Here is a 206,065-nt window from a genome sequence, read left to right on the forward strand (position 1 = left end):
TGATATTGACTAAAGGTTATATATCTCCAGAGCAAATTTCTAAAGGAAAATAAAGATATGTGTGCCTTCTATATATATGACATTAAATATATAAAACACAATATTTTTAATTAAAGTATATTTTCTGGAGTAAGAATAGTACATTACTCTGTACAATAACAATAATAGTTACATATGCACATGGTGTACTAGACAAAGCAAGAAAAACATAAACGCGCTTTCCCATAAATAACTTTTATGGGAAATCTGCTGTCCCCATCCCAGCAGCAGTGTAGCAAAAACACATTATGTAAACTGTGAAGAATCATACAGAAAAATAATTCTGTATCAAAATGTGAATAAAATTGTTTTTAGTATACATCAAGCTCCCTACCTGTCTGAGGCATCAGAAAGTGAATATAATGTGAGGATATTGCCAAAGAACCCACAAAAAATTAACATTTAAAGAAAACCTAGAAACTTTGGCAGCCCATATGAAGTGACAGCGTTTTCATATTTTGGTTTTGTCTCTACAACAGTCAACACATAATTTTGTGTAAATGTTAAAAACTTTTTACTATGCATCATGTTGCATATTGGACACACCATCAGGAAACATATACTACAAATCATCTAATGGGGAACACTGGATTTCATATCCTAGTAATACAAAGAGTAAATAAAGAAGCACCTTCCCAGAAGCAACATTGAAGGAAAAGCAACATTGGGTCCTCCCAGAAACAGAAGGGAACATCTCATTTACCGTATTTGCTTGATTATAAGATGACCCCCCAAAATTTGAAAATTAAGGAAAAAACGCCTGAATATAAGACTACCCTATAAGAAGAAAGTTTTACTAGCAATATTAATTCACATGTAAACTATTTTTTCATACTTAATAAAAACTATGATTGAGAAATGCATTTTTTGTTTTTATTTCCTTTTATTTGCCAACCTTCCCAAAGTTATGCACATCTGCCCCCCAGATATGCCTTATGCCCTCTTATATGCCACTCTGCCCCCATAAATGCCTTATACCAACTATGTGCCACTCTGCCGCCAGATATGCCTTATACCCCCTATATGCCACTCTGCCTCACAGATATTCATTTTAACCCCTATATGCCACTCTGCCTCCTTGATATTCCTTGTAACCCCCTATATGCCAGTCTGCCTCCCTGATATTCCTTTTAACCCCCTATATGTCAGTCTGCCTCCCTGATATTCCTTTTAACCCCTATATGCCACTCTGCCCCCCCGATATTCTTTTTAACCCCCCATATGCCACTCTGCCTCCAAAAAGCCCTTATACCCCCCATATTACCCTCCCCAGACTTACCAGTGTTTCCCTAGACTTCTCTCCGTACTTCAGATTCCTTGGTGTGTAGTGGTGGCAGCTGCGATGCGCACAGACAACCTCTGCTGCTGCTGTCAGCACAGAACGCCCAGCAGAAGTGCCGGCAGCAGCTGAGACTGTCTGCGTGCATCGCACAGACCTCCACCGGCTGCCGGAGAGGAGGCTCCAGGTCCCCTGCAGCGCTGCGGGGATCTGAATCTTAGTCTTGTAATCAGACCTTTATTTGAGGTCTGATTAGAAGATGAACTTGAATATAAGACGATGGTTATTTTTCAGAGCATTTGGTCTGAAAAAAATCTTGTCTTATAATCAAGCAAATACGGTAATTTAGTTGGTACAGAATACCAACACTTTCTTTCTCAGTGACAAATGATTTACATACCTAGAAAAGACATAAAAACTGTAATTGCTAAACCTGTTCTCATTTGGCCATGTAAGGTCAACCAAATTTGGTTGGTTGTTGAACACATGGAGGTAAAAGGCTAAAATACACCCCTTAATATCCAGAGTATGAACGCACATCTGTTCTGTTTCAGACAAACAAACTTTTGACTGTAATTCAAACTAGCTTGCTCTATTATGAACAAGGAGCATCTGATATATTGGAGGAAATGTATGCGTGGTCTAACAGCCAGAAACGTTAAAGGCCTAAAGCCAATAGCCAACCTCTGTTGGTCTAGGCGGTGAAAAGCCAATGAAATGTTGTGTAAATATATATTTACAGAGGGAGGAAAAAAGTTAGTAAAGTATAAAGACTATTTACACATCAGATGCTTTAGAGTCCATAGCAGATATACTGAGTATCCTGTAAACTAGCATCTTCTAAATGTACCCAAATAACCCCATCAAAGTTATGTCTTAAAACAGTCTGTGAGAGAAGAACAGCAAGATAGTAATTCTATGTTCTCTAGGAAACATCAGGATGCAAAAGGTTAGATGTGGTCTCTTATATACTCAAATGCATTAATACATTGGTGCACCTCTATGAAGAAGGGTGTTGGACTACTAATAGGAGGAGTGCAAAATAAATCTAAATGCTCGGGTAACAACTTCAATCAAGATAATTTGAATTAGGCACATTGTAGAACATATATTTAAAAATAAAATAGATAGGCTGCAATCCTGACCCAAATAATTTATAAAGTCAGATGTCTGCTGATATTCAAAAAACCTTTAAAGAATGAAAAAGGTCACCTTAGTCCATTGGGTTGGTTGTTGTAAGCAGCGTTGTTGCTATCACATTTTATAGATGGGGCCTCTGTCTAAATAACTATATAAATAGCCAGTACCATTTCCAGATTATGGAACTGAGAGGGTCTAAAAAGCTTGCAGAGTGTTTCACATAGGCAACAAAAGAGTAAATTGTATGTTTGTGTAGGTGTATGTATATATATATATATATATATATATATATATATATATATATATATATATATATATATATATATATATAAAAAGCTGTTCCTTTAGTAAAAAAACATTTCTCACCTGCTTAGATTTAAAAATGTGAAGACACAAAAGGTATCTCTTATACTCTCAAGTATGTGATAAGATTTTACATTTCAAGATAATACAAAATTACTAATATGATGCAAACAGCCTCCGGGATAAAAAAAACGTAAAAAGATCTCTGGTCTGAAAAATATTCTATATAGCATCATATGCAATCAGCTGGAGTGGTAAAAAATTACAATGAACTTTGACCCTGTTCAGTTTTAATATATCTCCATTTGTTCCGGAAAAGTATTTTTTTTTCATTATGTTAACCTCTTCATGACCAGGCTGGTTTTCTTTCTCATTTACAGCAAACACAAATTATATAATGTTTTATTTAGGACAAGAGGGGATTTCTATATACCATTATTTGGATCATATCAATTAATTAATAATAAAAACAAAAATAAAATATGGTGGAAAAAAATTAGATAACTTTTCACTTTTTCTGTATTTTCTTTGAAAAATCTTTTACTCAACTACAAACTCCAATGAAAAAACTGCTAAATGAATCTAATATTTGTCCTTAGAAATACCCAATGTTTTACTGTTTTTTTTGTGCAGGTTATAGGGCAATAAGTACAAGTGGCATTTTTTTTTAATCTGGTCATCATGCGCCCACGTCCCATCTTTGAAGCCAGCCAATTCAATTTATCCCTATTAATCCATATATTTTTGAATATTAGAAACCCCCAGGCATTTGCATGCAGTAATTATACCACCAGCCTTTGTCAAAGTTTGTGGTAGTACTTTTGTGCTTTTACCACCCACATTGTACTACAGGAATTAATCTACAGCACTTTTGATATGTCATTGCAAACAACACTCCAATATCTGCTGAGTAGAGTGGCCACAATTTAAAGGTGCACTTGGACCCATCACTTACTGAAGTATAATATGGGCACCGTACCCAGGAGAAAAGAGATCTAGACAGAAGGAAGCAGTGTTTCTGCCCTAATAAGATCGATAAATAAAATGGAATTGGGCCTGGTCACAGCTGCACCCCTTAGATTTATGTATAAATATATACAGAAAGCAAGGCAGAGAGAGATAGAAGGTTAATTCTGGTAAATATAGCTCCTGCATTCTCTTCCTTGGTGATTGAAAATGTATCTGTAGTGCAAGGAAAACTCATCTTTGAATTGAATAGATGCTATCTGCTTGTGCTGAACAATGAGAAACATATAAATCACTTCCCAGAACTGCATGTGAGGGATAATGTCAATATGAGTTATGTCTTCCTATAACTTCAAATGAAGTCTGCTGCTGACTGTCATAAGATGAACAATTTCCATTACTCCATCAGCGTTCCCTAGCTTGTTCACTTAGAGAACTGCTATATGTTTCTTCTTTGCTGTCAGTAACACAGATAAGTCACGCACAAAATGTCGCTGTGGCATATCATGAAACCTAAGGACTCTGGTGCAGAAAGTATGATTTGAATTATTTTATTAGTAAAAAAATGTTAATATATTAGTTTTTTGTTACAGAGGAAATGGAAGAAATAAGTAATTTCAAATTTATTTATAAAATTTTGTGAGATAAGGACGTTATATATGAATGTGGATGATACTGCATTTCCCAAAAATATTACAGATCAGTGGATCTTTTTTTATGCCTCCTATACACCTTTAATGAAACTCCCATTTATCGTCTTCTACATTTAGTGAATGGCTACCTCTCTAAGTAATGGCCCATGTTAATTCATTGTAATATAAATGTTTTGGTTTTCTGAATCCCTAGTGTGTAAGAGATTTTAGGTTATGTAAAGGTGGGGTATCATAAACATTAAGTTTTTCTTTACAAGTAGTTTGAATTTAGTGGGAAATCCTATGTTTAATTATCTTCAATAAAAGTTAGTTTTCTTTTACTTTTTGGGATTTGGGTCTCATTAATTAACCCCTTAAGGACCGGGCTCATTTTTCGTTTTGTACCCTGTGGGACCGAGGCTGTTTTGACACTTTTGTGGTGCTTGTGTTCAGCTGTAATTTTCTCCTCACCCATTTAGTGTACCCACATAAGTTATATATTGTTTTTTTTCAGGACAAGATGGGCTTTCTTCAGATACCATTATTTTGATCGTATCATCTTATTTACGATAAAAAAATAAAAAAAACATGGTGAAAAAAAAAAAAACACATTTTATGACTTTTATTTGAAAAATCTTTACTCACCTAAAAAAGCAAGTTAAAAAACTAGCTAAGTAGATTCTACTACTTGTCCTGAGTTTAGAAATACCAAATGTTTTTATGTTTTTTTGCTGTTTTTTGTAAGTTATAGGGCAATAAGTACAAGCAGCGTTTTATGATTTCCAAATCTTTTTTAACAAATCTGGTCAGTCTGCCTCCATCTCCTCTTTGGAACATCTTTGAAGCCGGTTAACTCAATTTAACCCATTCAAACCATATCTTTTTGAAAACTAGACACCCCAGGGTATTCCAAATGCTGTTATTTTAACCCTTTCCATGCACCAATTATACAACTACACTTTGCCAAACTTTGTAATAGTATTTTTTTTTTATTTTTTTTCCCACACAAATTGTACTTTAGTTATAGATATACAGGTTCTGGTATATGTCACTGTCAAACAACACCCCAATATGTGTTCAGCAGCATCTCCTGAGTACAGCGATACCCCACATGCATGGGTTTGTCAGATTGTTTGGCTGGTAAAAGGCTACTTTTGGGGCATGCGTAATTCAGGTGGTCATTTGGTCATTCTTCCTCCATCTCCTCTTTGGAATATCTTTGAAGCCGGTTAACTCAATTTAACCCATTCAAACCATATATTTTTGAAAACTAGACACCCCAGGGTATTCCAAATGCTGTTATTTTAACCCTTTCCATGCACCAATTATACAACTACACTTTGTCAAACTTTGTAATAGTAATTTTTTTTATTTTTTTTCACACAAATTGTACTTTATTTATAGATATACAGGTCCTGGTATATGCCACTGTCAAACAACACCCCAATGTGTGTTCAGGAACATCTCCTGAGTGCAGTGATACCCGACATGCATGGGTTTGTCGTGTTGTTTGAGATTTAAAATGCCACATTTGGGAAGTGCGCTTTTTTTGTCCATTTTGGAAAGTCTGTACCTATGCCCTATCTTTGAGCTCAGCCACTCCAATTTACCCCATCAGCCATTTTTTTTATATTAGACACCCCTTGGGTATTTGAAGTGCTTTTATTTTAACTCTGTTGAGATTTTTGAGAAATTTTAGCACTTGTTCAAAATAATAAACTTTATTTTATTTTTTTTTACACATTTTGCTGGTACTGGATGGTTCATCTAGTGACATCACTGCATAATTATTTTTAAATGTTAGCACTTTTTTTTTGTATATTTTACTAATCACATTGTGATTAGAAAGCTGGGCTCCATTGACTTGCATGGTTGAATGCAGTACCTGTATTCAACCTGCAAGTGGAGCCAAAGTTCTCTAGAGGGTCTGGAGACCACCCAGAGGTAAGTGTTTGGTGTCCTGATCGAGGCATTCCAGCGACACCATTTATGTTTAGGAGGCGATCGTCCTAAACGCTTTTAAAACGGCTGTTGACGCCCCGGGGAGGGGCCAGACATGGCCCCCGATGCCGATCTCGGCCTTGCTGAATGCCTCGATGTCGATACAGTAACGCCGTTTAAGCGAAGAAAGTGATCGTTGATCACTTTCTAAGCTTATTTAACTTTTTGACGGTTCAGTACAGTGAAGTACAAATGCTGTAAAACTGCAGTAAATGTGCAGTAACACTGCAGTAAAAGTGCAGTATTGCAGTTTTTTCATGTCCAAAAAACTGCAGTATTACTTCAGAAAAACTGCAGTAATTTTTCCGTAAGGGTAATGAGTGCTGATTTTCCAAAAAATACAGTATTTTCCTACTATTTAACTCTGTCTCGAGTACATCAGCCCAAAAGTTCTTGGGGAACTTTATGCCTAAATAATTATTGTGTTTTGCTTCTCGATTTATGTCCAAGCTAGGCTTGAGGTACTCTTGTCTTATAGGGAAATATGGCATTGTCTTTTTGAGATTGACACCGAAACCAGTAACTTTACCCCACCCTCCTATCAGTCCCATAACCTTCCTAAGGGAGAACAGTTTCTTTTCATCATTGAAAGTTTTATCATGAATGTCATACCATTTTTAGCTGGCATTCTTATCCAGTAGGTTATGAAGAGGTTCAGCAATAGTTGCCTTGTCTTTTAGGAAAGAGTAGTAAAAATTAAGTAGCTCAAGAAAATCTATTTGGGACATTAACAGTGTGTGCTGACTGTGATGTTGTACTCATGTTTTCCTGCAGTTCTCTTTTTGCAGTGATAAGTTTTCTACAAACTTTCTGTATGTGACCTTTATCATTTATAGCAAACTGCTTTTTGAAGGGACATGTATTATGCTTGTGATTGTCACCACAACTATGACAAGTCCCTTGGAATGAAATTTTAACAGGTTTTTGTTTTACTTCTCTATTCTCCACTACATTTAATACAGATGCATTACATTGACTGGATGAGGAATAAATGTATTTTAAGTGCAAATACGCAGCCTTATATACAAGTGCTTCTTCTTGTGCAATGGAAAAAAGTCAGGTTTTGGGATTTTTTAGTAGCTTATGTTGCAGTTTTTCATCATGTAGCCCATACACATGCCTGCCTCTTAGCAAGGACTGCTACCAAAATTGCAATTTTCTGTCTGCAATGTATACTGCAAAACATTTGCTTGGTTGATGATATCGTCTGTTGAAATGGAAACCTCTCGCTGTCTCAGATGGTGCGGGTGCAAAATGATTTTTTAGCAGCATTTCCTAAGAGGATATCAGTAAGCGGACAATATTAAAAGTCTTAGGGCCCATGACACTCAGCAATACTCATGACACTAGCCTGTCAGCATATGAATCTAATGGCTGGATTGGCCATGTAAAACTTGTGTATGTGCCCCTGAGAAGCCATACTGGAAATAGTCTATTTTAATATAAAAATGAGAAGTGACAACAGCTTCCCACACCCAGGATGAATACTGAATGAGGTATCCTTCTCACTGAATCACATGCTCTTCAACAGTTTAGTATATTGGAACATTTAGCATAAGACAATGACTGCACAGACAAAATGTTGACTGCAAAATAGGAAACTTTTCTAAAAAACAGAGATACAGAGAAAAGATAGATCAAACATTATAATATAACAGTAGTGTTTGCAAAACACAAATCTTCAGTCAAGATCAACAAATCCAAGGTCAATCTACAAGCTTAAAAAAAAAAATATATATATATATATATATATATATATATAAACGCTATATATATAATGTGATATTACTAATACTTTCTAGTCTTCCCATGGCTCTATGGATCCCATAAATGTACACATAGACAATTATTTTCATGCTGCCAAATTACGTCAAATCCCAGCACAGGGCTAGGGAACACTGAAGCAGAGGTCTGAAGACCTTGCGCCCGCTTCATTTTGGGCCTGTTAGAGGAGATCCATAATATCAGAACTACAACCTCAACTGCAGATTTCCTGGGACAAGCTCCCAAATCCCAGGAAAATCTGTAAGATTAGCAGGTATGATAAATGTGTATATGCTAGACAGATCGGACAAATTAAAAAGATTAGATAGGTAGATAGATAGGCGGGCAAACATACAGATAGATCAAATATGGAAATAACGCAATATGAAACATTTTTCGTTTGTTTTGCTGTATCTGTGTCACACTCAGCGTACAATAGAACCTATAGTCAGGTAGAACCGCACGGGCAAAGTCCAATAGACAGATATCAGAGGTAACCAGCGCAGAATAGTCGAAAAAACAAGCCAAGGTCAGGAAGCCGGAAGTCAGGATCGTCGTGGAATAAGCCGAGGTCAGGAAGCCAGAAGACAGGATCATCGTGGAGGAAGCCAGAGTCAAACCCCAGGGACACAGGAACAGGAACAAGCCGAGTCGGTAACAGGAATCAAACAGGAAACGCTTACTGAGGAATAAACACTATCGAGATAGGTACGACCATCAGAAGGCGAAGACTGAGTGTACTAGAGTCTCTTAAATAGGCAGAGGAATTTAGGCACCAATTAGCGTTTTCCCGCCAGATATTCGAAGTGCTTTTACGTCACTTCCGGTCCGCGGCCATCTTGTGATTGGCACGAACGTAATCTTCTAAAAGGAGCAGTATTACCAGCTGGCGCCACTAGGTGGCGTGAAGAAGATCACGTGCACGCGGCAGGACCGGACCTGATTCCCGTAGGCGGCGGCTGCCGCGTAGAGGTGAGGGGTCTTCCTCGTCCTCGCGGTGGCGGAAGCTGTCTCGCGGAGGCAGGAGGTCTCCCTCTTCTCCGCAGTGGCTGAGGCTGCTGTGCCGAGGTGGGGGGTCTCCCCCCTTCTCCGCGGCGGCTGCAGCTGCTGTGCCGAGACGGGGGGTCTCCCCCTTCTCCGCAGCGGCTGCTGTACCGAGGCGGGAGGTCTCCCCCTTCTTCGCGGCGACTGCCGATCCGAGGACCCGGAGGAACCCGCAGCCAGGTACGTAACAATCTGCTTATATTTTACATATAATAACTTTGCTATGCACTTCATATGCTCAAACCCACAACAATGAATATATAAAGCATATTGAAATGCTAGTTCATCTGTGCTAGTAAATGTGTATTAAATATTACTGTGTGATGAAATATATTCAAATGTACTTCAGAAAAGAAATCAAATGCAAGGAATAATGTCTGCATTTCTTTTGTACAAATGAGCCAGAACAGATATAAACTCTATTATGTTTCTTATTTTAATATTATGTTTATTAGCGTCGTCAATTTCTACATACTGCTAATGTACTGGAAATAACTTTTTTAATATTTGGTTCCAGACAAGGGCATTATATCAAACAAGTGTTTTCAATATGTGACATTTATATGGCTTATATTATACTCCTTCTTTCAAGGCTCAGTTTATTTTCTTAGTTCGCTTCATAGGCCACATCTCATATTAGTGGTACTCTGAGTAAGAGTTAATTAAATGTCAATTAGGACTGCACCGACATCACCTGACGTACAATTTGCTTGATTGAAAAATACAAAAGAATCACTACCACAAATTTTGACAAAGGCTGATGATTAAATACCACCATTTGAAATACCCTGGGGTGTCTAGTTTTCAAAAATATATGGCTTCATGTGTTAAACTGAATAAGCCGGCTTCAAACATGGCCCATTTAGGACATGGGGGCAGTAGGACCAGATGTTAAAGTTCCAAGTTGAAAAATGCTCACTTCCCAAATGTGGAATTTTACCTCCCAAACAACCCAACAAACCCACGCATGAAGGGTATCACTCTACTCGGGAGATGTTGCTGAACACGTATTGGGGTCTTGTTTGAAAGTGACATACACCAGGAGCTGTAAATCCATACCTGAAGTGCAATTTAAAATCAATTACTACCACAAAGGGTGGTAGTAGAATTAGTGCATGGAAAGGGTTAAAATACCAGCATCTGAAATACCTTGAGGTGTCTAGTTTTAAAAAATATATGGTCGGCTTCAAAGATACCCGAAATGGCACATGGGGTAGAATGACCAGATTTGGTAGACAAAACCAAATCCTTATTCTTGGCCCCATTTCTTGAGCTATAGATCAAAATCTCTAATTTGCAGCACCCTAACACCCTGTCTTTCCTCCAAACATACAGAAGATGAGACTTGCAGAAGATCTTTACCTTCCTTTATCACACTGACCTCATTGCAAGACAAATCATTAGTCCATATAATTACTTATAACATCCAACTCTCCATTCTGTGTCCTTTAAAGTTTCCGAAATACATATTCTAACTCAGTGTGCTGAAGCTCTAGGAGAGCACCATCATGACTACAACATCCATGACCATCAGCTAGAAAGATGAGAGGGTCATTTGGGTCAACTGGGAAAAATACTGTATATATATATATATATATATATATACATATATATATATATATATATATATATATATATACACGCATAAAGGCACATTTGCAAAAAAAAAATTCAAAGAATATCCTTTTTATCTTGTGTATAATATATACTTTCTATAGCAAACAATTTAACTTTATTTTCAGACTAAAGGTGACTACTTTAATTGAACCAGTTAATATGCCGTTATAACAATTATATTTTGTTCTTCTTTATTTGGATACCTTGGTGCTCTATTAATCTTCAAAAAGTATAATTATGGAATTTTTTAAGACCAATTAGCTTCCAGTAGGTTCTGCCTTTCTTCTTTCTTCATTATCAGCATGAGTTTGTGAAGTAAATTGCATGTCCAGCATTTTCCAAGGCTTTTCAGATAAGAATGGAAATGACATTTCTTAATGCAATATTGTCAAGAACAAAAATATGACACATTGTTTGAACACAGATTTTCTTTTATATTTGTTTCTCTACAGGTCATTATCCAGTTCATTAAAATATGTAATCTATTACATTCATTTTCTGATTCTTTTTTCTGTAAATGAAGCAAACAAACCTTTAACATTAACAACCAAGCTCTATACAAACACAAAATATAAAGGTGTATAAACATTAAATTTGCATAATGGATAAAATGACACATGGAATGAAAAAGTAAGGGGTGTAGAGAAAAGGTTAAAATGGAGAAGAGAGGTCTACAAGGTCATAGGAGCAGAGGATGAAAGGCTAAAGGAGCTCTGGGGTATAGAGTAAAAGGTGGTTAGGGCAACTAGAATGAAAATAATCTCTTAAGTGATTCAGCTGAATTAATGTGAATGTCTCCGCATGTTGCCTGGGACAGAATCTGTATGATAATATCTGACAGTATCTGTATGATAATATCCTTAGTGCCTCCATCTTATCCCCTTGTTTATTGCAACTTGTGACTCCCTTTACCACACCTGGGAACAACCAGGGTTATTCTCCAGCTAACTGCAGAGACTCTTTAGGTCGCGGGAGTGGCATAGAGAAACGCCCCACTAGGGCCCACTTCCCCTCCTACCTAGCTAGCTCCGCACGCAACGTCAGCGGCCTGACCCACCGTTCCCAGGTATACTCATTATCCTTTGCGGAAGGCCTGGGCTACTAGAACTTTAATACATATGCTTACCCCAAGTTACCCTGCAAATACCCCCTAGCTGTAGCAGGTACATATGGAGGCTATTTATCACAGGCTTATACTAGGAGACAATATTATTACTTATTTTTATTACAATTAATATTCTACGTTTTGGGGGGATTTTTACCTGCAGGACATTAAAGCCACTTGATTATAGGGGGCAGAACATGTTTATAACCCAGGAGATTGCCATGTGCTGACATGTATAGATTGTGCTGGGTACTTGCTGATAATTCCTATATTTTACAGTATTTTAGAGTATTCAATAGTTGCAGAGCTGCATACAGGGTGCTGTCCAGAGTGCTGTCCAGGCTTCTGCAGTTTTCTGGGAACCTCCTTTAAATGCACACTATACTGCAATAGCATTTCTCTTAATTGTTTATTGAGCTGTTGCATGTCTTTATTACTTATACTAACCTTTTAACTAGGAGGTTAATTTAGTGTTCCAAACTAACACTAGAGTTTAGCACAACGGCCGTTCCAAGCATTCAATTAAATGGTTGGTCTATCAGTGTTCATCTTCAATTCTCCACTCTCCCCCTATGATGCTTACATGGTGCAGAAATACATAAATCAGATTAGTATAAATAGTTTACTATTCAATTTTATCTTTATTTTTAATGAAGAACATGAAGTACAAACATATAGAGAACCTTGTTTAAAACTGATGCCTTACAGTGCGTTAATAATGTGAGCAGTTTGCTAAATGATCTCATTCATAAAATCAATCTCAATCTTTTAACACGCAAATCTTGTTAATAGACTTAAGAAGCACTTAAACATTTCTCTGGGCATTTATGCTGTGATAGAATTGCTTGTTCTTAAACTGACAGCTTGTGGTACTTGTCTTGTATAATATAAATACATGTCTTATAAATAAAGCTAAGCTAAAACCTGTTATGGCAGCCAACTCTCAGATAAAAAGTTTATGTATGAATATGTATTTCATAGGCAGATACATAAATATTATTGTAATTTTGCTCAGATCCACTAAATTTATACGCTATAAATCATTAGTAGATGAAAATATGCCCCTGGAGGAATTACCATGGAAAGCTCCAGTTCCCAGCATCCCATGCATTGTAACGTCGCATGAGGCAAACTCACCCACAGAACCATGACTGTATTCATTGGAGCATCCCCAGGAAATAATGGGCTATTTTGGGCTCAGTTGTGGAGGTGAATTAATATTTATGTGTATGTATATATATATATATATATATATATATATATATATATTATATATATATATATATATATATTATATATCTATATTAGTTAGGTCCGGAAATATTTGGACACTGACAGTTATTTTGAGTGTTTACCAAAATAAATCCACAGTTTAATGAACATGGGCTAAAAGTGCATTCTCTCAGCTTTGATTTAAAGGTATCCACATCCAAATTAGAGGTCGGGTTTAGAAATACAGCTCTTTAATATGTGGCCCCCTCTTTTTCAAGGGACCAAAAGTAATTGGACAATTGACTCAAAAGCTGTTTCATGGACAAATGTGGGCTATTCCTTCATTATTTCGTCATTAATTAATCAGGTAAAAGGCCTAGAGTTGATTTGAGGTGTGGCATTTACATTTGGAAGCGGTGGCTGTGAAGCCACAACATGCGGTCAAAAGAGCTCTTAATGGAAGAGAAAAGAAAAGAGAAAAAAAATCAATCAGAAATACAGTAGAAATATTAGGAGTGGCCAAATCAACATTTTAGTATATTCTGAGAAAAAAAGAATGCAATGGTGAGCTCTGCAACACAAAAGGGCCTGGACGTTCACGGAAGACAAAAGTGGTGGATTCTCGTAGGAAGAACACTCTTCAGGAGGTAGGCACATACATAGTATGCATGTTGTCAAGCTGATTTAACAATAAATGAATTGCCAAAATGCAACTTTCACCTACATTAAATACCGTTTCCATAATCCTATCCCTGCACAAAGGGATAGAGATCAGTAGGGATCATATTTTTTGTTGTTTTTGTTTCAGGAGATGCTGTTATTGGGGAACTCAAAAGCTTCACCAAATATCGGAGACATAGATGGCATCTTAGGTCCACTTTGGCTACCACACATCTAATACATGGTTTTCACTCAAAGGGTGAATTTAGTAAAGCTATTTGTTAAATTGAGTATAACATTTAAAATAATTAGTTTAAATGAAGAATGAATCTACTTTCTACAACCTGTTATAGATTTTATATTGATATACACAGTGCGTAGATAACCTTAAAAAATAATAATTTAACGCAATTGTTGAATAATTTGCGTCTGTTCTATGATTTGGTTAAATTAAACTTCTCCCTCGAAGCGCAAGTCTATAAAAGTTATGGCTGTTTTTTATTGAATATCTATACCTCCTCAATGTCAGTGGTTTTTAATTTCTAAACATATTAATTTTCTTTCTGACATTTACTTTATGAACATTTCATTCTCAGAGTTGGGAAAACAGCTTAACAATAAGGAGAGAAATGCAAATTCAAAGGTTATTCAGATTATCACTAATGAAGTGACAGCGTTTTCTAAAATGTAAAGCCATAAGCTCTGCACGACTATAGTTTTATGATTTATTTTTAAAACTTTTTATACTTTATATATATTATAAAGTGAAATATAATGTGGCTTATTACACGGCTCATATATATATATATATATATATATATATATATATATATATATATATCTGCATTCCTGTGTGTACCATTATAAAATTAACAAGGGCACTATAGATGGGATGAATACATCAGGAAGCTTCTTATTGTGAAACTATAACACTTAAAGCATTTTATATATTTATAGCTATGGTTAATGAATTGTATGATGATACCATAGAAAAAAGAATTGGTCGGGTATGAACTGGGTTGGGGGAGGGGTGCAAAAAGGATGTGCATACCTGGGAACTTCCCTGATCCCCTGAATTGTCCTTTTCCTTGCAGCGAGTAGTAGTAGGTATATCTGCGTTAAAGTCCCAAAGAGACTTAATAAAGGCAGGGAGTGGATGGGATGTGGTTGAAATGGTTGATATGTTGATCAGAAGGTGGTGGTAAAAGGCCTTTTGTGCATATTCACCACTGCTGTCTATGCGGGTACATTTACACAAATAATGTTCTTTCATAAGGCATCCACTTCATCAGAAGCATTTCTCAGTATGGGGTAGAAAAATGGCACCAAACACAAGAATTACAAATGTGTTTCTTCACTGCCAATTTATAATATGTTCAGCCTTGTTTGGTTTAAAAACATAACTTTTTGTGTTTCTAATAAAATAATAAAAAATAATTGGTGTTTGAAGGCTCTGAAATGTTTTAATATTCTAACATATGTGACACATTTTCTCTGTTTTGTCTTTGCATAATAAGCTCCACACTAACTATGATACAATTAATTGTTAAAAAATATATATATAGAAAGTCAGTATATTTATTGGTGTAAATGTTTATAGAATAAAAATCAAAGTCTACACAATGATGTTGGGCATTTGTGGTAGCTAATGTTCACACAATTGAAATGAAGTATGGAAGTCAAAGACGTTCCACTTCCCATGAAAAAAAATACACCAGATTCTGTAAAAGGAATTTAAATTTTGTATTTGATTGATAATAAAATTCCATATTTGAGGGAGGGGCCTTTAATAGTTTTCTGGAAAGTAGAATGGAATGGTTCAGATGATGGCGGGGTAAAGGAGCAAATATTCCCTTATTACAACTTAAAGCTATAGATTATACAAATACTGTGAGTACAGTGATCCCTTTTTCAAAAGTAGAAGGTAATGCCATGGCTGTCAAGGTAATACCTAAGTCATCATTTGAAAGATTACAAATTTTGTGTTGCTACATGATAACAGAGATTGGCTTGAAGGTCCAGATCCTTTTCACTTGATGCTATTTTTTATTGTTCTGTTCATAAAATTACGTTAAGCTGTCAATGATATCTACCAGTACTATACTTTTAGCATGGAATTTTATGGAGGGAAATTAACATATGTATCATGTTGCCAATGAACACAATACACAAAGGTGTCCAGCTACAGTAAAAGAAGACTGTGTACACAATAGATTTTCAAGTTCTACAACACATTGTTGATCATATATTCATTGGACAAGTCGTTTTGTTCAGCTCATTCTGTGCTAGAGGCTCTTCTATGGAAAAGGCCCTATTCCCATTACCACAACTTCCACCCAAGGCTAATAGAATAAGTAAGGCTACCAGGAAAACATGAAAACGCAATAGAAATATTTCCTATAAATCAATATTCTAGCAACATTCTATTTAAATACTAGAAAGTGATATGGGTCCCTTTGAAGCAGTGTTTCACCCAGAGACTCCAGGTCAAACCCTGTTTCCCAGGTATGAGCATGCACCTAGATTGTACATTCAACATGGTACAGTGAAGAGCTGACAAGAGTATATTTTTTCTATTTCGGAGTATATCCCTTTAAATTGCAACCACTCCGTGTGCGCTGGTAGTTATATTGGCTCTGTCAGGCAAAAGTACTATATTTAAAATCTGCATATATATACATAAGAAAACAATAAAAAAAATTAAATTCTACATCATATAAACCTGAAATATTGGTATATGCCAAAGGTATTAATGCCTCCATCACATTGTGTTCAGTAATATTTAGAGGCCTATACATTAATTACCAAGAAAAATACATGACATTTACAGGCAAAAAAATCATCTAGTTATGAAAAAATGCTGTACATTTATGTGGAACAAATGTATACATAATTTACATACAAATGCATTCTGGCTCCCTTTTATTAAGTATGAAAAATATCTGGCAGCCGTTTATTTAATTTTCTACAAGTGTTATTTCTGGGCTAAAGATAATAAATATTATTGAAACCTAGCTAAGTAAAATCTGATCTTAAACGCGTAACAGAGCGCTCTGTTTAAAAGAAATGGCTTCGTGAAAGATGATTTGCTAACTCGTCGTTCTGCCTTCTGTGCAAGCAGACATGGAATGGATAGAGATAAAATGATGAAAGCTGTTATTTCTATTGAGTTATTCCAAGGGCTCTTTTTAATTCAATTCATTTGTGTGTTTTTAACACAGAATGATCTAATTGCTCCAACATAAGCCAATGTGCTTCTTTGAAAATATAAAACAGACTTATGTTAGAAACTGTTTTATGTTTGTTCTCAAAGAAATCTACTAAAGTGTTTAAGGGTTTTCGTTAAAAAAAAAAAAAACTGGAAAAAAAAATACCTTTCCATGTTGGTTAGAACTTAGATGAAATGAGGAATGGTTGCCACCAAGCAGAAAATGTGCACACTTTATGTGTGCCAGTTAATTATGACACTTCAGAGGCGCTTCTGAAAGGATAAGGCGAGCTGCATAAATTTAGCTGTAATCCAGGCAAGCAAAACTAATTTGCAGGGGATGGCCTTATCTAGCCACTGCAGCTTTCTCAGAAAATTAACCTTGGATATTTGGGCCCAATTCTAAAAGTGTTTGATTTTTTTTCCCTTCTATGCTCATCATAAGAGAATGTTTAAATTCGGTACAATACCTGACTTTTAAGAGGCACTATGAATTCTTTAGGCAGTTTATAGTATGCTCATACATACATATGATTGTCCCCATGGCCATTATCTACCCTGCTTACAAACGCATTGAACTTTTTTTTTAGCACCTTACATATACGGGACGAGGGTGCAACTCATTTTAATACACATAGAAAAAAAATTATAAAGTTCATCGAGAAACAAATCAAGCGTAGTGACTTGTTCATTTTAGTGGAAATAAAGAAATCCCCATGAAAAAGAAAAGTTTAATGAAGTGTTCAAACAAAGCCTTGCGTGTCATTGCAATTAAAACTTATTTTAATTCATCCAAGATATGATTCTATTAATAGATCTTACTCAGCATTTTTAAAAGCTAACATTTGATTTCACTAGTCACCCCCACGTAATGGGTGAAAGCCTAATTAAATAAATGGCACAAAACCACAGCAAGGAAAGAAACATAATGCTACACTCTGAAATGCATGTTTCAAATGAATGCCAATATTTCACTAATTTAAAATTGTAAAATGTTTTTTGAAATTATACTGAAAATCTTACAGATGTACTTGTAGGTTTTGCATTTTGATGTTCAGCAGACACACTGTACATACACTGATATATCTAAAATATCAGATTAATGCAAAATCAAATCCATATATTAAAATTACCTGTAATTTATGCTTCTTCTTTGCCAGGCACCATGTGCTTTAATAGTATACATGGAAGCTCTCTGGGTTTGACGCAGGGTCTCCAGGTAAAGCCCTGCTTCACGGGAACAACTTGTCACTTTCTTCATTCTCAATATAAGTGAGAGGCATTTTGTGGCCTCTCCTCTTCCAGAATTCTGCCTAGTCACTACCACCATACCTGGGAACTACTGATCTCCGGCTACCCGAAAAATGATTCCGTAGTTTTTGGCCCATTCGTTTTTGGGCATCAAATATCGTTCCCTGCCCATTTAGTTCGGCAGAAAATTCGGGGGCATTTTTAATTTGGGAACAAAATATGTTGCACGGTGCCCACATTCACTCTCTCACACTCACTCTCATTCTTGTTCACTCTCTCAGGCTCTCTAAATGTTCCTGTACCTTCTCTGCCGACCACTTCCACATCTTCTATTTTTTATCTTCTCTTATTTCCTCAATCTGCTATCTTCTATCTTCGTCCGCATCTCCACGGACATAACCAGGTGGGAACTTCTGCTAAAATGGTGACACCACGTGCCGCCAAATTGCTCAGAATTCACATCTTGTTTTCTGGTTTATGTGCAAAAATAGATAAATAAAAATAGATAAATAAAAATTAAAATGTAAAATAGTTATATATTGGTCATAAATATAGTTTAAGTCAGTTATATGTTTAATGGACAAAGAATAATTTGCTGTAACTGTGTAAAAATAATAAGTTAACATATAATCTTCCTTTTAATGGATATTGAATCAATGTAAGATAAGTAAAAAATTTGAACTGGAAGATAAGGGTGGAAGTGTGCTTTTGTGCCTGTTGATAAGGAAGCTTATCATTCTAAATTTCTAAAACAATTGTCTGACAGTAAGCATTACAGAGAAACTGACAGTGATCCCGCTTTTAGAGTGAGACCAAAGCCTAAGGCAAATGTAACAGCAAAAAATGTTAAGGAAGAATAAATATTTCTGATGCAGCGAAGTCAGAGAAAGTTTATAGTACAGCTTTGAGTGACCACAAATAGGCTTACCATTAAGTTATTTTTAAATGGCAAAACCTGTCCAGAGATTATTTTAAAGAGGAATGCTCACTTCTATGGCTTTTATTTTGTGTAAATGACTTGATCACAACTACTATTTTTGCATTTTTTGGTTCACAACAGCTATTTAGGAGATATGTATTTTCTTTGCAAAACTTGATGCTAACTCCCTCCTCCACACCCATTCTTACTTCATGAACCAATGAACAACAATCAGCAACTCAACAATAAGGGAGAGGTAACTTAACAGAGAGCACGAACTTACGATGACTGTTCCCTTCTTTCTTGTTTTATTCTGTAGACACCATTGCATTGATTTATGTGATGCATTGAACTATAAAATGTAGGATTTGGGAAAATAAACATATGTTCTCTTACCTCTTCAAGCCAAATGACAAGTGTACCCACCACATAATACTTTTGTTACAGGCCTGGCAGACCAATAGGAGCCAATCCTATTTTTCCTGCTTTTAAGGTGAAGCTGAAATCATCCACCAGTCTCAAGTACTTTTTCAAACAATATCAATGTTTATTGAATAATACGTAGCGCAAAGTCAGGACCACTCAACAAATCGACATACATTTAAAAACAAAAAATGCATACGTCATACATTTTTTTCATGGTTAAACTGCCAAATTTCCTTTACACCACCGATGGGAATTTAAATATACTCCAAGTTTCTGCTGACACCTCAGGTAAAAATGTTAGTATGTTAACTTTTTTCTTACCTAAAAAATGTCAACAAAATGTAAGCATAACTAGTTTAAAATTCTCTTACAGTGTATATTGCTAAAAATATAAAGCTAAACGTAAGCTGATCTAATAATTCTGAATTATATCACTGATTATAAAAGGTAAATATAGAAATGTGTCTCTATATTTTCATCACTACACTTCCCTGCTATCAATGATCAATGGTGTTTTCATGTTTACCTGTATTTTATGACCAAACACTGAAAACGGACTTGGTTATAGTAACAAATTTGTGAAATTTATAAACAATCAGTCATGTTGAAATCCAGCATGATGTCAGATAGGCAAAGAAAAGAATATATTGGCATGGGAACACACGCACATACCCGGAAACCCTCTCGGAATCACAGCTAGCTGCTAGCCATAGCGCAGCGTTCTCCTTTTTTACGTGTGGTAGGGTGAGTGGTATTTGACTCCAATCATTTCAACCATCCTGTTTGCAGTATTTTGGGAAGCCCTTATTGTCCTGAAAAAAAAAAAAACAATATATAACTTGTGTGAGTTCAGTAAATGAAAAAGAAGAAAATTACAGCTAAACACGAACACCGCAGAAACAGCCATTGTCACGAAGGGTACAAAAATAAAATCAGCCTTTGCAGGAAGGGGTTAAACAGCCCTAATTTTGCATTATATTTTGTTTTTAGAATCAGCCCAGTGTGGTGTTCGAGCAGCGAAGGCCACCCAAAATATCATATGGCTGACAACAATGGTAGCCTTCAGGTCTGCAGATGAAGGAAGCTTAGTCGAACAAAATGAGATTAAACCAATTTTTGTAAAAGTTAACCCATATTACTATATGCAACACTGTATTTTACGCTCAAGGACATCCTCTTAAATTGAATACATATCAGTACTGCTATTTATGCATTTTCAGCATACTTCACATAGAATTTAGAATTTGCATCATTTGAAAAAAGTATTAGCAGATCATTTTAACTTACTTGCCAATATCTGTAAATTAAGTAGTTTAGGTATTTCTGTTATCTCCAGGGACATTGAGACATCTTATCAAAGAACATGAGGACAATAATTTAAATGTCAAATGAATGCAAGTGTTCTTCTTTGTTCTTTTGTAAATACTGTAGCTTCTTGATGGATATGAAATTATTTTTAATTGTCTGTAGCACCAATCACATATTTTGTATTTCAACTATATATTATTGCTTTAACATAGACATTAAACCGATTGTTAAAAATAATTTCAGTAAAAAATAAAATCTGATTTACAAAAAAGAGGGTAGTAAAAAAAAAAAGGAACAAAGGCTTGGAACCAAGATAGGACACTTGGTAGCTTTGCAGCGGTTGTGTTCACATTTGGCACTCAAAGTGCTCTTATTACATTATCTTATTACAGTTCTCATGATGAACCAAATAAATGGCTGAGAATTATGAGATGTGCATTCCACAACAGCTGCAGTACCAATCCATAATGATATTTTTAGTCTATAGTTACATTTTAATTTATGCATTTTCAACTACTGTTAACAGCAATAAAGGTTTAGATGGATCCTGAACTGAGCCCGTTTTTTTAATTTATTTAGGCATTAGTAGGTTCATATGTAAAAAAAAACAACTGTAATAATAGCTGTGGTATCTCCTTGATAACTGGTCAAATCAATAGAATCGTTGGAGGAAAAGGGTCACCACAGGGTAAAAAAAACTGTAAAACAAAAAACAAAAAAAAAGAATGTGCCATTGGATTGTAGAATAGCAAATGTGAAGAAAGGTCCACTTCAGAGCCGGAAAACTATTGATCAGTAAGCTTAACATCCATAGTGGGAAAATATATTTAAAATAATGTTAAGAGATGCAATCCAGGACTTTTGTTTCAGGTAACAATATTATTACTCATAGACAAAATGGATTTATGGGTAACAGATCAAATCAAACTAACTAAGTTTCTATGCAATGGTAAGTTTCACTATAGACCAAGGTAATGCAATGCATGTTATATACCTAGGGTTTGCAAAGGCTTTTTATACTGTGCCACCCGATAGGTCACTAAGTATACTAAGACATAAGAGAATTTTTAACACAGGTTTTAAGTGGTATGTCTCAGGGTTCTTTTTAATTTATTTATCAATGACTTTTTTTTTGCCTCTTTATAAATCATTTGTAAGACCACATTTAAAATATACAGTGCTGTTTTGGGCACCAGTTAAAAAAGGACATACTGGAAACAGAAATGGTTCATAAAAAAACTACAAAAATAATTCAAGAAATGGAAACTTTAGCTATTAAGTACGACTGTCCAAATTGAGATTGTTTTCTCCGGAGAAAAGATGTCTTTGTAGGGATACGATAAACCTTTACAAGTATGTTCAAGGTCAATCCAAAGATATTTGTAGAGATCTCTTTTTAAATAACACCTTGCAGAAAACATATGGGCATCCCTTAAGACTTTGTCTTAAACACATAGAAGGTTTCCTTACCGTTAGGCAGTTACATTGTGGAATACACTGCCATCTGAAGTCATTTTGGTAAATTTTGACATATATATTGAAAAGGGGTTTGGATGTTTTTCTAGATATGAAATGCAAACATGGCAATCATGGGTATATATAGTGTGCATTTAAATAAAACATTTCATAATAACAAAGGTATGATTTTAGCTTGTCATTAATTGCTAACTTGATCACTATATTACACGGTTCTATCAAATGTTCACAATAACAAAGCCATGTCCTGCTGTAACATATGACTATGAATATTAGGGATGTCAGCCATAATTTGACAATTGTTTGGGAGAGCAATAACTAGATTTGTTGGCATATGGCGCAGGGTTAATAGTCCTACCTAAGGCTGATGGTACATCTGCTTCTGGAGGTGAAAGGGTCATTAGGGTATTACCACTATGTAGCTGAAGCATGGCACTCACCTTGTGGTACCTGGGGCAGCTGTCCCTCTTACCCCATGGAAGTTGCTGTCCTAATTACTCCTATCCGATTGCAACTGTACTGCCATCCATTTATGCTACATGTGCTTTCCCTCTTTTTTACAGTGCTTAAGAGGTATGGGACAGCATTAAATAAATGGTAATGAGAAAGCCCCTTTTATTTATAAAGAATTATATACAAAATGAACCAAGTTCTCAATGACATTCTTTTATGAATTCAGGCAAATTATATTTTTATGGAAACGTAGCTCTAATAATATAATCCTTAAAAGAGTGTTTTAGCATGGTTCTGTAGTAGTTCTCAAAGATGGAAAAAGACAACTGGGTGATGATAACCCCACAAGTCTAACACAATAAGATATCACCATGGCCATGGTTCTATAGAAGCTGGTGGGTTTCCTATGGGCTAGCCTGATTAATGACCATTTCATCCCTTTATTTATTTTACATAGCATTGACTGCTTGTATTCATCATTACTCATCAATAAATTTCGTATATAATTCTTAACTATCAAAACAATGCATAGTTTTATAGTGGTTTTGATTATTACGTTTTATGTTTTCTTTTTGTTTTTATTTTTTTCACTGAGCTTTTCATTTTTTTTAATTTTTCAGATATGTAATGACTTTTACTATAAAATACTCTTTACTCTTAAATTGCACAATTATAAATTGATTGAATAGTACCGAAAAGTTAAAGCATATTTCATAGTGTGTTAAAGAAGGATGTAATTAACCATTGTGTTAGATAAAGTGAACATTATTATGATCCTGGTGTTTAATTTGTAGGAATGGGCAAAACTCTCCGTTTTTGCTGTTACTATAATGTTCGTTGCATCCTTATGTGACTGAGATTAGCCTTGAAAACAATCTCAAAAGAGAAACCTTAAGTAAGAGACTGTTCAGTAAAGTACATAATTAATAGAATAAAATGTTAGTTGTCATTTTAAATTATAGTGTTTATTGCCTAGAATTAAGTTGTGCTTAAGAAATAATCATTGATAACATACTTGTAAGGTTAGTACATTGGAACTTAGTGGCTTTAAAGAGACCTAACTGATGAAATTTTTTTTTTGTTTATTCAAGTGATTAAAATCGTTTTTTTTTGTTTTGTTTTATTTCTATTATATTATTGTCTTTTTTAACATATCTGTTAACAAATTATGAGTACAGCTACATGAATGGTTTTGCTTCTTGAAATGTTTTATGTTTTCTATCAAGGTCAATAAGTGTTCTGTGCAAAAACACACTGGATGGACTGAAAGGTTTAGGATCCCAAGTGATCATCAAAGTGGAATACATACTGCTATATCATGCATGCTAATACTTGTGTTACCAGGTAACCTCTAGAAATAACTTGGTTGGCCATACTGTGTGAGCTTACGGGACTTAAACACTGGATTCGATATACAATGTTTTGTACAGAGTACTTTTGGGGTACAATGATTTGGAAACATCATTATGACTAGAACTGGGTCATAGATATCCAGTACCTTATGTTAGTGTCAAATTTAAATCTGTCATAGCGTGCTACGAATATTTATTATGCTTCTAACAGTAATGCATGTGCTTGAGTCTTATCATGGTAGTATTTTATTAAAGGCAGAAATGCTGGTAATGAGCACTGTTGTATGTTAAAAGGGATGCTGGCAGAATATTTGATGTCAATTCCTCCATTAGGAAAGTCCTGTATGATGCATGACGTAATGAGTGGAGACACTTGGAAACTCTCATGGATTTAACTCATTAAGTCACCCTGCAGAAAACAGGACTAGCCCTGCACCAGAAGCTCAATAGAGATGGCCCTTCGTGTATAGTCAAGTCAAGGCTTTGAAACCACAACTTTCCTGCAAGGTCTCTGCCAGCTCTCCCTTTAGCGAATAGACCTCCTAAAGCCAAATGGCTAACTGGTTAAGCATGACTATAGATACCACAGTCGATAGTAGATGGCGTGCATAACAATTAACCAACCTTTTATACAGTGTTTCAAAGGAATTGAAAATGTTTCCTGACATACTTTGGTGTTAATTTTGTGAGCCAATAAAATAAATCTAAATACTTGATTCTTTTGTATCTCTTTATAGGCAACATGGCTTGAGCTACATATTCTTGTGATAATGTCAATACAAGTTATTTTACTTACCGAAAAAATAGCTTGTTCTGCCATTCTCAAGGGAAAAAAATACAGAAACACAATTTAAAAAATAGAATCTTTCATAAAGGAATATAATTTATTCAGCAACACACCATAAGAAATAAGATACCATTAAAAAGAAAAATATGGAAAATGCAGGTCTAATGATCATAATATTCAGTGTGATACACGTTTCAGTAATGAAATGTTCTATAATGAATCTCACCGGTTAAAGGTAATGGGTTTCACATACACAAATAGCATCAAGAAAGTCAATTTAATATGCACATCATAAATTTAAGAATTAATATTTTTCTGATATTTTCCACAGAGCAAGATGTGATAGATAAATTATATCTATACTTGCACCATGTTCTTTTTCATTTTTTATTTTAATTTAAATTTCCTTCCTTTATACAAATATTTTCAAAATTACATTTGTACAATCATTTTATATAAATAGTGTATATATTTTGACATTTATTTGACAACTATATGCCCCCGGTCTTAAAAAATGTCATTCTTGTATAGTGATTCCCGCTAATATCTGTATGTGACATTCTTCTTTTACAGTAATTCATTCACCTATTTGCCATCAAGTAAATGAAGCGTACCTACACAATATAAATATATCTGTATTATGCATGTTTTACTTTTTTCATCAGTCAGATATAGCTATTAAAATAAATCTTCACATGTTGAATTTCAATGACAATTTAATTCAAAGGGGTCATCTTCCCCTAGTGGGAACATTTGGACTGAGTGTTTGCCTTTCTTATGGGGTTCAGACTTTTAAATGTACCATGGGTGCATCTATTGCAGGCCACTGCTAATCTACACTTTTTTAATTATTATTTTGGGAAACTCATATTTTTTAAATAATGCATTTGCAGAAAAATTATAATGAAATAATAAGTACTATATATATATATATATATATATATATATATATATATATATATATATAATAAACAAGCATTATTTAAAGGTGCTGTTCCATAAAAGACTGACTGGTGGTAAACAAATAAACCTTGGGAGATCTTTTAATTGTATTTTATTTCATTCCATTTAAGGTTTAACCGTTAATAAGGAAATCAGGCATTTTTTTTCATTATTTTGGGAAACTTATAATTTTAAAATAATGCATTTGCAGAAATATTATAATGAAATAATAAGTACTATATATATATATATATATATATATATATATATATATATATATATATATATATATATATACATATGTGTGTGTGTGTGTGTGATTGTTCCTGGGTATAGTTAAAAGGATTGAAGAAGGAGCAGGGGAGAGAAGTAGAAGGCAGACATATAAAAGCATTGTTTTCTAGATACTGTTGATAGGTTTGACATACAACTTGGTTCCACTGAGCCAATGGGATATTGTCTTTTTAACAAATCTCATCATGCCAGCAATATTGCTTCTGTGTAATGGCTTATCAGTTCCTTCCAGAGACTGCCACACTTACACTTGCCTTCATTGCCTGAGAGGAAAATAAATTGTACCCAAGCAGTTAATATAAAAGAATTATTAAGAGTGAGATGCATGACATTCTGAAAAAGCAGAGTGCTTGACTTAGAAAATTTTACTTTGCAGAAAAACAAGTTTGATATAAATGAAGGAAATATTTACGCTAGCAAATAGAAATGCACTTCAGCTGTCTTTTTAATGTACTTTCTGGAAATACTTGTAAATATGGAGGCTAAAATAATTTGGCCAATATGTTGTATACCAACATCCCATTTTGTTGATTGCTTGCATGGAACAGTACAATAAATGTTTTATATTAAAGGAAATATGTAATAAATGATGATAAATTATGAAATATATGGCTTTTAAGCCTAAATTATAGTTGAAGATTGTAATTAAATAGAAACTGACTTTTGAAAGAATCTCTGCTTCTAATACTGTGGCTAATGTGGGTTATTAAATAGATTTTGGTGCAGTGTTAAATAGTGATCTTAACCCCATAGCAACCAAGGAATGTTCAAATTGTTTGCTATAGTGATAAGATCACTTTTCAGACATTGCACTGGAGTCATTTTTATACATATCCCCCAACTTTAATGTATAATGTGAAAACTATCTCTGACCAATGGGAAAGGACAATATAGCTACCCACTCTTCTGGGTTTACTTCTGACAAATTATCACACAAGAGATCTATCTCTCATATGATAAAGTGGCTATTTTATCTTTTCCTTTTTCATTCTCTATGTTATCCCATTTGGGTTGTGTGTCTTTCAGTGGCATTGGTAAGTCTATTGGGCTGAAACCCTTAATCTCAGCTCCATAGCCCTAAATGGAAACTCTAGGGCTAAAGTATGCTTTAGTGCTAACCATGTCCCAAAACAGCTTTTCATTGCCAACCTTGTCCCCTAACAGCTTGTCAGTGCCAACTTTGTCCCAAAAAACAGCTTTCCAATGCCAACCGTGTCCTAAAAACAGCTTAACAGTGCAAAGCTTGTTCCTAAAAGCTTCCCATTGCCAGCCTTGTCCCCTAACAGGTTCGTACTGCCATTTGAGTCCCCTAACAGCTTCCCAGTGCCAACCATGTCCTCTTATAGCATCCGAGTGCTGCTCACATATATAATACACAGATTTGCGTTCGTAAGTTACAGTTACAATTGTTAAGTTTTCTTTTGAGGGAACTAGGGAATTGTGTTATTAAAATATCAATCAGATGGATTAATGCTTTATCTACAGCATACCATCTAAAAGACTTATGAATGTGTTATGTGCTTAAGATTACAACTGATCCAACAACAGATACATCCAAACACATATCAATGAAATCACAATATGTATTCGGATATATCTCCTGAAGGCTAATGTGTCTTCTAGCTACAATAACTACACTTATCCAGGTGAATGGGTATATGGATACACTTATGAAATATGCACCGATAAACCCACCCACTGGCTTATTAAGTTAAACAATCCCTGTTCTATCTCTTCTAACTTTTAAGGTTTGAACTGAAAACTTTCGCTTCTTCCAGAATGCAACAGAATATTTTGGAAACAACAACAGGATATCCAAGAATCCACAATGCGGCTATGATACAACAATACAAACTTTTACTAGAACGTTCCAAATATAAAACAATACAAATAACAGTACAATAACAATAATCCCCACATTAATTGACAGACTGACAACAAATACATATATTTAAGTTCCTATTTACAATATTCAAACATGCATGTTCATAGTTACCTTCCCTGAGAGCTCCAGGTTAGTGATGTTACTTTGTCTCTTTACTTTCTCTCCTCCTCTCTCCTTACTTTCACTACCTGTCCCTTGATATACTAGAGGGTCCCAATTGAGTCTACTGGGAGATCCCTGATTGGACCCTGTGGTTGCCGTAGTTACCCTTTGAAGTTATTCGCTTTGGCCAACACCACACCCTGGGGTCTTTACAATCATGGGGCAGTAAAACCCAAAGATCTCCTGATCTGATTATTGACATGACACTCTATTTTATGGGAAAACCTGTCTTTCTTCCACACACCCTTCATCACGCATATCAGTGTTATCTAAACTAAGACAAAAGGTTTCCCAAATATTTATCATTCCCGGCCACCTCCCATGCATCTTGATTTAACCAGTATTAACAGAAACCATGATATATATATATATATATACACACATGTACATCCATACACCCGCATACACGTGTCCATATACATATTTATTCACACAACTGCTTATAGTGTAACACAATCTACACTATTGTTTTTTTTATATATATTTTTTCCTCCTCATTGCCCAAGCACCCCTTTGCGGATTTATATTGAGTTGGACAGTTGGAGAGTGTCGTTTCTTGGGCTGCAGCTGCATGTGGTTGGGGAGTATCTCTTACATATTATTATCACAATAATATGGGTGATCACTTGTGTAAATCAATGGGATTATATTCTTTATTCATAGGTTATATATATATATATATAGATATATATATATATCTATATATATATATATATATATAAAGATATATATATATATCTATATATATATATATAGATTAAAAACACAATGAAAAAGCACATAAGTGCATTGTATGCTGCTTATGTTCTCAGAAGCATTAAACTCATGAGTTAATTGACATTTCACACAGAGTGCGTAATGTCATTTATTATTAAAAATAATAATATTAAAATAAATATTTACTTTCATGGTGAGAAAACTAGTCATCTAATTTGAGTTACTTAATTTTTGCTTATTAGATGCATATGTATGTGGAAATTAACATATGTAGCACTGTCTGGGCTACAAAAAAAAGTAATAAACCCTAACAGTAAAGAAATCTGTCTTTTATATAAGTGAGCAGGTAGATATGCAACATTTTATATGTTAGAGTGTGAAATTTATACAAGCTTAATTGGAAAAATGAATTACATTAGAGAGTGACCTTTATTGGTGAACTGAATAACATTACAGTGTGAGCTTTATTGGTGAACTAAATAACATTACAGTGTGAGCTTAATTGTCAAAATGAATTTCATTGGATTGCATGATTAATTGGCAAAATGAAATACTTTATAGTGTGAGCTTTATTGGTGAACTGAATTACATTACAGTGCAAGCCTTATTGATGATCTGAATTACATTAGAGTACAAGCTTAATTGGCAACATACATTACACTAGTGTGCAAGCTTAATTGGCAAATGGAATGACAACGGAGTGAGCTTTACTGGTAAAATAAAATACACTAGAGTGCAAGCTTAATTGGCAAAATGAATTACATAACAGTGCAAGCTTAACTAGCAAAATGTATTACTTTAGAGTACAAGCTTAATTGGCACAATCAATTACGTTGCACTGTGAGTTTTATTGGTGAACTGAATTACATTAGAGTGTGACCTTTATTTGAGAATGTGAATGGTAAATAATCATTATATATTTTAACCCCTTAAGGACCGAACTGTATTTTTTACCCTTCGCGACTGAGGCTGTTTTAGCACTTTTGCGGCGCCCATGTTTAGCTGTATTTTTTTCTTTCTGTCGTTTATTATATCCACACAAGTTAAATACTGATTTTTGTCAGAACAGGAAGGGCTTTCTTTAGATGCATTTTTGATCATATCATCTAATTTACCATAAAAAAAAATATCGTGAAAAACTGAAAAAAAGCAATTTATCTGGAAAATCTTCTACACATCTATAAATAGCTAACGAAAGAACTTGCTAACCAGATTCTAGTGTTAGTCCTGAGTTTAGAAATACGCAATGTTTTTTTTACTTTTCTTGCAAGTTTAGGGAAGTAGCGTTTTTCTATATCAAAACCATTTTATTTCAAATACAAATAGCTAATCAGCCAACCACATGGCAGCAACTCAAGACAACTTGCTGAAGTACAAACCGGCATCAGAATGGGGAAGAAAGGGGATTTAAGTGACTTTGAAAGTGGCATGGTTGTTGGTGCCAGACGGGCTGGTTTGAGTTTTTCAGAAACTGCTGATCTACTGGGATTTTCACACACAACCATCTCTAGGGTTTACAGAGAATGGTCTGAAAAGGAGAAAATATCCAGTGAGCAGCAGTTGTGTGGACGAAAATGCCATGTTGATGTCAGAGGAGAATGGGCAGACTGGTTTGACATCGTAGCAGAGTGTTCTTCAGTGTTGTCGCATGAAAATATATAATACAATATTTACAAGAATGTGAGGGGTGTACTCACTTTTGTGAGATACTATATATATATATATATATATATATATATATATATATATATATACTGTGTATACACATATATACATATATTTTACATTACATGGCCGCAGGAAGGATAAGCACTACATAGTAAATCATACTTTTAAACAAGTTATCATTGTCTTTTAATATATGTGCCTACAACTGAATGTGGGCTAAGACTGATCCCAACTACGAGTTTGATTTAAGTTTTCAATTAGAGCTTTTTGGCTCACGATACATCCCTACTAATCATTAATCTGAAAAATGGCTTGCATTTAAAATTTTGTAACACAATGTTTGAGAAGATGAACTATAAACTAAACTCAGTAAGGAAATTCGATACAAATTCTGGTCAAGAAATATCCTGTATATAAAGTAGGAGTTTTTTGTATTAACACCGAACAAAAATGTTAACATTAAAGAGGCTGTGAACAATTAAATATATCTTTATATGTAACCCGATGGAATAAAGATGCAATAAGAGTACTATAGATATAATTCCTAAATCATCTGATGGCAGATTAGAAACATAATTTAGTCCATTTTATCTGTCCATTTTTCCTTATATATAGACTCAGACCTTAATCAGATTCAGGATACCATAAGCCCATTTCATGTATTTTTTTTAATTATGTATGCTTTAAAATGTATACACAGAATTACCTGCCTTATCTGTTAAATACATGATTCTTCCAATATTCGCCCGTTCCTGTCTTCTCTTCGGGCGAATATTCATGGACATTCTTCGTATTCGTTTTTTCCGGTTAGGGGGTTAATATGGGGTTAACGTGTACCGCAGGAGCTCTGGCGCCAGGAGTTTAAATGTCCGTATGAGCAACTCTATTGGTCGCCAGCAGGGGGCCCCCTGTTGGCGAGCAATGAGCACACTACCATATATGGCTAATATATCTACAGGCAGAATGCTGCCATCTATTGGTAAGATACATTGAGTAGCATTGTTCCATATGCTTGAAATCCAATGTTATTATGCTACTCAATGTATCTTACCAATAGATGGCAGCATTCTGCCTATAGATTTATTAGCCATATATGGTAGTGTGCTCATTTTCATTAATTATTCAAATAAAATATATTCCCATGATCCGCTGGTCTCCCCGCTGCAACAGTTAAATGTCCTCACTCGCGGACATTAATTCTGTCGAACTTGCAAACTTTCTTTTTCTATTTATTTTGGTTTTTTTTGTATTAAACTGTTAGACAAAAGGATCATGGGAATATATTTTATTTGAATAATTAATAACTGCAAATGAGCACACTAGCATATATGGCTAATATATGTTCGGGCAGAATGCTGCCATCTATTGGTAAGATACATTGAGTAGCATAATTATTTTGGATTGTTCCATATGCTTGAAATCCAAAGCATTCTGCCCGCAGATATATTAGCCATATATGGTAGTGTGCTCATTTTAATTTATTCAAATAAAATATATTCCTTTTGTCAATACAAAAAAACCCCCAAATAAGTACGACAGAATTAATGTCCGCGAGTGCGGACATTTAACTGTTGCAGCGGGGAGACCAGCGGAGTCCCCACTGTGTCAGTTAAATGTCCATAGCAGAGACTTTGTTGGTCGCTGGTACAGACATTTAACTGTTACAGCAGGATGCCAGGTTGTTTTATTTATTTATTTCTGCAACCAGTGGTAAGGAGCCGTGCGAGCGAGCCTATTGGTCGCTCGCACGGCCCTTTAACCTATGGATTTCTGCTCCCGTTATCTAACGCAGCATCGCAGGGGTTGACGGAAGCAGAAATCCGCAGGTTCGCCGTCAGGGGTTACAGGGCAGTGCAAGTGAGCCTATTGGTCACCTGCAGGGTCTTCATCAGGCATCAACCAATTGGTCCCTGCAGGTGACCAATAGGCTCGCTCACACTCCCCTGTAACCCCTGACGGCGAACCTGTGGATTTATGCTTCCGTTAACTCCTGCAATGCCGCGAAGATAAGGTAGGCTAGATGGGGAAGGGACATTAGTAGACGAATTTTAACATTTTGAACTGTAATGGACACAGAGCTTCATGAATTGAACAAAACCCTTTTCCCGTTTAGGAGTGTTTTTTTAATGAAGGGATTGCCATTTCCAAATAACCATTTCAGTGCCAGAAGCATTTGCAAATTATTGGAAAACATTATGACATGACATTAAAAGGGTTTCGGGAAAAAATAAGTTTTGTGTCTTAAATTATTAAAATTATGCATGAAACGCTATCTATATTTTACTTGCACATGGTAAATATTTTTGTCTCCTTATAATTAGTTTTCTAATTACATTACATTACAAGTTTTTAATTTTGTTTTCCTTCTAAAGTTTTCTTGGGCATATTACAATCCACTTAAAATTTTAAGCAATTGTGACTATTTGTCAGGGACTTGACAAACACTATAGTATAGCAATGTTCTTGTTATCAAGGTTACCACAATGTTTCCTGTAAAGTTATAAAACTCATTCATCTAAAAAGCTTGGTTGAGATTAAGGCCTAATACTATTCAACACATAAAACCAAGGGCAAACTATATTTTTATCTGCACTGTGTATTGAAAGTGCAGTATCCATTCAGGTCTATTCAAAGTGCACTGAAGTATTGTAACATTAACTTAAATAGCAAAAAATATGCTTTGGGGAAACAACACTGACCTCTAATTTTGATCACAGATGTATAGCTCGCTATTATACAATAGCTCACAAACAATATTTCACTGCTATAACTATTACTTTGTACTCCAAAGGTGTTTTGATGGATATCCAGTCGCCAGTACAGGTATAATTAGTTTATCTGCATTGGATAAACTAAAAATTAACAAAATAATGTTAGATTTCATAGTAAGTACTGCCAGTCAGCAAGCTGATCAGCTAGGTAGAAAAGTACCCAATTATTTTTATTGCCCACAGTTATTTATCTGGGTTACAAGAAAGAAAAGATTTAGTCACATGGATTTTTTAGTGATTTGTAACAACTAGTAGTCGCTTGGCCTTGTTTCCACGTCAGAGGTACAGTATGCCTTTTTAGCCACAAGTAAAGACCCCTTCTGACCAGATGGATGTACCAGGGTCCCATTGTTTCTGCCAATGCTGATCTGATAGCACTGCTGGACATCTTCCAATTGCGAAGGGAAGTAAGCATGGAGGCTTTCAGCTGCTCACAGTCCTCATCATTACTCGTTTATTTGTGCTTCTTAAAAATTACTTAAAAATATTGAAGTATTAGTTATATTTAATTATATTAATTATTAGTTATATTAATAATTAGTTATATTTAATTATATTAATTAAATATAATAAATGTCTATTTTGAATGTATTCTTACTTTACAGCATTTTTTCACACCTGCCTAAAACTTTGGCACAGTACTGGATATACATATATATCTATATATATCTATATATATAGTAGAAGTATTATTAAACATTCATCTATAAACACCAGACAAGCCAGGCATCTTGTGGTGCTGCCAGGCACATGCAAATAAGGTTAACAATTATCACCTTTGCTTCTATATCCACTTTATACATGGACTCCTTGAAAGTAATTGCCCGCTGTACAGCCTTTAGACAAAACTCAGGAAGCACTACAATAGCCAAAACTCCTCTCATCATGAGATTGTGATACTTGGGGTAGCTGAGAAATATCATTATATAAGTTATGGTGGGTAAAAGGTGATGGAAATCCTTCCACTTAAATTTAAGGGGTAGTAGAAGCATTATTAAAGACTCCTCTAAAGACACCAGACAAGCCAGAAGGCTTGTTTTTCCCTCACAAATCTCATGGTGCTGCCACAACCACAAGGGATTCTGGGTAGGTGCATGCAAATAAGGCTAACAATTATCACCTTTGCCTATATATATATATTTATATATTAGACTTGTGCAAGGCAAGCAAAATAGTTTTGGACATCATTTTTGCCATGTTCACTTTTGGAAAACAAGTTTAATTTCCCGACCATTTGGTTTGGGTGAAATTGAGAGGCTTTTCTTTTATTTGGAAATTAACTTCAGGAGATGTTTCCATAGGAGGAAGTCTCTGCCACCTTCTAGGCTCACCTTTCAGTTACAGCAGCAGCAGCAACAGATTTTGCATTGCAGGACCACCAGCAACAGAACAGAAAAGAAGCACTACACCAATGAACACACACAGCAGCATACTATGGAACTGAATGTCTCCCAAAATTGGACATTTTTGATTAATTGATCCCTCAGCGTAATTCAGCGAAACTGTGGAAAGAGTGAGTTGTCCCAGGCTAATGGCGGACAAGTCAGCGGAGGTAGTCGGTCGGACTATCCAGCTCTGTGACATTGGTGGCAGCGGCGGGACTGCTTCCTAGTCTGAGGGACATTCTAAACCACCACCGGGATCTATTTCCAGAAAAGGGAATGGATGTAAGCTACGCAGAGATGATCCAGAGGAATTGTAGCCGCTCTGTGACAGTGGTGATGCCCTTTTTGTATAAGCGCTCCAAGCACCTTTTTCTGTACCCCAATTTTTTTGAGTCTCATCTAATCCTAACATGGCTCATGGCTATATTCCTTATCAGGCAGGTCAATTAGCGGCGCTGCCTTTTAACCCACTGCAACGCTCATGGAATTTAAAGTCTTCTCTGAACATCATTCATGTGGCACCTGTGTGGTATGTGGGGTGTTAAACCATAATGTCTGGACAGAACCTGCAAATATACACAAAAAATACAAGAAGGTAAGCACACAAATTTTTTTTTTAATTTTCCAGGTGCTGCTGAAATTACCAATACGTCCATATAACAAAGTAAGGAATTAGTGCACATACAGCAAATACTATTTAAAGGCACTTATCTAATGGATAAATATTGGAGATTCTGTCACACTACAGTATATGGCCAAATATTCCTTAGCCCACCACTATATCAAAGTATCCCAATTTTGATGGGTTTTAAGTAATCCTAACTTGGCATATATCATGTAAAATTTAAGAAACAATTAGAAAAAAATGACTGGTCCATCAAACATCCTTAATTTTTGCATATGTCTGAAATTAATAGTTGGTTATTTCAAATATTTTAAAAGTTTTATCTGGTATAATATGTATTTATAAAAAAGACCTTAAATTTAATGTAGCCTTTTGATTACCTAAACACTGCTCTAGGTTGAGAAAAAGAAATCATGCAAAAAAGAGAGGAATAATAAAAAGTGTGTTTTAACCTTACTATAAAGAGTCTTTATGTGTCAGGTCTCTTGTAATCTGAAATTTACATCCCATTCATTGATGTTTAAAATAAAGGATTTATGGAGAATAGAAATAATGATAGCAAACAGGGGCTTTTTTATTTGTTCTTTGGTGAGAACTCGCATTGGTGTTATGATGAAGTTAAAACAGAGGTTAATTGAAAAATAAGATAAAAAAGCCCCTTGAATTTCTCGGAATAATTCTGCCTGGCAGCACTGACAGCCTACAACCATCATGCACTAAAATATACTCTGAACTGCTGGAGATAAAAAAAAAAAGTAAAGTTAATTGTCTTTCTGTTCCTTCCACCTCATTTCAGCCCAATTATAACAGGGAAAAGTCATTCTATCTAATTTGCATTAATGCAACTCCATAAGAAAAATAGTTTTCAGTGAACCTGACTTTTTTTCCTTTTGTTTCAGTTAAAAATATAGGTTTGTATTAATTCTCTCAATAATGATCAGATAAAATGTATAAAGCCCTGCAGAATTTGATGGCGGTATATAAAACAATACATAATAATAAGTAAGAGAAATGTATATATCTATACACATAGATAGTTATAAAATGTATTTATTTAGAATGATACACGTGCATTTTAAATATGAAAATATATACGCACATATATGTATATGTTTCTGCATCTAGAATAATTTTAATTTAAAATCATTTTATTATAGCCAAACTAATGGAATATTACATTGGTTGCTATTGTTATTGCACCACCTATCATTTTACATCAGAATTGCTAATGACATGCACCTAAATGCAGTTCGGTATGTAGAAATACTAATTTCATTTTTATTATTAAATGATTTTATTCTTTTTATTTAGCCCAATAAATGCTTTGTTCAATGATTTTAAAAAAATGGTAAAAAACATGATGCCTCTTACCTATTTAATAATGCACCACTGCTTTAGTGTAAAATAGAATAAACGGAATTACATAGAGGGTGTGACTCAGAACAGAGTTTTACTATCAATCATCTGTTAGTTTATGCACAAATTCTGTAGGACATTCCGGACGTTTTACTATCTATGAATATTTTAGACAAGTAGGATTCATGAATAGTCCATGATAGATTAATAGAGGAATGTGGACTTTTTCTTGTTTTATAGGTGTTTGCAAAAGGCACTTGTGAAATGCTTCTGGCACGTTGGCAATTTTCCATTTCTCTTCTAGAATAAATGTCTGCCTCATCCAACACACGATATAACCCTACTCAACAGTAAATTCCATTTAAATATAATTACCTTCAATAGAGTGTATAATAATGTCTGAATATTTCATGAAGCACGGACAGAAATATTGATATCTATACTCTTTAAATTCTTAATATTGTGCTAAGTAAAATAAATGACACCTTTTAAGAATTTCATGTACTGAAATAGCAAGAAATTAAGAAGAAAATCATTTAGGATGAAAAATGGTTTCTGCCATTTTCTTTCATTTTGCATATCTTGATGAAAATAGTTAAATAATGGGCATTAATTACATGAGAAACCACCTGGTACTATAATGTTGAAGATCACTAACTAGGAAAAAAACCCTTTTTCAACTAAAAGACAATGCAAAATATAACAAATGTGACAAAAAAACAGGGCATACCACAATCTTCGATAATTCTATAATCAGGTAAACTATGCAGTTAACGTAGTGCAAGTGTTATTAATCTCAATTATATACACTTGATTGTAAGTATATTGTTTAATGTAATAACGTAAATACAAGTATAACTAGGATAGAAGCATTTCTATGTATTTAGGAGCAAGGCGTGGGAATTAAAAGCTGCCCCTCTTCCTCCTTTTAGGCTATGTCTTCATCTGTATGTTCTCTTTTTGAATAGACTCCAAACATTTCTAAGCACACTTTGCCCAGTTTCAGCTAAAGTCCTCTCTACACCTTTAATTTCTGTAATTTAAGGTACTGTATGTTGGTTGTATCTGTGCTGCATTTCTTTTTATTTCTAAATGAAATTTAGGAATCGGTGGATGTATTTTTATATATATATATATATATATATATATATATATATATATATATATATATATATATATATAAGCTGTGTCGCCATTCTGTGTCTGTACCACTGATGTCACTGCATCTCAGACACAAAGCGTCAATCAGTGAAGTAACGGATTGCAGGTCTGGATGTCACTGTGTGCTTTGTAGGCTTGGGCTTTCCCATTGACTCCACATGTTCATGCTGCCCGTATGCACTATACAGCCCTTAGATATACAGGTACAGGAGCCAAAGCCATTCCCACAGGAGGCTTTCTCATGCTGGTCCTCCAGTAGTTACCACTGATGTGCGGTGAGGTGTGGCACTTCCACCCTTAAAGACAGCATGAGAGAAGAACAGAAACAGAAATGGAGGCAGGCATGGAACTACCCTACATAGGTGAGTTTGTGTAAATAAGCATGTTACTGTGTAAGTATTTTACTGTATGTGTTTATGTTGGTATCTTAATGTGTGTGTAAGTAGTTACTTTATCTGTGTGTAAGTATGTTATTGTGTGTGTAAGTATGTAACTGTATGTGTGTATAAGTAAATTAGCATCAGGGGTGAGCTGGCCCAGGAGACAAATGGACAGGCCTACTCATGGAAGCCATAACGTTATGTGACCCAGCGGTAATATCATGGCTGCAAAGAAGGGCTACAGGTAAGGTGAGGTGTGATGTGACAGGGAGTGGGGAGTGGGGAGTGCGGAGTGAGGTGTGATAGGTGTGATGAGAGTGACTTGTGATGTGTGATGTCTTATAGGTGTGATGGAGTGCCAGCACTCCCATGGTTAGCATGTTACTATGTGTGCATGTAAGTATGTTAGTGTGTGCATAAGTATATTACAGTGTGTGTGTGTGTGTGTAGGAGGCACTTTAGGGCCGCAACTGTATGTTTTACAAGAAGGCCATGGCATTTTTTGGTATGCAACTGATTGTGGAAACAGACCTTCTCCTTTGCTGCTCCATTATAAAATCAATAACATGAAGCAGAATGTAAACTTTTACATAAGTTATGGTGGGTAAAGGTGATGGAAAAACCACTTCCACTAAAATGTATGCGTATGTAGAATCATTATTAAACACTCATCTACAGACACCAGACAAGCCAGAAGGCTTGTTGTTCCCTTAGAAATCTCATGGTACTGACACAACAACAAGGGATTCTGGGTATGGCCATGCAAATAAGGTCAACAATTATCATCTTCTGCCTCTATATCCACTTTATACATGGATGCCTTGAAAATAATTGCCCACAGGACAGCCTTTAGACAAAATTCAGGAAGAGGTGCAATAGCCACTCATGGACAGCTGCTTTTTTTTCCTTAAATCTTCTTTTACACTTCTTGTTTTACACCAAAAAGGCTTAGGACCCCTGCTTTCTTTACCATTTATTCAAGTCAGAAAGCTGTGTGCAATGGGTCTCTTTAAGCCCTGCTAGCCTTTCATCATCCCAGCCAGGAAAATTCAATCCAGCTGAAGAATTACTAGGTCCAGCTTTACCACAAGTGCCCAGCCAGAAGGCATGGTTGATGAACTGAACACAGCAATCCCTTATACGGCCCTGCTGGCAGCCACAAACATGCAGCATAACCTCCTTAAACCTCATTCTTAATAGGAATCATCAGCATGAGCATGTAATACTTGGGGCTTGGGGTAACAAAGAAATACCATTACATAAGTTATGGTGGGTAAAGGTGATGGAAAAACCCTTCCACTAAAATTTAGGGATATGTAGAAGTATTATTTAACATTCATCTACAGCCACCAGACAAGCCACAAGGCTTGTTGTTCCCTCCGAAATCTCATGGTGCTGCCACAACCACAAGGGATTCTGGGTAGGCACATGCAAATAAGGTCAACACTTAACAGATAAACTTTTGCAGAACAGTGCAACCAAATAATAGGTACAACGCACAAAGAGTAAAAACATGTACTTGATAAAATATTCAACATGATTATGATGTCTCTTTATAGTCATAGAAATGGAGACAGGCAGGTTATACATTTTCAAATTATCAGTGTGAGATTATTACAGTTCATGGTGGAATAAAAAACAAATTCAACAAGCCTGTGAGTCCTTCGAAACTATGTGACCAATAATACTGGTCTATTGGTGTGGTGGATTTATAACACCTTCAACTGGAGATCTGCCACCACAAAACTGGGACACTGGCAGTTCAGATGCTGGGGTGAGAAAAGTACCAATAATAATCATACCTCCCCAGGGGATGAGCTCTTAGGAAACAATAATCAACTGCATCTATTTTTTCCTGGACACCTGAAAAGAGTAACTGGGAGTAGAGACGCAATTACATGAAGCAGTATAAAAACAGGGCAATCAAAATGAATATACAGGCTGAAGTCAAGTTAGCCAGTAAACAGTATACAGAGCGGGAATTGAGTCATTCAGGATACAGCCATAATGAAGTTAATTACATAGTTACTTAATTTAGGCTGAACGCAAGTCCATTAAATTCAATCCAGTATAAGAAAGTGCAAACCCCAAATTGAACTGATTGCCAATTATGCCTAAAAGAGGGGAAAATTCCTGTCTCAATCTAAAATGATAAAATGATAATCTGATTCCTCACTGGATCAACAAGCTATAATTAAGCATAACCTCTTATATATATATCCATGAATATTTTTCTTTGCTGAAAAAAATAATCCAACCCATGTTTAAAGGCATTAATTGAATTTGACACAGTGTCTCTAGGTAGGGAACTCCACATTTTTCTTGTTCTTACTGTATAGAACTAGTTAGTAGACTTGGGCACCAGGGGGCTCTTCGTCTTCGTGCTCGTCTTCGTCAAAAAAAAAATCTTTGTATTCCGTACCGTCTTCTCTTCGGGCGAATATTCGTTTTCTCCGGTTAAGGGGTTAATACAGGGTTAACGCATACCGCAGCAGCTCTGGCACCAGTAGTTTAAATGTACGTATCAGCAACTCTATTGGTCGCCAGCAGGGAGCCTCCTGCTGGTGACCAATGAGCACACTACCATATATAGCTAATATATTCTCGGCAGCATTCTGTCCGATGATATATTAGCCATATGTGGTAGTGTGTTCATTTTCATTTATTAATTATTTAAATATATTCCCTTGATCCACTGGTCTCCCCGCTGCAACAGTTAAATGTCCGCACTCGTGGACATTAATTCTGTCGAACTTGCAAACTCTTTTTTTCTATTTATTTTGGGGTTTTTTTTGTATTAAACTGTTAGATGAAAGGATCATGGGAATATATTTTATTTGAATAAATGCAAATGAGTACACTAGCATATATGGCTAATATATCTTCGGACAGAATGCTGCCCTCTGTTGTCTTACATTAAGTAGCATTGTTCCATATGCTTGAAATCCAGTTATTTATTATGCTACTTAATGTAAAACCAACAGAGGGCAGCATTCTGTCCGGACATATATTAGCCATATATGCTAGGGTGCTCATTTGCATTTATTCAAATAAAATATATTCCCATGATCCTTTTGTGTAATGGTTTAATACAAAAAAACCCCAAAATAAATAGAAAAAAGCGTTTGCAAGTTCGACAGAATTAATGTCCGCGAGTGCGACCATTTAACTGTTGCAGCGGGGAGACCAGCGGATCATGGGAATATATTTTATTTAAATAATTAATAAATGAAAATGAACACACTGCCACATATGGCTAATATATCATTGGACAGAATTCTGCCCTCTGTTGGTTTTACATTGAGCAGCATAATAACTTATTAAGCTACTCAATGTATCGTACCAATAGAGGGCAGCATTGTGTCCGAAGTTATAATAAGTTATTATGCTAAGAATGCACAAGTCTACTAGTTAGCTCTTTTAGGTGAAAATTATTTTCTTCAAGTCTTCATGGATTACCTCTTGTTCTTTGTACAATACTGATAATGAACAGGCTTCTTTTCTGGCATCCAGTTATTTTTACACGACAGTACAACAAAAAAAAACATAATGTAAACTCAAACAGAAAACAGTTTATTGCATATTCTTCTACGCTTCTTCATATTGACCAATTCATCTTACCCCATCAAACCATATATGTTTGAAAAATAGACACACCAGGGTATTTTACTGTTCGGGAGATCAAAGATCACTTTCTAAACCTCATGACGTGCCAGGCACGTGAATTGTCATCAATGGGATTTATTTTGTGACGTACCAGACACATCAGTTGTTGTCAAGGGGTTAATGATTTCCCGAACACAAACCTTTTTGAAGTATAACTTGCATATTTGTTGGGTTTTTTTCAGACTGCATGATTTTGCATTTCTCAGTACTAAATTTCATCTGTCACTTGGCTACCCAGTACTCCAAACCCCCTTAGGGAAATGGGGAATTCACTACCTATAAATGTTGCGATATCAACATTTAATTAGTGAGAATATAATGAACAAGAAGAACATGATTAGTTATAGCTTGTTCATCCAGTAGGAAACTCCTTTTTGGGAACGAGAAAGAGTTTTTAATGTTAATGAAGCTCAATTGAAAATGTAGAAATTTTTGGTGATTTTATTTTTTCTGGATCAACAGCAGGATTGAACTTGATGGACTTGTGTCTTTTTTTTTTTTAACCTAAATACATTTTTACCATGTGCTAAGAGATCACCACTTGAGGACGTGTGTTCTATATTCTTTGTTGCACTTTGTTTTAAGCTATTTATATAGCAATAACTATTTTCTACTTTTTGAAGTACCTTATTTGCTCGATTATAAGATTTAAAGACGACCCCCCAAAATTTGAATATTAATTTAGGAAAAAAAGAAAAAGCCTGAATATAAGTCTACCCTATACAATTTTTTTTTACTAGTAAATATTAATTGACATGTAAACAATTTTTTCATATTTAATAAAAACTATGATTGAGAAAAATGCATTTTTTGTTTTTATTTCCTGTTATTTGCCCCAGTTATGCACATCTACCCCCAGATATGCCTTATATGCCACTCTGCCTCCCTAATATTCCTTGTAACCCCCTATATGCCAGTCTGCCAACCTGACATTCCTTTTAACCTCCTATATGCCACTCTGCCTCCAGAAAGCCCTTATACCCCCCATATGCCACTCTTACCCTCCCCGACTTACCAGTGCTTCCCTAGACTTGTCCCCCGTGCTTCAGATTCCTTGGTGTCTAGTGGGGCAGACGGTGGAGGTCTGCGCAATGCGCGTTGACAACCTCCGTTGCTGGTACTTCCGCCGGGGATTCTATGAATCAGCACTGGAAGGTCATGTGATGCCGGTGCTCCATCATAGAAGCCCCAGAGGAAGTGCAGCAGCAGCGGAGTTTGTCTGCACGCATCAGACATTCACCGGCTGCCAGAGAATAGGATCCAGATCCCCTGCAGCACTGCAGGGGATTTGGATCTTAGTCTGTAGTCAGACCTCTATTTGACGTCTGATTAGAAGTTTACCTCGAAGATAAAACCTTGTCTTATAATCGAGCAAATACAGTACATGTCCCTGTTGGTATTGTGCTATAAGTTACGTTATTCATGGAGTAATGAATGGGGATCATTGCACCCATCAGATGCAAAATGGCTGCCACATATTTTTTGAGTAAAAAGCTGTATATTTATTTAGTTTACAAAACTGTAAAAGTGCAGAATTTGCTTTTTTCATGTAATTGTATATTTGCCATCTAAAACTATAGCCTGCTTGCTAAAGTATATATATGTGTGTGTGTGTGCGCGCATTATTGTCCTTGTCCTCCAGACTACCCTGAGGCAAATGATAGTACCACAGGCATGTTTGTGATATTGTTTAGGCTATTAATATTTTAAATATCTAAGTATATATCTAAGTCTTTAGGCTACAGTGTAGTAATAAAAAACCAATAGGGCCATTTACTTAATGAAGATTGCAGTGTATCTGTAGAGCTATCACTCATATGTAATTATTTTTCTGTTGTATTGTTTCTTCCTATCATTGTCTTCCGACAGAGCCACAGGAGCCATCCTATCTTAAAGCCGGGTGACAACATTGTTTACACCCTATAGCTTATTTGTCTCGTATAACTGTTCCCCATGGAAATTAACTATGATATAGGTGATAAGGAGCTGCTGGCCATGAAAGCCGCTCTGGAAGAATGGAGTAATTTGCTAGAGGATGCCATTCATCTGGTGAAAGTTTCCACAGACCATCCAAATGGGCATTGTCCTTTTCTCATTTCCAGGTCCACATTCCATATCTAGCCTGTTTTAGTTGTCAAGAGTCCTTGTTGTCTATCAGTTCTACTGATACTATTCTTTCTGTCAATCTATTTCTAATTCTGCAGTCCTTCCTTACGGATACAATTAATCCAAATAACCCATTAATCTGCTTCTGCTTTGCCAGAGACTTCCTGTCCAGTTTGTGCTCGCTGTAAAGAAACTCAGCTCCACCCAGCAGGCCTCTTGCAGCCCTTCCAGTACCACCCTACCCTTCAGAAGATATATGTCATGGTTACAGCCACACTTGAGATTTATCTAGTGTTGTGAGCTCTATGCCTTTTCACTGTGTACTGTGGAAGGTTCTTTGAAACTCCGTCTATATAAGCCTGTAGGATTCCATTGCCCTTATTGTCAATCTGCTTCCTTCACAGGTCACAATACTATTCTAATAGTCATAAACCATTTCTCAAGATGGCCCATTTTATCCCAATTGATGGTCTTCATTCTGCTTCAGCCACGAGCTTAATCTTCCTCTGCAAAGTAAATTTCATTTACATGGTCTTTCTCGTTCTATAGTGTCTGATAGAGAAGCACAAATTACAGCACCTTTTTTGAAACGTGAACTAGGTATCTCTCGTATATTGTTTACAGCTTTTCACCCACAGACCAACGAAAAGACTAAAAGAACCAACTAATGTCTTGAACATTACTTGAGCCTTGAACTCTCAAGTAACAACCCTCAGGGCAAACCTTCAGAAGGCTCAGTCTGCTTATAAGCAATTTGTGAATCAGACAGCAAGACTTTCCCCAGCTTATAAAGTGTGTGAAAAGGCATGGCTTTCCACTGCTAACTTTTGCTTGTCTGTCCCTTCCAAGAAGTATGTGCCAAGATACATTGGTTCCTTTTCTATTAACTCCTTGTTGTCTAACACAGCCAGGGTCAGGTTACCAGAGGTCATGGGTGGTCATACAACAAGCCAGGGTCAGGATACCAGAGGTCACGGGTGGTTCTACAGGGTCAGGATATCAGAATCCCAGAGAACCTATTAAACACACTGGGAAGACTCAGGAGTATGCTGGGAAGCAGGACCATTAACAAGGTATGCACAGTACAACTGAGCACTGGCATGAGTGTGTAGTAGCTTTAAATAGCTCGGGGAGGTGGTCCTGTAGCCTCAGTGGCGTGATCTGAGGATGCGCCCCGCCTTATAAATATTCACGATGCGGCTCCACGTGCGGGTGCCTAACACCGCTGAGAGAGATTTCATCGGTGGAGAGAAAAGGAGGATGCTGGCTGGGAGCCCTGACTCCCCAAGAAAAGTGCCTTATACTCATCTTGTTAATGTTGAGTCTGAACATCTATATCCTGGAGCCGGTTTCCTATTTCCCAAGCTGGAGATGAAGACCTCTCTACGTTGATGACATGATAGTACACACAGTACTATCATGTCATCAACGTAGAGAGGTCTTCATCTCCATCTTCTTTCTTCCTCCTGGCATGATGAGGAAGTTTATCTCAGGATGATGAGGATAGTTTATCTCAGGATGACATCTGATGCAGTCAGTGAAGAATTCTATGCAACAGACTAAAGAAGAGCCCAGGTAACCATCCAGGTAAAACCATAATATGGTTGATAAACATTCTTAGTTAGGCTTATCTTTGCTTCTACGGTGCCTACATTTACTTTAGTCAGGTTTAGTTGCAGCTAGATTAAAAGTCAGGTGCCCCTATGTTTTCACCCACTGTTTGTGAAGAATGGAACCTGAGGTTTAAGAATCTAGATTCTTAGTAGTTAATTCATCATCTCAAATCATTCTGCTTCGAAAACAATTTATGAATTATGAAACAAATGAAAATTCTGCTGAAAAACAAAAGTATACAACTGGGTTATATGTTATTATTAGCATATGGCAGAAGAGATTGCTTTTACATTGGAATAATTTATATTAGGAATACAAAAAGCAATTATAATAATGGAAATTGATGTAGAAGTCGTATTTTGTTTTATTCTTCTACAATCATAGCATTCCTGCACGGAACATTGATTGCGGAAATAAAGTCGACATTCTTAACAGAATAATATTAAATGGCAATGAAAGCTGTCGTTCAGCAAAAAACGTAACATTCAATATTACATGTACATATATATATTCATTACAACATGCTGGACACCAAACATCCTTATGTGTGGCAAAACAATGTCAAACAGAAGAGTTTGTTTTACCAAATCCAAGGCACAATTTCTAGACTTTATTCTAGAATACAATAAATTACAATTATTGACCACCAGTATTCACTATACATTATTTAGCTTGTTAGATCTATTCAAAAATACTTACAATTTAGTGGTTGGGACCGCAGTGGGTGAAATTATTAGCTTCCCCAATATATTTTGGACTCTGATGTAAAAAAACAGTGTTCCAGAATCTGCCCCATATTTTGGAGGCCCTTTGTAGCCGAGCCTGAGGTTTTAAGGTTTGACTTTAAGCAATATAGGATAGATATTGGAGCATAAACTATGGAGTCAAGAAACAGAAATAGCTTTGGAACGATTCTCTCCCAAATTTTAAGGGACCATCTAGTGTTTTGTAAGAGATCAGGCAATTTAAAGTATACTGCTGGGGGAAACCATAGTTCCCATAGGCCAGACCTTGAGCTAATATGGGGAAACAAAGGATGGCTCGGGTTTCCTGTACCTTAGCCTCTGTAACCAACTAAGCCATAGCAGTAGCTTTGTAATAGACCAAAATATTCAGGACTCCCAGACCCCTCAGTCCTTTGGGAAGTGAAGAAGGAGACTTGCCCTTCCAGATCAGCTTGTTGAATGAAGTTTACGAACTGAGGCAAGGACATGCACTGGAATGGTTCGAAAAAGGTACAGAGACGACAGGCAACATTTCAAATGACATCCAGATCAGACAAGGAAAGGAGGATATTGTATGCGAATAGGCTCAGCTTGTGTGTTTTGCCCTATACTTCCATTCCAGAAATTAGCTGGTGGCTTCTAATTTTGATTGCTAGGGTTTGAGAGCAAGCACAAAAAATAATAGGCGACAATAGGCAGCCCTGACGAGTGCCATTGGAGATGTGGAATGCTTTTAAGTGGAAACCTGAATTAGATATTATAGCTGAAGGGGACCTGTATAGGACTGATATATCTGTGATGAGAGCTGCAGGGAAGCCAAACCTCTCTAGAGTAGCATTAATGTAGCTCCAGTTAACGCGATCAGGTCTTTTTGGCAGCTTTTCTCCCTATTTGTTGAAGATATGATGCAGATGATTTTTCTAGTATTTTTAGGTGCTTGACTGATGGGTATGAAGCCCACCTGGTCTAGGGATACTAGGGATGGAACAAATGTATCTATTTTTGTTGGCTAGGACTTTGGCGTTTAAAAGGGAAATTTGCCTGAAGTTGGCACTTGTTTTACCCAGGCTTTGGTAATGGTGCCAATTGTGGCTTTAAGCATTAGTTTGGGAATCATTCCTGTTTGGACAATGTGGTTAATAAAGTTTGTTAAAATGCGGAGGAGGATTGATTTGTGAGAAGTATAGTATAGATTTGAAAATACATCAACATGAGTTGATAGCTTCAATTTCTAAGCGATTATTTGAGTCAGATAGCAGGGTTGTTGTAACATTTTTTTAAGTCAGGACTACAGTCTCAACACAATAATGTTTTGGAATGCTGTGGATTGTCCATGGATATTACATGATTTTCTGGGATCTCAGACTAGCGGAAGTGTTTACATCTACCCACTTTTGGCAACTTTCTCATAGAAATATGAAAAGGGATATTTTCAGATCACTGATGCACCACTGTGATTAGATAATAACAAATCACAAATCAACTAATGTCAGGCGCGTTGAGGTCACAGCCCGTCCGTACTTTGGGTGTGCAAGGGGGTGTCTGTCCTCTCTGCTGCGGCATCCCTCCTTGTCTCCGTTGCACCGGTCTTCACTCCCTGTGTGGAGCTGGAGACGGTGACGACAGGATCGTGGGGATGTCGGCAGAGAAGGCGGCGCTCCCATGTACTGCTCCAGCGCCGCCCTCCTCAACGTGTTCAATCACGCATGACGTTGCGCCTAAGATCCCTTTAAAACCCCTGAGCTCTTTCATGTCGGCGCTCAGATATTCTGAGACACTGTGTGCTACAGTGTGTCTCCAGCTCTGTGTCCCTGTCCCTTAACCAGCCTTTTTGCTCATTCCTGCCTATTGCCCCGGATTGCCTCCTGACCTTGCCTTTTGCTCGCTGCCTATTGACCCAGATTGCCTCTTGACCTTGCCTTTTGCTCGCTGCCTGCCTACTGACCCGGATTGCCTCTTGACCTTGCCTTTTGCTCGCTGCCTGCCTACTGACCCCGATTGCCTGCCTGTTTGGCTTTGGACTTCCTCATCACCCCTCCATATTGGGCTCCTCTTTCTACTCCTGCTAACAGGTACCTTACCGTGCCTAACAACTAACAATGCAGTGTTCCCAGGGCCGGACTGGCCCACCGGGATACCGGGAAATTTACCGGAGGGGCCCGGCAGGTCTGTGGGCTGGGCGGCCGGCAGGTTAACACTAAAAACAGCCGCTGAGCGGCTACAAACGGTATTGGAGGCCTCCTCCGGCGCCAGGGGCGGCTGGGCAGGGGGCAATTGCCAGGCCGCCCGAAAAAGATGGTGGTTTAGATGATGGAACTTGGTCCCCATGGCAGTACCTCTTTTCCCGATACCAGAAATAATTGTGTGTAAGTATAAAATTATTCAACAATGTATTCTAGTTGTAAAGATGGGGAACTGTCATCTGTGTGTCTGTAATGCTGTAAAACAATCTATGTTATGTTGGATTATGGTGTATAATGAACTAACATTGCCAGTTATAGGATGTAGTTTGTGCGCCAAGGGACACCTCTACTTGTTGTAATAGGTCTGATATATTTTTGAGGTAAGAGGGTTGAGTTTTTGTAATAGGTTAAAGCAGTATATCTATGTATTCTATAACATCGCAGTAATGGAATCGATACTTGAAACAATAGGTCTACCAGGTGAGTGCTCTAGGTCTTTATGGATTTTCGGTAAAAAATAAAATACAGGAGTACGGCGGTGACTAATGTTTAACTATTTGTATTCTGCTGTTGATAAAATTCCAGTTAATTTATCTTTGTCTAAAATGCTGTTTTATTTTGTAAAATAGGATCTATCGAGATGTATGTTGCGGTGTGACTTAAAAGACGACTGACTTCTTTAAAATAGTATTGCCTTTACTATGGGTTTATAACAATATCTTCGACATTTCGAAATCTATTAGGGCCTCATGATCTCATTTAGTGAAGTTATGTCTATATTTAAATTTTGTCCCGTTTTTCAAAATCCTCAATTGCTAAGAAATTTAATATTCTCCCGATTTATGGGAATATGGAAAATAAAAGGGAGATGTGTGGGGTATGTATGCATGCAGATTGATTTTTTGTATTTGTGGTATTTACTGGATTTTAAAATAAAGTGATCTCATACATTTATTTATATCTAAAAACTTTGAGAATTTATCCATTCTTGGATAATTTTCCTTTTTTTCCTCTGCTGTATTCTCCTTCTTGCTCTTGTACCCCTTCTTCTGAACCTATTTCATAGGTGAAGTGTTTATATGTTTGTTATGTAAATCTAACTATTCAAAACTACAAAGACTTTGCCTGGTCTCTGGTCAAATGTGTAATAAAAAAGGAAAAATAAAAAAGTGCCATATGTCCTTAGTTCATGGCTGTTATTATAAAAAGTTGGGCCATTGAGGGAAAAAATAAACAATGCTATGAAGCTGGACCAAAACCAGGTCACCCATTTTTGTGCATTGACGTCTAGTAAGTGTGGTGACATAAGTATTGTGGTCAATGTTTTAGCCAGTTGAACTCTTCCTGTATTACATGTCTTTTGATATGTTAACGAGGGCACATCTACAGTGATTCAATATGCCTGTTGAATGCAAAATCTTAGTTCAGTTTCTCTCTGCCCACCATCCTGCATGGATGGGGTAATTGGTGGTGTGCTGGGTTATGTTGGACCTTTAGGTTGCAGGTTAGTCTTGGAAAGTGTTGCATTGTATGTTGGGCTGTCACTCATTTATTGTATGTTACTGTGTTTTTGTCTCTTATTAAATATCTGTTAAAGTAGACGAACCTTTGTGAGATATATTTTTATATTTGGTTTAAACACCACAGTAAGTTCTGAATATACATTTGTATATAATCATGATTTCAATGTAGAGCTTACATTTTTAAAAGTGAAAAAAATATTTTATATTTCAGACCACATTAACAGCTCATTATATTTGTAGATCAATTATAAATGCATGTTTTCATTTTATAATCGAACATTTCTGGTGGTGTGGCCATATATATTTTTCTTTGTTCACCCAAATAAAATATTACAATTTATATCTCAAGCACCTTGGTTGCAAGTAACTTTGCTGAGTGGATTGAATGAATCCAGATAATATAATAAAATGTGCCGACACTATCTGCTTCTCTTGATCCCACATTTTTCTGGAAATGAAAGGAGTGTGATTGTAACAAAAGATGTCAAGAAATTGACTGAAGAACACAGCAGATGATATCCACTGGACACTGTTCACACGCTAAGGTTATATGATTCCATTAACAATGAAATTTTGGACTAAAGATACCCAGTGCTTTTTTTTGTTCTTTTTAACCAAAAACCCCCAAAATGTAGCTTAAAGACTTAACTTCTAAAATAAATAAATATAATTCTTTTATAAGTAGATTAGGGACATTTTTACTGATCATTATCTGAGAGCTTCAATTACATATCTACCACTGAGTCCCTTAACTCCCACAGCCAAAGAAAGGGCAACCTACAAATGTAATGTAAAACATTAAATAATGTTCAGGATGTTGAGAAAAGGAGGAGAAGATGACCTAAACTTTTTTTTACAAAGAAACTGTTGATGTCAGTCGGAAATAAGGTTTACCAGGGATTTTGCTACTCATTAGCTGTTAAAAAGAGACCAGTAGAAAAACAAGTTTAATATTTTATTGTAAAAATCCACATTGTTCTAGTTTGAAATATGTGTTATATGCAACATTAATCTTTTTTCCCCAAAATACCATAAAATGAAGTTCAGGCACAAGTGCGACACCCAATCTAGTGACATTATAATGAAACAGCACTGGGATAAACACAATTACTGACATCTTAACCCTGCATATTTTAACTACAGGATAATAGAACAGCCTTGTCTTGTGTAATTGGACATGAAACACTTTTTTACATTGAAGTACTAAAGATCATTTTAGCTACTTCAGACATCTCAAGTCATGTCAATCACATATCCAGTATTAAAGCTATCATGGATACAGAAGACACAGAGACAGAATATACGTCCCTAAAGCGTCTCGTCATGAAATATTGACACAACACCATGATACCCTGCTAGCCAATCATGGAGAAAGTAAAAAGCCAAGGCATCCTCCTGTTGGCACTCCCGTCTTTTCGGCTCCACCACCTCCGGTCATGGTCGACGGCAAAAGTGGAGTATGAGGTACATCATATCGTGGATTCACGTTGGCACCGCCTGGAATACCTGTTGCACTGGAGGGGCTACGGGTCGGAAGAACGCTTCTGGGAACCCGCTTTCAACGTGCATCAACCTTTGTGCATTCGCACTTGCACACAAAACTGTGTGGACAGCCCCTGCCCCTGTACACACATTATCATCCAGAATCTGTATTTACAATTGCAGGAAAAAGTAGATGAGCCCCTTGAAATTACCTGGATTTCTACTTCTGTTTATTATTAACAGAAGTATTAATTATTATTGTCATTGTCTTGTTGCACTATTGAACTTCTTTTGAGCTTCAATTCCAGACCTTACATTCTGCAAAATGTCTTTGGAATTCCTTTTTCCTTTGATGATAGAAAGCTTACTACATCCTGGTACAGCATTGAAGTCCCAAACCATGATGCCTCTTCCACCATACTTTATAGCTGGCATGAGGCGTTGATGATGGTGTGCTGTGCCTTTGTGAACAATTTTGGACCAGTCAGTCCGCCCACGTGTTAATGCTGAGTACTGTGATATTACACATGGATGGGTTTGTCAAGTTGTTTGGGGGTAACAGGCCACATTTGGGGCATGCACAATTCAGTTTTTCAACTTGGAATTTTGACATGTTGAAAATTCTCCCCCATGCCCAATTTGGGACATTTTTGAACCTGGGTAATTTAATTTGACTCCATCATTTAAAAAAACCCAGGGTATTTTAAATGATGGTATTTTAATGCTTTTCATGCACTAATTTTACCACCAGCCTTTGTCAAAATGTGTCTGAGTACATTGATACCACCCATGCATAGGTTTGTTGAGTTATTTGTGGGTAATAGGCCACATTTATGAGGTGTGTTTTTGTTTGAAATTTCGACATCTGTTCAGTCTGTGCCCATGCCCTGTTTTTGGGACATCTATGAACCCAGCCTATTCAATTTACCCTATCAAATCATACATTTTACAACCATACATGTGAACTGAGGGCAATATGTCTTTCAGGGGCTGGGTCCATACAGACGACTGTAATGACCCAGGGGTTATTGCGCAGTAGCAGAGTCGGACAGGGCCTGGTGCAGGGCAACCACACTCCCCTGAGTGTTGAGCACCTAGGGTTGTGTTGAGCACATACCAGGGCCCTGACATAGCAGCAAATGTTGCCCAGAACAAAACAAAACCTGGTGATATCCTGCAAGCACCCTGGTGCAGGCATGAGACATAGCTCAACAGAGAAATGTGCAGGATGCTGCAGGCTGGGAGTAGGGAAGCTAATCAGAGTAAAAGCAGAAACATAGCAAGCAAAGGGGACAGCAGACAAGACATACATGGTACAGAACACAACAGAGCACAGGGAAACAAGACAAGGAATACAAGGGATGGAGTGAGGAGCTGAGATGCTCAGATGCGTCTCTTTTAAGCAAGGATATGATACCTTAACTGTGACATAGGGAGAGGAGAGAGGAACTGAGATCCTCAGATGATTCAGGTAAAAGAGGGCAAAGGTACATAAAAGACTGACACACAAAAATACAGGACTAGCCTAGGATTATATGATAACAATTAGAGATGTAGTCACATCATATGGCCATAGTATGCTTAGTCCACCACTACGCCAAAGTACTCCAATATTCGGTGGGTCCTAAAGCTAAACCCTGCCTACTGAATTCCTAAAGCTGAAACTAAACATTAAATCTAAACACAGAACAGAGATAAAACATACCTAAGAGCAGGACTGGAATCAAAGAATCAGAAGCCAAAGGCAGAGCACAAGGAAATCCAGGAATGGATACAGCAAAAGGGGAACTGTAGCGAGACTGGGGAACTGTAACAAGACTTGGGAACTGTAGCGAGACTGGGGAAACAGGGGAGGTAAGCTGCTCTACAGCCTGAATGGGGCCTCACAATAGTGGAGCTTGCAGTGACATCCTCTGCCTGATTGGAAGATTGAGGAGGATGTCACAGCCGCACCGCCATTTTGGTCGAAGTTGCCAGGTTATGTCCGCGGAGATGTGGACTGAGAAAGAAGATTAAGGATTGAAGATTAAACATAGAAGAGAGGGGAGAAGATTAAGAAGCAGAAGATGCGGAAACATTTAGAGTGTGCCAGAGAGAGTGAACTAAAATGAGAGTGTGAGAGAGTGAATGAATGTGGACCCACGATTGCCGGATGAAAATTCTGAGGTTGTTTTGCTTTGTTTTCATCCAATTTGTGGGAGGTCTGGCCTAGTTTTTGGGGCTTTGTATGAAAAGCTAAATTTACCAAAATTCAGTATATGTGTGTATATATATATATATATATATATATATATATATTACATTTTGTCAGTGGATGATTCCTCTGATGGTGACATCAGTGGGGAATTGTTTTTACATGTCACATGTTATTTTATTTCTTCTTTTTTTATTTATTAATCACATTGTGATTATCAAGGCATTTCAGCGACTCCGTTTAACTTCTTTTAAACAGGCAGCTGGCTCCATAATTAATATGGTGCATACTGACTCTCTGTGGAGCAATCAGACAGAGCCCCTGCTTGAAATTTCAGAATTGCTGAATGCCTCAACATCAAGGCATTACAGCAACACCGTTTGGGAGAAGAAAGCAATCGTAGATCTCTTTCTATACCTGTTTAGAGTCATGACGTGCCAGGCACGTCAATTGTCTTCAACAGGATGTTTTTCCGTGATGTGTATATATTGTCACAGAATCACCTGTGCCCTGGAGTCCTGGTACAGTGCCACATTTCCCCAATAACCAAAGACTGTGGAAATCTGGACAAAGATTTGGGGCACCTACATTTTGGGAGGGGGTTTTATATGTGGTGTGTTACTCTCCATTATGTCAGGACTTACAGGACAAAGACCCCTATGGCCAGTATGTGCACTCTGATCTGACTTTCTGCCAGGTTGGGCCAGAAGTCAGGGAACCGCCCGTATTAACATGTTCTCCACAGACTAAAATACTGAGCTGTGTACAACGGAGGGCCTGATAGAGAACTATGTGTATTTTGTGGTTACTATTGTGTGTAAATTAAATACCGGTGTGTTTCCCATTAAACAAAGTTCATGATTTTACCCTCAAACATTTAGATGGTGGTAGCATGGCCGATATTAAGCAAGAGGTTCAGCGGACGAAGTCGACTTTAGGGGATATACCCATTCAGGGTACCAAGATCTGTTACACTGGTGGGAGCAGTGGGGTGCTTCCTAGGTATCACATTCTGAGCATGCACTTCAAAGATGTCAATTAATACACCCCCTTTTGTGAGCCTTACCATGTCGCTGCTGCAAACCCTATAAAAGGGTGCAGTAAGCACATGCGTGTCCCATAGTGCTGGTGATGATCCCAATTCATTTGTTTTCAGGCCTACTGATCCAGGGAACCACGGAGGTGCCTGCTGCAGACTGTGTAAAGTGGGTACTTGGGGGGTGAGCTCAGCGGATACCCCTGACAGGGATGCAGATGGGATCACTCCACAGTAGCTGAGTGGGCCTCAGGTAGATGGTGCAGCCGGCCTATCTCCCCAGCGGCAGCAGGAGCACCAGGGAGGGGATGCAGATGGCATCGCTTCCCAGCAGCAGCGACAGACAGCAAAGATGGAGGAGAGTTTTGGAGATTGCAATCCGATTAACTTAGGTCCAGACCATCTGGACCGCCCATCGCACAGACCTTCCCCGACTGTCAGAGAGTTCAGGTGCGGTGAATTCTCTCTGACAGTTGGGGAAGGTCTGCAGACAACCCCCGCTGCTAACCCCACCTCCTTCCGGCTGCAGCAGAAGTTGCCTACGCGAATCGCGTAGACGTCTACCCACTGCTCCGACTACACAGCAGGGAGTCGGAAGCACCGGTAAGTGTGTGGGTGGGGGGTGGGAGTGTTAAATGGGGGGGGCATAAGGCATTTCTGTAGGCAGAGTGCTCTATGAAATGCCTTTAAACCCCCTTAATGCCACTCTGCCTCCAGAAATGCCCTTTAACCCTCTATACGCCACTCTGCCTCCTTTACTGCTCCCTAATCACTACGCGCCGGCAAATAATGCCGAGCGGGGGGATATGACGTCATTCCTACGCTCGGCAGCAATAGCTGGCGTGTAGTAATGAGGGAGTAGTAAAGTGAGGTCTGAAGTGACAGACCTCACGCTCCCACCGTAGGATACAGGCAGAAGGCAGGTGGATGTTGGAAGAGGTAAGAGATTTATGTGTTTGTAAGCTTGTGTGTGTGTATATGGGCCGATGTGTGTAAGAGCATTGTAGGTATTTATTAGCTGGTATGTAAAGGCAGTGTATGTGTATATATGTGTGTGTAAGGGCAGTGTACATGTATATGTGTGTGTGTAAGGGGAGTATACATGTATGTGTGTGTGTAAGGGCAGTGTACATGTATATGTGTGTGTGTAAGGGGAGTATACATGTATGTGTGTGTGTAAGGGCAGTGTACATGTGTGTGTGTAAGGGCAGTGTACGTGTATATGTGTGTGTGTAAGGGCAGTGTACGTGTATATGTGTGTGTGTAAGGGCAGTGAACATGTATATATGTGTGTAAAGGCAGTGTATGTGTATATGTGTGTTTATGGGCAGGTGTGCTTAAGGGCATTGTACATGTATGTATGTGGAAGGGCAGTGTATGTGTATATGTGTGTTTATGGGCAGGTATGTGTAAGGGTCCTGGGAGGGAGGCTAGCATTAGCCTTTTTTCATTTAAAAAAATCTCTGCTGCTGTGGACTACTCTTCCAATGATACTCAGCCAGCATTATGGTGGACACCTGGCTGGCTGAGAATCATGGGAATTTTTGTTCACAGCTAGCATCTGCAGCTTTACTGTTGCTGCACTTCCCATGACGCTCAGCCAGCATCATGAAAGTAGTATGTCTGGCTGAGCCTCATGGGAATTCAATTTAATGTGTTGGTTATTTTTAATATGCATGACTGCTGACAAAAACGAAGTGTGTTTTAAGTGGCGATGCAAGCATGACATTGTAAAGAAGTGCAATTGCTTGTATCAGTGAGTTCCACAAGATTTTTTTAAAAAAAGGGTCCCTCTTTCACATTTTGAAATGTTGGGTATGCACCAGGTCCCCAGCCCTCACTTTCTGCAGCCACACTGACATGTCAGAAATACATCCCACGCTTATTATGAAACCTGTCACGTCAGCAATACACCTTTTAACATTCTAGGTAGGAACACAATGCATATCACTACATGCTATAAATCTTCCTTACGTTCTACTCTGTAGCGCCACAACTTCTGCAGCAACCTTAAACCTGCAATATTTCTAATTCAATTTTAAAACTGCAGATACAAGGACGCATTGCATCACCTATTCATGCTTTTCCCAACAGTCAGCAGCTGCTCTTGTCATTCGTCAAGCGCGTACCCTCCGTCAGGAAGGGTGGAGTCACGTGATAACGTCACGGACCTAGCGCGCTGCTTCCTCCCTGACGTCGCTTCTATTCAATACGCAGGCGCAGCAAGTGAAAAAAAAAAAAAAAAAAAGGGATCCTGCCGGTCAGATACCTATCCCAGCCCCACGCGCACCCTCACCGGCCGCCTGGACCGGACAAGTAAGAGGGGGGGGGGATGGTTTAATAAGCGACATGCACCGACACTGTATTTCCTCTGCGGCCGCGCCGCATTAGTTATTATTAGTGTTTAGGATGGGGCCGCAGCGTTTTCTCCATAGCCATCAATGACTGATATAATAACACCTAGAAACAGGCTTTGTGTGTAGGCTGTTGTATATGTGCTGTTAGCGATGTATCAAAGACACGCATTATTCTACTCTATGATCTGTGGCCTCACGAAATGCGTATCGCGAGGGAATCATTGATACAGCCTACATCTGGCCTTTGTGTCCTGGAAAGCTTTGTGAGCAGGTCCAGGATGCTGCAGGAATCATTGTCAGAGACCTTAATTGGACCAAATGATGCTTCCCCCTCCATCAGGTTCACATCTAATTCAATGGTTGCATTAAATAGACAGTCCAGTATCTGACATTCTGTCTTTAAATATTTTATGCCATTACGTTGCTTTGAATTAAACTGTCTAATATTTGGGAAAGAAAGATTGCTTGTATATTACTTTCCATAAAGCCAAGCATTTTATTGGATGGCTATTGTGTGATCTTCACTGCTTTAACGTTTATTATTATTATTATTTATAACACATCACTTCTTACAGTGCATAGATATATTCAAGGAGTACGATAAAACTAGAATTGACAGACTAAGACGGACTGTTAGTTTAATTAAAGAAGGCCTGGCTTGCAAGCTTACAATCTATTTAGCAACGCCACCCCCTTTTTTATTTGTTGGAAGCATTAGACAAATTAAAGGGCTGATACTGCTTTCTTTGCTAAAATGTTGAATTATTAAAAAAAAATATTAGCCTTTTTTATAAATTTTTTTGGTGGGAAGGAAAATATTATTCCAAAAAAATAAAGTGTATCAATATTTCAGGATTCCCTGCTTCTCAGTTTGGCATGTTGTATTCTGGTAAATAAACATATTATTCGCTCCAGCTACGTACAATTAAACTTACTTGCATGATCTGTAAAGCATTTTGTTAAAAAAAAGAAAAATTGTGTGCAATAAAATCACAGCGTAAATACACATTTATCTCGCGTGCTAAAATATTTTGTGACATTTGCCGATATGCGTTTGATGTTTTTATGCCAAAACTAATTGCGTCTATAAATTCTAACATTTGTTACAAAAGTGGCCTATGTGACACAGGTCCCAAGATAACTCTATAAATTCCACTTTTATGTTGTTCAATATTTGACATCTGATGACGCAACCTCAAAATTCTTGAAAACATCATCCTATCTACAAACATTGGTCCATTTAAAAGTACCAGAAATCTTCCGGGACCAATATGATAACATTGGTTTTTATATTAAGTGTTTAGCACCAATTATATTTATTATGTTTTAATGTTATTTAAAATGAAAGCCTGGATGACTTCTTAACAAAGAGCTAAGTGGACCTCATGTTCTGTTGTCCACCTAATTACTGTTTTAATGATGATTAATAAACGCACTTAATATTGCCTATGCATCCCACCATAGTTTTTTTTTTATTACTTTAACGGAAATCCATCTATTTTTGTAAGTTATGTCAATTGCATTGAACAACAAGTACAAAAAATATTGCTTGGGTCAATTGTTCGGCAAGGCATGAAAACATCTACAGGTATATTGATAAATGCTAAACACGGCTTTTTGTACAGGAAAAGTATGTATGTTGTCCAATCCATTATCCATTTGGTTTAATTGCTTGAATACAGGTAATTTTTAAAAACACCGTGGTGATAGCCCTCAAACTTTAGTGTCAGCATATTCATTTATTAAATATTACTGCTACCGTTTTGGCAAAAGTGGTGTCCCTCAATTTATAATTCAGTTAACATTTAATTTATTGGGTGCCACTTTAAAAAAGAAAAAAAAACCTTTCTTTTCAGTGGACCGGAGTTCGAAAAGACGACAAGTGAAGCCTTTGGCAACTTCCCTTCTAGAAGCATTGGATTATGATAGCTCAGATGACAGTGATTTTAAAGTTGGAGATGCCTCAGGTATTTTACAAAACTATTTTATTAAAAAAAAAAAAAAGAAAGAAAAATACATAATGCTTCATACATCTTTTTTTTTAATTTTTAACATTGATTTCTTATTATAGTCAAATTGTTTTTTAACCAGTCATGGTTAGCTTTTTTTTTTTTTTTTTTGTGTGGGTCTCTTAGCTCGTGACTTTTCAGAAAGAAAGTAGGTTACAGTAACCTAAGACTACACAAATGCTGGCACTGTATGCCGGGGCTATCATTGGTGCCAAACTGGCTAACTAATGGGAACTTGGTCCTTGGTCTAACTACTGCCTTGCTAATGTGCACGTATAATGCCCACTTATTCGTGTGTCATGTCTATTGTACAATACATGGTTTATCTTTTGTTTGTTTATTGTAGTCATGGTGATACCATTGTAAACCTTAGTTTTATCTATAAATCTTTCCATTTTGTTCTGCTTTTAATCTGTTTAATTTTGTTGCAATGGGTATATACTTTTTTCAGATCATCTCATTGACAGGCCATAATTCATTGGGATGTAGACACATCGATGATGACAGCAGAAAAGAACCAATTGGCCCATCTTGTCTTTTATTTTTGAATCACATATTCATTCTTTATGAGTGCGATCCACATAGATCTACATTGATTGCCTGTGCTACTTCACTGGAAGTCTATTACAAATATCTACTATGCTTCCTGAGTTTTCTTGTAGTCTTCCGCTACCTAAATCATTTTCTCTAACTCCGGTACTTCTGATCTTATTAAAAAGTGTTTCCCTCTTGTCTCTGCCTATACAACCTAGCATCTCACTGTTTTGTCCAACTGCTTCATTGCACCTGACTTCTCAGCTTTAAATCATTTGAATATCCTTTTAAATGCGTTTTGTTTTGACTTGGTTTAACATGTAAGGTACTATTTACCTTATGGAAGCCGGGAACTGTGGAAACATGCATGGGATAGTCGTAAAGCCAAGGCCACGGACTCCTAAACAATGGACAGACCAGATGGGCCAAATGGTTCTTGGCTTTTAAGTCTGTGCTTCTGTGTAACAGGAAACTATTACATCAGTTATTTTCATGTCCTGGTGTTTATCCCCACCTCCCCCAATATTAAAAAGGCAGCAAGAAAGGTGCTTTCAAAGAGTGTTAGTAACTTCATAATTCACAATTATATTTGTAATTTGTAATTGGTTAGTACTTGCTGGAGAACATATGCATTTTCTTTGCAGATTCTGAGGGCAGTGTCATTGGCAGTGATGATGCATCCAAGGACAGTGGAGACGGATCCAGTAGTGATTCTGAGGAGAATCTAATGGATGACGAGGAGCCGACGGTTATAGTAGAGGACATAGGTAAAGAAGCTGGAGAGGTATCCATATGCTTGGCTGGAAATGAAGACCTGGGTGGGGAAGAGCAGAGTAGTAAAGATGACAGCAAAAAAGATGACACTGACAAGTCTCGCAAGAGGAAGGAGAAAGTCTTAGACTTAGAGGTTACCACAGATGATCAAACCAGTGAACCCAAAAAATGGAATCTGCGTAGAAACAGACCCATGCTGGATTTTATCACAATGGAAGAGTTAAATGCTATGGATGATTATGACAGTGAAGATGACAACGACTGGAGACCTGCGGCTGGCAAGAAAAAAGGGAAAGATTCGTCTCAAGGGGAAGGAACTGATGGCGAAGATGATGATGAAGAGGATGGAAGTGAGGATGAATCTAATCATCACGCAGGCAATGAGGACAATATTAGCAACTCTAGTGATGAAGAAGGGAAGAAGAAGAAAATTAAGCTCCCTGCAAGGAACAGTGCTGACGATGAAGAGCTGACAAATGATAGCCTGACACTTTCTCAAAGCAAGAGTAATGAGGTAATGTGTCTTTTTTTTGACATTTGTGTGTGTGGGGGTTTGTATGAAAATATCATTCTTGGTTTTTGTTGAACGTACCTGATCGTATTCATTGATACAGGTAAGCTTATTTATGTGTTTACAGTACCCTAAATGCTGTGGGTTTTATTGAGGGCAAAATTGGCCCTGGGTAATGTATAGTTTAATCTGAGATTTCTTAAATGCCACCTCATCAATTAATGTTAATCAGGGTCAGCCCAAACATTTATAATGCATAGTCAAGTGAGGGATTGAAAAGTTCCACCTTGCAGCTCAGTGGATAGAGGTACGTATTCATAGTGCTGTTATATTCCATTTTTTGTTTATAACATAAAGGATGCAAAATTAAAGAAAAAAATGCCTGCCAAGGATCATTTGTTTCATGTGCGGTGACTGTTTGCAAGAGCCATTTATAAGCAGTCTGGTGATAATGCTGTTACAGGAAGTCATTAACTCATTTAAAAATCACTGTATATGAATTATTTTGTGAGTTCCTAAGTTATTAGTTCAGAATAATACAATAAACCAGCTCATAAAGGTAAAGGTACTCTAAGCGGTGTTAACATGAGTGGCCAATCCATTTGTTTTCCTTAGTGTCTATAGGTTGAGGATGTCGGGAAGGATATTATATCCGCATGTTGTGGTGCCAGAATCTCCAGTACGTGTTTCAATTAAAAAATATACTTATGTAAATGTTCTTCTTTGGGTGATGGATTAGCAGCACACCTAATCTGCTGAAGTAGGCAATCTGGCCAAAGTGAGAAATCCACTTCTGCAAATACTGGTCCCAATGTGTTTTCTGAAGCAGGGACATATATAGGCTTTGGCCTAGAAAGGCAAATTGAAAGGCAGTCAGACTGGTCCATAGGTGCCTCCCATAATAGAGCGGGGACTCATGCGCCGCCAGCGCTGATATCTTGTGTTTCTTTTGCACTGTGGAATAGTGCTGGGTGCCAGAATACATCATGGAGGCACAGTCTAGGGCAACACCCTCAATTAATACATAACATAGTAGCGTAGCTACATACTCTGCCTTTAAATAGGCAGAAGAATTAGAAAAAAGGATAAGTGTGAAAATAGAGATTTTCAGTGGGTCCCAGTTTTAAAGTGGACAGCGGAAGCAATGTTAAAATTTCTCTAAATTAAGAAGCAGCAGGCCGCATTGATGGGCAGGCGACAGCGTTCTCTGTGCATTAATCTCCTAGAGTCTGGGTTCAGGCATTCATTTCCAATGCAGTTGGGTTCAGCTTTAATATATGTGATAGGACATCTGTCTGTGACGTGGGTTGCTTGCGCAAGCCAAAAGCACAGCTTTATGGGCCTATAGGCTTTTAATATACACAACAAAGATATGGGACATGGCTTCAATTATCTAACAAAATAAATTTGTTATATCCTGAAATGCCACTTTCACGCTATACACATTTTCATTGTGTTTCCTTTAAAATGGGTGCAAATCTTATACAAAATCAAATCTCAGATGAAACTGATCGCTGACAGTGTTGAAGCACTTTGAGAAACTGTAAGTACCGGTTGACGTCTTTATAACTCTTACAAAACGCTTGTAGATTTTGAAATAACTGTCATCTACAAATGCGTGCGATGAAAGTCCACTGCAGGTAGCGCACAGCTCTTCATGTATACTGTATATAATGCAAACTGCTTTATATATAATATACCATATTGGCTCGATTATAGGCCGCACCCTTAAAGTTTGGTGCTATTTTAAAGATACATTTATTTTTAAAGAAAAAATACACATGAGTGGATTGTTAAAACAGTATGTTACCTAATAAACAGGAATACATGTATTTTAACACTTTTGGTATCTATTATGCGGTTAGTCAGCATATGTTATATACAAAAAGAAAGCCAATAGGCATTTTAAGGTCCCCCTTAATTCATAATGCACCATACCATAGATATTCCCCTCTGCTCACCTGATATGCCACCCCCCCCCTCCTGACTTACCAATGCACCTCCAGACTCCCTGGTGTCTAGCAGTGTCGGCCGGTGGACGTCTGCGCGATGCCGGGTGCTTCTATGACGGCGGAGTGCTGACGGAAGTGCTTATATGGTGGACCACTGGAAGTGCCAGCAGCGGAGGCCGTCTACGTGCATCGCGCAGACGTCCACCAGCTGCCGGAGAGTAGGATCCAGGTCCCCTGCAGTCCTGCGGGGGATCTGGATCCTTACCCTGCTGCTAAATGAAAAGGAAAAAAAAAAACACCCGCCCGGAAACTGCGATACGAATTGCGCATCCCTGTGCTAAGCTCCAGTTATAGGCCACCCCCACCACTTTAAAGACCGAAAGTGATGGGGAAAAAGTGCACCCTATATTCGGGCAAATACTATATATATAGTAACAAACCTTAGCTAGCTGAGTGCCATAAATGTCACTTTTAGGGATCCTAGGCACGGTCCTCTAGGGCAATAAAGCTCAGGTTACATAGATTTGCAGCAAACTGTGTGACCCCAAAACAAAATGGTAAAAGGAAATCCTAGCTCCCAATTGGAGCCCTGTATTGCTATACCTTGCTGGCCAACCTAGGCACCCAGTAACTAAATCACCCTGTCAGACCCAGCTAAGCCAGGCTCTGGAAACCTCCCCCAGACAGTGCATAAAAGTCCAGGTGCGTGCTGCCTCACTTGGGTCAGGGGGTGTCTTCAGGGGTGTTTTTTGCTATATGTCATACTCTGTGTGATAAAGGGCTTTTGTCGGTTGCTTGCCTACTAAACTTCTATCAGCTTGATAATTTAATTTGTATATTAGCTTTCTAATAATACAAGGTGACAGCTTATCATTTTAACACGACAGGTCCAGTTTAATTCAGCGTGTTTGCATGTAGTATAAAGTTAATTATGATTTTAAACTTTAAATGTATTTAAACATTCTTCGCTTGGTTGGAAATTAATTTATGTCTCTCCTTATTTTGTGACTCTTAGGATTCCCTGATTCTTGAGAAAAGTGAAAAATGGGCTTCACAGAAAATGGATCACATTTTAATATGTTGCGTTTGTCTTGGGGACAACAGTGAGGATGCTGATGAAATAATCCAGTGTGACAATTGCGGCATCACTGTACATGAAGGTAAAATAACCTAATGTTTATTACTTGCACAATATTCATTGCACTCTTAATACACAGAAATGAGTTCACTGCTCCAGTAACGCTTGACAACTTCAAGAATCTGCGTGCATCTCACACATGCTACAAATTTGGGCGCTCAACATATTTACCTTTGACTTGTGGAATCCCTATAAATCATCAGGCTGAGCAAAGCAGGTGGTGCCCACGTTAATTTGATTAACATTGAGATGTCTGCAATGGAAAATATTGGTAATAAGAGCATGCCCAGAGAAGAAAGCGCTCTGAAGGTTTCATGACATCATACCATGAAATGTTTATATTTCTTTTATTTGGTTTATTGTTGTGCTGAGTGAACATTAAAAAAGCTTGATTTTATACCTATCGTATTTCAGTTAGACACGTGAGTTTTTGAACTGCAGTCTTCGGATGGGAAGTACTGGTAGTTTACAGTAAAATGGTGTTTGTTCACATGTTGCTATGGTACCAGGACATCCAAAGACAATTAAGATAATTTTGACTGCGACTTATTGCAGATTTTTGAAATGTATGTGGATTGTCCTTGAGATGACTTCTTGAAATGTCTTCTTGCATTAACAATGCGTATACTGGGCTGTCTTACATTTTTGGGTTTACTAACTAAAAGGAAAGTTTGCAGGAGAGTTGTGGTTTCTGTTCCCCCATGTCGCCATCCATTATAAAGACTGATACTGTGAGTACAATAGAAAAACATTGCCTAAGAAAGTCTTTATAATCAAGGTCTTCTTTTATTCAGACCTCAGATCCGTGGCACAGCAGACTAAGCATAGAGGCTTATCACTCTCTCTCACGCTCTCATCCACTCACTCTCTCTCATGCTCTCGGTTCTGTTAGAATAGTGTGCATCATTGTGTATGTAATGGCAGTTGTAAAATGATGTCATACGCATTCGTTTTTTTTTTGTGGGGGGGGATTGTGAGTCATATTTAACTTTTGGACATTATACAGGGAAAACTATACCTGGAACAATAGACAAGAACATTATCAGGTTACTTCCGAAGATTGATAAAAACCCATCTTTCCCACACAAAATCTTAAAGGAAAAAACTTTTAGCTGTCACTCAGGATTAATGTTTGTGCCAAGATTTTATGTCAGGGATGTAATTTCATAGAACCCCAGCAGTGATGTCAGTAACCCTGACATTTTGATTGTAGTGTGTCTGTAGCAAATTGTCTTGTATATATTATAGTATATGACAATGCTTTCTCTAGTGCACTTGTAACATTCAATTGTTTTTTAACCTTTTAAGTGTAGTTACATGCGGAGACTACCATGATAGGACAATAATGGGACTAGGAAGCTTAGCGTTTAAAAGAAAATACCTAAAACATTGTGTACCTTAACAGTGGGACTTTTGAGTTTATTTCATACAGGTTTTTTTACTTTTAAATATATTTGACGTATGCTATTTTACTGTATTTAGGTATTAAACTTCATTATATTTAGTGTTTTTTGTATTTTGATGTAAGCATTTGGTTAAACGTACGGAATGTTGACCCGTGACTGCTACTTGGCCTGTATAACCTCACTACCACCTTTTTACCACCTTATTTGTCTCTCAAAAGTGTGTTTTCTTAGTGAGTTATTCTTCACAGAGGTGGGCAGTTGCTCCTCAGGTTGGAGTTTGGTGGGGTCACACACTGCAATGGTAAAAAGTTAAGTTAGTGTTTATGTAGAATTGTACAAAACATTCAAGCATGGAAACACCAAAGGCTCCAAGGTGTTTTTTAACCTCTAAATGTCTGTAAAACTACATTGCCGCAATTTATCAGATTTTAATATCTTTCAAAAGAACTTCTGACATTACTGACAATTCAGCATCAATTTTGTTATCCAAGTCCAATTGCTGTAATAAAAGCAGGGTACATAATTTGCAGTTCAGATAAATAAAATGTGCTGGAAGTACAAATAAGTAGGCGAAAATAAGGGAAAACTGTTCAGTTTGATTACTTTTCATGTTGATATTTCACAACTACTATTTATTATCATTTGATTACAATAAAACATTATTTCCTACCTTTTGCTTTTACATCAAAAACACATGCACACACAAGTATATGTAAGCAAAATTATATTTTATTAGTTTACTTAACTCTGTTTTTCATGTGAAAAATATATAAATATATATATAATTTAATATATATATATATATATATATATATATATATATATATATATATATATATATATATATATATATATATATACTGTGTGTATGTATATATACACATATATTTGTTTTCACAGGACCTTGAACAATGATATTCGGCTTGTAAAATTTAAATTTTACATTTATTTTCTTATGCTCTTCGTATAATGTAAAACCAGTAACATATAATATATTACGTAGTTCCTTGCAGTTTTGTACATGTGAATAAAATAAGCACCCACTCTGTAAGTCGTCCAAAATAGGAAAAAATATGCATGGAAATATGCATAGGAAAAAATATGCATTAGTGAGATTTTATTAATATGTATTTTTTCTTTAGAAAGGGGGGGAAAAAATCTCCAATGGCGCATTAGACTAATCCCACCGACAGCAACCTAGAACCAAAATGCATGCAAACTTTGTGCTGGTAACAGGGGCCACCTCTATTACTGCATGATACCCAGGCCGGGGGGGGGGGAGCGCTTCCAAAGTCAATGGACCCAGTAACAAAAATGATAGAGGTGGTCGGATGGTCAAATGACCTAAACATTAAGCCAGGGGTGTCCAGCCTCCAGCTTCTGCAGGACTACATCTCCCATAATCCTCTTTCAGCTAAGGGCCTGGCTGATGAGTATGGAAGATGTAGTCCTGCAGCAGCTGGAGGGCCGCAGGCTGGACACCTCTGCATTAAGCAATGTTTTAGTTCTGAAATATGGGCCAGGTACTGATAATCCTGACAAGGGGCACTCACTCATTCAGATTTTTTTTTAAACGTGGAGCGGTAACCCACAGGAGAGCCACAACGGTCTCAATAACCACACCTTTGCTGGCGTAAATAAGTAATATGAATACTATATTTAAAAGTATTACAAATATTTGCGCTCATGAAATGAAATAAGGGATTATTTCTATTTATTAACCTGCCCTGACTTGCATATGATGAAACTTCATTTTATGTAAGTGAAATGCTTGTTATGACTTATACAAGTGGCTCCTTGGTTGCTTATTTAATATTTCTTGGTTTCTTATTTATTTTAAGAGTACAATTCAGAAAAAAATGCAACTGTTGAGGGTTTTATTCTTCTACACCATCTAACGAACATAGCCCTCCGTGCCTTCTGCCTCATTAATAGTGACTTTTATTGTCCACTTATTAGTACATGTGACCCAAAGTCAAGACTCATTCTGATTTTAGTGTTTAGCTAGGGTTAAATATCTACTTGTTTCACTGTTTATGTCCCATTGACATGTCAATACATATATGTGCATATATAAATGTCTGTGTTTTCAGTTGATGTACGTTTCACTTGGCAAACTAGGTACTTTGATCAAGGATACCAACCGTTTGCGGCCTAATGACTGGTCTTCTTACTTACGTTGTATTTGTCTCGTTTTGTTTCAGGTTGCTACGGTGTAGATGGAGAAAGTGATTCGATCATGAGCTCTGCGTCTGAAAACTCCACCGAACCCTGGTTTTGTGATGCTTGTAAATGTGGCATCTCACCGAGCTGCGAACTCTGTCCTAACCAGGATGGGATTTTTAAAGAAACCGATGCTGGCAGGTAAACTTAAACTGGTCCTTAAGCGAGTCATTCGGTGTTGTTGGAATCTGCTGTGTATTAGCATTTTCATGTATGACCTGCCTGTCTGTCTTTCTTGAAACATGGTCCAGTAACCTCTAAGCCGTGAATATAAAATAGTAGTACAAGAAAAACACTTCCAGAGGTCTTTTATTATAAAGCTATGTCACCAGAACAGCATGTCTATAAAGGTGCCTGTCCATTACATTCCCATAACGTTGTTTGCTTGCTCTGGATGACAAGCAGCTCTCACTCACTGGTGTTTTTTTTTTTTTTTTTTTTTTCAAGCATTTATTTTTATTTTACAGTTTTTTTTTGTTTTTTTTTTGTTTTTTTTTACACCTTTGACTATGACATTTTTGTTATCTAATAAAATGTGCTACACATATTAAAGACCAAATATCTTGTGCTCTTTGATTGCTTAAGCCTTATACCACGCTGTCCTCCGACTCATTCAGTCTCATCCGGAGATCATTTCTGTAGTAGAATCTAATTTAGTGGCAGGTATTTTTGTACCCCAGGCTTTTTGTGCCCCGGCTCTGAGGTACATTGCTTGTTCCTTACAGTGTTTTCTGTTTACTCTCATAAGAAGCTGAATATAATTTAAGATAGAAAGGGGTGATAAGTTAACGGTAATGCATCGGCTTAGGATCATGCGATGTGCCAGAGATTTTGCGTTTTATTTATTTAGACCAGCCCGTGACGCTATACTGAGAGAGTAGGATTAATTTACCGAACTGCGAATTGTAGGCGAGGGAAAACATTTTCTTTCATAAACGTAATCAATTCTCCATTTATAAAAAAAATAAATAAAGAATATGTAATACAATTCTTAAGTTTGTAGATATAGAGTGTAAGTGCCGTTGGGAGAGGTGATACAATATATGAATAGAGACATCCAGTCGATTCCTAACATCAAGTTGGCCTCCATTTTTGTTTAGCATCTTTCTTATATTGATATGGTGCTTGGGTATTGTGAGAGATGGTGTGATCACCTGTCATACATACAGTATTAAGTGAGGGAAGGCCTTAGGAAGTTGAAGAACAATTATGGGGTGAAATAAGAACAGTTTGTGGATGGAAACAGAAACAGTTGAAAGGCGCAAAGGATCCCTGGTATTAAGTCTCATGTCTTGTTTAAACCTGTTTGGAATTGGAAGTTTAGTTAGGCTGTTTCTTTTTAAAGTATCATTGTTGGTGTTAATTAGAACTAAATGTCCCGTTCTCAGGGTTTGAATGATTATTCAGTTATTTTAATTACTGCCTGACTCAAATGAAAAGGCGGTAGTTTTTGCAGCCATTGCAAGGGTGCTTGAGAAGAAGGCGACAGGGAATGTAATGTTATTTTTGCCATTATTTGCCAAAGATCTCAATTTGTGAACATCTAGTAGTGATACGTGTGTTTTAGGGCTGAAACAACTAATCGATAAAATCGATAATAATCGATTATGAAAATCGTTGGCAACGAATTTCATCATCGATTAATCGGATCGATTTTTATCGATTATAAAAAGAGGTTTTTTCAGAGCAAATGCGCTGAAAAACTCCTCTCCTTATATAATCCGACCTCAAACAGAGATCGGATTATAACACCGGAATCCAGATCCCCCGCAACGCTGCAGGAGACCTGGATTCCCCTCACTGTCGGCCGGTCTCTCACTTCCGTCTCTCTCCCCCTCCCATCTGCCTCCTCCCCCCTCCCATACGTCACTCTGCCTCTCTCCCGGCTCCATTACTGACAAGGACTTTCACTGCAGCTTCATAGAAGCCGCAGTGTAAGTGAAGGTGAGTAACGGAGGCTGTCTGTGCGATGCAGACACTTACAGGCTGACAGAGAATCATCCTCTCTGTCAGCTGGTGGGTGTCTGCATTGCACAGACATCCTCCGTTACTGTCAGTAACGGAACCGGGTAGAGAGGCAGAGCGGTGTATGGGAGGGGGGAGGAGTCAGAGGGGTGTATGGGAGCCACCCTCCCATACACCACTGTGGCTCCTCCCCCTCCTATACGCCACTCTGCCTCTCTACCCGGCTCCCTGGTGTCTAGTGAAGATCCGTTGCTGACAGGGGGCAGTGGAGTATGGGAGGGGGAGGAGGCAGAGTGGAGTATGGGAGGGGGAGGAGGCAGAGTGGAGTATGGGAGGGGGAGGAGCCAGAGTGGTGTATGGGAGGGGGAGGAGCCAGAGTGGTGTATGGGAGGGGGAGGAGTCAAAGTGGTGTATGGAAGGGGAGGAGCCAAAGTGGTGTATGGGAGAGGGAGGAGCCAGAGTGGTGTATGGGAGGGGGAGGAGCCAAAGTGGTGTATGGGAGGGGGAGGAGCCAAAGTGGTGTATGGGAGGGGGAGGAGCCAAAGTGGTGTATGGGTGAGTTATAGTGGTGTATGGGGGGTATTATATCGATATTAGGCATATCAGGGGGTCATAAAACATCTGGGGGTAAAAGGTATATCAGGGGGCTCAGTTGCATATCACTGGCATATAAGGAGTATAAGGCATATTGGGGCACAGTGGCATATCAGGGGGCACAGTGGAATCTGGCATATAAGAGGTATAAGGCATATATGGGGGCAGAGTGGCAAGCTGGGGGTCTGATGTGCATAACTGGGGGCAGTTTGGTAAATAAAAAAAATTTAAACAAGGCTTTTTCTCAACTTTTTTATTAAATATGAAAAATAGATAACATATGAATTAATATTTACTAATAACTTTGTATTAAAACCTAGTTTGAGAAACACTGTGTTTGGGTTCTTGTAGCTTTTATTATTATGTCAGTAAAATAAGAAGGTGAATAGCGAGAGGCCATTGCAATAAAGAGATGAAAGTGTAAATTGTACGTTTTTTATTACATTATTTTAAATTTAAAAAAATTGCATTTTTTTTTCCGATTTAATCGATTAATCGAAAAAATAATCGGCCAACGAATCGATTATTAAAATAATCGTTAGTTGCAGCCCTAGTGTGTTTCCTAACTGTGGGGAACAAAATAGTGTATATGCAGCGTGTTTCTCATTGATGACCATTCCTCTGAAGCTTTAGTAACCAAAGTTGAACTGATTTAGCAAGAAAGTAGCTCCGGCTCATTCAATTATACTTCTGGTTACTAATTGTTTTTGTGGATTTTATATTGATTGGTAAACATTTATCCCTTTTCACCGGTTCTTTTTTCTGTCCAATCTTAGTTGTGAACGGATTTTCTTATACAGTCTTTTTCCTTGATACTCTGAAGAAATCATTAAAGATGTCAATGATCTTGTATGTTCGTAATTTTGTAGTTTGTAATTCTTGCAAATCCTTATTCGCATTTCTATGATGAATTGTGTTCTACGTATATTTAATATTTTGCTGTCTAATTCAACATCTGTCATTGTTGCTGTAAGCAGAACCGAGAGGAAAGTAAAAGGAAAGATTATTCTTCTTTGATTACCCAATTTGTCTTAATTACAAGGTTTTGGACTATGTGCAATAAACCAAGCAAGCATGGCTGGTTAGGGAACAGCTGAAAATGCATCTGTACGGAAACCGGGAGACTCTCCGTCTTTACCCTTTGAAGATTTGAGCGTAGTTTGGGGGGGATGAAAGAAAAAGGGAAAAACATTTTGTGTTTTGAGAACAGCGCATTTAAGTTTGTAGTATGGGCAAGACGTATACAAAACCATTTCTCAGAAGGTCAGTTTGAAGGAAGCAGCCAGCTGTTGGGTTTATCGTAGATAAACTCCTACAGAGTGCAGCAGCATTTAATACACCAGTGGAGCATGAAAAAAAATGTGCAAATTAAATTGAGAAGCAGCTGCTTGTTGAAGATGTGTATCTTTATATTAAACTCCGCAGGATGCATTCCGGAGGTTGTATTAACCTCAAATCGTACACCGCAAAAGCCAAATCCTTACGCTGCTTTTACTTTTTATATATTTTTTAAAGAGACGTTACACTTAATGTTGCCAACAATTTCTACCTCTTCGAGGTTTTTCTTGTACGTGTTTGTTGCGCTGTATGATTCATCTGAATCAATTGTGCAGAACCGAGGAGGAAAATTACATTTTTATTAGAATGTTTTTATATGGATAAGCAAAACGCAGCATGTTGTGATCATAGGTTTCGGAACAGTCAGACTCCGCCATTATTAAATTAAATAGAAAAGCATGGTTTATGTTTAAAGAAAATAAAGATCAGAATGTTTGTTTTTTTTAGATTCTGTGATAGGCACAAGAAAAGCAAACGTTAAGCCGTAGTCTTGATTTCCTTTAGAAAATTTATATTGAAATAATGTCGCCCATCTTCCATACAAACCTTTACTTGGATTTGTCAGTTGTCATTATTCATAGAAAAATATGAAACTTTTTTTTTAAAGATGGCATTTATCATAACTTAATCTGAAACATGTGCGTATACATATATTTATATATATGTTGGTGAACAGAAGAAAATTCCAAATCAATATTTGATGTGTCCACCTTTTGCCTTCAAAACGGCATCAGTTCTTCTTGGTTATGCTTCATTTTGTAGGCATATTGTTTGGTATAATTGTTTAATCATACACCTATAACAGGTGCCAATGATCATCAATTTAATAAGTAGGTGGAAACGCGATTGTTACCTGAAAAGGGAACAGCTGTGATGGAGGAATAGAACTGCATGAGGAACAGCCAAACTCACTAACAATGTGCGGTTGCTGAAGTTTATTGTCCAAGCTCTTTTGAAGAAGCACAAATAAACTTCAGAATGTTAAGGACTGAAGACGCAGTGGTTGGCAGATTAAAGACGCATAATACTTTGCAATTGGAAGATGTCCAGCAGTGCAATTAGCTCAGAATTGGCAGAAAAGAGTGGGGCTCTGGTACCACCCATCTACTGGCCGGAGAGGTCTGGTCAGAAGTTGTCTTCAAGTAAGACTTGCGGCCAAAAAGCTATACATCTGACGTGGAAACATGGCCTATTCATGAAAACACAGGAACAGGGGTGCAGAAGGCAGTTTGTTTACCGAAGTACTGGAGAGCAGTACAAGTGTTTGCAGGCAACAGTGCACCATGATGACCCCAAACATACAGCCAAAGTCATTGAGAACTATCTTTAGCATAAAAAAGAACAAAGAGTCCTGGAAGTGATGGCATGGGCCCCACAGAGCCTTGCTCTCAACATCATCCAGTCCATATGGGATTACATGAAGGGAGAGAAGCATCTAAGGCTGCCTAAATCCACAGATGTTTGGAACAACTTACCTGCTGAGTTCCTTAAAAACATGCAACTCCAATTAAACAGTCTTGGGGTAGTATTACCATTAATAGATCACTAAGCGCGGTTAATCTTTTGACCTAAAATTCATAATTTAGTAGTAACGTTGTGTTCTGTTTTGTGTCTTATACTACAGGTGGGTGCACATTGTGTGCGCTCTATATGTCCCTGGTGTGGCATTTGGAGATATTGATAAGCTGCGGCCAGTAACATTAACAGAAATGAATTACTCCAAGTATGGTGCCAAGGTAAGTTATGCACATGGATATTTACTTTTCAAACGCTGCTGTTATAGTATAACGATTCCTTTGACTACAAAATGTTTTACGCAGCAGTCAAAATATTATATCTTTTTATGTGACTGTTTAAAATAAAAACTGATGTTTTTCTGCATCTTACCTGAGACTGAAGGGGTAAGTTGATGCATATGTATGTGTGTGTATGTACTATATATATATATATATATATAATATATATATATATATACATACACATACACTGAAACACAGTTACTGTGACTTATGTGTAGGGGACTAAAACCTTAGACTTGGGGAAAGTGACAAATCTGCTTAAATAATTGAACCCTGCTACAGGATGTTGTATTGGCAGCATGCGCTATCAAGAGGCACATTCAAGAAAAAAAAACAAAAAAAAACCCCACATCCTATTCTTGAACTACAGTGATCAATGAAGCAAACGTGGTAATCAGGCATTATTACCCTTTAATCATGGAGTTGTTTTTTCCTTACTGTTCTTATCTGCTGCAGCCTTTTGCGTAAGTGTGAGGGATGTTCATGGCATGTTCAAGCAAAATAATAGGGGTTCTTTATCTATAATTAAAAGTATTTTGGACACCTGTGAACAGTTTATTTATTTATTTTGAGAAGCCATGTCATAAAACTGTTGAAATGTAGGTACAAGGTACCTATTATACAAGATGCAGCCATCTTTAACCCCTTCAATCCCAGGGGTTTTTGGTACCTCCGATAACCTTCCGGGTGACGTCAGCAGTGAAGGGAATGCCCGAGTGCCGGAAGCTGTTACATAAGATCGGGCAGCAGGGGGGAGTCCAGGCTTTCAAACGACAGCCTGATCTCCCGTGCAGCGCCAGGGATGTGTCCCTGCCGCTGCAAGAAGGGCAGGACGTACCGGTACGTCCATAGGGGACTGAAGGGGGTTATAAAGGTATTGCGTGTTCTCTTAAACATGCAATACTTCTGCTGGAGGAGGTAAGCATAGGCTGCACCACAGTTGGCATTCTAAGGGTTAAAGTACTAGCAAAAAAAATTTAACTGCTCCTTTTTAATATGACCTCTTACACCAACTTGATTAGTATTCATTTATAGTTTTTTTCCCCCATACGTTTAATTCCCATACGTTATAAGCCTTGAATGCTTTTAGATGTGAGAATGGGGAGCCTTGGCTCCCAGAGGGTAAATTGATTAAAAATCATATGGTTGGGATGTGTTTATATTTTCAAATATTTGTTTCCTTTCTTTTTGCCATTTTAACTGCTTCTTTTGCGCAATGGTTTTATAGGAATGTAGCTTTTGTGAAGATTCACGGTTTGCCAGGACAGGAGTCTGTATCAGCTGTGACGCCGGGATGTGCAGGGCTTACTTTCATGTGACTTGTGCCCAGAAGGAAGGCTTGCTTTCAGAAGCTGCTGCCGAAGAGGTAAGTTAATTGACATGCTTCTTTTGATGATTGCATATTGAAACAGTTGAAGAAAAGTAATGAAAAAACCCCATCTATCATTTCTGATTAAAAAAAAATGCGTTTTACATGTGAAAAAAGGTGTACAAATGCTTTGAAAAAATCTAAAATATTGAAAATCCATTTTGATGCAGTTCTTCATTACTCTTACAGTAGCTTGTTTGTTCACATTTTCAGTTTCTGTCCCTAAAATTCTGCTCCTTTCACTTAAGAACTGACTAATGTGATTTAAAAAGACATGTGAATGAACGTTATACAAATGTTTCCTTTTTTTCTTTTAAGAGGAAAGGTTGTCTTTACTGCTTTTAGAATATTTAAATGTATTTGTACTACACTACCTGTAGTTTCTGCTGTGGGGAGCATGCAGAATGGGCTGTATAATGCATTTAACGTGGCGATATGTCTGGAGCACACCTTTAATAATTCATATCACCTATAAATTTACTGTTTTCGCTGACACAAGCCAAATTCGGCAACCTATTACGCAGACCGTATATGATTACTCTGATGCACATGAGACCTGCTGATATCTACTACTTCCAAAGGGTATCAACCGTTTACCAAGAGAAAAACAAGTTTCTATTATGAATACTTATGATCAGATTGTTAAATATAATTCACATGTACAGGCCATTTAGTAACTAAAATAAATACATGTTTATAAAACGTATTTGTGTATCGTGTGCGTTAGAGATCAAAATGTTTTTGTTCTGTATTCAGGATATTGCCGATCCCTTTTTTGCATACTGCAAACAGCATGCCGACCGATTTGACAGAAAATGGAAGAGGAAAAACTACTTGGCCTTGCAGTCTTACTGTAAAATGTCCTTGAAAGAAAGAGAAAAACAGCTAACACCAGAAGCACAGGTAAAAATCCAACCTTTTGAGGGATGATTCACTATAAATAAAAGCCAGTGCTCACCTAAAATAAAAAAGGAAATTTAAATACAGCGCTAAGGTCATTTAAATCCAGGGGGAGTTTGATTGTTTACCTTTGATCACAAGAGCTTTGAACTGGAGTATATATTTGGTCTGCACGAGATTACAGAGACTTAATTAAACCTTTGAATGTCAATCTCTAGCTTTTGATAAAAAAAAAAAAAAAAGAAAACACGTCACCTTTGTATTAACTTTGGGGACGCGAGAGTAACTGCTCTATGGCCATAGGTACATCGTTAATGAAATGTGAGAAACCTTACCCTATGGTGGTGTAAAAATATTGGTTGCGATCAGATTGTGGATAGTGGATACATACACATACATACATATACACACACAGTCATTATGTCACCTTTTACATGCATTTCAGGCTCGTATTACCACTAGATTGCAGCAGTATCGTGTGAAGTCCGAGTTAGCTCGGAATACCCGTCCACAAGCCTGGGTTCCCAGAGAGAAGCTTCCGCGACCTCTCACAAGCAGTGCGTCTGCCATTCGCAAGCTTATGCGTAAAGCAGAGTTGATGGGCATAAGCACAGACATCTTCCCGGTTGATAATTCAGACACTAGTTCTAGTGTGGATGGCAGAAGGAAGCACAAGCAACCTGCTTTAAGCGCTGACTTTGTCAACTACTATCTTGGTAAGGAATACCGTGATTATCTGCACAAAATTCTCATGATTTTCCTTCTTCATTGTTAGGTGTTTATCATCTTTTCTGGACTGGTTGAAGTCTACTAAAAATCAAAATATGAATGGATGTTGCGGTTATTTAAAAATAGTGTACATGAAGCAGTGTATGCACATCCAAGCTCTCAAATTTCCTGCGTTTTAAAGGAACAGCAAACACATTTTTAAGTGATCGATTTTAAAACAAAAATATGCTTCCTCCCCTCCTTGCACCTTTGGTTTTATCCCTTGAATGGTAGGGTTCAAATGCATTGTATCCTTCCATTATCTTATGACTGTGCAGCATTGCCCAGATCCCTTGCATTGTTGGAAGACAGTTGGTAGGAAGCGATGGTCTTGTGAACAAGCAGCATTTATCACTAAAACAGAGAACATGGAATGCATTATAGATTCCCCTTAATAAAAATTGGGGTCGAGCTGTTCCTTTGAAGTGTGAGGCAGAATTGGGAAACACTTAGTACACCCATCTAATTGCTATGTTTTTACCTAAACATTAAACTTATGTTTGACGTATGATGGCATACGTAGGAATAATAAATGTCCTAGCTAGACAAAAACTAGAATATATTTATTTATATATATATATATATATATATATATATATATAATAAAGTTCATACCAGCTCCATGTTAGATATGTGGAGTGAATATCACCTATTTTAGATGTGTCATGGACGTTGTGATATGTTAACTAATAAAATCACATTAATATTTCTTTTGGTTAGAAAGAAACATGCGTATGATTCAGCTGCAAGAAAGTTTGGCCGAACAAAAAAGTATTAAAGACACGCTAGAAAATGAACAAGAAAAGCTACATATTGAATATAACAAGGTACGTTCAATTGGCCTAAATGTATTACAACTTTTCTAGAAACCATGGTTTTGAAGTCTGCCAAATAATAGGGACCCATGGAATAATGGCTATTTTTCCCTCTCTCCTAAACAAAGGGCAATCTTATTTTCTTTGCCATTTTCTGAAAGCCCTTGCTGAATTTGAACAGATTCAATCTGTCTGTTACAGCACTCACTTCTAGAAAAGCTAAATGCCTATTAAATAACCCGGATATATGTCAAAGAACTCACAAATGTAAAGGTTAATGGCTGAAGAAAAAAAGGTTGTTAGTTTTATCTGAAGATTTCCATAAATAAGTATTCGTCTGCAATGTGAAATTTTTAATCGGGGTTTTATTTCTTAAATTTCACTCTTTTTTTTTTTTTTTTTTTTTTTTTTTTTTTTTTAGCTATGTGAAGCTCTAGATGACCTTCAAAATGTGAATGGCAATTTGAGAAGCGAGGGTCAAAACCTGTGGATTGTCATGAGCAAAGTAATTGGACAGGTAAGTTTTTTCTTTTTTTTTTTTCTTATACCAATATTTTTTTAAAACACTGATAATAAAGGCAAATTCATGTTTTTTTTGTTTTTGTATCATCATGTAAGGTAACCACAAAATGTAAATAACATATGACCTTAATCCATAAAATACAGCACGTGTTCATCTAGTGGAGAAAAACTTACCTCCAGCACTAAATTAAATTTCTACACTTTAGGGGTTCTCCTTCAATACACTCAGAAAAGCGGATTACAATAAAATAGTAAATAGTAGGTGAGCAGAAAAGAAAACCAATTATATCACAATTAAATATGACCCAAAAATATATATCCACACTGTGTGAGAGAGAGAAAACTACATATCTTCTTGGATTTAAAGAGTTTCTTCCATGAATATAAATATTTAAAATAGAGAAATATCTGATTGCGTTACACACACACACGTCAGTTAAGTCTGCAAATGAAAACAAAATAAGTAAGAGAATGTTAAAAATGCAAATAGGGGTAGAAAAAAAATCACTAAAGTGTTGAAATTAGTTTTGTCTTTGGCTTGTGTTTGAATTTTTAAAAAAATGATTGGCTCCTGGGAATCCTTGGAGGGGCCCACATGCAGTTATTTAAAGGGACCGCAGAGCTATCATATGCATTAAAGTGCCCCTTTAATTGAAGGTGCTATTCTAAATTTTACATTGCATGTCCACATTCAGCATAACATGTGTTGGTTGATTATACACGACATGTGATTAGCCCAGGGAAGCTAAATTGGAACTGTCACCATTTTGTTTACTAGTGTCTGGTTAGAAATACTGTTCAAAATATTGTTCTGTCTTCCTTTTTTCAAATCATATAACGGTTTCAAGCAGCTGCATATTAGTCATTTGTATGTGTTCTAGCTTGGTTATCTCAACCCAATCTACTAGACAAACATAGTCATAGGTCCCATGGTGAACAATAGAATAGCTCAATTTTAACCACCCGGCCAGACATTCCAACTAAATGAAGTCTGTGAAGGAAGGAATACATAACCTTACCATAAAGGTTGTGGTGATTGTGCAGGGAACGACACCCAAACTGTCATGTGACCGACCACAATGGCAGCCTCCAGGTTTGGAGATTAAGTCGTTTTTCTTAGAACAAAATGAGATAACAGTGGGTTTTGGTCAATGCCAACTTACATCACTCTATAAAGAGCCGTGTCTTATGCTCAAGGAGATAAATATTGTTTTTCCCCCTTGAGAATTCCCAACCATGAAATGTTTGTACGGGATAGATGATCGGCACGTTGAAACCGCTTTGTCAATCGCACATCCTGTATGTGGATTGCAGTCAAAGTGTTAACTCTAACTCAGTTTAAATAACGATTGTTAACCAACTACACAGAGCACGCAAATGTGGATTTTTGCAACCTCAAAAGATTTTGAGTATTTTATGGTCAATATCGGAGCAGATAATTCTCAATCATAAAGTTTTATTTTGAAGTTTATTCTAAGCTTTTTTCACGCCTCACGCTTTTGACCAAATCCCTTTTTATTTGAACCTGTCTTACTGTAGATTGGTAAACTAAAGCTTCCCTCTTGTTTACAGGTTTGTAACCTTCTTCTTAAATTCAATGACTGCTTCCGCAGCTCACTATCCTTTGGCAGTGAAGGCATTATCAGTGCAGCATTGCATACATAGTAATTTGTTACTGCTCCTCTCAGCAGTTAAGTGTTACAGAAGACATTCCTTGACTCGCTTGATTTTTCAAAAGACTTTTCTTGGAGGCAGCCTGATGTTTTCCTGTTCAGCCTTTCCATTGATTTAATCAGCCAGTGTAAAATTCCATTGGCCATGCCAAGTTGGCCACATCATTCCTGGCTACAGAGATTTCTTTATAGAGCAGCTTTGCTGATAATTACAGTCAACGCGATGAATGCCTCACATCTATCAATACAAAATAGTAGACACAAAGCAAAATAGCTAATCCGATACACATACAAGCAGATATTAAAATGTGTGTATATATATATATATATATATATATATATATATATATATATATATATATATATATATATATATATATATATATATATATATATATATAGAAAAGCTGTTAAATGCTGATCATACCTATATACGATAGAGAAATGCAAACTTTTTTATGGATCTATAAAGTCATATCATATTCTGCAGTGTCGTACTGCACTGATCAAGGTTTCAGGCCAACCAATAATTCTAGTACAATATGTGTCAATGTGTGTGTAGTGTGTGTGTATGAATGTGTGTGTGTGTGTATATATATATATATATATATATTTTTTTTTTTTTTATTTTTATTTATAAGAGCAGATATAGAATTAATTTGCACAGCTTGCATGACACTTTTTTTCCAGTTGGTTGAACAGATGCAGGCCCACAGGGCCCTCGAGAAATGACTTTGATAGATGGCTGCTGTCTGAGAAGCTAGCATACAGCAGATTAGTGGAAACCCGAAGAGAGTCTCGTCTGCTTTGTTGGAGAGTTTGGTCCAATAAGATAATTTTTCTAATTAACCTATGGAGCACTGATGTAGCTGGGATGCAGCGGAAAATCAACTTCAGTATTCTATTGTGAGCCGTGCCATAGCTTTCCGCTGTCATATATTTCAAGCAATGAAACAGACTCCTCTGCCAAACATGTTGTCTAACAAATGTCAGTCGAAACAATGATTATTCATTTATGCAAGCAACTGTTTGTATATGTTTGTATAGATGTGTATATATTTGCATGCATATTTGTATAGATGTGATTTTTATATATATATTACATTTGACTACATATGTACAGACATATGATATATACTCTGGGGTGCCCCTGAGTCAGCATCTCTGTATAGTAATTAAATTAATAAAATTTTATTATTTATTGCAAAATTTACTCATATATTTTTTATTTTATTTTTACAACATTAGAAACCAAACATTCCAGCTATACTGAGGGCACCAAAAGAGAGAAAACCAAGTAAAAGAGAGGGAGGCACACAGAAAACTTCCACATTGCCAGCGGTGCTATATAGGTAATTAAAAAAAAAAAATCTACAATAGTAACTAGTCTTCAAGCATGATTTGATCTGCTGTACCTTTTGGACGGCACTCATTCTTGATGTTCCTGAGCAATTCCATTAAGTGTGCTCTGATTTTTTTTCTCCCCAAAAGTTGTGGAATTTGTAAAAAGAACCATGATCAACACCTACTTCTGCTGTGTGACACTTGCAAGCTGCACTATCATCTTGGATGTTTGGATCCCCCACTAACTAGGATGCCTAAGAAAACAAAAAATAGCTATTGGTAAGTGTCTTTTTTTTGTGAAACATAATTTTACAATATTTTAAACAACTAAAGATTTTATTGTAGAAGACTGGAATTTTGAGTTCCTAACCTATATTCTGGAAAATTAGATAAGATCATCATGCCAGCAACGAGTTGAACATCATTGTTCCAGACTATTATGGTAGTATTTGCACTTTGTTTAGCTAAATCCTTGTACCTTTACACATGTGCTATATTTTATAATCTGGTATTAATATAGATTATGAATGGGAGTTTAGGGCCAGAAATCTTTGCAATACAGTATCATGCAGTGTCTTAAAAGATGTATTGTGCCATAAGAAGCAAACATTTAGACCCAGAGGTTTTTTTTTTTTCTCCCTGCCGCATTTCGCCCCTGTCCTTTTGATAAATAAATCTTTTACCTTTTGGTAAAATAAAGGATGAAGATACTACATGAGACTGTGATACTGCAGAGTTTCTTGATTCTACACAGCATCTCCTAGATTGCACCCCAGTCCTTGCATATATGGTGTACAGAGCACAACTTGTACCTGGTACATGTGTGTGTGTCCACAGATTTGCTCCCCCTTACACTGTTCTGTATCAAGTGTTACATGCAAAAATGTTTGGATTCACATGAGCCTTAAAAGCTGTTCATGCTTTTTTTTTTCACTTTTTTGTCTCACTGTATTTGCTTTCAGGTGTTCTTTGTACAATTTGATGTTTTGTCCCCCTGCTCTTGCACTTTTGCGCACCTTTGTACTTTTCTTTGTATTCTAAAGTTTTAGTTTGGCAATCTTTGCCTTTCCTCACTGTGGCTAATCTGAAAAGATAATCCATTTGTGTCATTTTGACAGACCATTCTGCCTCAAAAATTGTTGAGCAGGAAATCTGTGATTTTTGTTCTGCCTTTTAACTAAATTGAAAGACCCATTAAGTATCATCTGTCCAGAGGGATAAAAATGGTATTTCTCAGTTGGAGTCCAGGTAGAGTAGGTCAGGTAGACGCTGTTCTTTTATTTTAAACCAATAATCTTCCATTGCTGTGCATTACACGCATGAGCTCTACCTATCATCTTAAAGTTTTATGTTTTTTTCACTTTTAATTATTCCAAATGTTCTTCTGGAGATAAGATTATATTTGTGAACTTGAGCTGTATTGATTGCATCCTTTTCCTTTTAAGATCATCCTTTGTATATCTTTAATTCAAAGGGCATATAATAGACCATCATTTTAAAGGTGAAGTTTATCTGCGGTTTTAGCACGTTGTTCTTTTGTTCATGTTTTCCTCTTTATCTTATGAAAATATTGTGTTTGCCAGAGTTGCGCTGTATTGAACAACAAAACTTCACATTAAAGTATAAGTGTTACGGTGCTTGTATGCCCCCATAGCTTACACAAGCCTGGAGCCCTATGCATCCATTGCCTCACTTGGCTGTCGAACATGTTAAAAATATTTTATGTTAACAGTTGTCAGCATAGTAATTATTTTATTATATATCATTTGCCGTTGGCATAGTAAGAATTCAAAACTCAACAACTGAAATTGTTAAAAATGTTTTTTTTTATTATTATAATCACAAGTAAACTGACAGACTTGTGACGTGATAGTTGGGGAGCAGAAGCAAATATTAAACATACATATACATAAAGGTGTATTATATATACACACAAAATGTATTACCAACTCATTAAGCCTGTGTTTATAAGAAGTACTTTGACTAGCAAAATACTACTGAATATGAATAAAACACTGCCCCTAAAATAAAATGTTTCGGTTGTAAAGCACACGGCACCGGGTCGGGGTTCCATTCGTTGAAGGCTGGAGATTGGCCTGGCCGTTCTTTGTGCTGAAGTGATTCGCTACCCCCGAGCTCCCATGAGCATACAGAGGAACTTCCTGGGCGTCACCTTCCTCTTCCTCCTGGCAGAGGAGAGGCATTTGGCCACACCTACTTCCTGGCTACTCAAAGGCCATCTAGGCTAGCCCCTCCTCCATACAAAGCCACTCCCTAGACGAGGGAGAGCTATGCCAATGAGAACACCGCTTCATTTAAACATGCATGTGCTTTACGTTACAGCATATATCATGTAAGACGCCATCATTAGAACTTACTGTGAGTTACTACGATCCCCTTCATGAATCATCTTTTATTCACTCTCTGAGGCTTTTAAGTGAAATCAAATGTAAACCACGTGGGTTTTCTACTTACCAAAACTCAGATCTGCTGCTTTGTCCCACATTTCATGAGTGGGTTTCCTCACCTCACACAAGTTTTTATCTTGTTTACATTATACAGCAAAAAAATAGTGACAGTGAAAAACATACCTGCAGGTATTCTTGTTATATTTAAGATAGACAGCTTGATGGTTAGGTGTTTGATAAGAAATGGGCATTTGTAAAATGCTTGTTCACTAGAAGTTGCTTGTACTCCTTAATATTGCAGCATTGTCTGAATATAATATATATATATATATATACACTGTATGTTTACCTAGTTACATACCAGGATGCTAGTGAAATCTTTCTGATTGGTTAGTTTTCTTTGGATCATACATTTTGTCACACATTTTGTTTTTTCAAAAAAACATGTTCACAGATTACCTGCGTTATTACACAATGAGTGAGTGGTTAAATGTATATTCGTGTTTTGTTAACAGTTTTCATTGATTGTCCTGATGTTTACTTTTTTAGGCAGTGTTCAGAATGTGATCAGGCTGGCAGCAGTGATCTGGAAGCTGACTTTGCCATGGAAACTTTACCTAATGGGACCAAGAGATCCAGACGACAGATAAAGGAACCTGTCAAATTTGTGTCTCAAGATATGCAACAAGACACCAAAAAGACCCCTCTGAGAAGCACAGTAAGTTTATGGAAAATGCTTTAAAACTTCTACAATGCGCTAGGCTGTTGGCAGACAAAACTGTAGTTCATTTAGAGGAGGGTTAGCCAAATGGTAGTCGGCTGGTACCTCTCAAGATCTTGCCAAACCATCAGCAATATTTCCTCCCGAGAAAAGACTGAGAATTGTGGTCTTCGGTAGTAGGTGGTTAATGTTACAGAAGAATGATTCAAGTACCTACCATACCATACTCACAATTTGAAGAAAATGATTCTTTCAGTGGTTAGTTACAGCAACTGTGAAAAAGTTCTGCTGTTTGTTTATGTGACCGGAACATTGATTTTTTTTTTTTTTTTGTCAAAGTTCTTTCCTATGAATGTGTTAATCACAGAAAAAAAACTTTTAAGAAGCTCCTTGCCTGTTTGTTATATCGTGTGACTGATAACCCCCGCCCCCCCAAAAAAAGTAAAAAAGGCACAATTTCAACAGAATATTCTTTCCTTGTCCCCCAACCTTATCAACCATCTACAATTTGATACGTGCAAGCCAGGTAGGACGGCTCCACTCTTCCATCAACCCATGGCAGGTTTTAATTGCCTTAGATCTGGCTGCTGTATATGTCAGCGGATAAGGAGATATGTACAGTTGGCTGCTGTCTTTACTGGCTTACCACTCACTATTGTGAAACAGAAACCAAAATCCTGAAAGTTGGTGATCTGCTTTTTAATCAGTGGAAGCCATCTTATTTAAAATGACTATTGGGTTCTTATCATAAGAACTTGCTTATGTACAGCCACGTCACTGTGGTCGTTAACAAAATCTTCATGTTATATGAAGGTACTGTAGGTACTGTTTTACATACACTGCTGGATACAACTAAATACAGCACTATAAATATTAGTACTAGTACTGTTAAAGGCTCAAACCTCGATCGTAAATAAATCTTTATACATAATCTTTATACATAATGTTTGCCTTGTTCATGATACTTGTCATGTGACAAAAAACAGGTACTGCAATTCATGTTAGAATAAAATTGGCTATCGTTAATGATTTCTATAAGTGGAACAGCACCTTTAAATGGGTGGATTTCGGATTAGTAATCCTTCTTTGTATTTGTTTTACAGCCCTCATATGTTATACATAGCTGGTATGACATAGCTAGATTTATTTTGCCATGAGTATACAGGATAAGAAGCCACTGGCTCTTGAAATATTCCCTTTTTTTCTCATGCAATCTTGGCTTTTGCTGACTGGTATTTATTTTGTAACGATTCTATTAATCTACCATCCAAGTTTATATAGAGCAGAAATGCTGTGCTCTGTTTCTCGTGTGAAATCAATAACAGTAAAAGTGAATCACTAGACCACAACATTGCTGTACATAAAGTGAAATAATTCAATTTATTTTAAAATTTAAGTGGAGTTAATAGGTTTTTCCTTTCCCAGAGATCCGAATGCATTTGTATGAGCTGAAGGACTGTGCAGTTTTTCCACATCTGTTCCTCTGGGATTAAAGAATAAGCATTTATCTACATAAGAAATATTGCAAGAGCAGTGGATGATTTAAGTGGGCGATTTTAATACCATCCTTCCATGGTGCTATCTTATTTTAACCTATCCGTAACCATGTCGATGCTCTGAGAGATAAATCTATACATAAAATATTAAAGGGATCAGATAATACACTCATTGCATCTAACTGCATGCAGTGATGGCCCTTTTTGATGGTTTTCCTGTTTAATACCAGCTGCGTTACTGGAAGGTTGTAATCCTACCTGGGAACTCTCCGGATGAAGCGATTCTTTTCTGCAGCTCCAGGTCAGGTTCCTCTTTTTTTTCCAGGCTGGAAGAGCTGTGTTTAGCCACACCTACAAGACATGGGTTAGCCCACCCCTAAGCATTGCTAGCATAATATGGCTGTCGCGCTGCCCCGGCGGCTGGCTGTCGCTGCCCCGGCGGCTGGCTGTCGCTGCCCCGGCGGCTGGCTGTCGCTGCCCCTGTCCCCTTGTGAAGTCCCCCCCAGCAGAGGGAGAATTTCCGGTAGCCTGCCCTGAAAGGTCCTCAGATATTATTGTAACAGTCTCATTGAGCTGGTTATTGATTAGCCAGCAAGGTGCTTGCTGCACTCGATCAATAACCTCGCTAGCTGGCCGAGGGTGCAAAAGTGGTTCGGCTTTAATACAGCAACATAATGGCTGCCTAATGACTACAAATATTTTGAATCATGTTTGTCAAGCAATTTCATTGTACCAATGCATTTTGAGTTCTACTTGTGGTTGCTTGTTATATAAGGCACATTGGGGTTATGTATAGAAATCAATGAACTGTTCCTGCAGATTGGGCTTTTCCATTAGTTGTTCCGATAATATGAACTCTTTTCAAACTTTGCACTGGAGTCTGTCTAGCTCCATAACCCTCATTAGATATCTATATTTATTATCTCAAAACGTATTGAATACCAACACGTTATGCAAAGTTGTACCTTTTTTAACCCCTTAATGACAATTGCCGGTCCTGGCACGGCACGGAAAAGCATGTGCTTTACGACAATTGACGTGCCAGGACCGGCACGTCTTTAAACGGGTGCAGAAAGCGATCTACTATCGCTTTCTGCACCCAAAAAGCGTTGTTGAATGCCTCGACCTCGAGGCATTCAGCAACGCCGCGATCGGCACGAAGGGGCTATCTCTGGCCCCTCCACGGGGCGTCAACATCCGCCATACTTTGTATGGCGGCGGACGCCCGTTTTAAAAGCGTGTCGCTGGAATGCCTCGATCAGGAGGCATCCAGCAACACCAAACACTAACCTTTTGATGGGCTGTGACCGCTCCGGAGAGCGGTCACAGCCGCAGCTGCCGGCAATCTTCGCCATCAAGGAAGATGGCCGCCGTCCTGTAACGGGAACCACAAATTTTAAAAGTTCGCTAGATGGTCCAGACCATCTAGAGAACTTTGGCTCCACTTGCAGGTTGAATACAGGTACTGCATTCACCATGCAAGTCAATGGAGCCCAGCTTTCTAATCACAGTGTGATTAGTAAAAATAAATTAAAAAATAAAATAAAATTAATAATAATTAGAAAAAAATAGTAAAAAAACAGTAAAATGTAAAAATCATTTCCCACTGATGTCACTATCAGGGGAACCTCCAAGTTGAAAAAAAATGTTAAAATTTTTTTAAAAAAAAATAAAAAAAATATATATATATATAAAAAATATATTTTTGTGAGCAAGTCCTAAAATTAGCATATTAGCTTAAAACAATTCTCGCATGGAAAGAGTTAAAATACTGGCATATTAAATGCCCGTGGGGTGTCTACTTTTAAAAAATGTATGATTTGATGGGGTAAATTGAATGGGCCAGGTTCAACAACGTCCCAATTAACACGGGGGGAAGGATGGCCACACATCTAATTTCCAATTAGAAAAATGCACACGTACCAAATGTGGCCTTTTAGTTCCCCCAAAAAATGACACACCCATGCATGTGGGGTATCACTGCACTCAGGAGATGTTGCTGAACACATTATGGGGTGTCGTGCGACAGCGGCATATACCAGGAGCTGTAAATTCATACATAAAGTAGGTGTGTGTGGGAAAAATACACACAAAAATATTACTGCAAACTTTGAAAAAATGCTGGTGGTAAAATGTGTGCATGCAAAGAGTTAAAATAGCAGCATTTAAAATACCCTGTGGTGTCTAGTTTTGAAAAATATATGGTTTTGTTGGGCACACTGAAATGGCCTGGCTCAAAGATGTACCAAATAGGGCATGGGCAGTGGATCCCCAAATGCCAAAGTTCAACATTGAAAAAAGCGCATGCCCCAAATGTGGCCCTTTTGCCCCAAAACAGCCAGGCAAAATCATTCATGTGAGGTATCGCTGTACTCAGGAGATGTTGCTGAACACATATTGGGGTGTTTTGTGATAGTGACATATACGAGAACATTTTAATTCATACCTGAATTAAAATGTGTGTGGAAAACCAAATGCAAAAAAATGACTACCACAAAGTTTGACAAAGACTGGTGGTAGATATGGTGCATGGAAAGAGTTAAAATACTAGCATTTGGAATACCCTGGGCTGTCTAGTTTTCAAAAATATATGACTCGATGGGGTAAATTGCATTGGCCGGGTTCAAAGATACCCGAAATGGCACAAGGGGGGAAGAATTACCAGATTTGGAAAAAATGGCTTTGAAATAGCAAAATGCTACCTGTACTTATTGCCCCATAATGGGTAGAAAAAAGCAAAAAAACATAAAAACATTGGGTATTTATAAACTCAGGACAAATAGTAGAATCTATTTAGCAGGTTTTTTCATTACCTTTTATAGATGAGTAAAAGATTTTTCAACTAAAAGTTAGAAACAGTCATTTTTTTCTAAATTTTTCACCATATTTTATAATTATTTTAATAGTAAATAATATGATACAATCAAAACAATGTCATCTAAAGAAAGCCCTTCTTGTCCTGAAAAAAACAATATCTAATGTGTGTGGGTTCAGTAAACGGGAAAGAAGAAAATTACAGCTAAACACAAGCAGCGCAGAAATGTTAAAAAGGCCATTGTCACAAAGGGTACAAAAAGTAAAATCAGCCTTTGTCTCGAAGGGGTTAAATACAGCATCTAGTTACCCTAGTCCCCTTTGCCTGTGCATAGTCAATAAGCGACCAGGCAGTCTTATATATGAGTGGGCCTAAGTGCCTACCAGATTTCCCATAATGCTTAAGTTTCCATGTAGTGCCCAGCTTAATTTACTGTAGGGATGGATGCAGCCTATCTGAGCTCTAGACATGTACAGTGTAGTATAATCTTGAGATCTTAAGTTTATTGCTAAATCTTAATAGTTATTATTATAGTATTGCTAATCCTTACGTCAAGCTTGATTTCATTATTTTACCAAAGACCCTTTTTAAATGTTCTTGTCACAAAGGCTCAACAAAACAAAATACCCCTAATACATTCAGGGGTTATAAAGCATACCTTCTGTTTAATGATGTTTCCCGCAGAATTATTGTCTTGAGGAGGACAAAAGCAGAATGTACTAAGTGACTGCAAGCATTATTTTTCTCATGAATTGTAAAGTACTACATTAATATAGCCAAAAGTTAATAATAGATATCTTTATCATTCCATGCATTTTTAAACAGTGAAGTTTTAGATTAATGCTCACTTAACTTAATAAAAAAAAAATGAAGAGAATACTAATAATTTTGCTCCATTTTTAGTGTGCGATTTAGCTACAGGCTGTGAAGAAGAGAAACTTTAATTTTTTAATTTTGTTTGTTTTGTACTTTTTGTATAATCCACTCCTAATGAAGCAGAAGCGAACTACGTGTATAATAAAAAGCATTTTTATAGACCGAGGAAATGTGATGGGCTTCATATCGAGGTATGCACCTTGCTTTCAGTTAAGGGTGCTGGGGAGGAGTTAAATGGGGCCGGTCTCCAAAATTAAAAGAATGACTTCACTTTTACTTGCAGTAAAAGGCACTAGAGTCCAAGTAATTTGAACTCCAATATGCATTCAACATCAAAATAGGACGAGGGTGCATCTTAAACAAATAAGACATAAATATTGCATTATTGTCATTTTTGTTTATAATTAAAGGAACAGTGAAGGTTATGAGACTTGGCCTTTGAAGTTTTGTTAATGCATGAAGACCTGCATTAGAGAGAATAAGAGTCTTATTAGTATCTTAGTCCTTTCAACCAATCGATAAAATTCAGATCGTGCTCATTGACCAGAAAATCCACACATGAGCGAAAAAACTAATGGCAGCCCTCTGTCTTATGTGAAACGGAGCAAAAAACTACACAAAAACTCAAATGTGTATATAGTACATTTGTCTAAAAATATTTTCCTTTAAACTGAATTTAATGTAAAAGCCTGTATCTTTAACATTTTCTTAATGGGTTGCTCTTTCACATGCCATTTTCTTGTCCTTTTTTTGGTGGAGCTGATGGTATATTTGCACATACGGTTATTATTTATTATTTTTAATGTAGCAAGGATGGAAAAGGAGTGAAGCTGGACTCGTACTATTTTCCAAAATGGACAATGGGTATTTAGTGACATATTTTAAAAACTAGGACACGGTAGCAGTAGCTACCTTTTTCATTCTGCTTATACCAGCAGAGTGTTCAACATTTGAAATTAAAAGAGGTACTGCTCAAAGATTCAATATTGACAAAAGCCCTTAGGGCGAAAGCATGTTTTTAAACACGAGCAGTGGACTCGAGAAGGCAGATTAAAAATGCATGATAAGCACCTAGACTAGTGGTGACACTCACTTTAATAAACATTTTAAAATATATATATATAATATATATATTATACACAACACACACACTTCTTCCTGGCCTACATCTGAATTATTCCAGTAATGGAAGGTATTTGCACATCTGAAGTGTCGACTCCACTCTGTTATTTCAATATATTTTACTTCTAGCTGGTGGGGATGTCTGCTTTCAAAAAAAACTGTAATTCCCTGTCCCGAAGCCTGTATACAATAATGATTTGTTTGCCTTTCTGTTGTGTTGAGAACTGGTATTTTGCTTATTTATATTAAACTACTGCCTTGTCCTGAAATATTTATGATGGTAACTTTACAGAGGAATAAATAATGTATATAAACAGTTCTAGTGCTAAGGGATCATGTGTCGTGCATATAGCGACAGGAAGTGTCCTACAACTTCCTGCTTTGGAGTAATATGGGATTTCAGTTAGTCTTCATTCAGGAATTGCGACTAATGAAGAAAACATTTGTGTGATTGGTCTTGTTTTGGTTAGTGTCATAACTGGGCAATAACATTAGAATAACTGATGGTTTTCGCCACTATGAATCTTTGATGTCATAGCTCCTTTTTAACATCATAGAGACGAAACTAATATGGCTGACTTTCAACATAGAAATGTTTGTCGTATGATTAGAGTACCTGGCGGCTTATATATTTATCCTTTATGAAAGTAGTCAAATTTACCCAAAATAACAAATCTAATTACTTTGAATAGATGCAGATTTTATAGATGCTGTATAGAAGCAAATATTTTAAAATGTCTTTGAAATGGAAGCACGTTTTATTTAATGTTTGCTATGTACTCGGACGGTTGAAAGTGAACATGTATTTTACATCTTTTTTTTAAGGTGTATTTTTGTTACTGCTTTTTAGATTATTAGATTATTGTACATTTCATGTTCAAGTATTTCGGTCATAAAATTTGATTTAAAAGTACTGGAATTCTCTTGGCTGCACTTTGAAGCGGACAGTAACTATGACTTTCTAATGTTTGAATACATTTTTTTTTTACGTTGCGTTACTACTCTGCAAGGGTATTTGCCATATAAAATTATTGTTTCACCTTGTATATTGTCATTTATAAAGTTATATAACCAGTACTTTGTGAAATCCCTCCTTTAACCTTTAATAGTGTCCTATTTTCACACCTTGTAGAGATGCCAATAATTCACAAGCTACGCTTTCTGCTCTGATTTTGCCGATGTTCAACTTTTATCTTGCAGCACTCTCTGGTCTTTAAGTGCAGATTGTAACTTCTGATGCATGTTGACTTAATTCTCGGCCTCATTGATTTGATCTTTAACTTTTTTCCTCTATTTTTTTTCCCTTTGAGATAAACCTTGAAGAGCGTCTTGTAAAGAGGACACAGTGTCTTTAATAGGTTTTGTTATAATGAATTTAAGTCAGGAGGGTCAGTTATCGTCAAGGTTTATAGATCAAGAGGGCTCATTTGTACAAAGACAAGAAAGGTCAAGAGATTTAAGTTTAAATCATGTATTTGTACCATTAGCCTGAAATCGTTTGCCATTTCATCTTTTTATTGACATTTACTCGTACAATGCATGCGCCATTTTTACTTCAATGTGTATCTTATAGCATTTTTATTTTTTTATTTATTCAGAAACACTGCTATAGAGGAAGAAGGAAAAGCTCTCAGTTACATTTTGAACAGTCTGAAGACATCAAGGAGGAGAAACCAGCAGCAGATGCCACCAGACAGCCCGAGTTACACCATGAACATTCTCAACGAAGTGATCTTTTGTCGGTAATGTGAAAATCTTTGCACATTTCCTAAACTAATAGCAAGTTGTGTAAAGAGGACTTGTACACATAACCCTGTGTTTGTATGTCACCAAAAGCCAAGTGACTGCATTATTTCAATGCTGGAGCTACATTACTTAAATAGGGTGTCTGCTGCTAAATAGGGTGTCTGCTGCTGAAGTCTACCAGAAATGGTTTACATTTTTTTGTTTAATCTCATTGCTGCTAAAGGCACTATCATTGTTAAGATTACCTGCCTGCTATATGACTGTAGGTAGGTAGGGTGTGTTTTGAATTTTTAATAAAAGTTTAAAAGGGGAAAAACATCGATTTCACCGAATATTCCCATACAGAGAACCAAATGCCCATTATATGCAGAAGAGCTGATGATCTGAGTTGCCCAGATTATGTGTGTATATGGATGTCTATATGTTACTCATATGCATACACACATATGCAGAATATATGATGCACATCTATACATTAACTTTTGTTTAAATGTGATGTTTTCTTTATGCACTGGATTGACTGGCTGTTTTCATTACATCTAAATAAAAAAAAATATTGATTTGTTTTCTTGTGTAAGCTTATTTTTTCCCTTAGATATGAATAGCAAATATTGATATAATGTGTTTCAATTATTTAAATTATAAATGCAAATATAAGAAAGGTACGCAAAAGCCTGACTTTATGTTTGCCGCTATTTCATTCATTAGCTCTTTAAGCAGGGACTGTCCGTAACACACAGAGATAATATTGTGGTTCCTGTAATGGTTAGATGGTCGTTTCTGCCGGACCTATAATAATAATAATAATAATAATAATAAAAAGTGTTAGAGCTATCTGCCACCAGGACCAGCACTAAACAGTCAGGCCAAGGTAGAGAACCACTTGTTTTATAGATATGTATAACCATTTTCATAGATATTGTGTCACTTTTACATCCAGAATGGCTGTTTCTAAAGCTCAGTGGCCCCTTGAGGTTTGTGATGTATCAGTCTATGTATATGCGTTCTTTAAGTGTGAATAGAAATCTCTACTTGTATATAGACAAAAACGTAACCATCAAACTGTAGTTTTCTCATCTTTTGTCAAGAAATTGCTCTAATGATTTAACTATAAAACGTGTAAGATAAATATTTGATCTGAAGGCACTATGTTCAGCCCTAAGGTTGCTAGCCTTTTTACCTATTTAGGCTGTTTGGCAAATAGACAAGCTGCTCAGTTCCCCATCCTCACCAGGGGCCTAACAATGTGCTTTTGGCTGGAATTACCAATGCCATGGTCAGCAGTCTACTCCATTTAGGAGACCTGCCGATGATCTGTGAGACCACTGATTGGAGTACCTTGGATGGAAATTATACACAAGATCAATTAAAACACAGAGAAGGCTAATATGCCAAGTAAATCTTCACTAATGTTGAAGTAAGTTAAATTCAGATAAAGGGGCATCTCTGTTATGCTATTTGTCTTATAGTTGGGAACATAAATCTGTGGGTTTGCAGTTATTAAATAGCGCACATCTTAGATAAACAATGACCTTAAAGGGAGTCTGTACCCAAGAATAAACTCAACATGTTACAGTAGAACTTCAAAATTTTGTGGTGCAAAATCAATTGCACTAGAGATGTAGATCTCAAAAACATTTGACGCGTTTTGCAGTGTTTCCCCAAAGATGAGTAAACTAATGCGACATAATACAACTTGTTTCTTTTGGACTCCTAACCTTTGGGAAAGATTTTAGATCACCAAGAAGATTGTCCTCCAAAGCAACATAAGTTTTTAAACGTGTACAATATAAGGTGATAACATACTAATGTCCATATAATACCTATGTTTTATTTGTTTCGTTATCTTTAAGCCTATACATGTGCTTCTGGAATTTAGTCTTCTTCCTTTTTTGTTTCTGCAAGTCCAAAATATCATGCGATACACAACTTATGTCTTCTTTATCCATTGTACACTTCTGTGGCTTTTGAGGGCGTTCTATAAATCCTAGTAATAAAACAGACAGACTGGACAGACAGTGATGCCAATGTGTAACATCTTTACTATGTGCATGCACACACAGTTTTAATCACACTAGTAGTGAAACAACCACTATTGGTACGGGACCAATTCGACCCAAGCATTTGCAAGTATCTACTCAAATAAACATTATTGTTTGGCACATTTTAAGCAATAAATAGAATGAATATGCATTTGCCTGTATTATAATGAGCACCAGAGTGATACTGTCTATGCGCTTATGGCATAGAACAAACAGAATTTCTGTGAAATGCCTTGATAAATATTTGTTGAAGGTAAAATGGTTCTAATTGCTACCCAGAATATTGCAGAAAAGTTAAAGTTGAAAACATCATAAAACTTTTCCATTCGTAATATACTGTGTAGAAATAATTGGTATGGCAAACAGAAATGTCTATCACTTTTTGTTGTGCATGTGCAGATTCTTTCCCCAAACAAGTCAAACTTTCTAATCAGCTGCTATTATGTTGCAGTTGCTCTGTTTAATGCTCTGATAAATAAAAATAGTTTCAGCATAAAGGAAAATGTTACTCGTCAATTTGTCATTGAGTTGGGAACGGTCTAAACTTTTGCTTTCCAATTTAGAAAACATCTGCCTTTTCATTAACCCTTATACTCCGAGTTGAGTTCTCGTACACATTACTAGTTGCAGTGCTGAGGTGTGATCTTTAAATGATATTGTGAGAAGTCAGTTAAAAGAAGTATCAAGTGGCTTGTTACCTTTGTAATTGTCACATTAAAAATACCCACACTTAGTTCTATGCTAGAACTCTTAAAGGAGATCTCCCACCATTTTTTATTACTAGTATCGGATTAAATTTATTTCAAAAATATTGTGCCGTTTTCTTTTTTTAAAACCTTTTTTGCAAAATTTAGTTTAGGCTACAATCTTGAAAGCGTGCATTCCGTTATACTTTATGCAATAAAGGTATAATGTTTACCAAATTTGCGCTTAAATGTGTTTAGACAGCAGTATATTAGCCATTTGTATGTGTTCTAGCTCAGTTATTTTAGCCCAATACAAAAATCACCCGGACTCCTCACCAATACTGCTTGTGCCAAACAATAGAATTGCTTAGTCTTAATCAGCTGGCCAGACACACTGGCTAATAAGTCTGTGGATGGACATATTTCGTTAACATTACCATAAAGAATGAGCTCAGTATGGTGTTTGTGCGGCTGAAGCCATCCACATGAATAACAACAATGGCAGCCTCTAGGTCTGAGGATAAAGGAATCAAAATGTATACAAAACCAGGTTCTTTAATGTTAAACTAAGTCACTGTTTATAGCAATGTATTTAATATTCAGGGAAGAATATTTTTTCCCCATGTGATATATTTTTATCATTTCATGCGAACACCCTTTCCCCTAAAAGGGAATTCTCACAGTAGTTTTTGAAACACTTGTATCGCTATTATTCTTAAAGTATGATTTTTGGTTTCAAAATTTTTACATAATTCAGTGTTCTTGGTATCTCTGTTTTTGCTGCCTGCAAATGTGTATTCTAGCTCTGTTAGTCTAGACAAACACACGGGTTCTTATTATACTGCCTTATGGTACACCAATAGAATGTGTCAGCCTTAATCACCCAGCAAGACCCCCCTGACAAATAATAGTCTACAGAGGCAAGGACTGAGATAAGCAGGACTTCGTTCACATTGCCTTTAAGAATCTGATCATTAAAGTATTGGTAATGTCGCCAAAATATCATGTTCTCCTTCAATGGTGACCTACATTTCTATAGATAAAGAAAGCTTATTGGAGCAGTATTAAAACCTGCTTTTGTTGCTACACATCATGCATCACTGTATGCGACATATTGATTGCTCAAAGAAAACTATTTCTTTTTCAGTGGTGCTTCCCTTTTAACATACATTAAAGAAAAAGAAAATTTAATGAACTACACTGTTCCTTTAACCCAAATACAAGGTTATAGAAGTACTAACACGCCCAGTTTATTTCTATGATTCCATACTACCTCCGACCCTAACAAATTTCCCTGCCAAGAGCAAAGGCTTACCTTAGTGGCTCATGGTAACTTTCTTTTGGGGTCCTAAAGAGCCACCGGGGTCTCGAGGTTAATGGTCTGTGAAGCCACTGGGACTCACCATCCCTTTAATGATGCCTCAGTGGTTGGTGCACCACCTGATGCTAATTGAGAATTCAGCTAACTGCACCAAGTGCACTTTGGGCGGTGGCACAAGGAGAAGTCCTCTGTTTAAAGGAATTGATGTACAAATATTGTTTTCAAAATATTGTAATGAAATTATAAATAAGGACACTGCCCCAAATAAGGAATGTTTATATTGAAAAGTTTTCATTTATAAATCGAACACCAGTGGCTCACCTGGGGAGGCTTTTTTTTTTTCCAGTAGACAATGGAGCTCCCTATACTGAAGCGCAAGGCTATAGAGAAGAAATGCAGCTTTAAGTATTGGAGCTCTGAATTAAGTGACATTGATTTTTTTCCCCTGAGGTCAGAAAATTTCAGTTTTCCTTTTTGGTATGGGTCAACTAATGCATTTTTAGATGTTGCAGGTTTCCATTTTTCAAAAGAGTAACTTGGATTTAGTGTTTATAGATGGTCCGAACAGATTGAAGAAACTCAAGAAAGGCTGGTCAGTGCACAAAATAAAATATATCCAAATAGGAATATATTTAAGTGTTAAAAAAATAAATACTAAAATATATATTAATATGTATGCAAAATAAATGTAATTATATGCCAACACATTAATAATCATAAATATTTAGCAGAACTGCCATATACATGTTATTTTATGTAAGTTATAGTGACAGGCAGATATAACAAACCTGTATAAGCAAAGGGAAAATTCCTACTTAGAAGACAACAGATTAATTATTCTATAGGAATGAACAGGTCGTTGTTCTTTTCTTTGTTACTTTGAGAAGAGAGCCACCTTGTGACAGCATGACATGTCTTTTTGTTTTCTCTTCTATACTTGGTATCTTTTTTTTTTTTTTTATATATTTTGAAATGCAGGTTTTCAAGAAGTGTGTGTATGTGTATATATATAGTGCTGTGCCAATATATGAATTTTATTGTTAATGAGGACCTCTGTCTGATTGACATGAATTTAACCAGTTGATTGGCCAGCATTTTATGTATATATTTATGTAGTATGCAGTATATTTTTTTCTGTAAACGTATATTTGCCCAAGCTGTGTGCTTATGCAGCAATCATTCATAAGAAAAAAAATATGTACATTAATGAATGGATATTGATATGTAGTCGCAGATTATCATCAGTCCATAATTGTTGTACAGGTATATACCATATTACCTATTTAATGTTTATTTTCCTTAACTATTCTAAAAAACAAAATGTTATTGTTTGTTGTCTCGCATCACATTTTACCAGTTTCCTTGCGTTATTTCTGATAATAGCTTTGCTGGTGAAACAATAGTTATAATAACTGGTAGTAAACATTAGTTAGCACTTAAGGCTCATGAACAGTCTGTTGGTCAATGCAGAAGGATTGTAGGAAGCATATTAGAACTTTCTCCTTTGACAGTAATATTCCTATGTACCTTTCACTGAAGGACGCCTAAAATTGGAGATCATTTGCATGAAATAAATTAGCTAGGCCTTTTGTGGAAGAAATAGCTAGAAACCATAAATCTGAATAACTTCATTGAACAGTAAGATATTGATGTGGTTTTTCCAGTGCTGGAGTCCGTTATGGTTTTATTTCTCACTGTACAAATCTAAAAAATATATATCATTTGTCTATCTAAAAAATAGTATATGTACTGTCTCTATAAATATATATTTAAGCTTAAAGCAACGCTTCAGTAAATGATAACAGAAATTGCCGTAACATTTCAAAAAGGAAATCTTGATAATAAATCTTGTTTGGTATATCATTTCAGCATTAAATCTTACCAGATTTGTGCTAATATCTTGCTCTCTGCAGACATAAGAAGATAGTATCAATGAGACAATGCCGGATTAAATGTGTATCTTGTGTTTTATGCTTGAATTCTCTGAAAAATTAAATATATTTTTTCTAGTTATAATTTTTTATGCACAGAACATTTTTGGATTATGCAAAAAAAACATTTAGAAAACACTTCACTAGTTGATTTATTATTTCTCTTTATGTGTCTTTTTTTTTTTTTATCAGTGTTCCACAATAGTATTTGTTGTGCAATAAATTTTGTGTTTGTAACTAGGATTTATTAATGTTGGATTTATTTTTAACATGAACTGGCCAGTGGTGAGTAAAAATGATTAAATGTGCTGGCTTTGTACGTTGTTACATCCTAAAATATACCTTGATTCTATTGTTCAAGAGAGATGAGTCTGCTTGATTGGGCTAGGACAAAAGCTTTACAACACATATGTGTAATATGTATACCAAACATTGTACTATTATATTATTTTGAAACAGAAAATAACACTATTTTTAAGAAGCTATTTTAAGTAAAAATAAGCTGTGTAGGGAGTTCCCCTCTAAAGTAAAAAATATTAAAATAGATCTTTCTCCGTTGGATTTTTTTGTTTGTTTTGTGTCTGTTGTCTAGATGAAAGTTAGTCATTTTTTCAATAGTCTCCATTCTTTTTTCTGTGTATCATTTGGTTCTCAGAAACCCTGTATTGATCAGACAATACAGCTAATGACATGTCATAGCGACCCAAACATGAACTTTTTTTTGTACCCTCATAATAACCATTAAAAAGGCAAAAGAAAACCAACAATAGGTTGTAACATTTATGATGATGGGTTATGTGTACTGTGCTTACCATTCAAAAACCTAATTTAGTTCTTCAAATGCTTTACCTTTCTTTGCCTGAATAAGGTCACCCATCAAATTTCCAACAGTAATCCCTGAATTCAGTAACACTGAAGTCCAAACAGCTGTGTTACACCGTAGTCAAACAACTCTATCAAAAGGGTGACTTAAAATAAATCAGTTGGTAAGATTTCCTATTCAGTTTCCTATTCACTAACTGAAGTTACACTGACATTTTTTTCTTTTGAAGATAAACACTAGTTTTCTTAGTACTGGTATACTGGTTAAAATGTTCTATACAATGACATATACAATTATGTATTCAAATTAAACACCATGAAATACATTAAAGAAAATGGCAGTGCGCTTGTTTATTGGGACATGGTTTTTATTATGTGTTTTACAATATTTATGTTGGTGTGTTTTTTTTTTTTAATAGCCACTTTTATTTTGCATGATTTTTGACATTTTGTTAAGATAAATTTCTGCCTGTGTTTATTCCTACTGTAACCTGTAACCTGTAACCTGGTTAGGCAAACCATTCTTGTGTATGTACTATGAGAACACAACACTGTGATCACCTAGCTTAAATGTTAGCCTATATTCCCAGGCTCATGAAAAAGATCATGAGCTGTCAGAATTTATGTGAGCGTGATGTGTTCGTGAAAATATATAAACATTGTTTTTGATATTAAAACTTGGGCAATTGTTCGTATATAAATAACTGCAAAAGACACACAGACATTGTTCACATTCCAAATGCTGTCCTTCCAACTATACCCTGCTTTAAGATCTCAAATGTGATATATAATTACATGATACATAAAACTGATGAATTTATCTGCAGATCTACGTTAAGTTAGTTGAACTTTTTGTTCTTAAGTGGGTTTCTTTAGGATTGTGTGACATTTTAAAGTATATATTTGTGATACAGTATTGTGATACAGTATTTGCTTGTACCCTTCACTTCTTGCTTTGTGTGTTCTCTCAAGGTCAACTACAGTTGTGTGTGTGTGTGTGTGTGTGTGTATATATCACACACGCACACATTTATGTATAAATTTGTCTTAAAGTATTGTAGGATCTTAATCTAAGTTATAAGAAACAAGCACAATCTGTTTTAACTAATAACACACAAATTATTGTATTATTGTCCGTATTGAATAACAAACATTCACAGTGATAAACACTCACTAGATAAACTTGGCTTTTAGTAGAAACGGCCAAAGAGATTAGAATTCACATCGTGCCGTCTATCCATGTTAATTCTGTTTCTTTCTAATGGACGTATGCCTACCTTTTGTTATAGCAGACAATTTATTAAAGATTATAATCCCTGAGACGCAAGCAGATTTGTAAAATGTGTTTATATGAATTGTAATCGTCTTTGTATAGATGAATCGTATCATTATAGAGTAGGAGGAAACAGAACAATTTAATCCCTTAATCTGAAGAAGGAAAATGAATTTTGTATTTTAAATATATATTTAACATTAGTTTATCAGTCACTAAATTAATTTAGCTCTATATCTGCCAGTTGGAGAAAGGTCTTGTCTGTGAATAATGTTTAGGTTAGTTTGATTGTTCTGACAATCTCTTTTAATCCACAAGAATTTAAAAAATGCTGTTGGCATGTGTTAGTCTCCTTTACAGAAAGTAAACATTTTAACCCTTTGTTTGTTTCAGAGAACCAGAGGGCAAAAACGAAAAAGAAGTTTCATGCTTGAGGATGATAAGTCTGAGGTTGGTTAATACCAGTCAAATGCTAACATGAAAATACAAGAAAAACACTTCCATGTATTTTTATTTTGCTTTTAATGTGCTTGTAGGAATGTGTTTCTCCGCGAGAAAGGAGGAGAAGACAAACAATGCCGTTGCATAAAAAACCTAAATCTGAGGATTTGAGGACAGAATGTGCTTCTTGTAAAGGGATTGGAGACAATGAAAACCTAGTAAGGTACAGCAGTTCTGCAAATTTGTAATTGTATGACTTTTAATAATTTTTACTGCCATCAACAATGAAAGATATTTACAAAAATGAGTGATAAATGAATTCTGCTAAACTGAAGAGAAGTCACTGAAAAATTTAGAAAATCAGTACAAAATCTTAAGAAGATAATAGAGGGGAATCAATAAATCTGTAGATATGGGTTACTGGTAATTTCTGTACAAAACATATTTTTAGAATAAGCCACTATAACGATGTCAAAACACCCTTTGCAAAATCGACCTGTAGAGAAATCCACTATTTTGCAAACTGCTCCAATGTTCTGGAGCTCAGCTATGTTGAAACCAAATTAGAGTTGCTAGTAATTTTCCTCCATGCTTTGCATTGAAATAGGTTTTGCATTTTGTTATAGTGCCTTTGCCTTTTACTTGTTACCTTATTAAGTTATAGGACTTAACTAGGGTTTTCTGTACTTTAGTGAATTACATCTTAGAATGGGATTGATTATCTTGAATATTTGTTTTAAATGCATGTTTCGTTTTGTGCTATACCTGATAATATGTTTATATTTTTTGGACCACCACTGTTTTAACATTGGTTTTGTGCTATTTTATTCCCAAGCCTTGACAAGTACATTCCACTTCAAATTGAATAAATACCGTATTGGCTCGGATATAGGCCGCCCCCGTATATAGGCCGCACCCTAAAAGTTTGGTGCTTTTTTAAAGAAAAAGTTTTTTTTCTTTAAAAAAGCACCAAAAAAAACATGTTGCCACTCTGTCCCCCCCCCCCGAGATATGCTGCCACTGTCCTCCCTCCCCGAGATATGCTGCCACTGTCCTCCCTCCCCGAGATATGCTGCCACTGTCCTCCCTCCCCGAGATACGCTGCCGCTGTCCTCCCTCCCCGAGATCCGCTGCCGCTGTCCTCCCTCCCCGCGATACGCTGCCGCTGTCCTCCCTCCCCGCGATCCGCTGCCGCTGTCCTCCCTCCCCGCGATCCGCTGCCGCTGTCCTCCCTCCCCGCGATACGCTGCCGCTGTCCTCCCTCCCCGCGATACGCTGCCGCTGTCCTCCTCTGCCCCCCCCCTCCTCGACTTACCGGAGCAGACTCCCGGTGTCTTGCGGGGCCGGCGAGGGACATCTACGCAATACGCGTATGCAACTTCCGGTACCGGAAGTTGCATGCGCGTATTGCGTAAATGTCTCCCGCCGGCCCCGCAAGACACCCGGGAGTCTGCTCCGGTAAGTCGGGGGTGGGCAGAGGTAAAGCGCTTAGATAACCTCCCGTGCCGGCACCCCCCCCCGTGGGAAGTGCTGGCAGGGGAGGCTGTCTGAGCGTATCGGGGAGAAGGATGCAGGTCCCCTGCACCGCTGCGGGGGATCTGTATCTTAACCCCGCTGCCTGCCCGGCGCCCGGGACTGCATGTCCCGGGCGTCGGGCGCTAGAGCCCGAATATAGGCCGCACCCCCACTTTAAAAACTTAAAGTGGGGGAAAAAAGTGCGGCCTATATTCGAGCCAATACGGTATATTATGAAAAAGTTGATATGAACTGCTTTTCCCTTTCTCATTGGATGATCATAATTGGTTACCTCTAGATTTCCTTAATATTAATTTATGCATTTTGAGGATTTTTTTTTTTTTAACTTGCGGTCCTGTAGAGGTGGGTGAGCCATCACGTGTTCAGTTAAGTATGGAGCTGTGGCTAGTTCAAGCCACTGGAGCTGGTTATTAAGTCAAGGCAAACTATATGGGTTTTATATGTATAGGTCATACTCAGCTTTTGATGAACAATACTGAGACCAATACTAGGCTTAACCCCTTCAGGAGCCCACCATAATTTGCCCAGCTTTCTACCTTTGCATTCATTTTGAACCTTTGGAATCAATTTGAAACAACACCTTCATTAGTAGAATATAAAAATGATTCATTTTGAGTCCGTTGATTAATAAGCCAATAAGGTCCAGTCAATTTTTTTGTGTGTGTATCGGAAAAATCTCAAGCTTCCTCTGGGTTAAAAAGGAAGTTAGGTAAGCTACAACCTGACTTTTACCTATACTCATAAACAGAGCAGTTATTCTGAATCATAGAATTGCTTTCACCCAGATAGCCACTGAAATTACTGCTCTGTGGTTTCTTCAAAATGCCGTAATCCTTCAGCTGCCACATTAAGTCTAGAGAGAGAAACAGGCAGCCGTGCTTGTGCAGTTATGTAGAGAGATGTTCCTTTAACCATCTGAAAAGATGTGTTGGAAGAACTGTAACCTTTCCCATGATGTCCGTATTTCCCATTTAATTCTTGACATGAAATGTTGGGAAATGATTTAACGGTGGCATTTTATTTTGCTGACTTACGTTTTTCTCATTATAAAAGAAACAAAAGTTGAGCGCAAATGTTGGAACAGTAGACAGAAACCTACTTTTTATATATATATATTAATAATAATCCAGCTTTTAGAAAAAAAAGTATTTAGATATATGACAAAATGACAGAACGAAAAATGCCGACTCGTAACCATTTCTTTTTATGTTTTAATTTATGTTGTTCCTGTGCAGTAATTGCATACAAGGGAGAAATATAAATCAGCGAAGCATTCTTTCTAATTAAAAGTTACAGAGACTGTAGTCATCAGATATATGGGCTCTGCACTTGTCTCTGCTGATGTGTATTGCTAGAAATGACTGTGAAAGTGAACAATGTTCGAGTTGGCTTAGAACCCAGAAAGGTCACTGCCTGACTGTCACTAAAGGATAAATTGTTATGGAGAATGAATACATAAACCTAGCACACATTAATATATATCGAGGAGGCTTGTCTGCATCTGAGGGAATGCATTTTGGAATGCTTGGACATTTAAATTGCTTAGCTAGAACGTGCATGCAATTTCTGTTTCAGAGCTGATTAAGCTGCATGAACACTTTATATCATTATCCTTGACAAAATGGGACTGGGTAAGAAGATACATAGATTTCCGCAGGTATTCCGACTGGCTCTTGAAGGATCTGTGTTGTGGACACGCAGAGAGTTCCAATAAATGTAACAATGCAGCAGAAATGCAGGATTCATAAGCTGGCTAGAAAACATTACCTTTAAAAACTCCCTCTGAGAACAAGAAATTAAAGAAGTTTAGAAGAGTTTCATTTGCGGATTAATGAGTTTAAAATGTACTGATGGTTATTGCTAATGAACCCTCTAAGCGGCTTTGAGTTTCGCAACTGGACATTTTTCAATGTACTTAAAAGTCAAATCATGGCTTCCAGCCTCAGTACAGTTTGCTGCCCAGTCTCCCCAAACATGAATTCCCATTACTGAAAGGATGAAGCTGCAAAGCTGTGCAGGAAAGAGGTCCAGTTGAAATGGGAATGCCAAATGTGCATCCACACAGTGTGACGGGTACTTGCTGGCCGCGTAGAAATATGGAGGTGAATAAATCCCACTTCTCCAATCCTAGGAAGGAGATGCATTTGGCAAATGCATCACCTGCAAGGTACTAGAGTTCGGTAGAGTCCAACCAAACCTACAGAGAGGACTCTGAGGAATCCCACTGTGCATTTGGATGAAAAAAAACAGCAATTACAAGGAAACTACCTGGCAATTATATGCATTAAATTGTATATGAGGCCTGGAGTGAACGTGTAATGAGGAGTAGCACAACATTTACTAAGTATGTAATTGGCAAAGGAAGTGGCTAGATATATACCACTACAAAAAATTGTTCCATATCCTCTATGTGGTAGTAGAAATGTCAGATTTAATTGAAATAAGATATTGTGCCGTGCATAGTGACAAAACTACTTATTTTGTTTGTACCTTGTCCTGGGCTCTGGCTCTTACATGCAGTCTTTTATGTTTCAGAGAAACTCCACATAATGGATAACGTAAAAATGGCTTTATTGTTGCTCCAGAATTAGGCAAATCACATCAGTCCATATTGAGCACTAACTAAACAATATGAAACGATGACTGGGTTGTATCAATGTCCCAACCACCAGCTTCTTCTCAGCAGCTTCCCAGCTCACAAAACAGGGAAGTACTTAACAGCAACTTTAATTAAGTAGATATTGCAGGTGAGATAAAACAGGGTGCTGGAACTCTAGAACCGGACTCTTCACCTGCAGCCTCCCAGCAACCTCCAAAATGTGGAGTGGAGCACTGGCCCACCCTACTCTCTATGTGCTCCACCCTAGGGCTGACAAACTACTCTCATATAAAGTACAATCTCCTTTTCCTCTCTCTCTCTCTCTCTCTCTCTCTCATTTGGAAGTCACCTTATTAATTAAATCCATAACACCACAAGCCATGGCACTCAGAACCTATAGCATCATGATTGTGGGGCCATATTACCAATGGACAACACTCATCCACAGAACCTTGTAATTCGTTATCATCCATCCACTGTGCCAGAAATGTGTGTTGGGAATATCCTGTTTCATTCAGATACAGACTGCCTTTAAAAACTGAGATGTCAAAAATCCAAAACAGATGAAGGAAAAAGTCTTGTTTTTCTTTGCTAACCAAATTAAAAAATATATTTCCTATTTGCATAGAAACAGTATGTCCTCATTTGGAACACACAGAAACAGCTTGTAATATTTCTTGCTGTGAAATAGAGATAAGTAAGCCAACAGGAATCTAAAACACCAGTGGCAATTCTAGTTCTTTGCATAAAAGAAACAATACACAAACTAAAGGCTGCCGATTTGCATTTTCTAATGCTGTACTTGTGGGCTTATCAAAGTGCTTTTTTTCTGGAATTTTGTAAACCAATTTAAAATTGACTGTTGCAAAATATCTCAGTTAGCTTTTTTTCCCTTCTCTTTCTGTACAGAGCTGAAAATCAAGTAGTGTTTCAGCTGTATTGCCTTTGTCTTTGAAAGTTATTTTAAGGAGCGTATGGTAATTATCACTATGTTCCTATCAGCCGCATAATTATAGCAGGTGTTTATGCAGTTCAACTGGAAGAATATTTTATGCCCCAGATTATAATCAGCTTTGGACAAAGGACATAAAAAAACATAATGCAAGGTACATGCAAAGGAAAATGAATCAAAGGGGATCTGTCACGCTCACAAATTATATTTTACAGTTGAGTACACTTAAACTGATGTGATCGTGTTGACAATTAAAACATACATAAATAAAACCCGCTTTATACAGTGCTGTGAATGTATTTGCCCCTTCCTGATTTCTTCTGTTTTTGTATATTTGTCAAACTTAAATGTTTCGGCTCATCAAGCTAATTTCAGTATTAGTCAAAGATAACCTGAGTAAACACAAAATGTTGTTTTTAAATGTTAATTTCATATATAGAAGAAAAAAAGCTACCCTACCCATAACTGGCCCTATGTGAAAAATGAATTGCCCCCTTACTTACTAAATCAACCAATTAACCAAATGAATGATTAATGATTGCTGCCAGTCCTGTTGAAGCTTAACAATTAAATAGAACCTGTCCTACAAAGTAAAGTAGGCTAAAAGGTCTCAAAAAGCAGCATATGATGCCACGATCTAAGAAGAAAATCGAGAACAGATGACAAGCAAAGTCATTGACATAATTAATGGAACCATGAATGCTGCTCTGTACCAGAAAATCCTGAAGGAGAATGTTTGGCCATCAGTTCACGACCTAAAGCTCAAGCTCAGGGTTATGCAGCAGGACGACACACACACATTTTGCCAGAGACATTTACCAACACACAACCACCAGATATACTCTAAAATGTCAATGTAGTATTGTTTGCTTATAATGTGTTGGGACAGAGTGTAATAAACCTTAGTCATAACATGTTTAAATATGTTTTCTCAAACTGTACAGTACCTTGTACATGGTAACCATCTGGTTACCATCAGGCTACCTCTCTGGTTTCACAATGCCAAGCATAAAATATGGTGGAGGAGTAAAGGTCTGTGGCTATTTTTCAAGGTTCAGGCTAGACTAGTAGTTCTAGCATAGAACGGGCATCGTTATGTTACAGCACACATTGACGTTTTATAGTGCTTCCACGTTTGTGGCAACAGTTTGTTAAGGCTTTTCCCTGTTTCAGGGTGTTAATGCCTACACACATAATGTACGGTTTGTGCAGTTTTGCTGAGATCAGTATGAACAACTTGAATGTTTTGCACAGAGCCCTGGCATCAAGGCTTCAAACAACAACCTTGAGATGAATTGGAACGTTGGGTATGAGCTAAGCCTAATCACCCAACATCAATACCTGACCTCACTAATTCCCCACATCAATGTTCTAACATCTAGTGGAACATTCCCAGAAAAGAGGTTGTTATAACTGCAAAGAGGAGACCAAGCATCCACCTACTTTTGACCATGTAGGATACTTGCATATACTTGAATACCACAACAAATTTCCTTCATGATAGAACAGTCAAGTGTGACTAGACAATTTAATGTTATAAATTGAATTAGGTATTGCTTTTATTTTGCTAAAAAGGGGGTGGGATATCCTCCCTTAGGGTGGCATAACCTTCTTCACATGTCAGTGTTACAAAGAATAACAAATGTTATGATTAGTCAAGGAAATCTGTTTTTCATGGGGCTTTTAAATGCATTCACAGAATGGATAATTAAAGAAATTACTGCTTTACAATGTTCTAATTGTGAGCAGTGAACTGCTGTGTTGATTTAGGTAATTTGTCCCTAGTAGTATAGAAGTCTTACAGATTCCATTTAAATTGAAAAGAAGATTTTTTTGTATACAAATATGCAACAGTAAAAGGGCAAACTATAAACATGAATTGTACCATTTTTATGGCCTAGCATATCTTACATAGCCACTAATGTTTTTACTTTACAACAAGAATCTGACAACTTAAGCATTTGCTTTTTATAACACGCAAATATTACAATAACTAATTTTACTTTGTTTCAAATAAATGTTAGTACCATTATGCTGTACCAGTGGCTTTAGTTATTTAAATTAACTAACCTCATGTATATTATATGTATTTTGGAAGAGAATTTTGATCAATTTATTTGTTTACAGAAATGTTCCTACTAGTAGGCCTTTATATAAACAAAGGAAATATTACGTAGGTTCCAGATACGTAATGGGTAAGAATTATTGTCTATATTGTTTTTCTTAGAAATATGTTTTATGACGCCCAAATTTACATACTGAGTATGCGTTTCACACATTCCCTAGTATCATACCTGGGAACTTGTGGGCTCCAGTTACCTGGAGCTTACCCTTGCGGGACATCAGTGACAGGTTCCACTGACGTTGGGGAAGTTCCCACTGACATCATTGGGCGTTCCCTAACATCACGGGAAACACCATTTTAAAGGGGAAATGGGCAGGGAGTGGGCGTGCCAACCCCGCGACCCGGGGGATTCGAGTGTCGAACCAGAGAAGCGGCGCTTCTCCTGGAGTTCTCCAGGTGAAACCCGGAGAGTTCCCAGGTATGCTTAGTATTGTAAGATATAAACGAATATTTGAATTATTCAGTACAGGTGCACATTATATGGACAAAAGTATTTGGACACACCTCTTAATTATTGAATTCAGGTGTTTCAATCAGATTCATTGCCATAGGTGTATAAAATCGGGCACCAGCATGCAGTCTGTGTTTACAGACATTTGTGTGGGGGGGGGGTTGTTCTGAAGCGCTCAGTGAATTCAAATGTGGTACTATGAAAGGATGCCACATTTGCAATAAGTCAACTCATGAAATTTCATCTCTGCTAGATATTCCATAGTCAACTGTAAGTGGTAACATTGGAAAGTGCAAGCATTTATGAACATCAGCAACTCACAAAGCAGAAGACCGCGTAAAGCCACATAGTGGGGTCACCGTATGCTGAGGCGCATGGTGCATAAAAGTCACCAAAGCCCTGCTGATTCCATAGCTGAAGAGTTTCAAACTTCCACTTGCATTCACATGTGCATAAAAACTGTGCAGAGGGAGCCCATGGGTTTCCATGGCTGAACAACTGCATGCAAGCCTCACATCACCAAGTACGATGCCATTTGGTGGATCAAGTGGTGTAAAGCACCCCTCCACTGGACTATGGAGCAATGGAAATGTAAATGTGGCAGTCTGATAGGCGAGTCTGGGTTTCGTGGATGCCTGACTGCATTAAAGTTTGGTGGGGGGGGGATAATGGTAATGGTAATGGTAATGATAATGGGCTGTTTTTCAGGGGTTTGGCTGGGCCCCTTCCAGTGAAGGGGAATATTAATTCTTCTGCATACCAAGACATTTTTGACAATGCTTTGCTTCCAACTTAGTGAGAAAAGTTTGGGGAAGGGCCCTTTTCTATTCCAACATGACTTCACTCCAGTGCACAAGGCAAGGTCCATAAACACATGATTGGATGAGTTTGGTGTGGAAGAACTTGACTGGCCGGCACAGAGCCCTGACCTCAACCTCACTGAGAACCTTTGGGATGAATTGGAATGGAAATTGCTAGTCATGCCTTCTTGTCCAACACTGGGTGTGAATGGGCAAAGATTCTCGCAGATACACCCCAAAATCTTGTGGAATGCCTTCCCAGAAACTGCAGGGCGGCAACCAACTACATATTAATGTCTATGTATTGACCTTGTTGATGTAATGGTTAGGTGTCCTAATACTTTTGTCTATTTAGTGTGTGTGTGTGTGTGTATATAAATTGTCTTATTACATTTCCCTAGACACAGGGTTGATTTCTATTATATTGATTAGAGTATGCTATTGTACATAGTTTGTTTTTAATTTTAAGCTTGGTGTCTTATGAGTTTAATATAGGTTAGTGTTGAGACACTTTTCTGCTACTGAAACTACAAAGGTGATCTCTTTGTCAGTTTTCATAGTTGATATGAGATGTTGAACTCTTTTGACCTGATTTGCTGGAAGTTGTCTGCCTATCGATTATAATGAGCTGTACTATATGGCATTTCTATTGAAGCCCTCTCTTTTTGGAAGAGTTCAGATTCTTTTTTTCCCAAGTAATTTGTTTGAGAGATATAGTATTAGTTATGTACTTGAAGAAAAGCGGGCTAAGGTCATGAGAAAGATACATTTATTTCTAGACAATTTTCTTTCTGGTGAAATTCGTTTGATATCTTTTCCCCCGAGGATTGCCTTTGCCATATACTGGGACGGAAGGGTTATCTTTATGGTGTACAACAATGAACATGTCTTCTTTAATAATGGTACATACTAAACCTATAACTTAGTAACTGAAGTTTCCCAATTTGTGTGTTGGATAAATTTCATGGGTGATTTAACTAAGGACTATGATTGTGTTGTTTTAAATATAAAGCTTAATCAATAGTACATAAAAATGTAGTATAAAGAGTTACATTGCTATGAGACTGTAGAAGAACATTAATCGTAGCCCATCTAAAGCTTAATTGGTAAAATAAACCTTATCAATCCATTAATGAAATTCCATATGAGAAAAATAGAGGTGGCGGTCTTTTGTGTGTATGTTTTCCTTCCTTGTATTTGTAAAAACCCTGTGCTTCTGTGAATAAACTCCAGTGTTTCTGTTCTCTCACACATTGTGATGGTTCAATCCTATTATTGTTTGTTACTGATTGATGCTCTGTATACCAAATTCATCAGATTTTCCTTAAGACATCCTTTTGCGTTGCATAATAAGCCATCTTAGCTTTTTGTTGTCAGGCTGCTCATGATTATTCTACCCTAATAAGATTTTTATTCTCTGTTAATGAGTTGCTCTATGTTTATGCATTCTTTGTAAGGCTGGGGTAGGGGGGGGGGGTGAAATAGGTTAGTGGGTCAGTGCTGGTGGAGTTCAACTAAAGTCAGTTGCAGGCTGAGATCAAACTTAGAAAAGACTAGAGTAATAGTAGGCTCACCCAAAAGATCACCAACCTGGTTCACTGCATGGGTGACGTATAGGCAAAGACATAGACAAAGTAGGATGTGCGCATACCACGTGATTTTCCTCTGACACATTTATGTCCCCTTCTCTGTCATATTAAGAACTGTTTCTTTTATAATGTAGCCAACAATTTGTAAGCCACATAAAATGCTATTTAATGTAGATAACTAATTTTACCTCCGATAAGAACCAATTCAACAGAAGCCTTATCTGCTTAATGGTGTCCAAATAAGCTTATTTGTCAGTCTCCTATGTAGGACAGTGTCCCTGTAAAATATTTATTTAGTCAAGTCTGGTTACCATATCGTTGGGCCTCCCTATCGTCACCTTACTTATAAGTTTTCATGCTCAATACTTTAAATGTAGTAATTAGAGCAAATGCATTTTTCTTACCCCCAAAAAAAATTCCATTGTAAATAGCATTCCATTGTAAATGGGCACTCAGTATGTGTGGATATTTACTTATATATTTACTAGTGGAATCTGTAAGAATGAAGACATTGAGAGGCTCAACAAAATCTTCATTGTATAAGAGAGCTTTTCTAACATGCCACTGGTGCAAATCAATTTATGAGTGCATTTTATCTTATTGATTTTATCACACAGTTATTCTAGGCTTAATTATGTCCCTGTTCTAGTGATAAAGCCGTTCTCTTATCTTAGTAACTTAAAAGACCATTATTATTGATGATTAAAAGGAAAGATTGGATTGACCTATTGAGAGAGGGAGAGATTTATTTATCCTTTTTTTTTTCTGGGTCTAATTAATTAGAAGTGTTTGCTCTCTGATTCTACAACACACAACGCATTGCAAAGTTCCAATACCATTGAGATTCTTTAAAATATTATTTGTGTAATTATTTTTTTTTATTGTAGACCTCATCTTGTTTTTCAGTATTTAAAAGGACATAGTAGCTGGGTATAAAAATCTATTTTTTATATAAGTATCAAATCCTGCAGGAAAAAACACACACTTTCAAATGATCTTTCTAACTGTTTTGTTAACAAAAAGAATATTTCCATATAATTGTTTTTTTAATATCACGGTCATCTTTTGTGTATGATATATACAGTATGTCATAAAATTTTAGATGGAGGAAGAATTTCTACCTGGTTTCTGTTCTTTTTTATGCTTAAGAGCAACTAACAGATAACATTGCAGTAAATGTTAGCTTCCATTATTTAGTTACGGGATTCTTGGGATGTATAACCCCCATATTAGTATTATTTATATAGCACTATCATATTCCTCAGCACTGTACAATGAGCAAATTGGACATAACACATCACATAACAATGTGGACTTCCAACAAGCTTATGATCTAGAAGACTAAACAGACCACAATGGTACAAACCAGCAGCCAGAGTTAATTGGCCGTTGGCTGTTTTTGTTACCTTATGGCACACTCCACACAGGTGAAGGTTTCCTGCCTCTTAGTCAGCTGTACCCCAAAGAACAATGATTGAAAAAGACTGGAAAGGCAGAAAATACTGGAAGAAATCAAGGTTTTCAGAGAAGTTCTGTTAACTAAACTCATAATACATTAATGATGTATGTAATGAAATTCCTATATATATATATATATATATATATATATATATATATATTTTGACAGTTTTATTAATTTGGAACAGCTACTTTTGTTGTCATTTGTGTGTGGCCTGGGCACATATTTTTGTGTTTTCCCATGGATTAGCCTTTTTCACCCAAGGATTTCCCATTGTTAGCAAATTAGTTATACTTCCCCTTTGCCAGAATGATATAATGCATGCCAGGTGACATGGAGAATCCATATCAGTCAACTATATGTATTGTTATTCAAATAAAATTGAACTGTAAGCCACACCAGTTATTCTCTACTGTCTTGCGTTTGGCGACCATTTTCAAAAGGGAGACGATTGCTGGTATGTGCACCACGTTTTAAAAACCCATGGTCTACGCTACTTAAAACATGATTTTAACATAAGTATAGTGGGGCAAAACAGATATAATTCCATATATGTGCACATAACCCTGAGCATCATAGCCAGACATAGCCATGCACGCACAAAATAACCATGTTCCTTGTTATGCAGGTTTATCAGAAGAAACCAGTGATTTCTCTTATGCTTTTTGGAATGAATGTAATTGATTAGGTTGCTTTTTAAAATGACAAAGCTGTTCATTTTCCCGTTCATTTTTCCATACTCATCAAGAACGCTTGATATGTGTATTGTTAGAAAATACCGGATAAATGTCTTGTCAGAGTTGTCCTAATAAGTAATGTCTTTTTTCCCCTGTGCTTCTCTGGCAATTGATGACTTTCAGTACTTGAATTCACTGAAAAGTGACAGAAGCCTATGGGAGTCAGAAGCAATGTGTTCCTTTGTTATCCTTGAACAGAAATAGCAGTTCTTTTTATCTCTCTTGTGCTGTGATTTCCTGCAGCTGTTTTAATGGTAGTCTTATATTAAAGATGTTATTCAAAATCACATTTAATCAAGAGCAATAAAGAGGGCTATGTTATGAACACAAAAGGATATTATTAATCGCTCACAATATGCATTTTATCTTTGTGGAATCTACATTAGAGGACAAGTGAAAATGAATCTGAGACATTATTGTGCAATCTTGCATTATTCATATGGTCTATCAACAAAAACACCCATCATTTTTATTGAGATCACTTTTTGAGTTGTCATTAAGCAAACGCATAAAAATAGTAAAATTGCACAAATCACATCTTCTCATAATGCTAGTCAGCCATTAACTGTATTTTCTGTTTACACAAAGCATTTTTCTAATTAGTCTTTACTATCCCCAAGAGATGTAGATATTGAAATAATTTCCAGTTCCTTTAAATCAAGATGCCATTTTTACATGAAATATCGTATAAGCACTTGAAAAAAATCAAGTGGGCCATATTTAATTGTATTTATTTTTAGTATAGTCCTACTTGTTTAATAAGACTTATCTGGCTTTATCTAATTGGAACAATCTGTATTTCATGTCCATTAACTGAATATAAGTGCAGCCAATGGGAGATAAACAGAGCAGACGTCCGGTTTCCCACTCACTGTACACAGTATGGGAATCTAAAGGTTTTTATTTTGATTTATTAATTCATTTATTTTTTACTAGTCTGAAATATAGGTATTCTGAACTCATCATCAGACAGTGACTGGTAAATGAATCAATACTTTATTTGTGTTTACATATACGTTATACTAATATGTCAGAGGCATGTATAAAATCAGTGTCCACATAGAAGCAGAACATAGGATGGATTTGAGGTTGTGATTGTACTTTGCATGATGATATTAACCTATTCTATTTGTTTACTTTAATGTTTACACTGTCCAGATCTTTTGGGTCAATTTTTAGGAAGTTGGGGCAGATAAAGAGTTATATAAGTTACTGTTATATTGTATGTTCATTTGAATAATGGGGTTTTATCTGTTAGTTGTATTTTTTACATTTATTTATATATAATTTTTTCTTCTTGGGTTATTCCAGATGTTAATGATGTCATAACACTGTACCTCTGCCATATGTGTTTATGTTTATCTTCGTATGACATGTTTTAAGGGCATGAATCATTACTCTAATTAGAACTTAGATTGCCAGAATAGGTTATGTAGCGTTATTCTCATTTGGTTTGGTGTCAAGATCATCCTTCTTCTGCTGCTTCATTGATCTTACGCGTCTTTTGTCTTTTCCTTTCCATTTATATTTACTAATTAAGGATGCATTCAAGTAATGTTCTTCAGCTATCATGGTTATTTACTGTGAAGAACAAGAAAGTAAAATGCTGCAAATACCTGTATTTTTCTTTATGGGTTTGTAAAGTAATTGTTGAACCGTATCAAGGGCAAATTATTTAATCAGCTGCATTTTGACCTTAATAACTTTTTGCAACATCTGGATACATTTATTTTACTTTTGTATACTTTTGTTCTGGAATCTTTATCCGTTATAGAGATCCCTGAAGTTCCTCAGGAGATGAAATAGACCAGAAAGGGCATAGCCATTTCTTTATCTTCTTGAAATCCCCGTAAAGCGTTTAATTCTTTTTTTGGCCAGAGCGGTTCTTACTTTTATATTTAAAATGTAGTACTTCGAGACCTGGGGTAAACATTTCAGTTACAACTGTCATCCATATGAATAATTGCTCCAGTACCCATCATGCTGTTAAAGTGTTGGCTGGAGAAGGCCACAGTCAATCTCCTCTTGCCCAATGCCAAGGAAGCAAAAAATATTTTTTTACTTAATGTAGTATCAGATAATTATCGACACTGTACTAACCCAACTTGGTGTTGAGAAATGGAATACATTGCAGGTAGAAGCTTGATTATTGTCTACACCCAGACTACATGGGCATAGGAACCCCTAACAATGTGGGGGGGGGGCAGCATTTTCCCCCATCAGATCCCCACTTTATCCCCATCTCTCACACTAGGAGTCACACTCCTATCATACTCAGGCAGCCAGTACATGCTGGTACAGGGTGGCTGTAAGCGATGTGCAGACCCCATATTGCTGGCAGCATCAATACACAAGGGGGGCAGCTAGCTAGGTTTCAGCATGTACTGGCTGACTTGGCATGATAGGAGTGTGATTGCTAACAGCAATCACAGTCCCATCATGCCTAGGTTCCAGCATTTACTGGTTGGATGTGTAAGTGCTGGAACCTAGGCATGATGACCAGTACATGCTGGTACAGGGTGGCTGTAAGTGATGTGCAGACCCCATACTGCTGGCAGCATCAATACACAAGGGGGGCAGCTAGCTAGGTTTCAGCATGTACTGGCTGACTTGGCATGATAGGAGTGTGATTGCTAACAGCAATCATAGTCCCATCATGCCTAGGTTCCAGCACTTACACATCCATGCTATCACACACACACTCATTCATTCATATACTCATTCATTCACAGATTCATTCCCTCAATCACACATACTCATTCAAATACCCTCCCTACCCCCTTACCTGCACTACAGCTCCTCGATGCCGCTCACAGACTTCAGCAGGGGGCGCGGCCGTTCTCTGGTACTACACAGAGGAAGCAGGATGTGATGGGATGTCACGTGAACTCTGCTGGGTTCCGCTTCCTCTGTGCAGTACAGAAGACCCTCCCACAGGTAAGTAGCAGGGCTTGAGGTGCGGACTGCGTAAGATCGGTTGCCCTGGCGTTTCTATTGGGGGGGAATTTCTTCATTATCGGTCCCCCCGCATGAGTTACCGGGTGGGATCTGTCCCCCTGTCCCCCCGGTTCCTACGCCCATGCCAGACTACATCTGGTCAATTTGTTTTTTTGCTCCTAAACTGTTTTGCATTTTTTTGCTTTACAATTTCTGTTTAATCATCCAACACAGTAAAGAAAAACAGATTAAGAACACAGTCTGTGCGAAGAATAACTATTGAGCATAGTTTTTCTTTCATTTTTCCCATTGAAAACAACAGCAAATATACATTTTAGAATATATTCACATTTTCCTCTCAAGTGTTTCTTTTGGCTTTGGCTTTGCAAGCAGCGTTTCAATGCGGTCTGCAGTGTATGTCCCCCTGTGAGCACATTTAGCCTTCTGCAGGCTTGCTGATAAGAATTTCTGTAGTCTAATGAAATTGGATGGGTTTACTGGGCTTTGTAAATAAAATTAGATTGACCTCCTCCTTGTCTTAGTCATTATCTCGTTTATCTCATTTACATTGTGCAATCAGGGTCTACTGTATTGATTGGGTTTAACTCATTTTGGGAAGAGAAGCCTCATAGAGAATTGTGGTGCAGCTTCCGAATGAAAATGTATGGAAAGTATCACCTTATGGCTGTTGATGTTTTAATAGTTTAAAATACAGCAAAATTTATCATTAATTGTATTAATAAAAAATCTGTACAGTGTTTCTCCTGGACTAAGGGGTTGTGAAACAACATCCTACGTTGTTCTAAAGAGTTATTGTACAAAAATTTGTAAGGGTCGTGTTATGAGTAGGAGAATAGGAGGACTTAAAGACAAGAAAAAAAACTCACATTCCATATATATATATATATATATATATATATATATATATATATATATATATATATATATATTGGTAGATAAGACCTATTCAACCTATCTAGTCTGGCCAATTTTCTGATTACAAAGACAGAAGATCCTTGCATTTATCTTATATTCTGGGTAGCCATATGTCTATGCAATGCATGTTTAAATTACCTCAATGTATTAACCTCTACCACTTCTGCCGTGAGTCTCTTCTTACATAACATTTGGCTTTGACTTTCTAGTTTAAAACTTTGACCTTTTGTATAATAGATTGCAAGCTTGTTTAGCATTATGTCTTAACATGAAACGTTTATGTAAAATTGTAAATGTTACAGTTGCTCATTTTCAATTCCCAATTGTACATATTTAACATAAATATAAGTTAACTTACCATAGCAGAGCAACTACACAATTTAGGTAGAATACTGCATTGTGTGACTTGAAGGTATAACAATGTTTGGGGAAAAAAACAAGTATACCAGGCTGTATATGAATGATTTAGTATACAGTTATATATAAAAACACTGTTTTATCTCAAGTAGTTTAACAATCTCTAGCTCTTAGTCTGTGGCAGTTTCTTATGGTCATACCCGGGAAGTTTCTGGGTTTGAACTGGAGTCTCCGGGTGACGTCCTGCTTCCCCGAGTCTCCAGGTCAGCTTCTTTCTCTGGGCAGGGGAGTGATGTTTAGCTGTGCCCACTCTTCATCTCCTGCTTTCCACACTCCACACACTTACAGCTGTCTGACCCTACATACTGCAAGCTCTGCCATTTATAGTCACTCCAGAAGAGTGACGTCTCCAGGTAGCCCACCCAGGGAAGTCCCCAGGTGTTACTTCTTCACTTTATGAGCTTTATGGTGCCTTATGCTTATATGCAAATTTGGAAAATGCATTTCAGTTTCTTTTTCACACTCTGAAGTTTGAGCCCATGCTATGACATTTGGGTTCATGACTAAAACTGACATAATACATTGTGGTATGTTGTTCAAAAGACATCCTCTTGGTTTTCTTTATAATGCTTCTTTACTAGTGTCTCAAGCCATCCTGCTCTGATTATACCAGCTGTGCCTAACTTCTGGCAATGCCTTTGATCTCGGCATTATTTTTTTCATTAGTTTCTCACAAGATTTACAAAGCCAACAAAAATAATGAAGATAAAATGCATTTTGTGTGACTAAAACAGTGAACCTAATCCACACTCAATAATGTAGTAATTTAGCAATGTCAACATCACAATTAACAACTGTTGTTTACCACTGCAGGTGTGAATGTTTTTATGTGTAAAACAGAATTAATATTTTCTTTGTACCCTGTATTCCCCTGTGATCTTTTTTTAAAATTCATTTTCTAAATCAAAGCATGTTGATTCGGAACTTACAGAGAACAAAGATAATGCTTCTAGATTCATGTCATATTATCTTTTGCTTCATCCTAAAAGGAAAAAAGGAAGATAAAAAGAATAGAAAATAAAGTTTACTAAAGCCGTTATGTGATGTGCCTACTTTACCGCAGTTTCAAAGTCAGTATAAATATATTTTTTCTTGGGCCCATGGGCTTAAAGAGACCCTTTTAACCAGTAGAAATTGGTTATGTGCGTATTTAACGGGCATCATTCCATGTGGCCGCCTAGTCTTGTGTGCGCTGCTTAGCTGTGCTGTCCTGTGGCTTTCTTATATCCTGCACTGCCACCAGAAAGAGTGATGTAATGCAGCACCACGTGACACCCACCACCAAGATGCTTCAAGGAGAGAAAGCCACAAGGAGTGAGTCAGAGCTGAATAATCTCTGGAATGTAGCAAAGTAAGTTAAAAAAAAATAATAATAATAAAAAAAAACAGACTCCAAGCAATGTTATTGCTATATGTGATTCCACAGTAAAAATGGCAGTGGTTATTTTTATAGCAGTCCTCAATCCAAGGATCCCCAAAATGCCGAATATAAACCGCTCACTGCCAGGGGTAGAAAGAACCCCACTTCTCTGTAAAAGTCACTGTGTTTGCCCAGGGTTTAATTCTCAAGGCCAAAGTTCTGCACACTGAAGAATCCCACAGATTCCTACTTATAAATGCCTGTCCTTAGCTACAGCCTTAAAAGGGCGCCAGTTTATTACACCGTTAATTATGACCACGGATGGTTACTTTTCATAAACACTTTGTTCCTCTGTAAACCTCATGCCATGGTCCTTACCAAATACATACTGGTAATGTAGTTTTCGATATCTTGCCAATATTAAGTTGAAATCAATTTAGACCAGCCTGTTATATGCAAAACATATATTCATATTTAAATACGATATTTGCACGATTTTTCCTAAATGTGTACCGCAGAGCAAGACCGAAAAGCTCGGATTTTACCATCAAGCACTTTTGCGTAACCGACAATGTTATGCCACAGTTTGCTGTATGTGCATGCTTGTCTTTATCACTACTTTCTATTATGAGTTTCTATTTTCACGTGAGATTTGGGGTCTTTTTTCACTTTTCACTATGGATGAACCTACAAACTTCTAATGAATGTGGCAAATATTACTAAACCATATTTTTTTTCCTGAAAACTTTGTGAGCATTCCAGACTTATTAGTAAGCACAAAAAGATGGCGTGTACAATGTGAAATGTCTTAGATGTAATAAGATAGAAATGGCAAAAATATATATCAAGCTCAATGACCTTTTTAGAGCACAACGAGAAGTATTGAAATGTACAGTTTCTGTTCTTAGCAAATTATTATTTATTTTACTTTTTGTGATTCTTTTTTTCTGCTGAATTACTTATTATTAGCTTGATTTGGAAATAAAATATGTTTCTAACAATTTAACATGTGTGCCTGCTGTTCACAGTAAGCTTTCACAAAGCAAAATATGTGTGGGTACACTAGCAACGAAAAAAAGAAATTATGGTTTAAGGGACTCTTTAATCCATATGATAGCTGTATAGTCCCTTTACATTTGATGGTGTCACCCTAGCAATGCATTTGCCTCTTTCCTGGAGATGTTTTCAGATGTCCGTAGAAAGTGCTCCCATTGATTTCAATCAGAGTGCTTCCCTGACACTGATTGGCTGCTTCAAGCAGCCAGTCAATGGCAAGAACCGGTGGACCATGAATGGGGAGGGTAGCTGTAGATCTGCAGGTTCCATCCCAGGCACAGGCTTTTATTTTTTTTGTTTTGAACAATGCATGTTAAAGTACTCACAGACTGCTTTCGTATGCATTCTTCTTAAGAGGGGCTCTCAATAGCAAAAAAGCTCCTGTCATTAGAGTGGGAAATAACCCTAGTCTTGGAAGGAATATGGATATTAAAGTTCATATGCAAATGAAAACCTCATTATGATGGCTTCTGGAATACATTTTATGATTCTATGATGTATCGAACAATAGAACATTGAACATAGAACATGTATATCATATTTTAGAATAGTATAGAGTCAGGACCATCTTGTTTTCTTTAAAATCACTTGGTGGAAGTTCTTGGTGAAACTAGATGCCTTATCAGGTATGTGCTTATTAAATGTATGGCCCAGCTAATCCAGCCAGGATTTTTTTTTTTCTCTATCATGTATACCATTGTATCTGCCTTACATACAATATTAGTATACATTAACATCTTACACATTTTTAAGTGTGTTTATACCAAATTATAAGAGTATCTTAGGAATTTGAGAAAAAGATAATTATTTTCAAATCAAGTTAGTTTATTTGAATGGTCAGTTTTGTCCAGATATTTTGATAGATGGTATTCTGGAGCCAGTATGTCTGGGCCACTTCCACCAAAAAATGATATTTAACACTATTTTTGGCGGTTTCATTGCTGATCTATAACTAAAATTACCCATTAGCACCCCTTGGTGGTGAATTTTTGGAAAACATGTAGGGATCTACTAAATTAAATGAGTAAGATCATAATTAAAAGTAATACCCATTATTCAAGACATATTTCTCTATCATATTTATTGATTATTTTTCTGATTATCAATTTTAGTATGCTAATTCAACTATAATTTTAGTATTCTTCATATTTACAATTTTCTCTTAGCTAATTGAAAATTTATGGCTCAAAAAAAAGTATTTCCACTTAACTTTCTCTACTGGAACTGGATTTATAATTCATCAGAGACCAGTTGGACATCAGCAACACGAGATGTTGTAACTGCATTTTTATACTTTTAACTAGAGGTGAATTATGTATTCATCAACATTATATAGATATCTCACAATACATTATATTTTGAGTAACTATAGTTGTTCTATAACTTTCTTATTTTGAATTATACATTTTAATGTGATCTACAAGAATTTATGATCAGAGATGGGTACGGGTGTGGTCCCACAATATTTAATAGCGCCATAACTTTTGATAACGTTGATAAAATATTGGTTTTGCATATTTTTGATCACTCCGACCCTTGTACGCGCTTTACTTACTGTTTATCCTTCTTTTTTACATCTAAATGCAGGTGGATTCAGCAGAATCCTCTCTGTACATACAGTGATTTTTCCTACGTTAATCTCCTTGGCTTTCATAAGATGCCTGTAGCCAAATGTCACAACATATGCAAAGAATACACAAAAGTTCAAGGGATCTAACGAGGCACCAAATGTTCTTCTTAACACCATCAGCAGCAGATAAGATTGCTTGTTGGTGGTTACTCTCCTTTACAGAAGGAATTGTGTGTTTTTGCAGGGGTGGTGTTGCCATTTGTGTCTGTTTTCTGTTTTCTTTTTTTTTTTATTTAGTTTGTTGTAAAAACAGTAGAAATGCAGTTACATAACCTAAACTGTAAATTTTTAAGATATTTTCGGTTTAATGTGAAATAGGTAGATAAAAAGTTTTAACTCCTTAGGATTTAATTTACCTAATACTAACTTCCTGGTCCAGCTCAACGTTTAATATGAACAGCGAGAGGGAGGAGTGATGAGGGAGTCTTGATGACTTATCATGTAATGTTTCCAGATATAATTTAATACATTTTACTACTATTTATTTGCACCTGTTTTATCCGACCTTAAACTTTTCTTAGAACATTGATGTATCCTCTGTACCATCACAGACATTATAATGTGATGTTCATTTTGTGTTCTAATTAATGTAAAGGAACACACAGTAATGTTTAGTAGCTGCTTCAGTGGAACACATTTTGAAAACACTTTTCTGTTTTTTGTTCTCATAATTTGTTGTTCTCTGTGCTGAAAAACTATTCAGCGGGGTTTCATTGAGCCTCTTCAAGACGGTTTGCTTTTTCTGCAGGTGTGATGAATGCAGACTCTGTTACCATTTTGGCTGTCTGGACCCACCTTTAAAAAAGTCTCCTAAGCAGACGGGGTATGGATGGATTTGCCAAGAGTGTGATTCTTCATCCTCCAAAGTAAGTTCAATTGTTACTCTCCTGTTAAAATAGCTCAAGAACAACTATGAAATCAAATCATCTGGACCTAAAATCTTAAATTTGACCCAATAGAGCCTAGATATTTTTATTGTATACGGAGACTTAGCATAAATATCTCGTTGCTTACAATTGCTCTGGTGTTTTTCCTCAGTATTGATCTTTTACTACTTAGATTGATTCTTCTACAGATCTCAAGAGGTAACAGGTCTTTGAAGGGGGGGCATAAAAGATGCAAATTACACATATGCTGCTGTTTGAATTTATGCTGGAGGGTTGTAAATCAATTTAAGAATGCAATAACATTTTTAAAGGTTAAAAAACCTGATTTTTTTATGCTATGTTTACTGTAAGTTTGTTTTAGGTGGCAGGTCCAATTTAACTATGTTGCATAAAGTTAAAATTAATGTTGTTCTCCTCTTTCTTGTCATTGAGTACACATTGACAGTTTTTTTTTTGCTTCCAAGTTCTTCGTAACTTATGCTTTTTTGATACTTTGTAATATAGAGCCTCAACCAAGCAACAGTGGCCTATTGAAAACAAGTAAGATTTACAATATTCTTCATGAATGCCTATGGTTGCATTTAATTTGTTAAAATGAAAATTTCAGGATTAGAATCCCAAGACCAAAAAAAACAAAACATCTGCGTGTGATGTATGGGTCATTTATAAATGTTTCTCTTTATCTCATTAAAACCTAATTCTTGAATGCATTTATACAAAAGGGAAGGCATCCCCTTACACTTAGATGTAAGCCAAAAAAATAATCTAGTGGTCTAGTGGTCCTGAACTAATTGTTCTTATTTGCATAAAGAGTAATGTCACAAATATTCTCTAAACCAGTTACTATCTTTCTTCAAAGAACAACAAAATGGCTTTCAAGGCGTTACTAATAAAACCAGTAGAGTGACAGAAAAGAGGGTTGAACATTAGATGAAGAAAATGGTCTTAACGAAAAACATGGGAAATGAGCTGTCCATACTGGTTTGGTACTCTGAAATCTCTCTTCAATACCACTTATATATGTTGGTCACTCCTTGAGTGAATAAAAATTGGTATTGAATTTCTGTCAGCTGGTTAAAATAGAAGAGTTACACCATTAGTTAAAGTGTTCCAGTGTCTTTGAGGATCTATCTGAAATCCGAAGATAACGGATTGGAACATGGAAAGTAGAGGTTTTAAATCCATTTCAATTTATATGCAAAAACAATAGTTATTTGTTTCCTTCTTTCAATACCTGGCCTGGTTTAAAAAATATATATATTTAATAGTAATTTTGTTGTAAAAGCTTGTAAGTTAAATTGCTATGGTGTATTTTCAATAAAATAGATGATATCACTCAAATGTATTGTCCTTCCACTTAAATAGTTTAAATAAAATGTTTCCTTTCAAAGATGAATGCTAGTCATGTATCAAACTTGTATTGAGAAATCCCTGGAGAAGATAAGGCTCCTTGTCAAAATATGACCCTGTAGTGTTCACCTTTTCAGTGTCCTCGGCTTGATCTAAGTTATGCTTGTCAAGCATTGGACTTCCAAGAACCTCTTGAATGTTGTGTCTTCTCCTTTGTGGCTTCTTTACAGTATACTGAGTTTCCTTTCCCCTCTATTTCTAACCCACTCTGTCTCGTTTTTAGAATCTTCTTAGATTTTCATTTTAAATGTTTCCCTCCTTCTTTTAACCACTTTTCTGCTGGAGGGTCTGCAATGAATGTTCTATGAAGACAATCTGTCAAAGTGCTGCAGTCTCATCTCAATCTGCAGCCACAAGGTATAGTAGCAGCAGGGATGATTTATCAAGTATGTTTTATACATTCGGTCCAGTTGTCTATCAGGAAACATAAAATAATATATATATATATGTTATACCTTCAATGGGACTGTAGCAATATGAGAAATCTTTAAACCAGTATGTGAATATTCTTTGTGGTTCGTTTAGTGCTTACAAAACAGGATACCGACTACAATAAATACTTCATACCTTCAATAGGAATACAAGAAATCTTTACACCAGTATATGAATATTCTTTGGGTTTTTTGGTGCTTACAACAATAAATGTGAAATATTTACAATATCTGTTACAATAGTCTAAATATTTAAGCATTTTGTTGTTGGAATGAAATACTGCTGTATAATAGCTTCTTTATCCAATATCCTACATTTAAAGCGGATCTGTCACCTTTTTAAATCTCACAGTATGGGCTTTAACATATGTCATAAACCTGTTTTCACAGATTAATATATATATAGATTAGAACCAAGCCATATTCTTGTGGACATCAGAGAAGTGGGTTTACTGGTTTATTTTGAAGATGTGATTGTTCTTCCCCTTTAAAAAAGGAATCGTGTGCTTTTATTGAATACAATTGGTACTTGCTGCCACAGAAGAAAGTGCACTTAAGTCAGGAAAGGTGAAAATAATTACTTTTGCAGGTTTGACCCACCAACTCTCATTGCTTTACACAAATTAAGTAATCCCCTATCGTTAAAATAATTAAACTGACGGAAATAAAAAACTTAAAAAAGCATTACGTCTATAACCTAACCTAATTTGTGCACATGGCAGATCCTCATTAAGACTGGACTGTAATGCTGACCTTATGTAGATTACCAGAGCACACTCATCACTGGGATTTTTGTCTAGTTTTGTTTCTTAATTATTTATGTACCTATCATCATTTTTGGCAACATTCTCTGCAAATTCTAGAGTCTCTAGTATGTTAAAATACTGGGAGGTTATCTGTTTCTAAGATGGTAGAACTGCTACGTCTGGCGCAAACAATCATACTACGCAATTCTAATGTTTGGTTAAACAGCAACTATGATTAGGTGCCCATGCGTGAATCATGGAACATGGAACATGGCGCTCTGTGGTAGCCGTAGATGAAGTTGTGAATACTTTGGACAGCAACTAAACCTTTTGACCATGTCTGCATGCTTTATATATTGAGTTGCTGTCACATACAGTAAATTCACTGCTTGACTTTTTGGGTTAACAAGCAATTGTAACTAGATAAATTGTCTTTGAGTATAGGTCTGCAGCCTGTACACTTGTCAGCTTTATAAATCCCCTTGATGTACACAAGCCCATAGTTGTTGTTCTTCTGTTTCCTGCTGTTCTCCTGGCCACTAATTCTGTGTCTGTTTTTTTCCTACCATTTTTGGCAGATCCTTGGCTCTTTCTATGAGCCCTTCCATCTTTTCAAACCAGTAGGCTATATCAACCTTGTTTCTGTATTATTTAGCTGGTATTTCTTTTATGGTGGCCTCAAGGCTTTTGTCTACTTCCTATACCAGGTTATATGTTTTATTATGAATGTGTTTGCCTCCTTAATATTTGATCCCATTCTATTCCCATAAGTCACAGCTGTCATTATGCAACAAATAACTGCCCTGAGCCAGAAGGTCTAAGAGATACAGCCACCAACACTTTCCTGCATGTTTGTATGCAATGCCTGGTTTAGAAATAAGCAACATTTTTTTGGGGGGGGGGGTTGTATTCTCTTTAAGAATGTTTTTTTTTTTTTAAAACACCAAGAAATCCATCAATTTGAGGTTTTTCTAAGTTTTGTTTGTTTGTGCTTTCTTGCATATCGCCCCAAAGCCCCCAATAGCCCCCAAAGCTTGTGTATTGATTTTTTCAGACTCACCACTAGTCTTTGGGGCAGGTGCTCTGGAGGTGACAGTATGGGCATTCTTGTCAAAAAGACATGAATTAAAGGGTCAACTGGATCCTGCCTTCAACTGAAAGAATAAGGCTTCATGATGAACTATGATGTGAAAGACTTTGAACCTTTTGCAATTAAGCAAACATTAAAAGAGTGGAGAGTCTTCCTTATTTGATCTACCTCCATTGGGAGCTTTTTTGCATATCATATTCAGACGTTAGCAGAAGAACAACAAGGCTGAAACCTTTAACACTTCATTGCCAACAAGAGCACCATTGTTGGATCCGACCTGAAAAGTGTTACTGTTCAAATTGCAACGCATTCAGTCTAGATGATACCTCATCGTCCCCCCGAATTCTTGCACTCTCCATACCTAACTGTCATCTCAAGTAGATTTCATGAAGTAAGCTAAAATGTTGATTCATGTGATACTTAGATCGATCCAGCTGACTGCATATCAGGCCAACCTTTATTTGTTCTTTTAGCCTCTGGATGAATATTATACTTAACAGAACCGTGGCTTTAGCTCCTGAACAGAGACATAATCAACAGAGAGCTTGGACTGATTCATAGCATTGTCCTTCTACATAAGAAGCCGTCATTCTTTTCACTTTTCTAATGTAATTTCTAATGCTTTCTGTCTAAGGTTTCAAATACAGTACTGCTTGTTCACAGCATTCCACCAACACACTAAAGTGCTGGCAACCAGTGCTTCTGCATCATTTGCCTGCAAGACAGCAAGCACCAGCTATTTTTTTTTTAGCAGAATTTGCAGCCTAGTTCCCTGGTATCAAATTGATAAAATATCCCAAATCTAAAAAAACTGGACCTTTTCTTATCTTTAAAAGAGCAGTGAATTTTGCAGACAAGTCTTGCCACTCAATCATTTTCCATTGACCTAGAGACAACGGGTCTCTACCTAAAATAAACACCTTTCCCCTCCATTCAGGAAACTTAACCCAACAAATATCAGACTTTTTGTAACAAAGCAAATAACTTACAATAAAAACATAGTTATAACCATATGAGAAATACTACATTCATCATGCCATTGGGCTGTCAAGAGGCTTCCTGTAAGATCTTTTCCAGCTCTCCTCTTTTCAGCAGGGCTCAAGAGTACACAATTCTGAACTCACATGCGTAAAGGCTAGCCGGAATATTGTATCTGTTGAAAGGCATGTGACCTAAAAGGCATTTGACCTATTCCTGAACCAGTTTCCAGTCTCTGTCCTCCTGCTGGAGTTTGGTCCTTTTTAAAGTTACATCACTGCTGACCAGCTCTTCTATGTTCCCAGAGGATACATCTTGGCAGCATAAGCGTTAAACCACATTACTGTCACAGACATTAAATAATCTCTTGTCTTGCCAGTAGATATGTAAGAGCGAGCTGATGCCCATGAAAAAGCATGACAAAAAATGTCATGTTATTCCTTTACAAAGAAATTACTTTTGTGAAGAGCAGGTAATAAAAGATGAGATAAGTATGGATGAGATGTTACACCCATCTTAAATATAGTGAGTGTGTGAGACAAAATTGTCAACTTAACAACTTCTCTTGCTTTTGGGAAGGAAATGTAGCGGCTCAGTTTTAACATTTAACCATTTTAACTCCCTAGCAGTCAGTAAAAAGTATATATTAATAATAGACTGCTACAGTTTTAATTAAACAGTCAACTCTGTATTACCCTTAATCTTTCATAAAGCTGTATGTATCATGATTAATGTATTGCCTTTTTTATTACTGTGGGGTAAGGTGAACAGGTTATTTTTCACAAAAAAACAGATGTTCTTGCAGAACTGTTTAGAGGAATTGCGTTCTTCATCTGATGCTTACATCTTGGCTAACCTGTTCTAACTCCATTTTTTATGCTTGTTTCATTATCATCATTTTACGTGCAGATGTTCACATTTGATCTGTTATTACACTCTTTTAAATTGTATTATTTCCATCTGTTTTGTTTTGCTTCCATTCATCTGCCTCCTAGAATTTTGTACTGCAGTTTGCCATTTGCCCTGTAGATTTCCTAATACTATGTAATGTTATGTTAGATATTGACAATATGAAAGGTAATTCCAGATTATTTGTAAAATTTGATTTTAGGAATTATCTTTCTCTCAAGCCATGTCACACCAGAAGCCTTTGGAGGTTTAAGGCATGCTCTTGAATTCAACTCGTTTCTAGGCTCATGTTGATGTCTTTCATCTTTTTGACAGCATGCATAGGGATTTACTATAAGTCATGTTGGTTTTGACCAGTGTATTAAACTCCTTTTTGCACTGTGTGTCAAATGTTAGACAGACAGTGACTGCAGGGCATACAGTCTGTTCCTCACTATTTGTAAAACTAGCTGTCACGTCAGAGTATAGGTATTGATCATCTGTCCTGACAAGGTTTCTCTTATGACAAACATGATACCTGCTATACACAGCACATGCTACCACCAGTTTTTAAAGAGGGTGCATTTTAAGAATTTAAATTTGGACCTTTCCTGATTATACTATCTTCTTGCGTTGATGGCTTTAAATTAAGTACGTGTTTGCAATAAATTAGGTTCCTCAGAGAACAACTGGTATTCCAGATAAGAACATTTCTCCCCTTTCGTTAGGGCATTGGGGTCATGCTTAAGGTATTATCCATTCTTCATAACAGTAAATTCTCTTTATCTCGTCATATTTTCAACAATTACTATCATGCGACCTGCAGTATTATATTAGAACATAACATAAAAATTCTCGGCCAAGCTTGCTTACACATTTCATTAAAGACCTTGTATTTTAATTTCATGTATAGGTTACTTTCATGGATTGTAAATTTTATATATTGTAGCAGATAGTAACAGTGTTATTTCAGGACGAGGTGAATGCCGGCCTTTATTTTATGCCATTTAAAGACTGCATTATAACCTTCCAAGTCACATTTTTGTTAACAAAGCATGCATTTCTATTTTTATACACTCAAATTCATGTAAAATATATATTATTGGAACCAAATTCAGCTAACACACAAACAATAAAATTTTAAAAATGTTATCCAAGTCCCCAGATAACCCTAGCTTTATAGTGATTCAAACACAGATACTCCTGTATCACCAAAAAGTCTGGCTTCTTTTCATAAATATGGGCATGTTGACTGCTATGACATTGTTTATTTACTTTGTTTGTAATGTCCATTGCATGTACATATTAACCCCTAACAAATCAATAAAATAACCACAGACACAGAATTGTAAATTGGATAAAATTGGCCGTAGCTTTATTTAAAAGGGTATAAGAGGCATTAACACCACAAACCATTAAACGTAATAACCAAATAACTTCTTATATATAATACACCAAATACAATCCGCCCCCTTTCTCAGCCAGATTGTGTAACACCAAGCCTCTATCCACCTCAACACAGAGGCGACCTTTACCCCTTATAAAACTACGACAATATAACATATTACATACATTACATTTAAACACAAAAGGGAGGAGGGGTGGGACGCTTGCTCAGCAACAGCTCCTTGCAGATTTCTCTTGAGGTGAATTTAATCTCCCTGAGCGCAGCTTATTTATTTATTTTAGAGTTGCCTCACGCTGTGAGCACAGCTGACTGCACCAATCAGCTGCGCTTATTTTTCCCGCCGCACAGAATGCCCACTCAAACCTCGTGCTGCAGCACAGCTGATAAACCAATCAGCTGCGCTAAATAAACTGCCTGCCCAGCAACCTAGAATTAGATTTAGCTAACCTAGCCCGCAGCTTGCGCTTTCAATTCTATGCATGTTATTTATGGATTTATGTAAAAGTATATTCCACACACTGTACAATGGGTAACATATGGACATAGTTCCTATTGAACCCCCACTTCTCAGTTGCACATACAATGGGAAAGCTGGCTCTGTGTGATTTGGTAGAGGATATGGTTTTTCATACCAGAGATCTAAAGAAAAATAGCATAGAATTCTCCCTAGAATTCCCCCCATACCCACAGAAAATAAAAATAACAGTGCTAGGGTCTGTAATTACCACATAACTTTTGTAACATGAAAACGTAAGTTTTTAATGGATATTTTTTCTTTCAAATATCACCATTTATTTGTAAATTACTAATATATTCTGTTGTTTATTTAATGGAGATAAAGATGAAGCAAATTCATGAGATTGAAGGACATAGATTATTGAAATACTAGTTGCTGTTTTTGAGTTGTTATATTTTTGTATGCAGTCATGTGTGTTGTTTTCACTGTGTTAACAACTTGACATTATTTTCTCTGGACATAGCATATAGGGATATCTTTTGCCGTTTAAAGAAAATACAGCAAATCTCTAATTTTTCTTAAAAATGTAATATTTTGTAAAGTATGCTAGTTCTGTTTTGCTAAGTGATGTTTTCCCAAGCCCAAATAGTTACCTTCTGTGTAAATCTATGAATTATTAATTTCATGCTGGTACCTTGAACGAGTGCAACTGGCAAGAAAAATCTTTCTTTTATTTATATCCGAGTAATACATATTTTGCTGAGTCAAGTCGTATTTGAAGTTATGAGTAAGGCAGAGAGTGAGTTCTGAGAAAGGCCTTATTGAGACAGGATCTGTTCACATTTAATCTTTTCTTGCAAAGACAGCCTGAAGAGTCCTCTTATTTGTGCCATGTCAGCCACTCTAGAGGAAAATACCAGTGTTTTTATTTTCTCGTTATGATCAGCATTATTTTTTTTAACACATTCACTCCAGGGGAAAATAATATAGATTAAAAAGACTTGCATGTTGCCAAGTCTCTCATGTGTTAAATGTCACTAATTATTTGCTGAAGAACAATAACCTTTTCCTGTTATTATTTTGAGTTGCATAGGTGCGAATGCTGAATGTTTTAATTTTTTCATGTGTGTTACAGCTTATGGATTCTATACATTTGAGATTCGTTTGTGTATAGTTTTATGCCCACTAAATTACCAGAGACATTCTGTGCAGGTGTTATGCTTAGTAGTTAAACCAGGCAGTTGAAGGGCACCTGTGTGATCTGGAGAGACTGGAAAGCCAGTTCTCGCTGCCTTTGCCATTGTTTGCATTTACTAAGATGACTACAGCATGACTTGAGGATCTTGAGGACACAATTTGCAATCAAATGCGCATATCCCTGTATTCCCTTCCTTTAGTTTAGACCAACAGTTGGAGAGGAGCAAGAACTGAGTTTTCTTCTTCTTCAAAGGAAAGGTCCCTCACTTGGTCACTGATGTCCCATGCCCAGTGAGATCTGATGGATGCTGAGGAGCACACATAAATCTTGTCAGGCTCTGCTTTGAGACAGTGAGGTTCTTCACTTTCTATGTTTGCCAGTCTGTGCCTAATTTTGTTAAATTTAACAGAGTTACAGCTTGCAAAATAAGATTGCATTTTATAGCATTAAAAAATCCCATCAATTAATAATATGAATTATCTCCTTATTGACATTGGCTGAGAAGGGCAAATACTGATTAACTTAGGTAGTCATTTTAGCAGTTTGTTAATTGCAGAATTTTATGCTGCAAGCAGAGAGGGCTGGAATAGCTTTGAAACATCGGTCTGAGTTCTAAATGTGAGGGCTTATATGGATAGCTAAAAATCATCTGCATATGGAAAATGCTTGAAGCCAGATTGCTTAATGAAGCCAAGATAAAGTGTACAGAAACAGATCAGAAGAAAAAATCCTACCTTGTAGTCAAACAGTTACTTTGGTGGAAAATAAAATTAGTTTTCTGCTTCTTTGCGTAAGTAATGGTGACACATTTAAAGAGATAGCTAGGGGCTGACTTCTAGAAGAACCTGTGGAATGAGTTGTTAGACACATTGTGTGTGCTAAGGACAGCAAACATACTAAGAAATATAAAGAAGAAAAGATAATTTCATGACTGCTTGTGTTGAAAGGACATTCAATGCTGTCCTCTTAATTGTGGACCTTGATAACGGAGGATCCACTTTATATGCATATATCATAAAGGTACACAAGTATGAACGGAAACATTTATTATGCTTTATGTGTAATAAACCTTTTTTCCGTCATAAAATAAGTGCTCCTATTTTTATATATATAATCATTTTTTTCCTTTATTCCTCTGTTTCTAAATTTAAATAAGCATAATATCTTTATTGCATCTAGCTTTGATCATACAGAATTGATTAGGGTAATAGAATAACAGCAACTTGTAATACTGCGGTTGCAATTTAATTTGAGAACTAGTTCATCTGAAACAAGGCCTGTTTAAAGTTAATTTATGGGTAGCGGGATTTTCGCCACTATCAGCATTTGCGGCATAATGTATGAGATTGAATGAGGAATTAAGATAATATATTCGTTTTTGTCATTTTGAAAACGTCTTGATGTATGAATGTAGAAACTGCACGAATGTAATTGGCTTTTGGTATGTATAAATAACACCATGTTTAAGTGCAGTTTATATACATCATTATGTTAAAATAAACAACACTTCTTAGATAGCTAGAATTGTTTTCAAGTCTGTGCAAGACTAATTTGCAGCTGTTTAAATCATGTGTTTGAATTGTTTAATCTGGTTTGTCACCTTGTGCCTGATGACAAAATAAAATTCTAAAATAATTCTAAAAAAAAAATCAAATTTAATACAGCTGAATAAATAGCATGCTTTTTAACACTCCTTTCAAATGTTTGTGGCTATCTAATTTGTTGCTGAAAATGTTTTTGGACTATTTCTCTTGATGGATCCATGCTGTGTTCTTTAATGTTTAGTCTGTCAAAACATCTATGAGGCTAGAAATTGGCAACTGGGAGCAGTGCTGAAATGTATGTATTTAAAGCAACAACTGGATATTTCAAAGTATAACCCTTACAATGCAAAGGATAAACTGGGATGCAGACAGGCTGATGAACACATTGCTCTGTAGATGGATCAGTGGTCTTCATCTGGTACCTCGCCAACCCCCCCCCCACCAGATAGACTGGAACACACAGAAAAGGGGTATATTTATCTATTATAGTTGCCAAATTAAAAAAAAATCCTTAACACAGCATAATAGTAACATCACAGCCATGGTGCCACAGACCTACATATAAATTTGGCTTTTTTTGGTTTTACTTTATGTCATCGCTCTCAGATAGGTTGAGCTACACACACATGTTTGTTCTCAGTGTCTTTGATGTTATATTTTCTTTTGTTTATCAAAGGAAGGGTCCCTAAATTATCACTTGGTTGCTGGTGTATCATGGCCAGTAGGATGTGAGCACACACAAATCTCATTAGGTTCTGGTTTTAAAGAGTGAGCTTCTTCACAATTCATTAAGGGGTGATAGATAAATGTATAAATACAGATATGTGAGTGTACATACATATTATACCTAAACCCATGCTCCAGGGAAAGCCAAAAGCAAAGGCTAGCAAATGCATATGCGTAAAAGCACGGGCTACGTTCGTCCTGGTTATAACACTTCAGCGCCAAGACGCGGCATCCAACCAAGACTGCCAGAAATGACTGTACAAAAAAATCATCAAACTTTATTTGTCTATGGCATAATACAAGTTGGGACAGGGGACAAAAAACCACCACCTAATGTGTAAGAGTGATACCAGCGTATAACGTGTTTGTCCAGCATAACTACACACAGTATGTGGCTCGTGACTTTATATAGATTTTTAGAATGATGACGGCGCAAAATTATATTCTGGTACATAGGAGCTTTCTTATATGTCTTATAAAAAGCCATCTCAAATATGGTAAAGAACTCAAAATAGAGATCTTGAAGAAGATTAAAGTAGGCACTCATTAATCTGCTTCAGAGCCATTAAACATTCAGTTCGCAGCATGACTGTGTAAGGTGCAGACTTTTCCCATCAGTAATTCACAGTTGTAGCATAGCTCTCTGTTTTATGGGTAAAGATGTGCCTTGTACTTAAGTCGACTGCTATTAGTCATAAGTACTCTACAAGCAGCTTAAAAGGATTAGGGACATTGGCAAGTGCCTTGTGAGGCATTAAATTCATTCCATTAGTGTTCCAAAGGCAAGAGGAGACGTACACGTTATTTAACAGTCTATACGGTGGAGTGAGTTTCTCTAGTCTTACATTTAAGATGTTGAAGCGTCAGACAGGCAGATTCTTGCAAAAAAAAAAAAGGGCTGGGGGGATTTTTACTTTCAACTGCCTTCAATATATATATACATTACAAACGTGTAGCCATGGTGCCATATGCTGTCGAGGGCACGGACCTGGCATCTTAGCACGGTAGACTGTAAGCCAGTCTGGTTTGGTTTTATGGTTTTAAATGACCCATGGCATTGCAGCGCATTGTAGGCACCCGGATGGATGATCTGGCCCTCGTGTCAGACACAGTAACTTTGTTGCCTCCCTATTAGAGGTTAGAGCTTTCAGTTTGGTTTTATATCCTTAAACCGCAGTGCGATTTATCAATGGCTAATAAGGACATAGAATGGATTTCTTGGTATCTCAGGAAACAGCTTACCAATGCATCCACAATTGCAAGTTATATGACAAAAACGTAATCATATAAAAGATGTTAATCATAAATTGTGTCTAAACTGTCATTTAACCTGAGATCAAAGTTTTTTTTATATTGTTACTCAAAAGACACACATTGGTGTCATTGTGTTACATTGTGTTATTATGCACTGACAAGAAATGGCACTATATAGATAAACCTGTTTTCTTCACGGAATTCAAAACCCTATTAAAGTATATCTAAGGTGCTCCCTAAGCATACTAATGAACAGACGTGAGTCTAAATGACTCTCAGTCTGCGTGCGTTAAAAAGCAGTATCTTTTACTCCTTGTAAGGGTGCATTTAGGACTAGTTTGCGAACTAACAGCGTAATTATTTCTAATTTAATGTGGATGGGTATTCACTACATGGTGACATAATTTCCATTATATAAGAAGATTAACTTTACAAGCTCTGCCATTAATCTGAGTGGCTTTACATATTGACCTATGAAGGAGCATAATTAAGTTAGTATAATTAAGATAATTCATTGTCACACACTGATGGATGTAGTATTAGGAGAAAATTAAAAGCAAATAGAAATCAACACATGTTGGTTTGCAATCCTATTGTTAAGGATTTTGCAAAGATAAACCGTATTAGGGGAGAGAAAACAGTATGTAGTATTTGAAGTATAGTCAATAAAAATACTTATGTCAAATAATCACCTTAGTGGTCACATTAGTATGACCAGCTGATTTCATTTGGATAATATTCCTTTATATTTGCACATCTTAATGGGTGATTAAAAGGTTAGTGCAGGTGTCAAGAACTACGTTGCTTATAAGTTAATTAGAGTAATTATCATTTATAACTTGCAAATGCGTTCCTGTGTCCAGGATAGACACACTTATAATATACTGTTGGTTAATGTGTAGAAGTATGACTGTTTGAGCTGATATCATTGGGATGATTCCAATTAGGGACAGTGGTCATGCCATATGTTTTCAGAAAATACCAGATTACATATTATGTACATGTGTATCTAATGCACATGTACAAAAGCGCTATATTGAGGCTATATTGCTTACGTTGTTGTGTGTTGTGTGTACATGTTGGTCATTTCACCTGCATACCGGAATCTGAATGTGTATGGTTTTTTGGGTGTGTGTTTTTTTCTGTATATTTTGCCCAAAAGTAACGTGCTGTTATTGTGTGGCACAGATATAGATGATTTTGTATTCAGCTCCTTTAATAAGCATCCCAACAACATCATGTGCACCCTACCTTGCATACATTCCTGTTAAATTTTATCCTATTAAAGGTCTCTTACCCTGTCCTGACTAGACTCATGGAACGTAGATCCTGGTCTTATGAGCTTGCACTCTATTATGTATACACATTCTGGAGCAGCTGTGGTATTGTAGTTTTCTTATAGATACTGGCAATGAGATGTACGTCTAAATAATCACACACACTTCATCCTAAAACACTGTCTTCCATCCCTCTCTTAGGATGATGATGCTCTTGACATACAGGGTCAGATCATGATATCAGCTCGGTGTGGTTGACCAAGGGATGTCACCCAAAATATCACATGACTGCCTGCACTGACAACCTACAGTTCTGCAGATAATGGACATTTATTGGAAAAATATGAATTAAACCCCAAATTTCCCTCTTTGCTAAGCCAAGTTAGTGTATACAGAACTGTATTTCATGCTCAAAGAGAAGTATTTTTCCACAAGACTTCCCCTTTAACATCTGTGTCATGCGTTTAATTAACCTGATTTAGAATTTTGTACGCATTGCATTATCTTTGATGATAATCAACGAGAAGTCTTATTTTAAATAACAAAGAATGCTATTAATTAAAACGGGGAAACAGTCTCTGATGCATTGAGGTCAGTGGGGGTTGTCACATACATGTAGGCATTATCTCTTCCATGTATTACTGGAAGGTAACAACATATCCATTTCTAGGACCACCTTTCATACTTCAGAGTCTCCTGAAAATGGCCTTAAACCAGCCACCCCACTGTGTATTTTGCATTGCTCAAAGCTCTTTAGGGAATGCACATACAAGCAGTATCTGGTAATTTTTTTAATGTCTCGTCACATCTCGGGGTCTTCAGACTACATCTAAATAAAGAAACAAGATACTACAGCAAAGCTAGTAACACATTAGCTGTCATTTTCCTAAATGATGCGTGACATGGATACATTTTTCTCTACACCATTAAGGCATTTTCTCAGATTATGTGTTAAAGTTTCACATTGTTATAGCCCATTTGTGTCTATGCTTCGAAATTATTTTTATATAACAATATATAAATATATATATTGTGCAGTTGTATTACTGACTGTATAGGCACTGTATAGTATAGCAGGCTTACTCAGGCCAGGTATGGCCCAAATCACATTTCAGGGGTTATTACTCCAGAGTGAATGATGAATTTGGGGTAAATTTGCACCTTTCACGTGAATGTTTTTATAGGATAAAGAATTGCTCTGGTACTTGGAAGTAAAGGCTTGATAGTCTGTAAATACTTTGAAATATCTACTTTATTATATGTCTCTGGTGGTTCTGTATGTGCATCACACATCTCTTCCTCAATTCCCTGTAGTCTACATATTTATTTTTTTCATGTCTCATTTAGCTTAAGTATCTCATCCTTGTTTATGCTTCTCATTTTCTCTAGACAGAGGGATTTGAAAAGTAAACTTGACCACATGGTCATTCATTCATGTCTCGAGATGACGTTGTTGGTGAATTCACCAGCTGCAGAGCATATCTCAATTTCTGAAGTCTGTGTAAGAATCTCTCATTCAGATTTGTTGAAGTATGGAATAGCGGACACTCTCAGCATGTCTAGCCCATCAGATGGTCTGAGGACTTCTTCATTACTACACTGAGATTCAAAATATCAGTGGCCAGCACGTCAAATAGTAAATAATTACTAAATGAGTATTGCAAGATAAAATGTTTGCCTTTGACTTGACAAAGGGAGGTTTATACTCTCGAAAACTTGTCCTTAAAATGGAATGTTAGTCCAATGAAAAGATGATATGCATCGATCAGCCATAACAGTATGACCACTGGTGAAGTAAAGTGAATGAAATAATAGTTGATGTGTGAGAAGCAGGAAAAAAAGCCAAGTGTAAGGAGCTGTTTGACAAGGGCCGGATTGTGATGGCTAGATGACTGAATCAGAGCATCTCCAAAACTGCAGCTCTTGTGAGTTGGTCAGTACCCAAACGTGGTCCAAGGAAGGAAAAGCAGTGAGCAGAGTCATGTACGTGGGGGGCTAAGGCTTTGTAAATGTAGCCATGTCCCAAGCAACCCATCAGGGAAGTGGCTAATCAATATACATTATGTGAAAGTATGTTAATATTGAAAGCTTTGTGCAGAAGTGAAATTAACTGCCCCTGATGTTTCAAGGTAAACTTTATATTTGTCTTAGACCTAATTCAGCTTTTGATATGTGTGTGCCTGTGTGTGTATATATATATATATGTATATATATATATATATGTATATATATATATATAGAGAGAGAGAGAGAGAGTTCACATGTATATATATATATATATATATATATATATATATATATATATACACACGCTATGACGATGCATACAAATGTTCACATATTACCCCATTTTAAGTATTTCCAGTGTAAAGTTATTGAAGTTCACATGTCAGACATGTAAGTAGAAAGTTTATTGAACAATCCAATGTCACCTCTAAGTTGGTGAAGATAAGGAGAGGTCACTTAGTAGCCATTAATAATGTAGCATTATAGATTTTTGTTCCTGCTTGTTTGTGGGTTATCTCAGAATTCCAACAACCGTAATGTCACAAAGCGACAGACTGTCATTAGTATACTACACTACAAATTAAGCTAAGTAGATAAGATAATGTTTGCGTGGGAAAACAATGGAGATAATATTTAGCAATTTTATACTTCAAAGGGGCAAACTGTTGAAATGTGTGAAAAAAATAAGTCCAGTTCCTGTAAATTACTCTTAAGGCTCTTACTCCGATGGATAGATAGTACGCCAAAACTCATAAGTATCAATGATTATGGATCTTTGGGACCCAAATCCCTTTTCCCTTTTTCTGTTCCTAATTTCCCTCTTTCTTTGAGCTTTAAAATGTTTGTTGGATATGAGTTTAACACACTGCTTAAATTATTAATTTCTGTTGATAAAATACATCATTTTTCTTTTAAATTTCTAACATAATTACACAATTACAGATCATAAATACATATGGATAATCTTAGTAAAGTCCTTGTGTCCCTCTATAGCCATTTTAAATGTTTAGATGTTTAAGAGAGAACACTAAAGGATTTCATGTATTGTGTGATATATATTGTAAATGTACTAATAAGTTTATAGCATATAGTAAATATTCTAGTAATTCTGCCAAAACAGCCTGTACAGATGATTTTTACCCTTCATACCTGCCTCCAATACTATTCATTAGACAGATTTCATATCTGATTGGATTATATGTCACTTGCATGAGAATACACCCTGAGCATAGGATTCATGTCAAGAGGACATTCCTACATCCCCACCATAGTAGGAGGAACCATGTTGGAATCAAAGCTTTAATACAACCTCAAATTAATGTCTCTGTTGAGAGATTTGTACAGTCGTGTTTTATGTTCTGTAACCTCCCCTGAACCTTAGCAAACTTTCTGTTAGTTTGTGTCACTTTTGTTTTCTACTTACCGAATACATGACCTTGAAAATGGAACCCACAACAGAAAATGAGATTCCATTAGATTAATGCGTCTTCCTGAGCTTTTCAAGGTTAGTAACTGCATTTTTTTGTTGAAATAATGTATAAATTCAAGGAATCAAATCTTGTCACATCAGTCTGTGTAGAAAAAAAATAACTATCAGGTAAGATTTATAGTATTGTGAATACCTTCTAAAGTTTCACAGTATTAACTGTAAACAGGTTTTGTGAACAGGAAAAAATGGATTTCCAAAATGCCCATTGGAAATGAATAATTACAATACATTGTGTTACATTATAATGGTTTAAATATCTATTTGTAATTGTTGTATGTGGTTTGTGTCCCCATAGACCACAATACCTGATTTTCATGTTATGGTTTCTCATGACGTTAATTTTAAACCCTCTCTGAAAATGGAGTAGCTTTCTCTGTAAATACATTTTTTTATGTTTTTTTAATTAGAATATTGCGAAAAGAGACAAAACAAAAATGCTCTGGAGAGGAAAAATACAAATTAAAGACAAAATATTAAATTGAAATGGATATAAACATCATGAGAGACCAATTGATATATGCAGGCAAATAAGAGTATCCCAAATGATATTGTTATGTTTTTCCTTAGTACTTTTAGGTATTATGTTGTATAGCACATTTTCGTACATTAAACTTTCAGACTAAAGATAAAAAATGTTTTCATACAATATTAAATAATAATAAATGCTAATGCAACCTTACTGCTCAGACCTCTAATAACTTGATACAGTCTAGAGGTGACGGGTTATAGAAATACACAACATATAGAGAAAGGGAGATAGTGCCATAAATGAATGTGGGAGGTATTGTCACATTTATGGTGGATTCTGACTTAAAGGCGTTCAGTCATAATCACGCAAATGATAGCTTCGCCACTGGCTCCTCAGCTAAGCACGTACTCCAGACGTCTGAACTTGCAGTCTCTCTCATACTGAGCAGAACTACTATTGCGACAACACATCAGTACGCTAAAACTAACCTGTCTCACAACTGTCAAGCTCCCTTAAAAAACAAAATACACACCAGTAATCATATCAATTACAAAAGATTTGTATAATACTAGGCTTTGGAAGAGTGGTGAATATGGTGAGAAAGGGGTTAAATTACTCCAATCTGAGGTAATGAAAGATAAAACCAACAAAATGTTTGTTTCCGCCCTGTCAGATCATTAAACATGGTACGGGTACTTATCTTTTATATAGAATCAGTTCTTAGGGTTTTTTTTTCTGCGTATGTGAAATAAATATTTTGTTTTCCTCATTTTTCTGGCCTAGTAGATATAGACAAAATAGGCCTGAAGTGTCAAATATAATTCATTGCCTGCACAGGAAGGCCTTATAGTGATATTGCAGATAGAAGAAACCTAAATCATTTCAGTGGCAAGCTTATAAGCAAGATAGCATCAGCATTTTCCTTCTTGAAAATATATCTGCTGTAAATTAAAGGGAGTTGTATTTTATGAAAATACGTATGACAAAATTCAACTTTGTGTCGGAGTGTCAGATTTTTAACTCTGTTAACAGAAATATATGGAAATTATCTCAAAACTGCAAGCGTCTTGGCTTCTAGCTCTAAATTCAAAGGCTATAATTATAACAGAGCAGGATAAAGTTTTAGAAAGCTTTCATTTTATTTTGGTGTCAAGCTCCTGACTGTCATCTCCGTCACTTTAAACATGATCATTTTCTGTCTTTTTTCAGTACAATGAATATTGTATGTGACACATACTACACGGAACACTGTCTAATAACTGTCAGAGCTGTTTTGTTTTTTTTCATCTTTCAGTGCAACTAGTAAGTATATTTTGTTGGGTTGTCGTATCGACCATTTCTTTGAAGGACCACCTATATACTGCTGGGCAGCACTTTACTTGTGTCCTTCAAAGAAGTGGCCAATATGGCACCCCTCATATGCTTAGACCGGGAAAAAAAGGATTAGAAAACATTTATATGTGTCAGAGGATAGCCATCTTAACTATATGGCACATGATTCCAGCAAATATCCCTTCCCTCCCCCCAACAGTCCCTGATTCAGCAGAACATTCCCAATTTTGGGGCATTGTCTCACTGTCCAGTTGGGGGGAGATCCTCTGATCTTCCTGGGCCAGGGAGATGGAAAATCAATGGAGGTCTGTGCTCGCAGCCCAGACTCTGCCCACTTCTGGAGCTGGCCCCACCCACTTTCCACCTATTGTCACCCCCCCAACACAGGTGTCCTGACTTGGAGGTATCCTCCACTTTAGTGAAAGCTGCTTCTGGAAATTTCAGATAAACCTTCAAACTTAAGCTCTACACAAAAAAATTACAATGATAGAAAAAAGTTCTGTGTATACGAATTAAGAGGGGAACAAAGAAGGATGACAAAGCATTCCTCTCACTGCATGTAAGGTTATCTGCAGATTAAAATAAAGAATAACTGCATCTTAAAGAGACACTTGTTTGTACCATTAAGTGCAATCATTTGTCAATTTGTCAAATGACAGAATTATTCCTCCTCACCCCCTTTTTTCTTATAAGAAGACCGGGCTCTTTCTACACATGTACACACAAACACCTTTGGCTGTTTCCTGTGGTAGACCATGATAAGACCCAGGCCATTTTAGTCCATTAAGTCAAATAATTTGGAAATTTTTCATTTCAATGACTATACCTTGTTGATAATTCCTGTACAATCTTATTTTTAACTCGCGTTTGTTTTGAACTGTCTGTTATTGTAGCATTTGTATTACTTTAACCCCTTCAGGACCGGGATTTTGATACTAACGTGTCGCTAAAGGACCAGAGCCGTTTTTGTGTTTTTGCCATGTCTTTCTTCAACTGTAATTTCTCTCTTATCAATTGATGCACCCACACAAATCATATATTGTTTTTTTCAGCACAAGTAGGGCTTTCATTTGAAACCATATTAAGCTGGGTAGTACATTGTTTTGTTTGAAATAAACTGGAAAAAGTGGGGAAAAAATGAAAAAAAAGCATTTTTTTACAGTTTTGTATACATACAAATTGTACACACATTGAACCAATGGGAAAAAATTATCCCAAATATATTCATTAAGTTGTCCTGATTTGGAAACCACCCAACATGGCCAGGATTTTTATCTATTTTGACCAGTATAGGGCAAATATTGCAAGGCATGCATCACGTTTTTGAAATGTAATTTTTTTCAAATTTGGCATGGTAGTCTAATAACTGCAATAGTTGTCACAGATACTGATTATCCCCCCAAAATTATATGTTTATGAACAGTAGATAAGTCAAGGTGTACAACTAGGGTCATTTTGACACTTTTCAAACAGGGATTTTATCGCCAATTGCTGCCGAATTTTGAGGTATTTTTATATTTTTTTGTTTTTTTTGCATATGTTGCAATGTTGCTTTAGATGTTATATTATATTTTGTATAGAATATGTGCAACTGCAGAACAAAACACCAAATTGTGTTCACCAACATCCCCCGGTTCCAACAAGGCCTCACATGTATGGTTCATGCATTTTTTGAGGAAGCTATGAGGGCAAAACTGGAACATGCGCATTTTAGTTTTCAAATTTGGAATTTTCAGAAATTGGTTTGCTGAGCCCATATCCCATTTGGGACATTTTGGAAGCCCCCCACTGTAAATTACCCCATAAAAGTATATATTTATGAACAGTAGACGAGTCAAGGTGTTCAACTAGGGTAGTTTTGACAGTTTTCAGCCAGCCATTTCTTCACTGATGTCTGCCAAACTTCACAGGGAAATTATTTTATTGCATTTTTAACGCATACATTTCAATGTTGCACTGAATTTCTTGCACAGCATAAGTGCAACAGTGGAAGAAAACACCACATTTTGTTCACCAACATCCCATGATTCCAACAAGGCCTCACATGCATGGTTCATGCATTTTTTGAGGAAGCTATGAGGGCAAAACTGGAACATGTGCATTTACATTTTTTTTAATATTTTTTTTCATCAGATTACTTGTAAGTGACAGGTTTAGGCCGCTGACATCAATCAGGGAGACCGATCAATAATCAGCGACTTAAAATGTCACCGACAAGTGATCAGGTAATAATTATGATTTTTTTATTAATTAATAATTTGTGTTTTTTCATAATTAACCTAGATGACCCCTCTCTCTTTGTAGAGCAGGGTCATCCATGGGCTGCCATAATGATCCGATCACTCCTATTGGCCAGGAGCGATCTGATCAGCCCAGCCCAGCATTTGACCTGGAAGCACCCTGGACTTTCAGGTCAGTGCTGTTATTTTTTTTTATTATTATTATTTTATTAATTATTTATTTATTTATTTATTTTTCTTTATTATTATAATTTTTTAATTTTTTTTTAACTCTTTCAATGCTGATGCTCCATTGAAGCACAGCATTGACTGATATTTAGTCCCCACAAGCTTGTGGGGACTAATATTAACCCCTGCAATGCTGCGATGGGGGGTCATACACAATCGCAGCATTGAAGGGGTTAATTGAGGAACAGGGGGGGTAGGGGTTAACTGAGCAAGGGAGGGGGTGGGGGGGCTGGTCTCCACACTCATGTGGAGACCAAAGAACCCTGTCTCCCTGTCCCTGAAGCTGCCTCTGGCAGCTGGGACACAATCTCCAATAGACTGGAGATTGTAGGGGAGGAGTCTCTCTGATCAGTCCTACAGGACTGATCAGAGGACTTCTGGGGGGTCGTTTTTGCTGTTGCTGGTCTGCCTGGGCTTCCAGGCAGACCACCAGCAGCAGAGCCCCCTACAAAACGGCAATTAACCCCTTCAATGCCGCGATCGCGGCATTGAATGCCGCGATCGCGGCATTGAATGCCGCGATCGCGGCATTGAAGGGGTTAACGCTGCACTGACGCTCTCATGGAGCGATCAGGCAGCAGGGGGGTGTTGGATCAGGTCCCCACACTTGTGTGGGGACCCATTCAACACCCCCCCCCCCCTTCCCTGAAGCTGCCTGTGGCAGCTGAAACCGCGATTGCAGATTTTTCTGCAATCGCTGTTTCTGCCTACAAAATCACTCCGTGGGAGTGATCGTAGGCTTGGGGGCGGGTTTAGACAGGCTGTGATGTCTGCCCAGGAGTCCTGGGCAGACAGCAGCAGCAGCGCCCCCACGATCACCGCGATTGTGGTGATGTGGGGGCGTTTTTTGGAGGAGACGTACCTGGTACGTCCCGGTCTACCGGTGACTGTTAACCAGGAAGTACCAGGTACGTCCCGGTACGGAAGGGGTTAATGATAGAGTCATGCTGACACTGACTTCCCACGACAAGTAACAATTTTCATGTACTGAACACGTCTCATACTGTAAATAATAGGTTGTCTGTGAAGGGTGTCTAACAGCTGTCAGTTTGTGTTTGTTCAATTTTATTGACTTCTTTGCAACATTGTCACATGAGAGGTCATTGTGTAAAACGACTAAGGAAAGATTAACGTGAGTAAGATGCCTTTTTATCAGTATTTGGCGTCTATGGTTTGTAAACGGCAGTGTGTACCTGCCCTCTAAAATGAAAGTCTTAATTGTTTTATATGCCAGTTTAATTATACATATTTTGGTCAGACTAGACAAACTGTTGGTATTGCATACATGTTGTGCTTAATTAAAGCTTATGTAATGCTTAATTGTTATTATATATACATTATTAGTTTATCATGTTCTCAATTCTTAAGTAGACCGTAGATCGCAGAGTAGTACCAAAAATACTAAGTGTTTTATTAAACAGTGCTTTTGCGTTATTTTAGGATACAATTAGGGTTGCCACATTTTGCTATACTGTTTCCCGGATACTCTTTCAGAGGTTGTGTCTGGAAGCTTAGTAGCGATGTGATCAGAGTGTGACCATGGACATGGTCTAACAAGCACCAACTACTTTTTTTGGTTGAAAAAACAAAGGAAGGAGACAGGTGACTGGAGTTAGAGAGACCCATTTCCTGGGTTATAAAGAGACATATCAAGGACACAGGATTTGTTTCTTCATTCTGGGATAGTCCAGGTAAAACTGGAACAAGTGGCAACCCTTGGCTTAATAGGGGAAAGCCTTTCTTGGAAAAAGATGGTGGGTTAAGTCAATATTCATGTATTATCTGCCAAACACAATAACTTTTTTTCTTGTACTTATCTAGTAAAAACATTTGCAATGTATTTTATACCCACCTTTTTTTAGTGGACCATCTCAGAAGAAGCTTAAAGATTATAGCTAGTGCTGATACAATGCCATATGATCATAGATCAAATATATATTTAATGTTCACTGCCATACATTTTAATCTCCTTTTAATATGTAAAGATTAGGAAAAAAACATGTTTTAAGTAAAAATGTAAATGTAAGTTAATATGTTTTAATAGTTTTGTCATGTATTTCTGCCAAAACTGGAGATGGCTTAATATACAAAGATGGTATGAACCTTCAAATAGCAAAGCAAATTTAGCAAAAAGAAAACGGTAATACAATTGTTCCATGTTATTAAAAAAAAAGATTCTCTATCTGTTTTATCATCTATATCAGGTATATAAGCTAAAATACAAGACATTTTGATAAGTAAAAAAAACATTTTAGTTTGTATGTAACCATTTTTGCCTAATGGGTAGAGCGTAAATATAAATTTTTACTTAGTCGCAAGAAAGTCAATTAATAGGAGGCTAATGGAAACACACTGAAAAAGAAAACAATTTTGATTATGTTACAGCTCAATGATTAACATGGTTCAATAAAGCTTGGATTTACTATTCAAATATCAAACATATCTAGGTTGAGCTGCTTTGTAGTCATACATGATGCCTTAGCTGACTGCCAGAGCACTTATAAGCATTGTTCCCCCGTGAATATTGTTCAAGGAAGAGGTGGCATGGGGAAAGAAGTCCTATTCCCCATATTTGAGCATATGGGCTGCTGCTTAAAGTCTGGTGTGTGTCTTTACTTCCAGTTTTTAACTTAGCCACCATGTCTACAGTAATTGTCTACAACAAGGCTTTAAACAGAGATTAGTTTTTACTGGAGCTAGGTTTTGGACTCGAGCCTGGCTCACTCAGCTATAAAAATACCAGGTATATTACAAACTTGTTTTGTGTATTACTGTGAAATAGTATGCTCAACATGAACTTCAGTGGTATAAATACACTTAAGAAAACTGTTTTCAATTCTGCAAAATTGCTGTTTTCTAGCTTTTTTATGTTGGTTGATTTTTATATTAATTTTCCAATTTAATTCATCTCTATCTTACGTTGCAGAAGATTTTGTGCATAGCTGGCAAGACTAATTTATCGGTGAGTGAATTTAGTAAATTAGCTCACTTCCATACCTGCATGAAGATTACTTTAGAAAATATGAATCCCATTTCTTTTGCTGTTTTGGAAAGCATCTGATTATAACATTTGAGGTTTTATCAGCAAAACTGAAATTAAATCTTGAGATGGTTTAGTGAACTGTAGTGAACTGTATGCACAAGTTATGTTAGTTTAATGCAATGGAATAATTGTGACATTAGTCGTCCCCCCCCTTAAAGATGGTTCTTGACAGTATATCAAAAATCTCTTACAGAGAATAACCTCAGCCAGGGTGTTCAGGAGTTCATTTTAGATTTTAGAAAAAAATCTTTAGCAATATTTAAAAAAAAAATCGTTATCCACAATAAAACAGTTATATGCTTAAAGTGTGTTTAGTGAATATGTTTTAGGTATTTTTATTGATTTTACTATATATAGCCATACCCCCTTTTGCCCCTAAAACAGACATAGGTCAGCATGTGCACTCTGCCTGGTTTGCAGCCCCAAATGCAACAAACTGTGGTGCACTATGTGTTCTGACATCTTTCTATCAGAACCAGCATTAACTTTTTCTGCAATTTGAGTTACAGTAGCTTGTTGGGTTAGCCTTCGCCCCCCCACATGCATCAGTGGGCCGTGGCCACCCATGACCCTGTCGCCGCTTCACCTCTTTACCTTCGTTTGACCACTTTTGGTACTGACCACTGCAGACCGGGAACAGCCCACAAGAGCTGCAGTTTTGAAGATGTTCTGACCCAGTAGTCTAGCCATCACAAATTGCCCCTTGTCAAAGTCGCTCAGATCCTTACATTTGCCCATTTTTCCTGCTTCTAACACATCAACTTTGAGGAAGAAATGTTCACTTGCTCCCTAATATATTCTCCCCACTGACAGGGACCATGATAACAAGTATGTGAGCACCCCTCCCAAATATTGAGTTTAGGTGTATCAGCCACACCCATTGCTAGCAGGTGTATAAAATCAAGCACATAGGCAGCCATATCCATTGTCGAACATTGGCAGTAGACTAGGTCGTACTAAGGAGCCCAGTGACTTTAAACATGGTACTGTCAAAGGATGACACAAGTCAGTTTATGAAATTTCTGCCCTGCTAAATCTCACCCGGCCCACTGAAAGTGCCATTGTTGTGAAGTGGAAGCTTCTAGGAGTAAAATCAGCTCAGCCTTGAATCAGTAGACCATGCACACTAACAGAGCGGGGCTGCTGAGTGTGCAGCATGTAAAAATAACCAGGTCCAACATCAATGCCTGACCTCACAAATGCTCTTTTGGCTGAATGGGCACAAATTCCCACAGACATATGTGTATATAATATATTTTCAACACTTCTTTTACACAGTTATTTTACGAATACATTTGTAAATTGAATTGTATAACAGAGTATAAATATACTTATAACTATATCACCTATATATTACACTTGTGGATCTATTTCTTATAGTCAGCCAGCAAATATTTTAGAGGTTGGTTTAACAAATGGAGACTAGTTTAACTGGCTGTACACCAGCCCCACTTATCTTATCACACCAGAGGCACAGGGAGCTATGTCTGTACACAGACTAATCATCAGGAGCATTCATTTGATTTCTATGGTGTTCGCACCACTCACCATTTTGCACCAGGCTTATTTTTCTTAGTCTGAAGGATGAGTGCCAACATAGCAAGAGAAAGATCATCCTATTTTTTTCTTATTTCCAATTTACAAAACCTATTTTTATCTACCAGCAACCATGTAAATATAAATTATAATTAATGTAGACCCCTTAGTCATAAAAATACAGGTGCATTGTTTTATTTATGAGTGTCTAGCGTTTTAGAACAATCTCTGGTAATTGTATGTATAAATCTCGCAGTTGATTATGCTTCTTGCAAAGAAAGAAATCTATTTCTCCTGAGAAAAACATTGACTAATAACTAGTCATTGGATCAGTTGGTCAGACTAATTCCTTCTGATTGCAACCGCTGTGTCTCAATGCTTTAGAAGTTTTATGTCTTGTAGTCTAATCTGATTTTGTATGTATACTTAAGGTGATTATTAATGTTTATTGTTTTAGAAAGTATTTGACCGTATGCTTCAGTTTTCACCCTCCCTCCCAACATTCAAGAAACATCTCAAAACCCACTTCTTCAGAGAAGCCGCGCCATCTTAGCTGCTAGAACATCCCTTTCATGATTCAAGCCCACACTACCTCTCATGGTGCAATATAAATAAAAGATAATAATAATACTATGCTAACTGAAACCAGCAGTTGCTAGTACCACTGTTATGGCTATTAATAAGGATCCATTGTAATGCTGACATACAGGGTGCTGGGTTGTATAGCGAGAGGCATTAGTAGCAGGAAGGAGGTGGTTCTGCCACTTTACAGATATCTGGTCAGACCTCACCTAGAGTATTGTGTAAAGTTCTAGAGACTCCATCTCAAAAAGGATTTTGACATTATACAAATAGTGCTGAAGAAGGAGGGATGAGAGGGGATCTGATAGAAGCATTTAAATACTTAGTGATTTCCAAAAGTATAGGTAAGTTGAATAAGTTGAATCTGGAACAATGTTAGGACAAGAGGTGATAATCTAAAAGAGAGATGTTATAATATAAGGAAGCTTGATTTACTGAAAGGCTGGTAGTCAGGTGGATCAACCTACCCTAGCCAAAGTGGTAGAGGTTAACACAGTAAGGAAATTTAAACATGCAAGGATAGACATATGGCTATTCTGAATATAAGACAAGACTGATGAGGTTTGAGTCTTTAAATCAGGAAAAAAACAGTTGGGCTGAATGGTTCTTATTTGCCATCAAATGTTATGTTTCTATGTTACTTTGTGTGCCTCAGCAAAAAGGTACGTCTTCCCATATTATTATATTATAATTAAATTAGATATTTCATTTATATAGTGCCAACAATGTATACATATCTTCAAAGGGTATGAATTCAAAACTAAAATTGACAGGCTAAGATGTATAGTGATAAGTGATAAGGGGCTGTTGGGACTCCCTCGTACCAACTACCCCTCAAGACAAGTTATTCTGTCACATGACAATCATTCCATTAAAAATTCTGAATGAGGTGAAAATGTTACATGATTAAAAAAAATTATTTGTGCATTTCACAGTACTATGTTTATGAAGTGCTAAATTCAGCAGAGTAGGTTGAATAACATATTTTAAAGTACTTTTGCTCATAGTCTGCTGACGAAAAACACTATTATAATTAAATGTAGTTTTAGAAACATAATCCTTATTAGATCAGAATGCCAAGAACATTTCAGCTGCAAATATTCTGGTGTACTAGTTTACTGTATTAAACTGTTCATAAGCTTCTGAATTCAATTATCGTCCAATAACATGAACAATACATTAAAACTAGACAGAATAGTTGGATAGTGTAGGTCAAAAACCTCACAAATCGTGGTCCAAATGAGCATGTTATGTCGAACTTATATATTTTATTTGACATTTAATGCCATTGACATTTCTCCGGGATTAATATGAGAATACTGTACGCTGGGATTTTGAGAACCGATTTATTTTCATTTCAATTATAGATCTTTTATTACATCATAGAATAAAACATATTGCCATTTCCGTGTTTTCAAACTTAAAACCACAGTTTGTCTGAACCTGTGTAATTGTTCAAACGCCTTTTCTGTCCTGAATAGAATGTGTTTTTGTTTTTCTTAACTTAGTTGAGACTATTTGGTTTACCCCAAGAAAAACGTATTTCCTAATGTGAACAATGTTTTAGAATAATGTACATAAACTCTTGGATTACACTTCACTGAGCTTGTTTATCTGACCCTCAACGGGTTGCATCAGTTATGAAAACCCTGTAGAATAAAATAATGTTGGTTTCAGTTCTCTTTTAGCATATTTGTGTAAGTACATCTTTAGAAAATGGCAATCCTGTTGAAACTGAATTGCCTGGATATCAGTGCAGTTTGGTTCTTGAATCTTTGTGAAGATGAAATAATTTGCCCTTGGTTTTAAAGCAAGAATAAATTGGCTCTAGAGCTTTGATATTATATTGATATTATATATTATATGATTTAGTTGAGAAGAGAATTGCATTTTTATGTAAAATGGAGAATATCATTTTACCTGCCAGAATTCTTCTTTCATCACTGTCTTTGTGGCAGCAGTACATATGAGATATGGGTTGTAGCTACTCCTTGTCAGCTGACATGAACAAGTAAAGCACTTAAAATAGACTCTACCTCTGATACTATGTGTCTATGTGACAAGCTCTAAAAAAATGCAAGCAGAAAAAAAAACTTAGAGGGTAGAGAAGGAAGAACTGAGTAGACAGCCAACTATACCCATGTAAAATGCTAACATCCCACTGTAAAGTAGAAATGGCTACTTCCTAAACACCAAGGAAGAAACCTAGCTTCCAAGCTACAGTGAGAAAGGTTCCCCTTTTGAATGCCTTACCTGTGTCAAAAGTATTGATAATGGTTTTGGATTCATTTGGGGTGCAAGAAGCACCGTGCCTTGTTGATACAAACTTTAGGCAGTGTCACACTAGACATTCTTGAGGGCTAGAGGCAGGTCTAGGGAGCCACTTTTAAAGAATGCCCTCTACCCGGCTCTTGTGCACAGTAAATCAATAAGAGTGGAACAGTAGTACCTGCATGCTAAGGCTGAGTAGGGAACAGCAGGGAACCCAGCAGAGGATAATGGCAGCAGATAGAGAACAGAAGTTGCACTGAAAAAAATAATAATCCATAATCAGCTACCAGGAATCAGGTGAGGTTAGGGCAGGGAGCCGGGTGGTGCTTGGACACAAACAACTACTTTGTTGGTGAAGCACAAACAACTGAGCATCTAAGATCAAGTGTTGCAGGTTAATTGGCTGATATAATGAGACAACTGGCAGCCGTTGTGGGAGCTAAATAAGGATCCTGCAACCTAATAACCCTAAGGCTGAAGACCTCCCTCAACCAGCCCAATATTCCAGAAGTCAGCATCACAGAACCCTGATTGACTAATGTTTAAATCCTGGGAGGGTACAAGGTGCTAGCATTACCTTACCTGTACTGCTGATCATCGAGGGATCCCTGATCTTTGTGACAGGCAGTGATTCCCAAATTCAAGTTCCCAAAACAAAATTGAATGGACAGAGATCAGCCATAGTTAACAGAGAAAAAAACTCTATAATAAAAGATAACACATCTCTTATCATAAATGAAATAACAGCTGAAACGAAACAGTGTACCACAAAAAAAAGTTGTTAGCATATGCACCTAATTATCTATGCTTGCTTGGTGTTTATTGTATGTATACCTGACATAAGACAAAAGTCTGTACTATTTGAAAAATAAAACTTTAAAAGATACATGGGAATCTTCTAACAAAAAAAATAATAGACATCATATAAAAATAAAGGTTGCCCTGGGGAGAACCCAAAAATGTTACAATTACGCTATTTTGTTTGCTGCCTTTATAACATATACATTATAATGGCTCCCTAACACATTGGCATGGAAAAACACAACATTTGAACCTACAGTGATGAATAAAATTAGAACAAGATTAGTTCTTAAATGTATAGGTAATGTCTTGTATGAGTTTCAGTTTCTGTTGAGGTGATCAGGACCTATTTTTACATCTAGTTTAGCTGAAAGTGACATTAACTATTTTGATGACTTTTCACCCCTATGAAAAAAGCTATGCAAACCTTACCTGTATGAAAAAACGCAATTGTTACTTGAGTAAAAAAAAACTGTATTACTATTCTTCAAATCTTTTACTGTAGCCTTTTTTTCCTCTCTCTGACAGTATGGGTGCTGGTAGTGTTGATAACACTTTGTCGGATCCTCGCTGTTGGGAGGAGAAACATGTTTTAACAAAACAACACATAAGTGTGTTCTGTAAAAGAACAGCTTCTTGGGAAAAGTTGTTTTTACCATTGTTTAAATGAAAAGAAGGGATTCTGCTGTTTTTTTTTAAACCTGCAGTGATTTATCTATTAGCATTAGAAATATATCTATATATAAAAAAACATGATTTTTTAAAACAGGCTTGCAGTATACATAAAATGTAGATGTCAGATAAAAGCACATGTGAGACCGTTTTTGTTGCATTGGCACCATTTGATTTCATACATCTAAAATTTAAATTCTACAAATACACAAATATATATGATATCTGCATGGTATAGATATTAATGCGCACTGTATACACAGATGTATAAGTATAGTGTGTATATGTGTACATATATGTGTGGTGTGTGTATATATGTGTGCATATATATATATATATATATATATATATATATATATATTGTAGATGTATATATGCTAATGGTTACTTTATTCATGCCAAATTACGCTTTCACTAATGATATATGCTGTGTTCACAATCATAGTGCTGCCTACAGGAGACGTAATTAAGCATTTCCTATAAGGTCAGTCGCAAATCTATCACGGACCTCTTAAATTGGAAAGATGTTGCAGAACAGTAGATTAATTGCCCTTTGTATGAAGTGAAATACAAATCCCAAATATACAGGCTCAAAAATGTAATTTTCTCAAATTGTCTATGCACTGTATTGAAAAAGCGAAACAAGAAATACCAAAGTTAAGGACCAAAGGTTGTTAAATGTAGCGCATAACACACATTTTGAACTTTATTTAATGAACCAAATGTTTAAAACTATAAAATAAATGCTCCATTTAAAGAACGATGGTGGAACGGTACAAAATTAAAATACTAATTAATTTTGATCAAAAGCATGCAGTGGTTTCATTTTACCTAAAACATTTTCGTTAAAGCTGGCGATATGTCCTTTTGGTGTGATATTCAGAAAAAAATCTCTTTAGACTATTCTGGGTATGAATGAAAACATTTTTTGTAAGTGTACTTTTCAGTCCTTGAATTCATAATGACCCTTGTGCCAAAATCAAGTTTTATTTGAGCTGAAATGGAACAGGAGAATGGATTAAAGCAGGAATGTCAGAAAGGATTAAAGCCATCCTGAGACGTGTGAATGTTTGGAGGATATCTCTGCTTCTGCACAGGTGGTGCATTAATTTGCTCTCTCATTATGATTGAGCATCCTGTTCAAAAGCAAAGATATCCTCAAAATATTCAGTGCCCAGGCCCTTTCAGAGTGTCGTGTGACACTTCTGAATTGGAAGCTGAATTCTTTGAAAGAGGGTAAACAAAGTAAGCTGAATGTCTTGGCTCTGGCAATAGTCTCTTTGGTTTCTAGTATGAAGGATGTTTAATGGCACACTGCCAAACTGTAATAGGCTACAATGCAGTGGTATTATCAGTAAAAAAAAATGTCCCTTATTGAAAATAAAGGACATTAAAACAAAACATGGTGTTGTTGCTCTTTGTGACTAAGAATTACAATCATTAGTGTGATCCCCATTCCAGGTCGCGGAAATTCTGATGGGGGTAAAAACCTAGAGAACACATGTGAATAATGTTTTCCGGTCTTGGGGATGCAGAACAAGTATCTCTCAATAAAACCATATTTACATTGAGAAGTGAGTGTGGCTTCCCCCGCTCAGCCTCCAGAAAATCTGGTTTGGGGGAATCCAACAAGATTGGTTGGCAGGACGTGTTGGCACGCATGTATCTTCTATTGCATTAAATTCAGGTCCTGTTGACAGTATTAGGAGTCACGATTAAAACTGGCAGGCAACAAGAAAAGAGCATGACTAGAAGATTTCTCTAATATTTATCCCAGAGCACCACTTTGGGGATAGAGGGAAGCACTAGATCTCTAGTACCCTGAAATAGGTATATACCAGTATAGAAATGGTCTCTTTTCTTCTCAAGCTTTTTTTTTCCATTTCCCCAGGTGATGCAGGCTTCTCATTCCTGTGTTCCACTATGCCACTAACTGACCACATTTGTTTTGTACTAAACCAGATTGGGTGTCCCCAATCCACCTGCCCAATAAGGAATTATATGTTTTTGAGATACAACTGGGTGAGATAATATTAGCTCAAGACAAACATCTAGCTTGGCCCATCTTGTGAAGAGAAGTGGAAGAGCTGAAGTAGCTCAAACTCATTCTGTTCCCCAGTGTTTTAGGAGTATCCACAAAGCGTGAGTGGCACTGACCAACACTGTTTTGAAGAGGTTTTGTGACTTCTTTTAGACAGTAAAACAGTACAAATTATGTTGACACAATACCTTATGTATCGGTGTCCAACTGTTCTAACAAGTGCCCCAGCTAAGGACAGCTAAGAAATCTTTGCAGATTATTATTATTATTTATTGTTTTATATAGCGCCATCAAATTCCGTAGCCCTGATAATTTATGAAATTGCCATGAACTCACTTGATAGATTGATGTATCAACTACTCAGTTAGTAACAGTATTCAGAACAACCCAGGTGTCAGAAACATTTGAAAAGTTTTTTTGGCATGATGCTAGGATGAGGCAGAATATGAAATGAAATTTCTCAAAGCTGGTTCAAAAATGTGCACGATATACGTGTGTGGGCCTGTTAAAAATGTTCCTATTGCCTTACTCAATATTCTTAAAAACATGACGTTCTAGGCACCCGGATTAGACTCTTAACTCATATTTTAAGGTGTTCATCAACAAAACCCTTTGACATGTTGCACAATAAAACTGTACATAAATGAATTATACTTCCTCATTAAGGAATTAACATCCATTGTGTAAATATTTGAGAAATAGCCCCACCGCAATAATGTTTGCAGAAGGAATAGCATTTTGTGTTACTCCACGGCATAATTTAAATGAAATCCTTTGTACTTTGGTAAACAAATGCAAAATGTGCTTAAAGGGGAACACCCTTTTTTATTAGTAGTAGACAGTTCTAGTTTTTCTTTGATTTAATGTTTTCAAGCAGATGCACATTAGTTGTTTGTATATGTTCTAAATCTGTTATTTCAGCCCAGTCTACTAAACCCTTAATCCTTATCATACGTACTGTATGTGGTAACCAGTAGAAAGTCTTAATTGCCCAGCCTGACACATTGACTAATAAAAGTTTATGAAGGGACAGACTTCATTAGCAATGCCATAAAGCATCAGCTCTGTGTGGTAACTGTGGAGGGAAAGTCACCCAAAACATCACATGACTGACAGCAATGGCAGCCTCCAGGTCTGCAGATAAATGAAGTTTATTGGAACAAAATGATCTAAAACCAGTCAATGCTAACCTACATTACTGTAAATGGCACTCTGTTTTATGCGCAATGAGGAAAATATTTTTTCACGCCATACTTTAATCATTGCAAATTCACAGTAACTACAAATGCAAAGCATTGGAAAGATGAATACAGAAAGCATCATTTTTTTCCTGGTAAAAATCGTTGTCCTTTATTTTCTGTGGAGGCTTCACTGGAATTAGAAAGTAGAATGACGATTATTGGACTCAATAGAAGACCGAGGTGTCATACAGTAACTCGTAATAAGTTACTGACTCTCATTAAGCCTTAGTAATGTGAAATATTACGTTATATTGGTCTTCCGTTGCCATCTACAGAAAAAAAGCCTGTATTGCAGATTATTTCAAGTTACAGTGTAAATACGAAACAAAAATATCGTTTTCCCCGTTTGCATTCTCCAGATAGATACAGGTGAGTTAAAATGTACATAGTGGAAGCGTTCTCTGCAGATACTGATATTGTCGGGGCTGGCATATACACAGTAGTCCCAGTGCGTGCATTTTCATGATGGCTGGTTCACACTGCTTCACGAAGCAAATGTCAAACTTGTCGAGACTGCAGCTATGAAAATGATCCATGTAGCTAAGTCTTTTTCCTAGGGAAACAAACAGCTGTCTTATCAATGCCCCACTGCAGTGACAGAAACATGTCATTTATCATGTAAAGTGTGCAGCTATATATTAAAAGCCATTACAAACGACAAATGCTGGGTTTTTTTCTGTTATTATTATTATTATCATTATTATTATTATGTAGAACATCTGATGGTGTTTGTATTTTCTAAGTATAGGTGTGGGTATATACACAATATGAACAAAAGTATTGGGATACCTGACCATTACTCTAACAGGTATTTTTACAACATCACATTCTAAATATATAGACATTAATATGTGGCTGGTCACTTCTTTGCAGCTATCCCACTTTTCTGGGAAGGCTTTCCAACAAGAGTATAACTGTGGGGAATTCCCCATTCATCCAGTAGAGCATTTGTGAGGTCAGGCACTTTATGGGCCACAGGCCACTAGGCCACAGGCATGTTGGAGAGCAAAAAGGGCCTTCTTTAAACTGTTCCCACAACTGTTCCCATTGTCCAAAATGTACTAAAATGCTGAAGCATTACAATTTACCTTCACTGGAAGTAAGAGGCCCAACTCCTGAAAGCAGCCCCATACCATTATCCTTCCTCCACCAAACTTTACAGTTGGCACAATGCTGTCAGGCAGGTAACGTTTTCCTAGCACCCGCCAAACACAGACTCGTACTTGAGACTGCCAGAGAAGCGTGATTAATCACTCCACAGAATACGTTTCCACTGCTCCAGAGTCCAGTGGCGGCGTGCTTTACACCACTCGATCTGGCACATTGTACTTGGTGATGTGAGGCTTGCATGCAGCTGCTCGTCCATAAAAACCCATTCCATGAAGCTCCCGCCACACAGTTTTGTGCTGATATTAATGCCAGTGGAAGTTTGAAACTCTTTAGCTATGGAATCAGCAGAGCATTGGTGACTTTTACGCACCATGAGCCTCAGCACCCAGTGACCCTGCTCTGTGACTTTATGTGGTCTTCTGCTTCATGGCTGAGTTGCTGCTGTTCCTAAACGCTTCCACTTTCCAATAAAACCACTTACAGCTGATTGTGAAATATCTATCAGGGATGAAATTTAACTAACTTACTGCAAAGGTGGCGTCCTATCACAGTACCACACACAGTACTGAGCTCTTCAGAACAAGCCATTTTTTCATAAATGTTTGTAAATGCAGACTGCGTGGCTAGGTGCTTGATTTTATACACCTGTAGCAATGGGTCTGGTTGAAACACCTAAGAGGTGTGTGTGTGACTGTATATGTATCAAATGCCGCAGACACTAATGATCACAGATATATCTATAGAAATACTCTTTACTGTAAGCTTATTTTTTTTAGCTAGTAGCAGTTTAGATTTTTGTTTGGACTCAAATTCTATCCAAAATTAGTATTTTGCGCAAAACGGAGCTTCTCAGCAAGTAGTCATTAATGCTTTTCTTCTAATTGTCTATGAAGGGCTCCTATAAATCATTCTTAAATTACCAGCTAGTAAAATGGGAAGTGTGTCACCAGTGCATCCTTGTATGCAGTGTGATTAATTGATCAGTCAGACTGATATTAACGTCTGCAACACTCGGTGAGTTGACCACTGACATTAACAAAGTTCCTTGTTTTACATAAATGTTGCTGTTCTAATTTCTGGCCACTACATTTCTTTGGTAATTACATGAAAGACTGTGATAATGAATTAGAATTCTAAATTAACCCTTACTGCTAATAATGAGTAAACTACTATGGTTGCACCATATATACTATCATTGTTTGTCATCAGTTGCTGTTCATTATTCATTTATAGCCACTTAATTAACACTGAATTAAATGTTATATACTGGTCTTTATGTATTGGAATTGACACAATCTTGGGATACTAAAGTATTTGTCTGTACTAAAAATTGATAGATATATACATTAAAAACAGGAAGAAAAATAAGTGTATGTAAATATTAAAACAGTCTATGGAAATGGCTTTTTAGAACCATGTTTATGTCAGTTCTGATTATATTTGAATACTTTCCAGTGCCTGTATTAATTTCTGCAGAAATTACAATAACCGGTCTCCATTTAATCCACTTATCAGGGCAATGTAAGAAACAGGCCCAAAGGGCTCAGGGTTTGTACAGTAACATACCCCCAACATTTTAAGTGTCACTTAAAATCCATCACTGGGACCACTGGAGAGGCCTGACTGCCAGCCTCCTCCCTATTGACTATGGGCCCTGGGTTTGTAAAGATGTCTGTGGCTACCCCAGCAGTATATGGTCCCATCACTAGCTGAGGGGATTAAGGGATACAATGGGTTTCCCCCACCTGTGTTATCCCCCCTGTAGTGCGGGTGCCGTCTGAGCAGACAGGGCTGTGCTGGCTGATTAAGAGCCCCAGCCAAGTTACAGGATTGTTCCTTTGAAGGCCGGAGCTGCAGCCACATTCAAACAGGGTACAAATAAATATAATAATAATAACAGCGAAGATAAGACATGGTTCTTCACAACCTCCATTGAGGTCACAGCTCCCTCAGGAGGGACCAGAGGATCTCCTCATCTGGCCCATGGTCCATGTTGCTCACAAAAGTGGCATAGAGGGGCAGCTGCCCAGCACAGTACCTGAAATCAGGACTGTCCTGTGAAAACTGTGACAGGTTAGAAGGTATGCAGTTATCATGTTCAAGTTTAGTTGATATACGAAGGACGGTGACGGCATCACACTAATCCCATAAAATTATAGCATTTACTGCAGTTTTGCTGAAATGTTTATACCGAAAAATAGAAGCAGTGACAGATACACAGAGAAACAAATTGTGTATGTACCAACAGCATCCAAGCAAATCATTTCACCCCTTAGAGCTTTCCTGAGGCGCTATGACCAGCTTGGAAAAGTGCTGAGAAAGATTTTCAGCTGCTTTGATGTCACCGTTGGTGGATTTGTCTCACTGTATGTATTTTGCTCTGTGTCTGTCTTTGCACTTCATTTGTTTTAACAAGGCTGCTGTTAGTGATATAAGTTTTTATAGGATTAATGAGGTGTCATTGGCTGTGATGAATGTGTGAGAAGCTCTCGTCTCAGTATCGTAAAAAAAAATGGCAGGCAACAGTTGCCATCTTAACAAATGCAGAATCATTTCCAAGGTGGAACTGAATTTAAAATTAAAGAGATAAGTTCTGTGCTTCAGTTTTAAATTCAGATGCCCCTAAGTTTTAGTTAATACAGAAGACGCCGTTATGCAAGTAACATAATATTCTGCAATCAGAACACATTTTGTTAGCTTGGATAACACTTTTGTATAACAGTCCTTAAAAAACTGAGAATGTAAAGTTCAGCTTACTGCTTTGCTGGTGTAAAATAGTTTTTCATACATGATAAAGTTCTTTTAATCAATATGCACATTTTATACTTATTCTATACATTCTATACACAGTGTTACTGTAAAATGTGGTACTTGTGAAAGTTAGATCCTATTAAAAGGCAATTGTAGCTTTTACCAGATCCTACATTCTACAGTCCTGTACACTAAATGAACCCATGTGACAGTGTTTACATATTAAAACATTATAAACTATTATTAACCTACCAAATGTGTGTATCATGGAAGTACCCATCACAACGTCCTGTTCTCAGGATCTTATATCTGTCTTATTGTTAATGCGCTCGTTGTTGATTGGTTCACATGGGGTGAGAAGATGTAGAATAAAACTTCAGGTCGGGATATAGATTTACGTGAAGCTAGTTTCACGCCAAAGATCTAAGCCGTCTTGATGTAATTGTTAAAACTAAATATCTCCAAAACATTTATATGGAGAGAAGATCTAAAAGTACAAGCTTTTAGGTAGTTAATTAGTTTTGCTAAAGCCATTAAAGGCTACAGTTCCTAGCATAAAATACTGCAGATTTTTCTTGTAAGGCTACCCGAAGGTTACGTGAATTTGTATTAATCTTGCCAAAGTGTTCTTTCTCCCCAGTATATATTATTATTAAACCTATAGGGGCCTGTTTTATTTACGCCGTGTGTTCAAGCTAATATTGCAGCAAATTATGAGGACACAACTTGTAGGTGATTCAGTTAAAACTGTAAGCATACTGCTGCCTGATGGGCTAATGTTTACTGTTTTAGAGCTGACTGATCTTCAGATAACATATGGCTGTACAAGTAATTGGAAAATTGGCAGCACTGTCAAGAAAATATGCGAGATGGTACAAAAATATGATGCTGCAGCACATGAAGTGTCTGTGCAGTTAAATTTATTGTTGTTACAAATGATAAAGTAAAGGCATCTAGTTGTAAAAATAAAATTACTGTCATACTGTTACTTGGTGTAATTTATTGTACTTGAACGGCTAGTAGTAATAAAATGCATACATACAAATTGGGACAATATTTTTATACAGAATCAATAAAATTCCATGGCAATTCCTTACAAATAGTTTGTTTGGACATAGAGGTAAACTAGAATGATTCTGCCACTACTATTGTAGCATGCAGAATGTTTTTTTATCTACTTTTGCTTTTTATTTTAAGTTGGTTGAATTAAGTTATCACTTGACATGAATGTGTGTCCCACTACATCATTATACGATGGCGCTCTGTAAGGGTTCTACAGCACTGTTACTATTGAAGAAGAACTAGAACATGAGAGGCATATGCACGTGTTATGTGATATTTATGGCAATGCTAAAGTAGCCCTGCTTTTCCATTGAAATCCTTATATACTTTCATTAGAATGTCAGTCTCCGGGTGATTAAGACCAAGTCATTCTATTTTTAACACAAGTTAGTATGTTAAGGAGTCATGGTGTTTTTATAGTGTATTAGGCCAGAGGTAGTATACAAAAGAATGACTAGTATGCAATGAAAATATTATATTATGCAAAAACTAGAACTGTATACAAAAAAGGAACACAGTATTTTAAAATGTATTCTTAATCTGATACTAGTAATTAAAAAATGGTGTTTGACCATAACAAATTATATTGTATGTCGAATTGATATTAAAAACATAAAATATTAAACATGTAAAATGTAAAAAAAAAATATCCCAATTACATAATTTGGAAAAAATATTATAATTTTTTGTAGGTGACCTTTCCATCTTTATAAACTAATTGGGCGATTGCAAGTCATATAGCATGGTGGAATTTATTGGTCTTGGGCAGTTGTGCACAACTCCAGGTATCGAGGTCCACAAACTGAGTATGTTCTGTTTATTTTGAACACTTATTTTATTAATTAGGAACTTTATATCCAAGGTCTTTTTAACCTCTTCTGGGGTTTACCATAAGTTTGTTAAACCATGATTCTCTTTTCCATATCATTATGATAGATTTATTAGAAAAACCTATACTAAAATAGAAACAAAAATCACATTTTTCCACTCCTGAACAATGACCCAATTTTTTTCATCAACATCTCCTGATTACAGTCATACCCCACATACATATTTTTTATGTTCCAGGGCCATATTGCATATTTGATAATACTATTGTCTTAAAGGATTTGGAGGATCCCTTTATGCATCTCTCATACATTTGTATGTCAATGATGTCATAATGGCATCCTGCTGATGCTCTTCTGTCCTCCAGTGAACTTAGGGTAGGTGTCAGCAGTGACACCTACCGGAAGGGAATGTCCAATCACATCATCGGGCATTACCTTATCACATGATCATTCATCAGGAAGCCAGCGATGTTGATAGACAGCCTGATCTTCTGTGTAGTGGCAAGGAGGTGTCCCTGCTGCTGCAGCAAAGTCAAGATGTAACTGTACGTCCTAATGGGCGTCTTGCCACAAGTTTTAACAATGTTTAGGTACGTCCTAAGACTGGAAGGGTTAATAAGTAAATTGAGTGTTGAGCATCTATAACCCAGGAATAATTTGGGGGCAGACAAAATGTACATATAATCCCATATGCTATGGCAATTAAAGCTGTATACTAAATTTTTCAGCGTTTTAAGGTGATTGTCAGAACTTGTTTTCATTACGTTTTTAATGTTTTTGGTATCTAGACATTGAGAAAAAGCTACCTCATATTATATCATACAAGAAAGCACTCTTATAAAAACATAGAGCAAACTATTTTTACATAGGAGAACCATTTGATCCATCCAATCTTCCTGATATGATATCATCTTACTTGGTACTTTTTAACTTTATGTAAGAACTGGCTCATGAAAGCATAGGGAGGTTGATTAGTTGTATATTAACATTTAGATTGACCTAAATGGTCTGTTTTGTTGTATTTAATTTATTTAACCTTGTAATGAAAACTGAAATGTTTGAATAATATAAAGAATACACATCAATACCTTATTCACCATTGATTCATTAAAAAATGTGTTTTATGACCTTAGGTAACAGGTCCGCTTTAAAGAGATATTAAACATAAACCTGCTGCTGACTGACTGCTGATCAGCAGGCGGTGCAAACCCCATCTATTCTGCACAGTAGAGGGGATCTAGTTATAATTGCCTGCATAAGACTAGCTGAAAATCGCATGATTTACTACACGAGTATCGATCACCCCAAGAAAGCAACCTGCTTTCCCAAAATGTGAAGTGCGTTCCAAAACATGTTGTGGTGCAGGTTTACTATATAATAAACAGCTAGTGCAACATCCGTGTTTTTACCTTTTTGCATATCTTTGTAGAAGACTAAATCTGATGTTAATTTAGTAGTATGTGGTTACATTTATTATCCCTATTATTTGAATAATTATATGTCTTTGTTTTATAGGAAGATGAAAACGAAAACACAGAGGCAAAGTCACCACAGCAGCTAACCACGGAATCTGAACAGGAGAAAAGCTGAATGCCACACCACATACTAGGCTTAAACTCAGATTCTTAGGAATTACAGTACTGTTTTTGAAAATGTAATTTAACGTTAAGTATTCAAGATGTTCAACCAGTGTTTCCCGAAAAAATGTAAGACTCAGAAAGTACATTTCTAGGAAAAGCATTTTCAAATCTGCAGGGGTTAAAATTGGGATTGAAATAATTTTGGAAGATGTTGCTACAAAAAACCTTTGAAAAACTATGGAACGATAGCAGCCTAAATGGTAGAGCAGCTTTGTATTTTATATTCTATTTTGAAAATGCAACATTGTTATTAGTATTCCTCTGCGTGTGTTGTTTTTTTTTTTTTTTGCGGTTTGTAGCTTAACAGTTTAGCTGCATCTATTGTGATTAATGTACACTATCTATTTGGAATTAGCATAAAACCATCAGTTCTAGTAGCTTCAGAAACAGACCGTAGACATCTAGAATTTTACATTTCCATTGAAATGAGTCCTAGTTAGTAGTTTAGCCTCTTACCGTTAATCACTACAGTATCTGCATGGCCCAGTCATTCAGTAAAGAAAATGTTTTGAATTTCATGCACGATCCTGAGTTTGTATTTTAGTTATTCGTTTATACTGGGGTTTTTTTTTTTTTAATCTCTGACTTTTGTAGCATTATTTCAAATTTGTTTGTTGTACATTTTGAACATACATGTAAGCCATAGAAAAATACAATAAACATATTTTTTTCTTGTTTGATTTGCTAATTTATAATTTTTTCTAGTTATGTTATAATACATATATAATACACATATAACACCACATTTAAATGTAGTGAAACAGGAAGAGAACACATACGCATTATTCAAAGTGCTGTGCACCATTTTCAAACTTTCGTCAAAGTGAAATGCTTGGGCACTAGGAAGATACCCCTTTTGCCCTGGGAGTTCTGTGTGAAAAATGTATTTTGACATAATTGTGATGATTGAGGTAAGTCATAGATGGATGAGTGAGGTTAACATAAGATTAATTCAAGACAGGCATGGTATTTAAAATGAATTCTTGTTAATTCAGAAATTCATCTAACTGCTCTTGGGTTTAAGTTGGTATTTACTCCCAATTTTAGGCAAAACAAATAGTAGTTTAAGAAGGGTTTTCCTTTAACTAGATCAGCAAAAACAGGAATAAAATTTTTAAACCAAATGGTTTATTTTATATTTACTGTATATCTTTGCAAATGCTTTATATTATCCATGTTACATTTATATCTGTATAAGCCCTATAGTTACCTATAATAACATTGGGGAGGCATAAAATGTTATGTTACATAGTTAGCAGGGTTTTAAATACGATATGTCCATCAAGTTTAACCTTTGCTTGAAAAGTGCAAAGCCAGCAATCCTATAAATTGACAGCAATTTTATACCTAAGAGACTCAGCAGTGAGCTGCCACTTGCTGCAGCTGCAGTATGGCTGGGTTCCATGCTACTTACAGAAAAGCTATAGTTTTACACTTTAGTATTTACTAATGCTCATATATTTCACACAATTTAGAAAAATATTGCATTGTTTCTTTAAATCTTTCTTATCAATAAGGTAAACTTTTGTTTTGCCTTTCCCTTATTCATTTATTTTATTTGTTTCGTTATATATTTGCAAATATTACCCAGTGCTTTTTACAGTACATACATTGAAAGGTTATGACAAAACCTATAATTGAAATGCTAAGACAAATTGATATATTTTGTAAAGTGATGTATTGAAGATGAACACTAGGGTATGATGTCATACAGTGGAGCTCTACTTCAGTACATTGCGAAGTGACCATGTGCAAGCTGTGTTTGAGGACAGTGTTGCAAAAATAAAGACCTCGATTGATTTCACTGCTCAGTGGGCCATTCAAGGGAGATCCTCTTCCATACGTCTTCAGTCCATGATCACCATTGCGCACAAAGGTCAGGCAGAACAGCAGGACAATGCCCCAGTATATGGCCTGTCCTGCTTTGAAATAGACATTTGGCGTCCTAGAAAATAGGGACATCAGAGATGGAACAGATGTTTTTGTGCCCATAAAGAGGCTATTAAGGGACATACTGGAGACAGGAATTAAATCCAAGGACATCAATACCCCAAGTTTTTTAGGACGCTAGATGTAAAAATACAGAGGAGTTTTTCTTTACTAAACTTGGCTTTGCTAAAACTTTTCTTTACTAAAATGAATAAATGATCTACAATATTATGCTGTGTCCTCTTCTGTGCTTACAATGAAAAAAACAAAGTTATGTATGAAGGTTTAAATACATTTGAAATTAAGAAATTGAGGGAGCTGGATTAAACTCTGGCTATAGAGGTAGGTTTGGAGAAAAAATCACCAAAAAAAAGCATCTTGCCGAATGTGAAACAGTGGTAGCTGTATTAAGCAGCTTTGGGTGTGTTTTGTAGCCGACAACATAGAAAATGTGCACATTGATGGAAGAATATAATCTAATAATTATCCAAAAAATATTGGAAGCTAATACCTCATAATCAATGGAGAAAAAAGTGTCCCCCAAACTCAACCATGCTATACATTTGGAATGGCTTTCACAATCTCCAGACTTAAATATGATGAAAAGGACAAGTTAGAGTCTCACCAACAATGCATGCCTATTAAAACATAAAAGAAGAACAAAGAAAAAGTTTTCCTACACTGTCTGGATTTTGCATCAGTTTTGTCTACTTTTGTGTGATAAGGCTCCAAAGTGCACCACTGCCCAACAGGCTGGTTACAAGGGGATCTCTGATCTTCTCCAACCAGCCCATTTACATTATAGAGGGCTGCTTGTTATGATCATCTGGGAGATATGTGTGAGCTGTTAATATGCCTATGAATCTATGTTACTTAGACAGGGTGTAGGGAGAGTTAATCAACAGAATACCTTTTAAGATAGCTGACAACTTTTGGGCTTCACAATGAAGCAGGAAGAAATGAGGATCCATGCCAGCATTTAATATGATGGAGAGATTGACATAAAAGGTGAATAAGCGACTCATGGTACATTATGACAATTCTAGAAAAATGTGATTTCTGCTGCTGTACCTTTGTCACTTGGTACTTGTACACCTGTAACTGTGAATATAGCAGTTACTGGTCAGTGCATTGGTATTAGACACTGTAAATGTGGCAGCTATGTACCATCTACTTAATATTAAGTAACTTTTCTCTTTGAATGTGACATTTGAATCCACCTCCATTTTTTACACATGTAGGAACCTATATAGAATGTTTTTTTAAAATAGCATTGGACCTAACAAGGTATTACTATATATTTTATAAATCTTTAAAAAATATCTGCCCTTTCCATTTGCGCATTTCTACAGTTGGGTCACCTTACCCTCTATAATACTCTTGGCATCTGAGTCATCTCAGCTCAATTGTTGGGACTTGAAATGGAAACCTCATTTTCTACAGCATTACGGTATAAGCAGCTATGTGTCTTAAACGAGCAATATCTTTAACCTTTCCTGCAGAGATGCAATCTTAATGAATTGTGAGCCTCAAATATTTCAAATTCTCAAATTTTTAGTTCATATTTATTAGCTTGGTCATATTAAATATTCAATTATAAATATTTTTACTATGACTCTGTAAATCACTTATTTATCTTTAATTGTATTTCTTTTTATATTGTTCTGTTTCTCTACAAACTGCACTTCATGTTTTTGTCACAAGTAACTTTGTAAACTGCCATATGGAAAGCTTTGGCATTTCTCCTTTATGTTAATACTTTTTATAAGGTATATGTAATTGTTGCATGAGGAAGAACCTCATGATGTATGATTTTCCAGATAAAATACTGTTGGGTGACTACAAAAATATAGCATATATACATTTACACTATGTTGCAGTACAGACCTCCACTGCTGCTCCCTCACAACCACTTAGCGAGGCTCTACAGCTGAGCACCTTGAGTAGGCTCTTCATTCAAGACACAGATGTCCCGGTTTGGACACCTGAAATGTTGGGGGTATGTTGATTGAGCTGTGCAGTACGCATGGCCATTTTAGTCCTAGCAGAGATTTGCAAGGAGCTGTCCATTATAATGCATAGCAAATTCTGGGAGATGAAACTGCAACTCTTCTGCCAAACTTCTTTGATAAATACACTAATAAAACGTGAAGATGGCTACATGGAAAATGTAAACTTGGATAACCTTTATAGTACATCAGCACAAAAGGTGAAATGAGAGAGCTATCTCTGAAAACCTGCTCTTTTGGAGCATTTGTTTGTTCTCAGCCGTTATACAGCAATCTCCTTGGGAGTCATTTTTGATCCTTGCCGTTAACACCAAAGCCGGTTTTCAGGAGTAACGTTACGATGTAAGCCATTACAATAAAGAATCTCTTGTAGAGTTATTTTTTAATCCCAGCTGTTATACTGATGTTCTGTTGCAATATTTTTGGTCCCACACATTACAGTATCTGCCCTTTAGGAATATTTTTTACCGCATTAGTTATTTTGCTTGTCCTCTTTTAAGAATGTTTTGTATCCCAGTTAAAGTACAATTGTTTTTTGGGAGTGATTTTCATGATCCTCACTGTTACCCTGCAGGGAAAATGTAGCCATATACACAACCACAATGTCATGACTGGGAACAAGAAATTCTTCCCAAATTGGCATTTTTTAAGATTTTGTTTCTACAGTGAGCCTCTGCTGTAATGTCACAGACCACATACTTTATGCAAAGATTGACACTGGTTTGGCGTTATTGTTTGATTCTGTAACAATGACTTGTATAAATATGAAAAGATAAAATAAATAAAATAGAATATGGCCAAATTAACCAATAATTTACACAATAATATACTATAAATTAGGAACGTTTAATTCCTGTGGGAAAAATCACATACTTACATACATACAAATTACATACTTTTACAATCTCAGCATGAAAGGGAGCAGCTTGCATACATCAATTCATTCCTACATATAACACCGTAAGACATTCTTTCTACGGACTAAACGTTCTACAATCAGTCCCACCATAGTAGGCATTTTCTAAATCAGCGTTGTTTTCACTTCCAAATTTATCTCATCTATATTTTTAGAAATACAATGTGGACTTTTCAAGTTCAATCTGACATTGGTGAATATTTTTTTATATTTTTTTTTTTTTTTTATTAACAATAGATATTTGAGTTCTATTTTACTTTAAAATGGAAGCTATTGTTTAATGCTGTGGATTTATTTCTTTTCCACAATGCTGCCAAAGGAAAAGTAGAACATAAAAGGTCTATTGATGCAAAGGCTTATTGCCCCAGTGCTTCTAATGTGAGATTGAAGGGAAGCCAAATGATTTTTGTTTACCCTTCACTAAAGCTATATGCTCAAGTAGATAAGAGAAATCCCAATTAATTGTGGGTGCTTTTTTCCTGTATTTGTCTCTAAGATTCTCAGGAGAGCTTCGCCCGCTCAGTCGTTTATTTTACATCTGCCTGGAAAAAAACTAATTCTCACTGACATTAGACTGAATAGGTTTCACTCTGTGAAAAGTGAAGGTTGATTAGAAACTGACTCAATTGCACATGACCTAAAGAAAACAATTTTTACATAGCAATGAATGCGAGATCCACCACCTATCAACCACGTTTTGCAATCCTAGCAGGTAATAAACATTTCCCATGGTGAACACAATGAAGATTCAATGGCTATGTTATCTAGAGAGCAAGTTAAATGCTGAAGGCAAAAGTACAAAAATGCAAGCAACAATGCCATCATTCTGATTTGTTTTAAAAGTACTATTAATTTCCTTGTTATCAATCCAAGTTAGAGCAGCCCTTTAAACCCACTGAACTATAAAAGCCACTTCCTTAAGGGTTTTAAATTTGGGAATAGTCTCGTGGAATTTATAGCTTTGATGAGATATTCTTTGCCTGCAGTCAAAATGAGAATCAGATCATTGGTTTCTCAGCATGACACCTATGTATTCTTCTGTGTACTTGATATCATTAGGGCTCATAATAACACAGCTATCATCGCATTAGCGTCTGAAAGGTTTGGTTTCTGGGGCTTGATTTTTAGTCATTCATTTACACCTACAGCATATTAAAAAGCTGAGGAAAAATATCTTTAAAAATACATTTACTTACATGCCTGTATATATATATATATATATATATATATATATATATGTATATATACATATCGAACAGCCATAACATTATGACCATCTGCCTAATATTGTGTAGGTCCCACTTTTGCCGCCAAAACAGCCCTGACCCATCAAGGCATGGACTCCACTAGACCTCTGAAGGTGTGCTGTGGTATCTGGCACCAAGGCATTAGCAGCAGGTCCTTCATCCTGTTGCCAGGTGTTCTCCAGGTAATCACCATCCACGTGATGTAAAAGAAAACATGATTCATCATACCAGCCCATCTCCTTCCATTGTAGGTGCTTTCGGCAGTGGACAGGGGTCAGCACGGGCAGCCTGAATGTCTGCGGCTATGCAGCCTCATACGCTACAAACTGCAATTAACTGTGTGTTCTGACACCTTGATTTGGGAACCTGCATTAACTTTTTCAGCAATTTGAGCTACAGTAACTCGTCTGTTGAACTTGACCACACGGGCCAGCTTTTGCCCCCCACATGCATCAATAAGCCTTGGCCACTCATGACCCTGTCTCAAGTGTTATTGACAAACCCTAAATTCTTTTAGATGTATTTAAAGATATAGCCTTGTACAATAAGAACAATTCAATTCCAGATAAAGAAATCAACTTTTATTAATGAAAAAGCATAATCACACAGAACAGCAAAGGAAATCCATATAAGCAAAACAAAAAACAATAAATATTTGAAATGAATGACAATAACGAGTTTGCATAAATCAAAGCCTTAAACAAGAACAATCTGTAATGAATGACCTTAGACTTGTGCAAATGGCCAAAAAACGATTCAGACAAAGTTCATATTTGTTCCGTTCGATTTCCGACAACAAATTTCATTTTCTGCCCTTTTGGTTCACTCACCCTTTCCCATGCTCTCTTACATTCTCATTCACTCTCTCACACTCTCATTCACTCTCTTACACTCTCGTTCATTCCCTCACACTTTCATTAACTCTTTCTCACACTCTCTATCTCTATCTACATTTTCCGGTGACCATTTTGTGTGTCCCTTTCTCTGTTTCCGCAGCTCCACTTCTGTCTTGTTCTTCTTTCCTCTTTCTTTGTCCACTTCTCCCCGGTAACAGGAAGACAAGTGTTTCTGAACTTTTCGCTCTATATATATGTATCTGTCTGCATTATTCTGAGAGTAACAGTGATTAAGAGAGTGAGAGAATGAACAAGGGTGAGTAAGAGCGAGAAAGTGAAAAAAAGCAATGACATGCAAACAAAAATAGTGATAATGGGATATGGGAGTAATGCTGAACAACCTTCAATGTCCGAGTCAATATATAGTGATGGGAGTTATGATGTACCACCTTCAATGTCTGGCTCAGTATATAGTGATGGGAGGTATACTGTATATGATTAGTAATATACAGTGTATAGTTACTATCTCTTAAAAAGGGCACTGGTTTTGAAATACTAATTTAGTATAGCTTAGAAAGAAAAAAAGATTCAGCTGATTTTGCATGTAACATTGCCGTCCCAGAAAGGGTACATTGTTCTTATTGATTGCTTGTCTTGACGATGTCTTTCTTTCATTTTGAAATGGTCCGGGGATTGTGTGTTTTCAGACATGAAGCATAACTCAAGTCTCTTTCTTTATGAATAATGTTAATCAAATCTACATTATGGAATACCATGAACTACACTTTATTTAAAGTTTCCATGCAAGAGATACACAGGTATATATTTTGCATTTACATGAATCATGTGGAACCATAAACTGCTGGCTAGAGCTTTATTTTGCTGATGTTCTAGATGGTACTGCCCATATACTGCCCATACCGATATATTCTGCACATATTCCTATGTATCCCCAACCTATAGCCACTTAAAGAAACACTATAGTTCCCAAAATTGTATCTTTATTTTTTAATTCACTTTGGGCTCCATTTTAACATTAAAAAAACTAATCTGTTCCCTCACCCTCACTGACACAGCAAACATGAAAATTATATCACTTGTCTGAGCGAGAATAAATGCTGTGCATTGCGGTACCTGATTAGATCACCACTCGCTGAAGGAGCTGTAGACCACAAGAAACATACAGTGTTGCGTACTGTGTATTTGTATATGTATACATGTGTATATGTATACATGTGTATATGTATACATGTGTATATATATATATATATATATATATATATATATATATATATATATATATATATATATATATATATATATATATATATATATATATGTGTGTGTGTGTATAAGTTGATTGGTCAATTGATTTGGTCAACCAGAGTTTCGTCTTGATCTTAACAGATGTGGATTAGATTTGGAATTATGCTGTGATTTATGCTTGCTAAAACTTGACATAAGACATTGCCATCCAGAACACATTTACTGAGGAAGAATCAGTGAAAGACCTAAAACACATACACAAAAAGCATCCAGCCATTATAGAAATGAATACCTAGAATTCTTCTTATTTAGAAAAACCTTTAGGTAGTGTCCTGCCCCTTGCAATACTTCTTTTTTGGATTTAGCATGCAATTTTTTGTAGAAGCTTAGTTTCCAGGTGGGTCATTGAACCCGGCCCATCCTCGAAATGTTGTATTTAGTGTCCAATTCATTATTGTATATCTACACATAGAAAAAAACAATCATACATGCTGTTTACTCAGCATTGTTTTTTCGATCATGGTTTAAATTCCCTGAATTGACAATTCATTATTAAGGGTCGTACCTGGCTTAATTCCTCTACAAGAGCTAAACTGGCCCTACATTACTACATAGTTCAACTAATGAGGTAACGTTCAAGAATTATTTCTGATGTCACTATGCTTCGTTTCGGGTCATCCAAACTATTTTTGGGACAAAAGCTCACTGGGGTTGGTTCTTCATAATGTAAAGTGAAGTCCATGAGATAAAACTGCAACTCCCCTGCCAATTTCCTCTTAGGTGAATGAACTATATAGGCATGACAGACTATAATGGGTACGGTGACCAGATATCCTCTTTAAACAAGGATACTTACAAAAGTGATCTAATTGTATCTTTAATAAAATAATTGCAATCCACCAGGGTATTTTATCTGATTACCCTACGCAACAGTGCTTGTTTTCAGTTTGTACAACCTACACTTTGTTATCTTTCGAGGTCATCAAAACAAAAAAAGGAATTTGTGAAGACTTGCTTTTTTACCAAACTGTTAACAGTATTACTTTATTTAGTTGTAATTTGAGATGTTTATTATGTATATACATGTATACTTTTTAAACTTTTTAAACTTTTTAAACATGTTTAATTAAAGGGACAGTCTAACACCTGAAAAGACCCCCCCCGCCACCAGCTTTTCCCCTAGCCAGTGCTGGAGCCAACTGGAGGTAAATGTGTCACATGCAAGGAGATGTGTCCAGCCATTTAGCTGGTTAATGTGAAAGGAGCAAATGCATATGATGCAGATTTCCCCGCGTTCATTTACAAAATGAACAACATGAACATTTTAAGCTTTAATACATTAAAGTCAACATGTTGCCGAAGTGTCCCTTTAACCAGTATTGTTGATGTTCTCAGAAATATTTAAGTTGTTAAGTGTTTAATTCTGGTAATTTGCATGACAAGTAGCATGACTTCACCACTGGCCTCAGATTATTGCAAGTTTAACAGATTTAGAAAGGGTATTTATATTTCTGGATCATGAATATAAGGCCATTTGATGCCTTAAATATGATCTTGGGTTCCCGAGAGAGCAATTTGAGTGGATAAGAATTTGCATTGAACAGATCTGTAAGTGGTCTTTAATCAACACTAGTTTGCCACTTTAATTGCTTTTTTTTGGATTAGGGGTTATTAAACTACTGCATTATGTACAGTACGTACATTGTCAGAATAGCAGGGATCCCGTGCATTCTGTACATTTAATAGCAATACTACTGGGCTGTAAATGAAAGCTTACGGGATGGATCTAGAAGCCTGAATATCACAGCATACAATTAGAAATGTCACTGCACTTCATTCCTATTACCGTACGCTTGTTCACAATAAAATGGTTAATTCACTGAGGAGGTGGGTGAGGATAGTGTGAATAGTTGCTGGGATACTAGGAAGAAACGCATATACCCGTGGACCTGAGATACTTAAAAAAAAATGCAAGGACAGACAGGGAAGTCTGTCACTTTTATATCTTTATTTTAAAGCCAATGCATTTCGCAATCAGGAGCCAGCATCCATGACAAATACAAATGAATTTAGCAACTGTGACTTACATTTCCATTTGAAATGTCTTCATTGTACTCCCTCTGTACATCCATCAATTACCTAAATCATACAAGCACAACTGGTGCATATGATACCGTTTTGAACCCTTTGAAAATGCATGGGGGAATTCTGTAGAATCCTTATTTACATTTGCCCCTTTGCCCACCCCCATCTATTTTCCTTGTTTGGCTGAACACGTCTCAATGCATGTGACATACTTACCTCCAGTGAGCTCCAGTGCTTAGCAAATGCTGCAGTTAGGGGTCTGTTTAGAGTGCACGTTAGGGGGTCTGTTTAGAGTGCACATTAAGGGGTCTGTTTAGAGTGCATGTTAGGGGTCTGTTTAGAGCACATGAGTGGATAGCATCCCATCTGTTTCAAAAGGAGTGCTTTCTTGCCACTGATTGGCTACTGCAAGGAATAATAGTTGGACCATGGTTCAGTAGAGCAGCTGCAAAGCTGCAGCTTCTAACACAGGTACATTTATTGATTTATTTCATTTTCATGCTCACATAGTACTTTGCAAAAGTTTATTCTCTTCAAAGTTTTGAGCTATTTTTTTTATCAAATGTATTAATAGTTTCTCTCCATTAATTAACACCACACACAAGGACTGCGTATAGTGTTTCCATTCAGCTTTATGCTATTTGCAAAAATTATATTCTCAGACGGATCCTTCATAAGAAGAAAACAATCCAACAAAATATCTGGTGTTTTTCAGATAAATATACAGTTCTTCCTTTAACAAAGTGAACGTTGAGATTGCCTGTGCCCACATATGGCTTGTACCCCATATTTATGTAAGCACAGTCATCCCATGCTATTTGTGATTGCACAATCTCAAAGTGCATTTAAATGGAAAGAGCCTTGGTTTTATGAGTAAAAATGCTTTTAAGTTACCAGCTTTGAAACTAATATTAGCAGAAGTGGAAATTAATTTTTTTTCTTAAAGTTGATTATGATTTTTCCGCTTTTGCGCAAATGTTTACTTGACTAATGTAGATAAAGAAACACTAAGGAATGTACATTATTCTGAAGAAAACCTCACTTACGGTGGCTCTACTTACTTATATGCCAAAAAATATATTTCTGCGGGAGTATTTTTTAAAGTACATTCCTGCTGACATTTAATACAGTTTTCTAGCTTTGAAATGTGCATTAAAAAATAAAACCATAAATAAGTATGTGGTCTGTTTATTAAAATATTTTTTTAAAATGCCTTGTTTTATTTGACTATATATTTGGGAAAACCTATATATATATATATATGCCTACACTGTGAAGGAAGAGATCAAAGGAAGCAGAGGTCAAACATGCCCATTGGTGGGGGGTTAGCCAACCAAAATGGGCATACTGGTAGTTGAAGGTGGACCCTGATTTCCGGAATGACAGTCAAGACATGATTGGCTGGGTCTTTAAGGTATGTCTTTCTTGATCTAAGGAAGTCATTAAATTAGTCTCTCTCCTCCCCTCCTCTCCTCTCCTCTCTCCTCTCCTCTATCTCTATCTCTCATCTACCAACAAGGTAACATTTTAGGACAAATACAGGTAAGAGGGCTAATAGAAATATTTTCTTACACACATACTTTACTTTAGTGTATTCTTTAGGATGGGGCTTTATTATGTTGTATGTTTCTCACAATGCTCATATACTTTGTAATAAAGATTTCTCCCTTTAAGTAGAAAGCATGAATGCTATTAATCAGATATAAGGGAACGGACATTAAAGGAGAAACCTGACGTATTATAGTGACAAACCTGGGATATAGGGAGCAAGTTTTAACGTATATTACAGGTGATGAAAGCTTACGCAAGCCTCTAGTTTCACAAGAGTCAATATGTCACAGTAAAAGTACTAAGACAATTTTAAACAACATTTTGTTCATATTTCTTTTGGCGTTGTGATCCACTATTTGAGCTTCTCATGTTACCTGTCTGTTTTAAGATTGTATATTTTTAACATCTTTTTGAGTCATCCAAAATAAAATGTACCAATTTGCTAAATTCAAATACCTACCATTTTTGTGACAAAAAATCTGCCATTTTATTTTCTTATTAAACTGCTAGATTCCTTTGTTCCTTCATTACATCAGAAGATAAAGAGTCTGATAGATACATGTAGTTAAGCAAGCAGAAAAGGTGCTAATTGAGATTCATTTTAGTTTCTAAAAATCTTTGATTCCATTTTCACTAATTACACATTTCTATACCGATAAAGAAATGGCAGAATGTCAAGGCTCTTAATTAAAATGAACATTTACATGATCATTAAGATCTTTAATATTCTATTTGGCTAGAAATGAAAAAGAAGGTGAAATATAGGACAGTTTGTTGGAGATTAGAAAATGAAATTATTGAGTGATACGTCACTGTAGCAGTAGCTATAATACCAGGGAGACTGTAAGATCAATAATTGAAATAATAGGAGAATTTTTCTTTATTGCAAGGTAAGTTAGTCCTCTGCCACAGAATCCATTTCCTTGTTGTGACCTGTAATATACGCTTTTGAGAAATATGAAATATTACTTACATTTAATGTACGGGTGCAAGAAATACTTGATCACCATGTACCATGCAGGGAATTTTGACAATTTAACTAATAACACTGGTGTTCTGTGGATTGCTACCTTTATGTGCAAAGCTACAATTAAAACATATAATAATATGCTGTGGCATATTCAAGCCTAGTTCGACTAAGCATTTGCCTAAGTCAGCAGTCGCTGGGCTTCTTTACTAGGGACCAGTTACCCTATTGGACAATTGGCCTCTCTAGTTCACCGCAGCTCTCTATGGGCTAGCTGGAGAGATTGGACATCTCCATTGAAATAACCTATGGTGTACAGTAATTTTAACAAGTGTAGGGTTGTTTAATGTCAATAAATGCTGATGAAGTTTGATGTAAAGTCATTGTACCTTTCAAATAGTCAGTTTAGTCTACTAAATATTATTATATATATATTATTCCCCAAAAGCAAAATGATGGCTCCGAAGTCTTTAATTTACCATATAAGTGGTGTAACCACAGGGGTTCCAGCAGTCGCAACTGCGATGGGGCCCGTGTCGCTCACATATATATATATATATATATATATATTTATATTATGTGAGGAAGAGAGAGGCGGGTTTATTAATCAAGGGAGTTTAGGACCCAGTAGACAAAAAGGAAGGCTGGAGACAGGCAGAGGTAGAGTGCTGGAAGGAAAGTATTTTGGTCCCAGCATGTTTTTTGGGCTGTACCCATTAGCCTCACCTGCAGCCACTAATTAAGAACTGAGGCCTTATTAAGGAGGTTGTAAAGAGCCCATTAGTTACCAGGGCTGTGAAGCTGCAACACTGAATAAAATGGTTCTGTGAGGTATGGAAAGCATTGAGTCCTGAGTCCTTCTCATTGAACTCGCATGCCCTCACATGAGACTAGCAAACCCCATCAAACCCACAGACAACAAACCATCCACTTAAATATTTTTTTAAATAAAAAACAGAATGTACAGAGGAGCCGGAGGTAATTACATAATATCGAGGGTATTGTGCCAAATATACCACTCACTCACTCACTGCTAAAAAAAAAGATTTGGGTTAAATATTGTAAAACTTGCCTATAGGAGACATGGAGCCCATTCAAGTCAATGGAGAATACGATGCATTCTGTAAGCACTGGGAGCCACTACCTCAGGGGAGTATACTGTATATACACGCTCCCATGCAACCAGCATGTTTTAAGTTCTCTGTTTTCACACAAAGACCTATTACTTTTATTTATTTTGGCAGCATTTTTTTGGTCCTTTGTTCTAGACATATATATGTAGGGGGGGGTTGGGCTCTTGGTTTGCCACTCTCAGGTGTTGCATGCTTATTTAAATTATCATCAACTCAAGGCAAATGTATGCAAGTCAAGAGTAATTTATAACTTTAGCATCTTATATTCAGAGCCAGACTAGCTATTGAGCGGCAGATCGAGTATGTGATGATGTCGGCCAGCAGCTCACCAGTCATTTGCCCAATGTGCCATTCCAAGCCTGCTTATAGTATCTACCTACCTTTTACAAACACAGACAGACTATATGAGTCTCCACTAACGTTACAGTTACTCTACAAATGGGTAGAAATAACCATGCAAAGCCAGACATTATAATAGCAAAACATAAGGAGGGGTTCTAATGTGCACTATTAATTTAAATTAATATAATAAATATACTATTGTCATAGTGGAAAAAAACTTTCCAAAGGAAGCATCGCAGAAATAATAATGTTTGCTATTGCATAATTTAGTATCACATTTCTTTTACTTTTAGCTCCCGTAACAAAAACATATTGTAAGAACAAATATAAAGGAAAAACAAACTTGAACTTTTCTCTTACATTGCCTGAACTTTTGTTACATGGCTGACAAGTCAGCATCAGAAAAAATAAAAAAAGACTGCCATTGTATGTGGATAAGTATTAAAGAAACTAAAAAGAAAAGAAATATAAATAGCTTAGAGAAAAATAAATGGAAAAGAAAAAGAAGTAGTTGTCAGGAGAGAAGATTGAAGAAAAGAGAAACCTGATAAATGCGTTTTAGTATATTGAAAAAAATAAGAGAAAGAAGACTCTATAATCTAAAACAAAATAATAAAGAAAATGCTTACCACTGACCTATCTAAATATCCATTGTCGTTCTTTACTGGGGTATGTAGAGATGTGTGGCTACAGTATATTGCACTTTTCTCATTTTGTTTAAAAAATATTTAAGCCTGATGCAGGCAATAATCTTTACTTTTCATTATGCAACCTGTAAATAATGTAGTTACTTTGTGCACCTGATGCTTCACATATAGTGAGCTTACTACAGTTGTTTCAAAAGTCACATACAATTCTGTTCTTTGTCCTTTGTCAGACAATAAGCAAGATATAATTTATTCCCATACCATTGCCTACACACGTAAGTATGTGTTTTCTCAGCATTATATAGTTGATTAAACTGTACCTTGCCCCATCTGGAGAAGTTAAGATTGTTATTACCTCTAGCCATTCCTATTTCTTTACTGAATTTACAGTTAAAAAAAAGGGGAAGCAAAAATAATCATATCATCAACTGCTATCACAAGATAACTAAATGAAAAGTAAATTAAAATTCAATTTTATTTAGTATCCTATGTACATGAAATATAATATTATGTTATACATTATGTTTATTTCTTTAGTTTACTGTAAAATAAAATATGAAGCTTGTATAATAAAGGCAACCTATATTTAAATAAGTTTTCTATTAATTTCAGTAAAAATGTTGCTATTAAGTGAAGTGTTACTGTTAACACATCCTATAGCTTATCTTATGTTTGATAATCAGAGTTATAGGTTTTAGATGTATTTAGTTTAAACATTAACCCCATGAAAGCTGAGGTCTTTGTCTTGGGCAGAGCCAACATCCTCTGTCCCAAGTTATCTTCCTTTTTCCACCAACTATTACAAAGTCACTATGATGCCCTATACGTCCACATACACACACTCCCCCAAAACAATAAACTAACACACACTCACTCTAACACCATACACTGACACATACACTCTCACTCTACTGAAGTTCTCCCTTCCAATTTTCTTTATCCCTTTCCTCTTACCTCATGTGGAGATCTGCCATAATGCTGCCATCCTACTACTGTGGTGTCATGCACCTGTTACCCAGACCCAATTCAGCCTAATCTTCACCCTCAGAGATTCCGAATGGGGAGACCCCCAAAGGGACAAACAGGGCAATATATAGACAGTCTCTAAGTAGAAAAATGTCAGTAGCGTGGATAACCGTGGTAGGGCTGGATCTGCTAAATGAGGCATCGGAGGAAAGCCAAATTCGGTACACGTAGAAGGTAGTCATACAAGCAAAGTCGGTACATGGTACATGGAGAAGGTAGTCACACAAGCAAGGGTTCAAACAGGAAGAGGGAAGTCACAACAAGCTGTACACAGGATTACACGATTAAGCAGAGAACAGCCAAATACGTCTGAACACGAAGACCAAGCAAGGGTAACTGCAAGCAGGATTTCTGGACATTTAAATCCGGCACCACACAAAGCAGAAAGGGGCTGCAGGGGATGAAGAAGGTCATGGAGGGAACAGAGGACACTTGTGCTCAGGATAATTGAAACCCTGACTGGGACAGCGACCAATCAGAGTGCAGCATGTGTGTTTTGATTGGACCTTACTTTAAGACCTACCCAGCATGACCAATTCCCATGATGACAAGGCTGTTATACGAGGGACGTTCGAAAAGTTTCTGCACTTTTACATTTTAGTTGGTGGAAGGAGTAAAAATTGGTTATGTCTTAGCCCTTGCAGTTTAGTATAAGAGTTTTCACCCTGGGGTGAAGATGGCTGTGAAATTGCACCAAAGAGGAACAGCGTTCTGTCATACGCTTATTGTGGGCAGAAGGTGTGCCGGGAGCACAAATTCATCTTCGCATGTATGCTCAGTATGGGAATAAAGTTCTCTCTAGTCATCTATGAGTGGATCAGTCCAGCTACAGCCATGACCACAAGGAATGACGAAAGAACCCTGGAAATGGTTAGCGAAAACAGTAGAAAATAACAGTTGAAGAGGTTGCAGGAAAGCTGAATGTGAGTGTTGGATCTGCCTATGCTTGATACAGTGCGTGCAAGGTGGGTCTAAGTAGCTGACAGAGTAGCATAAGCACAAGTGCTTAGAGGTTTGTTTCCGTGAAGAAGGTGATGGAGCGTGGGCTCACCATTACTAGCCCGAAAGCAAGAGTCAGAGTATGCAGACGCAACCGTCGGCAGGAAAGTTGATGTTGACCGTCTTCTGAGAAAAAGTTGGTACAACGTTGGGAAAATTGCATCGCAAAGAAAGGTAAGTGTAGAAAAGCGATGTAATTTGTTTTTGATGTAACTTGTTTTGAAATAGAGTTAAAAAAGTGTGGAAGCTTTTTAAACGTCCCTCTTATATATTAGATAACAACTTGTTTTTCCAGCAAATCCCAGAAATTAAGCACTGGAAAATCTGTTAAGCAACCATATAAGTGATAAATACACAAAATATGGACAAAAGGATTGGGACCAATACACCAACAGGGACTTCTATGACATAGCATTCTACTGTAAATACATAGAGATCAATATGTAGTCGGTCCCCCCTTTGCAGGCATAATAACTTCCACTCTTCTGGGAAGGCTTTCCACAAGATTCTGGAGTGTTTCTGTGAGAATTTTTGTCCATTCACACTGAGAGGATTTGTTAGGTCAGGCACTGATGTTGGATGATCAATCTCCATTCCAAATCATCCCAAAGGTGTTCAATGGAGTTGAGGTCAGGGCTCTGTGCAGGGCAGTCAAGTTCTTCCACACCAAACTCATCCAACCATGTCTTTATGGACCTTGCTTTTGCGCTGGTGCATAGTCATGCTGGAATAGAAAAAGGCCCTCCCCAAACCGTTCTCACAAAGTTGGAAGCATTGCATTGTACAAAATATCTTGGTGTGCTAAAGCATTAAGACTTGCCTTCACTAGAAGTAAGGGGCTCTACCCCTGGAAAACAGCCCCATACCATTATCCCTCCTCCACCAAACTTTACTTGGCACAATGCAGTCAGGCAGCTAACGTTCTCCTGGCATCCACCAAACACAGACTCGCCCATGAGACTGCCAAACAGAGAAGCGTGATTCATCACGCCACAGAACATGTTTCCACTGCTCCAGAGTCCAGTGGCGGGTGTGCTTTACGCCACTCAATCCGACGCTTGGCATTGTAGTTAATGATGTGAGGCTTGCATGGAGCTGCTGAGCCATGGAAATCCATCCATGAAGCTCCCCCCGCTCATTTTAACTTTTGTGATTATACTTAGCCTCATAATAATCTACAGTTATTTTCAGAAAGTACCTAAGAACCTTCTTGCACATCCTCAGATAAACACCCATTGTAGTCAATGCAAGCGGAGCTCTCATCACTGTCATTCTTTCAATACAGGCTGTTGGATTTCTACAGTATACCCTTTTGTCTTCTGCAACCTCTATTTTAACAAAAAAAAAAAAAAGATGTTTGGTAGGAAACATTTTGGGGAATATGTTTCATTTTAGGAGAACTCTACTGGAAACTCTAGTTTTCTAAAGGGTATGAGAACATTGACTTAATGAAACCTATGTTGTCGTAAACCACTTGAAAAGCTTGTTGACACATTTTTTTTCCATAGCCACAAAACTACTGACATTTCAGGGGGTTCTAAAGTCTACTGCATCTACCCAAGTGGTCATCTGAACTAACTAGACTAACCAGGCCTGGATAGGCTAACTGGCACTCTAGGCAAATGCCTGTTAGGCTACTGGATGACAGCAACCTATACATGTCTATACATGTCCTATCTGCTTCTCCAGTGTGTGGCCATGACTGGATAAAGCCAGCCACACTACTGTTCATACTACTGAAGCAAGTCGTTTCCATCAGGAGAAGAGGCACGGTTATGTGTGCATAAGCAGGAAATACTAAACATCAACATTTCTTACACAGGTTTCTTTATTTGCACAAATTATGATTTCGATTATCATGATTTTTTTCATGTATGTCTAAATGTGAACCTTAAATTAATCTTGGCTGATCTTTTATCCAGGAGAGATATGGGTGTTAACAAAACAGACTTTAAGCAAGAACAAAATCTCATTAAAGTTTAGTAATTACAATGAAATATGGTTTGTAACAATTGCTGTGGATGGAGTGATTGAATTCTTTCATCAGCAGTTTAAAAAGTATGTTTTGTAATCAGACAGCATGTGGGAATAAATAAATTAACTACACAATACTATGTACATGCTCTTTCAAGTGTTGTTAAGTTTTACTGACTTAAAATTAATCTGGATGGCTTTAGCATTTATTGATTTTACATTAAAAAATAATTATTAAATGATTGACATCTACACATAGAGGGATGACACCTTTCATGAAAAGAAAAGGGTGGAAATATTCATCTAGCTATTTAAAAACAAAGAAATGAGGCCATGGACTGAGATACGGTTATACGATGGCAGACAATAAGAAACGTGCAAATAAGAAACAAATCCCCAGATGAATGTCTGAGCTAGTGAGCTTAGCTTTGGTCTAACCAAATGCTCTGTAGTATATGTTCGTAAGTAGACATAACAACTGGCAGCATTGCGACAGACTGTGGCATCATTATGGACAATCCATCCCTGGTACAAGACAGAAAGTTCATCTGTACTTTGACATAACGCAACTAAATAGTTCCTAAAGGATTGCAGCCGTATATACTTTACTGACTTCTTAAAGATTCACAACTGTTGTTCAGAAATATGCAGCGGGCCAACAATTGCTACCAAATTGTTTGTTTTATTTTTGCAAGATGAAACCTCTAGTTTATCTTCTGGTTAAACTTAATAATTGTTGCATTTTAGTACATTTTGGAGAGTTCAAAGTGAGTACTTTATCCCCTGGGCCACTCTGGTAATTTTTCCCAGCTCTCACACTTTCATGTTGGAGTAATGGATTGGAAACCTCCAAGACTGCTTGTGGTAAATCTTCAATGAACCTCCAATGGCGTAAGGACTTTCCTGTGTGAACAATTTCTGTACTGCTTTCACTGGCAAATAGCAGTTATTTTATTGTCTTAGTGTTTTTGTTATTTATATTATTATCATATCAAGTGCAATCTAACTAAAAATTGTAATTATGGTCATGAACAAAGGGCTGTAAACAAAAATAAAAAATGTAATACAGTATAGCAAGAAACCGGTGGGAAACACATTTAAGTGTAAATTCACAAGCATATAACTGAGACAGAAAATGGAAAACACTATCAAGTACTAAATGAGATCCATTTGGTGGGACAAATGGTGAAGTCTTTTATACAAACTTGCTCTACCACTCACTCTGGCACCAAACACCTTTTTTGTGTGTATAGCATCTGGGGAAGCATTATTAAATACTGATCTACAGACACCAGACAAGCCAGAAGGCTTGTTTTTCCCTCAGAAATCTCATGGTGCTGCCACAACCACAAGGGATTCTGGGTAGGCACATGCAAATAAGGTCAATAATTATCACCTTTTTATATACAATATCCCTTTCCCTCACATAATTAACCATAGGCTTACCCCTGATGCTCTAAAACCATGCTCTGGCACACACACTCACACTAACCTCATGCACTAACCTGCACACATGCTGCCACCAAATACAATCACATACACCGTACACTAACATAAGCACACCATAAACTAAAACACAATCTACCACCTTAAACAAACCCCATTAACTTACAAATACAAACAAACATACACACACTAAAACGATATACTTACACATACTGTATATACACAGACTCACAGATAGATGGTTCAAACAAGTAAAAGCATGTTACATACTTCTTGGACAGTGGCCTGTTCCTTCCTCAGGATCAGGGGGTTACAAATGACACAACAAATCTGGTGCCAGGCTTCAATGTATGTCTGTGTGAGGAAAAACTATACAAAATGAAGTGGTATGAGATGAACATCTTCTTCACAGAGTGTTTGAGTTTGTTTACCAGGGTTCCTAGCTAAGCCGGTGTAAAAGGACACTGTAAGAACAAATTTAGTGAAGTCTCTTCCACAGTGCATTAAGAGCAGCATCAATATCTCTGGCACTGATGAGCTTATTAATCGCCCTAAGGGACCACAAGTGCAGTTTTACTCCTACCATTTCATGTTGCCTCGCAAATTTTATACCGCACCACTGTGTATTCTAGTTGCCAGGGATAGAGCTATCCCATTAGTCCCACTTAAGGTTCCTCCAGACGGAAAACAAGAAAAAGTGGGGCATGGAACTTCCAACAGAGCTATTTGCTGTGTCTTTCATAAACCTACACATATAGCTACACACAAAAGAGGATCTAAGCAAAAGTGGTCTATCAGGTAAACTTTTATTGTCTTTGAAAGGGTCCTTGCACACAACTTTGTGCTTTACTGTCTATTTTGGTGTCCCACATGAAGTACAAAATTGTCCTGGTGATAGCTCGACTGGCAGTAGTCAATAGGTCCATGCCTAGTCCATGTATCGCAGTATGGGAAGAATTTTGTTGGTTACAAACAGAACTTTTCCCTCAATAGTAAGTCCTCTGGGGTTCCAAAAAATAATCTTTTACATCCCAATCTTCCTTCTTAGCTTTTCAGGGTCACACTATCCCTGCCAAATCAGACCCCAAGTCTGAAACTATGTTGAAGGACACACCCCAATGCCCAAAAAGCATGGTCTCTGTCTTCTTCAGATGTCCCTATTATTGAAGCCCCGATGTGAAAACAAAAAAAAAGAGGAAGAACTAGTGCCCACGTCCAATTTAGGGCCACAGCAGACACCTGATCACCCAATCTTAATCTTCTGGGCATTTTCAGAGAGGATGTCCAAGCCCTTTCTTTGTTGGCCCAAAGGCCTAAATGAGGGTTGAGTCTTCATGGTTCTTCCCTGCAAGAAAGGAGTTCTGGAGTCATCTGAGAGAGTTGGCAATCTGCAAAGTTTACCACGCCTCTCCAATTCAGATGTTTCAACCTAATCAATATGGGATACACACTTGTCTGCCTCATGCAAATAAATCTTGAAAGACATTTAGGGAACAGTTTTTGTTTATGATGAGACGTGTTTAAGGCAAACGCACAAATAAACTGTAGGCCACTTTTTAGTTTCTTACCCAGTGTTTCATGGACTCAGCAGCAAATGTCTGATGTTTATATACAACTTTAGAGCATACGGTGGGAATGCATGAACCTGAGTGTTCACCCACATATTGCTGTTGCTACTCCATTAGGTGCAGGATAAGAACTATAGAAATCTTCAATTACAGTATATATTTTCTGTTCGGCAATAATGAGTTTTTGGGTACAAACAGATGGTGGTTGATGATACCCTGGGTGCAGGCAGATGGTAGGTGTAAAAAGCTGTGCGACAACAGGCTATTAATTATATTGTGGCAAACTAACTCATAAACCTCACTAGGTAGAAAAAAAGCTCTGACTTTGTAGAGAAATATAGTCAGTTATGGTGGATAATTCAGTGGCAGTTTCCAACAAATTTGTGTCCCATTTTGTGAAAACACTAAATTTCCGAGTAGCTGTGTAAAGGAGGACCAGCTTGACTATAGTAAGACAATAAAAGCATGGAGAGGTAAACTACATCAACAGTACTTCACTGCCATCTAGTGATAACTATTGGCAAAATCAAAGATCCAAAACGAATAATATGTGCGGGAAAACCCCCCCAGAAATCTTAACTATAGCATGTAATATAAAAATTATAAAACTATATATATATATATATATATATATATATATATATATATATATATATATATATATATATATATATATATATATATATATATATATAATAGAAAATGTTTGTTACATAGTTTTGTTAACTTTGTTCAGTTATTATTTCCCTGGATATTATTGTTATTGCTGTTGATGTTACTACATGTTAATCAGATGAAAAACAAGTCTGCCCTTTCCTATTTGTCCCTGTGACTGTAATTTGCTGCCTTGATTAAAAAAGGAGAAACAAAACAGAGATATAGATATAAGTGTCATCCAGATCATATGATTAAAACACACATATTAATAAAAATATTTTATTTATTATTTTTACACTTTTATTACACGACTGATCACTAATTAGTGACATTTTAGGTCATCAGTTATTGACTGGATTCACTGATCAATGTCAGTGGCCTAAACTTGTCTGTTACAATTGATCTTATAGTGGTTACAGTATTACAGTATACATTATTTTACAATATTTATTTTATTTTTAACCTAATAAATGAATGATTAACGACTCCTTAGGCCACTGATCATTGATCAGTTTCACCAATCATCAGCGAGTGATCTTACCTGGTGGGTGCATATTATAGATAAGTTAGGCACTTTCTTTCCCTACAAAATTGAGTTTAAAATTATAAACAGGTGAGTATTATACCTGAGATTTTATGGTGTATAATTTTTTTAGTTACAAAATATACTTTTTAAAATAATAATTATTACCTCTGCCCGAGTCCAGTAATTAAGTGGCACAAACCCATTTTGTGATATACTTGCGGCACACAATCCAGTCCTGTTATACGCATGTCTCCCTATCCAATCCTGTTCAACACATTTTGAGAAATTTCCCAGGAAATCTATAAAGGGAACCAGAAGGGATCCCGTCGTTTTGTAAGATCAGTCTTTATTCAGCTGGGCACTCTGGTGGCTCTATGAAGTGGTGTATTCACCTTTGGTGTTGCCATAGGCCTGACCTAGTAGGACATCACTCCTCGTCAATCATTCCATGGCTGCCATCTTCACTAGAGGGTGCCATGATATGATGTTTTAAGCGACAAAGGGACCGGCTGTGAAGATCTTTGTAACTACACCATTGAGGGGCTGCACACGGGAGCAGTGGCGTCGGCAGGGGGGGGCCAGAGGGGGCCACGGCCCCCCCTACATTATGCTGTGCCCCCCAGTGTGCCCCCCCAATTGAAATGCGATGCCGCTTTGACCCGACCCACCGCCGGGAGACCGGGACATTTCCCGGTGTGCCGGCAGATTGAGCTGAAATTGCAGCCGATGCGGCTGACAGTTTCAAAGCGGTTTTAAAACCGAAGCGGTTTTAAAACCGCTTCGGTTTTACAGCCGCTTTGAAACTGTCAGCCGCATCGGCTGCAATTTCAGCTCAGACAGTTTCAAAGCGGCTGTAAAACCGCTTCGGTTTTAAAACCGCTTCGGTTTTAAAACCGCTTCGAAACTGTCAGCCGCATCGGCTGCAATTTCAGCTCAGACAGTTTCAAAGCGGTTGTAAAACCGAAGCGGTTTTAAAACCGAAGCGGTTTTACAGCCGCTTTGAAACTGTCTGAGCTGAAATTGCAGCCGATGTGGCTGACAGTTTCAAAGCGGTTTTAAAACCGAAGCGGTTTTAAAACCGAAGCGGTTTTAAAACCGCTTTGAAACTGTCAGCAGCCAGCCGTTTAATGGCTTGCCAATCGCTGAGGCTCTTCGTCCCGCCCCTTTGAAGATGCACCGTGATGCTCAAGGGGGCGGGCACTTTCGGAACAGATGCTCTGTGACAGGGAGCACGCGGTAGGAGAGCAAGAGCAGCGGTGTTAAGGCGGAAAAACGAAGACTTCAAAAAAGTAATTATTTCATTTTAAAAAAATAGTTGAGGGTCTTCAAATGTCATTTGAAATTAAAAGGAGAACCCCCATTAAATATGTTTGGGTTAAAATTGCCATTATTTAATATTTGTGTTATTTGCTCTAAGTCACAGGGGTGTCCAACCTACGGCCCTCCAGCTGCTGCAGGACTGCATCTCCCATACTCCTCGGCCAGCCCCTTAGCTGAAAGAGCATTCTGGGAGATGCAGTCCTGCAGCAGCTGGAGGGCCGCAGGTTGGACGCCCCTGCTCTAAGAGCAAGGAGCAGTGCACTAGAGCAAGTATACCAGATCTCACTGGAGGTGGCACATTAACAAGGGGGGGGCTGCCTTGGGAAAATAAAATACATAAAGATGGTGGCTGGCAGGCTGGGGACATAATTACACATCAGGGGGGGTTAATACACATTTGTATGGGGGCCATTATAATAACCATTACAAGGGGTTGGTGCATCAATACACAAGGGAGGGGGGCTGGCTGGGGGCATCAAATAAATCAATACACAAGGGAGGGGGGCTGGCTGGGGGCATCAAATAAATCAATACACAAGGGTGTATAGCAAAAATGCACAAAGGAGGGTGGCTGGGGGGGCACAAATACACAAGGGGCAATACACACAAACAGAGCAATGTGGAAAGCATTTTTATACTAGTAGTAGTATATACTTAATAATATTAGTAGGTTATCCCATCCTGATGTGGGGGTCCATGTGGCAGCAGAGCCTGCCCTGGGGTGTGTATTTGGGTGTCAGTGTGGCAGACCCTGTCCTGATATGTGTTTGGTCATCTGTTTCCTGGCACTTTACTTGCTATAGAGGGTTAAATAGAACTTTGTAATTTGTATTTATCCAGATTTTGTGGTCACTTCAGAGGACAAAACTTTCTAGGCCTAGAAATCAGTGAGAGGAAAAGTAAAGGTTTTGTGTTATTTACTCTTATTTCAGTCTGAATATATTATTAAAAGGAAACGTAGATGTTGGTTCAGAGTTTGTGAAACTCAGTTCTTGATTTCATTATACAGGACGCTATTCCCCTTTGGTTTCACAGGCCTTCTCAGACCAAGTGGTACTCAGCTTAGTTATATGCAGCTGCATGCATTGTGTTATCTGTAATGAGGTGCTCATTTGTTCATTTGGTGACGCAGCGCTAAGATGGTTGTGATGCATTAATGCATTAATATTGTTAAGAATAATGCTATCACTGTTTTGTTGCGCTGAATAAAACTGGACTTTTTCATCTAAAATTTTTTGCAGTAGCAAATGTTTGATTCCATTATGTCTAATCTTAATTTATTTGGGCCTTTTAACTTTTTTGATTTCTGGGATTTTAATAATGTGATAAAAATGATTTATAGTTGTTTGGATGTCAAATAGTGTGTATAATTCTGTTGATCTGTATCTGCTATGTTTCCATACATTATTTATGTATATCTGCAAATACAGGGTTTTTTTTAATCTCATTCAGTTGCATGTGCTGTTTCCATGTGTTGTTTATTTGATCTATACCTGAACTACAGGGTGTAAGTAAAAGAGCGGTATGGTTTAGTGAATGAGGGGATAAAGGGACTCTGGGGATGATTACAGGAGAGAGGACCTCTCACTGTCACTGTGCAGGACTGACTCTCACTGTCTTCTCCCGATCTGCAGTCAGTGTGGCAAATATATTTTTTTCGGTGTGGTAGCGGAGGGAGTGATTGCATGCAAGGGAGCGCTGAGCAGGACCCAAGGAAATGCTTGGGTAGGGTCCAATTTTTTCACTATAAAATATATTGGCAACAGGGTCTAATGTTAATATATATGTATATATATGTATTGGGAGCAGGGGCTAATATTTATTTATATATTGGCAGCAGGGTCTAATATTTATATATTGACAGCAGGGTTTAATATTTATATATATTGGCAGCAGGGGCTAATATTAATATATATCGGAAGCCGGGACTAATAATATATACCGGCAGCAGGGTCTAATATTAATATATATCAGCAGCAGGAGCTAATATTAATATATATCGGAAGCAGGGGGTAATAAGTGCATATTATGTAGTTAAAAATGCACGTCTAACGTGTATATATATATATATATATATATATATATATATATATATATATATAGTGTATATGTACCATTTTATAATTGGCCCCCCTACTTTGGTCCCTGGCCCCCCATGTGCCCCCCCTAAATATGAAAGCTGGAGACGCCACTGCACGGGAGGAATGATCTCCCCCCTCGATTTTGGAGAAGGGGGACTACCACCTCAGGGCCTTCCCAGACTAGGCCAGGCAACATCACTGGTTATAAGTGTAATTGCAAATTAAACATTAAGTAAGGTTTCAGCTAGTGGCCCAAAAGCTTTAAATCAGAGCAGCCCCTTCGCTGCTGACCACAGAGGGGTAAGAAAGCAGGGCTTTGCACAAAAGACATTTAAATCCCATTCAATACAACAGTACTCATTATTGTTTTGTTAAATTGTATTTGTCAGCGGTGAGCCAGGGATGCCGATGCCTGCTCTCAGGGGGTAGATGGGTCTGTCAACTGTGAATGCTGCAATCTTTGAAGCGGCCACAGGGCCACTCCTCTAGGACATGTGCAATATACTGCAGGCACCCACCTGGGGCTGACTTGATAATACTTAATCAAGGAGCTGACACTCTAATGTTGGAGTAAGGTATACCTGCAAAATGGGATTTTGGATGTATGTTATCTTACACAGTAGTTTCTCTTGGTTTTTATTTTAATACTAATGTTCTAGTACATTTTTTATTAAATATAATTGGATTATTTCTCTCTCCCAATCAAATATTTTGCTGAAAACAATGATACTTACACAGATGGTATATAAACACTCTAGAAAGAGCCTTTTTCTGTTTGACGAGTTTATAACATTTATTTCTCCAGACTAGTGTGAAATTGTGTAAGTGCTGCCCTTTATCAAGAGCTGGCAGACCAACAGAAATTCACTGCTTGATTACACTGACCTAGGAATCTCTCACTATAAAATACTTGCATAAAATGTAACTGGTAAGATCACCCCTGCTGGGCTATAATGTGCTTATTTTTTTACATGTCAGGCAAAGTGCTATCATGTGAATGTTCTAACATTAGCAAAATTAATTCAGAAGCCAATTCTGTCTGTCACAGTGTTCTAGCTAACTGCACGCTCAGCATGCAAGAGAGAAAATTGCCTACTGAAATAATGTTCAAAAAAAAGACAAAAAAAAAGACAAAAATGACATCTATTTCATATTATCGTATTTAGGCAAAGCACAGACGTAATTTAAAGAACGCAACTAATGTATATGTATGTATATATATATATATATATATATACACTAAAACATTAAACTAGAAACAGTATTTTTTTTACCTAAAATATGTTGATAAATAGGAATTTACCTTTTATCTACCTAAACAAAATCTTAGCGTTCAGCACTATTCCAGAAAGAGCAGTAGTAATTTGTATCAACAAATGCATTTAAAGTAGCCTGTTTATGTTCAATAAATTACTTAGATTGAGATTTGAGTGATACCCTTTAGAACCATTTAAGAATCATGCTCCAGTGTCACAAGTTAATTCTGTTTTGGAAACGCATATTTTTGTATAATGTTTGTAAAATGTTAACTGGTTCACAAGAAAATATCCGATGAGGCTTAAAATAGTATATTTTTTTGCTGTGGGTCTGCATGGCATTTAGAATGTTTCAAACAAGCAAAAAAACATTTTGTGCTTTTCAAAAGAACCTATATGAGGGATACATTTTGGGGATTCAGTCACACTATATGGCCATATATATTGCTTTGCTTACAAAGTACCCCAATTTTGCCAAGTCCACATGGCTTTATTGTTTACCAAGATGCTGAATCAATGGGACTGCACTGCATTTTAACCCACTTTGAAAGCAATTTGAAGCCTTCTTAGCGTTTGCTTCCATTTCCGCATATTTGCACAACCTTAGGGTTGAGCACCGAACCTGCTGTGCGGGTTCCTCATTAATGGTGTCCAGAGAAGGCTTTATATTGCATGAGAGTCTCAGTGGGTTAAAAAGCAGTGGAAAGAATAGATTAATAAAACAAAGTAAGTCTGTTTTGCAAGGTAGAGAGCAAAGGTATAGGACAAAGGGGGCGGCACAAAACAGCAATATGTCTTGATGATGGGAGTCTGTGCAAGTATACACTTTTATACTTTATTATACCGATGTATATACTTGTAATTCAAATGATGTCCACTCTTTCTTTTCTTTTATTTCTTTCTTCTCGTTGTCTTTCCTTCTTCTTTCACTCTATCCCTCTTTTTTTCTTGCTCTCTCTCTCTCTCTCTACTCTCTGTCCCTCTTTCTTTTTGCTTTCTTTTCATCTCTCCCCCAAAGCATACCCACCCTCAACACCACCCTAACAGCTTCAAAAACATAGACCATTCAGACACAAACTGACGAATCCCTTCATGCATTTGAAAGGAAAGAAAATTAAAAATTAAAGGGAAAACAGCTTTTATATGTAATTACGGTATTTGCTGGATTATAAAATGACCCTGATTATAAAACAACCCCCAACATTTTAATATTAATTTAGGAAAAAAACAAAGCCTGAATATAAGACTACCCTATAAGAAAAAAGTTTTACTAGTAAATATTAATTCATGTAAACTGTTTTTTCATATTTAATAAAAATATGATTGAGAAAAATGCATTTTTTGTTTCCTTTTATTTGCCAACCTGTCCCTAGTTATGCATATCTGCCCCCCTTATATGCCTTATACCCTCCTATAGTCCACTCTGCCCCCAGATATGCAGACAACCTCCGCTGCTGCCAGGGCTTCTATGAATGAGCAATGGAAGGTCATGTCACGCTGGTGCTCCATCATAGCAGCCCCAGAGGAAGTGGCGGCAGTAGCAGAGGTTGCCTGCCAGCATTGCACAGACGTCCACCGGCTGCCAGGGAGGAGAATCCGGGTCCCCTGCAGTGCTGCGGGGGATCTGGATCTTAGTCTTGTAGTCAGACCTCTATTTGAGGTCTGATTAGAAGATGACCTTGAATATAAGACAATGGTTATTTTTCCTCATCTCATATTCGAGCAAATACAGTAAGTGCAAATGATGTATGGAGTGTCCCTTCAAGTTAAAAAAGTTAAGAACGGTATTTGCAAGGCTGCATCTAATCACCAACTGGTAGCTTACAAAAAATAGAATTAAAACAGGTGGAAGCATTTTTTAAGTCAATGCCATAGTGGTTTATTTTACTGGCTGTTATGTGCAGCATGCCTTTTTTTCCTTTAAGTAGAGTACTAGATAAAAACGCCTATAGCTGAAAATAATTTTGTACTAGACAGACATGAATAATAACTTGTAAACAACATGAGTATGATTATCTGTTTCCACATCACAGCAGTAAACCAGTTATAAAAAGAATTGATGCAGAGAGCGTCACGTTATGCCTTATGTATCCTAGTAGGACAAATATTTCCCATTGCTCTTTTTTGCCTTAAGCATATCTAAAAGTAAAATTCTGCAAAACAACGCTTCACAAATGGGCTTAGTAGTAGTAGTAATAGTAATGGTAATAATAATAATTATACATGTTCTGCATTAAAGAAATAATTAAGTGGAGAAAATCCGGCAACAAAATGTTTATTTAATATGTGATAAATATTAAAAGTCACAATAACATAATGATGATAAGGTACCTTTTCTTATTAATGTTTCACACGTCTTTTCATCTCATGCTATATGTGCAGTTTGTTGTTTAAAATATGACTATTTAGTTACCATCGCAACAAAGCCTTAATATTTAGTGCACTAAGATAGAAATTATCTATACTGGAAATGTCCTGGGTTAAGTTCAGTTACAAAAATATGTACACTTTACATGCATGTAAACGCTTAATAATAATAAGCTTGTCATAATTTAAGGAACTCCTGAGAGGGGTTTCAGATTATTTCTTTGCACTGTCTATCTGATCATAGTCATGCAGTTTTGTAGACTACTGAAAATATGTTGACAATTAATTTCATTGAAAAAGATGCATTGTTGAATAACAGAGCAGTTTTCTGCCAATGCTGAAATCCTTCCAAAATGTTCAGCTGTTCAACCTCTTCACAAGATGTGTTAATATGCACTTATTGTTAAAGGGACACTCCAGCCATCTTTTGCACATTAATGTACATGATACCTGCATGGCCCCTTTAAATTTTCATGTTGTCCCTTTTACGAACGCATGCGGGATTATGGCCCCCAAGCTAGTTGCCGTTTAAGAGAGGTGTTCTGCTCATGAAGAGTTTATTTAGGTATTTTTTCATATATAGCAAACATTGAGGTAGATTCTGTTACACCATGGGTTATTTCTGTCTAAATTAAAAAAATTACTAGACAATTCCATGTTTTACCTGACAGCTCACAGAACTGCAGTTATTGTCCAGTCTGAGTTGGGGACAGGTTTTTACCGTGAAGCCAGATCCACTTAAATTCAACAAAATAAAACAATACAAACTGAAGTTATGAAGTACCAACTGCAGTGGGGCAATGCTGAATAGAAAAGTCACTAAAATTGCTGCTAAAACTCTGAATCTAGGCTAGTATAGACTACTACATTTTAACCCCTTTGTGACCAGGGGTCCCATTTTTAGCATATCTATGTTCAGACACGTTTTCTGTGTTTACTCTAACAACACAAATTATATATTACTTTTTACTGATGTTTCACTGGAGATCCTTTTGTGGTCTTTAAAGACCTCAGGGATCTGGTTTGGAACTAAATGGTTCTCCATATGATACCATCACCCTCCTGGTCTCAGGAGGGTCTGGTTAGAATGCCCCAGTGGAAGTTGCTGGCTATTCTGATGTAATCGGTGCTTGCACCATGTGCCATTACATTAGATCAGTAAGCAGAAAGCTAGGGATGCTAGCTCCTGTTGACAGAGGAGACCCCAGGTTATCAAATAACAGCCTGATTCCCTTGTATCAACAGGGAAATGTCCACACTGTGCAGAAACTATAAGACTTATTATTATGTCCTCGCCACCTAGCACTTGTTTCTAAGAATGTAATAGTACGTCCTTAGGGTCACAATGCGGTTAATATTCTAGCTTGAAAGTGTAGGCCTGTCTCCCCCCAAATGTGAAAATAGCAGTTTGCATGAAACTTACAAGTTGTGAAGGGGTTGCAAATGTCATATTAGGGAACTCTTGTTCAGATTTAACTATAGAAGTCACTTAGTGGTATCTAGTATATTTAAATATGATGTTTCATATATGTTTCCTGGATGCACTGTTCCGCTGTATTACTATTACAAGCATTTCATATGGAATATAGATTTGATCTTTGTTTTTGTTTTCTTTTTTTTTAACCTACAAAGCAGTTTGTAATCTTGGATACCCAGAGCTGTTAGACCAGTTTTAATGGGTCACTAGGGCCATAAACATATTTCCCAATGAAAGAAAGAATGTAAGTATAATTTTCAAAAGTGTTCAGAAAATGAAAAATGTGTTATCTGCTATGCCTGTTTCAGCATATTCTTTTCTATTTCAAAGGTTTCAATACATACAGTAATATTTGAAAACATTTGAGGATTGTTATATCATTATTTGAGATCTTGCAGTTCATGTGTCAAACTGAGTGTTATAGCTTCAATTAAAACAAATGCATATTTTTGAAAAATCTAATTAAAAATTGTCAAATACACTTAGTGTTGCTAATGCCTTAGCTATTTTCAACAAAGAGAATCAAAAATATGCACTAATTAAATATGGCTCTAAGTTTAAAACGATCAATAGTGTCCCCCTAACAGTACTACCTATATCGAGTGTATATACACTCACTGGCCACTTTATTAGGCACACCTTGCTAGTACCGGGTTGGACCCCCTTTTGCCTTCAGAACTGCCTTCAATCTTCGTGGCATACTTTCTACAAGATACTGGAAATGTTCCTCCGAGATTTTGGTCCATATGGGCATGGTGACATCACGCAGTTGCTGAAGATTTGTCGGCTGCACATCCATGATGTGGCGCAGTAGTAAGGAGTGCTGGGATTACAGTAGACTGGTTTGAGATCGGAAGGATTGTAGTTGTTTATGTTTGTATGGAAGGTGCATGGGAGGAAGCAGGTTGGAATTGTGGGTCCAGGGTTAGATTCAATGTCCCCTGAGCATAAAAAGAAGGAGGATACAGACCATTAATAAATGGGATCTATATTTGTGGGGATTGGCTGCCTTCACTTGAGATTGGTTAATGATAGGGAGGGTTTGAGGGAAGGATAGAAAGGCATGTGAGTTGAGGTGATGGAAGAAGGGAAGGAGAGATGTGGACTGTGGAGGGGGGTGTTAGGTGAGTTACCTACTGATTGCAAGGGGAGATCATACTGCAGTTCCTGCAGTTTACAGCAGTTTAACTTTAGTGTAACTCGTATCTGTCCTCTCATCAAAAGTCCACTGCAGCTATGTTTCCAAGTGAGCCCTATGTGTATCAGGCTGCACGTTAAAGCGCAGGGTCTGCTTGGGCAAGTGTCAGCAGACGTGAGTGGACCGTGTCTTCTGGCACTAGCACACAGGGCATTTTAACAGTTTGCCTGATTGTCAGTATGTCTATCTTGCACCCTATCTTTAATCTCTTGGTTCTTCATACTTTCATACTTGTGCAACCTGCTAGGCAACTAGAACTTAGCTTTTCAAATATTTTGGACTTGATATGGTTTAAAGGTAACTTCTAAAGGTAAAAATCTAATATATTTAAATGTATTTACTAGAGAAGTCATTTATGAAAACAGAATCCATTAACTTAATGCAAGCAGAGATACATCCATTGGGGAGTATGTAAAACAACTAGCCATCTTTAGTGTTCAAAAAACACATTTAAAATTCTGCATCTCTTGATTTGTTAAATAAAGAAATACAAACCAGTGAACCAAATAGTGTGTTCATGTGACATTAAAATAAAATAAATATACCAGATTACTGCATGATAATGCTTCTTTCTTGTGATTTAGAAACAGCAATGGGTACATGTTGTTCTAAAAAATATTCTGCTTTCACAATAATCCCACCTACAGTTAAAATGTAAAGGTTATTTATTAAATGTCCCCAGTGAAATGGAAAAAGCAACAAAATATATTTTCCTAGGTTTCAAATATTGTCTTTATTATTAGCCTACAATTACTTAAATGAGGGCAATTTGCGGGATTTGATTAATAGTTACATGTAGGTGTTTAGACTCCCTTGACCTTTCTTCTGTAAAAGGATCCAGGCCAGAACCCCTACTGCATGAATAAAATTTAGCAATGGAAAAAAACAAACTCATTGTTTGACATTGTTCCTACATCTGCCACTAAACTATTTCATTATTTTTTCATTCTATATAATTTTGTCTTATTTTCTCTCGGTGAATCCTGTTGATTCTCTTTTCTTTTGGCTGTACACTATAATCACCTTTTGGTTTAGGTACAGTACACTACTAAACCACCCACCGAACAACTAAAACCATTTTGATAAAGCAATGAGCTTTTGAGACTTTAATTCCTCCACCCTCCCCTGCCAGAGCTTTACATTTTTTTGTGTGCTTGTGGAATTTTAGTTTGCTCTCTATAATTTCCACTCACATTTCCAGATTCAACATGCATCATAGCTTAAAGTTTTAAAAAAGCAGTCTCTTCTATAAAATGTGAGAGAGAGTGAATGCGAGTGTGAGAGAACGTGAATGAGAGTGTGAGAGTGAAAGATCAAATTAAATTCAAATGAAAATTTCCTTCATTTACCTTTGTTTTTTTGAGGGGAAAATAGTAAAAAAAAAATGTTATCCCGCAGCACGCCTCACCTAGGGCATCGTGTACTGTTCTGGAATCTCCATCTCCAGAAAGATATTGACGTATTGGAGAGAGTTCAGAAGTGGGCTACTAAAATGATAAATGGTTTGCAGAACAAAAAATTACCAGGAAAGGCTTGGGGATCTCAATATGTATAGCTTGAAGTGAAAAAAGAGAGAGAGTGGGGATGTAATGGAAACATTTAAATACTTGAAGGGATTTAAAGAAGGCAAGCTTATTTGAAAGGATGTTAGGACAAGAGGTCTAAAACTAGAGAGTCAGAGGCTTAGATGTAAAGTAAAGAAGTTCTACTTTAATGAGAGAATGGTAGAACAGTCTCCCACCAGAAGTGGAGGCTAGTACAGTGAGAAAATTTAAACATGCATGGGATATACATAAAGCTATCCTCATTATGGGACCAGACCAAGGACTGATAGGGGTTTGAGTCCCTTACATCAGGAATGATAGACATGCTAGATGGATTGAATGGTTCTTATCTGCCATTAATTTCTTTGTTTCTATGTAACTTTACACTCAATTTTGTAGGAAAAACTAAGTACTTGTGTATTATATATACTCATAACGCTAGCTTTACAGGTTATTTCTACAATCTCAAACATACACACATTTACATATACTCACATATACACTCCTCACACACACATAGACCTACATTTAAGACCCCCGCCCATGCTTCCTTTTTAGGCTCAGCAGAGGCTCGTGCGTTTTAGTCCCATGGTTGGTAAATGGTCAGTTCTTCTTCTCCCTTGCAGTCCTGTGTCCGAGTGTCGGGAAATTACATCATAAAAAAGAAAAAATGGTTCTGCACTCAACTCTCAAGAAGCTGGGTGCTAGCAGGAAAAAAAGGAACAGCATAAACCCTCTTGAAGCATACGAATAAAGAAAAGGAATCCCAGCACTTCAAACAGCTTCCAATCTTTAGGATACTTTATTTAGAGAAAGCAAAATAAGCAACGATTTGTGAGCTTGACAAAGGCCCTGGCCGAAACGTTGCTTTTTTTGCTTTCTGTAAATAAAGCATCCTAAAGATTGGAAGCTGTTTGGAGTGCCAGGAAATTACGTCATGTCAGGACTGAGGGACCCTAATGAAGAGGGCTTTGCCGGCTACTGTGCTCACCACCATCGGTCAGCCCAGGTGCGTGCGTGTTAGGAATGAGACATTGTAAGCATTATAAGCATGGCTTACAAGTAAGCATTTTTTTTCTTTTTTTACGGACTTGGGTATAATAAGCCCCCCCCTTTTCAGGGTTATTGACATACCCGACTTATTACAGTAAACATAAACAGACAATGAGCATCCATTTGCTAATTAGGTGTTGCCTTATGTTGTTCTAAATGAAACAGAATGGCATTCACTGGGGACTTATTTTTGTGAAATCTTAAAAATTAGATGCTTATTTTTTTTGTGTGTGTTTTTTAGATGATTAAAACTATTTCCAATAATATAGTCAGTTGTTCATCACAAGGTTTACTTTTTTTTTTACTATAGATGAATATTTTAAGAATTTTCATTTAAGTAGTAATTTAACTGTAACAAAATCACACTGTATATTAGGAATGTACTGAAAAAATAAATTGTATGTGTATGACCTTACTGAAAAGAAAGAAGAAAAGATGCCAGATGGAGAGATTTTTTCCTCCAAATAGGTATGATGTTCCTAATTTAATAAAACCTGCCTAAAATTAAATGAATGATCAAACACATGCCAGATGGCGATCGCTAGAAAGTAAGCCAATGTTTTAGTACAACATTGTAGAACCCTATGTCCTATGCTGACAAGAGTACGGTAATTATGATCGATGGATGAGCTTGTAGACAAGTCAGTATTCTTATATGACTACATTTGTTATCAGATGATTAGGAAATTTCTTTAGAAACCTTCATGCAGTTCTCTTCATAATGATGATACATTACAAGAAAAAACTGTACAGGATACGAAAAACACAAAAACGTACAACAAAATCCTACGATTTTTGCATATAGTTCAAGAGAATGCTTAGTGTGTTACTTGTCTAATGTATATATCATCTTCTAGTCCACTGGCCACACTGTGAGTCTTCAGCAGAATAATTCTCATAAAGTTAGGACAAGCAGCAGACTCGAGCTTTGTGTGAACACAGTGTGTGATTTGGCCCATGCTCAGTATTAGAACAGAAGCACAAGTCATACCCATCTTAAGTTGTCCTTCCTTATTCTGGGAGTTAGTCCCCTTGCATAACCTTTTCAGCATATGCAAAGGCTGAGTTGGCTCATGGGAGTGGGTTCCACAAACCGTCTCATGTCACTGTCACTGGCCAAGTTGCAATACTCTATTTATTAAAGTATAAGAAGCAGGTACAGATCATCTGCTTAATGATTGGTCAATCACAATTTCAAATTCCCTAGACTGGGGAACACAGGTTATGAAAGGTATGACAGGTATGTGAAAATGCCATCAATGCAGATAATATCACTCAACTAATTAGTGAAAAGACCCATCAGTGTGACCTAAAGCTCAAGCGTAGTGGGGTTAGACAGCAGCAATGATCTGAAGCACAGAAGCAAGTCAACCTCTGAATGGCTCATCGGAAACCAAATGAAGGAGCGCCCTTGCCCCTTGTGGGAAAGTTTACGTTAATTGTCTCCTCAACCGTGGTGTGGTCTTATCATATGATATTACCTATGTTGGTTTTTTTTGTGCACATTTTGTCGTTGTTGAGCTTCCATGAAGATGTAGTCGATTCTTGTGAAACATTTATGGATGTTGTATGTAAACTCTTTAGAGCATCTCCATGCATCTCCATACATCGTAGAAGCATGGAACTGCATGAGCCTTTCTTTCTAGGAATAAGTAATTTTGTATCTTCTTTACAGTCTACATTGAGATTAAAGTCTCTTGCCATGATTATACTCCCATCCCTAAATGTTTGCAGCTTGTTCATGCACTTATGTAAGAATGGTGTCTGTCCTTCATTGGGAGCATATATATATTTACTATTATTCAAAGAGCAGTTGAGAAAAATGTATCCTGCTCTTGCATCTAGTCTTCTAAACTCACCAATTATACAGGCATCAATTTTCCAGATTTTTTTACATTCAAATACTGCAGCTGGGTAATATAACAAATTAAAGCATTCAAGTCACAGTTCCAAGCTTAATTTTGAAAGTCTGCTGGTTGAAGGATCTTCCTTTTATGTGGATCTTGATTATTACAGAGATTGTTTAGCTTCTTGCTTCTGTGCTATAGTCCACTCTCCAACCAACATGAGGGGAGGTGATATTGTCATCCACCCCAAATGCTAACAACAATGAAACATGAGTCACATATATTAAACTGACTCTAAATTAAATAGAAAAATCCAATATAGATGGTACTTGGTGCCAATGAGAATCCAGAAAATCTACACGAGTCCCTCAGGACAATGTTACATGTCTGGTGGAACAGTCCCCATATGAAAGCATTATGGGTCCAAATCGTTGGGCTCACTCAAGAAATTACTGCACTTTAACCAAAACTCTTGAACTTCCTAGTGTTTGAACCTTCATATTAGATTGATTTGATTTTTTTTTCTGTTCACTCATTTCGGATTTTGTAAAATGACCAAAATGAGCTATTATAATGTATACTTTTTCCAACATTGCTACTTTACAGCATTTTTCACACATTGCTAGAACAGTACTATGTATTATACAATAACATCCAGATCATCTACTAGAATTAAATAAAAAATATTTCTGTAATTAACAAGAGACCACTGCGATACTTGTATCTATCATTACTAATATATTTCACAATACATGGAATGAGGGAAAAGCATAATTTATAGCAAATTTGTGAGAAATATACCGTATGCAAGAGTATGTAAGAAAAGGTCTTAAGTATTCAACTATCTTTTCTATTTGCCAGACATTATTATAATGCTTTGTCTCCTGCTTATACAAAATATATTAAAATATTTAAGAATATTTAACCAAATAACCACAAACTAGATCTCTGTTTATCACAATGTCCTGTGTGTGTGCATCTCTTACTTTTCCAGATTAAGAAGTCTTGTTTTACTAAACTGTAGCATTACAGTTATTTTGGTTTAGTCAAGCTTTTATTTAATTTGATTTACAGTGATAATACATTTTTTTCAGACAATCTTACTAAAGTGTAGTATATTTTTCTTTCCTTCCAGTAGATCATTCTGGTGTTATTTTTAATTTAATGTGGCTATCAGCTTGGATGTACATTACTCTTATGCATGGGTATTTTACTGTGCACTCTAGTCTCAACATGTTACAGCCTAGAATAGAAATATGCATTTTTGGTCATTTTTATTGTTTCAGTCTGTGTTGCCCTCTAGAGGAATATCTGGAAATATTTAGTAAGATTTGAGAGCATGTGGTGTATAGCATAAAATACATTCTGTGAGATTGTACCAAAATATATAACACACAAAATATGCTTGTGGGGTCAAGATTAGTTGATATCTGTATTAACATGGTCACATAATTTGGTAAATCAGAATTTGACCCACACTCAAGCACATTTTTTATTTTTTTTAAAACTTTGGTTACTATCTTCCTGTGAAAAGAAAAAATGTCGGTGCGCTAAGCTAGTCGCAGGCTCAAATAATACAAATGTGTAATACGAGGCCTACCAAACAGGTGTAAGCATGCTGCAAAAACAGTGTATTGGCTGTACAATGTATACAAAAAACAAAAACTGTCTGCGCTTCTTACCCTAATAAAGTTTGCAAAACCTCTCATTTATATTATGTTTATATATTTGTTGCCAACTTTATTAGGGTAAGAAGCGCAGACAGTTTTTGTTTTTTGTATACATTGTACAGCCAATACACTGTTTCTTGCTGCATGCTTACACCTGTTTGGTAGGCCTCGTATTACACATTTGTATTATTTGAGCCTGTGACTAGCTTAGCGCACCGACACTTTTTTTAACCAAAACCTCTCATTTATATTATGTTTATATATTTGTTGCCAACTTTATTAGGGTGAGAAGCGGAGACAGTTTTTGTTTTTTGTATACTATCTTCCTGTGATGCCGAGACATGAAGTCCTGGCTCACATACTGCTGGCATGTAAGGGCACAGTTCAGAGAATCTATGAAGTCAGCCCAGGGGAGAAATGCATGAGTCCTAGTATATGCATGCACTGCTATTCCATGTCATGCTTATACTTACACAGGTGTTGTCTTGACTAACCAAGGTTAGATAGGCCATAATATGATAGTTTATATTACCAATATTATAGAGGGGTTAATATGTGTTAAAAGGCAAGCGAAACGGTAGAGATCTCATTTAATCTGAGTATAACATTTGCAGATCATGAAGGGTCAACTCAACTTCTTATAGGAGATGAGTTGACCCTTAATTTTTCAAAACTTTTGTTGAACATTCTGGTTCTGACCACGTTCTTATGATTCGTATGAACTATTTTGAGGCTTTCTGTTATTCTATTTTAGAACTAGTAAAAAAAATGTACAGCCACCACCACACCTGGGAACTTCAGAGGTAGTGGTCTCATAGTTGGTGGGGTTAGCCATTCAAGAAGGCAGGACTAACATATGTTGGACAGGGCTAGCCCTAAACACCCTAAAATTGTAAGGAGAGGAGAATAGGATGGGGAGTGGAAGTGTTTAAGCACTGTGCCCACAACCAGGAGATTTGACTTCATGACCAAGAGAAAAAAAATCAAAGAGTTCACCACCTAATCTACAATGGAACACTGAAAAAGAACAAACCTTAATGCAATAAGGTGTTATTGAATACACATTAGAGCTCCTGTGAAGAAGTGGTAGCAAAGCTGTAAACAGACCATGGTTTCTTTTGCATATGTCAATAGTTCATGGAGATTGGGAGAAGATGATTAAATTTGTGCGGACAGATGATTAAGATGATGATGATTGGATGAATATTCTATTCTAAAATGTACAGTGCACTTGTCTCGAAAAATGTGGGTTGTGTCACCTTCTAGATATCAACAAAATATAGTGTCCAGGAAATGAAAAAAAATAAAAATAAATAGATATACAAAGAAAGAAATTTCCATGGAAAAGAGGGTTGGCTTATTATTTCATTTATCAAGGAAATTACAAACTACTTCTGTAATTATTTCCCACATATATACAGTGTTTACAAATGAGTTTCATTAATCAAATTAAGTGTCTGCATCTACTTTGGCAACATCCACAGCAGGAGTGTTAAGAATTCTGAGCAACCTACGTGTATAAAAGAGAATTGCAACCCCCTGTGGACCACACATAACAATTACTGATAACAATAGCATGTACCGATGCAATGAATAAACAGTCAAATGAGTATAGGTGCTTTGAGGTTATGTAATAGATATATTGTTCTATAAGATATAAGTTTGCTGATAAATAATTCTGTCTTACCAAAAGGCCTAATGTCATTATTATATAGTACATGCAAATTCTGAAGCTACAAGGACCAATGTCAGGGGGTGGCGGTTGAGATAATGATAAAAAAAAAAACATTTTATAAATCAAAGAAAAATTGATGCTTTCAGTAATCTTTATGGTTTACACACATACAATTTGCATTTGTATTATATTAACTTAGAAACAATGGGGCATTTGCAGAATATGTTCTTCGTTATTTTCAGCTTCCTCCAACTCTCTCTGTCTAGCTATGGTTGCATGACCATCAAGTCAACTATCAGAACATTAAAGAGACACAAATAACAGTAATGCAAAACATTCTATAAACAACATCGCTGTATTCACTAACCTGTCCTTGGATAGTTGAACTCACTGATATCACTATGCATTACAAAAAGACAAGACCAAGGAGCTTCACCTGCAAGGAGGACCTAGCTAGTAGATGTGTGCACATGGACCATAAAACATTTGGTCAAATTTTGTTTCTTTCCTTTTTTGTTCCGACAAAGTTCAGAGGGCTTTTTTATTCAGAAACTAAATTAGTTATCACTCACCCTCACTTTAACTCATGCTCTGTCATACTCTTTCTCACTCTATCCCACCTCTCAATGTCTCCCTACCTTCTCAGTGTTTCTACAGCTCCACTTCTTGTTCTCTTCCTCTTCATTCTTCTCCAGAGATCCACTGTGTTACCTCAGCTTTCTGCAGCGCTTCTACATCAGGGCAGAGCCCCAGGGCACACAATGTGGAAGTGATCCAAGAGGCCAAGGTAACGCAGAGAAGAAGGAAGACATGGAGAAAAAGAAGTGGAGAAGGTAGTGAGATATTGAGAGTGTGAGAGTATGAGAGAAAATGTGAGAGAGTGAATTAAAATTATAATTGTTGTGAATTCATATGCAAAGTCTACTAGCGGGTCAATGAGAAATCCTCTTACATAAACCATGCATTATGCAGGGCCAGCTCAGTGCTTCGTGCAGGTAAAGCCCACTTGGGTTGGTCCATCATAATGTGAAGTTAAAACAGGGGTTTTAGGTTCAACTCTTCTACAACCTCCCACATGGAGGCAGGAGTCAACCTAATGTTGTCCATCTTATTCTCATGCTTCATTGCCCCTGTACATTTAATGTTGGCAGAGGTGCCGCTGGAGAAGGCTATGAATAACCTGTTTATGTTAATTAGAAAATATATGTGGGAGCGTATTAAGTTAAAATTAGCGGGTTAAGTGAGAGTAATAGTAACTATAATTTATTCCAAACTCCTAAATCTCATGGCAGTCATTTTTGTTAAATTGTGGTTAATCTCCAAACTATGAAATAAAAGCAAAGAGAAGATGTGTAATGATCTTTATTGCCAGCATTACATTAGTTATGCGCAAATTAGCTGCATGAGAATGTTGAAGAACCAAAAGTCCATTTTCATGTGTTACCTAAAGAACTGAAATACAATATTCACAAACGCTGTTTACCATTTTCTGCATTACAAAAATGTATGTTAAAAAAAATACATAATTTACAAATAAACAAAAAGTAAACATTCCATAGACAGCTGCCTTAACATTCAAGTAAATTAAAGTAGGCAAAGTCATTTCTTAATACTGAATGATCATTAGGTAGATAAAGATTAAAGGTGAATGAAGTTGTATATGTTGCTTTTACATACAATGAAATGGATTCTGTTATTAAATCATTTATTTAAAACCTATAAAGAAATGGTATTACTTAAATAACAGAAATGACACCAAACATCACCGGGAATTAACTAGAGTCCAGTGCCCAATGCAGTGGACTTATACCAAAATCAATGGTCTAGGTTACATATAGCTAGGGCCAACCCTAGGGTTTTCCAGCAACCTTGGCAAATTATGTTTCCTATAGACCATCTACATTGATTTATTTAACACACAATAAAAACCTTTTTGGCTGTGTATTGTTTCCCTAGATGGCAAATCAATCCCTGCTTATAGCAATGCTATGTATCTATGGCTCTACACCAAAAAGGAAAGCGACTGGGCAAAATATCTTTTTTTTAAATAGTGTGTAGCCCTTTGATTTTCTGGATATGACTGATATCCCAGGCACAAATGCTACCTTCTCTGCCCCAGAAGATAATTGCATTTTCATGAAAGCTCTTTGTGGGAAGGATATTGGTGTCAACACTTTATTATACCTACTTCGCTGCAATGTGCTTCAATGTGGCCTTCTAGGCAAGTGTTTACTATACCATATGGGGGTTCTGGTCTTGTGCCAATTGGTTGCTGGTCATCCAGCTCTTCTAATATCATCTCTGAGGCTTGAGGACCACAATTGAATGGGCTGCGATACACAACACTGCAGATTACTGCACCATCTTTAGGAGTTTAAAAATATACAACCCATAACCAGCAGCTGCAGTTAGTATATCCGATTTTCAATCATTTTAATGTTCAATTTGAGCAAACAACTGCATTTGTAAAGAGAAGCCATTTTGGTTGTTACCAGTAAAATGATAAATGTAGCCATTTTGTTACACAGGAAATTGTACGGGAGAGAGAAGAAGAGAGATACACACACATATATATGACCGTGAGCGGTGTTTTCCTAACAGGTATGTATTTAGGACCCAGGGTTTTACAGTTCCTTCCCTGTATAGTGGGAAAGTACATCCCCAGGGTGAGTAGAGTATGATATTTGTTATGCTTTCTTTGTATTTTTGGCCCCTGGGGTAT

General features: G+C 36.8%; 1 protein-coding gene across 8 annotated transcripts; it reads left to right on the forward strand.

Moving 5' to 3' along the window:
• The first annotated feature begins 57,063 nt into the window (after window positions 1–57,063).
• PHF14 (PHD finger protein 14) lies at window positions 57,064–163,408 on the forward strand. Of its 8 annotated transcripts, XR_008354390.1 has the most exons (22): window positions 57,064–57,133; window positions 59,031–59,141; window positions 60,362–61,005; window positions 63,970–64,114; window positions 67,703–67,862; window positions 73,243–73,354; window positions 74,646–74,783; window positions 75,543–75,689; window positions 76,132–76,402; window positions 77,175–77,281; window positions 77,691–77,786; window positions 80,713–80,816; window positions 80,956–81,087; window positions 83,766–83,934; window positions 91,845–91,988; window positions 100,461–100,517; window positions 100,604–100,731; window positions 121,841–121,958; window positions 122,484–122,519; window positions 123,675–123,746; window positions 146,078–146,113; window positions 162,607–162,707. XR_008354390.1 is itself a non-coding variant. In XM_053468392.1 (20 exons), coding segments are annotated over exons 1-20 (2,895 nt in total). In that variant the 5' UTR covers window positions 57,064–57,132; the 3' UTR covers window positions 162,682–163,408. The 8 variants fall into 8 exon arrangements, 4 of the variants coding, with proteins under 4 accessions (XP_053324367.1, XP_053324368.1, XP_053324370.1 ...); XR_008354391.1 differs by lacking the exon at window positions 146,078–146,113; XR_008354393.1 differs by lacking the exon at window positions 122,484–122,519.
• The last annotated feature ends 42,657 nt before the right edge of the window (window positions 163,409–206,065 follow it).

This window comes from Spea bombifrons, chromosome 5 (genome assembly GCF_027358695.1).
Source record: "Spea bombifrons isolate aSpeBom1 chromosome 5, aSpeBom1.2.pri, whole genome shotgun sequence".
NCBI classification, from domain to species: domain Eukaryota; kingdom Metazoa; phylum Chordata; class Amphibia; order Anura; family Pelobatidae; genus Spea; species Spea bombifrons.

Bases quoted from the DNA above. Each gene is read 5' to 3' on its own strand.
- PHF14 (XM_053468392.1), top strand. The intron at 73,355-74,645 runs GTAAGTTATGCA...ATGGTTTTATAG, and splicing joins ACTCCAAGTATGGTGCCAAG to GAATGTAGCTTTTGTGAAGA. The intron at 91,989-100,460 runs GTAATGTGAAAA...TGTTTGTTTCAG, and splicing joins AACGAAGTGATCTTTTGTCG to AGAACCAGAGGGCAAAAACG.